The sequence below is a fragment of the Bufo bufo genome, chromosome 7, assembly GCF_905171765.1.
Source record: "Bufo bufo chromosome 7, aBufBuf1.1, whole genome shotgun sequence".
Taxonomy (NCBI): domain Eukaryota; kingdom Metazoa; phylum Chordata; class Amphibia; order Anura; family Bufonidae; genus Bufo; species Bufo bufo.
The window spans coordinates 118,635,634-118,923,991 of NC_053395.1; the positions used below are offsets into that span (position 1 = coordinate 118,635,634).

The window sequence follows — 288,358 nt, forward strand, 5'->3', positions numbered from 1 at the left end:
AATCATGCGGACATCTGAATGGAGCTTTACAGGGGGTTGATCAATGACAGGGGTGTAATCAATGACAGGGGGGTGATCAGGGAGTCTATATGGGGTGATCAGGGGCTAATAAGGGGTTAATAAGTGACGGGGGGGGGGTGTAGTGTAGTGTAGTGGTGCTTGGTGGGACTTTACTGAGCTACCTGTGTCCTCTGGTGGTCGATCCAAACAAAGGGGACCACCAGAGGACCAGGTAGCAGGTATATTAGACGCTGTTATCAAAACAGCGTCTAATATACCTGTTAGGAGTTAAAAAAAACACATCTCCAGCCTGCCAGCGAACGATCGCCGCTGGCAGGCTGGAGATCAACTCTCTTACCTTCCGTTCCTGTGAGCGCGCGCGCGCCTGTGTGCGCGCGTTCACAGGAAATCCGTGCTCACGCGAGATGACGCGTATATGCGTCGCTGAGCACAGGGCTGCCACCTCCGGAACGCGAATCTGCGTACAGCGGTCCGGAGGTGGTTAAGAGATACCTTTAGGGTAATGATGGTGCACGCAGATGGGGACCCTGGCTCATTATCCCGACGTCCAAACAGAAATGCAAAGATCCGCAGCACTCGTCAGTGTAGTAAATCCAAAGTGGTTTATTTAAACAAACAGCATGGTGATGCGACGTTTCGACCTTCCCAGGTCTTTCTCAAGCAACAAAATGAATTAACCAGCATGTGCTTTATATCATACAAAGTGGGTGGAGCTATCCCTCCACCAGGTGAGATAATATACCAACATACATATAAATTCGTGGGTCATCATTAATAAAAGAGGATCACTTCCGATCCAATATGGTGTACAATAAATAATCATAGGTGTCTTATAAAAATAAACACTCCTACATACTCATGTTATCTCATACCCTACAGTGACGTCTCCGGGCTTCTCCTCCATGTCCGCACTGTTTGTAAAGCGCGCTGAACTCAGCGTCCCGGAAACTGTATTGCGCATGAGTCCCCATCCGCCCTCAGCCAATAGGAAAATTTTCCAAGTATGACATCAGCTGTTGCCAGTGCCCGTAGGAGCGAGAACGCTCCACGGCACTGCAGCATCTGAGCATGTGACACAGTAGTGACGTAGGTAGTTACCATGGGGACGCGGCCGTCCACACAACAAAGTCATGGATCGTCCGCGTCACCCCACGTACCACCCCATCAGCTTGTAAATGGCTCAAGGGCAAGTGCCGGTGGGTGAAAGGCCACCCCATAACAGGTCGTTGTACCTCCGATCCCTAAAAGGGACAATTTTACAGGTCCCACCACTACATGACGGGTTCAGATCCCTATATACCTTAGATTCTCAACCCAATAGAGCTTGAGAAAGACCTGGGAAGGTCGAAACATCGCATCACCATGCTGTTTGTTTAAATAAACCACTTTGGATTTACTACACTGACGAGTGCTGCGAATCTTTGCATTTCTGTTTGGACGTCGGGATCATGAGCCAGGGTCCCCATCTGCGTGCACCATCATTACCCTAAAGGTATCTCTTAATGGCTTCTCCCTAATGCGGGACAGTAGTGCTGCCAAACTTTCATGTATATTGTATACTACTTATTATACACTATGTATATATACCACTTATTATACAGTGTGTATTTACTACTTATTATACACTATGTATATATACCACTAATTATACAATGTGTATGTATACCACTTATTATACACTATGTATATATACCACTTATTATAGAGTGTGCATATACCACTTATTATACACTATGTATATATACCACTTATACAATGTGTATGTATACTACTTATTATACACTATGTATATATACCACTTATTATACAGTGTGTATATACCATTATACACTATGTATATATACCACTTATTATACAGTGTGTATATACCACTTATTATACACTATGTATATATACCACTTATTATACAGTGTGTATATACCACTTATTATACAATGTGTATGTATACTACTTATTATACACTATGTATATATACCACTTATTATACAGTGTGTATATACCACTTATTATACACTATGTATATATACCACTTATTATACAGTGTGTATATACACCACTTATTATACACTGTAGAGAAGGGATAACTGGGCACACCTAGGATATTGGTAATTAGTATTTAATAGTTAGTTATATAAGTTATTAAAAGTTTATTAAAAGTTTATTAATGGTACTTGCGATAGTTAAAATGTAAAATCACTGACACACTGTTAAGTAACATACAAAATATCAATTCTGCGTCCCAGTGGCCGGAGTGGAGCCGCAACAGTCACTGCCGGCAATTGAGCAGCCTCACTCCAATCCCTGCGAAAGCAGAACGAATATGGAACATATAGGTTACATGCGCCAAAATAACATTAAGTTGGCGGATTGCTGTAGTAATGACATATAGAGGTGATAAAAAGTGATAAGATAAATGCAATCTAAAAGGAAAAATGTCCCGGTACCGTTATAAATAGAAATTCGTTTTCTCCTGAAGATTAGCAGAAATGTCCAAATATGCCGGAGGTACCAACAGGTAGTAGTGTGTAGTCTATTCACAATGGTGCGGTAGTTAGGTTCATTCAATCATTAGGCCAGCGGCGTCCCGCTTATGGTCTAAAGTTAATCCGACAGTTGGACAAAAGGACATAAAGGAACAGTCTTACCGGTGATGGAGGGTTCTCACAATAGGGAGAAACCTCTGCCGTCTAACGAAACTCAATCCTGGTTTTTATGCAGTCGGGTAGGGCTCGCGGTAGATGCTGTAAATCACCTGTTCGCAGTCGAATCACTGCACGAGGTCCCGCTTGTTTGAGTCCTAGTGGAGTATCCCAACCTTTCAGATGGATGTTTCAGATCGGCTGTGCGTGACGAGTCGGCTCAAAATTGTTCCTTTCTTCAGTCGATGCGGTGCACTCGCATATGTTTGAATTTGGGGGGTCAGACCAGACGCGTTTCGGGGTTAAGGTGTCCCCTTCATCAGTGGCTATCCGACCTCCCCAAGAGACCTTTCTTTTATGCTCTAGCAAAGAGCTTTACAAAACCCGGTTCCGAATTCAGTTCCGGAAGTCCTGAAAAAACTTTATATCTCATCGGCGGATACTTTCCTTGTGAGTGTAACAATTCCGCTTTACTTATTCTGTTTATTTAGGAAACCATTGTTATGTTTACACATTTATAAAGTAGTAATCACTTATAGACTGCATCATTTGTTGCGATGTGAAAAAATTAGATGACAAAGCTGTGGTTCACTAGCGTCTTTGCTGTCACCTACCGCCGTCCAGATGATACAATATAGAGTGGCACGTTTGTAGAAATATATATATATGTGATATACAACACATATATAGAACATTTCAGAATATTTTTTTGAGAATATTTTTCGACAAAGGTCTCACCATTCCACCGTTATATACACCAAACATCTGTTAGAGTGTCTATAAGAGCAGGAATGTGGAGACGTATAGAAGGTATTTTGTTATATAAAATGAGGGAGATGAATATTAAAAAAGCACCATGGTGCTATATTCACAATACAATATATGGATTCTAACTCCAAAGGGTCATATATTAATGCCTCTATGGAGTCGGATATCCATATGGCTAAAGGGAGGAAATCGATATGGGTATTAGTATACACCCATATAGTAAAAAAAATTTTGATTTTTTAATCTTTTTTTAAATTTTTGATTCTTTCTTATATGTTATTAGTTTTTTCTGAGATGAGGGACCAAATCTCAATGGTTAGTTGTATTCTTGCCCAGAAATTGGACAAATTACATGAGTCCCATGGGCATAATGTTCATAATGTTAAACATAATATAAAGTCTTATACAGCCTAAAATATATACATATATATGTGTATACACACTAATACCCATAAAATGTTTCCATGGGAATATTAAAATATATAATAGAATATGTAATACAAAAATATATATAATAAAAAAATTTCATATAATAAGAAATTATAATAAAATTTTTTTAACAAAAGTCCCTTCATAGAAATTTTTTCATAAAAAATTTTTTCATAAAAAATTCTTCACAAAAATCTTTTCACAAAGAGTCCTTTTCCATAAAGAATCTCTTTCCCTTCAATAGAAGTCCCATATAAGTCCAAAAGGTTGTCTTGGTATAAATACATATCTCAAAATGTATATGTGTATATATGTTAAATTTGGAGAATGGAAATGGAGAATAAAACATGAAGAATAAAATGATGAGTCAATAAAAATTAATAAAAGTTAAAAATTAGTGATCGATAGAAATAATGATTGTCTGTTTGCACAAGGGTTAACCCACATAAGGGAAGCTTTATAGGTAAACGGAACAAGCCATGAACGGTCGGTCAGTTGCACATTTGGGCTTGTTCCGTTTACCTATAAAGCTTCCCTTATGTGGGTTAACCCTTGTGCAAACAGACAATCATTATTTCTATCGATCACTAATTTTTAACTTTTATTAATTTTTTTTAACTTTTATTAATTTTTATTGACTCTTATCATTTTATTCTTCATGTTTTATTCTCCATTTCCATTCTCCAAATTTAACATATATACACATATACATTTTGAGATATGTATTTATACCAAGACAACCTTTTGGACTTATATGGGACTTCTATTGAAGGGAAAGAGATTCTTTATGGAAAAGGACTCTTTGTGAAAAGATTTTTGTGAAGAATTTTTTATGAAAAAATTTTTTATGAAAAAATTTCTATGAAGGGACTTTTGTTAAAAAAATTTTATTATAATTTCTTATTATATGAAATTTTTTTATTATATATATTTTTGTATTACATATTCTATTATATATTTTAATATTCCCATGGAAACATTTTATGGGTATTAGTGTGTATACACATATATATGTATATATTTTAGGCTGTATAAGACTTTATATTATGTTTAACATTATGAACATTATGCCCATGGGACTCATGTAATTTGTCCAATTTCTGGGCAAGAATACAACTAACCATTGAGATTTGGTCCCTCATCTCAGAAAAAACTAATAACATATAAGAAAGAATCAAAAATTTAAAAAAAGATTAAAAAATCAAAATTTTTTTTACTATATGGGTGTATACTAATACCCATATCGATTTCCTCCCTTTAGCCATATGGATATCCGACTCCATAGAGGCATTAATATATGACCCTTTGGAGTTAGAATCTATATATTGTATTGTGAATATAGCACCATGGTGCTTTTTTAATATTCATCTCCCTCATTTTATATAACAAAATACCTTCTATACGTCTCCACATTCCTGCTCTTATAGACACTCTAACAGATGTTTGGTGTATATAATGGTGGAATGGTGAGACCTTTGTCGAAAAATATTCTCAAAAAAATATTCTGAAATGTTCTATATATGTGTTGTATATCACATATATATATATTTCTACAAACGTGCCACTCTATATTGTATCATCTGGACGGCGGTAGGTGACAGCAAAGACGCTAGTGAACCACAGCTTTGTCATCTAATTTTTTCACATCGCAACAAATGATGCAGTCTATAAGTGATTACTACTTTATAAATGTGTAAACATAACAATGGTTTCCTAAATAAACAGAATAAGTAAAGCGGAATTGTTACACTCACAAGGAAAGTATCCGCCGATGAGATATAAAGTTTTTTCAGGACTTCCGGAACTGAATTCGGAACCGGGTTTTGTAAAGCTCTTTGCTAGAGCATAAAAGAAAGGTCTCTTGGGGAGGTCGGATAGCCACTGATGAAGGGGACACCTTAACCCCGAAACGCGTCTGGTCTGACCCCCCAAATTCAAACATATGCGAGTGCACCGCATCGACTGAAGAAAGGAACAATTTTGAGCCGACTCGTCACGCACAGCCGATCTGAAACATCCATCTGAAAGGTTGGGATACTCCACTAGGACTCAAACAAGCGGGACCTCGTGCAGTGATTCGACTGCGAACAGGTGATTTACAGCATCTACCGCGAGCCCTACCCGACTGCATAAAAACCAGGATTGAGTTTCGTTAGACGGCAGAGGTTTCTCCCTATTGTGAGAACCCTCCATCACCGGTAAGACTGTTCCTTTATGTCCTTTTGTCCAACTGTCGGATTAACTTTAGACCATAAGCGGGACGCCGCTGGCCTAATGATTGAATGAACCTAACTACCGCACCATTGTGAATAGACTACACACTACTACCTGTTGGTACCTCCGGCATATTTGGACATTTCTGCTAATCTTCAGGAGAAAACGAATTTCTATTTATAACGGTACCGGGACATTTTTCCTTTTAGATTGCATTTATCTTATCACTTTTTATCACCTCTATATGTCATTACTACAGCAATCCGCCAACTTAATGTTATTTTGGCGCATGTAACCTATATGTTCCATATTCGTTCTGCTTTCGCAGGGATTGGAGTGAGGCTGCTCAATTGCCGGCAGTGACTGTTGCGGCTCCACTCCGGCCACTGGGACGCAGAATTGATATTTTGTATGTTACTTAACAGTGTGTCAGTGATTTTACATTTTAACTATCGCAAGTACCATTAATAAACTTTTAATAAACTTTTAATAACTTATATAACTAACTATTAAATACTAATTACCAATATCCTAGGTGTGCCCAGTTATCCCTTCTCTACATTTTTCCCATTCTAGCAGCGGGGTGACGCTGCTAAAACTGAGAGCACCCTATTTGGTGCATCAACCTCCCTGTGCATCTAACTTAATTTCTATTAGCACTTATTATACACTATCTATATATACCACTTATTATACAATGTGTATGTATACTACTTATTATACACTATGTATATATACCACTTATTATACAGTGTGTATATACCACTTATTATACACTATGTATATATACCGCTTATTATACAATGTGTATGTATACTACTTATTATACACTATGTATATATACCACTTATTATACAATGTGTATATACCACTTATTATACAATGTGTATATACCACTTATTATACATAATTCATATATACCACTTATTATACAATGTGTATGTGCCACTTATTATAGAGTGTGTATATACCACTTATTATACACTATGTATATATACCACTTATTATACAATGTGTATGTATACTACTTATTATACACTATGTATATATACCACTTATTATACAATGTGTATATACCACTTATTATACAATGTGTATGTATACTTATTATACACTATGTATATATACCACTCATTATATAATGTGTATGTGCCACTTATTATACAGTGTGTATATACTATTATACACTATGTATATATACCACTTATTATACAGTGTGTATATATACCACTTATTATACAGTGTGTATATACTACTTATTATACACTATGTATATATACCACTTATTATACAGTGTGTATATATACTACTTATTATACACTATGTATATACACTCACCTAAAGAATTATTAGGAACACCTGTTCTATTTCTCATTAATGCAATTATCTAGTCAACCAATCACATGGCAGTTGCTACAATGCATTTAGGGGTGTGGTCCTGGTCAAGACAATCTCCTGAACTCCAAACTGAATGACAGAATGGGAAAGAAAGGCGATTTAAGCAATTTTGAGCGTGGCATGGTTGTTGGTGCCAGACGGGCAGGTCTGAGTATTTTGCAATCTGCTCAGTTACTGGGATTTTCACGCACAACCATTTCTAGGGTTTACAAAGAATGGTGTGAAAAGGGAAAAACATCCAGTATGCGGCAGTCCTGTGGGCAAAAATGCCTTGTGGATGTTAGAGGTCAGAGGAGAATGGGCCGACTGATTCAAGCTGATGGAAGAGCAACGTTGACTGAAATAACCACTCTTTACAACCGACGTATGCAGCAAAGCATTTGTGAAGCCACAACACACACAACCTTGAGGCGGATGGGCTACAACAGCAGAAGACCCCACCGGGTACCACTTATCTCCACTACAAATAGGAAAAAGAGGCTACAATTTGCACGAGCTCACCAAAATTGGACTGCTGAAGACTGGAAAAATGTTGCCTGGTCTTATGAGTCTCGATTTCTGTTGAGACATTCAAATGGTAGAGTCCGAATTTGGCGTAAACAGAATGAGAACATGTATCCATCCTCTGATGGCTACTTCCAGCAGGATAATGCACCATGTCACAAAGCTCGAATCATTTCAAATTGGTTTCTTGAACATGACAATGAGTTCACTGTACTAAAATGGCCCCCACAGTCACCAGATCTCAACCCAATAGAGCATCTTTGGGATGTGGTGGAACGGGAGCTTCGTGCCCTGGATGTGCATCCCTCAAATCTCCATCAACTGCAAGATGCTATCCTATCAATATGGGCCAACATTTCTAAAGAATGCTATCAGCACCTTGTTGAATCAATGCCATGTAGAATTAAGGCAGTTCTGAAGGCAAAAGGGGGTCCAACACCGTATTAGTATGGTGTTCCTAATAATTCTTTAGGTGAGTGTATACCACTTATTATACAATGTGTATATACCACTTATTAAACAATGTGTATGTGCCACTTATTATACAGTGTGTATATACTTATTATACACTATGTATATATACCACTTATTATACAATGTGTATGTATACCACTTATTATACACTATGTATATATACCACTTATTATACAATGTGTATGTATACCACTTATTATACACTATGTATATATACCACTTATTATACAATGTGTATGTATACTAATTATACACTATGTATATATACTACTTATTATACACTATGTATATATACCACTTATTATACAATGTGTATGTATACCACTTATTATACACTATGTATATATACCACTTATTATACAATGTGTATGTATACCACTTATTATACACTATGTATATATACCACTTATTATACAATGTGTATATATACTACTTATTATACACTATGTATATATACCACTTATTATATGTGTATGTGCCACTTATTATACAGTGTGTATATACTACTTATTATACACTATGTATATATACCACTTATTATACAATGTGTATGTATACCACTTATTATACACTATGTATATATACCACTTATTATACAATGTGTCTGTATACTACTTATTATACACTATGTATATATACCACTTATTATACAATGTGTATGTATAATACTTATTATACACTATGTATATATACCACTTATTATATACTGTGTATGTGCCACTTATTATACAGTGTGTGTATATACTACTTATTATACACTATGTATATATACCACTTATTATACAATGTGTATGTATACTACTTATTATACACTATATATATATATATATATATATATATATATATATATACCACTTATTATACATAATTCATATATACCACTTATTATACAATGTGTATGTATACTACTTATTATACACTATGTATATATGCCACTTATTATGTAATGTGTATGTGCCACTTATTATACAGTGTGTATATACTACTTATTATACACTATGTATATATACCGCTTATTATACAATGTGTATATAGCACTTATTATACATAATTCATATATACCACTTATTATACCTTACCACTATGTATTATACAATGTATATATATCGCTTATTATACAATGTGTATGTATACTACTTTTTATACAATATGTATATACCACTTATTATACACTATGTATATATACCACTTGTGTATATACCACTTATACACTATGTATATACTGTATACAACTTATTATACAGTATTCATATATACCACTTATTCTAACTTATGTACTTTGTATTATACAATGTATATATACCACTTATTATACAATATGTATATATACTACTTATACAAGATGTATATATACACCACTTATTATACCTAATGTATATATACTATGTATTATACAATGTATATATACAACTTATTATACCTTATGTATATATACCACTTACTAAACAATATATATATATATATATATATATACATACTATTATACACTATATATATACACCACTTATTATACACTGCTCAAAAAAATAAAGGGAACACAAAAATAACACATCCTAGATCTGAATTAATTAAATATTCTTCTGAAATACTTTGTTCTTTACATAGTTGAATGTGCTGACAACAAAGTCACACAAAAAAAAAAAAAATTGGAAATCAAATTTTTCAACCCATGGAGGTCTGGATTTGAAGTCACACTCAAAATTAAAGTGGAAAAACACACTACAGGCTGATCTAACTTTGATGTAATGTCCTTAAAACAAGTCAAAATAAGGCTCAGTAGTGTGTGTGGCCTCCACGTGCCTGTATGACCTCCCTACAACGCTTGTGCATGCTCATGTTGAGGTGGCGGACGGTCTCCTGAGGGATCTCCTCCCAGACCTGGACTAAAGCATCTGCCAACTCCTGGACAGTCTGTGGTGCAACATGACGTTGGTGGATAGAGCGAGACATGATGTCCCAGATGTGCTCAATTGGATTTAGGTCTGGGGAATGGGCGGGCCAGTCCATAGCATCAATGCCTTCGTCTTGCAGGAACTGCTGACACACTCCAGCCACATGAGGTCTAGCATTGTCTTGCATTAGTAGGAACCCAAGGCAAACCGCACCAGCATATGGTCTCACAAGCGGTCTGAGGATCTCATCTCGGTACCTAATGGCAGTCAGGCTACCTCTGGCGAGCACATGGAGGGCTGTGCGGCCCTCCAAAGAAATGCCACCCCACACCATTACTGACCCAATGCCAAACCGGTCATGCTGGAGGATGTTGCAGGCAGCAGAACGTTCTCCACGGCGTCTCCAGACTCTGTCACGTCTGTCACATGTGCTCAGTGTGAACCTGCTTTCATCTGTGAAGAGCACAGGGCGCCAGTGGCGAATTTGCCAATCTTGGTGTTCTCTGGCAAATGCCAAACGTCCTGCACGGTGTTGGGCTGTAAGCACAACCCCCACCTGTGGACGTTGGGCCCTCATATCACCCTCATGGAGTCTTTTTCTGACCGTTTGAGCAGACACATGCACATTTGTGGCCTGCTGGAGGTCATTTTGCAGGGCTCTGGCAGTGCTCCTCCTGTTCCTCCTTGCACAAAGGCGGAGGTAGCGGTCCTGCTGCTGGGTTGTTGCCCTCCTACGGCCTCCTCCATGTCTCCTGATGTACTGGCCTGTCTCCTGGTAGCGCCTCCATGCTCTGGACACTACGCTGACAGACACAGCAAACCTTGCCACAGCTCGCATTGATGTGCCATCCTGGATAAGCTGCACTACCTGAGCCACTTGTGTGGGTTGTAGACTCCGTCTCATGCTATCACTAGAGTGAAAGCACCGCCAGCATTCAAAAGTGACCAAAACATCAGCCAGGAAGCATAGGAACTGAGAAGTGGTCTGTGGTCACCACCTGCAGAACCACTCCTTTATTGGGGGTGTCTTGCTAATTGCCTATAATTTCCACCTGTTGTCTATCCCATTTGCACAACAGCATGTGAAATTGATTGTCACTCAGTGTTGCTTCCTAAGTGGACAGTTTAATGTCACAGAAGTGTGATTGACTTGGAGTTACATTGTGTTGTTTAAGTGTTCCCTTTATTTTTTTGAGCAGTGTACAATGTGTACAGTCGTGGCCAAAAGTTTTGAGAATGACAAAAATATTAGTTTTCACAAAGTTTGCTGCTAAACTGCTTTTAGATCTTTGTTTCAGTTGTTTCTGTGATGTAGTGAAATATAAATTACACGCACTTCATACGTTTCAAAGGCTTTTATCGACAATTACATGACATTTATGCAAAGAGTCAGTATTTGCAGGGTTGGCCCTTCTTTTTCATGACCTCTGCAATTCGACTGAGCATTAGAGATGCCGCGAACATAAAATTTTCCGTTTGCGTACAGCGAACGCGCATTTCTGCAAATGTTCGCGAACGGGCGAACCACCATAGACTTCAATAGGCAGGCGAATTTTAAAACCCACAGGGACTCTTTCTAGCCACAGTAGTGATGGAAAAGTTGTTTCAAGGGGACTAACACCTGGACTGTGGCATGCCGAAGGGGGATCCATGGCAAAACTCCCATGGAAAATTACATAGTTGACGCAGAGTTGGATTTTAATCCATAAAGGGCATAAATCACCTAACAATCCAAAATATTTTTGAACAACGTGGTTTAAAACATCCAGTGTGTGTATACGATCAGGTATGATGTTGTAACGATCAGGTAGTGTAAGGGTTACGCCCACTTCACAGACATTGACAGACCAAACTCCCCTTTTAATGCAACGCAAACAGTCCATTTTCCCAACCGCAAACTTCTTATTTGCACAAGGTTGGATACCAAGCTAGCCATGTCCCGTTGATGTCATTGAAGGTTTCTTCCTCCACCCAGCCACGTACAACACCAAGGGTCCCCGAAAAGGTGAATTGAATAGATTTTTCGAATGGGGAGATGGTTAAAAAAAACGCTGGCTCCCTCCCCTTTGTTTGAATCCACGCCACGGTCACTGCGTCTGCGCCGTGCAATTAATGTCACACCCGTGAGTGGTATTTTCTGTAGTACAATTCTCATCAGTTTGATCCCTGTATGGTCCCCAATCTGGGGACCATTTATTAAATAGATTTTTCGAACAGGGAGATGGTTAAAAAAACGCTGGCTCCCTCCCCTTTGTTTAAATCCACGCCACGGTCACTGCGTCTGCGCCGTGCAATTTACTCTCACACCCGATATGAGTGGTATTTTCTGTAGTTCTCTATTCTCATCAGTTTAATCCCTGTTACGTCCCCAATTTGGGGTCCATTTATTAAATTGATTCTTCGAACGGGGAGATGGTTAAAAAAACGCTGGCTCCCTCCCCTTTGTTTGAATCCACGCCACGGTCACTGCGTCTGGGCCGTGCAATTTACTGTCACACCCGATATGAGTGGTATTTTCTGTAGTACTATTCTCATCAGTTTAATCCCTGTTACGTCCCATATCAGGGTGGGATTGCCTTTTGTGAAATTTTTTTTAGGCCGGTTACCTTCGACTGCCTTCACAGTGACAGACCAAACTCTGATACACCAAACTGAATTGATTTTAGGAACCGGAAGATGGAAAAAGCAGCTTGGTCGGTCCTCTTACTCCCAAGTTGGGGCACTGCGCGTGCACGGAGCAATGTGCTGTGACACCCTATATGAGTGGTGTCTTAACTAGTACTATTCCTATCAGTTTAATCCCTGTTACGTCCCCTATCCGGGGACGTGTGTCGAATTGATTAACCATTGTCGAATTAACAAACCATTACGACATCCTGGAATAATTTAGTTCTGAGCTTTGTATTTGCTTTGTATTGGAATTGATGGGGATTTTTTTAATTGTCTGCATTATTTCTAATAAACTATTAAGAGACTTTATTATGATTTTTTTATTTTATGTATTAAAAACCCACCCATACAACTTAAAAAAATAAAAAATAATGTTTTTTCTATGAAAAATTATCCAGCCGATCGCTTTTGGTCTGATCATAATGAAGCAACGGCCTTATCATCTGGGGTGTGGCAACATTGCCAACACACTCATAGAGGTGATGATCGCTTCATTGTGATACGCAAGCCCCTTCACCACAACAAGGTAACGATCACGAAGGGGAATTGACACTTGTATGTGCCTTTTTTTTTTTTTTTTTGCAGCCACAGTGCAGCACCAGAGGCCAGAAAAATTAAGCATGTACACATGCCTGAAAAACAATATTATTCTTGCAGCCGCTGTTGTAGCAACGGCCGGAAAAATGTATGTTTTCAAGGCAGAAAGGTGACTAAAACATTGCGGCTTGAACCCTAGTTGGTGGCGGAGAAGTCACGAAAGTCATCCGGTATGCAGACATTAAATACAGCGGCGTGGGGACCATTTTGAGGCCAAGGCATGTCATCAGGCCTTTTGTTAGTCAAATGTATCCCCCACTGTCAGTCCCTTCGGGATCCATGCCTCATTCATCTTAATGAAGGTGAGGTAATCAACACTTTTTTGACCGAGGCGACTTCTTTTGTCAGTGACAATGCCTCCTGCTGCACTGAAGGTCCTTTCTGACAGGACACTTGAAGCGGAGCAGGCCAGAAGTTCTATCGCAAACTGGGATAGCTCAGGCCACAGGTCAAGCCTGCACACCCAGTAGTCAAGGGGTTCATCGCTTCTCAGAGTGTCGATATCTGCAGTTAAGGCGAGGTAGTCTGCTACCTGTCGGTCGAGTCGTTCTCTAAGGCTGGATCCCGAAGGGCTGTGGCTATGTGTAGGATTGAAAAAGCTCTGCATGTCCTCCATCAACTACACATCTGTAAAGCATCCTGTCCTTGCCGCCGTGGTCATGGTAGGAGGAGGATTACTTTCACCTCTTCCCCTGTTAGATTCCCGTTGTGCTGTGACATCCCCCTTATAAGCTGTGTAAAGCATATTTTTTAGTTTTGTTTTGAACTCCTGCATCCTTTCTGACTTTCGGTAATTTGGTAACATTTCCGCCACTTTCTGCTTATACCGGGGGTCTAGTAGCGTGGCCACCCAGTACAGGTCGTTCTCCTTCATCCTTTTGATACAAGGGTCCCTCAACAGACATGAGAGCATGAAAGACCCCATTTGCACAAGATTGGATGCCGAGCTACTCGTTTCCCGTTCCTCGTCCTCACTGATGTCATTGACGGTCTGTTCTTCACCCCAGCCACGTACAACACCACGGGTCCCAGATAGGTAACAACAACGAGCACCCTAGGATGCCTGCTGTGGTTGGTCTTCCTCCTCCTCAAAGCCACATTCCTCCTCTGACTCCTCTTCCTCATACTCCTCTTGCAGCGTTGCCGCAGGTCCGGCAAGCGATGATGACAAGGCTGTTTCTGGTGGTGATGGTGACCACAACTCTTCCTCTTCATGCTCATCTACAGCCTGATCCAGCATTCTTCGCAGGGCACGCTCCAGGATGAAAACAAATGGGATGAGGTCGCTGATGGTGCCTTCGGTGCGACTGACTAGGTTTGTCACCTCCTCAAAAGGACGCATGGGCCTACAGGCATTGCGCAAGAGTGTCCAGTAACGTGGCAAAAAAATTCCCAGCTCCGCAGAGGCTGTCCTAGCACCCCGGTCATACAAATACTCGTTAACGGCTTTTTCTTGTTGGAGCAGGCGGTCGAACATTAGGAGTGTTGAATTCCAACGTGTAGGGCCGTCGCAAATCAAGCGCCTCACTGGCATGTTGTTTCGGCGCTGAATGTCTGGAAAACGCTCCATGGCCGTGTAGGAACGCCTGAAATGGCCACACACCTTCCTAGCCTGCTTGAGGACGTCCTGTAAGCCTGGGTACTTAGACACAAAGCATTGTACTATGAGATTCAACACATGTGCCATGCACGGCACATGTGACAACTTGCCCAAATTCAATGCCGCCAACAAATTGCTTCCATTGTCACACACCACTTTGCCGATCTCCAGTTGGTGCGGGGTCAGCCACTGATCCACCTGTGCATTCAGGGCGGACAGGAGTGCTGGTCCGGTGTGGCTCTCTGCTTTCAGGCAAGTCAACCCCAAGACAGCGTGACACTGTCGTATCCGGGATGTGGAATAGCCCCTGGGGAGCTGGGGGGATTCAGTTGATGTGCAGCCAGACGCCACAGCAGAAGAGGACTCAGCCGAGGAGGTTATGGAAGAGGATGGAGTAGGAGGAGTAGAGGAGGTGGCAGTAGGCCTGCCTAAAAGTCGTGGCGGTGTCACCAACTCCGCTGTAGAGCCACGCATTCCATGCTTGGCAGCCGTCAGCAGGTTGACCCAATGCGCAGTGTAGGTGATATACCTGCCCTGACCATGCTTTGCAGACCAGGTATCAGTGGTCAGATGGACCCTTGCCCCAACACTGTATGCCAGAGATGCCATGACTTCCTTTTCAATCACTGAGTAGAGGTTTGGGATTGCCTTTTTTGAAAAAAAAAATTCGTCCGAGTACCTTCCACTGTGGTGTCCCAATAGCGACAAATTTTTTGAAGGCCTCAGACTCCACCAGCTGGTATGGTAAAAGCTGGCGGGCTAAGAGTTCCGTCAAGCCAGCTGTCAGATGCCGGGCAAGGGGGTGACTCTGTGACATTGGCTTCCTACGCTCAAACATTTCCTTTACAGACACCTGACTGTGGGTAGATGAGATGGAACTGCTGAAGGTGAGAGGCGGAGTGGCGGGTGGTTGAGAGGGGGCAAGGAGGACAGCAGTGGTTGACGTGGCTGAAGATGCTGGACCAGGAGGAGGATGGTGGCTTTGAGCTTGTGTGCTGCTTCTACTCGTCATCATGTGTTGATCCCATAGGCGTTTGTGATGTGCGATCATGTGCCTTCGCAAAGCAGTTGTACCTAGGTGGGTGTTGGATTTCCCACGACTCAGTTTCTTTTGGCACAGGTTGCAAATGGCATCGCTGTTGTCAGAGGCAGACACACAAAAAAAATGCCACACTGCTGAGCTTTGCAATGACGGCATTCTGGTGGTGGCAACAGCATGTGTTGATTGGCGTGCTGTCTGGCTGACCACGGGTGCCGATACATGCTGTCTGACTGTGCCACTAGCTCCTTGCGACGACCTCCCGCTGCTTCCAACTCCTCGCCTTCTTCTCTCTGTCTCCCCTTCTGAACTTTCCCCCTCTTCTTCTTCTCTTCGAGCAGGCACCCACGTGGCATCCACGGACACATTGTCATCATCAACCACTTCACTTGTATGTGACACCTCAGCAAAGGAAGCAGCAGCGGGTACAACATCATCATCATCATCACACTGTACGTCCATGTGTGTAATGCTGCCTGACTGAGACATATCCCTGTTATCTCCATCCTCTGGCAATAATGGTTGCGCATCACTAATTTCATCCAACTGATGTGTAAATAACTCCTCTGAGCGATCAAGTGAATCGGCTGTGGTGGCGGCGGGCGGGAGAGTGGTAACCAAAGCTGAGCTGGAGAAGGATAGTGCGTCAAGGTTCTTAGCGGAAGCTGTTGAAGATTGGGTGTCCTGTGTAACCCAGTCAACTATTTTCTCCGAATTTTTTGGGTTCAGGGTACGTGGCCTCTGAACACTGGGCATTATTCCAGGGCCAGTGGAAATCACAGCACCACGACGGCCCCTGCGGCGTGGCCTGCCTCTGCCTGTCATTTTTTATTAGATAAGTGTTACTATGCGTGCAAGGTACTGTGCCACCCTATATAAGTGGTGGGCAGTGGGCACAGTACAGTCTGTGCGGGCCTGACACACACTGGCTTGCAACTGTGATTATATCACAGAAAAATATTAAATATAATTTTTTTTATCTGAAAGGTATTTGAGTGAGTGACACCCTGTAACGGTATGAGTGGAGGCCTAGCCACTAGCCAGTGGCCACAATACAGTCTGTGTGGGCCTGACACACACGGGCTTGCAACTGTGATTATATCACAGAAAAATATTAAATATAATTTTTTTTATCTGAAAGGTATTTGAGTGAGTGACACCCTGTAACGGTATGAGTGGAGGCCTAGCCACTAGCCAGTGGCCACAATACAGTCTGTGTGGGCCTGACACACACGGGCTTGCAAATGTGATTATATCACAGAAAAATATTAAATATAATTTTTTTTATCTGAAAGGTATTTGAGTGAGTGACACCCTGTAACGGTATGAGTGGAGGCCTAGCCAGTGGCCACAATACAGTCTGTGTGGACCTGACACACACCGGCTTGCAACTGTGATTATATACCAGAAAAAGATTAAATATAATTTTTTTTTATCTGCGAGGTATTTGTGAGTGAGTGACACCCTGTAACGGTAGTGGCCACAATACAGTCTGTGTGGGCCTGACACACACGGGCTTGCAAATGTGATTATATCACAGAAAAATATTAAATATATATATTTTTTTTATCTGCGAGGTATTTGTGAGTGAGTGACACCCTGTAACAGTATGAGTGGAGGCCTAGCCACTAGCTAGTGGCCACAATACAGTCTGTGTGGGCCTGACACACATGGGCTTGCAAATGTGATTATATCACAGAAAAATATTAAATATAATTTTTTTTATCTGAAAGGTATTTGAGTGATTGACACCCTGTAACGGTATAAGTGGAGGCCTAGCCAGTGGCCACAATACAGTCTGTGTGGGCCTGACACACATGGGCTTGCAAATGTGATTATATCACAGAAAAAGATTAAATAGAAGTCCTCAGCAGTCCATTCACCATACTTTCTGCAGAAGATCAATCTGTCCCTGATGTTTTTTTTTTGGCGAGAAGTGGCTTCTTGGCTACTCTTCTTGACACCAGGCCATCTTCCAAAAGTCTTCGACTCACTGTGCGTGCAGATGCGCTCACACCTGCCTGCTGTCATTCCTGAGCAAGCTCTGCACTGGTGGCACTCCGATCCCGCAGCTGAATCCTCTTTAGGAGACGATCCTGGCGCTTGCTGTACTTTCTTGGACGCCCTGAAGCCTTCTTAACAAGAATTGAACCTCTAAATCCTGATCCTATAAATTGTTGATTGAGGTGCAATCTTAGTAGCCACAATATCCTTGCCTGTGAAGCCATTTTTATGCAACGCGTTTCTTTGCAGGTCACCATGGTTAACAATGGAAGAACAATGATTTCAAGCATCACCCTCCTTTTAACATGTCAAGTCTGCCATTTTAACCCAATGATCTCCAGCCTTGTGCTCGTCAACATTCTCACCTGAGTTAACAAGACGATTACTGAAATGATCTCAGCAGGTCCTTTAATGACAGCAATGAAATGCAGTGGAAAGTTTTTTTTTGGGATTAAGTTAATTTTCATGGCAAAGAAGGAGTATGCAATTCATCTGATCACTCTTCATAACATTCTGGAGTATATGCAAATTGCTATTATAAAAACTTAAGCAGCAATTTTTCCAATTTCCAATATTTATGTAATTCTCAAAACTTTTGGCCACGACTGTATATACCACTTACTGTATTATACATTATTCATATATACCACTTATTATACCTTAATATGTATATATATATATATATATATATATATATATATACATACAGTACAGACTAAAAGTTTGGACACACCTTCTCATTCAAAGAGTTTTCTTTATTTTCATGACTATGAAGGCATCAAAACTATGAATTAACACATGTGGAATTATATACATAACAAACAAGTGTGAAACAACTGAAATTATGTCATATTCTAGGTTCTTCAAAGTAGCCACCTTTTGCTTTGATTACTGCTTTGCACACTCTTGGCATTCTCTTGATGAGCTTCAAGAGGTAGTCCCCTGAAATGGTTTTCACTTCACAGGTGTGCCCTGTCAGGTTTAATAAGTGGGATTTCTTGCCTTATAAATGGGGTTGGGACCATCAGTTGCGTTAAGGAGAAGTCAGGTGGATACACAGCTGATAGTCCTACTGAATAGACTGTTCGAATTTGTATTATGGCAAGAAAAAAGCAGCTAAGTAAAGAAAAACGAGTGGCCATCATTACTTTAAGAAATGAAGGTCAGTCAGTCAGCCGAAAAATTGGGAAAACTTTGAACGTAAGGGCTATTTGACCATGAAGGAGAGTGATGGGGTGCTGCGCCAGATGACCTGGCCTCCACAGTCACCGGACCTGAACCCAATCGAGATGGTTTGGGGTGAGCTGGACCGCAGAGTGAAGGCAAAAGGGCCAAGAAGTGCTAAGCATCTCTGGGAACTCCTTCAAGACTGTTGGAAGACCATTTCAGGGGACTACCTCTTGAAGCTCATCAAGAGAATGCCAAGAGTGTGCAAAGCAGTAATCAAAGCAAAAGGTGGCTACTTTGAAGAACCTAGAATATGACATATTTTCAGTTGTTTCACACTTGTTTGTTATGTATATAATTCCACATGTGTTAATTCATAGTTTTGATGCCTTCATAGTCATGAAAATAAAAAAAACTCTTTGAATGAGAAGGTGTGTCCAAACTTTTGGCCTGTACTGTATCTACTGTATATATGTGTATTATACACACAGTGTGCTATAGCTTCACCACACTGAGATCTGCTCAGAAAGCTGAAATACATATTACTGGCTTATCCACAGACACAATATATGATCATACAGATCGCAGTACTATGTGATAGCTTCTAAGTATAGAAAAACCATGTGCTAATGTTATAGCTTGGAGGTTAAATTAATGGCTTTGCATGTTGAAGTCCCCAGAAAGACATGTTTTTTTTCTTTAATAGCATATACTATAATAAATAATAATGTCATTAACCCATAGGATACCAGCGCTGTACATGTATGTCGCTGGAAACACGGTCACAAATCTCAGTGCCATACAGGTACAGCGCTCTGATTGGACGGCCACAGGAGCTACTCCCGCCCGATCAGCTGCAGGGGTCCGGCAGGCACTAATAGTTGGACCCCTGCTGTATGCACCGGCATCGGTGAAAACACTGATGCCGGCTTATTAACCCTTGCACTGCCGCGGTCAGCGCTGACGGCTGCATGTGCGGTATCCCCGTGGTGCTGTGATGTCAGCCTGCTGTCTAGCCCTGTCAGTCAATGGGGGGAGGGGTGTGTGTGCAGAGCACAGGGGATATTCAGCCCACCTCTGAGTGCTCGAATTGTTTATTTGCATATGAATCTCTGCATATCTCTGCAGCTATTTATCATACATAATCAGCATAATGAGCCCTACCAGGCAGGATGTATGGTCTAATAGGGTTGATTCTGGTGACAGAACCTCTTATGGACACCTGTGTTTTTCCGATCACCGCTGTGCGCAGGGCAGTGTTAGGAACGGTGTGCCTGCTGAAATCATTCAGAAGGCACTCTGTGACAATGCCGAGGGGGGGTCCTGTGACCCCCCCTTCCCCATACCAGCGATAGACCTGCGGTTTGCAGCATTTCCAGGTTATTCAGGTCTCCGGTGACCCGGAATAGGAGGGTGATCAGTGGTGTAATATACACCACCAATCACCCTCCGTAGATCCTGTGAGGTGGCGGTGACGGAGGATGAGGGTGAGGATCGTCTGTGATTGGTTGGAGGGACTGACCTGGAGATAACGTCTTGGAGCTCCACTCTCCCCGCCCACAGACTTCTGTGTGAGTAAGGTGAGAGGAGCCCTGTGTCGGTCCATTTGCATCCCACATGATCCGCCGCCATCCGTGGCCCCTGAGACCCCATAAAGTGCTATCTGGCATATAAACATTTAGGGGGAGCTTTAGGTTAGGCAGGGTTAGTGAAAAAAAAATACGTTATTTTTTGTGTGCAGCACCCAGATCTGAGGGTGTCTAGGGTCCACAGCAACTTGTGCGACCCCCATCCCCCCAGGGGTGCTGCAGATTGCCCCCCCCCCCACATATTTTGGGGCGCAAGCGCATTTTTTTTTTTTTTGTAGGTGCGCTGACTGTGGCCGGCACTCTTAGCTGTAAAAGAGCGCCTGGCCACTGTTAGCGCATCGCCCACCCCACCACTGATCAGCTTGGTACCGCTGATCAGCGAGTTTTTGGGCTGTGAGTTTTTGGGGATTCTGTTAGGTTAGGGTATACATAAAAACACACCGCTTCCCCCCCCCCACACACACACACACTAAATGTTTTACACACACACGCACTCCCCTTTAGCGTTCTAAGATGGCCCGCCGGATGTTCTCGGCCGAGGAGGCATACACCCAGCTGCTCTCCGACTCCGAGAGCCCCAGTGAGGACGAGGATGACCCCACTTTCCTGTTGTCATCCTCGTTCTCCTCATCATCTAGTGATGATGATGAGCCCCAAGGCGGCGGAGACGCCGCCAGGCGGAGCCAGGAGCCCCCCGTGCCAGGAACGTTGTGGCCCACACTAGTATGAGCAGCCCTGGGGCTCGTACTAGTTTTCCGTCCCACCAGGAAAGTTCACCTGAGCCCTCTACCGGTGAACTTGGCTGGAGTACCCCAGAGGATTTTGAGCCCTTGATTCCTGACTTTGTTGACCAACCAGGAATCCAGATTCGCACAGTGGGCTTCACTGAATATGAAATTTTTTTTTTTTTTTTCAGTGAACAATTTGTGAATCTGATGGTGGAGCAAACAAACTTGTTCGCCCAACAGTTTATAGCCCAATTTCTCCCGAAAGAGAAATACCTCATATGTGGATGTAGAGTGATCTGCGGGTGAACTACACGGCTCAGAAGAGAAAGAGCGCTATTGGGATTTTGGACAACCAAAATCCCAAAGTCGCTCTTTCTCTTCTGAGCCATGTAGTTCGCCCACAGAGCACTTTACGTCCACATATGGGGTATGTCCTTACACGGGAGAAATTGGGCTACGAATTTTGGGGCGCTTTTTCTCCTATTACCCCTTGTAAAAATGAAATAAAAGGGGCTGCAAGAACATGTTAGTGTAATAAAAGGAGATTTTGAATCTTCTCCTCCACTTTGCAGCTATTCCTGTGAAGACTGTGGAGAAATAAATTAAAATGGGGGAAGGGGATTATAAATTTAGTACTCCATGGAAGTGTGGCACTCCCTGAAGCAACCGTCAATACAGAGGCCCGGATGATCGGGGCACGTGTCACACTGAGTGGTGGTGTCCTTCCGTTACCCTATCCTGTTACACACGCTGCACTTTTTTTTGGGACCGTCCCTTCTTTCCAGTATGGGGGAATTACACCTGGAAAGTGTTGGCCAGGTACGATCCTGGCGCCTCCAGTTCCTGAGGTACTCCGGCCTGCTCTTTCCTGGTCAGAAAAGATCAGGGCCTTGAGGACTGCATCCTAGAACTGCAGGAATTTCCCTGTGTTGCCAGCACTCCGGGATAGTACAAAAGAGTTGTACAAGGCAACCTGCACCAAGTAGACCGCAACTTCTTTGTACCATGCTCGGGTTTTGCACATGGCGTTTAGGGTTGCCACCTTTTCTTCAAGCCAAACCCGAACAGAAGGGAGGGAGGGCCCCCTTCCAGGCCCCACCCATTTCCTGCCTCCAGCCACACCCATGTCCCGCCTCCACCCCTGGTCGCTGTCGCACCACGATCGTTACGCCCCTGATCCCGTCACTACAGAAATACAGCGCCTCATACCTCTTACATCCAGTGACATCTCCTTTGATGTAGATGTTCTCTTTCCTCATCTTCTCCTTTCAGACCTTCAGACCAGACTACCATTTTGTCGCCATTTTTCGTCTCTGCAGTTTGACAACAAAAAAAAAAATCTTAGTTTACTACTTTTCCATCATCCTCCCATCTTCTGGACAAATCATCCTACTACCCCCAATACTGTGCCGCTGTGCTCCCCAATACTATACTGCAGAAACAGATAAAGTCAGAGCCTGGTCTCGGGAGGGGCACTTCCAGATAATTTTCTGTCCGCCACCACAAAACAATGGTGCTTATAGAACAGACTCCACAGTGTAGCGGTATACTGTATATTGTGGGGGCACAGTGTAGAGGTATACTGTATATTGTGTGGCACAGTGTAGAGGTATACTGTGTATTGTGGGGCACAGTGTAGAGGTATACTGTATATTGTGTGGCACAGTGTAGAGGTATACTGTATATTGTGTGGCACAGTGTAGCGGTATACTGTATATTGTGTGGCACAGTGTAGCGGTATACTGTATATTGTGGGGCACAGTGTATGCTATATGTGTATAACAAACATATTTCACATAAAAACTTAGTTACTTGGCTTGGCCCTTGGGGATCTCGGACACCACTAACACTTTGGCCGGGGGCTCGGCGGAGCTGATGTTGTGTTTTATCCTAATGAGAAAGATTTCATAATAAGGATGTGGAGAAGGGGCAGAGGAATAGCAAAGCAGGGAGAGGCTGGTGCTGCTACTAGGGGGTCATACCATGGGGGAGTAATAAAGCCCACCATAATGCCCCCTCCCCCCCTAGTAGAAATAATTTTCCTTTTAATGTGACAGTGCAAAAAATACCCAGTTGAGCTAATGTCCCTCATAGTGCCCCCATAATGTCCCAGTATAAAATACCCCTATATAGTGCCCCCAGTGAATTCCCCCATAGTAACAGTCGGGTATTAAAAAAAATAAAATAAACACTTCTACTTACCTCCATGTCAGCGATGCAATGCAGCCTCTTCCTGTGTCCCGCCCTGTATGTCCATATATGGAGTCAGTGCTTGTGTATTTCAGAAAAGTTTCTGCTGGGATTCGAACCCACAACCTTCTGTATCAGAGGCAAAGCATTTAACCACAAGACCATAAGAGGTGCCTTGCTACTGACTGAAAAAATATGAAACTTCTACTGTTATAGCTGGCTAAGTGTACATCTATACATATGAAAGCTGCCCTAACACACCCAGCACTGCTATATCTCTATATGACAGCTGTCCCAGCACACTCAGCTTTGCTATATCTCTATAAATGATAGCTGCCCCAGCACACCCAGCTCTGCTACATCTTATACACATGACAGCTGCACACTCAGCTTTGCTATATCTCTATAAATGATAGCTGCCCCAACACACCCAGCACTGCTACATCTAATACACATGACAGCTGCACCAGCACACTCAGCTCTACTATATCTCTATATATGACAGCTGCTCCAGCAAACCCAGCTCTACTACATCTATACACATGACAGCTGCCCCAACACACCCAGCACTGCTACATCTAATACACATGACAGCTGCACCAGCACACTCAGCTCTACTATATCTCTATATATGACAGTTGCTCCAGCACACCCAGCTCTGCTACATCTATACACATGACAGCTGCCCTAACACACCCAGCACTGCTATATCTCTATAGGACAGCTGTCCCAGCACACTCAGCTCTGCTATATCTCTATAAATGATAGCTGCCCCAGCACACCCAGCTCTGCTACATATGATACACATGACAGCTGCACCAGCACACTCAGCTCTACTATATCTCTATATATGTCAGCTGCTCCAGCAAACCCAGCTCTGCTACATCTATACACATGACAGCTGCCCAAACACACCCAGCACTGCTACATCTAATACACATGACAGCTGGAGCAGCTGTCATATATAGAGATATAGTAGAGCTGAGTGTGCTGGGACAGCTGTCATATAGAGATATAGCAGTGCTGGGTGTGTTAGGGCAGCTGTCATGTGTATAGATGTACAGCTATAATAGTAAAAGTCTCATAATTTTTCAGTCAGTAGCAAGGCTGCTCTTATGGCCATGTGGTTTAATGCATTGCCTCTGATACAGAAGGTCGTGGGTTCGAATCCCAGCAGAAGCTTTTCTTAAATACAGCTTGACTCCATATATGGACATACAGGGCAGGACACAGGAAGAGGCTGCATCGCAGTGCTTTGCCTCTGATACAGAAGGTCGTGAGTTCGAATCCCAGACACATCTTTCCCTCTCCTGAGGACGGCAATACAAATGATTCGTAAGTGCCGGCCCTGCTGGTGTCACCCGGAGCGGTCCGCAACGCCACTGGATACAGATGACTATGGAGATGAGCGCTTCCACAATGGAAGCGCTCATCTCCCTGTGCCCAGCCGCCGCCATCATTCACAGCTGATCCTGTGCCCGGGTCTGAGAAAGGCTTGTACCCGGGCACAGGATTGCAAACCAGGAAAGTCCGGGTAATTCCTGTACGGGTGGCAACCCTATTCTGAGCAATGCTCTATAACACCCCCTGTGCTCTGCACACACACCCCTCCCCCATTGACTGACAGGGCTAGACAACAGGCTGACGTCACAGCACCACGGGGATACCGCACATGCAGCTGACCGCGGCAGTGCAAGGGTTAATGAGCCGGCATCAGTGTTTTCACCGATGCCAGTACATACAGCAGGGGTCCAACTATTAGTGCCTGCCGGACCCCTGCAGCTGATCGGGCGGGAGTAGCTCCTGTGGCCGCCCGATCAGAGCGCTGTACCTGTATGGTGCTGGGATTTGTGACCGTGTTTCCAGCGACATACATGTACAGCGCTGGTATCCTATGGGTTAATGACATATTATTTATTATAGTATATGCTATTAAAGAAAAAAACATATGTCTTTCTGGGGACTTCAACATGCAAAGCCATTAATGTAACCTCCAAGCTATAACATTAGCACATGGTTTTTCTATACTTAGAAGCTATCACATAGTACTGCGATCTGTATGATCAGATATTGTGTCTGTGGATAAGCCAGTAATATGTATTTCAGCTTTCTGAGCAGATCTCAGTCTGGTGAAGCTATAGCACACTGTGTGTATAATACACATATATACAGTAGATATGTAAAATCCAGGATACAGCTCTGTATACAGGGCCCCTTTACTATAGTGCTGCCCATGTACTCTTAATAAAATAAAAAAGGACTACTTACATCACACACCACTTGAATTTGTCTCTGATCTAGAGCTCAATAAAATATATATTAAGCGCTATATTATTAAGAGCCTGGAAGGGGTTTTGAACCCATGAACACTACATGCCAAGCAAGTGTCTTACCACTGAGCTATAGCTTTAGACACCTAAGGTGGTGATTTTTTTTGATCTATGAGATGCAGTATAGCAAAAAATACAGTAAACCTAAGATCCCTTGTGACACTGACAAGTGAAGGACGTGAGATATCAGCGTAACACATCAGCGTCACACATCATTTAAATTTGCCTCTTATCTAGGGCATAATAAAATATAAACATTTTTTAGAGGCTGAAAGGGGTTTTGAACTCATAAAGCCTGGACATGGGACAAGAGCATTACCACTGAGTTACCAGCTTGCGTAGGATGAGCTTGTGATTTTTGTTCATCTATGTGATGTAGCATACAAAACCACAGTAAAACTAAAATGTTTTGTGATACTGACAAGCGAAAGAAGTGAGATATCAGCGTCACACATCATTTAAATTTGCCTCTTACCTAGGGTATAATAAAATGTAAACATTTTTTTGAGGCTGAAAGGGGCTTTGAACTCAGAAAGCCTGAACATGGGGCAACATCATTACCACTGAGCTACCAGCTTGCCTCATATAAGCTTGGGATTTTTGTTCAACTCATTCTCACTTTGACCCTGACCTATGAAGAGCATAAGTCAAACTCAGATATGAGAGTCAGATGTGAGAGTCAGGTGTCAGAGTCACGTGTCAGGGTCAGAGTCACGTGTCAGGGTCAGGTGTCAGATTGGCATTATTTTGATACTTGACTATGATATCTGACCATGTCCTAAAATGAACACTGTACTGGGCACTACCTCTTGAAGATCATCAAGAGAATGCCAAGAGTGTGCAAAGCAGTAATCAAAGCAAAAGGTGGCTACTTTGAAGAACCTAGAATATGACATATTTTCAGTTGTTTCACACTTGTTTGTTATGTATATAATTCCACATGTGTTAATTCATAGTTTTGATGCCTTCAGTGTGAATCTACAATTTTCATAGTCATGAAAATAAAGAAAACTCTTTGAATGAGGTGTGTCCAAACTTTTGGTCTGTGCTGTGTATATATATATACACACACACACACACTACAATATGTATATATACCACATTATACAATGTGTATGTATACCACTTATTATACAATATGTATATACCACTTATACACTATGTATATATACCACTTATACTATATTCATGAGGTTTCCATTGATGAAGAATGGCCCCACTATCTTTGTACCCCATATACCACACCATACCATCAATTTTTTTGTTCCAACAGTCTTGGAGGGATCTATCCAATGTGGGTTAGTGTCAGACCAATAGCGGTGGTTTTGTTTGTTAACTTCACCATTCACATAAAAGTTTGCCTCATCACTGAACAAAATCTTCTGCGTAAACTGAGGGTCCTGTTCCAATTTTTGTTTTGCCCATTCTGCAAATTCAGTGCGCCGATCTGGGTCATCCTCGTTGAGATGCTGCAGTAGCTGGAGTTTGTAAGGGTGCCATTTGTGAGTAGCTAATATCCGCCGAAGGGATGTTCGACTAATGCCACTCTTCAGTGACATGCGGCGAGTGCTACGCTGTGGTCTCTTGCTGAATGAAGCTAGGACAGCCACTGATGTTTCTTCATTAGAGACCGATTTCATGCGTCCACATTTTGGCAAATCCAACACTGAACCAGTTTCACGAAACTTAGCAAGCAGTTTGGGAGCATGGGAGATGGGTGGTCTCGTAGGGTTTCTTGCATTGAAATCTGCTGCAATGACCCGGTTACTGCGTTCACCAGACATCAACACAATTTCTATCCGCTACTCATGTGTTAACCTCGGCGACATGTCAATGGCTGTAAACAAAGAGAAACTTGTAAATAACTCATGAAAGAATAAAGTTACGTTAAAACCAAGCACACCATTGTTTTTCGTGTGAAATTCCCAATAAGTTTGATGTGTCACATGACCCTCTTCCTATTGAAAAAACAAAAGTTGGATTCAAAATGGCCGACTTCAAAATGGCCGCCATGGTCACCACCCATCTTGAAAAGTTTCCCCCTCACATATACTAATGTGCCACAAACAGGAAGTTAATATCACCAACCATTCCCATTTTATTAAGGTGTATCCATATAAATGGCCCACCCTGTAGATTATTCATATATACCACTTATTATACCTTAATATGTATATATATATATATATATATATATATATACATACTACAATATGTATATATGCCACTTATTATACAATGTGTATGTATACCACTTATTATAGATTATTCATATATACCACTTATACCTTAATATGTATATATATTCTACAATATGTATATATGCCACTTATTATACACTATGTATATATACCACTTATTATACATTATTTATATATACAGTGCCACTTATTATACATTATTTATATGTACCACTTATTATACATTTATTTATACCATTTATTATACATTATTTATGTATACCACTTATTGTACCTTATGTATATATACTACGTATTATACAATGTATATATACCACTTATTATACAATGTGTACAGTCGTGGCCAAAAGTTTTGAGAATTAGATAAATATTGGAAATTGGAAAAGTTGCTGCTTAAGTTTTTATAATAGCAATTTGCATATACACCAGAATGTTATGAAGAGTGATCAGATGAATTGCATACTCCTTCTTTGCCATGAAAATTAACTTAATCCCAAAAAAAACCTTTCCACTGCATTTCATTGCTGTCATTAAAGGACCTGCTGAGATCATTTCAGTAATCGTCTTGTTAACTCAGGTGAGAATGTTGACGATTACAAGGCTGGAGATCATTATGTCAGGCTGATTGGGTTAAAATGGCATGTTAAAAGGAGGGTGATGCTTGAAATCATTGTTCTTCCATTGTTAACCATGGTGACCTGCAAAGAAACGCGTGCAGCCATCATTGCGTTGCATAAAAATGGCTTCACAGGCAAGGATATTGTGGCTACTAAGATTGCACCTCAATCAACAATTTATAGGATCATCAAGAACTTCAAGGAAAGAGGTTCAATTCTTGTTAAGAAGGTTTTAGGGTGTCCAAGAAAGTCCAGCAAGCGCCAGGATCGTCTCCTAAAGAGGATTCAGCTGCGGGATCGGAGTGCCACCAGTGCAGAGCTTGCTCAGGAATGGCAGCAGGCAGGTGTGAGCGCATCTGCACGCACAGTGAGGCAAAGACTTTTGGAAGATGGCCTGGTGTCAAGAAGGGCAGCAAAGAAGCCACTTCTCTCCAAAAAAAACATCAGGGACAGATTGATCTTCTGCAGAAAGTATGGTGAATGGACTGCTGAGGACTGGGGCAAAGTCATATTCTCCGATGAAGCCTCTTTCCAATTGTTTGGGGCATCTGGAAAAAGGCTTGTCCGGAGAAGAAAAGGTGAGCGCTACCATCAGCCATGAATAAAGAATGGTACCAAAACACCCTCCAACAGCAACTTCTTCCAACAATCCAACAACAGTTTGGTGAAGAACAATGCATTTTCCAGCACGATAGAGCACCGTGCCATAAGGCAAAAGTGATAACTAAGTGGCTCGGGGACCAAAACGTTGACATTTTGGGTCCATGACCTGGAAACTCCCCAGATCTTAATCCCATTGAGAACTTGTGGTCAATCCTCAAGAGGCGGGTGGACAAACAAAAACCCACTAATTCTGACAAACTCCAAGAAGTGACTATGAAAGAATGGGTTGCTATCAGTCAGGAATTGGCCCAGAAGTTGATTGAGAGCATGCCCAGTCGAATTGCAGAGATCCTGAAAAAGAAGGGCCAACACTGCAAATACTGACTTTTTGCATAAATGTCATGTAATTGTCGATAAAAGCCTTTGAAACGTATGAAGTGCGTGTAATTATATTTCACTACATCACAGAAACAACTGAAACAAAGATCTAAAAGCAGTTTAGCAGCAAACTTTGTGAAAACTAATATTTGTGTCACTCTCAAAACTTTTGGCCACGACACATACCATATAAGGATGTTCCGGTAGTATGTGTATGAGCACCAATGTTTATCTTTTATGATTGGTTTAATGCTGTTGTTATGCAAACTTTTCTACTGCCTATATAAAGCCAAGCGATAGCATAATAAAGTATTTTTCAGTGATACCTGTGTGTGTGTCATGTTATTGCTAGCTGAGAAATATCTCTCCTGACGTGCCATCAAACCAAGGTGGTCGTAGAGGTCCAGAAAGGTCCAAATCCTTTCCGTTTGGGGGCTCGTCCGGGATAGAGAAGGCCATCCTCGTGTCCGATAAGAGAGACATCCCTTTTGTCCACTGCCCGGTCCGAGGGCACTGGCCACATCTCTACCCGTGAGTTTTTTTTTTTTATTATGTATCCAGGATACATTGTTAAGCCTTAAAAATAGACTCAGGGAGTTTATAATAAGTACTTGGAGTACTTTCATGAATGAGGCCGGCATTTGGAGTGCCACGCACGGCAAAGGATCTCAGGGAGCTCTATCCGTAAGTGATTTTGGGTCAAGAACACACCATAGGATCTCAGGGAGATCTATCCGTAAGTTGTTTTGTGTCAGGGACACACCATAGGATCTCAGGAAGATCTATTTACTTTATCTAACTGTTGACGAGATTTTTTAGTACATGGGGTAGATGTAAGAGAACAGTCTCGGGGAGACCTGACTTACCTTGGTTTGACGCATACCTATATTTAGAGTATAAGATACATAGCGTGTTAAGATTCATCTGTTTGTGTGAGAGCTATTGTTCTGGTGGTAAGTGAAAGAACATATCTCACTGTAATATTATCACTCTGTCATTTGGTGAATTTTCTTACTGTGGGTAGAGGAAAATCTAAGTGTGAGTTTCCCCCTCCCAACATAGGGACTGCAGACTGCAAATAGTGACAGCCTAGTTCTCCTTCCCAGTCTCATGCTGACTGTAAAGCAGACAAAATACAAGACTTTGAGAAACACTTATATGAGAAGGAGGCAGCGAGATGCTTTGAGATCAGGAAGATACAGACCCCCACACATAGTTACAAAAGTTCAGGAGCCAACACCGTGAGCAAACAGAGACAGCCAAGACATTTCTCAGTTGCTTTCAGACATCCCTGCCGATGCTGTCTGTTTCAGTGTGATAGACCTGAAGAATGCTTTCTTCTCTATACCGGTTGACAAGCAGACCAGACCCCTTTTTGCTTTTTCCTTTGAGGGTCGCCAAAACCATGCATAGCACAGCACAGCTCCCCTCTGTTCATTGCACATTTTCATGGAGTAGGACACAACAGCATTCAAACAACACACATGCTGCTAGCACAGAATTTCTATATTACAGGCATTAAACAGTTAGTGTCAGATTATGTGGGAAGGTGTATCACATGTTTAAGGAACAACTTTTTCCTCAATTTCACTTAGGGCTTTAATCAATCTGGTTACATTGGTGTTTGGGTTGTTCCTCAAACATGATACACCTTCCCACATAATCTGACACTAACTGTTTAATGCCTGTAATATAGAAATTCTGTGCTAGCAGCATGTGTGTTGTTTGAATGCTGTTGTGTCCTACTCCATGAAAATGTTCAATGAACAGTGGGGAGCTGTGCTGTGGTATGCATGGTTTGGCGACCACTGTCACATAGATGTTAGCCTATATCCTATAGGGTGGGCATGCCCTAAGATGGTGTCTGAGATGAAAAGAATTATAAACATAGAAAACCCCAACAAAGGTGATTAAGGAGATTACGTGCTGGGATGGTACTTTCACAACATTGAAGGGGAGAGATTTCAATGGTCACCAAACTCTTTGAAATAAGAGATATGTGTCAATCCTCAGAATGGACATACCCTTTAGAAACAAACATACCCTCTAAAAACCCATATACAGTCCCTAGGAAACATACTGGCTATTTCTGACCCTACCTATGAGGATACCCTGACAGCAGAAACTGGGTTCTCTGATGCCAACCTATGGTTAGAATGTATGAAGTACAGTGCAGCTTCAGTAAATAAAAGTAATTGTTATATATGTGGGACCGCTAAGCCTCACCTAGGTACTGTGCACTTAATATTGCCTTCTAGTGTTGAGGAATGTTTTTTGCAATTATTCTCAAATTCATCTAGTAACCAGTCTGCATGTGAACAATGGAAGCAAAAATACCCACTCCTCATAAAAACACCCGGCCCTGGTGCAGGTATACATATCTATCCTGGTAACTATACCTGCCACAGAGGGGGAGATCAAGGAAGATCCCTGGGTAATTTCACTGAAGGATACTGTGCAACTTACAGTGAAACAGATACCTCCCTCACACAGAATCAAGTATACTCGATTGGAGATGTATATTGGATCTGTGGGAATGGAAAGATAAGATCTAGACTAGAGGGTTCCTGGAAAGGTGAATGTGCTCTTGCTAAAGCCATAATGAATATACACATATTTAGTGAACAAGAGACCCCTAGTGTAGGAAGAGTGACAAGGACCAAAAAAATCACTCCCCATGGGTAGTTTTGATCCTCATGTGTATATAGACGCAATAGGCGTCCCAAGAGGGGTCCCTGATGAATTCAAGGCCAGAGGTCAGATGGCAGCAGGATTTGAATCCATAATTCCCCACATAATCAAACAAAAATGTAGACTAGATCAACTATATTTACTATAATCAACAAAGGTTTGTAAACTACACCAGGGATGCGTTACAGGGTGTAGCAGAACAGTTACAGGCAGATTCCATTATGACATTTCAAAACCGCATGGTACTCGATATGATACTTGCAGAAAGAGGTGGTGTCTGTAAGGTATTGACGGACCCCTCATCATGCTGCACGTTCATACCCAACAACACCGGCCCTAATGGTAAGGTCACACTGGCAATAAAGAAACTCGAGGATTTATCAATCGAGCTCAAAAGAAACTCAGGTATCAATAACCCTTGGGATCAGTATTTTGGCTGGTTCACAAACTGGAAACAGCCACTTGTACAGTTGGGAATCATTATCCTGATAATTATTATAGTAATAGCAATAGTTGCAACATGTATCATACCATGTGTACGGAAACGGATAATGAAAGGAGTATCAAATATGTCATTTTATGAGACTCTGCTGCCGAATGCTGAAGACAACTCACATGAAGGATATAGAAAATATCTGGCGGTATACAGGGAAAAGGGCAAGGGTAAGAACCATATTATCTAAGAAATTTGGTTCTAAGAGGGGATTGAAGAGAAATGTGACTCCATCTTGTTCCTGTTCTGTATATGTAAAGAATTGTTATAACATCTCACCCACGCACTGTTTCAAGTTCCTCCGCTGTGAGTTAGGTTCGCTTATCTGTCCCAGGACAGATTCTGGGAATCTCCCAGAACTAGTACAAACGTTCTTGCCTTATTCAGGGTCATTCGGCACAACTGTGTACATTTTTATATGTGACTGATTAAAACCGATTCTTTTTGCTTACTGCACGTACACATACCATATAAGGATGTTCCGGTAGTATGTGTATGAGCACCAATGTTTATCTTTTATGATTGGTTTAATGCTGTTGTTATGCAAACATTTCTACTGCCTATATAAGGCCAAGCGATAGCATAATAAAGTTAGAGTATTTCTCAGTGATACCTGTGTGTGTGTGTCATGTTATTGCTAGCTGAGAAATATCTCTCCTGACGTCAGTGACATCAAACCAAGGTGGTCGTAGAGGTGCAGAAAGGTCCAAATCCTTTCAGGGATATTCCATCCAAATATCATTTTTGTTCACTTCCTTTTCAACCCTCATCATTATTCGGTCCACAATTGGAACCAATATTAAAATACTTGAATGAAAACAAAGGTGTCTTTTTTCCTCGTTCTACACATAAGATATATTCTAGGCCTCAAAGATCTCAAACTATGGCAGCGTCTAGATCACAGAGAAATTTTCATGTCTCCAGTTCACAAAGAAGGAGGAAAAAAAGGAGGACAAGAATGTTAGATTTGTCCCCAAAAAGAAACCCTTGGACAAAAGGTCTATGTTAGGACGCCAGGCAAGAGATATACTGTATATCCTGTAGGAGGAAGGCTAAAATACTATGTCACAACCTGGCTTTAGACCTCCTCAGATGCTTGGGTGTGATTAACTATTATACACGGGTACTCACTGGAACTCAAACAGACTCCAAAAGAACGGTTTGTAATAAACAAAAACAAGTCTCCCGTTATTTTCCATCTGTTAAAAGAATTCATGGAAAAACATGCTTTAGAAGAAGTAACCGAGAAGGAACGAGGTCAAGGAGTTTATTCCCTATTCTTACCGTTCCAAAGACAGGAGGTTCTTGGAGGTTAGTAATAAACCTTACATACCTAAACACCTTGTTTCTCAAAAAGAGATTCAAAATGGAGACGATACAGTCAGTCACCAATGGTATTCAACAAGACGACTACCTAGTGACTATAAATCGCAAAGACGCATATTTGCACATTCCGATTCTTCAATCTCAAAGGTAGTATCTGAGAATAGCTATTCCGAACCACGGTGAAATCTGTCACTTGCAATTTACTTGCCTTCCTTTTGGGATAACCTCTGCACCCAGAGTTTTCACGAAGATAGCAGTCATTCTCTGAGCAGCTCTGAAACTTCAAGGAGTGTTTGTGATACCATACCTGGACGACTGGCTAAGGCTGAGTTCACACGGGCGAGATTTCCACGCGGGTGCAATGCGGGAGGTGAACATATTGCACCCGCACTGAATCTGGACCCATTCATTTCTATGGGGCTGTGCACATGAACTGTGATTTTCACACATCACGTATGCGTTGCATGAAAATCACAGCATGCTCTATATTGTGAGAGAAGTGAATGGGGCTGAGTGAAAATCGCAAGCATCCGCAAGCAAGTGCGGATGCGGTGCGATTTTCACGCATGGTTGCTAAGATGAACGTCTATTCACTGTATTATTTTCCCTTATAACATGGTTATAAGGGAAAATAATAGCATTCTTTAATACAGAATGCTTAGTAGGTGGTCAATTGAGGGTTAAAAAATAATTAACTCACCTTCTCCTCTTGATCGCGTAGCTGCCGGTCTCTTCTTACTTCTTTAATCATGAGCTGCCGGCTAAAGGACCTGTGGTGACGTCAGATCACATGGTCCAATCACATGATCCATCACCGTGGTGATGGACCATGTGATCTGACGTCACCACAGGTCCTTTAGCCGGCATCTCATGATTAAAGAAGTAAGAAGAGACGGGCAGCTACGCGATCAAGAAGAGAAGGTGAGTTAATATTTTTTTTTTTTAACCCTCAATTGACCACCTACTATAACCATGTTATAAGGGAAAATAATAACATCTACACAACACCGAACCCAAACCTGAACTTCTGTGAAGAAGTTGAGGTCTGGGTACCACAGTCAGTTTTTTATCACGCGTGTGCAAAACGCATTGCACCCGCGTGATAAAAACGGAACGCAATCACAGTCAAAACTGACTGCAATTGGGTACCTACTCACATGGGTTTGCCGCAATGCATCCAGACACGCTCGTGTGAACTCAGCCTAATAAGGGCGCCCTCTCAAGAAATATTGATGTCCCATCTAGACCTCACTCTACAAGTGTTAAAAACACATGGATTCATCATAAACGAAGAAAAATCCAATCTGATTCTGTCCAGACGAAAACAATATTTGGGGTTTGTCATAGATACACACAATATGAGGCTATATTTAACTCAAGAGAGGATTCTGAAAATCATGCTGGGAATCAAAAAGTTAGTCACTCAACGAAAATGCTCAATTAGTTTCTCCATGAGAGTTCTGGGGTTACTAACATCTTCCATAGAAGCGGTTCCCTGGGCGAAAGCCAATTTAAGGATGTTACAGAGGAACATTTTAATATATTGGAACAAAGATGACAGATGGCTAGATCTTCAGATACCGATCTCCTGTACAGTCAAAGCGGATCTCAATTGGTGGTTAATCCCTGCACACTTGACACGGGGTCAGACTCTGAAGCTTCGTCAGATCATAGTCCTCACTACGGATGCTTCAAACTTGATCTGGGGTGCCCATGTGAGGACCAAGTTGACACAGGGGAAATGGTCAAGAAACGAGCTACACCTATCCTCGAACATGAAGGAGCTCAGAGCCATCAAGCTTGCCTTGCTTCATTTTGCTCCACAGCTCCATCTTCAGGATGTACAAGTTCAGTCAGACAACAGATTGGCAGTCTATTACCTGAACAAACAAGGGGGGATAAACAATGCTCTACTAGCAAGGGAGTGCAGTCAGATAATGAAATGGGCAGAAATTTACCTAAACTCAATTTCATCAATCCATATAAAAGGGGAGCTCAATGTCAGAGCGGATCTTTTGAGCAGGAAATTGCTGCATCAAGGAGAATGTTCTCTCAAAGAAGAAATATTCTTGCAGATTGTTCACAAAATGGGAACGCCGAACCTAGATGTCATGGCAACCAAACAAAATGCCAAAATCAAAAACTTTTGTTCACTCAACAGAGGGGATCATCCTCTGGTTCTAGACGGTCTATCCTTCCCGTGGACGGGAATATTAATTTACATCTTGCCACCTCTACCTCTCATTCCTTGAGTCCTGAGGAAGATCAGAGATGACAAATCGGAAGCAATTGCAATATTAACATATTGGCCCCGCAGGGCCTGGTTTCCTCTCGCATTAACGCTATCGAGAGGCAGGTTTTGAAAATTGCCACTACGCAATGACCTTTGAATTCAAGATGGATTTCTTCATCCAAATTTGGAGAAACTACACCTCACTGCTTGGAGGTTGAGTGGGAAAATTTAAAAGAAAAAGGTTTATCTGACAAAGTAATAACAACACTTCTAGCTTCAAGAAAACCGTCTACTACAAAAATCTATAATCGTGTTTGGACCATTTTTTTCTTCATGGTGTTTGAAAGAAAAAAGAGCTCCACATGAATTCACCTCAATTCTTCAGTTTTTGCAGCAAGGTTTGCAAAAAGGTCTTAAACCTAATACGCTCAAAGTTCAGTTTACGGCTATCAATGCCAGCTTGGATTGACGCTTTACTCAACAGCCATTAATTTCTATATTTTTCAGGGCCCTGTGCAAAACAAAACCAGTATTTCATGCTCCGGTGTCGGCCTGGGACCTCTCTATAGTTCTGAAACATCCATGTTTGCCACCTTTTGAACCTTTAGAGAATTCTCAAATAAAATGTGTCACTAGGGTTGAGCGAACCCGAACTATAAAGTTAATGGTGCTTTTTGAAAGGCTGCAGAGCAGCCAATCAACAAGCGTTTAACTTAGAAGCCATCACAGCCATGCCATTAATAGGCCAGTGCAGCATGTGACCCAGCCACTATATAAGCTGGAGTCACGTAGCGCTGCACGTCACTCTGCTCTGATTAGTGTAAGGATAGGATACTGCTGCTGTGAGGGAGAGAATAGGAAAGAATCTTTAATCTGAAGTGCTTGTTAACTCAGCGATCTACCTAGATTTTGTTTTGTGGGTGCAGAGCACAATCTTAATAACTTTTATCCATCTGTTAGTTAGGTGAGCGGTGGCGGCCATTTTATGCAAGTTCAGTGCACCAGCACAGCATATGTGCATTTGTGACAGTCAAAATACTGCAATTATATTCTAGGTTTTAAAAAAAAAAAAAAAATCACCCATTTTTGGCAAGACTCTACATCTGTGGCCTTTGCAGCATTTGTCATTGTTAAATACAAGATTGAAATACTGCAATCATTTTCTGGGTTTAAAAAAGCACCCATTTTTGGCAATACTCTCCATCTGGGGCCTATGCAGCAGATGTCAGTGTGAAATTTAAGCTTGAAATACTGCAATAATTTTCTGGATTTTAAAAAACACCCTTTTTTTGGCAAAATACTAAATTTTACAACCCTTGCTGCATCTGTCAGTGTGAAATACAAGCGGTAAATACTACTGTCATACTCTGTGATTATAAAAACACCCATTTTGGGAAAAATCCAAATTTTCCAGCGTTTGCTGCATGTGTCATTGTAAAATAAAAGCTTGAAATACTGCAATAATTTTCTGGGTTTAAAAAAAGCACCCATTTTTGGCAATACTCTCCATCTGGGGCCTATGCAGCATCTGTCAGTGTGAAATTTAGGCTTGAAATACTGCAATAATGTTCTGGGTTTTAAAAAACACTTTTTGGGCAAAATACAAAATTTGCAGAGAATGAGGAGAGTGTCGAATAAGGGACGTGGCCCCGGTTGTGGTGCTGCTGGTGGAGATCCTATTGCAGGGAGAGGATGTGGTCTATCTGTGCCAGCTACACGCACAAGTAAAACACCTTCCTCAGGTGCGAGTAGGCAACAGAACCTTCAGCGTTATTTGGTCGGGCCTAATGCGGCTCTACAAATGGTGAGGCCAGAACAAGTACAGGCGATAGTAGATTAGGTTGCTGACAGTGCCTCCAGTTCCTTCACATTGTCTCCCAACCAGTCTCCTGCTGAAAGATCAGAGTGGGCACCTGCAGCCGATGTCCATCAGTCTTTCACTTCACCCCCTTGCAAATCAGCCAAGCAGTCTGAGCCCCAAGTCATGCAGCAGTCTCTTCTGCTTTTTGATGACTCTGTTAGCAGGGTTTCCCAGGGCCATGCACATAGCCCTGCCCCAGAAGTGGAAGAGATTGGGTGCACCGATGCCCAACCACTTATGTTTCAAGATGAGTACATGGGAGGACCACCGCAGCACGTCTCGGAGGATGACGAAACACAGGTGCCAACTGCTGTGGCTTTCGAAAGTGTGCAGACCGATAAGGAGGGCAGGGGTGAAGACTTGGTGGAAGATGATGTGGAGGACGATGAGGTCCTCGACCCCACATGGAATCAAGGTCATGCGAGTGACCTGTGTAGTTCGGAGGAAGAGGCGGTGGTCGCACAGAGCCACCAACATATCAGAAGAGGGAGCAGGGTGCAAAAGTGGAGCGGACATCCCCTAGACAGTATGCCTGCTGCTGCTCAATGCAGCAAGGGACCAAGCACACCAAAGCCAGCTCCAAGGAGCTCCCTGGCGTGGCAGTTCTTCAGACAATGTGCTGACGACAAGACATGAGTGGTTTGCACGCTGTGCAATCAGAGCCTGAAACAAGGCATAAACGTTCTCAACGCACGAGCTGCAGTGGAGTAGACACCTCAAAAACCAAGAAAGGTCTCTGCCTCTTCTGCTGCAGCCTCGGACTCTTTATCCACCTCTGCAGTGACAGTGGCACCTGCCACCCCGCAAACAGAGGATCTGCCAGCAACACCACCATCTGGGTCACCAAGCATCTCCACAATTTCCCATGGAAGCGTTCAGCTCTCCATCTCCTAAACACTAGAGCGGAAGAGGAAGTACCCCTCTACCCACCCGCGATCCATGGCCCTGAATGCCAGCATTTCGAAATTACTGGCCTTTGAAATGCTGTCATTCCGTCTGGTGGAAACTGAGATTTTTAAAAGCCTTATGGTGGTGGCTGTCCCACAGTACGTCGTGCCCAGCCGCCAAAACTTTTCCAGGTGAGCCATCCCTTTCCTGCAAAACCAAGTGGGGGACAAAATCAGGTGTGCACTGTGCAACGTCATCTGTGGCAAGGTGCACCTAACTACGGATACGTGGACCAGTAAGCACGGTCAGGGACGTTTTATCTCCCTAACAGCACACTGGGTAAATGCAGTGGCGGCTGGGCCTGAGGTGTATATAAGACAGAGATACGAGGGGAAAAAAAGAGGGGATTAGTCACAGACTCCTTACGGTAAAAAGAGTCTGGGATATCCAGGCAGGGCGCCAAAGGGAAGGACCGTTAGTGGATGGTTTAAAATTCGGGTGTAATACGGGTGTGTTTGATTACTGGAGAGGTGGTAGGCAGCCACAGGTCTAGTGTCCAGACAGGGGTAAGCCTGAAATGGACATATTGTGAAGATAGGGAAAAAAACGTAAGAAAAATAGACCTGTATCGGGCGCCAATAGCCTCAAAGGTAATAGCCTACTTGCGATAAAAATGGTCAATTGAGTGGTAACTTTGATATAGTTGTTTAAAAACACAACGTTCGTAAAACGTGCAAAATAACCTTAATTAAAACAGTAAAGGTAGTTGGTTAAAATCACAATGAGAATAAAAAAGGCATTTTGTAGTAAAGACTTACTTCACCCAGGAGGGGCAGGGTGGGATAAAGCACATAACACCCACTCTGCTTCCTCCTGCGCCTGGATCGCCTGTAAGATCGTCCGGAAATAACGGCAGTCACACTTGGAACTTCTGGTTATTTTCTTTTTATTGTTTTAGCACAGGGTAGGGGTAGGAGTAGGCTCAACGCGTTTCGGGGTCACTGGGATCCCCTTCATCAGGAGCAACTGAGGTTGATAGCAGTTTGGCTCATGTCTTTCCACCAAGGATTGCAGGGCGCTTCAGTTTGCCTCCTGTTGCTTCCTCCTCCTACTCTGCTTCCTCATCCTCTACCAGCTCCTTATCCGGTCCGCGTAACACCTTCACCACCAACTTCAGCACAGCCAGAGGTAAACGACAGCAGGCAGTTTTAAAACATATCTGTTTGGGGGACAAACCCCACACCGCGCAGGAGCTGTGGACGGGCATGGAACAACAGACCGATGAGCTGTTGGTACCAGTGAGCCTCAAGCCCGGCCTGGTGGTGTGCGATAATGGCTGAAATCTCATAGCTGCTCTGGGACTAGCCGGTTTGATACACATCTCTTGCCTGGCGCATGTGTTGAATTTGGTGGTGCAGAGGTTCCTTAAAAATTACCCCAATATGTCAGAGCTGCTGCAGAAAGTGCAGGCCGTCTGTGCGCGCTTTCGGCGTTCTCCCCCTGCTGCTGCTGCTCGCCTGTCAGCGCTGCAGCATAACTTTGGCCTTCCCGCTCAACGCCTTATATGCATCGTGCTCACAAGGTGGAACTCCACCTTGCACATGCTGGCCAGACTGTCCGAGCAGCAGCAGGTTATAGTGGAGTTTCAGCTGCAGCACGCATGGGTGAGTCGCTCTGCAGAACAGCACCACTTCACCACCAATGACTGGGCCTCCATGCATTATCTTTGTTCCTTATTGCGCTTTTTCGAGTACTCCACCAACATGGCCAGTGCTGATAACGCCGTTCTCAGCGTTACTATCCCACTTCTATGCCTCCTTGAAAAAACGCTGCTGGCGATGATGGAAGAGGATGTGGTACAGGATGAGTAGGAAGAGGGATAATTTCATAGGGTTTCCGTCCAGTCATTTACAAGTGGCTCTGAGGGTGGGTTCCTGCACCCACAAACGCCAGGTACACAATTGTCCAGCCAGGGCACAGTTCTGCAGGATGAGGAGGAACCGTGTTAACAGCAGGGTGGCACCCAAACCAGCTCATGGCCATAACTGGTTTGTGGCTGGGGGGATAGAGAGGACAGCTTGTCATTGCCTCTGGGCAGCCTGGCACACATGCTGCAGTGTATCCGCAATGACCTCCGATTTCCCCACAATCTAACTTGTGCTGATTACTGGGTGGCCATGCTGCTGGATCCCCGTTACAAGGACAACGTACCGTCCTTAATTCCGTCACTGGAGCGTGATCGTAAGATGCGCGAGTACAAGCGCATGCTGGTGGCATTCTTACCTGAGAGCGGGGGCGAAGTGAAAGCACAAGGCAAAGGCAGAGAAGGAGGAAGAGGTTGCCAATGCAGCTGGGGCACCACCAGCACCTCAGAAGGCAGGGTTAGCATGGCTGAAACGTGGAAAAGCTTTGTCAGCACGCCACAACAACCAGCACCACCAGCTGATATGGAACGTCTTAGCAGGAGGCAGCATTTCACCAACATGTGTTGTGTGCACACGCTTACACGTACTGAATGACGGGTCTGCCCCCTTCAACTTCTGGGTCTCCAAATTGGGCACATGGCCTGAGCTTGTCCTTTACGCCTTGGAGGTGTTGGCCTGCTTTGCAGCCAGTGTATTATCTGAACGTGTGTTTAGCACGGCAGGGGATGTTATCACACACATGCGCAGCCGCCTGTCCATTAAAATCAACCAGGCATGGATCCCACAGGACTTGTCCGTACCTTGTGCAGAATAGAAATATATACCGGCCTTATCCATCCATTGTTATACTACAGCGCAATTGCTCATTGTTGTATTTTTGATATTTCCCACTCTTTGGGGATGTACCCTAATAAAAAAAAAATAATAAAAAAAAAATTAAAAACAAAAACCAGTGTTGGCTACCTCGTCCTACTCCACCTCATACATCAAGATTATTATTTTTTATTATTTGTACGTATTTTGTGTCATTTCACTAATTTGTCTGTTACATTTTCGGGAGAAATTCACCAATTCTTGGCTGTGATATACCCCTGCTCTACCTAGTAGACAGGTTAAAACATTTCACTAATTTTTCTGTTACATTCTTGGGTGACATTTTACCATTTTTGCCGTGAATAAACCCCTGCTCTGTATAGGTGACAGGGATCGCAATTTTTAAAAATCATCTGTTCCTATCCGGCGTGGAACCCCGATTCGCCGCTAACCGTGATCAACATGGTAGGTGCAGAAAAGATCCTCGAAAGTTGATAGAGCAGATATCCAATTGGATTGTGGACATCACGGGGATGTCCAACATGGTGGAGCGGTAGGTGTGCACACACCTACACGTACTGACTAATAGGTCTGCCCCCTTCAACTTCTGGGTCTACAAATTGGGCATATGGCCTGAGCTTGCCCTTTACGCCTTGGAGATGCTGGCCTGACTGCAGCCAGTGTATTGTCTGAATGTTTGTTTAGAACAGCTAGAGGGGGTTATAACAGGTTATATTTCCCAATGTCTTGGGGTGTACCCTAATTTAAACAAAAAATTTAATTAAAACCAACAAGTAGTGTAGGCTACCTCCTCATCCTCCACCGCCGCTTTCACATACAACGCCACATCAACCGCCACCTCAACCTCCTACTCCATATGGACCACATCCTCCAAGATCAAGATTATTATTATTTTTTAATGTATTTTCTGTTATTTTAAGTCATTTCCCTATCCACATTTGTTTGCGGAGCATTTGCCATGCTCTTAACCACATTTTGCTGCCATTTGCAGCCCTCTAGCCCTTGCCATTTTAGTGCTCAAAAGTTCAGGTCCCCCATTGACTTCAATGGGGTTCGGATCCGAGGTCAAGTTCGGGTCACGAACGCAAACCTTTTTTGTTAAATTCGGCCAAATCCGTCGAACCCGAACATCCAGGTGTCCGCTCAACTCTATGTGTCACATAAAACTCTATTCCTAGTAGCTATTACTTTGGCAAGAAGAATAAGTGAATTACAAGCACTATCATGTAAAGAACCTTACTTACGTATTCTACCTGAATCCATAGTATTAAAGGGTTTCTATCACTTCGTTTCACCTATTTAGCTTTCAGACACTAGCGATCCGCTAGTGTCTGCTTTATCTAACCATCCTAATATAAGAGCTTATTGTCCTGCCGTTTAGCTAAAAAAATAACTTATATAGATATGCAAATGAGCCTCTAGGTGCTATGGGGGCGTGATTAGCACCTAGAGGCTCCGTCTACCTTAACAAACTGCCGCCGCCCAGCGCGTCCCTCCAGCCCGCCCATCTCCTCCGGAATGCAATGCTCCTCGTATTCGGCGCATGCGCAGTGAATGTCTGATCGCTTCCCTGCTCAGACATCTCCACTGCGCCTGCGCCGATGACGTCATAGTGCTCCGAGGAACAGGCGCAGTGGAGATGTCTGAGCAGGGAAGCGGTCAGACATTCACTGCGCATGCGCCGAATACAGACGCGCACAAGGAGCATCGCATTCCGGAGGAGATGGGCGGGCTGGAGGGACGTGCTGGGCGGCGGCAGTTTGTTAAGGTAGACGGAGCCTCTAGGTGCTAATCACGCCCCCATAGCACCTAGAGGCTCATTTGCATATCTATATAAGTTATTTTTTTAGCTAAACGGCAGGACAATAAGCTCTTATATTAGGATGGTTAGATAAAGCAGACACTAGCGGATCGCTAGTGTCTGAAAGCTAAATAGGTGAAACGAAGTGATAGAAACCCTTTAAGAACTATGCCAGGCTTTCTACCAAAAATTTCGTTCACGACTAATGTAAACCAAGAACTTGTACTTCCAGCAATGTCCATGTGAGACAAGCATGAGAGAAATGACAATATCTTTCTGTTGGACGTCAAAAGATGGGTTCTCTCCTATATTCAGCAAACTCCGTTTTCGTCAATCAGAGGCACTTTTTCCTTCAGTTTCAAAAAAATCTAGCGAATCTACGCTATCTCGTGGATCCATAATACAACAATGCTATACGCAGAGGTACTTGAATCTCCCCTAGATGTCAGAGCACATTCTACCAGATCTACAGCCACATTATGGGCAGAGAAAGGACATATACCTTTGGGTCAAATCTGCCGTGCAGATACATGGTCATCACCGTCTACGTTTGTGAAGCATTATTGTTTGGATGTCCTAGCTTCTGAGAGTTCAGCCTTTGGAAAAAGAGTGCTTCAAACAGCTGTCTCAAATACCCACCCTTAAAACTGCTACAGAATTCCATATATGTGTGCTGCCGTAAGATGATCAGGAAGTGAAAAATGTATTACCTGAAATTTTCATTTCCTGGAGTCCGTAGGCAGCACAGTAATCCCACCCTAATAAGTTTTTGCTACATACAGTACAAGGAGTGTTTCTATTTAGGGTAATTTATACAGGAGTTGATTGTTTAAACTGCTGATTAAACTGTGTCTCTTCTATCCGGCAGTTAATGAGTCATTAACCCCTATATGTGTACTGCCTACGGACTCCAGGAAAAAATTTCAGTTAATACATTTTCCACACCGTAGGCCTCAATCAATATTTGGTGGAAGCAGGTATATCAAACCCCTTAATCAGTATTTTGTGGAAGAGGGTATAACAAACCCATTAATCAATATTTTGTGGAAATAGGTTTATCATACCCCTCAATCAATATTTGGTGGAAACAGGTATATCGAACCCCTTAATCAGCATTTTGTGGAAGCAGGTATATCGCAACCCTCAATCAGTATTTTGTCGAAGTAGGCATGTCAAACCCTTTAATCAGTATTTTGTGGAAGCAGGTATATCGCAGGCCTCAATCAATATTTGGTGGAAGCAGGAATATCGCACCCCTCAATCAATATTTGGTGGAAACAGGTATATCATGGTGGTCCGGACCTTTTGGAAGGGATGGAGAAGGAGGAGGGGGTACCGCCTGTCAGTACCCCTGTGACATCCCTTCCAACTGGTGCAGGTGGTTTCAGCCACAGAACCTCCGCACCTAGTCAGACCAAGGCGTCAGCGAGGGGACAGCGGAACCAGGTCAGGGGCTCCACGTCTGCTGTTCCCCTCAGTCAACCACTGGTCAACCTTGGGTCTAACATTACAGGCGATGAAGAGGAGGGTGATTCTGAATGGGTGCCACCTCCCTTGTCAGGTGACAGCAGCCCTGATGAGGAAGGTAGGCACCCGAGGCAAACGGTGTACCAGGTCACCAGGGAGCCCCGTGGCAGGGCCTCCACTGGTAATGGCAGCAGGAGGCAGCAGCAGGTGCCGGCTCCACCTGTGCGCACCGTGCCCGAACAGTCGCGAGCCAGCCTGTTTGGGCTTACTTTACCCTGGAGAGAGAGGTCTGTTGCTCGGCTGGGTACCTCTGCCCTTAATCTGTACCTGAGAATCAACCATTGGCGGGAGTGAGAACAGAAGCAGGGTGGTCATAGCAGCGCCAGCAGCAGTGCGCAGGGGACAGTAGCTCCTGCCACTGTCCTGCAGCCACCCCAACCCCTTCCAACAATGCATTACCACTCGCTCTCCTAGAGGTACTGGTACCGGCACCTCCTCTGCAGCCTTCACTGCCATCCGGTGCCAGCCGTCAGTAGCCGAAGCATTTGAACGCACCACGCCCTAAGCCCCCAGGGACCGACGCGTGCATTCACTCAATGGGCTCCTGGAGCAGGCCCAACCCAGACGGCGTGTCCTCAGATGCCATTTCTTAGCCAGGACAGGCGTCCCTGCTCTACACCAGCACATTGTGCAGAATGTATCCCTGTCGATGGATCACGCTGTCAGCGACAGGGTACATCTGACAATGGATGCCTGGGCCAGAAGACAAGGGCAGGGTCAATACATAAGCTTTACTGCCCATTGGGTGTCCCTCCGAGGCGCTGGGGAGGGATCATCAGATGTGGAGGCATCTCAGTTTGTGGTGCCGCCACGGGGTGTCCAGGGGAGAATTGCTGCTTTCCCTCAAGCCACTGTCTCCACCTCTGCTGAGCCCCCCAGCAAGCGTCCCCGTAGCTATGCAAGTGTGGGGCACGTCCGCTACCAGGCCGTGCTCCAGCTTGTGAGCTTAGGGGAACAGACACATTGGACCTGATGTTCTAACCGCCCTCCAGGCTCAGGTCCACAAGTAGCTGACACCCCAAAGACTCCAGGCAGGTATGGTTGTCTGTGACAACGGCAGCAACCTCCTCGCCACCCTCCATGCTGGCAGTCTCACACACGTGCCCTGCATGGCACATGTCCTCAACCTTGTAGAAAAGAAGTTCCCACGCACATACCCAAGGTTGAGCGACATCGTGCCAAGGGTACGTAGGATTGCCAGCCACTTCCGACGCTCACAACCACCACCGCGTCCCTGTCCAAACTACAAAAGGACAACAGTCTGCCACTTCACAGGCTGATTGCAGACAGCGTGACGCGGTGGAACTCCACCCTCCACATGCTGGAGAGGTTGTAGGAGCAGCGACAGGCGGTGAAAGAATACCTGCTGGACCAAGGCACTTCTGGGCCATCACACCCACTCCCCTACATCACCAATGCAAAGTAGGGGCAGATACACCAGGTCTGCCACGTGTTGGCCCCATTCGAGCAGGCAATCAAGATGTTCAGTGGGGAGCATGTCGGCCTCAATGAATGACGTGCTCCCCATAGTGTTCCTCCTGGACAGGACACTAGATCGCCTGCTCGAGGCTGGGTAGAGTGCCTTGGTGGAGCAAGAAGAGGCAACAATGCTCCACCAAGACCAGGCCCAGGACAAGGAAGAATTTGTTGAGGAGTTTGCAGACGTCCAGGAGTCTGGGCCTGGTCAGGGTGGAAAGCCGATGCGGGGGGCACAGTTAGTCCGGGGGTGGGGCGGCTCCAACAAGGAGCAGCAGGAGGACCAAGATGTCATGGTCGCGGGCAGCCAAGAAGAGTCACAGCCGACTGTCCTTTTCCCCATGGCTGCCCACATGTTGCGATGCCTCAAGAGGGACCACCGGATCAGGAAAATTAAGGAGAGGGATGAGTTTTGGTTGGCCACCCTTTTAGACCCTCGCTGCAAGGGGAAACTGGAGCCGTTCATCCCAGCCAGCCAGAGGGAGGCCCGTATGCAAAACCTGCGGGACTGTCTGCTCCTCTGGCTGGAGCAGGCAAACCCTCAGCCTCACGCTCCAGTTCTCCCCGCCCATCTCACCCAGCAGGTGGCTGGCCCAAGCACCTCCAGCCGAGCAGGTGATCTTTTGGGTGAGATGAGCCTGTTCTACCAGCCTGCGCAATCCAGTAGCAGCAGCAGTAACCACCAGCGGCTGGCACGTATGGTGGAAGACTACATGGGGTCAGTCGGTGCTTCCGTCAGCATGAGCACCGACGACCCCATTGAGAACTGGGGTGCCAGATTAGACACTTGCCGTGAGCTTGCGCAGTATACGCTGGAAGTACAGTCTTGCCCCCCTCCAGCGTACTGTCTGAGCAGACATTCAGCGAGGCAGGTGGGGTGGTCACCGACAAGCGGACTCCGTGGACAGACTGATTGGCAGCGACTTCTTGGCCCCCGCGGTCTGTTCCGGGCACTGAAGGGTCCCTTGTCAAATCCTCTCCTTAGGATTTGACAGTGTATGTGCTCCACGGGGAATGTCAGCCCCATCCTGGTGAAGTCTGCCCCGGGCTATGTGACACAACCCCCCGTGAATAGCCAAGCCTCACAGCTAAAGGCTTAATCTGCGGCATGACCTGTGATCGATGATTCGGGCTGCGCACTGGAGGCAGCCTTCGAGGACCCCGCCAGCAGCCGGGGACCGTGACAGACACTTCCACACCCGGGCCGAGGCAAGCTGGTTCCTCACTAGCTTCTGTGTGCGCTCTGACGGGCAGAGGACGGCTTATCATGTATGGGTCGTGCGATCCGCGGTAACCATTCCTCTTCACAGACAGGAGGATGACAGAGCCACTGCCAAACCCCACCAGTCCTGCTGCCCTCTGGCTTGGAAGAATCTGCACACGTCGCAGCAGGCTGCGTTACCGCAGTGTTCTTCTCTATACTCAATGTGCCCGATATGGAAACTGAAAGCAGACCGATGTGGGCAGCGTGTAGTGCTAATGTCGTACTAATTTATTGTGGGCTGTACAAACTTAAAATACAATCGATAAACTATTTTGTCAAAGAAAAATATTGCATTTTGCATGCATGGGAGCACATTCCTGCTCTAGACGACGAACCTGTTGCTGTAAGGTGTCTAAGTTTATTTTTGTTATTGCCGAGGTCTGGTGTAGGCCCATACCTGGGAACATATTGCTTCTGCAAACAAAGAACCTGTTGCTGCTGAGTTAGGCCGAGCTATGTATAGGCCTTAGTCTCAACCATTACCATGTACCTGCTGCTGCTGTCTGTCCTGAGCATGTTGACTTATATGTAGGCCTTATACTCCACCATAAACCTTTATCTGCTGCTGCTGTCTGTCCTGATATTGATGAGTTATGTATCGGCGTTGTCCTACAGCATTACCATTTCCCTGCTGCTGTCTGTTCTGTTTCTGCAGAGTTAGGCCCAGCTATGTGTACGCCTCATACTACAGCATTACCATTTTCCAGCTGCTGCCATCTGTCCTGATATTGACGAGTTAGGCCCAGCTATGTGTATGTCCTATACTATAGCGTTACGATTTCCCTGCTGCTGTCTGTTCTGTTCCTGCTGAGTTAGGCACAGCTCTGTGTATGCTTTACACTACAGCGTTACCATTTAACTGCTGCAGCCTGACCTGCTGCTGCTGAGTTTGGTCTAGCTAGGCGTAGGCTATACCCTTACTATACCCTTAACAATAATCTGCTGCTGCTGTTTGTCCTGATCCTGCTGAGGACTACCAGCATGGACAACTTATTCGCCCTTGGACTTTATCAACTATCCAGTATTAGAATTATCTTAAACTGTTGTGCATGCTTAATTTTTTGCGCATATGCTCTGGTTATCATAGATGTGTATATATATATATATATATATATATATATATATATATATATATATATATAGACAATCTATTAAGATTCATTAGAATAAAATATAATCATGTGGTGTTACGCTTCATTCACTAAAAAAGTTTATTTTATATGTTTAAATTTTGCTTTACTTGGGTTTTGGGCGGCCCTAGTTGTGGTTCTTACTAAAATTAGGTGGGGACCGCATGTGGGCTTCCCTTGTCAAAAGGTCTTGCGCAGTTAACATTGTACAGGACTGATTGAGGACCATAATTAAATTTTATTATTTTATGGTTTGTTTTAATCAGGATATAGGTTCGCACATGGTGTTGTCTGTCGTCATGAACAGGATTGCCTTACCTCCATGTTGACCTCTCCACATGGGTGTTACTGGCATTATACTCATCCGTGTGGTAATCCTGGGGAATGGAGCGTTATTGCCATATGTATATATCTATACATACATTTTTATTTGATGTTACTTCTTGACAACTATTTAATGATAATGTGCACATGCGATTTTTATATAATCAAAGCATTTCACTTTACAATATCAAATGTGGTATACATAATATTCTTGCAGCCATGTCAACATGTTGGGAGTTATTCTTATCATTTCCAAGGTTTGCCATCATGTGACCGCATAGACTGGATGAGTTTGTGGCTACGCTTGCGTTCACTTTCTGGTGCGAAAACGTGATCTGTAATCATGTGAACGTCCTTTCTATGGACACTAGCGGCCTGTGTGTGTTTCTCCTTCGATGCAATCCCATTATTGCATCACATTTTTATGTAATGTGGAAGCAATTCGCCAACATGCGCAGTTAACCAAACGGGATGCTATATTGGATCCATGCTGGTTAGTTCTTGGCCCCTTCCATTATGTTTTTAATCAGTACACCTGATATTTTAGTGACAAAATTTTTTTTGATATATATTTTTTTAAATATTGCAATTTGATGAATTTATGCACTGGGATTTAATTCACGTCCAGATCTGACGTACATCATCGGGCGTTAAGGAGTTAAGTGTGTGATGTATCTAATGTAATGAAGTACAGGGCCTTTTACTGGAATACAGAATGATGATTGCAGTTTATGTATATATATATATATATATATATATATATATATATACATATATATATATATATATATATATATATATATATATATACACACACACACACACACACATATATATATATATATATATACACACACACACTCACCTAAAGAATTATTAGGAACACCATACTAATACGGTGTTAGACCCCCTTTTGCCTTCAGAACTGCCTTAGTTCTACGTGGTATTGATTCAACAAGGTGCTGATAGCATTCTTTAGAAATGTTGGCCCATATTGATAGGATAGCATCTTGCAGTTGATGGATGCACATCCAGGGCACGAAGCTCCCGTTCCACCACATCCCAAAGATGCTGTATTGGGTTGAGATCTGGTGACTGTGGGGGCCATTTTAGTACAGTGAACTCATTGTCATGTTCAAGAAACCAATTTGAAATGATTCGAGCTTTGTGACATGGTGCATTATCCTGCTGAAAGTAGCTATCAGAGGATGGATACAGGTTCTCATTCTGTTTACGCCAAATTCAGACTTTACCATTTGAATGTCTCAACAGAAATCGAGACTCATCAGACCAGGCAACATTTTTCCAGTCTTCAACAGTCCAATTTTGGTGAGCTTGTGCAAATTGTAGCCTCTTTTTCCTATTTGTAGTGGAGATGAGTGGTACCCGGTGGGGTCTTCTGCTGTTGTAGCCCATCCGCCTCAAGGTTGTGCGTGTTGTGGCTTCACAAATGCTTTGCTGCATACCTCGGTTGTAACGAGTGGTTATTTCAGTCAACGTTGCTCTTCTATCAGCTTGAATCAGTCGGCCCATTCTCCTCTGACCTCTAGCATCCACAAGGCATTTTTGCCCACAGGACTGCCGCATACTGGATGTTTTTCCCTTTTCACACCATTCTTTGTAAACCCTAGAAATGGTTGTGCGTGAAAATCCCAGTAACTGAGCAGATTGTGAAATACTCAGACCGGCCCGTCTGGCACCAACAACCATGCCACGCTCAAAATTGCTTAAATCACCTTTCTTTCCCATTCTGACATTCAGTTTGGAGTTCAGGAGATTGTCTTGACCAGGACCACACCCCTAAATGCATTGAAGCAACTGCCATGTGATTGGTTGACTAGATAATTGCATTAATGAGAAATAGAACAGGTGTTCCTAATAATTCTTTAGGTGAGTGTATATATATATATATATATATATATATTATATTATATTATATATATATATATATATATTTCTGTGTGTAAAACGCACAAAATCAGCTGGTTACATCATACATTTGTACCTCGCTGTGTGTATATATATATATATATATATATATATATATATATATATATATATATACATATATATATATATACATACATACTGCTCAAAAAAATAAAGGGAACACAAAAATAACACATCCTAGATCTGAGTTAATTAAATATTCTTCTGAAATACTTTGTTCTTTACATAGTTGAATGTGCTGACAACAAAATCACACGAAAATAAAAAAATGGAAATCAAATTTTTCAACCCATGGAGGTCTGGATTTGGAGTCACACTCAAAATTAAAGTGGAAAAACACACTACAGGCTGATCCAACTTTGATGTAATGTCCTTAAAACAAGTCAAAATGAGGCTCAGTAGTGTGTGTGGCCTCCACGTGCCTGTATGACCTCCCTACAACGCCTGTGCATGCTCCTGATGAGGTGGCGGACAGTCTCCTGAGGGATCTCCTCCCAGACCTGGACTAAGGCATCTGACAACTCCTGGACAGTCTGTGGTGCAACGTGACGTTGGTGGATAGAGCGAGACATGATGTCCCAGATGTGCTCAATTGGATTCAGGTCTGGGGAACGGGCGGGCCAGTCCATAGCATCAATGCCTTCGTCTTGCAGGAACTGCTGACACACTCCAGCCACATGAGGTCTAGCATTGCCTTGCATTAGGAGGAACCCAGGGCCAACCGCACCAGCATATGGTCTCACAAGGGGTCTGAGGATCTCATCTCAGTACCTAATGGCAGTCAGGCTACCTCTGGCGAGCACATGGAGGGCTGTGCGGCCCTCCAAAGAAATGCCACCCCACACCATTACTGACCCAATGCCAAAACGGTCATGCTGGAGGATGTTGCAGGCAGCAGAACGTTCTCCACGGCGTCTACAGACTCTGTCACGTCTGTCACATGTGCTCAGTGTGAACCTGCTTTCATCTGTGAAGAGCACAGGGCGCCAGTGGCGAATTTGCCAATCTTGGTGTTCTCTGGCAAATGCCAAACGTCCTGCACGGTGTTGGGCTGTAAGCACAACCCCCACCTGTGGACGTCGGGCACTCATATCACCCTCATGGAGTCTGTTTCTGACCGTTTGAGCAGACACATGCACATTCGTGGCCTGCTGGAGGTCATTTTGCAGGGCTCTGGCAGTGCTCCTCTTGTTCCTCCTTGCACAAAGGCGGAGGTAGCGGTCCTGCTGCTGGGTTGTTGCCCTCCTACGGCCTCCTCCACGTCTCCTGATGTACTGGCCTGTCTCCTGGTAGCGCCTCCATGCTCTGGACACTACGCTGACAGACACAGCAAACCTTCTTGCCACAGCTCGCATTGATGTGCCATCCTGGATAAGCTGCACTACCTGAGCCACTTGTGTGGGTTGTAGACTCCGTCTCATGCTACCACTAGAGTGAAAGCACCGCCAGCATTCAAAAGTGACCAAAACATCAGCCAGGAAGCATAGGAACTGAGAAGTGGTCTGTGGTCACCACCTGCAGAACCACTCCTTTATTGGGGGTGTCTTGCTAATTGCCTATAATTTCCACCTGTTGTCTATCCCATTTGCACAACAGCAGGTGAAATTGATTGTCACTCAGTGTTGCTTCCTAAGTGGACAGTTTGATTTCACAGAAGTGTGATTGACTTGGAGTTACATTGTGTTGTTTAAGTGTTCCCTTTATTTTTTTGAGCAGTGTATATATATATATATATATATATATATATATATATATATATATATATATATATTGTAGGGATTTGCTCTGGTAGGCAGGGTAAGCGGACACAATAGAGAGGCAAGACCACGGTTGAAAAGCAAAAGTTCAGTGTTTATTCACACAAGGCAGAAAAGAAAAACAATACTTTGCAGGATCCTGGTGTTAATTCACACAGCAAGAGTCCACACAACAAAACATGTCATCTGGCAGTCCACAGCAGGCTTTAGGGCGCCTGACTCCCAGCAGGTGGCTCTCAGCCTTGCAGCATGGCGGAACTCCTCAGCTTCCATACACAGAACTTCCACAGCTCCACCATCACCTTGAGGATCATTCCACACCCAGCTGAGCTGGAACTTGGGGAACAGCCACCCACCCTGCTCTTCGGCTGCCCCTAATAAGAACCGGCCCGGATTGGCTTTACAGCCACACTAAGTAAAAAAACTGTCAGCGAGCACTAGCTGCCGCTGACACACAAAATTACCGGTTCCTATCTCACTGAGGCCAGGAACCTCGGTGACACGTACCTTCTGTCAATGACAGACTCTTGCACCTTCCTAAATACCTCCCCCCTTTGTTCAACCCTGAGGGGGTGAACACACGCCAGTGTACTCGGGACAGGGCATCCGCGTTTCCCTTTAACCGGCCTGCCCTGTGCTCTACTGTAAACAATTTTTTTGGTAGAAACAAGAACCACCTGGTGACCCGAGCATTCCTCTCTTTGGCCTGGCTCATCCACTTGAGAGGGGAGTGGTCGGTCACCAGACGCTACTTCCTCCCCAACAGATAATAGCGGAGAGACTCGAGTGCCCACTTGATGGCCAGGCACTCTCTCTCCACTATACTGTACCGGGTGTCCGCTGAAGTGAGCATACAGCTGAGGAAGACAACGGGATGCTCCTCCCCATTGACTTCTTGAGACAGTACCGCACTGAGGCCTACTTCGGAGGCATCAGTCTGTACCACAAATTCCCTCTTGAAGTCGGGCGTCACCAAAACCGGGGACCCAAACAGGGCCAACTTCAAAGCAGAGAAAGCCTCTTCCGCTTGGTCATTCCAGTGGACTATCACGGACTTCAGTCCCTTTACGAGCCCTGTCAACGGAGCCGCTAAAGTGGCAAAATGGGGGACGAACCTCATAATAGCCCACCATTCCCTGGAACGACTTTACTTGTCTAGAAGTGGCAGGTCGGGGCCAATTCCGTATCACCTCTATTGTATTTTGTTTACTTGGGGTTTGATGACTCCGTGCCCAATGACATACCCAAGGTATTTAGTCTCCTCTAACCCTATCGCACATTTCTTTGGGTTAGCTGTTAGTCCAGCCTTTCAAAGGGAGTCCACTACGGCCTGTACTTTGGGCCGGTGCCTTACCCAGTCGGTACTATGAATGATAATATCATCCAGGTAAGCCAAAGCGGACGAAGTACAATATCCATTAGACGTTGAAAAGTGGCGGGGGTGCCATGCAAGCCAAAGGATAACACCTTATATTGGCACAGCCCCTCTGGTGTGATGAAGGCAGTTTTCTCTTTGGCAGCCTTTGTGCAGGGTATCTGCCAGTACCCTTTGGTGAGGTCCAAAACAGAAAAATACCTGGCTTGGCCTAACTTCTCAATTAGTTCATCTACCCGAGGCATTGGATATGCATCGAATTTAGATATTTCGTTCCACTTCCTAAAATCATTACAAAATCGTAAACGTCCCATCTGGCTTAGGAATTAAGACTATAGGACTGGCCCACTCACTTTTAGAGTCCTCAATGACGCCTAGCTGCAGCATGAGCTGCAATTTCTTCGAGATGGCTTTTCGCTGAGCCTCGGGCACCCGGTATGGCTTGAACTGGCCTGAGGCTCAGTAACAATGTCATGTTGGATTACAGAAGTGCGTCCAGGGAGGTCTGAGAATACATCTGTGTTCCGACTAATGAACTCACTGGTTTCCTGAGCCTGTTTAGAGGAGAGGCTGTCAGCAATTTTTATTGTGGCAACCGCTTCCTTTGCATCAGACAGAGGAGCCGGAACCTCTTGTCCCAGAGGCAAGAGCACGGTTCAAAAGCAAAAGTTCAGGGTTTATTAACACAATGCAGAAAGGAAAAACAATACTTTGCAGGGTCCTGGTGTTAATTCACACAGCAAGAGTCCACAGAACAAAACATGAAACCTGGCAGTCCACAGCAGGCTTTAGGGCGACTGACTCCCAGCAGGCGGCTCTCAGCCTTCCAGCATGACGTAACTCCTCAGCTTCCAAACACAGAGCTTCCACAGCTCCACTATCACCTGGAGGATCATTCCACACCCAGCTGAGCTGCTGGCTGGGTTTTTAAATCCCAGCCCAAAACCTGGCCTGGAACAAGGGGAACAGCCACTCACCCTGCTCTTTGGCTGCTCCCAAAAAGAACCGGCCCAGATTGGCTTTACAGCCACACTAAGTAAGAACAGTGTCAGCGAGCACTAGCTGCCGCTGACACACAAAATTACCGGTTCCTATGTGACAGAGGCCAGGAACCTCAGTGACACGTCAATGACGGACCCTTGCGCCTTGCTACAATATATATACTCATGGCGAGGTAGAGATGTATAATGTAACCGGCTGATTTGCTACATGTCACACCAGTTAATAAGTAATAATTTGTAAAGGGATTAAATACTTATTTTTATAACGGTATATATACACATTACAGAGTGTTGGAGAGAGATACAAAAGTAATATAAGCATTGTACCTGGGCATTTTCTGTCACGGATCTCTTTGATCCGATCCAAGTTCCGATGCTTCAAAATCGGACCATTTTTTTAATAGGGCCTTTCGAGGGTGATTGCCCTTAAACTTCCTCTTGAGCTCGGAAAGTATCTGACTCACAATGGCATGCTTCTCAGCCTGGACCCAGGTCCGGTCATAGCCCCGCTGCAACATGCGCTGCAGGATAAAGAGACAAGCATATAATCCCAATTTTTTTTTTTATACAAATATTGTAAATAATGTCCTCAGCAAAACATCAAAAAGTATTTAGTCTTCGAAGGGAAAATATTAGATTTAATGTTACCGTTATAAGATAGGATTGTATTGCGATTGTATGTGTGTGGGGTCTGAGCAATCGGATATTGGCCAGCTGAGCAGAGATGTACCTGTCTAGTGAAGTGATGGCACGGTATGGGGTGTACAGCTGGTTCACCTCCCCGTGGTGCACTCTGGGTAACTCTAAATGAACCAGCAAATACTGGTGGTAAGGCAAAGAAAGCTTCTCCTGAGTCCTGACCAACAGGACACAAACTCTAATCTATAGACTGTGTGTGTGTGTGGTGTATAGTGTGCGGCAGGAAAATGGATGTGCAATGTACATGTGAGAGATATTTCTCTGCTGTCCATACATACATGCTACTGACATAGTGCTTTGATGCCACAACAATACTTTGGTGCACCAATCAGTAATATCTACTTAGACCTGATAAAAAGTGAAGTTATATATAAAGCAAAAAAAAGATTTTTTTTTTATCACAAATGGCGATTTTTTGCAATCACAAATATTTTAGAACACTATCTGCATATAAAGCGATTGTTCTGACATGCATGTGAAATGTAATCAAATACACTGCTGTAATGTCAAATTACTTACAGTAATAATTAGTTCTTCCTCAATGTCGCGAAAATTGTTTCCCACCATCTTTTCCAATCTTCTCAAACTTCGGCTAGTTTGAAAACAGTTCTGGGATTAGGCCACGCCTCTTGCACATGCGCATTAAGCGAATTTTAGTGTACGAAGATAGCGAATTCACAAATTTATGACAAATATTCTACCATATATTCGCAAAATCGAATATTGCCCCTGCCACTCAATACTAATAATGAATTACAGCATAGATATATTCATAAAACCAAATAAGAATGGTCACTAGATGGCAAAAAAGTACACTAAGTTTAGTGGTTAACAAATATGCTGAATGCAATTAAAATTAATTCTAAATGAGGATTCCCAAAGATAGGGACCATCCAACTTCTTATCAGCACACAAATCAAAAGCCTACATCAATGATGGTATGGGGTTGAATTATTGTTTATGGCAGTGATGGCTAACCTCAGGTAATCCAGCAGTGGTGAAACTACGACTCCCATCATGCTCCATTCATTTCTATAAAGTTCTGAGAACAGCCAAGCAAGTGTACATCTTGGGAGTCATAGTTTTACCACAGCTGGAGTGCCGGTTAGCCATCAAAGACCTATGGTGTGGACAGCTTACACACCTGAAAAGGTACTATCTGTACGGTACATAGAGGTTTTAGATCAAGAAATAATCTTATTTAGATGTTTCCTTCCGGGAAACCCTTGCATACTTCAGGAAAATAATGCTTAACAACATACTGCACCAGTCACAACAGTCTGGCTTTACAGAAGAGTCCAGATGCTGAACTGACCTGCCTGCAAGCCAGACCTTTCATCATTAGAAAACATTTGATGCATCCTGAAACAAAAAATCCAGCAAAGACCGAGAACTTCTGAGCAGCTAGAATCCTACATCAGATAAGAATGGGACAATATTCTTATCCCAAAACTCCTCACTTCACAGATGTTTAAAGAAGAGGGGATGCTACACAATGGTAGGCATAGTCCAACTATTTTGAGATGCTTTGTTGTAAAGGAGTTTTTTTTTTTTTTTTCATGAAATGGTAAAATGTCTCACTTTCAACATCGGATATGTCTATGTCCTATTGTGAAAAAAATGTGGTTTTATAAGATCTGCAAATCATTACTCTGTTTTTATTCACATTTATTTACAGTGTTCCAACTTTTGGAATTGTACCTCCAGATTTTGGCCATTTAAAGGCATTATTTTTTACTTACTCCAATTAACACAAAGTCTGGAATATAGCCAATGTAAACACATCTTTGTTCACTGCTCTGTTCAACTCTATGGGAATGCCAAAGATAGCTAGTAGAAGTGCTTGGCTATATCTGGCAGCCAAAAAGAACCCCATTCTCATGGCTGACCGGTCCCCAGGATTTGGACCTCTTGGATATGGGATAAGTTGTTGTAATGGGATAGCTTCTTTAAGAGAATACAGACAAGGTGAATCCAAAGATAATTACAGTTCAATACACGTGGATGGGGTTTTGAAAACGCTGTCCACATGTGTTGGGAAAATTCCACCAGAAAAAACAATTCATTAAACTGCAGCATAATTGCTATGTGGTAGATGTGAAGATTTTCACCCTTTCAATGTACTGGGGTGACTTCCACGGTGAATTTCTAGAAAGATCTTTAACACATAATGGAATTGCTATTTACTATGGACTTGAAGTGATATTCCTAAAAATGATAGAATAATACATTTAGTGCATCATGATAATCTTTTAGATTACTGCAAATATCAGCATTTCTCTTAGCATTTAGTCATAATAGCAACTCAATACACCTGGTTTTTTAACCTGCCAGCTACACAAGTTTGGAAAAACAAAACAAAACAAAAAACAGGTATTCAGCATCATTTCCGATTACACAAATAGTTTAAGTTTGAATAAAACTTTGCTACTCAGGAAATGAATTCTATCATACTATACATCAATGTGGTGTTGATAAATAAGCAATGAGCCAAGAGGTATATCCTTTAATAAATTATTTTTCAACTTGAAACATCAGTGTCTAAAAATATACATCTGTTATTCTCCACAAGTACAGATATTTCATTGCATACATTTCCCAATCATGCAAAGGTTTAATGGACAAAAATAGCAAAATGACTTGCACTTACATATAAACTGTGTTTACTCTGTGGACTGATTTTCATTAAAGTGCTAGGCAAAGCTAATTTTGCTAGATTTGCTCATCGCAGTTAAGCATTCATCATGATATTTGCATGTACTGACTGTGGACTAGATTGCAGTTTGCAATTGGAATGCATGCACCTGCCTCCTGGATACTTTTATCTTTCTTGCTGGAGCTCTTTTCTCTGTAGCTGGAGAATACGATTCCCTGCAGATCTCTGAACTATCTCCAAGCCTTCAGCATCTAGGTCTTTCAGAAGCAGCAATATTGCGTTCAGGACATTGTTCTAAAATAAAAAATTAAAAGACTTTTTAAAAATGGAAAAGAGTAAAAATATTCTTAAAGTGGTTTTCCCATTGACAAGATTTATAACCTATAAACACAATAGGTTTTAACTGTATGGTTACTGTGGATCAGACCACCACTGATCCGGAGAGGTGGTATGCATACGTGAATACCACTCTATTCACTTCTATGGTACAGTGCTTCCCCATCTCCGGCAGATCCATAGGAATGAAAAGGAGCAGTGGCCAAGTGATGAGAACCTCTGTTCTTAACTGTGGAGTCCCAGAGGTTGGCTCCAAGCGATCATACATTTAACACCTATTATGCGGATAGGTGATAAATGTTGCTTGTGTGAAAGCCATTTTAAATATTGAATTAATCAACTTTTTGCTTTATTTTTAAAGAACTCCGAAAATACATGTTACATGCAGAAGAAGTACTGAATGCAATTGGTTGAATACATCGAATGTTTAAAAATTAAATAAGGATGCACCAACAAGATATATAATGTCTTTCTTTAGTGAACAATGCTGAGCTGGACATCTAAGTGTGCATAGTGGAGACACCTGGTTACTGCATCACTGCTCCCATTCACTTCAATTCACAACAGTAAGCAGGATAAAAGCTGATTATAGATAAACTGATGTACAGGATGCACCATAGGGTGAGTACATCAAGGTAATACAGTGCAGAAACCCCCCGTAAATTTGACGCTCACCTTTGGTGGTTGTGCTAGTTTAGGCACAACACTAATGTCAGCATAAAGAGATTGCAGAACTTGTTGTCAGGGATGCAGCCACAGTCAAGGAACCTCCAGGAACAGATGCTCGATATTCCAAGGAGATGAAGTAGAACTGGAAAAGATTTACTGCCAGGAGATGATTGAGAGGAATGAGATTTTATCTCCAAAATGCATTATTTCTCTGCAATAAAAAGTTCTGGATGACACATAGAAGTCGCCTGTTGGTTCCTTGCACCTAGCAGTTCATCTTTTCCAGTTCCCATTCACTTCATTAGGAGAACTGCTGCAGTAACCAGCACTGTTTATGCACAATGGAAGAAGCTGTGTAGCTCTGGGGCTGGAGCTACAGAGGAACAGCTGATCAGCAGGGGTCAGACCCAAGCCAATCAGATAATGATGACCTATCCTGAGTACAGTTCATCAACATAAGGGTGCACTCCATGGGCAGATTGGCCATAGACCCTACAGAGAAATTTCCCGGTACTTATGCACTTGACCAGCACCCACAGGTCCCCTCCTGAATTCAGCTGTATCGCTGTCCTCAGGATTGTGATACAGTTGAATACCTTGGCAGGAGAAGCTGTATTTTGTGCTGCACTGTGGTATTTGGTTCTGCTGGGACAGTACTTTGTGCTGCACTACAGTATAGCTGGTCCCATCTACTTGTGTGGTCCTCTCCTACTTGTGTTGGCCCGCCTTCTGTCAATTTGTACCCGCCTACAGCATGGCGCCTCTTTTAGGCTTTTTCCACTTTACGTTCCCAGTCCGTCCCTGGTGCACTCACATGCTGGTAAAGTAAAAAAGAAGTAAATAGACGTGTATTCGCTCACTATTTTACAGCAGTACCGCACCTCTTGGATCTCCATAGTGCTTGGCTGTGTCAGTTCATTTCACCCTTTATGCTGTGAATCCTGGACAAATCTTCTGGCACTTGGGGTTAAAAACTCCAAATTTTTATTTCAAGCGCATAAAAACATTATCATGCAATACAAAAAAAAAAACATAAAAAGGTTTTTGTCTGTATATGCTTTGAAAGTCATACGATCCCACCATATACGTAACTGTTTAGCAGTGAGATTGTCTAACTGCCGCATCTAGGCTCTAAGGTCATTGATTGCATCAGATGTGTCTTTTCGTTCCTGTGAGAAAATCTCTTACATTCTGTATAGTCGCAGAGGGTTCTCTATATTCAAACCACTGGTTATTTCTGTGGTATCTTCTTCCTTATTGGTTGCTCTTTGAACATACATGTAATTTGATGCAATGAATGGTGTTCGTGCATTTCATTAATGGTGTCGGTACATGTTCTGGATTATACAGTGATACTCGGCTGAAGGGATACTATTGAGCGACAGGTCTAACTGACATAACCAACAGGAAAAGTAAAAAAATAGTAAATAGACATGAGATTTTCGCACAGGAACAAAAAATGACACATCTGATGCAATCAATGACCTTACAACCTAGATGTGGACGTTAGAAAATCTCATTGCTGAACAGTTACGTATATGGTGGGATCGTGTCCCCAAGTCTGAATCAAAATCAGCGCCTTTGGAAGGCATGCATTTGGAAGGTGATTTAAGACTCAACTCAGTAATATAGTACTTTCACCGATATGTGGGATCAAAGTTACATCAGAGACCTATGTAGAATTTGGTTTTATCTTCTATAGGAGAGGGATAGTCTTTTAGGGGGGAGGGACTAACTAGGGGCGGGTACTTTAAAAGGCGCTGATTTTGAGTCAGACTTGGGGACACCGGTCATCTATTGCCTACATCTGGGCTCATAATCCTGGAGGGTCTCGATTGAGGGACACGACATCGGAGATCTCCATTATGAGACATTGCTGCGGGAGCATCTCTCTCCTCTTCCCCTGACGAACCAGTCAGAATTCATACTGGCTGGGGAAACGTAACGTTGGGATTTGTTTGTTCCGTGTTTTTCTTTTATGTCTTAGTTATGTTATTTTTTTTTAGGTCATTGAGGATAGGGCGATACAGGGTGAGTCAGGCTAGGCACGAGGACAGGGAGCCTCTACCTTCAAGGGGTGTCCCTGGGCTGAGTCCAGTTAGGGTAACGGAGGGTAATGTGTAGGTGAGACTCCCCATATTGACCTCAGGGAGTGTCCCAATCTAATGGATATTATTTTTCAATAGTTTTTTCCTCCATCACGACTGCCTCTTGACCACCACGGATTCCATCAGTGCTGAATGACCACCTGATTGAATTTTTTCACCAGTGTTGGATTTCCACCTGGTTAAGAAACATCTCACCCCTGGTGTCTCAGCTAACAGTGAGTAACCACAAAACATCTTAGATTCAAACTGACCATGCTGTATCACTTGGTATTGGATTGACTCCTTAGCTATTTGTGAATCACATAAGGAGCAATTGTATGTGGGTGCACTCACGTGTATTGCCATTATACCTCTGGATTCTATATATCATGACATAATATGTATAGTATATGTTTTTCTTGACTCTCCTGTTATATGTAGTCCGGCTGTAGGCCAGATTTTAGTAGACTATCAATAAAAGGTATATTTTAAGTGGGAAGGTGTTCCAGTGTATATTGTTTTTTTTCTTCCCTTACATATATTTACTGCAAAGCAGTTTTCTGATGTGGTACAGATGTAAAAGTATCATAAAGTATCAGGAGATAATGCCCTTGCAATAGATACTGGGTAATAACAGATGGGCAGAAGTGGAAGGGTTGACACCATCTCCTAAGACTTGCTCATATAGTGAGTACTACTCAAGAAAAAACAGACTACTCCAGCTCCAGATAAAACATTGTAACATATATAAATGCTGTATACAGCACTAAGAGTACTGCCAAACTAGTAGACTCCTGCTGCTTGTAAACGTTACACACTAAGACCGTTTAGAGAACTATTATTAACATAGGATATTAACAAAACATGTGTCCACGCCATGAACCTAGGCATATCAAACACCTAAAGAATGTTACGGAATATAAGCCTGCTATTATCGCAACAGCTCAACCTAGAATAGGGCTGCAGCAAACAATTATTTTAGCAATTGAGTATTCTATCGATTATTTTTACGATTAATTGAGCACTCTAATAAGAAAACATGAATTAATAGACAGTTTTCCTTTATAAAAACTCATCAGATCCCCTGCCATCAGTCCCCCTGTGCGATCAGCCCAAGTGCATCAGTTTCCCCCAGTGCCATCAGCTCTACTATCCCCCAGTGCCTTCAGTATACTCGTACATTCACAAGACCAAAACAGGTGCGCAAACAGGGATACCAGCCATGTCCGTTCTGCATTTTGCGGAATACACACTGTCAGCCCTATGATAGAAATGCCTATTCTTGTCCGGAATTGCGAACAAGAATAGGACATGCTCTATACCTTTGGCGGGGCAGTGTAACGGAACTATGTATGTGGACAGCACACGGTGTGCTGTCCGCATCTTTTGCGGCCCCATTAAAATGAATGGGTCCGCCCCTGTTCCGCAATTAGAGGACCCATAAATCCGGTGGTGTTAATGTACCCTAATACTGTGCAATCCTGCGAGAGGAGGGAAAGTCAGGAAGGGATCTGTCACGGACACACGCTCACTGGTGGCTGTCTGGCCTTATATGCTGCTAACAGAGATTTGGATTGAAGTGCAGGGTCACTAGATTCTGCTGCCCTCAGGTAGGGCATATCTAGCTGGTATACCATAATACTGGGATACTGGGTGCCTCTACAACTACTGACCAGAAACAATAGGGCACTAAGGACAGAGCTATCTATGCCAGTGGGGGATTTTAGTTAGCATGGAAAACGCTGAGTGAAGAGTACCACATGAAAGGCTGTACTTGTCATACACACAGGTCGCCATATTGCTTGCTATCTCCGGAAGACCAGCTTAGCAGCCTGTGACTTGCAAGCAGAGCGCATAGGTCCAGACACCATGGCTCTCAGCCTGAGCACTGGTCTCTTCCACAGGATTGTGCCACCTTCCTGCCCTGCACATACATGCCAGCCTAGTGTCCCGGCTGGTACATTACAACCAGAGCTAACCAGCCATGAACAGCAACATTCCGTTCACATTGTCGTACATGAACGCGCTAGTCACCTGGTGGCATTTCGTCTTAAGCCGAGTCGCGTCTAACCTGACCCCACACTTTGCTCTTCACCTGGGGCACGGGCAGCAATGAGGGAGGAACACTGAGCTGGTGTCACTGGCCGCCTGATAGACTGGCTCTGAGATGCAGTTTCCAATTTCCCACACCGTGTCCTTGCTGTGAGCCTGAGGTGTCCTGTGCACTGCCTGCATTGTGCGGACTACAGCCTAGGTGTCCGTGTAACTGCCTGCTTTCCGGTACTGAACACTGTACTTGAAGGCGAGAGGGACACCCTGCCATGACTGGAGTACAGAAGCAGTCAAAGGACATTGCAGGTGACCACGGAGCGGTGAGTAATAGCAAGCGCTTCACTCCCACTCCGTGGTCACATGACACAAAGAAATCCTCAATGCAAAAAATTTGCATCAAGGATTTTTTTGTCTAATTACTTGATTCTAATCGAGTAATCGTTTCAACCCTAACCTAGAACATCTGTTCATTATTGGAGAATGCATATAGGGAACTCCTATAGGCTAAGCTACAAGGTATAGGTGAGGGGCCGGGCCAAGCCAAGCCACCGGGTGCAGACACAAGGCAGAGCCACCAGCTTCAACAGTGAGGTAACAAAGCCGTGCTATTCGTGATGGCACAACTTAAATGTAAGAAGGGAGGAACTCCTGATCAAATCCAGGTCAACCAAGAACCCATCAATCCGCAAGGCTTAAGGCAACCCTTGTGGGTTCTAGGGACCACAAGAGCACAGAGGCCCCGAGGCCGCACGCCAGAGCACAGAGGCCACGAGGCCGCACGCCAGAGCACAGAGGCCACACGCCAGAGCACAGAGGCCACAAGGCCGCACGCCAGAGCACAGAGGCTACGAGGCCGCACGCCAGAGCACAGAGGCCACGAGGCCGCACGCCAGAGCAGAGGCTACGAGGCAGCACGCCAGAGCACAGAGGCCACGAGGCAGCACGCCAGAGCACGGAGGCCACGAGGCAGCACGCCAGAGCACGGAGGCCACGAGGCAGCACGCCAGAGCACGGAGGCCACGAGGCAGCACGCCAGAGCACAGAGGCCACGAGGCAGCACGTCAGAGCACAGAGGCCACGAGGCAGCACGCCAGAGCACAGAGGCCACGAGGCAGCACGCCAGAGCACAGAGGCCACGAGGCAGCACGCCAGAGCACAGAGGCCACGAGGCAGCACGCCAGAGCACAGAGGCCACGAGGCAGCACGCCAGAGCACAGAGGCCACGAGGCAGCACGCCAGAGCACAGAGGCCACGAGGCAGCACGCCACAGCACAGAGGGCACGAGGCAGCACGCCACAGCACAGAGGGCACGAGGCAGCACGCCAGAGCACAGAGGGCACGAGGCAGCACGCCAGAGCACAGAGGGCACGAGGCAGCACGAGGAAGCACGCCAGAGCACAGAGGGCACGAGGCAGCACGCCAGAGCACACAGGCCACGAGGCAGCACATTCTTGAAAAAGGGAGAAGCGACTCCTGAACCACTGCAGATTCAGAGTACTATGCTCCATCCATATACAAGTTAGGGATATGTGGCTTGTGGGTGAAATTTCATCATGAACCTAAAATGCACTCTAACCTTTACAGGTGAACTTAATGTGACATTCTCTAAACTTTTGAATGCACAGAGGGGTTGGTACAGAGATCTCTCCCATCATCTGTTTATCCCCAGGACTGTGACGAGGGGCCTGGATTCTTTATGGTAAGAGCAGTGAGACCATGGAACTCTCTGCCTGAGCAGGTGGTGATGGCGAGTTCACTAAAATAGTTCAAGAGGGGCCTGGATGTATTTCTGGAGTGTAATAATATTACAGGCTATAGCTACTGGAGATAGGTTGTTGATCCAGGGAGTTATTCTGATTGATTGGAGTCGGGAAGGAATTTTTTTCCCCTAAAGTGATGAGAATTTGCTTCTACCTCAGTTTTTTTTGGCCTTCCTCTGAATCAACTTGCAGGATAACAGGCTGAACTAGATGGACAGATGTCTTTTTAGGTTTCAGTACTTTTTGCACAACGTGCTGTTCTCTAACAAGGAGCTTAACGGCAAAATTCACAACAGGTGTTTGATCCATTAATCACCCTATAAATTTCCTGGTTTAGCAGGACGTTCTCAGACGGAAGTGTCTACTGAGCTTAACGTGTCACAGAGTGTCAACAGCAGGTTGCAACAGAGATACAAAGAGACTGGAAGAGTCGCAGAAAGGCATAGAAGTGGACATCCTTAGGCCACTTCCCATGCTTATTACCTCTTCATTGTGAACAATGCCCTGCAAAACCGGATGATGAATGCCACAAAACTCCAGGCACATTTAAAGGAGGTGAGAGGCACCCAAGTGTCACATCAGACCATTCGACACCGTTTACATCAGCATGGTCTTGGTGCTAGACGACCTGCAAGGGTACCTGACCACACCACCAGGCACAAGCGTTAGTCTTGCATGGGCCATGGATCATGTATGCTGGACGAGAGACCAGTGGGCCTCAGTGCTGTTTACTGATGAAAGTCGATTCACGCCGAGCAGAAATAATGGCCGCCAATGATGTTGGAGACATCAAGGAGCAGCACGCTTACTGTTGTCACCAGACGAGCCTTTGGTAGTGGTGGTGTTATAGTGTGGTCAGGTGTGTCTAGTCAATACAGAACTGCTCTACTCTTTGTGAATGGTACAGTGACAAGCCCATACTACTTGAATAACATCATTAATCCAGTCATTGTAACTCTGCATGAACAACACAGGCCTAATTTTATCTTCATGGACGACAGTGTGAAAGTTCATCAAGGACATATCATTAGGGAACAGCTGCTGGAGACTGGGGTACCTCAAATGGAGTGACCTGCACTTTCTCCAGGCCATGCGGCACTAAGGCCTAGCAGGCACCAAGGCTGCGCGGCACTAATGCCCAGCACAGAGGCCCTGCGGCAAGGGATGAGCGAATCGACTGCGGATTAAAAATCCCAAGTCGATTCGCATAAAACTTTGATGAGTCAAAGTTATTGCTTTGCAAAGTCTTGCGAGACTTCACGCAATAACTTCATAAATTTATTTGTACTGTAAAAAAAAAATTTCCCAAACTCGAACCACCCAATTAGATCCACACACAAATTCCCAATTAATGTAATTAATTAACACTAAGTAAACAGGTTGTTAGAACTGGAAAAAAGATTTAGCTCTGCATCCGACAAACCAGAATGGTGCATGTTTCTTAATAAAATTATATATCCTCAAGAGAAGAATTAGAATTCTTGAAACCTGAACATTTGTCCCCATAGTTTACTCACCAATTTTAGAATCTGTGCTGCCCTAGAAAGCACCAGTATAATCATGCAGCTTCTGCCAACCCTTGAATACGGAGCATTTGTAAGAAAAGGGGAATCGCCCCCATTCCAGCTGCAGTGTGTTTCAAGCGCACTGAGGCGTGATCCTGTTCAACTCCTCAAAAAACAGAAGAGCTAAGCTCCATGAACCCATAGCCATCAATAATGAGGTAGCCACCAGCCACATTAACCACTTTAATCAGGGTTAGGAGCAAGCCAAAGGACTTCCCACAGGAGGTGCTGGCATCGTCACTTATAGGGTAGGAAGGAAGAGGATGATCCTCCCCGAATGAACCTAGGCCGACAGAGAAGCTACATGTAGACTTCAGCACACGGCCAGGTGGGTTCTGGGCTGCTAAGGGGCCTCTGCACAAAGAGGTGTTAGCGAGGATATTCAGGAACTGGAAGGAGAGGCTGAACACCTACCTGATCCTACTCCCAGCCTTTGGTCCGGAAAGTCTCTTGTAGAAAAATAAAAATAAAAAACTTCATCCCTAGAGCAGGGAACCTCTCAGTGTCTATCCCCTGTAGGGACAGGAAGAACACTGGAGGGGTCTTTTTAACTTATTATATACAGGATGTTGTAGATGGGGGGGGAATTCAGGCTCAATTAAAGTCGTTAGCAGACAAAAGACTAAACTGGACTGCTTTCAAGGTAACAGAGATACCAATGGATGCATGGCAGAGACAGTATGTCTCCAGGCCACCCAATGCTTGTGAATAGTCCTGTATATGTATATGTATATGTATATATATATATATATATCTCCACAGACCAAAAGATACACTTCAATAGTAGCCTTGTCATAATTAATGTTTTGCAATAAATAACTTATCCTCTTATTATCAGGGAACTAGGGCACTTCTTTGGTATCACGTACCAGGATTTTTTGCCTTAGAAACCTAGCAAATTAGAAATTGGTTGAAAGGATTAATATTTTATATTTGTGTTTGGTATGCCTAGTTGGTAATAATATTCTGTAAAACTTTCCCTCATATTATCCTTTTCACAGATACCTAGAATTAGAATTATGCCATAGAACTTTCCACTTGTTGCATGTTAGTAGCCAGCCTCTTGTCATATGACTAATAGGAGGGCCGGCTAAGACCCTTTAAAAACTGCATATCGTGGGGGGGGCGTGGCCTGGTCGGCGATGTGAGCGGCCGCACTTCTTAGAGCTCCCGCCCGGCACTGTTAATATCCTTCAAAATCCTGCGATGCCGCAAAACGGGTGAGGAAGTCGTCTGCCTCCCTGCCCGAATGTCTTCCAGCATGACGAGAGCCGGCCGGAGGGAGAAGGGGATCAAGGAGAGCTCGGCCCTGTCGGCGGCTAAACAACATGGCGCTGCGGGCAGAGCGGCGGATGCCGCGTCCCGCCTGGAGAAATTCGCCCGGACCCCCCGATCAGGTGACAGCCCTGCAAGTGGGGATGAGAGCCTGGTCAAAGAGGCACATAATGTGCCGACAGAGGCCGAAAATAGGGAGGATGGGGGGCGCCAAGATGGCGCCGCAAACATGGTGGAGGCGGGCTTGAAAGATGAAGGCCTACAGGAGTTGCAGCCGGGCAGGTCCGCTGGCCCTCTACACGCAGCAAAGCCTGCCACAGATGATCAGTGTGAACCCACACCTAAAGACATTTTTAGGGCAGTACAGCACTGTAGTTCCACCCTGGCTTCCCTGCATGCCTCTATGGGATCCCTCCAAGAAAGTGTGGCATTTATCCGTCAGGATATTAAAAAAGTCAATGAGAGGGTCACAGAGGTGGAGAATCGTGTCAGTACCATGGAAGATCAATTTTCCCCTGTGAAAAGGGACATGGCTAAAGTTATTACAACAACATTACGCTGCTTATTGACAAGACGGAAGACCTAGAAAATCGGTCACGGCGCAATAACCTGAGGCTAGTGGGTGTGCCAGAGAAAGCCGAGGGCCCAGATGCTCCGGTGTTGTTTGAAACCTGGTTCAGAGATAAATTTGGAGCAAATTCCTTGTTCTCCATCTTTGCCATAGAAAGGGCGCACAGGGTGCCTTTTCGTTCTCCGCCACCAGGGGCTCCTCCAAGACCTGTGCTGCTTCGGATTCTGCGCAAGGCCAGAGATCTTCCGGATTTTTCCATTGATGGCAGCAAAATATCAATTTTCCAAGGTTTCTCCGCGGCGGTCCAGCGGAGAAGAGCGAGATTTCTGGATATCAAGAGACATCTGTGGTCAAAGAACGTCCAATACTCCATGCTATACCCAGCAAAGCTACGCGTTGTCTTGGGAGGAAAAACACACTTCTTTGACACATCGGAGGAAGCCGCCAGTTGGTTGGATCAGCAGGACTTCCGAAGCTCCGTGGAGGGGGACCGTGAGTGAATAACATTGTCCTTTATTCTGCCTATGCTCTATGACACGAGGAGATCACGGTTCGGGACAAATGAACGATGAGTATGACTTTCGTGCTGTACTTTGTTTGTGATGCCGGTTTACAACTGCTTGCGGTTGGTGCACCATCGGTTTTCTATCTTCTCAGTGGCAGCTCATTCATAACAGGTTGGGTCCACTAATATAAGTTAAATACCCTGTTTTGTTCTATTGGACATTTCTTCTACATCTTCCGGTCTGTTGGAAAAGTATGATGTGCCGGGATCGGGACTCGCGATCCCTTTTTTCCTATTACTACCACTGTCTAGTTAATGGCGGTGCTCATGTCAAAGTTGCTGACTTCAGGAACTCTATTTGCCTCCGTTCCCAGCTTTTTGGGGATCTTATTTTTTCTTATGTTTCCCCGAGAGTATACAATCACCTAAATAATTATTAGGAACACCATACTAATACGGTGTTGGACACCCTTTTGCCTTCAGAACTGCCTTAATTTTACGTGGCATTGATTCAACAAGGTGCTGATAGCATTCTTTAGAAATGTTGGCCCATATTGATAGGATAGCATCTGGCAGTTGATGGAGATTTGAGGGATGCACATCCATGGCACGAAGCTCCCGTTCCACCACATCCCAAAGATGCTCTATTGGGTTGAGATCTGGTGACTGTGGGGGCCATTTTAGTACAGTGAACTCAATGTCATGTTCAAGAAACCAATTTGAAATGATTCGAGCTTTGTGACATGGTGCATTATCCTGCTGGAAGTAGCCATCAGAGGATGGGTACATGGTGGTCATGAAGGGATGGACATTGTCAGAAACAATGCTCAGATAGCCCGTGGAATTTAAACGATGCCCAATTGGCACTAAGGGGCCTAAAGTGTGCCCAGAAAACATCCCCCACACCATTACACCACCACCACCAGCCTGCACAGTGGTAACAAGGCCTGATGGATACATGTCCTCATTCTGTTTGCGCCAAATTCGGACTCTACCATTTGAATGTCTCAACAGAAATCGAGACTCATCAGACCAGGTAACATTTTTCTAGTCTTCCAACAGTCCAATTTTGGTGAGCTTGTGCAAATTGTAGCCTCTTTTTCCTATTTGTAGTGGAGATGAGTGGTACCCGGTGGGGTCTTCTGCTGTTGTAGCCCATCCGCCTCAAGGTTGTGCGTGTTGTGGCTTCACAAATGCTTTGCTGCATACCTCGGTTGTAACGAGTGGTTATTTCAGTCAACGTTGCTCTTCTATCAGCTTGAATCAGTCGGCCCATTCTCCTCTGACCTCTAGCATCCACAAGGCATTTTCGTCCACTGGATGTTTTTCCCTTTTCACACCATTCTTTGTAAACCCTAGAAATGGTTGTGCGTGAAAATCCCAGTAACTGAGCAGATTGTGAAATACTCAGACCGGCCCATCTGGCACCAACAACCATGCCACGCTCAAAATTGCTTAAATCACCTTTCTTTCCCATTCTGACATTCAGTTTGGAGTTCAGGAGATTGTCTTGACCAGGAGCACCCCCCTAAATGCATTGAAGCAACTGCCATGTGATTGGTTGACTAGATAATTGCATTAATGAGAAATAGAACAGGTGTTCCTAATAATTCTTTAGGTGAGTGTATATTGTGGGGAGTTTTTATTGTTGTGTTTTATTGGGGAAATGGGAAATGTTATTGTGAGACGACTAGATTGCCTATGTATGCTATTATCACTGGAGCAATACGGTACTTAGTAGTGCTTGTCCCGTATAACTACATTCCGCAGAAGACACTATGGCGAATAAAGTGCAGATTTTAACGTGGAATGTTAGGGGTGTGAAAGAGGCCTCAAAGAGGCAAGCCATATTACCAGCTGTACAAAAATTTCAACCAGCTATATTATGTTTAATGGAAACTCACTTGACTAAAGATTCTCAGAGATTATTGCATAAACCTTGGCTTTCACACTCGTATCATTCCACCTACTCCTCTCACGCTAGGGGTGTTAGTATCCTCATACATAGGAATGTTCCTTTTGAATGCTATACTTCTACTATCGACCCGGAAGGTAGATTTGTCTGTTTGCACTGTTCTATATATAGGAAGCCTCTCTTCCTAGTCGCGTTATATGTGCCGCCTCCGTACTCATGTACAGTGAATATGAGACTTTGTAAGGAAAAAAAAAAATCATCATTTTTCGCTAACTTGTGACAAAAAATAAAAAGTTCTATGAACTCACTATGCCCATCAGCGAATACCTCAGGGTGTCTACTTTCCGAAATGGGGTCATTTGTGGGGTTTTTCTACTGTCTGGGCATTGTAGAACCTCAGGAAACATGACAGGTGCTCAGAAAGTCAGAGCTGCTTCAAAAAGCGGAAATTCACATTTTTGTACCATAGTTTGTAAACGCTATAACTTTTACCCAAACCATTTTTTTTTTTACCCAAACCATTTTTTTTTTATCAAAGACATGTAGAACAATAAATTTTGAGAAAAATTTATATATAGATGTCGTTTTTTTTAAAAAAAAATTTTACAACTGAAAGTGAAAAATGTCAATTTCGATTAATAACAAAAAAAGTTAAAATGTCAGCAGCAATGAAATACCACCAAATGAAAGCTCTGTTAGTGAGAAGAAAAGGAGGTAAAATTCATTTGGGTGGTAAGTTGCATGACCGAGCAATAAATGGTGAAAGTAGGGTAGTGCAGAAGTGTAAAAAGTGGTCTGGTCATTAAGGGTGTTTAAGCTAGGGGGGCTGAGGTGGTTAAATAGGTCATGTCCATTATTGCCAAAGGTCCCCCAATCCCAGTGCTCATAGGGGGTGATTTTAACAAATACTTGGATCCATCCCTTGATAAATTTAATAGGGGCCCTGTTCTGGGGGAGATGCGGGAGACGGATATCCATGACCTATGGAGAATCCGATACCTGGATAATCGCGAATACTCCTGTTTCTCTGCGACACACGGCTCTCTTTCCAGGATTGATCTAATGGTCGGTTCGTTGGAAATGGCACCCTATATATCATTGATAGAATACCTCCCACGTAGTCTGTCGGACCATTCTGCTATTAGAATGGAGCTGACTTTCGACACGTTGAACACGTATAGGGGACTGCCCATTTGGAAACTTAATCCTTTTTGGATTGATTTACTGGATGGGGCAGATCCCCTGACAGAGAAAATTAGGGAGTTCTTCCTTGCTAATGACAGTTCGGCGTCGTCCGGTGTAGTCTGGGACACTATGAAGGCCTATGTTCGCGGTCTCTATATTCAAAATATTAGACGGAAAAAAGCTGCTACTAGGAGGCTTACGGAAGCCTTGCAGACGGAGGTCAGGAGCTCTGAGAAGGCGTACATACAAGATCCGTCTCCACAGCGGGAGTTGGGCTGGACAGAGGCGCAGAAAAGATTACGGGATCATTTGATTCAAATTGCAAATAATAAAAGGTTCTTTTTACAGCAGAAATATTTTGAAGCGGGGGAAAGTGCAGGGAGCTTACTGGCTAGGATGGTCCGCGCGCAGTCTGGGTCGTCTAGGATATCAGTCATTAGAACTAGGGATCGACCGATATTGATTTTTTAGGGCCGATACCGATAATTTGTCAACTTTCAGGCCGATAGCCGATAATTTATAGAGCTCTATCAGGGTGAATAGGAGATCACACTGTCCCTGCTGCTCTGTGCACACAGCAGCATGGAGCTGACTATGGCAGCCAGGGCTTTAATAGCGTTCTGGCTGCCATGGTAACCGATCGGAGCCCCAGGCTTACACTGCTGGGGCTCCGATTGGAGGAGCAGGGGAGAGGGGATCCTGTGGCCACTGCCACCAATGATTAGAACTGGGGGGGGGGGGGTGGCGCACTGCGCCACCAATGTTTTTACTATTGGGATGGGGGTGGGGGGCGCACTGCGCCACCAATGACTAATACTAGGGGGCTTGAGGGGGGGCGCACTGCGCCACCAATGTTTTTACTATTGGGGTGGGGGGCGCACTGCTTGAGGGGGGGGGGGGCGCACTGCGCCACCAATGAAGATACCTCTCTTTCACATACAGGAGGCGGGAGCTGGCTGCAGAATCACATAGCCGGCTCCCGACCTCTATGAGCGATAGCTGCGATCCGCGGCACCTAAGAGGTTAACTACCGCGGACCGCAGCTGCCGTTCATAGAGGTCGGGAGCCGGCTATGGGATTCTGCAGCTCCCGCCTCCTGTATTTGAATTAATGAAAGACTCATCTTCATTGGTGGCGCAGCGGCCACAGCCCCTCCCCTCCTCTTATCTTCCGTCCTGTCATTGGCGGCAGCGGCAGCAGCATCACAGGGGGAGGAGACACTGCTTCCTTCTCCCCTGTGCTGCGGAGGGAACACAGAGAGCGCTGACAGCAGCGCGTTCTGTGTTCCCAATACGTTATCGGTATATCGGCAAAATAGATGCCGATACCGATAACGTTCAAAATCCTCAATATCGGCCGATAATATCGGCCAAACCGATAATCGGTCGATCCCTAATTAGAACTGCGAGTGGGGCTCTCTCATCTGAAGATCCTGAAATTCTTTCTACTTTTCAGAGCTTTTATAAGGAATTATACACATCAAAACTCACTGTGGGTCCCGGGGAAATTAGGACATCCCTTGCCAATTTACCGTTACGTAAACTATCGTTGGAATCCCTCTCGTACTTGGACGAACCCATACAGTTGGAGGAACTTAGGGTGGCCCTCGGTTCTTTTCCCAATGAAAAAGCGCCGGGTCTAGATGGATTGCCAGGCGAATTTTATGAAAGATATCATGAGGATCTCCTTCCTCACCTGTTAGTAACATTTAACGATGCCTTGCAGTCCGGCCTCCTACCAGCATCCATGAGGGAGGCTGTTATAGTGGTCCTCCCTAAGCCAGGAAAGGACTTGACATTGCCCGAATCTTATCGCCCTATATCCCTCCTTCCGGTAGATGTTAAAATACTTACAAAGGTGTTAGCCAATCGTTTAAATAAAGTTATTACCACTATAATTCACGAAGACCAGACCGGATTTATGCCGGATAAAAGTACATCTATTAATTTGAGAAGACTTTTTCTTAATCTTCAAAGGCCGGCTGGTGCGGGGGGGGGGGGGGGGGGGGGCAGGGCTGTGGTCTCCCTCGACGCTGCCAAGGCATTTGATAGCGTCGAGTGGGATTCTCTTTGGGAAACTATGAGAGCTATGGGGTTTGGGCCGGGATTTACGTCCTGGGTACAACTCCTTTACCGATCACCGGTGGCCAGATTGCGGATTAACGGGGCGCTCAGTACACAGTTTTCTCTGCACCGTGGAACTAAACAGAGGTGTCCATTATCCCCGCTCTTGTTCGCAGTGGCTATTGAGCCATTGGCGTGTGCATTGCGCGCGTCGTCGGCATGGTCAGGGATTCCGCTAGACTCCCATGAGGAGCGGCTATCATTATACGCCGATGACATGCTCCTTTATGTAGGAGACGTAGAGCGTTCCCTCCAACCGGTGATGAGCCATGTTACGGCATTCGGCGAGTGGTCGGGTCTGCGTATTAATTAGAGCAAGTCGGTGATTCTGCCACTTGATCCTCCCCCCCCTCAGTTGGATAGGTCACAGATCCCGCTGCAGATAGTGGACAGCTTTAAATATCTAGGGGTGACGATCACGCTAAGGGTCACAGATTACGTTAAGGTCAATATAGACCCCCTGATCGGTAAATTTGCGGAAAAGGTGCTGACCTGGTCTAAACTTCCTATGTCTGTAGTGGGACGCTGCAATTTGATTAAAATGATCCTGATTCCTCAACTGTTGTATGTTCTCCACAACTCCCCTCTTTGGATTACCCAGAGAGTGTGATACAAAATTCAGGGTCTCTTTCGCTCCCTTATTTGGAAAAAAAAGATGCCTAGGATCAGATTAGAAACTCTCCAGAAAAGCAAGGATGAGGGAGGACTTGCTGTTCCGAGCCCATGGCACTATTTTATGGCTGCGCAGTTGCAGCACTTGAAAGGCTGGGGACAGGTTATGGGCGCCGGACCGTCGGCAAGGATAATATAATATCTTTCTTATCGGGACATGATGTCCCCTTTCATAAGGTGGAAATTGGAAAGATACAGGGAGTTGGAGATACTCCTACGCTATCTCTAATTCACAAAGTCTGGTCAAAATTTAAGGCTGTACTTGGTCTCAGAGGATTTCATGGGTATACCCCCTTGTGGCGAAATCCACACCTGCCCGAAATGTTCCAATTGGAGGGTTTCTCCCCATGGGAAAAGAGGGGTGTTCACTGCCTACAGCACATACAGGACGGAGGCATCTTGAAGACCTTTGCCTGTTTGAAGGAGGAATTTAACCTCCCAAACACGGCATTTTACCAGTATTTACATTTGAGACATGCGTATCAGGCACAATTTTCAGGAAGTGGATTAGTTTCATCTACCCCATTCTTAATGCAACAATTATTGAGACCTGGGAGCACAAAAGGGGTGATTTCATTACTATATCGCCAATTGCATGGGGGGGGGGGGTTACTCCTAGAGGATCCCTTCCGGTTAAAGATAAATGGGAAAGAGATCTGGGTGCTATCTCCCAACAGCAATGGAATGATTCCTTAGCCTTAATACCCAGCCTGACTCTTAATGAAGCGCAACACTTGTCTCAGCTGTATCTACTACATAGGGTCTATAGGACCCCTGCTTTCCTCTATAAAATTGGTCTTCGCCCTGACTCCTGTTGCCCTCGCTGCAGGGCTGAGAATGCCTCTCTGGTACATATGTTCTAGGATTGCTCTAAGTTAAATACATACTGGACGGATATTGCCAGGATTATCAGAGATGTTACCCAAGTGGATGTTCGTGGAGACCCTAGGTTTTGTCTTCTGGGAATGTTGATGAGGGGGATACTAACTTATCTATATGTATACAGAGAATGCTGTTCCAGGCCCGAATAGTAATAGCTAAACACTGGACCGATCAGGACCCGCCCACCCCTCGGGAATACATTAATAGAATGAACACCATCCTAAGGTATGAAAGGGGAATATACTTGAAAAGGAAGTGTCCCAATAAGTTTCTATCTATTTGGCAGGGATGTTAAGTGCTCCGGGTCTAGTGTCAGGGGCCCTCGCTGCGGACTGCATAAGAGACCAAATTTCTGGGACTGGGGGACTGCGACTGCGGTAGGTTGGCCTGGTATAGTGGGAACGCTGGGCAGCATGGCTGTGCACTAGTGTTTCGCAGTGGAAAGTGCTACAACACCGAAGAGATGCTGCTTTTGTAGGGCTCGGTCGTCTCACAGGTTTGAAATGCTTGAGGGGGGGGGGGGGGGGAAGGTGTTTGGTTTAATGATTGGATTTTATTATGATGTATGTACGCCCTGGATACATTGTGATTAATGTGTACTCCTTGGAAACAATAAGAGGACACAACATTGTATTTATATTTAAAAAGGGGCACAAATTTATTTTATTATACATGCTTTTGGAGGCTGACTTATACAGTATGTGTCAATGTCGTACAATGTGTTTTACTTTTTCAATAAAAACTGCATATCGTAAACCACACATGGTCAGATCTAGAGATACACCTTGTTTGGGCTGGTAAACTTTTAAATCTAATCAGTAATTCCTTGCTGGTCTAAACATACCCACACCTTCTAAGTTCTGCTTTGCTGTGTTCCCACTGAAGCCCAGTGTGACAGAGGTTTTCCTGCATATGCCTGAACGCAGTATGTTCATGTGAGTGTTTTGTGTCTGTAACCAGGGAGTTCCGTCGGCCGTACTGATGGATGGTGGCAGCGCTGTGTGTGGATGTGCAGACGTGTTTAGGGGTCAGTTCCCTTCTTGGTTGTTAGGGTAATGTAAAGGCGAGAGTGGAAGCAGAATTCCCCCTTACAGTCAGAGGTCATGGATGCAGTGAGTACTGGAGTACCCCTCGTGGCATTTCGTGTTGTGGATATGGATAATGAATGCGTTAAATGAATAAATAAGGCCACTTATACATAGTCAGTATTTGATCAGTGATTTCAATCAGGGATTGTGAGCCAAAACCAGGAGTGAAGGCTACAAAGAGATACGGCAAAATGGAACTATTGTACCTGTTCTATGTTTTGGAGACACACCTGGTTTTGGCTCACAATCACTGATGAACATCACTGATCAAACACTGACTGTGTGAAAATGGCCTAACAGTAGCATATATGTCTATATATATAAACTATTGATTTGTCCACTTAACAGATGACCCTGTTACAGTGGCCTCCCAAAATGTTTTTTTTTTTCTCTCCTTTTGAAATGTCATCATTTTCTTATATTTCATCTTCATCTTCCTTAGGGAGAGTTCACATCCAAGCTTGACGTCCATTTCTCAGATTCAGTCAAAAATGTGAGAAAAAGTAGTACAGTATGATGGACTATTTTGTCTGGAAAAAATGCCATGGCAAAGGATAGAAACTCGGTGGGCTATAATGGAGCAGAACAATGGACATAAGAACACAGATATGAACGCTGCCTATGTAGCATCCTGTTGCCATAAACTTGCAATATATATATAAAAAAAAAAAACATTTTAGTCAACACTCTGTTATCCAAAAGGACACAAAAATAAAACCATTTACATCTGTCAAAAAAAATAAAAAAACATATCCTGACATAAATCGGCCAAATAAAGACAAAATGGATACGGGGACGAGCCTTCCAAGCGTCACCCGCTTCTTCTCCCTGTGCACGGATGAAAACATCCGGTGTTGGGGGGGGGGGGGGGGGAGCCAGTGACGGGGAAGAGCCTCCCTAGAGGACTTCAGAAGCGACGCAGGTGCTATACGATGATGTTACCATAACCTAGTACTGACAAGCTGCCCATTAGGCTTAATAGACTTGCGTGGCATACCTCGTGCACATGGCAGATCAGGGGCCAATGTATGGTTCGCAACTGCCATACCAAACCCATCAGCACCCTGCCACTCCATAACCATGGTCCCAATAGGATATCAAAAGTGAGTCCCCCTTTCTTTCTCTAACCACTTAGAAGTTGCAATCGCTTTTGACTGCCGAATCTAAGAGGTTGCATGGCTGGAATTGGAGTTCTCTTTGCAGCAGAGTGTCAGCTCTAATATGCCCAATTATAGCAAGCGGTAGCAATGGCAGATATATCTGGCGCATGTCCACAGCCCCACAGCTAGAACCTTCACTGATCATCATCACTGATCAACTTCACTAATCATCAGGGTGGTCCCATCACGGCAGGACTGCAATGAGGAGGAGTTTAAAGGGAGTCTGTCACCAACCTGACCGGTTTTAAACCGATCACATAGTACAGTGGGACACAAAGACATGACACAGATGGTACCTTTGTTTACTTTTTCAGATCATCCAAATCGCTCACAAAGTTGTTTTTATGATATGCTAATGAGCCGTCACAAGTGCCCAGGGGCGGAGAGTTTTCTGAAAGTTCCCCTGCCTCACTTGTGCCCATTTCCCTGCTGTGACATAATATTTTTCTATAGGCTGTTCGAGCATCGCTGCCGGGCCCGGGCATGCGCAGTGTTCTGACCATTATGGGCAGAGGCACAGAGATATGCAGTGTGCAGGCGTCGATTTCACGTCAGCTATTGTGTTTATGCTACAGTAGCTGGCGCAAAATCAGCGCTTGCACACTGCATATCTCTGTGCCTCTGCTCACAGTGGGCAGAACACTGCGCATGCCCGGGCCCGGCAGTGATGCTCGAACGGCCTATAGGGAAATATGATGTCACAAAGGGGAGTTAGGCACAAGTGAAACAGGGGAACTTGGGCACTTTCAGCAAAATCTCTGCCCATGGGCACTTTGCGACAGCTCATTAGCATATCATAAAAACTACTTTTTGGGTGATTTGGATAATCTGAAAAACAAAACAAAAGGTACCATCTGTGTCATGTCTTTGTAATCGGTTTGAAACCGGTCAGGTTGGTGACGGACTCCCTTTAAATCGAATGGTGGTAACATCTGGTACAGCATAATACCTTTCTCTTTCTGTTTCCATAGGGCTCCACTGGTGAAGAAAATGGTGAGAACTTGTCTCTAGGAAGTGGTTTCATGCCTAGTTGTTCACGTATTTTGCTAGAAAAAAAAATGTATAGTATACTAGTCAGAAGGAAGCATGAAAAAGGATTCTGAATATTCCTTATAATTTAGCAAATTACAAGGTTAATCATAAAGTGAAACATCATTTACTTCAAATCTCCAAATACCATAATGAAAACTATCAGATAAAAAACAGGCTAAATATCGTACATTGAAGGTTACCCTGAATTCCAGTTTTCTCTCTTCATATACATTCAGTTTCAGTGAACAGCAAGAGAGAAGGATGCAATACAAAAGAATAGATTTTTTATAAGCATCCTCCACTGCTGAGAGACACAATGGAAGGGATACGTTTACCAATATAAAGTTGCACAATGTATCCTAATGGTAGAAACTCCCTCTGTGCGAGGACAGTGCACAGATTCTTAACAGATTCCATCACCCACATGGCGGGTCAGAGGCACTGAAGCCAACCCTGCTGCTTCTAATCTCTCAGCATATCAGAGTCTGGAAATACACATGCTGATTAAAACTTATTTCTCCACACCATGTTTCTGGTGAATCCTACAGTAATAATCCTACAAAATAACACTATACGGAAATCTAGGGAGGCCAGAAAGCCTTTTCCCATTTCCTTTCTAGAAAGTTGTAAGTGGGATGAAGCAAACCAGCCCTTAGTTCCTCCAATCTCTGTATTTCCATGGAAGTAGGTTGCAGAATTCCGTAAAAGCAGAAATAAATGTTGGTGCAATCCAGTCGGGTAAGGATATCATGATCACAAGTTCTCTCACCATGTCAGTTGAGTGGACAGGCTCTTTCAAGTCCCTCTGCTGAGTAGAACTTCACAATTCACACATAAAAGCTATATCTGGCAATAAACATCGGTCTACAATCAAGTATTTCGTGGCCCCCTAACAAGCATGTTACAGCAGATGTCAAGCGTGCAGGTTTATGTTACAGTGAGGTGAAAAATTTGTTGGTCAAGTTTTGATATATTTTTAAAAAAATATTTGGCCTTTTGGGAACATTTACAGATAAATGGTAAAAGTATTATATTAACTGTAGGATCGTGGAACCCGAGATAGATGCGTCATTCTCCTGATAGGAAATATTGAAACGCTTTTTATGAAAAAAATAAAATAAAAATCGGTACACTTTTACTGTATAAGACACTTGTATTTCAGTCTAAGGCTACTTTCAGACTCGCATTTGGTGCGGATCCTTTATGGATCTGCACAGATGGATCTGTTCAGTTAATACAACCGTCTGCATCCGTTCAGAACGGATTCGTTTGTATTATCTTTAACATAGCCAAGTCTTGAACACCATTGAAAGTCAATGGAGGACAGATCTGTTTTCTATTGTGCCAGATTGTGTCATAGAAAACGGATTCTTCCCCATTGACTTACATTTTGGCTCCGTTTTGTCAGACGGACACCAAAACAATGCAAGCAGCGTTTTGGTGTCCGCCTCCATAGCGGAATGGAGACGGATTGGAGGCAAACTGATGCCTTCTGAGCGGATCCCTTTCCATTCAGGAGTCATTAGGGCAAAACTGATCAGTTTTGGACCGCTTGTGAGAGCCCTGAACGGATCTCACAAACGGAAAGCCAAAACGCCAGTGTGAAAGTAACCTAACTCTTTCAAGACTTAATTATGCCTCCACCTTTTGGAGTTACATAATTGAAGAGTGAATACTTTTTCCCCCGGTTTAGACAACCCCTTTTAAACTGTAGTCAACAGAAATAGAGCCTGCATCTCAATCCAGCGCCCATCTATGAGGAAAAACCTAAATTGTAATACTACATAGTTAAAATATACACAACACCGTTTTGCGTGCACATCGCTTATTCATAGAATGAGGAGGGAGGACAAACTAAAGGCCATCGAATTAGTGGATGTGAACAGAACCACATGATCAACCCATGTGTCGACTATGGCTACATTCACATGACTGTATCAGTTTTCATGTCCGCAAAACACAGATACCGGCTGTGTGCGTTCCGTATTCTGTGGATCAGCACGTCCTGCCTTATGTAAGAAATGCCTATTTTTGTCCCCAAACAGACAAAAATAGGACATGTTCTATTTGTTTCACAAGGCTGCGGAACGGACATACGGTGGTCAGCATCTTTTGGAGCCCCATTGAAATTAACGGGTCTGTTTCCGATTCACAAACAATTTGGAGCAGGGTCAGAAAGAAAATACAGTTATGTGAATGTACCCTAATTGAAACATGGTAGCAATGAATGTGCAAATAAACGGAGCACAAACCACAAACTAGGATGGCACAGCATTGAGCCATGCTCACAGGTACACTGGTTTTGCCAGCCATGTAAATACTTGACAATTTGCCATATCTGACATATGCTGCATGTTGTGTGATATACAGCCATGCACATCTGAATGTGTTGTTCTAGAGCCGAGATTTTACATTCTACATAACCCAAAAAAGTATTAAAAATAAATAATAAATATAAATATAAATATATATATATATATATATATATATATATATATATATATATATATATATATACATATTTTTTGCCCTATAAGACGCACAAAAGTGGGGGGAAAATAGCACTGCATCTTATTGGGCGAATGCTGCAATTTTACACTGATACATCGCTGAATGAAGCAGGCGGTGCAGGCGCGTGACGTAGTGAGTTACGCTGCCACCTCCCGCCCGCTCACCTGGCCTCCTGCCTGCTATGGAAGTTAGTAGTAAGTACTGTACTACAGCCTGGATTGGAGATGAATTAACATTGCCTATATGATTACTACAGTGAGCGGGGCCCGGTTTAGTAGAATACAGTGACTACACCGGGCCCGCTGCAATTACAAAACAAGATGCCGCCCCCCACCCCCTGTATTGGGGGTCATTCACTACACAGGGACACTTATGGGGGAAGGGTGGGGATCTGTGGATGACACATAGCATAAGATGCTATGTGTCATCCACAGATCCCCCCCATAGAAGTGTCGTGCCATTCCCAGATGCCCCCATAGCAGTGCCGTGCCATTCCCAGATGCCCCCATAGCAGTGCCGTGCCATTCCCAGATGCCCCCATAGCAGTGCCGTGCCATTCCCAGATGGCCCCATAGCAGTGCCGTGCCATTCCCAGATGGCCCCCTAGCAGTGCCGTGCCATTCCCAGATGGCCCCATAGCAGTGCCGTGCCATCCCCAGATGGCCCCATAGCAGTGCCGTGCCATCCCCAGATGGCCCCATAACAGTGCCGTGCCATCCCCAGATGGCCCCATAACAGTGCCGTGCTATCCCCAGATGGCCCCATAACAGTGTCATCCCCAGATGGCCCCATAACAGTGTCATCCACATAAGCCCCCATAACAGTGTCACCCACATAAGCCCCCATAACAGTGTCATCCACATAAGCCCCCATAACAGTGCAATCCACATAAGCCCCCATAACAGTGCAATCCACATAAGCCCCCATAACAGTGCAATCCACATAAGCCCCTAAACCGTGCAATCCACATAAGCCCCTATAAGATACCCCCATAACAGTGCCATCCACAGATACCCCCATAACAGTGCCATCCACAGATACCCCCATAACAGTGTGTCTTCCACAGACCCCCATAACAGTGCGTCATCCACAGATCCCCCATAATCGTGTCATCCACAGACCACCATTAGTTCAAAACCCACTAAAAGCACAGCTTTTGGTTCAAAATATTTTTTTTTCCTTTTTTCCTCCTCAAAAACCTAGGTGCGTCTTATGGGCCGGTGCATCTTATAGGGCGAAAAATATGGTATATACCGTATAGCACTCAAAAGCTAAAAATGATCCAAAGTGTTGTGTGCCAACGTACATAACTTTGACCCCAGGTTCCAAGACATCCAAATAAATTCTGCGGCACTCCAAGTAAGTAATGGTGAAACAAAAGTGACATTTATTCACCCATGGTAACTTTTCAACCCTCTCCAGGGTCTTTCCCAAGTACAATACTCACTTTGTTTCTTCCATGCTGAAGTTTAGTAAGTCGCTTTCAGACTCAGCAGTCACCTCTCCACAAGTATGTTCTGGTGTAGGTCCTGGTGAACCATTTTCTGTGCTTGAGATCTTTGTTGGAGCAGCTGTGATTTCTTCCCCTTCTGTCATTGCATGGGATACCTCTTCTGCTGTCACAGCTGGAAAAAAAAGCACAAAATTGAGAGAACTCTATAAACCTGCATGGAGAGAGTGGGCAGGGCTGTGTAGTTCTGGAGCTGATTTTTGGAGACCTGCTGATCAGTTAAGGGTGTATTAAATGGGCAGATTTTCTGCCTGATGATCGATAATGAGTGTTCATATAAACATTCGTTAGCAATCAAGTTGCCGTGTTGTCTAATTACGATCTGCCGCCGGCAAACCACTGTACAGCATGGGGATGAGCAATGATCACTCCTCCCCATGTTGTGGATAAGATCGCTGCAAGTAATAGCAACGGTCTCCTCCACTAGCTAGCAGGCGATTGCCAGGAAGGAACGCTTCCCTCCCGACAACAGTCTGCCAGATGGGGGTGTCTAACACACCCTTTAGTGATGGCCTATGCTGAGGATAGGCTTTCACTTGGAAAATGCTGGACAATCCCTTTAACTTTTGACAAGAAAACGGTTATTTTTTTTTTATAAATTTAACAAATATTTTAACAGTAAAGAGCAGTTTGACAAATACATGTATTATGGTGGTAAACGTATACGCATGGTATAAATACAAAAAATGTTGGTAAAAGTTTGATTATGCTATATGTGGGTGTGATAAAAACATTAATGACAAACTGCTTTTGTAAATCTTTTAGGATAGTTCAATGCAAATGTAATTTAATACAACAAAAACACCCACACAGAAATCGCCTCTTAAATTACCCACTGTTCCAGTGGTTCCTGCCCACCTTTGTTAACATCCTGGGTGGGCTCATGTGCTGTAGGCACAGGATCAGCAGCCAATCACTGGCCACAGTGAGGACCACTAGGTCACTGGTGGGAGATTTGTTTTATTTTATTACACACAGTTTTTGTTTTTTTACTTTTTAACAATATTTTTAAACCTTGATTTCAAACATTCCTCACTTAGCTTCACAATTGACAATAGTTGAAAAGTTGGGCATTTTTGTTAATAAATCCATAATCAACACCTACAGTAATCGCCATATTCATTTTCTAGGAATATTCTCATGAGAATAGTGGTGTTCACATGTGATGCTTTGGCAGTATGTACTCAGCTTTGGGAATAATCTGATTTTAAAATGAAATTGCAGCTGTTTCATCTATAAATTGCCATATCATCCATAGGAGGAGGTAGCTCTTCTCCCACATACTATCATATAACTTTTTTTTTTAAATTGAGGTAGAGGAAACTATACCATGTTTGTGCCTTCTATAAACATCCCACAATAGCAAACATAAGTATTGGATATAAAATGTATAATATAAAATCAAAATAGAGCCAACTTGCCCAAAAAACAAAACAAGATAACTACAGTGCCTTGAAAAAGTATAAAGTATTCATACCCCTTTAATTTAAAAAATTTTCACATTACACCCACAAACTTAAAGGGGTTTTCTGGGGTTTTGATACTATGACCTATCCTCTAGGGGACCAGACGATTGGTCATCAGTATCAAAATCTCGGAAAAACCCTTTAACCCCTTAACGCAGAATGCCGTGCATGTACGGCGGGGGATGCATTGCCAGAAAGCGCGCCCGATCACTGCAGGGGTCCAGCAGTCCACGCTGACTGCGGCATAGAAGTGGTTTGCCGCGGGTAAAGCAGCGCATTCAGTCCCCGCGCTGCTGTGGCGGGGACCCAATGCGTGACAAGACAGCCCGATGCCGTGCAGAGGCTGCCCAATGCCCTGCACGGCATCGGGACCTGCCTTCTACGGGTGCCGAGGTGATCAAGACTCACTGTAGTACACGAACAGGCAATGGATTACAATACAGATGTATTGTAATGCATTGCAGAGGGGATCAGACCCCCAAAAGTTTAAGTCCCAGAGTGGAACAGAAATAAAGTAAAAAAAAAGTTTAAAAAAGTTTAAAAAAGTTAAGTGTTTTAAATAAAAAAAATAAGTTTCAAGTAAAATAATAATAAAAAAATAAAAATAAAGCCACACATATTAGGTATCACCACGTCCGTAACGACTGGTTCTATAAATATATCACATGATCCACCCCGTCTGATCACTAAAAGTGCAACACCAAGCAAAAAAAAAATTAGCCCCTACATAGGACAATCGCCCAAAAAATAAAAAGACTGTGGCTCTCAGACTATGGAGACACTAAAATAAGATTTTTTTTTGTTTAAAAAAATGCTTTTATTGTGTTAAATGTAAAAAAAAAAGAAGAAAAAAAAAGTATACATATTAGGTATCGCTGCGTCCGTAAAAACCTGCTCTATAAAAATACCACATGACCTAACCCCTCAGGTGAACACCATAAAAAAATAAGATAAAAAACTATGGCTCTCAGACTATGGTGACAATAAAACATGATTTTATTTTTTATTTAAAAAATGATATTCGTGTATAAAACTAAAATAAATAAAAAAAAGTATACATATTAGGTATCGCCGCGTCCGTAACTACCTTGTCTATAAAAAGATCACCTGATTTAACCCCTCAGGTGAACATCGTAAAAAAATTTAAATATAAGACCGTCTTAAAAAGCCATTTTGTCATCTTACATCACAAAAAGTGTAATAGCAAGCGATCAAAGTCATATGCACCCCAAAATTGTACCAATCAAACCGTCATCCCATACTGAAAAAAATTTGCCCCTACATAAGACATTCGCCGAAAAAAACAAACAAAAAAAACTATGGCTTTCAGAATATGAAGACACAAAAATATATTTTTTTTCAAAAATGCTTTATGTAAAACTGAAACAACCAACCAAAAAAAGTAATCATATTTTGTATTGTCGCGTCCGTAACAACCTGCTCTATAAAAATAGCTCATGATCTAACCTGACAGATGAACGTTGTAAATAACAAAAAATGAAAACAGTAGCAAAACAGCTATTTTTTTGGTCACCTTGCCTCACAAAAAGAGTAATATAGAGCAACCAAAAAGCCATCATCTGTACCCTTAAATAGTACCAACAAAACTGCCACTTTATCCTGTAGTTTCCAAAATGGGGTAACTTTTTTGTAGTTTGTACTCTAGGAGTGCATCAGGGGGTCTTCAAATGTGACATGGCAAGTTAAAATTATACCAGTGAAATCTGCCCTCCAAAAACCATATGGCGTTCCTTTCTTTCTACGCCCTGCCGTGTGGCCATACAGCAGTTTTTAACCACATATGGGGTGTTTCTGTAAACTACAGAATCAGGGCAATAAATATTGAGTTTAGTTGGCTATTAAAGGGGTATTCCCATCTTAGGCAATGGGGGCATATCGCTAGGATATGCCCCCATTGTCTGATAGGTGCGGGTCCCACCGCTGGGACCCACACCTATATCGAGAACGGAGCGGGGAGAGCTGTGGCTGGAGGACCCCAGATTTCCCAGGGTCCATCCACCACCAAGCGCTAATCCTCACCTCTCCCATAGAAGTGAATGGGAGCAAGCCGCGCGTGCGCGGCCCATGCTCCCATTCATTTCTATGATGCAGACGGCAATAGTCGAGCCAGCGCTCGGCTATTTTTGGCGGCCCCCATAGAAATGAATGGAGAGCGGCTGCGCATGCGCAGTGCGCTCTCCTTCACTTTAGGGGCTCCGTTCTCGATATAGGTGTGGGTCCCAGCGGTGGGGGAATATCCTAGCGATATGTCCCCATTGTCCGAGAGGAGAAACCCCCTTTAATCCTGGCTTTGTTAGCGGAAAAAAATTATTAAAATAGAAAATCTGCCCAAAAAAGTGAAATTCTGAAATTTCATATCCATTTTCAATTAATTCTTGTGGAACACCTAAAGGGTTAACAACGTTTGTAAAATTAGTTTTTAATACCTTGAGGGGTGTCGTTTCTAGAATGGGGTCATTTTTGGGTGGTTTTGTATTATGTAAGCCTCAGAAAGTGACTTCTGACCTAAACTGGTCCTAAAAAAGTGGGTTTTGCTTTTAAACTTATAAGCCTTCTAACGTCCCCAAAAAATAAAATGGCATTCACAAAATAATCCAAACATGAAGTAGACATATGGGGAATGTAAAGCAATAATTTTAGGAGGTATCACTATCTGTTTTAAAAGCAGAGAAATATAAATTTGGAAAGTTGGGAATTTTTCAAAATTTTGAGTAAATTTGGTATTTTTTTTATAAATAAAAATGAAATATTTGGATTAAAATTTACCACTGTCATGAACTAAAATATGTGACGAGAAAACAATCTCAGAATGGCTTGGGTAAGTAAAAGCGTTTTAAAAAGTTATCACCCCAAAGTGACACGTCAGATTTGCAAAAATCAGTCTGGTCCTTAAGGTGAAAAATGGCCTGGTCCTTAAGGAGTTAAAGGGAACCTGTCACCAGTTTTATGGTGTCCTAACTAAGGGCAACATAAATAAGTGACTGATTCTCTTAGCACAATGCTGGGTCACTTTCTTTAATTGACCCAGTCAATCTGCCAACATCTTGTATAGAAAAGCTCCAGCTGATAATGATGAGTCATGAATATTCATGAGCTCCTGACTCTCTCCGCCCACCTGCTGCTGAATGACAGTTTGTTTCCATATGAACCAGCAGTAGGTGGGCAGGGGAGTGGCTATAGCTCTGAATTAAATATACGCCGGACTCCAATCAGCTCATTAGCATGCGGCATCTTTGTGTGTATATTATGAGGTAACCATCTGTCACACCAGTAAGTGAATACATCTAAGGTACTTTTTAGTAGATAATGATTGTATATAATTAGTTAGATTATAATCAAATATCCACATGACAGGTTCCCTTTAAGGGGACATTGGGCACACAAAGGATAATGCTGCAAATGCAGGCTTTGTTGATGTCTGGAGAGCACTACACCCAACAGCTAAAGACTGCACATTCTATTCGGTAGCCCATACATCCTACCAGAGGTTAGACTATTTGTTTGTCCCTCCACGATTGACATCCCCGTGTACCTTCCTAAGCCTCACTTTACTTCGAGGCTGGATAAGACTCTGCTATGCAATCCAGAACATGTACAAGTAATACAGAAGCACCTGGAAGAATACTTCCTTTAAAACAAGAGTGCTTCCATGTCTCCGGGTCTGGTCTGGGAAGCACATAAAGCTGCACATAAAGCTGCTCTCCGGGGCCACCTTATTTCTCTAAGTTTCCATCTTAAAGAACAAAGGGAAGCCACAGTGATAACCTTTACAGAGACAGATACAGGAACTGGAGCTGCTCCATAAAAGACATACCTCCCATTATCTCATTTGAGATAAGAATTGAAAATACTTCAATTACTCTTACCGGTAATATCGGTTTTCCATGAGCCCATGACAGCACCTGCGAGAGATCCTCCCCCTTCCGGACAGGAAACAGGAACTTCCCAGATCTTTAAATTGGTCCATTGCCTTCCACCACTCAGTATTTGACAAGATTCCTGGGACCAGCAATGCACCTATACAGTACAGACCAAAAGTTTGGACACACCTTCTCATTCAGTTTTCTTTATTTTCATGACTATGAAAATTGCAGATTCACACTGAAGGCATCAAAACTATGAATTAACACATGTGGAATTATATACATAACAAACAAGTGTGAAACAACTGAAAATATGTCATATTCTAGGTTCTTCAAAGTAGCCACCTTTTGCTTTGATTACTGCTTTGCACACTCTTGGCATTCTCTTGATGAGCTTCAAGAGGTAGTCCCCTGAAATGGTTTTCACTTCACAGGTGTGCCCTGTCAGGTTTAATAAGTGGGATTTCTTGCCTTATAAATGGGGTTGGGACCATCAGTTGCGTTGAGGAGACATCAGGTGGATACACAGCTGATAGTCCTACTGAATAGACTGTAAGAATTTGTATTATGGCAAGAAAGAAAAACGAGTGGCCATCATTACTTTAAGAAATGAAGGTCAGTCAGTAAGCCGAAAAATTGGGAAAACTTTGAAAGTAAGGGCTATTTGACCATGAAGGAGAGTGATGGGGTGCTGCACCAGATGACCTGGCCTCCACAGTCACCGGACCTGAACCCAATCGAGATGGTTTGGGGTGAGCTGGACCGCAGAGTGAAGGCAAAAGGGCCAACAAGTGCTAAGCATCTCTGGGAACTCCTTCAAGACTGTTGGAAGACCATTTCAGGTGACTACCTCTTGAAGCTCATCAAGAGAATGCCAAGAGTGTGCAAAGCAGTAATCAAAGCAAAAGGTGGCTACTTTGAAGAACCTAGAATATGACATATTTTCAGTTGTTTCACACTTGTTTGTTATGTATATAATTCCACATGTGTTAATTCATAGTTCTGATGCCTTCATAGTCATGAAAATAAAGAAAACTGAATGAGAAGGTGTGTCCAAACTTTTGGTCTGTACTGTATATAGTGAAACTAATAACACAAGCAAAAAAGCAAACCAGAAAAAACACTGTGCCAAATATATGCCAGGCATATCTCTTCTTTGGCATAATACTGAAATATAGATTTCTCTTTTTTCATCATTTTTTATATATATCTTTTTTTTTTTTTTAGGGAGGGAATTATTTAGGTGCTGTCATGGGCTCATGGAAAACATTATCAGTAAGAGTAATTGAAGTATTTCCATTGCGCCTCATGACAGCACCTGTGAGAGACTAGACTAGATAACAATTAGGGAGGGACTACAGCCTGCAGCACCTTTCTCCCAAAAGACATATCCTGCACAGATGAAAAGGTCCAACCTATAGTGCTTGTAAAACGTGGAGGGGGAACTCCACGTTGCTGCCCTACAGATTTGTTCAATGGTAGCGCACCCTTTTTCTGCCCAGGAAGAGGCTACTGCCCTGGTGGAATGAGCTGAAAAATCTGAAGGGACCTGACAATCTGATTGTGAATATGCCAGACCTATCGCTCTCTTGATCCATCTGGCTAAGGTACGGCTTGTAACCCCTGTTCTGACCCTGAAACTGAACAAAGAGTTCAGGGGTTTTTCTAAAGCCCTTCGTAGACTCTAAATATGCACAGACACACCTTCTGACGTCTAAAGTATGAAAGGATTTTCCCCCTTCGTTCTTTGGGTCCTGACAAAAAGAAGGGAGAACTATGTCCTGAGATTTATGGAATACCGACACTACTTTGGGCAGGAATGCAGGATCCAGTTTAAATACAATTCTATCCTCCATAATTTGAGTATATGGTGGGAAAGAGGACAAAGCGGATAGTTCTCCTACTCGTCTGGCGGATGTAATGGCCACTAAAAATACAGTCTTATAAGACAGCATCTTGAGGGGATGTCCCCAAGAGGCTCGAACGGAGCCTTGGTTAGAGCGGATAGAACCAGGTTAAGGTCCCATGGGGCTGATTTAGATTTAACTATAGGACATAGTCTAGAGCAGTGATGGCGAACCTTTTAGAGACAGAGTGCCCAAACTGCAACCCAAACCCACTTATTTATCGCAAAGTGCCAACATGGCAATTTACCCTGAATACCAATACAGTATATCTTCCATGTACTTTATCATTAAGCTATAATAGCCTGCCTAGATTCAATGTGCTGCCTGTGCCGTTCATAGTGCGCTCTGCGCTGATGAATGGCAGGAAAAGTCTAAGGCATATTGGTACACCATTGCCTTAGTGTGGGTGCCCACAGAGAGGGCTCCTAGTGCCGCCTCTGGCACCCGTGCCATAGGTTCGCCACCACTGGTCTAGAGGATCCCTTAATGAACCTTTTGACCCAAGGATGAGTAGCCAATCTAAAGTCAAATAGGGCACTCAGTGCCGAGACCTGGACCTTGAGAGTGCTGGGTTTAAGCTTTTTGTTAAGGCCTTCCTGCAAAAAAAATTTAATTAACGGGATAATGGGTGAGCTCAAGTCTAGGCCTGGCCCTGCAAACCGAAGGAAGGTCTTCCATACCCTCAGATAGATTTCGGAGGTGACATTTTTCCTACTAGTTAAATAGAAGAGTCCCAATGACTTGTTCTGATAGGCCTCTAGACCTGAAGAATGTCCTCTCAAAACCCAGGCTGTCAGGTGGAGGTTCTTGACTTCCGGATGATGTAGAGGGCCCTGATTTAATAGGTCCTGTCTTTCTGGAAGTATCCAGGGATCGGCTATTAATAGTCTCCTCAACCAAGCAAACCAGACTCTTCTTGGCCAAAACGGTGCTATTAGTATCACTGTTGCATGCTCCCCCCTTCTGGATCACTCTGGGTAATAGGCTGATGGGAGGGAAAGCATAGACTAGGCCCTTCCCCCATGTCTGTGAGAGCGCATCTGTGCCTATCGACTGATCCTCCCTGCTCAGAGAAAAGAAACTTTCGCACTTTTTGTTCTCCACCGAGGCGAATAGATCTATCGTGGGGGATCCCCATAGGGCTCCCATTTTGGTGAAATACTTCCTGATTCAGACACCAATTCGCCTGACTGAATCTGTGTCTGCTGAGAAAGTCAGCCTGGTGATTCTCTGAGCCTTTCAAATGAACCGCTGAGAGAGAAAGAGCTTTCCCCTGTATTAACAAGAAGATCCTGGATGCCAGCTGCATTAGTTGAGGAGATCTTGTTCCCCCTTGCTTGTTTATATAAGCTACCACCGAGGCGTTGTCGGATAGGATCCTGACATGTTTTTGAGGCAAAGATGGGAGACTTTCCTTTAATGCGCACAGGACTGCTCTTAACTCCCTGGCATTTTGGGACTGAACACTCTGGGTTTATGACCAAGGGCCTTGGAAAAACCCCAAAACTGAATGGGCCCCCCATCCCCAAGGGCTTGCGTCGGTGGTTATTATTAAGGGGTCGTGTCTCAACCACTCTACTCCCTGACTGAGGTTCGGAATTTTCAGCCACCAAGCTAGGGACCGGGTTACTGACCCCGGGACTACAATCTTGCGATTCAGGGATAGCGACCTCCCGTCCTATTTGGACAAAATGTGCCATTGAAGTATTCTGGACCTGAATTGGGCCCACCTCACAGCAGGAATACAAGCAGTCATCAGACCCAGAATAGACATTGCTTTTCTTAGGGAAACTTCCTTGGTTTTGCTGAAAGACCAGATTTTCTGCTGAATACCTTTCTTCTTGTCTGCCGGGAGATAAGATTTCTGTGTCTGAGAATCTAATAGGATGCCTAGGAAAACGCATTTGGAGGTTGGAATCAGGGATGATTTGTCCCAATTTATTAATCAGCCCAGGCTCATCAGGGTCCCCAGGACCTTCTGTATTTGAGATCTCAACAGCTCTGGGGACTGCCCTACCAAGAGAAGGTCGTCCAAGTATGAGATTATAATGATGTCTGACCTTCTTATTTCTGCCATTACCTCCGCCATTAGCTTTGTGAAGAGCCTCGGCGCCTGTGATATCCCAAAAGGAAGTGCTCTGAACTGCAAATGGACGATTGATTCTCCCATCTTCACAGCTACCCTCAGGTATCTCTGAGACGATGGATGAATGGGCACGTGATAGTAGGCATCTTTTATATCTATTGAGGCCATCACGCAGTTGGGGAACAGATGGAGGACCGTGGAGGAGATGGATTCCATCCTGAATTTCTGGTAGGACAGATATTGGTTGAGACTCTTCAAATTTATTCAGCCTGAACGTACCGTTGGGCTTGGGAACCAGAAATAGGGTTGAATAAAAACCCTCTCCTTGTTCGTTCTTTGGGACTGGAACAAGGACTGCCTTTTCCAGGAGGTTGTTTATTTCCTCCGTAAGTGCCGCCTGTTTTGGAAAATTTTGGTTTAAGGAAGTAATTTTGAATGTCCTGGGTGGTAGCCTTTTGAAGTCTAGGCGGTAGCCTTCCTCTATAATACCCCTTATCCAGGCGCTTGCGGTAATATTTCGCCAGGCTGGAGAAAACAAAGAAAGACGACCGCCTACCTGGGGTCTGGCGTCATTGTTGAATGGAACTTGAAGTTTGAGGTCTGGATTTAAACAGGACACTTTTTGATTTATCGGATCTCCATTCCCTTCTTTTTTTCTGATCCCCGAAACCTTTCCTTCTCTCGTTACTCCGATGGCTGGAAATCCTTTTTTCCTATCAGATGCCTTATCTAAAATATTGTCTAAGGCCAACCCAAACAAAAAATGTCCTTGGCAAGGGAGGGCACAAAGCTTAGACTTTGAAGCCACATCGCCCTTCCACCCCTTCAACCATAAGGACCTTCTGGCTGAATTGGACAGTGCGGCCGCTCTAGCGGAAAGCCTCAATGCATCAGCGGAGACATCAGAGATAAAGTCCACTGCACTGGACATGGTTGGTATAGCCTCCAGAAGCTGATCCCTAGGAGTCTTTTTCTCTATATGAGACTCTAATTCCTCCAACCAGAGCTTTAATGACCTTGCCACCGAAGTATAGTCACTATATTTGGTTTAAAGGCAGAAGTGGATGCCTCCCAATTCTTCCTTAAGTATGCATCAGCCCTTTTGTCCATGGGATCTTTAAGGGACCCTAAATCCTCAAACGGGAGAGCTGATTTTTTATTTATCTTAGCTACAGGAGCGTCTACCCTCGGTACCTCCTGCCAGGCTGATACTTCTTGATCGTCAAAGGGGTACTTTCTCTTGACCGCTCTAGGGATAAAGAATTTTTTATCGGGATTCTCCCATTCACGTTTAATCAGGTCTTTGATACAGTCCTGAATGGGGAACACCAGACTTTTTAGGCTTTAGGCTCTCAAACATAAGTTCTGGCCTAGACCTGGACTCCTTTTCTTCCTCCAGCTCCATCATGCATCTAACCGCCTTTAATAGTAGATCCGTATCTTCCGCTCTAAATAACGGCTTCCCTGTCAAATCCTCAGAGTCTGCAATAGCGCCCTCCTCAGACTCAGAATCCATAGTATCCGCCACTACCGTCTGAGCCTTCCTATGTCTGGATGAGCTAGGCAGGGATTTTTTAAGATCTTCCACAGAAGAACGGACTTCATTTTTAACTAAGTCTTGGATACTTTGTAATAGAGATGATAGGACTCATCTGCCACTAACTTATCTAGACATGGTTGGCAACATGTTTTGGGGTAACACTCTTTAGCTCTTGTTTTGTGGGTAGCTTTTCTTGGGGCTTCTTTAACCTGCATTTAATAAAACAGCCTAATCAGTCTAAAACTGACCATAATAATAACTCCCCAAAGGGAGATGGTGGGGGTTAACCCCTCTTACCCCCAGGAGTACCATGCTGGATTCAGAAAGCTGCTCCTGTCTGTCAGTGCGCGGTTGTACTTCCCCTTCTTCCTGCATGATGATGCTGCTTCAAGGGGGCAAATGGAGGGCCGTAAGTGCAGCCTACCGTCCAGTCGGTATCTGCTTGCTGCTGCTCCCTCCACGCTGGCTGGCGTTCCCTTTTTCAAATGGGGCGCGCAACGCCCGCCATGTTAAGCTCCTCCCCTTCCGGCCGGTGGAACGCACGTGTCACTTCCGGTGCGGCACGCACGCCCAGATTTGGCCTGCCTCAATGAGAGGAGAAGATCCACCTCCCCCCTCACGCCGCAACTTCGCCAGCTAGGCACGGATCACAAGGCAGCTACAGGCATCCCCCCTATGGCTCTGAAGAAGGGAAAAACGCCGGACTTCTCAGCGGCTCCTAGTGGAGACTTACGCCGACAGGTACCTCCACTAGGTTTCGATCATTTTAACCCTAGAGGTCCTGCAGCCCAAAGATAGACCTGGAAAGAAATCCTCCTGTCTCTGGACAGGAAAGAACTGAGTGGTGGAAGGCAATGGACCAATTTAAAGATCTGGGAAGTTCCTGTTTCCTGTCCGGAAGGGGGAGGATCTCTCACAGGTGCTGTCATGGGGCGTAATGGAAAATATATTAAACTCTTGCACGGATAAAGTATACCTATCTGCTCAATACAGATTTTACGGGGGAACAAGGCTTCAAAAATGCGTTCATATATCCACTCCATTAAAAGTGCCTCCTCCCAGACGCTACTGCCCATAGAACAAATAGCTGCATGGTTCAGTGAATAATACCACTCATTATATAACCTCAGCTGTCCCATAGGCCCCCGGGAGACTGAGGAGAAGGAGAAGACGATCAGGAGCTGGAAAAGGCTCTCAGAACAACCCCCCATAAATGCCCAGGACCAGACGGACTGCCTTCTATCTATTATAGCACCTTCTCCTCTCTGCGAATGCCAAAACTATTAACGGTTTGCAATGGGGCGCTAAATAATAATCAACTACCACAAATGTTATTGGCTTTAATCACCATTCTGACAAAAGAGGTGAAGGACCCTGCCTCCTGTGCCAGCTACAGGCCCATCTGCTTACTAAATGCAGACTTAAAATTATATGCCAAAATGCTTGCGTTAAGACTCCAACAGCTTTTACCGCAGCTTATTCATGTGGACCAGGTGGGCTTTGTGGCTGGCAGGGAGGATAGGATGAACACTACCCGATTGGTGAGCCTCGTACACCATGCCAGGAGACACTCTATACCATTAGTACTTCTAGGCACGGATGCCGAAAAGGTATTAGATCGTATTGACTGGGTATTTATGCAGCAAGCCCTGCTTAAATTTGGAGTGCCCCCCTCAGTTTATAGGGGCCATCATGGCTATGTACGATACCCCCACTGCTCAAGTGATGGTAAGTGGACCTTATCTCCAGCTTTTTCTATAAAAAATGGCACACGACAGGGCTGCCCCCTGTCCCCCTTGCCATTCATTATGACAGTGGAATGCCTTTCTGAAGCAATATGCCAGGATGAGAGGATTGAAGGTCTGAATCTAGAAGGTCATGTCATCAATTAGCAGCATTAGCTGATGACCTTTTAATCATCATTACAAACCCTGAAAAGGTCTTCCCTTCAAGCACTATTTCAAAGATTTGGGGATTTGTTGAACTTCCTGATTAATCCCACCAAATCGCAGGTACTAAATGTCACTTTAAACGAGCAAACACAAAAACTGCTAGAACTGCATACCCGTATTAATGGTCCTCTAGGTCCATAAAATTCTTGGGAGTGAATCTATATAAAGAAAACTTCCAATCCCTCCCACAGACCATCAAAAACACTATAGATGCCTGGGAAATCCCTTTCACGTCCTGGTTTGGGAGACTATCACGTAGTGATGTGGGAGGGAACACCACACAGACAACAGGAGGAAAGGGAAAAGGAACTAGGCCTCAAAGCTAGGGAAAGGGAAACTGACACCACCTATGGAAACCCTAATCCTAGCCCTGACTCCTATCCGTATGAACGGACCTTGAGGGTAGGAATGTTCATACACAGGAACCTGAGACCCTGGAAACCCTGAATTGCCCTGGAGTAGTGTCTGGGCTGGAGACGACCTGTTCCTTCCAATATGAAAGAACAAGTGTCTCCCTGAGGCCTAGTAATTAGTGATGAGCGGCCGGGGCCATATTCATATTCGCAATATTTCACTAATATTTTGTAGAATATTCGTCATATATTCGTGAATTTCGAGAATATTTTATTGAATGCGAAAAATCGGCGATGTAAAAATCGTGTAAGGTGATTTCTTAACACGAAATACAGGCGTGGGTTACTTTTGCTACATTTTTTAAGTTGGTATAAGTTTCCTGAGACTGGAAAAAATGGTTGGCACGACAGAACATTAGAATAGCTTTATATGCAGATAGAGTCAAATGCTCCAATATATTCACGATTTCACTAATCGGCAGTGATTATAATATTTTTTCGCACTACGTGCAACTTCACATTTTAGCAGGTCTCACTACAGATTACTGATTGGTGCACTAAGTATTGTTGTGAACTTGACATTGCTTCCTTCACATTGGCCCACAAGCAAGAAGCCGAGAGGAATCGTGTTCAGAAAAAAATGTTGAATATTCGATATAACGAATATATAGCACTATATTCTAAATATTTTCAAATTCTCGAAGTGGCGATATTCGAGATAAAAATTTGCTATTCGAATATTCGTGCTCAACACTACTAGTAACAAAAGACAGAGGGGATATAACAAAATATAAAAGCGAAGTAACACTTAACTTCTAAAGTAAATGGACGAGCAGGAACTCAGAAGAGGACCATACACCAGCACTTCATTATTATTTTCCCTTATAACATGGTTATAAGGGAAAATAATAGCATTCTGAATACAGAATGCATAGTAAAATAGCGCTGCAGGGGTTAAAAAAAATAAAAAAATAATTTAATTCACCTTAGTCCACTTGATCGCGCAGCCCGGCATCTCTTCTGTCTCCTTTGCTGAACAGGACCTGTGGCGACGTCACTCCGGTCATCACATGATCCATCACATGATCTTTTACCATGGTGATGGATCATGTGATGACCGGAGTGACGTCACCACAGGTCCTGTTCCTGTAATGAATGCTCACCACAGGTCCTGTTCAGCAAAGGAGACAGAAGGAGATGCCGGGCTGCGCAATCAAGTGGACTAAGGGGAGTTAATTATTATTTTTTTTTAACCCCTCCAGCGCTATTTTACTATGCATTCTGTATTCAGAATGCTATTATTTTCCCTTATAACCATGTTATAAGGGAAAATAATACAATCTACAGAACACTGATCCCAAACCCGAACTTCTGCGAAGAAGTTCGTGTTTGGGTACCAAACATGCGCGATTTTTCCCACGCGAGTGCAAAACGCATTACAATGTTTTGCACTCGTGCGGAAAAATCGCGGGTGTTCCCGTAACGCACCCGCACATTTTCCCGCAACGCCCGTCTGAAAGAGGCCTAAGTAGGGGAGTTGGAATGACCACTAAGCTACCCCTGAGACAAGAGGTGTGGTCATTACACGCAACCACACTGAAACCAGAGACGCTGTCAGATCACATCCCGTGCAGCCAGTCTCTTAGATCTTCTGACAGCTGTCACGTTAGAGACCGTGACAGAGACGCATGTTAATTAAATCCATCTTAGTACCTAAAATACTATATTGCCTGCAAATTCTGCCTATCCCGCTACCAAGATTTTTTTTCCCACACCTAAAACACTACTTTTCTAAATTCCTCACTCTACACTGATTCAGCCGAACAGATTAGGGGGCCTGGGCCTCCCAGATCTGACACTTTAATACAGGGCAGTCCATGGGATGGAGATTTTTGGAATGGCTCAGGTCCATGGTGGATTGGACATACAGGCTGAGGCGGGAGAGGCGAAACCACTCATACGAGTATGATAAGGACTACCATCAAGATTCGGCATACCAAAATGTCCAAAGTACTGCTTTCCTAAACAACAATGCCTCGAGTGCTACAGATGGGAGAGGTCTTATGGAACTCTACTCCAGCCTTTAGCGCTACATTGTCTGAGGAAAGCTCACGGATATCATTGCCATTGGTAGATCTACTAGACACAACAGGGTCCCTTCGGAAAAACTGGGAATCTCACCCCAGAATACACTTACCTTTTTACATAAAATGCATCTTAAATGTCATGTAGGAAAGGGGAACGCCCCCCCCCAATACTTCTAAAACGCAGTTGGAAACAATAGCTCTATCTAGCACAATACCGAAAAAGAAAACAACTGTGATATATACCAGCTTAGTTTCCTAGATCAGACCCAAGACATATGATTTTATTCTGCAATGGGAGAGAGACCTAGGCACCCAATTTTCAGCCAAAGATATAGTACACCTCCTCTCCTCCGAAGGTGTCGCACTGCGTAAAGCTGCAGGAGAATTTTTATAAGATAACTTACTAGATGGTATTACACGGCACAAAAACTTCATATTCTCTTCCCAGAGTGTGACCCTGTGATACCAAAATGCAACAGGCACATTCCTACATATATGGTGTCAATGCCCTGATATAATAGCCTACTGGTAACAGATATGTGCAACACTCACTAATATAAGCAAGGTCAAAATAACACCTTCTTCAAAATGTTGTCTATTAGGTCTTCTAGGAGATGTTAAATGCACCAGACAAATGAGGACACTGTTCTCTCTCCTGCTAGCTGCTGGCAGGATCTTGATGGCTACCAAATGGAAATCTATGGATGCCCAGACATACTCACAGCGGCTGTTAAGGTGTGATAATATATATAAGAATGGAACAGATTGCAGGATGGGAATCGAGAAGGACAAAATGGTTCCAAGCAGTATGGACAACCTGGAAGACATTCAGAAACTTTTCTCAAGGATTCCTCTTTTTCATAAGACATAATATATATTGTTAATGGACCTCTATTTCCCCCCTCCCTTCCTTCAATCAAACCATCCTCTCCCAGTTTCGTTATTTTACAAATATTGTATGTACATCATCTGTATATTGACCTCTCAGATGTCAATTGTATTGTACTAATTCTGCGTTTCTTTAACCACTTCACATCCACCCATTGGATATAAACGTCCTATGGCTGGATGTTTATCTCTGAATGGAAGTTCTGGAACGTTTAAATGCCACGGGCTACCTGAGCATTGATTATAACCATGTCCATCCCTTCATGACCACCATGTACCCATCCTCTGATGGCTACTTCCAGCAGGATAATGCACCATGTCACAAAGCTTGAATCATTTCAAATTGGTTTCTTGAACATGACAATGAGTTCACTGTACTAAAATGGCCCCCACAGTCACCAGATCTCAACCCAATAGAGCATCTTTGGGATGTGGTGGAACGGGAGCTTCGTGCCCTGGATGTGCATCCCTCAAATCTCCATCAACTGCAAGATGCTATCCTATCAATATGGGCCAACATTTCTAAAGAATGCTATCAGCACCTTGTGGAATCAATGCCACGTAGAATTAAGGCAGTTCTGAAGGCAAAAGGGGGTCCAACACCGTATTAGTATGGTGTTCCTAATAATTCTTTAGGTGAGTATATATATACACACACACACACACACACACAATTTTTTCTAGGGGTGCACCGAAATTCCGGCGGCCGAAAATATCGGCCGAAAATGGGCCTACTCCATTTCGGCCGATATTGGTACATATCGGCAGAAAATATGGGGTTTGGGATTTGTCACCCGCGCCGGGCGGGCGGTTTACTTTAAGTCACTGCATCTTTATTTTACCTTACAATCGTGACTCTCCAGTAACAACTCTGCAGGCAGAGCGGAGGGCAGCGTAACGTCACTTACTCACGTGACGCGCCTGCTCCGCCTCTTTCATTCATAAAGTGGGCGGAGCAGGTGCGTCACGTGAGTAAGTGACGTTACGCCGCCCTCCGCTCTGCCTGCAGAGTTGTTACTGGAGCGTCACGATTGTAAGGTAAAATAAAGATGCAGTGAGTGATTAGTCTGCTGTGAGCAGAAAGGGATCTGTGCACTGTTATGGGGAAAGGGATCTGTGCACTGTTATGCCCATAACAGTGCACATATCCCCTTCCCCATAACAGTGCACATATCCCCCTCTCCATAACAGCGCCACCCACAGATCCCCCTCTCCATAACAGCGCCACCCACAGATCCCCCCTCTCCATAACAGCGCCACCCACAGATCCACCTCTCCATAACAGCGCCACCCACAGATCCCCCTCTCCATAACAGCGCCACCCACAGATCCACCTCTCCATAACAGCGCCACCCACAGATCCACCTCTCCATAACAGCGCCACCCACAGATCCCCCTCTCCATAATAGCGCCACCCACAGATCCCCCTCTCCATAACAGCGCCACCCACAGATCCACCTCTCCATAACAGCGCCACCCACAGATCCCCCTCTCCATAACAGCGCCACCCACAGATCCACCTCTCCATAACAGCGCCACCCACAGATCCACCTATCCATAACAGCGCCACCCACAGATCCCCCTCTCCATAACAGCGCCACCCACAGATCCACCTCTCCATAACAGCGCCACCCACAGATCCCCCTCTCCATAACAGCGCCACCCACAGATCCACCTCTCCATAACAGCGCCACCCACAGATCCACCTATCCATAACAGCGCCACCCACAGATCCCCCTCTCCATAATAGCGCCACCCACAGATCCCCCTCTCCATAACAGCGCCACCCACAGATGAATTTCATTCATGAAAAAGAATTATTAATAAAATCATTAAAAAAAAAGTATTTTAAAAGTATTTGGGCAAAAAGGCAGTTTCGGTTTCGGTTTCCGGTCAAGGGCATCCTGAATTTTCGGTTTCGGACCAGAATTTTAATTTCGGTGCACCCCTAATTTTTTCACTATTTGATAATGGTGCTGGTGTAATTTATGTAAATGGATGGAAATTAAATATAATTATCATAATTGAGTCATTTTAGTTTTCTAAAATTAATGTATATCCATTTATTAAAAATATAGAGCAAATATAAGGAGAATCATGTAAATTAATCATGTGATTCATGTTAAAGTGACTATTATACCAGTCTAGATATATTATCAGTAATAATGACAGAAATTAATATCCTCTCCTGTTAAAAATAATTAATAGCGTAGTAATATGATTATTAGGATGAAATGATTTACGAATAGTCTAAAAGCAAAGATACATTGAGTTCTAACTCGTGCAAATCTTGAGATCAGCAATGTGAATCTGCCTGAAATAAACTAAGTTCCGGTTCATGCGCACTTTAGGACCGGTGAAGTAATTCGGGTCCAAGTGGCAACGCACACGTACTCTAGACACTGAGAGCTGAAGATGTCTAAGTATAAGTTCATGCACAGAAAAAAGGAATTAAGGGAAGGACTTTTTAAACTACGGGAGCCTGTACCCGTAGTTACCCAGCATGGGGTCAGAGGTAATTATACCCAGCATGGGGTCAAAGGTGTTGATTTTATTATCCTAATTGGATAATGCTGGGTATAATGACCTCTGACCCCATGCTGGGTATAATTACCAGATGTTGATTCAGTTACATATTTATTCCCAGAGAATTATTGTACAGTCACTCAGAATTGAGAAAGCTTGTTAGAAGAACGAGTGAAATGTTTTCAAAAAAATCTACAGTAAGTCCAGTTGCCTTGATTTATTCTTTACAGATATACCATGACCTGGATAAATGAGAACCTTCACAGACAACAAGTCAATTGTCACAAGTCAGTAATGTGTTGTTGGCAACAATGTTAAAAGGGTAGCATAATAATTGGCTACAATATTAGCGATGCAACATTATCCTACAATCAGTAAAACCCTCACACAAGGGTGTACACCAAAGCACATTATCTTATGGGGATCCCTGCGGTTCCCTCTTAGCAACTAGGAGGAATATTGTGTAAAAAAGACAAACACCCATGTGGTCATCTTCAAGTTTTAAAGTAGTTAGTTTATTGGGTGAAATTAACAATATATATTAAACGTTATGTTTTAAATAAACAATAAAAGACCTTAAACGGTTTCTGTCACCTGAAAAATGGGTATTAACCTGTTCCGGATACATGACGCACCGGTACGTCATGTATAGTTCCTATCACCGCCGCTCGTCGGGCGGTGATCGGAACTCGGTACCTGCTCAAATCATTGAGCAGGCACCTTGGCTAAATGCACCAGGGGGTCCACCCCCCCCCCATGTCGGCGATCGCAGCAGACCGCAGGTCAATTCATACCTGCGGTTTGCTGCGTTTCCGGGTTATTCGGGTCTCTGGGGACCAGATAACCCGGAACAGGATAGTGATCGGTGGTCTGATAATACACCACCAATCACCATCCTTAGATCCTGAGTGGTGATGGTGACATCACCTCTCAGGATTGCTCTCATTGGCCGGCTGCAGGGGCGGGAGGTTCAAATTACCGCACGTCGGATCGCCGCAAGGATCATTAGAGACAGCACCCCCATCTGTGCCCCAGCACCCAGGTAATTAGGAAAAGGCTAGGGACAAGTTAGTGAGAAGAAAAAAAAAGAAACCATTACTGATTGCATCACGCTAATTCAGGTGTCTGGGGTCCACAGCACAGCTGTGTGACCCTAGACCCCCCAGGGGTTCTGCAGCTTGTCCCCCTGCCCCCCCCCCCCCAACTTTTTTTCTGGGCGTACGCTGACTGTGGCCGGCACTCTTTTTTTTAAATCAAATCGTTTTTATTGAATCAATAAATACAGGATATTACAAAAACAATACATTGTCTTTTCTTACTTTATCCACCTTGTGCAATCAGTGTACAGCAGTATCCGTAGAAATACCAACACACAGTTATATCATGTATCTATATATAACGTGTACACATGTAGAAACAAATATTGAGACAAAGAATTGTATATGTCCTAACAATCTCAAATCCCCTCCCCTCCCCCCCCCACCCTTCCCTACCACCTCCCCACCCTGTTAACTAGCCATGAACCTTCCCGAGCCTATATAACCACGTGAGTATGAGATAACCAATCACTCCACATTTTATCAAACTTCTGAGGACACCCTCTCTTCACATACACCCCTTTTTCCAATATCAGCATGTCATGCACCTTCCGTTCAAACTCACCCAGTGTAGGCGGACTTCCCTGGATCCACCTCATAGCCACCAGCTTCCTGGCCACATACAACAACCTCCCCACTGCAACCTTAACCGATTCAGTCCCTCCAATCTCAGACACATACCCCAATACACACACCTTGGGGTCTTTTTGAATTTTCAACGTCAATTTACTATTAATCATATTCCTTACATCCTCCCAATAATTACTAATTACTGGACAAGACCACAGCATATGTAACAAATCCGCACCATCTTCCATACACTTTGGACACTTGTCATCCATTCTTACTCCAACCTTTTTTAGGAACACCGGTGTTTTGTACACTCTATGTATGTATGATAAATAGTTGAGACAGTTTGCCCTGTTCACTCAAGGACACCTTGGGGACTCCTTCCAATATATCCTCCCACTTATCCTTAGACATATCCCCCAAGTCAGTCTCCCATTTCTTCATTCTTGAGAGTGGAAACCCCTCTAAGAATTTATCAAGTAGAAGAGCGTACACCTGTGATATCAGCCCTCTTTTTCCCCCCCTGTCGGGAGAACAAGCTTATGAACCACCTCCATTTGGGCTATCACACATCCTTTCCGCAGCGTGACCTCAAGGGCATGCCTTATTTGAAGATATTTATAGAACCATCCCCTAGGGATATTAAATTCCTGCTGCAGGCTCTGAAATGACTTACATATCTTGCCCTCAATTAATTGGCCAATTCTCATCACTCCATGAGTTTCCCAGTTCCGAAGTCCTGACATGGCAAAAAATTCAGGCAATAGGTGATTATTTCTAATAGGGGAAATCTCACTGATTCCAACCTACACCTCTTAGCTGCTTCACCTTTGCCCAAACTTTTTTCATAAGTTGAATAAGAGGGAGTTTTTCCCTCCCAGCATGCATACCTGACCCTTCCAGAATACCCATGAGATCACGACTGCCCAACCAATGCTGCAATATCTGCCCAGTCATATCCGGCACTTGAAAGCCAATCCACCCCTTGAAATGTTGACATTGGGAAGCCAAAAAGTAAATCCATGCATTAGGAACAGCCAGGCCACCTTCCGACTTAGGGTACTGCAATGTCTCCAGTTTAATCCTAGCCTGACCATATTTCCAAATAAGATCCCTAAATATAGAGTGAATTTTCTTAAATCTATCCAGGGGGATCCATACGGGAGCATTGTTCAATACATAGAGCAACTGGGGCATCATAACCATTTTTAAAAGGTTCACTCTACCTACCACCGAAAGAAAGAGCCTACACCATGACCTCACCTTTAGCCTGAAAGTAGCCAGCAACGGAAACAAATTGAGGTCCTCAAATTCCGACAATCTAGGTGTTATATACAATCCCAAGTATTTAAATTTATCCACCCAGGGAACCAGACTATCTACTCGTCTGCCTGACAGGGCCTGCCCATCGATTGGCATCAAAGAGGATTTTTGCCAATTTATCTGAAGCCCAGAGAAGCCACCAAATCTGTCAATCAATGCCATGGCCGCATCCAGGGACGCACCAGTATCGCCCATAAAAAGCAGAGTGTCATCAGCGTACATAGCCACTTTATTGTGCAGTCCACCGTATCTAAACCCCTCTATATTTGTTGATAAGCGGATATACGCCGCAAGCGGCTCTATTGCAAGAGCAAACAATAAGGGCGACAATGGGCATCCCTGTCTGGTGCCCCTGGCAAGGGCGAAACAATCTGACAACCCTCCATTAGCTCTAATTCTCGCCTTAGGACTAGAGTACAGGACCTTTACCCACTGAATGAACCGCGCTCCAAAGCCCATGGTTCTCAAGACCCCCCACAAGTAGCTCCACTCCACACTATCAAACGCCTTGGCGGCGTCAAGAGCAAGCAAGGCCCTGTCTCCACGATTATCCGCCGGAATATTCAAACTAGCATATAGCCTACGGAGATTAATAGCCGTCGATTTCCCAGGCATAAAACCCGTCTGGTCCGGGTGCACAATGGTCAGAATCACCTTGGACAGCCTGTTCGCCAGCACCTTCGCCAGGAGCTTAACATCGGCCGTGAGAAGCGAAATTGGTCTGTAGGAATCCGGTATTTTAGGATCCTTCCCAGGTTTAGGTATAACCACAATTATAGTTTCCTGCATCGAATGTGGTAGCGAACCTGCCTCCAATGAGTGCTCAAGCACCTTAAGTAATTCAGGAAGTAATATCCCCTGCAGCTTTTTATATACCTCTACTGGGAGGCCATCAGCTCCAGGCGCCTTACCATTCGCCATATCCCCAAGCGCAGCTTCCAGTTCTTCAAGTGAAATCGGCTCCTCCAGCCTCTCCATGGCCGGCACTCTTAGCGTCCGGCCACTGTTAGCGCATCACACACACCATCGCTGATCAGCGATTTAGAAATTTGTTTTTCCCATTTTTTTTACCTTTTTTAGTTAGTCTTTTTTTTCTGTCTGTTAGGTTTAGTGCGAGTTCAGGAACACCCGTGCCCCCACACACACGCACACCAAATAAAGACTTACACGCACGCACATACACACACTCTCCCTATGGCCCGCCAGACGTTCTCGGCCGAGGAGGCATACACCCTGCTTGCCTCAGACTCAGAGTGTCCCAGTGAGGACAAGGATGACCCCACTTTCCTTTTGTCAACTGCGTCCTCCTCCTCCTCCTCATCTAGCGATGATTATGAGCCCCCAAGACGGCGGAGACGCCGCCAGGCGGAGAAAGGGGACCGCCATGCTAGGGACCCTGTGGCCCACCCTAGTACGAGCAGCTCTGGGGCTCGTACTAGTTTTCTGGTCCACCAGTTAAATCCACCGGAGACCCCTGCCGGTGAACTTGTCTGGTATACCCCAGAGCGTTATGAGCCCGCGATTCCTGATTTTGAAGGCCAACCAGGAATCCAGATATCTACAGTGCGCTTTACTGAATACAACTTTTTTAGTCTTTTTTTCAGTGACCACTTTGTGAATCTGATGGTGGAGCAGACGAACCTGTACGCCCAACAGTTCGTTGCTCAACACCCGGGCTCCTTTTTGGCTAGGCCCGGTGGCTGGACCCCGGTCAGTGCAGCCGAGATGAGAACATTTTGGGGCCTCGTGCTGCACATGGGCTAGTCAAGAAACCTAGTGTCAGGCATTACTGGAGCCCACCAGCCCCCACTTTACAGTACGGCCTTGACACGCACCCGGTTTGAGGCCATCTGGAAATGCCTGCATTATTCAGATAATGCAGCATGTCCCCAAATTTGTACAGGCCTATGTACCTGGAAGGGAGGTCGCGGTTGATGAGTCTCTCATTGCGTTTAAGGGGAGACTCCTTTTCCGTCAGTATGTTCCCTCTAAGCAGGCGAGGTATGGCGGGAAGCTGTACAAACTTTGTGAGAGTACCTCAGGGTACACTTACAAGTTTTGTGTGTACGAGGGGCGAGATTCCCGCATTCAACCCCCAGAATGTCCCCCCCACTCTGGGTATTAGCGGGAAACTTGTGTGGGACCTTATGCACCCACTGCTAGATAAGGGTTACCACGTGTACGTGGATAACTTTTATACTAGTATCCCCTTGTTCCAGTCCCTCGCCGCCAGATCCACGTCCGCTTGTGGGACCGTGCAGAAAAATCAACGCGGCCTCCCTACCCTCCCGCTCCAGGTAACTATCCCCAGGGCTGAGACCCGTGCCCTTACCAGTGGAAACCTGTTCCTGGTCAGATATAAGGACAAGAGGGATGTCCTTGTACTGTCCACAATTCATGGTAACGGCATCACCCCTGTGCGAGGCACCGCTGCAACGGTCCTCAAGCCCGATTGTAGTCGACGATAATCAGTATATGGGAGGAGTTTATCTCTCTGATCAAGACCTCAAGCCATATAACGCCATGCGCAAAACCCGGGCATGGTACAAAAAAGTTGCAGTCTACTTGGTGCAGGTTGCCTTGTACAACTCTTTTGTGCTGTCCCAGAGCGCTGGCAACACAGGGACATTCCTTCAGATCTATGAGGCAGTCCTCAATGACCTGATCTTTTCTGACCGGGAAAGATCAGGCCGGAGTACCTCGGGAACTGGAGGCGCTCGGATCATCCCTGGCCAACACTTTCTAGGTGTGGTCCACCATACTGGAAAGAAGGGACGGACCCAAAAAAAGTGCAGAGTGTGTCACAGGAGGGGGATACGGAAGGACACTACTCAGTGTGACACGTGCCCTGATCATCTAGGCCTCTGCATTATTGGTTGATTCAGGGAGTATCACACTTCCATGGAGTACTAAATTTATATCCCAATTTAGCCACTGACAATCGGATAAAAAACTGGTTCTCAGACTTGAGACACTAAAACAAAAAAAATTTGTTCTCAAAAATATTATTTAGTAAAACTAAAATAAATAAAAAAGTAGACATATTAGGTATTGCCACGTCCGTAAGAATCTGCTCTATTAAAATACCCCCCCCAACCCCTCAGATGAACACGGTCCAAATAATAAAATAAGGTTTTTTTTGTCACCTTACATCACAAAAATTTGATCAAAAAGTCATATGCCCCCCAAAATAGTGCCAATAAAACAGTCCTCTCATCCCGCAAAAAATGAGCCCCCACCTAAGATAATCGGCTAAAAACTAAACTAGTATAGTGTAAAAAATTTATTCATTAAAAAAGTAGATATATTAGGTATAGCCGCGTCCGAAAGAATCTGCTCTATAAAAATACCCCCCCAACTCCTCAGATGAACAGTATATATATATATATATATATATATATATATACATATATATATACATATACACACATATATATATATACATACACATATACATACACACACACACACACACACTGCTCAAAAAAATAAACGGAACACTTAAACAACACAATGTAACTCCAAGTCAATCACACTTCTGTGAAATCAAACTGTCCACTTAGGAAGCAACACTGAGTGACAATCAATTTCACATGCTGTTGTGCAAATGGGATAGACAACAGGTGGAAATTATAGGCAATTAGCAAGACACCCCCAATAAAGGAGTGGTTCTGCAGGTGGTGACCACAGACCACTTCTCAGTTCCTATGCTTCCTGGCTGATGTTTTTGTCACTTTTGAATGCTGGCGGTGCTTTCACTCTAGTGGTAGCATGAGACGGAGTCTACAACCCACACAAGTGGCTCAGGTAGTGCAGCTTATCCAGGATGGCACATCAATGCGAGCTGTGGCAAGAAGGTTTGCTGTGTCTGTCAGCGTAGTGTCCAGAGCATGGAGGCGCTACCAGGAGACAGGCCAGTACATCAGGAGACGTGGAGGAGGCCGTAGGAGGGCAACAACCCAGCAGCAGGACCGCTACCTCCGCCTTTGTGCAAGGAGGAACAAGAGGAGCACTGCCAGAGCCCTGCAAAATGACCTCCAGCAGGCCACGAATGTGCATGTGTCTGCTCAAACGGTCAGAAACAGACTCCATGAGGGTGATATGAGTGCCCGACGTCCACAGGTGGGGGTTGTGCTTACAGCCCAACACCGTGCAGGACGTTTGGCATTTGCCAGAGAACACCAAGATTGGCAAATTCGCCACTGGCGCCCTGTGCTCTTCACAGATGAAAGCAGGTTCACACTGAGCACATGTGACAGACGTGACAGAGTCTGGAGACGCCGTGGAGAACGTTCTGCTGCCTGCAACATCCTCCAGCATGACTGTTTTGGCATTGGGTCAGTAATGGTGTGGGGTGGCATTTCTTTGGAGGGCCGCACAGCCCTCCATGTGCTCGCCACTGAGGAAGAGATAAGACATCTCGAAACGCGTCTGGGCGTATCACCTGTGAAGTAACTACTCCAGCGGTACATGGCCATGTACTAAAGTACGAACAGATTTATCCACTTTGAGCTCACGTAAGACCAAGGCTGACTGCAGGACTCATGAAAGTAAAATACCTGAGACAGGTCTCCCGCGAGAATAGAGACGGGATCTAAACCAAGACCCGACCTGATACAAGGCGAGCGGAGAAAGGTTGAAGCGTGCGAGCCACGAGAAGTAAACCTTCCGCAGAATCTATTCAGTAAGCCGACTTGGGACACAGGGAGTAAAAAATACAAATCCAAGTGAAGTGATACTGAATCGCTGAATAACAGGCGATATAAGTACGTAAGCAACATAAGTGCTGGACAATTGACTTGTTTCCACACATGGCGTACTCAGACCTTTGAGACGATCCTAACAAAGAGTTAATTCACACAGGGTGTGAACTACGGACTTACTCCGAACATCTTATAATCCATATCCCATTAGGTGGCATAAGATTTTATTTTTATTTTATTGTTATGCATTATTAAGTTTGTGAAATCTGGTAAATTACATGTATTTGACTATATCTGGAGCACACATATATGATTAACCCTGTCTGGCTTTGTCACAGACGGCTGCGATCTCACAGCCAAATATAACTTGGAGAATACGGATGCACCCCTCTGTGTCGTAGTTTACAGGCTATTTGTGTTCCAACTATAGACATCTGATTGACACATATGACTATATATGCTTTTTAGATGTTTTTTAGATCAATTTTAACCACATAGGATACTGTTTAATAAATATTTTAATACTATCAATATTCCATTTCCACGTGAATTCCTATTGTTTGAGTGCCGGTTCCATCCAATCTACACTTTTGAATGCTGGCGGTGCTTTCACTCTAGTGGTAGCATGAGACAGAGTCTACAACCCACACAAGTGGCTCAGGTAGTGCAGCTTATCCAGGATGGCACATCAATGCGAGCTGTGGCAAGAAGGTTTGCTGTGTGTCAGCGTAGTGTCCAGAGCATGGAGGCGCTACCAGGAGACAGGCCAGTACATCAGGAGACGTGGAGGAGGCCGTAGGAGGGCAACAACCCAGCAGCAGGACCGCTACCTCCGCCTTTGTGCAAGGAGGAACAGGAGGAGCACTGCCAGAGCCCTGCAAAATGACCTCCAGCAGGCCACAAATGTGCATGTGTCTGCTCAAACGGTCAGAAACAAACTCCATGAGGGTGATATGAGGGCCTGACGTCCACAGGTGGGGGTTGTGCTTACAGCCCAACACCGTGCAGGACGTTTGGCAAATTCACCACTGGCGCCCTGTGCTCTTCACAGATGAAAGCAGGTTCACACTGAGAACATGTCCAGAGTCTCCAGAGTCTTGGGACGCCGTGGAGAACGTTCTGCTGCCTGCAACATCCTCCAGCATGACCGGTTTGGCATTGGGTCAGTAATGGTGTGGGGTGGCATTTCTTTGGAGGGCCGCACAGCCCTCCATGTGCTCGCCAGAGGTAGCCTGACTGCCATTAGGTACCGAGATGAGATCCTCAGACCCCTTGTGAGACCATATGCTGGTGCGGTTGGCCCTGGGTTCCTCCTAATGCAAGACAATGCTAGACCTCATGTGGCTGGAGTGTGTCAGCAGTTCCTGCAAGACGAAGGCATTGATGCTATGGACTAGCCCGCCCGTTCCCCAGACCTGAATCCAATTGAGCACATCTGGGACATCATGTCTCGCTCTATCCACCAACAAAAATGTAATATAGATAAACCAAAAATCATATGTACCCTAAAAATAGTCCCAACCAAACTGCCACCTTATCTCGTAGTTTCCAAAATGGGGTCACTTTTATGGAGTTTCTACTCTAGGGTTGCATCAGGGGGGCTTCAAATGGGACATGGTGTAAATAAACCAGTCCAGTAAAATCTGCCTCCCAAAAACCATACGACGCCCCTTTCCCTCTATGCCCTACTGTGTGGCCCTACAGTAGTTTACAGCCACATATGGGGTGTTTCTGCAAACTACAGAATCGCGGCAATAAATCTAGCATTTTGTTTGGCTGTTAACCCTTGCATTGTTACTGGAAAAAAAGGATTAAAATGGAAAATTTGCCCAAAAATCTAAATTCTGAAATGTTATTTCCATTTGCCATTAACTCTTGTGGAACACCTAAAGGGTAGGGTTGGACGAGATCAAAAAATTTTTTTATCGCGATAACGATATATATCGCGATAAATACCCGTTTTAAAGAAAAAACACAAGGAGACGTTATACTGTATGGGGGGCCACAAGGGGACGTTATACTGTATGGGGGGCCACAAGGAGATGTTATACTGTATGGGGGGCCACAAGGAGACGTTATACTGTATGGGGGGGCCACAAGGAGACGTTATAATGGACTATGGGGCAGCAGCCAGCAGGAGACGTTATAATGGACTATTGGGCAGCAGCTATTTATGCAGGAAACCATTACCCCAGTCTACTCTAGAATTGTCTTCTATACATAAATATCAAATTTAGACAATTTAAAATTTCTGACTTTTGTGCAATTTAAAAACTCGTGTTTTATCCATCATATTTAAAATACAACGCAGCCAAAAAGGAAAAATTATTAGCGCTCTGCATCTCCAGTATTACATTGGCCCAGCACCATGATTATCCCCACAATGTCCAGCTGTGTAGATCCAGCGCCCACATATAAGATGTCCGAGCAGCGCAGAAATAGCTTTGTTGGGATGATGCTGATGGGGCAAAAAAATACAGGATACACAGAGCACTGCATTAACATGATATAGACTGATAGGAGGCAAATACACTCACTGATTACTGCACCAGCAGGCTCTGGCTGAGCAACTGAGCCAGAGCTTGCACTAGCAGGCCCTTGCACTCAGCCAGAACGTGCTGGTGCAGTGATCAGTTAATCCACAGGCTCTTGCTGAGCACCTGAGCTGGAGCCTACTGGTGCAGTGATCAGTGAGTCCTCTGACTCAGATGCTCAGTGCTCAGACTCACTGATTACTGCACCAGTAGGCGCTGACTGAGCACCTAACACAGGGAGAACACAGGAGAGTTTAGCGTCGTACTCTACATTCCGGGTGTCAAGATTCCTAGAGGTATGATGACCTCTTGTCTTCAGTCACCTCCTCACCTCTGATGTTGGCAGCTGGCTCCACAGCCACGCTGCACTCTAAGTGATCCCATTACCCCGGTGCAGAGCAAAGATCAGTGCTCTGCTGTCCGTCCACAGCTCCTTATCAGCTTGTCCCCAGACATCTGTTGGCCTCCTCACGGGCTGCTCTTCAGTCTTCACGGATCTTTCCTCGGCCAGCCACTAGTTAGCCTGCACTCTACAGTCAGGGACTCTGGAGAAGCAGCGCGCCGAAATTGGCCAATGAGCAGCCTCCCTCCCTAATAACAAGCTCCTTACTTGCTGCCGTCCCTACACCTGCCAGTAAGGAGCTTAACTATTGGATGTTTTGGGTAACGGCAGTATTGCTGTGCTGACCATAAGAATCACAGCCTGCAGTGCGCTGGTTAACTACATGAAAAGCCTTAATGCGTATTCATACGCATTAGCCTTTTTTCAAAGCGTAAAATTGCCTGAACAGGCGTCTATGACGCTTGTACAGGCGTTATTGCGACCTCTGTGCTGTAGTATGTACTCATTGTACTGCGCTGCTCAACTAAGCCTGGGGGCGTCACCTGATTCTGACGTTAGACGTCGGTCGGTGGGCGGAGACAGCACATTCGGAGCAAGCAGGAGGAGCTGCTGCTGGAAGAAATTGGTAGATAATGATGGAGGGCAGCCGCGGACTCAGTTTTTAAAGGCGATGACGTCACAAAATATACAGCAGTATTTAGGAAACAGCGATATCGCCGTTTTTTTAATACCGCGGTATATCGTGATACCGGTATATCGCCCAACCCTACTAAAGGGTTAACGACGTTTGGAAAATCAGTTTTGAATACCTTGAGGGGTGTAGTTTCTAGAATGGGGTCATTTTTGGGTGGTTTCTATTTTGTAAGCCTCACAAAGTGACTTCAGACCTGAAAGGTTTTTGAAAATTTCAGAAATATTTTAAGATTTGCTTCTAAACTTCTAAGCCTTGTAACATCCCCAAAAAATAAAATATCATTCCCAAAATGATCCAAACATGAAGGAGACATATGGGGAATGTAAAGTAATAACTATTTTTGGAGGTATTACTATGTATTATAGAAGTAGAGAAATTGAAACTTGAAAATTTGCAATTTTTTCCAAATATTTTGTAAATTTGGTATTTTTTTTTATAAATAAAAATTTATTTTTTTGACTTAATTTTACCAGTGTCATGAAGTTCAATATGTGACGAAAAAACAATCTCAGAATGGCCTGGATAAGTCAAAGCATTTTAAAGTTATCACCACTTAAAATAAGACTGGTCAGATTAGCAAAAAATGGCCTGGTCCTTAAGGTGAAATAAGGCTGTGTCCTTAAGGAGTTAAGCTGGCTGACATTAGCGATGTGCTAATGTCAGCTAAACATAATTATATTTATGCCATTTCACTGCCTAAAGCTTTTATTTGGAAAACAAACTTTCATAATATGCTAATCAGCCTCTAGGAGCCCTTCCTCTCTTGATTGACAGGGCCAGGCAGCGCGCCGTTCAGTATTTGGCGCAGGCGCAGTGAGGAAGCCAGCAGACGCAGAGCATCCTTCCCTCACTGCGCCTGCACCAAATACTGAATGGCGCAAGATTTACACTGCAGAGACGGTCAGCAGGAGTAGAGCAGCGTTGCCCTGGCCCTGTCAATCAAGAGAAGAATGGCGTGAAAAGAGGTGGGAAAACGGAGCCTCTAGAAGCAGGTGCAACGCCTTCCCCCTGCTCCTAGAGGCTACTTAGCATATTATAAATGATCATTTTTCTCAATAAAGACTTTAGGTAGTGAGCACTAATATAGTTATCTTCAGCTGACATTAGCACATCTCTAATGTCAGCCAGCTTAATACCCATTTAACAGGTGACAAACACTTTAAACAGGAATGCGATAGCCTTCGGCTATTGCATCTGAAATAAAATTAAGTACGACACAGAAAAATACAGGGAAATATTGTACACTGCTGCCACCTACAGGTAGTACTGAAACAGAACGAGACATGATTAAATAGTCTACCAAACACATGAGAAGCCCTTCACAGCTTCAGGACAAAGGCATGTCTCTACCTCAAACAGAACAATACTTCTTCCCACTTTCCTGCTGTTGTGGTCAGAGGTTAACAAGCAATACTGTCCTGTAGGTCATTACTCAGTTCATAAAATAGGAAGTGTGCAAATATTAAACTACGATGGAAGGGACAACGTCAGATGCTTAAACTTTTACTGCTTTTTCTTTCTTGTGGATGATCACTTTATAGGAGTACTATGGTTTTAACAAATAAAGATTATTGTATTAAATAATGTTTCCGAATATGGGACAAATCGTTTTTGCCCGTTTACCATTGATGTGATTGTAAAGGAAATATAGATAATGAAGGTTATACATCTGAAATAGCACTTAAAGGGGTTATTCCATGACTAATGTAATATATTAGATAAAATGTGGAGGGGCACTCGCTAGATGGGAATATGGTAATAAAACAATTGCATAAAATAATTTATTAATACTCTGATATAGTAGTACATAAATGCTAAAATGACATAAAACCAGCAATAATACAACTTCACTCAAATGCTAAAATAATCTGACGTATAGTGGTGTAGCTAAATGGAATAAAAATCTTGCAGACCCCCGTAGATCTCACAGGTCCACAATCACCACATAAACAATCACCACAAAAATGCTGCTTGATGGTAGGATATTGCGGTATATTACCGCAAATATTGCACAATCCCGCTAAGTCCCATAAGTGGTATGGTAGACAGAAACCGGATTAATGAAAGCAAGTTTCAGGTTCCACTCTTCAGAGGTTTGGATACTGTCTGATCTGTAGACAGCTCTCCATAATGCAGCAGGAAATTACCTTTTTGAAATATGAGATTTGTAAATTAACCATTAAGCAAACTCAGACTGAGAACATTGCAATGCCACTGCCACAGAGGCCCCCTAGAAATGGAAGATGGGTTACTGTAGGTTCTGGTAAACTGAGAGTTGTGGATAGAAGACATGTCCCACAGTCTGTGGCTCTCCATAATTCATTTGCAGCACTTTCAGAGTGCAAGAGCAACATGGAGGATGGCTCAAGCACAGTGGGTGAGAAACAATCATCTCCCATGCCTAAAGTATGTAAGACTGCAGCCAAAGACAAAAAGGAGAAGGTGAGGATTGATAGTAAGCAGCTGTTGATGGGCGATTCCATCATAAGAGGTGTGAAGTTTGAGGAGAATGGTGTTGTAAGATATCTCCCTGGTGCTACTGCTAGCAGGGATAGACGACGGATCCTTAATATTGTTAGGCAAGCAAAACAGGAAAGGGAAGTGGATGTTATTGTCCATCTGGGGACAAACGATCTGGCTTGCAATGAGGATAATAGGGATTGTCATAAATCCTGGAACCGGATTCGGTATTGTGTGAATAAATCTCAAGTTTATTAGGGGTTGCAAATGAACTTGAGATTTATTCACACAATACCGAATCCGGTTCCAGGATTTATGACAATCCCTATTATCCCAAAGACCTTGGGGTATATAAAGCCCATACAAGTAGTCTAATGTTATAGCCACTGATGAAGGGGTGTAGACCCTGAAACGCGTTTGGTGATGGACATTAGACTTTTTGCTCATGAATTCATTTATGGACATTTGATGCGACATTCCCGTTGATATCTTTACCTCCAAGTTAATGGTAGCGGAGGCGGAGGGAATTTAGGACCCAGGAAACTGAAGACCAACTTCAGGAAGCAGCTGCAGAGTCACGTGGGACGCTACGTTTGACTCAGAAACCACGCGGGACACCGCGCTGGGTAAGCCAAACCAAGGAGCAACCAACTTCCACAACAGATAACCGGAGATCCCAGGAGCGGTAATGTACCAATATAGTAGTACTTATTAGACACCGTGTACCTGAATAGAAGAGGATTATACCCTCCATCAAATACACCATTTAGGATTCCGATCCTGCTGTAGTTAACTTGCTTTCATTAATCCGGATTCTGTCTACCATACCACTTATGGGACTTAGCGGGCTTGTGCAATATTTGCGGTAATATACCGCAATATCCTACCATCAAGCAGCGTTTTTGTGGTGATTGTGGACCTGTGAGATCTACGGGGGTCTGCAAGATTTTTATTCCATTTAGCTACACCACTATACGTCAGATTATTTTAGCATTTGAGTGAAGTTGTATTATTGCTGGTTTTATGTCATTTTAGCATTTATGTACTACTATATCTAGAGTATTAATAAATTATTTTATGCAATTGTTTTATTACCACATCTAGCGAGTGCCCCTCCACATTTTATCTATTTGTTTCTCTTTGGGACGGGTGAGTCCAGTGAGGTGTGCACCCATTTTCATTGTGCCCATTAGGTGAGCCACCGAACCCATTTTTTACGTCTTTTCAATGTAATATATTATCTTTGATTTTAATTTTTTATATTATAATCTGTAACAAAGCTAGAACCAGCTCTGTACCTTACTTGGACCCAGAGATCCCCCCCATTGCTCTGCTAGATTTAAAGGGGTTGTTTCATCACAGACAATGGGGTCATATCGCTAGGATATGCCCCCATTGTCTTTTAGGGGGGGTCCTGCTGGGACCCGCACCTACAGTACAGACCAAAAGTTTTCACACACCTTCTCATTCAAAGAGTTTTCTTTATTTTCATGACTAAGAAAATTGTAGATTCACACTGAAGGCATCAAAACTATGAATTAACACATGTGGAATTATATACATAACAAACAAGTTTGAAACAACTGAAAATATGTCATATTCTAGGTTCTTCAAAGTAGCCACCTTTTGCTTTGATTATTGCTTTGCACACTCTTGGCATTCTCTCGATGAGCTTCAAGAGGTAGTCCCCTGAAATGGTTTTCACTTCACAGGTGTGCCCTATCAGGTTTAATAAGTGGGATTTATTGCCTTATAAATGGGGTTCGGACCATCAGTTGCGTTGAGGAGAAGTCAGGTGGATACACAGCTGATAGTCCTACTGAATAGACTGTTAGAATTTGAATTATGGCAAGAAAAAAGCAGCTAAGTAAAGAAAAACGAGTGGCCATCATTACTTTAAGGAATGAAGGTCAGTCAGTCAGCCGAAAAATTGGGAAAACTTTGAACGTAAGGGCTATTTGACCATGAAGGAGAGTGATGGGGTGCTGCGCCAGATGACCTGGCCTCCACAGTCACCGGACCTGAACCCAATCGTTATGGTTTGGGGTGAGCTGCACCGCAGAGTGAAGGCAAAAGGGCCAACAAGTGTTAAGCATCTCTGGGAACTCCTTCAAGACTGTTGGAAGAGCATTTCAGGGGACTACCTCTTGAAGCTCATCAAGAGAATACCAAGAGTGTGCAAAGCAGTAATCAAAGCAAAAGGTGGCTACTTTGAAGAACCTAGAATATGACATATTTTCAGTTGTTTCACACTTGTTTGTTATGTATATAATTCCACATGTGTTAATTCATAGTTTTGATGCCTTCATAGTCATGAAAATAAAGAAAACTCTTTGAATGAGAAGGTGTGTCCAAACTTTTGGTCTGTACTGTATATTGAGAACGGAGCCCCAAAAGTGGTGGGGGTGCACTGTGCATGTGCAGCCACCATCTATTCATTTTCTATGGGGCTGCCGAAAATAGCCGAGTGCTGGCTCGGCTATTTCAGTCAAGCGCATAGAAGTGAATGGGAGCGGCAGGCAGCCATGTGCGGTGCGCTCCCATTCACTTCTATGGGGAGTGTGCTTGGTGGTAGCCGGACCGGAGTCCTCCAGCCACCACTTTGCGGGACTCCGTTCCCAATATAGGTGCAGGTCTCAGAGGTGGGAGCCACACCTATAAGACAATGGGGGCATATCCTAGCGATGGCTATAAATCAATTTTTAATTACATGCAATTACAAAAAGGTATTCAGATACAGGTGCTGGTTTCGAAACTGTAGAATATTTTTTTGTGGGACAACCCCTTTAACGTAAAGACTCCATTCAAATTGTGTTTGAAAGCTCTTGATGCTTAGATCTATGCCACCTCCCTACTCTCTTCTTGCTCGCTGCTGCTATGTCTATAGCGATATATTCACAGCCTGATGAACGTTTAAAAATAAAAAACAAAACCTTTATTTAAAGTCCGTTTTAAAAAGGGGCAAAAAGCCTATATGTCACAGTCTGTGACCATCAGGCAACCAGTCTCAAAAATGTACAGAGAAAGAGATGGGAGCAGGAATCTATTGCGGGCTCCCTCCGTTTGATGAAACTACTGGTTGAAGAAGAGCGCAAGCATCTGTCCAATAGTGAGGCTGAACTGAAAGAGGCTGTTGCACAGGCTCAGAAATTCAGTGACCACACTGACTTCACTAAGAAGGAATCTCTACTACAACACAATATTGAGCGATTCACCTCCCAAGTCAAGGAGAGGAAACATATTCTGTTTAATAGAGATATTAGTGATTTTAGGGAGGGTCATATCTTTGATTTTGGACCTAGACGTCCGGTCGAGTCAGAGATGGACACAGAAGTGTCGTCTTCTGAATGTGACACGGATGCTGAACAAGCTAGTGGATCCTCAAGAGGACGAGGTGGTTATAGACGAGGAGCTTGCAGAGCGCGCGGTTCCCAACAAGGGGGTAGATCTGGGAGAGGTTCCCGGGGAGGTTTTTTAGATTTCCCACCGGTGTCTGACTATCTATTGCGTCAGAAGAAAGCCCCCGAGGTCCCCAAGTAGAGGAACTACAAGTGATCAATTTGTCTAAACGTGCACTTTCCACCACAGAAATGGGGCTCCTTAAGAGAGGACTCTCATTTGTACCCCTACAAAAGTTCAACCTATTCAATTGGGTTAAAGATCTGCAGCTTTTTGCACGGAGACTTAAATGGAAAAAGTTTTTTAAAATCCATGACAGGAGAAGATGTCATGAGCTAGGTATTGAGGTAGAGGATCTTCAGGATGTTCAGCTATTGGTAGGACTATCAGAAGAGGGAGATAGAATGATAGGTGATGGTCCGTTTACGGATCTGAGGAATCCATCAAAAATATTCCCCCCGGTCAGTGATAGTACCCCTACTGACACCTTCCTGTATGTAGTAACATGGGACCTCCAGAAACTAGAGGATATACCCTTAGGAAGGGACAACCTGATATCAAGTGACAGACAGTCTTTGGAGGAACTTGAGAGGGACACGTCTATTGTCATCAAGCCCTCCGACAAAGGAGGCAACATTGTCGTGATGGAGCAGGAGGACTATCGTTCCATGTGTCTCAGTTTACTTGAGTATTTTCAATTGGTCACTAGGACCATAAATTGTCTCTTGGTTAACACGTGCTACTAAATTACCAATGTTAAAATTTAACGTTTATTATTATTGTCTATAAAACTTATAGCTAGAACTCACACCTTACACCTTTAAAATTGTCAGTGATGCCTGCCTTATTGCAATTATATCTAGTGTGTATATACTTTTAGGCCACTGGGGGGCACTCAAGCCATTTTCTTTAGTAATTCCTACTGTCACTGTTACACAGTTGTCACAGTTAGTTTGAGGCACACTGTTAATCCACAGTGTGCCCCTTGTAGGTATCGAGCGTCCTCCTAGTGCACTAAGTGCTGACAATCATGTCATACGTCGTTGCTCGGCAGGACATTCACTGGCTAAAACCACACATAACACACTCTGCCCCCGACATGTTTCGCCAAACACACTTGGCGTCTTTAGGGGTATGGGCCCATACCCCTGAAGACGCCAAGTGTGTTTGGCGAAACATGTCGGGGGCAGAGTGCCGTCCGATGCCCGAAATACTATGGATGTACTACAACGCCTGGAGGGCATTCAGTGTGAGGAGGGAGTTCTCCTCACTAGTTTGGATGTTGAGGCCTTGTATAGCTCTATACCCCATGAATCTGGGTGTAGGGCTGTCGAGGCCTTCATCCAACAGAGGGGTGAACATTGTCGCCGGCATAACATCCTTCTGATACAATTGTTGGATTCTGTCCTCACCCGCAACGTCTTTCTTTTTGACCAACACATCTACCACCAGCTAAGGGGCGTCGCTATGGGCAGTCCCTGTGCCCCGACGTTCGCCAACTTGTACCTGGACTGGTGGGAGAAGGAAGTTGTGTTTGGTGACGCCATGGAGCAGTACACATCAAATGTGCAACAAGGTACATCGATGATGTGCTGATACTGTGGAAAGGGACACGAGAGCATTTTATGGCATTTGTGGCAGCATTAAATGTGAACCAGATGGGGTTATTTTTCACATCTGAGGTACAAGAGCAACAGATTGCGTTCTTGGACCTGATGATCACCATTGGTACTGACAGAAAGATCACCATTAACCTATTCAGGAAGAAAACTTTGACCAATAATCTCCTGCATTGGGAAAGTGGTTATCCCAAAGGGACAGTACCTTAGGGCCAGGAGGAACTGTTCAGAACTAGGTGATTTTAGAGCTGTTGCATCTGACTTAAGAGGCCGATTCATGAATCGGGGGTATCCACAATACACTTTGAAAAAAGCGTTCCATCACTCTATGAGTACAGATCGCACCCGGCTCTTGGTTCCAAAACCAAGAAGCAGTAAGGACTCCACGCCCAGAATTGTCGCAACCTTCGATAAGGCCCACAAAAATGTCCGTGATATTTTACAAAATCACTGGTCCATTTTGCAATCAGACCCAGATATTGGGGAGTTAATTCCAGACCATCCCTCAATTATGTACCGACGTAGTTCTAATTTACGTGACCATTTGGTACACAGCTTATATACACAACTTAAGTCTGAAACGTGGTTGAAGAATACCTTAAAGGGCACCTTTCCCTGTGGCTCATGCATCATCTGTAAGAATATCCTGAGAGGTGGATTCTTTACTAGCCATACAATGGGAAAGAGGTATAATATACGCTCATTCATCAGATGTACATCTATAGGTATTGTGTATTTAATCAGCTGTCGATGTGGGTCACAATACGTCGGCAAAACTAGACGTGAACTGAGACGCAGATTTGGTGAACATATGTCTGACATCCGGAACAAGCGGGACACATCAGTGGCACGTCATGTATGTGAGATTCATGACGGTGACCCTGATGCGTTGAGAGTACAGGGGATTGAACAAGTGAAGATATCAATCCGTGGAGGTGATATCGATATACCCCTACTACGCAAAGAAGCAATGTGGACCTATAAGCTGCAGACAGTTCAACCGCAAGGGCTAAATGAGGCCATATCATATGCCAGCTTTATTTGATGTATCAGCTCCACTACAGATAGTAAGATGTGCGCTGTCCTACACAAGGGTTGTGCGTCTTTTTTGATGTGCTGCTTCATGACATTTATCTACTTTTTCCACTTTTCTTAGCTCATTAATCTGTGTACATGCTGACAGGTATTAATGTACACTGATTATACACTGTATATGCTTAGCTGTGACCTGCAGCAGCATTGTAATAGTCTGCATTGAGTGGTGATGCCCCTCCCCGCTGGTGATGCACGACTCAGACGGGGATCGGTATCTGCTTCTTCGGTTGATCACCATTGGTGGGTCCCGACCAGCGGATACGTTCTGTATCAATTGATAATATATGGGCCGCGACTGGTATTCCCCCATGAATCGCGCTATGCGCTATACTCGTCGGGAAGGGTAAGGATCATTACGGCATCGGCCGGTCAGAGGGCGGAACTATTAGCCCGCCCCTATTTCTGATTGGTGATGTAACCGGCACACCCCTCCCGATAGGCGGGGCTTCGGCCATATGAAGTTGGCGTTCTATCAGCCGCGCGCGGCCATTACAGCGCCGGAGCCATAGCCCGCTACAGTGCGGCACTTTGTCCTGACATAGGCATATAATAAGCTCCTGAAGATACGTGACGACCACATGTCACGTGGAAATGCGTAGAGCATGACACGGCTCTTAAGGCAGGGTTGCACTAGATATTCTACCTGGCCGCATATGTATGGATGGAGCCAAAATATACTGGCTATAGCTGTGTGGATGGAGCCAAAATATACTGGCTACAAGTGACTGTATACAGCCAAAATACACTGGCTGCAGTTGAATGGTTGTAACCCACATACTGGCCGCAGGCTTTATGAATAGGCTGGTCTGTACACTGCACTATATGAGAGTGTATATATGTCCATAGAGACTTCACTCATATAGAGGTAGTGTGATCAACTGTACTTAGCACTATACGACCTATAAACCAGGAGGTACAACCACACCTGCATATGTATCCAAGAGGGTCACTTGCAACAAACATACTAGTGTCCATTCATACTGGTTACCGTGCCCTAATCTCTGACTTGCAACCAATTAGCAACTATTAGCTAGCAAGTCAGGTCTTCAGCCCAGTCTCTCAACTGTACAGAGGATTTATCTATTATCTTTCTCTGTACATTTTTGAGACTGGTTGCCTGATGGTCACAGACTGTGACATATAGGCTTTTTGCCCCTTTTTAAACGGACTTTAAATAAAGGTTTTGTTTTTTATTTTTAAACGTTCATCAGGCTGTGAATATATTAGTAATAAGGAACGTCTACCCACGCATCTGCAACAAGTGTGATATGTCTATAGCGAACAGAAAGAGAGAAGGGGGAAGTCACATACAAACTGCGCATGCCTTCCCTCCATACAGCTGATCGGCAGGGGTGCTGGTTGTCGGAACCCCACCGATCGGATATTGATGACCTATCCAGAGAACAGAACAGGTCATCAATATTAAAAGCCCGGAGAACCCCTTTAAATATACTCGTGGGTTGGGACCAATGTGTTACTCCCAGAAAACCCATATAAAGGGCTTATATAAGTCCAATGTAAATCAGCATTTTCGGAAGTATATTCAATAAAAAGAGTTATATAGCATACAGCATGCAGAGTCAGCACAATCTACTTCTCTGGGTTTCTTACCTTGATTGTCTAGTTTCTGAAGATTAGGAAGGTTTCTTAGCACAGTCATTCTGTATTTGTGTGGATCTGGATTGCAGCAGGGGTTCTCTGACAGCCACAATACTTTCAGTCTTGGAAGACTTTTCAGGAAGTAAAGTTCTGTCAGGTTAGAAACGTTATTTTTTCTCAGATATAATTCAGTCAGGTTTTGACAGTGGCTTATTGGTTCCAAGGTGAAAATGTTATTTGCACTGAAAAGAGTTACAAATCACCAGTTAAAAAGACATCCATGTATGTTACTCATCAGTGCTATGACTCTGGTTATATAAAAGAAACAAATTAGGATTATACAGTGGATATGAAAAGTCTACACACCCCTGTTAAAATGTCAGGTTTCTGTGATGTAAAAAAATGAGAAAGAAATAATTTCAGAACTTTTTCCACCTTTAATGTGACCTATAAAACTATACCACTCAATTGAAAAACAAACTGAAATCTTTTAGAGAACCAAAAATATATTTTTTAAATAATGTGGTTGCATAAGTGTGCACACCCTCTTATAACTGGGGATGTAGCTGTGTTCAGAATTAAGCAATCACATTCAAAATCATGTTAAATAGGAGTCAGCATACACCTGCCATCATGTAAAGTGCCTCTGATTAACCCCAAATAAATAAAGTTCAGCTGCTCTAGTTGGTCTTTCCTGAAATATTCTTAGTCGCATCCCACAGCAAAAGCCATGGTCCACAGAGAGAGCTTCCAAAGCATCAGAGCGATCTCATTGTTAAAAGGTATCAGTCAGGAGAAGGGTACAAAAGAATTTCCAAGGCATTAGATATACCATGGAACACAGTGAAGACAGTTATCATCAACTGGAGAAAATATAGCACAACTGTGACATTACCAAGTACTGCAATAATCAAAAGCAACAGCTCACGATCCAACTTCGGCTGCACGGGAAAAGGGGAGGGATCCCCACACAAAATACAATACAATAAATCCCAGCTGCCTAACTTGCTTCAATGTTGTATCTTTATTTGTCAAACAACAACAGTCCTCAAACGGACGCGTTTCGGCACATATTGCCTTCCTCAGCCACATTTACAAGTGACAATACATTTCAAAAATGAAATGTATTGTCACTTGTAAATGTGGCTGAGGAAGGCAATATGTGCCGAAACGCGTCCGTTTGAGGACTTTTGTTGTTTGACAAATAAAGATACAACATTGAAGCAAGTAAGGCAGCTGGGATTTATTGTATTGGATTACCAAGAACTGGACGGCCCTCCAAAATTGATGAAAAGACAAGAAGAAAACTGGTCTGGGAGGCTACCAAGAGGCCTACAGCAAGATTAAAGGAGCTGCAGGTATATCTGGCAAGTACTGGCTGTGTGGTACATGTGACAACAATCCGTTTTCTTCATATGTCTGGTCTATGGGGTAGAGTGGCAAGACGAAAGCCTTTTCTTACAAAGAAAAACATCCAAGCCAGGCTACATTTTGCAAAAACACATCTGAAGTCTCCCAAAAGCATGTGGGAAAAGGTGCTATGGTCTGATGAAACCAAGGTTGAACTTTTTGGCCATAATTCCAAAAGATATGTTTGCCGCAAAATCAACACTGCACATCACCAAAAGAACACCATACCCACAGTCAAGCATGGTGGTGGCAGCAACATGCTTTGGGGCTGTTTTTCTTCAGCTGGAACTGGGGCCTTAGTTAAGCTAGAGGGAATTATGAACAGTTCCAAATACCAGTCAATATTGGCACAAAACCTTCAGGCTTCTGCTAGAAAGCTGAACATGAAGAGGAACTTCATCTTTCAGCATGACAACGACCCTAAGCGTACATCCAAATCAACAAAGGAATGGCTTCACCAAAAGAAGATTAAAGTTTTGGAATGGCCCAGCCAGAGCCCAGACCTGAATCCGATTAGAAATCTGTGGGTGATCTGAAAAGGGCTGTGCACAGGAGATGCCCTCACAATCTGACAGATTTGGAGTGTTTTTGCAAAGAGTGGGCAAATCTTGCCAAGTCAAAATGTGTCATGTTTTTTTTTACATCAAAGAAACCTGACATTTTAACAGGGGTGTGTAGACTTTTTATATCCACTGTATATCTTTTTCACAGCTGTAACATTATGAGATTCTATCCAGATAAAATAAATTGTGAACAGGAAAACCAAGGAAAATTATTTTTCAGCCCGAGAGGAATGTGCAGTAATGCCGCCATTTTACCACAACTACGTAGAAACATGGGAAAGGGAAAGCTTTCCAGGAGTCATAACTTTTTTATTACCATTTTACCATTTAATATGGGATACAATGTAGTGGGAAGCTGGGAAAAAATACTAAATTATGCCACAGTTTTATGGGTTTTGTCCTTACGGCATTCTCTGTGTGCGGAAAAACTGACCTGTGCCTTTCATTCTCTGGGTCAGTATGATTATAACAATACCACATATGTGTAGGCTTTTTTGTGTTTCAATACTGAAAAAATAATAAAAACTAACTATATATATATATATATATATATATATATATATATATATACTGCTCAAAAAAATAAAGGGAACACTTAAACAACACAATGTAACTCCAAGTCAATCACACTTCTGTGAAATCAAACTGTCCACTTAGGAAGCAACACTGAGCGACAATCAATTTCACATGCTGTTGTGCAAATGGGATAGACAACAGGTGGAAATTATAGGCAATTAGCAAGACACCCCCAATAAAGGAGTGGTTCTGCAGGTGGTCACCACAGACCACTTCTCAGTTCCTATGCTTCCTGGCTGATGTTTTGGTCACTTTTGAATGCTGGCGGTGCTTTCACTCTAGTGGTAGCATGAGACGGAGTCTACAACCCACACAAGTGGCTCAGGTAGTGCAGCTTATCCAGGATGGCACATCAATGCGAGCTGTGGCAAGAAGGTTTGCTGTGTCTGTCAGCGTAGTGTCCAGCGCATGGAGGCGCTACCAGGAGACAGGCCAGTACATCAGGAGACGTGGAGAAGGTCATAGGAGGGCAACAACCCAGCAGCAGGACCGCTACCTCCGCCTTTGTGCAAGGAGGAACAGGAGGAGCACTGCCAGAGCCCTGCAAAATGACCTCCAGCAGGCCACAAATGTGCATGTGTCTGCTCAAACGGTCAGAAACAGACTCCATGAGGGCCCGACGTCCACAGGTGGGGGTTGTGCTTACGTTTGGCATTTGCAGGACGTTTGGCATTTGCCAGAGAACACCAATATTGGCAAAATCACCACTGGCGCCCTGTGCTCTTCACAGATGAAAGCAGGTTCACACTGAGCACATGTGACAGACGTGACAGTCTTAAGACGCCGTGGAGAACGTTCTGCTGCCTGCAACATCCTCCAGCATGACCGGTTTGGCATTGGGTCAGTAATGGTGTGGGGTGGCATTTCTTTGGAGGGCCGCACAGCCCTCCATGTGCTCGCCAGAGGTAGCCTGACTGCCATTAGGTACCGAGATGAGATCCTCAGACCCCTTGTGAGACCATATGCTGGTGCGGTTGGCCCTGGGTTCCTCCTAATGCAAGACAATGCTAGACCTCATGTGGCTGGAGTGTGTCAGCAGTTCCTGCAAGACGAAGGCATTGATGCTATGGACTGGCCCGCCCGTTCCCCAGACCTGAATCCAATTGAGCACATCTGGGACATCATGTCTCGCTCTATCCACCAACACCACAGGCTGTCCAGTAGTTGCACCACAGACTGTCCAGGAGTTGGCAGATGCTTTAGTCCAGGTCTGGGAGGAGATCCCTCAGGAGACCGTCCGCCACCTCATCAGGAGCATGCACAGGCGTTGTAGGGAGGTCATACAGGCACGTGGAGGCCACACACACTACTGAGCCTTATTTTGACTTGTTTTAAGGACATTACATCAAAGTTGGATCAGCCTGTAGTGTGTTTTTCCACTTTAATTTTGAGGGTGACTCCAAATCCAGACCTCCATGGGTTTAAAAATTTGATTTCCATTTTTTAATTTTTGGGTGATTTTGTTGTCAGCACATTCAACTATGTAAAGAACAAAGTATTTCAGAAGAATATTTAATTAATTCAGATCTAGGATGTGTTATTTTTGTGTTCCCTTTATTTTTTTGATATACACAAAATATACATATACACATACACACTGCTCAAAAAAATTAAGGGAACACAAAAATAACACAAGGGGTCTGAGGATCTCATCTCGGTACCTAATGGCAGTCAGGCTACCTCTGGCGAGAACATGGAGGGCTGTGCGGCCCTCCAAAGAAATGCCATCCCACACAATTACTGACCTAATGCCAAACCGGCCATGCTGGAGGATGTTGCAGGCAGCAGAACGTTCTCCACGGCGTCTCCAGACTCTGTCACGTCTGTCACATGTGCTCAGTGTGAACCTGCTTTCATCTGTGAAGAGCACAGGGCGCCAGTGGCGAATTTGCCAATCTTGGTGTTCTCTGGCAAATGCCAAACGTCCTGCCCCACCTGTGGACGTCGGACCCTCATATCACCCTCATGGAGTCTGTTTCTGACCGTTTGAGCAGACACATGCACATTTGTGGCCTGCTGGAGGTCATTTTGCAGGGCTCTGGCAGTGCTCCTCCTGGTCCTCCTTGCACAAAGGCGGAGGTAGCGGTCCTGCTGCTGGGTTGTTGCCCTCCTATGACCTCCTCCACGTCTCCTGATGTACTGGCCTGTCTTCTGGTAGCGCCTCCATGCTCTGGACACTATGCTGACAGACACCGCAAACCTTCTTGCCACAGCTCGCATTGATGTGCCATCCTGGATAAGCTGCACTACCTGAGCCACATGTGTGGGTTGTAGACTCCGTCTCATGCTACCACTAGAGTGAAAGCACCGCCAGCATTCAAAAGTGACCAAAACATCAGCCAGGAAGCATAGGAACTGAGAAGTGGTCTGTGGTGACCACCTGCAGAACCACTCCTTCATTGGGGGTGTCTTGCTAATTGCCTATAATTTCCACCTGTTGTCTATCCCATTTGCACAACAGCATGTGAAATTGATTGTCCCTCAGTGTTGCTTCCTAAGTGGACAGTTTGATTTCACAGAAGTGTGATTGACTTGGAGTTACATTGTGTTGTTTAAGTGTTCCCTTTATTTTTTTGAGCAATGTATATAAAAAAGATTTTTATTTTTTTACATTGCCATATTCCCACCCCCCATAACTTTTTTTTATACTTATGTCTACTGAGCTGTGAGTGGAAGCGGAATGATATTTCTCATATTACCTAAATAACTGATGTAAATAACATAAGCATAATTCTTATATTAACTATTAAGAGTACAATTCAAATTTTATTGAACAAACCTCCTAATCATAACAGTATTATTTTTAAACAAACTTACAATGCACTGTTCCAAATTATTATGCACAGTAAATTTCAAAACACTTTATAGGTTGTAAAGAACTGAAAATTTTCATTTGTTGTGTTTGCAGCAAATTTACTGAAATTGAAAGCTATTTCAATCAAACTTTTAACAACATTTTTACTTTTTAAACATTTTAACAGGTCACGTTACATTTTAACATAGGACCCCTTATTTGATAGCAGCTTCACAAGTCTTGCATCAATTGAACTTGTGAGTTTTTGGACAGTTTGTGCTTGAATTTGTTTGCAAGATGTCAGAATAGCCTCCCAGAGCTGCTGTTTGGATGTAAACTGCCTCCCACCCTCATAGATCGTTTGCTTGAGGATGCTCCAAAGGTTCTCAATAGGATTGAGGTCAGGGGAGGATGGAGGCCACACCATGACTTGCTCTCCTTTTATCCCTATAGCAGCCATTGATGCAGAGGTATTCTTTGCAGCATGAGGTGGTGCATGGTCATGCATGAAGATTATTTTATTACGGAAAGCATAGTTCTTCCTTCTGTACCAGGGAATAAAGAGGTCAGTCAGAAACTCCACATACTTTGCAAGACGTCATCTTTACAGCTTCAGGGACCCTAAAGGCCGACCAGCTCTCTTCCCATGATTCCGGCCCAAAACATGACTCCACCACCACCTTGCTGACGTCGCAGCCTTGTTGGAACAGGGTGGCCGTTCACCAACCATCCACTACTACATCCATCTGGACCATCCAGGGTTGCATGGCACTCATCAGTGAACAGGATGGTTTGAAAATTTGTATTCATGTATTTTTCTGCCCAATGCAGCCATTTCTGCTTGTGAGCATTGGTTAGTGGTGGCCGAATAGAAGGTTTATGCACAGTTGCAAGACTCTGGAGGACTCTACACCTTGATGTCCGTGCGACTCCAGAGGCACCAGCAGCTTCAAATATCTGTTTGCTGCTATGTAATGGTATTTCAGCAGCTGCTCTCTTGATCTGACACATGGATCTGGCAGAAATCTTCCTCAATGTGCCTTTATCTGCACGAACCCAACTGTGCTCTGAATCAGCCACAAATCTCTTAATAGTGACACTTAAGTTTTCATGAAATATCTAATGTTTTCATACCTCATCCAAGGAATTTAACTATTTCTCTCTTTTCAGCAGCAGAGAGATCCTTTTTCTGCTCCATATTGCTTGAAAATGGTGCTCTACTTAATAATGTGTGTAATAGATCTCCTGGCACCCCGACTGGTACCTCCGTTGATGGATGCTCCTAGTGCTTCCTGAGGGCTCCAAGCACTCCGCTTGACACCATAACCACCACAGACCCCACAAACCGCCGCAGATTGGTTGGGGGCTCGCCGTCTTCCTTCAGAGAGTGATGCAGGAACAAGTAACAGGAACAGCTCTTACAAGAGCTATGGGTTATAGCCAGGGGAGTATACAGCGTATAGCAATCCCCACACACGTAAGACGAGGCTCTATGTTGAAGGTAAAACAGGAACTCACTTTATTGAAGACCAACTCAGTATATATACAGTTCAAGAAGTCTAACAACATAAATCAATCAACCATGAACAACATGCAAACAGAAATCTTCACCCCCTCCCTAATGAGTGAATAGGGAGAGAGGAGACACACGTGATGGGATTATCTCCCGAGTGTATCATAGGGTGATCTACTCATCTTCACTGGAGTCGGATAATCCTAGAGTCAGATATCTTAATCCCATCACTAACACAATCAGTGGGAGTCTCAGTGCAGAGTTAACCCTTTTTGTGTTGCTGGAGTCACACCCTGCACCTTTAGTGGTCAATAGGAAATATGTGGCATATAAACTCCACACATAAATCAGGGTCCATAGTTCCTTGTAACCCCAAAAGGTCTGAGGGGGTCTCCATAGTTCTGGGTCCATAGTCTGTAGGAAGGAGGCTGGCCCCAGTGACGGTTCAGTCCGTCACAATGTGGAACACCCTCCTTTAGTAGTTTTTCCTTAAATTGGGCTCACCTGCCAATCTAATTATCACAGGTGTCCGAAATTGTTTTCAGTGATCAAAAGAGCCCTGAGACACAATGCCATCCATGAGTTTAACTGAAAAACAAAATATTTAATCTTTGTGACACTTAAATAGAATTTGCATAATAATTTGGAACAGGGTGTGTATTGATACCATTTTGGAGTGTGTGTGACTTTTTGATCACATTTTATTCAATTTTTGGGGGTAAGAGAAGCAATGAAAAAATGGTGAATCGTATATTTTGAAACTTTTTTCCGTTATGCCATTCAACGTATAGGATAAATATTTGAATATTTTAATTAGTACGGGCATTTTTAGAAGCGGCGATGCCCATGATGTTTATATGGATTTTTTTATTACAAAGAAAAGGGTGGGGGTGAGAAAGGGGGAGGCTACAAAATACAGTACTCACATTGATGACAACTGTATTCCCATATAATGACAATATAAGTTGATTGTGCAGATATCCTATGTTAGCCTGCCACCTGCTGGCCAACATAGGAACTGCAGTTCTAATATGCATGTAGTACTTTTAGTCCGGCCGCCTCTCGGTGTGCGCTGCCGCCGGAATTCCCCATAGGTTATGCTGTTTTAGTGCCCTGGAGCAGGGGTACTATGAAGTCTGGACATTTGCCTATTTCCCCTATGCACAGTTATAAACTTCTTACTTTATTTCATTTGAAAGGGTTAACTTGCACTGACTTTTACAGTTTAACACTGTGCATTTACATTTTACTGTAGATGCTGTGATCTATATATCCTCTTCATTTGCATAGCACTGTGGAAAGGGTTAATGAATACTGAGAGACTTTTAAAACTTTGAATGAGAAGCTGGTAATTCTCCACAGCTGCCATAGGGTTTAACCCCTTCAGGACCCTGCCATTTTTCACGTTAAGGACCAGGCCATTTTTTTTGCATTCTGACATGTGTCAATTTATGTGGTGATGACTTTAAAACGCTTTTACTTATCCAAGTCATTCTGAGACTGTTTTCTCGTCACATATTGTACTTCAGGACAGTTGTAAATTTGAGTCAAACTATTTCATTTTTATTTATAAAAAAAAATACCAAATTTACCAAAAATGTGAAAAAAAATTCAAAAATTCTATTTCTCTGCTTTTAAAACCGATAGTAATACCTCCTAAAATAGTTATTACTTCACATTTCAGATATGCCTACTTCATGTTTGGATCATTTTGTAAATTACATTTTCTTTTTTTGGGACGTTAGAAGGCTTAGAAGCAAATCTTGAAATTTTTCTGAAAATATCCAAAACCCACTTTTTAAGGACCAGTTCAGGTCTGAAGTCTTTTTGCGAGACATAAATAATAGAAACCACCAAAAAATGGCCCCATTTTGGAAACTGCACCCTCAAGGTATTCAAAACTGATTTTACAAACTTGTTGACCCTTTAGGTGTTCCACAAGAATTAAAAGGAAAATGTAGGTGAAATTTCAGAATTTCACTTTTTGACAGATTTTCCATTTGAATAAAAAAAATTCCAGTAACAAAGCAAGGGTTAACAGGCAAATAAAACTCAATATTTATTGCCCTGATTCTGTAGTTTACAGAAACACCCCATATGTGGTCGTAAACTGCTGTACGGGCACACGGTAGGGTGCAGAAGGAAAGGACACCACATGGTTTTTGGAGGGCAGATTTCACTGGGATAATTTTAAGCTGCCATGTCACATTTGAAGATCCCCTGATGCACCCCTAGAATAGAAACTCAGAAAAAGTGACCCCATTTTGGAAACTACAGGATAAGGCCTCATGCACACGACCGTGTTTGTGTTCCGTTCCGCAAAATGGGGTTCCGTTGTTCCGTGATCCGTTTCCGTGTGTCTTCCTTTATTTTTGGAGGACCACCAGACAAAGGAAAGTAAAAAAAAATCTAAGTCAAGTTTACCATGCAATCTTGTGTGCCTCCACGTTTTTTCACGGTCCCATTGACTTGAATGGGTCCGCGAACCGTTTTCCGTAAAAAAAATAGGACAGGTCCTATTTTTTGGACGGACTGGAACCACGGATCACGGACGCGGATGGCAAACGGTGCATTAGCCGAGTTTTCAACGGACCCATTGAAAGTCAATGGGTCCGCAGAAAATCACGAAAAACTGAACAACGGACACGGAATAAAACAACGGTCGTGTGCATGAGGCCTAAGGTGGCAGTTTTGTTGGTACTATTTTAGGCTGCTTTATATTAGACTTTTTGTGAGGCAAGGTAACAAAACAAAAAAAAAATATGTTTTGGCACTGTTTTTATTTTTTACAATGTTCATCTGACAGGTTAGATCACGTGTTATTTTTATACAGAAGGTTGTGACAGACGCGACAATACAAAATATGACAACTTTTTTTTTTGGTTGCTTCAGTTTTACATAATAAAGCTTTTATATCCATATTCTGAGAGCCATTTTATTTATTTTTTTAGCGACTGTCTTATGTAGGGGCTCATTTTTTTCGGTATGAGAATTTTTCTGGGCCTTCTCCTCAACATGGGTCTAACTAAAAAGCATGAATTGCAGTCATATTGGTCCACGAACCCGATTCATCCCATGCCCATGTTCTCTGCTGCTATGTCCAGGGCACGATTTGAGGCCATCCTCCGTTTCCTGCATTTTAGCGACAACACCACCTCCCGTCCCAGAGGCCACCCAGCTTTTGACCGGCTCCACAAAATTCGGCCCCTCATAGACCACTTCAACCAGAAATTTGCAGATTTGTATACCCCCGAGCAAAACATCTGCGTAGACGAGTCCCTAATACATTTTACCGGGCGCCTTGGCTTCAAACAATACATCCCAAGCAAGCGTGCCCGGTATGGGGTCAAATTGTATAAGCTCTGTGAAAGGGCCACAGGCTATACCCACAAATTTCGGATCTATGAGGGAAAAGATCAGACCCTGGAGCCGGTCGGTTGCCCTGACTACCTGGGGAGCAGTGGGAAGACAGTCTGGGACTTGGTGTCACCCTTATTTGGCAAGGGGTACCATCTTTATGTGGACAATTTCTACACAAGTGTGGCCCTCTTTAGGCATTTGCTTCTAGAACAGATTTGCGCCTGTGGCACCGCGCAAACTAGTCGCGTGGGCTTCCCCCAACGGCTCGTTACCACCCGTCTTGCAAGGGGGGAGAGGGCTGCCTTGTGTAACGAAGAACTGCTCGCGGTGAAATGGAGAGACAAGCGTGACGTTTACATGCTCTCCTCCATTCACGCAGACACGACAATACAAATTGAGCGAGCAACCCGTGTCATTGAAAAGCCCCTCTCAGTCCACGACTATAATTTGCTCATGGGAGGGGTGGACTTCAATGACCAGATGTTGTCTCCGTATTTAGTTTCCCGACGCACCAGACGCTGGTATAAGAAGGTGTCTGTATATTTCATTCAATTGGCTCTGTACAATAGTTTTGTTCTCTACAGTAAGGCTGGGAGAACGGGATCCTTCCTCAAATTTCAGGAAGAGATCATCGAGAACCTCCTGTATCCAGAAGGTTCCGTGGCCCCATCCACCAGTGTAGTTAGCCGTCTACACGAGCGACATTTCCCCAGTGTCGTTCCTGGTACCTCAACCCAACCGTCACCCCGAAAAAGATGTCGTGTCTGTAGCAGGAGTGGAATAAGGCGTGACACCCGCTATTTCTGTCCTGACTGTCCTGACCACCCTGCCCTATGCTTTGGAGAGTGTTTCCGGAAGTACCACACCCAGGTACACTTAGCATAGGGATTGCATCTCACAGGACAGGCACACAGGGCTATTAGGGCCCTTTTACTCACAGCTGCTGCAAACCTCTCCTTTCACCTGGGATAAAGTGCATAACGTACTTCGCCACATCTTTGGGCGATTTGCGCTTTGCACATTGTCCCATGGGGAAGGAAAGGTTTGTTCTATAAAGGTAAAAAAAAACTAAACAAAAAAAAAATTACCGGTAAGTAAAAAAGTTAACGTTCAGTTAAAAAAGTTAAAAAAAAGTTTATATGTTCTGTTCAAAAGTTAATAAATTTATTGCGTTGCGGCCTGGTTTTTTCTTTTTTGTTTTGTTTTTTTTACCTTCCAGGTGGACTAACCGATCGACTAGCTGCAGCACTGATGTGCATTCTGACAGAAGCATTGCGTTGCTGTCAGATTACACGCAAGTCGGTGTATGCGGCGCTGCAAGACGAGATTTCTCCTCTGCAGTAAAAGATACGTTTGCCGAGGCATATGAGCTGAGGAGGTGGCGGTGTTCATATACTTTGGCAAACACTTTGTATATATAAAAAAAAAATACCGGCAAGGATTTATTCATCCACATCGATTGATGTGAATGGAGAAATCTGGTTTGCCAGGGCATACGAGCTAAGTGGGTATGGATGTTGGGCGGAGCTCCTATGTCCTGGCAGACGCCTTTCCCCTCCTTTTTCTTTTTTTGGCAGTGATTTTTTCATCCACATTGATCGATGCGAATGAAGAAATCTGTGCCGTTCATTTTTTCTTTCAGCCCAGAGGCTGAACGGAAAAAAAAAATCTCATTACCCGTATGCTCAATATAAGGAGAATAGCAGAAACTCCTAATGCTGGCCATACATGTAATGATTGCGGAGACCCTCAAATGCCAGGGCAGTACAAACACCACACAAATAACACCATTTTGGAAAGAAGACACCCCAAGGTATTCGCTGAGGGGCATATTGAGTCCATGAAAGATTGAAATTTTTGTCCCAAGTTAGCGTAAAGGGAGACTTTGTGAGAAAAAAACGAAAAAAATCTATTTCCGCTAACTTGTGCCAAAATTTTTTTTTTCTATGAACTCGCCATGCCCCTCATTGAATACCTTGGGGTGTCTTCTTTCCAAAATTGGGTCACATGTGGGGTATTTATACTGCCCTGGCATTTTAGGGGCCCCAAAGCGTGAGAAGAAGTCTGGTATCCAAATGTCTAAAAATGCCCTCCTAAAAGGAATTTGGGCACCTTTGCGCATCTAGGCTGCAAAAAAGTGTCACACATGTGGTATCGCCGTACTCAGGAGAAGTTGGGGAATGTGTTTTGGGGTGTCATTTTACATATACTCATGCTGGGTGAGAGAAATATCTTGGTCAAATGCCAACTTTGTATAAAAAAAAAAAATGGGAAAAGTTGTCTTTTGCCGAGATATTTCTCTCACCCAGCATGGGTATATGTAAAATGACACCCCAAAACACATTCCCCAACTTCTCCTGAGTACGGAGATACCACATGTGTGACACTTTTTTGCAGCCTAGGTGCTCTTTGCATTCCAAAGAGCACCTTTCGGATTTCACCGGCCATTTTTTACAGAATTTGATTTCAAACTTCTTACCACACATTTGGGCCCCTAGAATGCCAGGGCAGTATAACTACCCCACAAGTGACCCCATTTTGGAAAGAAGACACCCCAAGGTATTCCGTGAGGGGCATGGCGAGTTCCTAGAATTTTTTATTTTTTGTCACAAGTTAGTGGAAAATGATGATTTTTTTTTTTTCTTTTTTTTTCCTTACAAAGTCTCATATTCCACTAACGTGTGACAAAAAATAAAAACTTCCAGGAACTCACTATGCCCATCACGAAATACCTTGGGGTGTCTTCTTTCCAAAATGGGGTCACTTGTGGGGTAGTTATACTGTCCTGGCATTCTAGGGGCATTCTAGGGGCCCACCTGATAGAGGTGATGGCCACCAAAAAGATCAGGTGAGAAAACTCAGGGAAATGTCCCTCAGGAGCTCAAAAGGAGCCGCCTGGAGAGAAGACAACCAGGTTCAAATCCCAGGGGGGCAGAGGAGGGACATACGGAGGGACCGAATGCGCCACCCCATGCAGGAAAGTCCTCACCGGACCTAGAAGAGCCAGAGAGCGCTGAAAGAAAATGGCCAGAGCGGAGACCTGACCCTTCAGAGAGCTCAGGGACATTCCCATCTCAAGACCCGACTGGAGAAAGGAGAGGACCACCGGAACGGAGAAATGAAGGGGGAAAAAGCTCATCTTCTCACAAAAGGCAAGAAAGGCCTTCCAGGTACGATAGTATATCCGGGAGGAAGCTGGTTTCCTGGCTTTGATCATGGTCTTCACGACAGAGTCCGAGAAGCCCCTCTTCTTCAAGATGGTGGTCTCAACAGCCACGCCGTTAAACGAAGTGGTTGTAAATTTTGGTGGAAGAGAGGTCCTTGAGACAGTAGGTACTCCCTGAGAGGAAGAGGCCACGGAACGTCCGCTAGCATCCGAGTGACCTCCGAGAACCAGGCGTGGCGAGGCCAATCGGGCGCGATGAGGATGGTCGGGATTCCTTCTGCCGCGACCCTGTGAAGAACCTTTGGGAGTAGAGGCAATGGTGGGAAGACAGAGGAGTGCGAAGTCTTGCCACGGAGACACCAGAGCGTCCACCCCGTACGCCTCCGGATCTCGAGCTCGTGCCAGGAACATGGGAACCTTGTTGTTGAGCCTGGACACCATCAAGTCCACGTCCGGGTGGCCCCAGCGGCGACAGAGGTCCTCGAATATGTCCGGATGCAGGGACCACTCTCCCGGATCCACCCTATTGCGGCTGACAAAATACGCTGTCCAGTTTTCGACCCCTGGGATGTATACTGCAGACAATATTGGAACGTGAGCCTCCGCCCACTGGAGGATCCTCTTCACCTCCTGCATCACCGGCCGGCTGCAGGTTCCGCCCTGATGATTGATGTAGGCCACGGCTGTGGCATTGTCCGAATGGATCCTTATCGGGAGACCAGTTAGGAGGGGGGGTCCAATGAGACAGAGAGGAAAATTGCTCTGAGCTCCAATATGTTGATCGGAAGGCGTGCTTCCACTTCTGACCACACCCCCTGAACCGTCCGAGCTTGGAGAACCCCGCCCCAACTCAGGAGACTGGCATCGGTGGTGACTACTGTCCACGAGATTGGGAAGAAGGATTTCCCCGAAGTCAGAGTCTGAGGGGACAGCCACCACAGGAGTTCCATTCTAACCGGACGAGGAAGACGGATCAGAGAGTCCAGACCCCTCGGTGTCCTGTCCCAGAAGGACAGGATCGCCTGCTGCAGAGGCTGAGTGTGAAACTGGGCAAAGGGGACTGCCTCGAAGGAGGCCACCATAAGCCCCAGAACCTGCATGCACTCCCGGATGGAAAGACACAGGGAATGTAGAAGACGAGACACAGACTCCCGTATCCGTGAGAACTTGCAATCCGGGAGGAATACTCCCGTATCCGGGCTGCAGTAGTGTCCAAAATCATCCCCAGGAAGGTCACCCTCTGATAAGGTTGGAGAGAGGACTTCGGGAAGTTGATCAGCCAGCCGAACTGTTGCAGAGTCTGAACAGTGATCCTGATGCTGTCTTCGGCCTGGGGACGAGAGGGAGCCTTTATCAGAATGTCGTCCAGGTAGGGCAGCAGAGATATGCCCCTGGTACGGAGAAGCGCCAAGATCTTTGTGAATACCCGCAGTGCTGTCGCCAGCCCAAAGGGAAGGGCAACGAACTGATAATGACGGTCGCCAATGGCGAAGCGCAGGAACCTGTGGTGAGATTCTGCGATAGGGACATGCAGAAAGGCGTCCCGGATGTCCACCGACGCGAGGAACTCCCCTGGAAGAAGAGAAGCAATAACGGAGCGGAGGGATTCCATCCGGAACCTCCGCACCCGCAGGGACTTGTTTAACAGCTTCAGGTCTAGGACCGGACGCACTGATCCCTCCTTCTTTGGCACTACAAAGAGATTTGAGTAGAAACCTGCCCCCTGTTCCTCCAGCGGAACTGGGACAACTACTCCCCTGACCAGAAGGGAAGAAACCGCTTGTAAAAGGGCCGAGGCTCGGGCCGGATCCCCCAGAACACGAGACTGAAAGAAATGTTTCGGAACGGAAACAAGCGGAAGTTACAATTTCCAGGGCCCAGGCGTCTTGAACGTGAGCTCTCCAGACATGCTGAAAGGAGAGCAGATGGCCCCCCACCGCAAGCGGTGGGGACGCCCCTTCAGGCGGAGGACTGCTTGGGAACCGCGGGGCGGGCAGAACTCCCCTGGAACTGTGCCCACAGGCGCCAGGTAGGTTGAGGCTTAAAGGAAGGCTTCTTGCAGGAGTCTTGAGAGCCGCCGGAGGAGGGGGCTGTTGCAGACCTGGAGGAGGAGAAGAGCCGAAAGGACTGGTTTCTAGAGCCAGAGGGGGGAGCTCTGAAGGCGCGCTTCGATCTAGATTGGGGCAGGTGTGTACTCTTGCCCCCCGTAGCGTCAGAGATAATCTCATACATCTTAGCACCGAAGAGCCTGGAGCCCACAAAGGGGAGGTTAGTGAGGGAGCGCTTGGAGGAAGCGTCGGCGTCCCAGACCTTCAACCAGACCTCCCTGCGCTGCGTGACGGAGAGGGACGAAATCTGCGCAAAGAGAGTGCTGACGTCCAATGAGGCCTCACAGAGGAATGTTGTCGCCTGGGACATCTGGAGGATGAAGTTTATGGTGTCCGCAGAGGCATCCTGCTCCGCGAAGTCCTGATGATGGCGCTGCAACCATACCGAAAGCGCCCTGGCTACCCAGGCTGAGGCGAACGCGGGCCGCAGACCTGTGCCCGACAGAGAGAAGATGGCTTTGGAAAGAGAGTCCAAACGCCTGTCAACGGAGTCCTGAAGGGAGGACCCGTCCAGGACTGGTATTGCCGTATTGTTAGCCAATCTGGCCACCGGCGGGTCGACCTTAGGAGGAGAAGACCACTGCTGCACGTTATCTGCCGGGAAAGGATAAAGAGTATCCATGCGCCTTGTAGCAGAAAAACAGTGATTAGGGCGTTCCCAAGCCTTAGAAATGACCTTGGCGAACTCGCCATGAATGGGGAATGTGACAGCCTCTGGTTTTCTGGAGTGGAAGAGGGGGAATTCCTGGCTACTAGTAGAAGGAGGTTCCCCTGGATGTCAAAGGTGTCACATACCGTGGTGACCAAGTCTGCCACCATTGTGGAGAGCTTAGGTGAGGGTTCCGGCTCCATGTCCTCGTCCGAGCCGGACCTTTTCCCTTCAGACCTGTAATCCCTGCGAGAGTGAGAGGCTGAACACGCCTCCAGGCGAGGGGGGGGGAAACAGAGTCATCCGAGGAGGGATGCTGCTGCGTACGCTGCCTCTTAGCGGTCGAGCGTCTTCTGTGGGGGGCACCGGGAGGTGGAGCGGTGCTAACCACAGGCAAAGCAGGCGGAGGATCATTGGCCGCCATGCGTTCTATAAAGGCCATGGCCGCGCGCGAGACTTGGGCCAAGTCCGAGGCCGCCCTAGCTATGGCGCGAAAAAAATTGTGCACGGGAATATGAAAAAAGGCAGCCCACGACTCCGAAAATGGCGCCCACTGCCAGGATACAGGGGACAAGAAGGAATCCCTCCTCCCTCTCAACCAGCCAGCCCTCTCACAGGTAAGCCCTAAACAACCGTGTCACAGTGTGAGCACGCAGGGAGGGGGAGCTGCAGGAGAACCGATGTACTTATCGGAGTCCTGCAGTCTTCACCCTCTATTCCGGACCAGCATGGGGTCACCTCTTCAGTCATCTGTCACAAGAAAGGGCAGTGCACTGGATAGAGGGCAGGACTAGGTGACCCCGGATCAGGTAGGCCACCGGAGCTGCAGGTCGAGCCCGGTTCCACTTATCTTCTGGGGGGAAGGGGAGGTAGCCGGGGACGGCCATTCGACACCGGCGCTCTCTCCACTGAGAGACCAGGGATGCACCATTCGACCCTGCGTCCTCTGTTTAGAAAAAAACAAACAGCAGAAGAAAAAACTACAGGGACAACCCTGCAGGAGCAGGAGTGTCACCTCCTTATCCGACACCAAGCTAAAACGGAGGTCCTCCTGTTGGAGCATGGGGGTATAGCCAGTGGAGGAGGAGCTGTTTTTTTATTATTTGCATAGTGTCTCCTCCTAGTAATGGCCTAAGCTATACCCATGGTCTGTGTCCCCCAATGGAATGGGCGAGAAACTCTGAATCTCATATAATAGGTACATTTTTCTGGTTACTTCAGACGGCTCTGACCGAAGGACTTAATGGAAGATTTAACTTCAGATCTTTTCCTTTTGAATAAGCTATGGGATTCTTCCATAACTAACTTATCTATACAAGCTTGATAAGTTGATAAAGCTACTCTACATCCTGCACATTCTTTATGTTTAGTTTTGCCAGAAAATTTCTTAGGTGTTTTTGTTACCTACATAAAAAGCTAAACAACATCCAAAGTTATTAGGAGAGGATAAATCTTCCCCACTCCTCAGGTCCAATACCGGGCTCGTGGGCCTCAAGGGTTCCAAGGAATCGGCGCAACCGGCGTCACCTGGTTCCGACATACTTGTGGAAAACTCCAAATCCTGCACAGCACTGTGTGCGCAACAAGACTTGCTGTCCCCTCCTGCTGCAGATTTTTAACGCAACTCGGCTCCTATTAACACTGGGCCCAAAAAAAACGCAAAATCTATGTAGAAGGTGTTCTCCCCCCCTCCTGCCAGTGCCGCCCTCTTCGAAGCAGGACGCCGGCCACTGCACCACTATGGACTAGGAGCCGTCTGAAAACAGCCACAGCGGCTCCCCAATGAGGCTTGGGAGGAGGCAAGAGCGGGACAAACTTAGGCATCGGCTCCCAAGGAGACTTACACCGCCAGGGATAGGTCCCATTATGGTATTATAGACCCAGACTTTCCCCAGCCCCCCGAGGTGAGAACCAAGTAAGGAAAAAGAAAGAGCTCCTCAGGTACATCCTATTCGGAGGACAGGAAACCTGAACTTGAACTGAGGTGTGGTGGGGGTGTGAACCATTTTATCTCTTCAGGTTACCTGTCCTGGATGGGAGGTCCTAGTCGCATGGGTGAGGGGCAAAACTGCTGTGTCATTGCCAATGAGTGTCATTACCAATGAGTATATACAACGTATATATATATATATTTTTTTTTTTCAAAGATCTCTTTATTGAAGTGAGAAATCACTTGCACAGCAATAAGCACATGAACAGTACATCGTACAAGAATTGCATCAAAGCATACTGTACAGGCAGTTGTAAAGGCTTGATTTCTCAAATCACAATTTTATGCCCCAACTCCCCCCCCCCGACCCTCTACCCGTAGTATCTGTTTGTGCTGAGTTTCTCCACTCAGAAAGAAAGAAAGAAAGAAAAAAAAAGAAAGAAAAAGAAAGAAAAAGAAAGAAAAAGAAAGAAAGAAAAGAAAAGAAAAGAAAAAAGAGAGAGAGACTCCAAAATCAGTTTGAACTGTCAGGTTTTTTTTTTCCATGTGAAATTGCTTCAGGTGGTCATCAATATTAGGACTCCTCAACATGCGCTGGTGCTGTTCAATACAAAATTTTAACAAAATCAGCTGGGGCAACTAAAGAAAGTGATGCTGTGTTTTGCTAAGGGGATTTAGCAGTGGTCCCAGGAAGTGGCTTGTTCCCACGACTGCTAGCAGTCAAGTACCACTCAAGCAGATGTTCCCAATGTGAACAGCAACAGTGGTCACAGAACCAAGCCAGTGGACACAGCTGGCAATAGGGCAGCAGCGCAGGCGGGAACTCAAACAGGTGAGTATTTTTTGTTAGGATCATTGGGCTTTTTGGTTTCTAGGCTGGACAACCCCTTTAAATGGTCAGAGATATAAAGAAAAACCTAAGAACCACATCATCTCTAAGCATATGACAAGTTTCTGCTCATACCATAAGAAAGTGTATTATAGGCAGCAAAATTCTTACCTTAATGTCATAACTTCTATGTTTGGAAGCTCATGACATATTGAGATCTGAAACAAAAAATCCCAGTTATTATTATTATTATTTTAACACAGTTAGTACAGAACAGTACAAAAGGTGACAGCCAAACAGTGATGAATAAAATGAATATCATAAAATTCAGTAAGGACTGTGAGTATAATATTAATAGCAATAGATTTCTAGTCAGTTAGGTTTACCCAAGGTGATAGGTAGAATAAGGGGAAAGGTGCACTAAGAAAGCATATAGCTGCTTCATCCATGCATTGGTGGCATACATAATATGCCAAAAAATTCTGTGTTGCGCCATTCCCTTTAAAGGGTCACTAACTTTTTGCACAACTATTAATAAATCAAGAGTGAATATAAGAAACCTTTTTATATATCTTAGAGAAAAACGACTCCAAGATGGAGAGAAAACTGTCATCTTGCTAAAAGATGAGGGTACAAACTGCCCATCTTCGAAAATGTTAGCAAAAAAAGAGCTGGTAAATGTAGAATTAACCATGTTCTTCTAATAAGATATATTACAAACTTTCTCATATTCACCTGAACCACTGAAATATGCAACAATGTGTGAAAAATAAGTGACCATTTAAAATAAAAGCAGCATTTCACTTTGCACCCAAGCAGTGTGCGAATCCAGCTTTATATGTATAAAATTATAAAAACATCACATGTAATCATATTAAACAAATAAAATGTCCGATATTTGACCTGGTGATGTAGAACTGTTAGACTTTTATTTCCCCACACACTGAAAAACAATGTGGAAGTGAAAAGATATAATGCATAAATCTCTTCTACCAAGCATCATTAACAAAAAAATAAATAAAAACAACATTTATTTCCATTCTGGGCCTGGAAGGACGCATTTAATTAGGAAACAGGACCAATGATTTCTCCAACTTCTACTCCGATTGTTCATCATGGAGCTCCTGTAGTAATGGTTTGAACAGATTGATTTTAAAAACTGCTTCCTAGGGAACAGAATGTCCCAGTTATGCTATATGTTAAAGATTATACACATCGTGTTACTCTTATTTCTTCCATCTTGGATTACCAGTGAAACATAAAAAAATAAAATAATTAAAAATAATAAAATCGGTAAGTAGGATTCCTGAGACACGTGGATATTACTTACATCAGTAAGACGGCTGCCCCTGTAATGAAGAAAAAAAATATCATAAATCGATAATTGTGAATGATGTACAGTATAGTACACTCTATATCAGGGATCAGCAACCTTCAGCACTCCAGCTGTTGTGAAACTACAACTCCCAGCATGCAAACATGCTCGGCTGCTCTTCTAAGGGTACTTTCACACTTGCAGCAGAGGATTCCGGCAGGCAGCTCCGTAGCCGAAACTGCCTGCCGGATCCGTCAAAATGCATGCAAACTGATGGCATTTGTCAGACAGACCAGGATCCTGAGCAGTATGACAAATGCATTGAAATGCAGGATCTATCTCTCCGATGTCATCCGGAAAAACTGATCCGGCATTTATTTTTTTCACATTTTTTGCGGTCTGAGCATGTGCAGACCGCAATGCCGGATCTGTTTTGCCGAAACACTCGGGGCCGGTTCTGGCATTAATGCATGTCAATGGGAAAAATGACGGCATGTGTTCTGGAATTTTGGACGGAGATAAAACCGTAGCATGCTGCGGTACTATCTCCGTCTTTAAAAGGCAAAAAGACTGATCTGAAGACATCCTGAACGGATTGCTCTCCATTTAGAATGCATTAGGAATTAGGATAAAACTGATCAGTTCTTTTCCGGTATTGAGCCCCTAGGACGGAACTCAATGCCGGAAAAGAATAATGCTAGTGTGAAAGTACCCTAACTCCCATGGAAGTGAATGAAGCATTCTGGGAGTAGTAGTTTCTGAACAGCTGGAGTGCCGGAGGTTGCAGATCCCTGCACTATATGAAGACAAAAGGCGTAACTGTATAATTCACACTTCATTATTTGACTAAAGATTCTAGGACATAGGAGCCACTTTAAATGTTATACTTTTTTTCCACTATGTAAATCAATGGGTGATGTATGTAGGCTGGTGCCATGTGTCAGCCATGTGCACTGAATGTATACACCCCTATATTAGTGCAACTTCTTGGTAACACCCATAGAGTTTGTATGGAGTGGCAGCAGGACATGGACTCTGCACTAGTGATGGGGGTTCTCAGAGATCTAACATTTTTGACCTATCCTGTGTCTAGGAGATAAATGTTTCTTGTGGTAACACCTCAATGGCCACCACACCTAGGACCTCTTCCCACCTAGATGTTGTAGCCAGAAGTGTTCGGGGCTAAAGAAACAGCCAAGCCAGCTATGCTACTATGTTTAAATAGCTCCCATACACTTTTATAGGCCAGCATGTATCAGACAGTTAAGGCATATCTTACGAATATGCCATAAAACGTTTGAGATATGAATAACCCTTTAAGGGTGGATTTACAGACAGCATTTTAGGGATGTTTTAACAGCATTTTGTATTTCAAAAATATTTCTTTAAGGTCTACAGTAAATTATTGAAAAGCTTAAATGCACAGGGTTTTAGTTTTTGGCATTTTTGGTGTACGCCATTTTACCCGGCATTTACCCCATTAGGACCCTGACATTTTTCACCTTAAGGACCAGGCTATTTCTTGCAAATCTGACATGTGTCACTTTAAGTGACTTACTTATCCAAGCCATTCTGAGATTGTTTTCTTGTCACATATTGTACTTCAAGACAGTGGTAAATTTAAGTCAAAATATTAAGTATTTATTTATAAAAAAAAAAAAATACAAAAATGTACCCAAATTTTTTTAAAGTTTGCACATTTTCAAAATTAAAATTTCTCTGCATTTAAAACAGATAGTAATACCTCCTAAAATAGTTATTACTTTACATTTCCCATATGTCTACTTCATGTTTGGATCATTTTGTAAATGACATTTTCTTTTTTTGGGACGTTAGAAGCAAATCTTAACATTTTTCAGAAAATTTGCAATTTTTAAGGGACCAGTTCAGTTGTGAAGTCACTTAATGAGGCTTACATAATAGAAACCACCCATAAATGGCCCTTTGGTATTTTGGAAACTACATCCTTCAAGGTATTCAAAACTGATTTTACAAACTTTGTTAACTCTTTAGGTGTTCCACAAGAATTAGAGGAAATGTAGATGAAATTTCAGAATTTAACTTTTTGGCAGATTTTCCATTTTAATCAATTTTTTTCCAGTAAGAAAGCAAGGGTTAACAGCCAAACAAAACTCTATATTTATTGCCCTTATTCTGTAGTTTACAGAGACACCCCATATGTGGTCGTAAATTGCTGTACGGGCATACAACTGGTGCAGAAGGAAAGGACACCACATGGTTTTTGGAGGGCAGATTTCATTGGGATAATTTTAAGTTGCCATGTCACATTTGAAGACCCCCTGATGCACCCCTAGAGTAGAAACGCCCAAAAAAAAAAAGACCACATTTAGGTTAGATCATGTGGTATTTTTATAGAGCAAGTTGTTACGGACACAATACCAAAAATAACAACTTTTTTGGGTTGTTTGTTTCAGTTTTATATAATAAAGCATTTTTGAAAAAAAATATTTTTGTGTGTCTCCATATTCTGAAAGCCAGAGTTTTTTTTTTGTTTTTTTTCTTGGGCGACTGTCTTATGTAAAGGGCTCATTTTTTTTCGGTACGAGATGACGGTTCGATTGGTACTATTTTAGGGTGCATATGACTTTTTGATCGCTTGGTATTACACTTTTTGTGATGTAAGGTGAGAAAAATGGCTTTTTTGACACGGTCTGATGAAACTGAGTCAAACGGATCCGTCCTGGCACACAATGTAAGTCAATGAGAACGGATCCGTTTTCTCTGACACAATAGAAAACGGATCTGTCGCCTAATGACTTTTAGTGGTGTTCATGACTGATCCGTCATGGCTATAGAAGACATAATACAACCGGATCAGTTCATGAAGGTTGCATGCGGTTGTATTATTGTAACAGAAGCGTTTTTGCAGATCCATGACGGATCCGGAAAAAACGCTAATGTGAAAGTAGCCTTACGCAATAAGGACAGTGCAGCGTGTGGCCCGGAGAAGACCAGGATAAGTACAGCCAACACTTTTAAGCGCAACACTCACCGCTCCCTATGCTTACTGAATACTAGTGAGCGTTTTTTGCCGTTTTCACCCCACTTTGGGGGAAAATAGTGCGTCTTATAAAGCAAAAGGTAATGTAATAGGCCTAGATGTATTACTGGTATGTAATGATATTACAGGTTGTCGGTACTATAATTCTGGAGAAGGGTCATTGATCCAGGGAGTTATTTAGATTTGAATTGGAAATGAGGAAAAATTAGAAAATTGGCTTCTACCTCTAGATCATCTTTGCAGGATAACGGGCTAAACTGACTGGATGGTGTGCCTTTTTTTCCTCAGCCTTACAGACTAAGGAGTAGACGCCAATCTTAATACCCCTTTAGCAGGCGGTGGATGTGCTGAATTTATGTAGAGGCGCAGGCCTCTACATTACTTCGGCATATCTACCGCCTGTCTAAACCTACGCCAGCTTTATAGCCTCCTTCCCCGGCCAAGCAAAGTCCCCTTTTTTAGACCTGGCGTGAGCAAGGAAAAGTCGCATATTGTGGCACCAATAACTTTTGTGCCGCAATCTGCAACAGATATACACCAAAAAGTGGCGCATATCTGTTTGTAAATGTCCCCCTAAGTTACTATGTTTGCTGGTTTCCATGAAAGCTTGCGCTTTAAGGACAGATTGAGAAATCTTGAAAGGTCAGATCTGTATTGCTTAGCACCACATGGCAGACAGAAAAACACTGCTTGCAGCGTTATGCTGTCCGCGATGGGAGCGCAACCAAACGGAACGGAATGCATTTTGGTGTAGGGGTGGGAGATATGGCCTAAAATCTATATTGCAATATAATTTGAAGCATGTACGATATGCGATATATTATTTTCTTCTGTATGTATTATCTATATCTATTTCTTCTATATCTTCGTATTCCAAAACGTGCTTCACTTTGAGGTGATGAAACAAATTGGTTGTATTCCCTCTCTTTGCTATTATTGTCGCCCGGCATAGTTTGCAGATTATATTTTTCTGTTCCACATCCGACCCTTTAAACCCAAACCAGGTCCATATGACCAAAGTTGCACCGGTCTTCTTTATGAGAACCTCTTCCTCCCCACATGTAAGCTCCTCCATAAGGCCTGCTGCACACGAACGTATTTTTTTGCGGTCCGCAAAAACGGGTCCCGTTTTTCCGTGATCCGTGACCGTTTTTTCGTCCGTGGGTCTTCCTTGATTTTTGGAGGATCCACGGACATAAAAAAAAAGTCGTTTTGGTGTCCGCCTGGCTGTGCGGAGCCAAACGGATCCGTCCTGAATTACAATGCAAGTCAATGGGGACGGATCCGTTTGATGTTGACACAATATGGTGCAATTTCAAACGGATCCGTCCCCCATTGACTTTCAATGTAAAGTCAGAAGTTAATATACCATCGGATCGGAGTTTTCTCCAATCCGATGGTATATTTTAACTTGAAGGGTCCCCATCACCATGGGAACGCCTCTATGTTAGTATATACCGTCGGATTTGAGTTACATCGTGAAACTCAAATCCGACAGTATATTCTAACACAGAGGCGTTCCCATGGTGATGGGGACGCTTCAGGTTAGAATATACTGAAAGAACTGTGTACATGACTGCCCCCTGCTGCCTGGCAGGTGCTGCCAGGCAGCAGGGGGCAGCCCCCCCCCCCTGTAGTTAACACATTGGTGGCAAGTGTGGCCGGCCCCCCCCCCCTCCCTCCCCTGTAGTTAACTCATTGGTGGCCAGTGCGGCCGCCCCCCCCCTCCGCTGTAGTTAACTCGTTGGTGGCTAGTGGGCCCCCCCCTCCCTCCCCTGTAGTTAACTCGTTGGTGGCTAGTGGGCCCCCCCTCCCTCCCCTGTAGTTAACTCGTTGGTGGCCAGTGGGCCTTCTCCCCTCCCTCCCCCTCCTAATTAAAATCTCCCCCCTATCATTGGTGGCAGCGGAGTGTACCGATCGGAGTCCCAGTTTAATCGCTGGGGCTCCGATCGGTAACCATGGCAACCAGGACGCTACTGCAGTCCCGGTTGCCATGGTTACTTAGCAATTTGTAGAACCATTATACTTACCTGCGAGCTGCGATGGTCTGCGTCCGGTCGGGAGCTCCTCCTACTGGTAAGTGACAGGTCCGGCCGGGAGCTCCTCCTACTGGTAAGTGACTGTCACTTACCAGTAGGAGGAGCTCCCGGCCGGACCTGTCACTTACCAGTAGGAGGAGCTCCCGACCGGACGCAGACCATCGCAGCTCGCAGGTAAGTATAATGGTTCTACAAATTGCTAAGTAACCATGGCAACCGGGACTGCAGTAGCGTCCTGGTTGCCATGGTTACCGATCGGAGCCCCAGCGATTAAACTGGGACTCCGATCGGTACACTCAGCTGCCACCAATGATAGGGGGGAGATTTTAATTAGGAGGGGGAGGGAGGGGAGAAGGCCCACTGGCCACCAACGAGTTAACTACAGGGGAGGGAGGGGGGGCTCACTGGCCACCAACGAGTTAACTACAGGGGAGGGAGGGGGGGGCCCACTGGCCACCAATGAGTTAACTACAGGGGAGGGGGGCCCACTGGCCACCAATGAGTTAACTACAGGGGAGGGGGGGCCCACTGGCCACCAATGACTTAACTACAGGGGAGGGGGGGGCCGGCCGCACTGGCCACCAATGACTTAACTACAGGGGAGGGAGGGGGGGGGGGCGGCCACACTGGCCACCAATGTGTTAACTATAGGGGGGGGGGCTGCACCCTGCTGCCTGGCAGCACCTTCCAGGCAGCAGGGGGCAGTCATGTACACAGTTCTGTTAGTATATTCTAACCTGAAGCGTCCCCATCACCATGGGAACGCCTCTGTGTTAGAATATACTGTCGGTTCTGAGTTTTCACGAAGTGAAAACTCAGCTTTGAAAAAGCTTTTATGCAGACGGATCTTCGGATCCGTCTGTATAAAAACTAACCTACGGCCACGGATCACGGACACGGATGCCAATCTTGTGTGCATCCGTGTTCTTTCACGGACCCATTGACTTGAATGGGTCCGTGAACCGTTGGCCGTGAAAAAAATAGGACAGGTCATATTTTTTTCACGGCCAGGAAACACGGATCACGGATGCGGCTGCAAAACGGTGCATTTTCCGATTTTTCCACGGACCCATTGAAAGTCAATGGGTCCGCGAAAAAAAACGGAAAACTGCACAACGGCCACGGGTGCACACAACGGTCGTGTGCATGAGGCCTTAAGTTGACCAAAACAGGCACAGCTTGAGGACATCTAGGGCGCCTGCAGGAAACGATTATTTTAGCAATCGAGTACTCGTCTCTAATAAGACAAACCTTCTCTTAAGGCTTAAACTATTACTAACGTATTGCTAATTGCTTTCTAAAAACAATATTTTTATGTGCCTGTGGTATAGCAAATCATCAGCCCCATGCCATTTGCCATCAGTCAGCGTCAGCCCCATGGCATTTGCCAATTGCCATCATCAGACATGTCCCCCAGAGCCAGTACCATCAGCCCCATGGCATTTGCCATCATCTATCAGACTGTCTGATGATGGCAAATGCCATGGGGCGCTGATCTGATGGCACTGGCTCACTGGAGGACACATGTCTGAATAAGGCATTTGCCATCATCAGACATGTGTCCCCCAGCAGTGAGCCAGTGCCATCAGATCAGCGCCCCATGGCATTTGCCATCAGACATGTGTCCCCCAGCATTTGCCATCAGACTCCATGTGTCCCCCCTGCAATATAATCAGACAGAGCAGCAGGTCTCAGTGCCATCAGAAGATGATCAGGTACTGGCAATCCTTTGCAAAAAGATCCTTTCCTTATCCAGTCCCCCTGCCCCCCCAACCCCGATCCTCCAGCAAGAGCCCCAGTCCCCCCACAAGAGTCGCTGTTATTATACTTACCTTTCCTGCAAGGTCCTCGGCAGCAGCCAGCTAATAGAGTCCGCAGATGTGGCGTCTTCTTCAAGCACTGGGCGGGACCTGACTGACGTCACATACAGCGTCAGCAAAGCGGGCTGACGCTGTGTGCACGCCGGACCTGGCCAGTACAGCGCGGTGCGGAGTCGGGAGGCCAAGGAGCGGTGAGCCAGAAGCTTCTGTGCAATCATTCACTACCGCTCCGTGGTCATATCACGGGGCGGCAATATACACAAAATCCATATCGTGGCACATATCATATCGCCAATATCGCCCACCCCTATTTTGGTACAATCCGTTTCGTTCAGTTTTGTCCCCATTGACAATAAATGGGGACAAAACTGAAGCGTTTTCTTCCGCTATTCATATCCCATGATGGATCTCAATAGCGGAATTGAAAACGTTAATGTGAAAGTAGCCTGTGCAATGTCATGTCACAGTGCAGCATTGGGATGAAGAACAGGGAGTGGCGAGTGCAGGAAGAGCGACTGCATGTGCAGTGTGGCAGCGCCATGTAGAGAGGAAAGTTCATTTTGTTATTTTTGATCTCATCTGAGCTCTGATATGGGGGTCTGATCTGAAGTCTGATGAAGAGTGGGGTCTAATTTAGGGTTTGATCAGAGTTCTGATGAAAAATATTTTTTCTTATTTTCCTCCTCTAAAACCTAGGTGCATCTTATAAAGCGAAAAATACGGAAACATCAATTTCTAAACTACAATACCGAGCGAGGTTCAGTGTGACAGTGGGAGATCATACCCTTCTATTTTAGGATCCATCAGTGGCCAAACATCATTTAGTTCCCAAAGGGTTGAATCTGCACTTATGGAGTGAACTCTTCTATATTTGTACTGAAACTGTTGACTCCTATAGTTTTGCTGATGACTAAGGCCATTAAGCTCCTGTCTTTCATCATATATTATTTCCTTAAGAATGATTATTCCACTAACTGTAGACATACACGACCACAACCTCATGTTGTATGAATGGGACTACAAGTCCCAGCTTTACAATACAAGGACATTGCTGATACACACAGGATCTTCCCCCTACCTATTCTTGTGCAATGCTCTGCAGACAGCAGAAGAGTACACCCTGCAGTTGCACAGCACCTGAGGCTAAGACTCTGGCCCGAGTCTGTGCTGCTGATAATTGATATACAAAAAAAAAAAGGAAAAAAGATGAGGGTTAATCGAATCTTAGGGGATGGTAACCCGAAAGAACAGAAAAGACTGGAGGCGCCAGTGGAATAGGAGTAGAACGTGAAAAATGGGGTGGACAAAAATTAGAGGTAGGGAAGAGTTATTAACCTATGGAAAGGCTGCTGCTGGGGTGACAACGTAGAACTCAATCTACGTGTGGTATTGAAAGAAATGGAATGGAACGGAGGTATTTACACAGTGGGTTCAGATACAGTACCCTCTATATTTTTGCCAATCCATTTTTGTTTTAACCCCAGGGAAGAAGCGCCAATACATTTATATGTATCAACCTTTTAGTTTCCAAACAAGAGATACGAATAATAAATAAAAATGGTAAATAGATAAAAGCTTATTGACTCACTTCACTGGGGGGTGGTCCATAGGATAAGCTCAAGAATACGAAACCAGATACCCCCCTAGCCAGAGTCGCCTGTAAAATAGTAGATATTGATGTCAGCACAATTTGTAGCGGCTTTGGATCAATTTCTTTAAAGATTCTGACCAACGCGTTTCGGGGGTTAGATACAGGAATCCCCCTACTTCAGGAGCAATAAGACATTATAAAAACAATAGTACAGGATAGCCATAATAGTCACATACCTTAGAACAGGTGGAACGCATATGCGCTCCACCTGATTACAATGTACAGACGGATCTGAGGTCTGGGGGGGAATCGGAGGGCTAAAAATTGGAGTGCCTCATGGATCGGTCAGTGAATTGGATGAATGATGAGGAGGGAAAAACTATCAATAAGGAAAGGGGGGGGGGGTGCCCTGGTTATGTGTACACAGTTTCTCAAGTGCAATAGATAATAAATAACTTGCAATAAATAATAGCAATTGCAATTCATAATTGCAGAGTATACATATTAGTAGATATAAAACTCTATCTTTTGTATAAATTAAAAATAGGAGTAGAAATGTGTCTTTGGGTGGTGTCCTGAAGTATACTTAAAATAATAACGATATTGTATGGAGATGGAGAATATCTAAAAAATATACAATTGAGATATACACTCACCTAAAGAATTATTAGGAACACCTGTTCTATTTCTCATTAATGCAATTATCTAGTCAACCAATCACATGGCAGTTGCTTCAATGCATTTAGGGGGGTGGTCCTGGTCAAGACAATCTCCTGAACTCCAAACTGAATGTCAGAATGGGAAAGAAAGGTGATTTAAGCAATTTTGAGCGTGGCATGGTTGTTGGTGCCAGACGGGCCGGTCTGAGTATTTCACAATCTGCTCAGTTACTGGGATTTTCACGCACAACCATTACTAGGGTTTACATAGAATGGTGTGAAAAGGGAAAAACATCCAGTATGCGGCAGTCCTGTGGGCAAAAATGCCTTGTGGATGCTAGAGGTCAGAGAAGAATGGGCCGACTGATTCAAGCGGATAGAAGAGCAACGTTGACTGAAATAACCACTCGTTACAACCGAGGTATGCAGCAAAGCATTTGTGAAGCCACAACACGCACAACCTTGAGGCGGATGGGCTACAACAGCAGAAGACCCCACCGGGTACCACTCATCTCCACTACAAATAGGAAAAAGAGTCTACAATTTGCACAAGCTCACCAAAATTGGACAGTTGAAGACTGGAAAAATGTTGCCTGGTCTGATGAGTCTCGATTTCTGTTGAGACATTCAAATGATAGAGTCCGAATTTGGCGTAAACAGAATGAGAACATGTATCCATCATCTGATGGCTACTTCCAGCAGGATAATGCACCATGTCACAAAGCTCGAATCATTTCAAATTGGTTTCTTGAACATGACAATGAGTTCACTGTACTAAAATGGCCCCCACAGTCACCAGATCTCAACCCAATAGAGCCTCTTTGGGATGTGGTGGAACGGGAGCTTCGTGCCCTGGATGTGCATCCCTCAAATCTCCAACTGTAAGATGCTATCCTATCAATATGGGCCAACATTTCTAAAGAATGCTATCAGCACCTTGTTGAATCAATGCCACGTAGAATTAAGGCAGTTCTGAAGGCAAAAGGGGGTCCAACACCGTATTAGTATGGTGTTCCTAATAATTCTTTAGGTGAGTGTATATATCATATTAAAGAGTGGAAAACAAAAGTACCTATAAGAAACATCTAGGGTGTACATATGGAATATAACAAAATGTCAAATAAAGGAATATAATAAAAAAACATGTATGCGATTATCCTACATAAGCAATATGAAATGTGGAAAACTGATCTAAGAGTCCGTATTTCTGGGTAGGCATCGAAGGAATGTATACTGATCCTAAAATTCTTAAGAATTTGTACAGTATATTCTAATGATTCGTTTAGTCCAAACTGTGTGAGGGTGTTGAGTTAGTAAATCCAAAACATCTCTTTCCTACAAAGTTGTTGAAAGGAATGTGGGACATGTTCAAGGGGGGTCAGCTGTAAAAGGCCTTGATTACCGTTGTGTGATGCTGCAAAATAGTGTGATTCGCTGCGGGTAGCCACTTTCCTTCTTATATTTGACCGGTGTTCGTTCATTTGTTCTCAGAGTGCTTGTGTGGTACGACCTACGTAATATAAAATCACACGGACATTGTAACATGTATATCACGTTGGAGGTGCCACAGTTCACGTAATGTTGTAGGGCAGTGATGGCGAACCTATGGCACGGGTGCCAGAGGCGGCACTCTGAGCCCTCTCTGTGGGCACCCACACCCTGGAAAAAGTCTATGGTGTACCAATATGCCTTAGACTTTTCCTGCCATTCAGCAGCGCAGGGCGCACTATGAACAGCACAGGCAGCGCACTGAATGTAGGCAGGATATTGTAAATAAATGATAAAGTACATGGAAGATATTCTATATTGGACTGTAGTATTCAAGGTAAATTGCTGTGTTGGCACTTTGCGATAAATAAGTGGGTTTATGTTGGAGGTTTTTGGGCACTCGGTCTGTAAAAGGTTCGCCATGACTGTTGTAGGGTAATGTGATTTTTTTATATATATGGTATTTGAATGTCTCTAATATCATGACTGATAATTTTACAGCATTTACACCTGCTTGTTCCACATCCGTAGGACCCATTGATTCCAATTTCCTTGGGGGGTCGTTTGTGGTTTGAAGTTTTTAGAGGTAGTTTGGGACAGATGAAAGATTAGTTTAAGCTATATGGGAACATCCTTCCCTAAAATAGGGTCTTTCTGTAAGATCGACCAATGTTTGGTAAGAATTTGTCTGATGATTTAGTGTTTGAAATTGTATCATGTGATGATGCTAAAAGGGGGTGGATTTAAAGCATTTTTTTTGGGCGGATCTTTCCTATTAGGCTATTGTCACTCCATGCCCTGTAAGTGATCTGAGAAGATCTGTCAGATTTGCTGCACATGAACCTATCTGACAGATTGCTTTGTCGTGGCTTTGGGCAGGATCCCACCCCCTCACAGGTTCTGCTCTTTAGTTGGTTAGTGATGCTATTTATTCCTGCCTCTCACTATAGCCCTTGCAGTTTATAGTTTCCCCCGGAGTTCTCTGCTGGTGTTTTGTGGATCTTCTGCTCCCAGTTCATCTTCAGTTAAGTCTTCCTTCCTTCCTTTCTATTTGTTCTGGCTAGGCCTTAGGTAGACGCGGGTTCCTTCATCCTGTGCAAGGAACTGGTTGTCGTTTCGCCTGCTCCCTAGCTGAGGGTTTGCAACAGTTGCAGCAAGGATTAGGTTTGAGTGCATGAACACTTCTACCATAGAGATTTGTTGATGTTGGTAGCAGACAGGGAAGGGGCTCAGGGATAGCCAGGTTTGCATAAATGTGTTGCGGGCTATGTAGCAGCTTGTGAGACCTGTGCACGCGCTAAGGTAGCTCACACTCAGCCATCAGGATCTCCTCTTCCATCGTCCATTCCATCTAGTCTTTGAACGCATTTGTCCACTGATTTACCAAGTTCCTCTGGGAAAATAGATTTTGGTGGTGGTGGACCGCTTCAGTAAGATGGCTCACTTTGTACCATTATCAGGTTTGCCCAATGCTAAACCTCTCGCTCAGGTGTTTATTGATAACATTGTGAAATTACATGGCATCCCCTCTTATGTGGTGTTTGATAGGGAGGACGCAATTTGTTTCCAGGTTGTGGAAAGTGTTTTGTACTCGTCTGGGTATTCAGTTGTCTTTCTCTTCAGCTTTCCATCCTCAGTCGAATGGACAAACTGAGCGCACTAACCAGAACCTGGAGACTTATTTGAGGTGTTTTGCCACAGAGAATCAGGAAGAATGGTCCTCGTTTTTGTCCTTGGCTGAGTTTGCCTTGAATAACCATAGACATAAGTCAACTGATAAGTCACCATTTTTTGGCGCATATGGTTTTCACCCTGAGTTTGGTACTTTTTCTGGGACTGAATCTTCTGGTATACCTGAAGAGGAGAGATTCTCTTCTTCGTTGTCTTCTATCTGGCGGAAGATTCAGGTTAATTTGAAAAAGATGGGCGAAAGATATAAACGGATGGCTGACAACAGACGTATGACTGGTCCGGACCGGTGTGTGGGTGATTTGGTGTGGTTGTCCACTAAGAACATTAAGTTGAAAGTACCCTCTTTGAAGTTGGGCCCAAGATTTATTGGTCCTTACAAAATCTAGGCCATTATTAATCTGGTGGTGTTTCGTCTGGAACTTCCGCAGGCCTGGAAGATCTATAATGTGTTTCACAGGTCCTTGCCTCCTCCTCCTGTCTTGGTAGATGGTAATCTGGAGTTTCAGATCTCAAGAATACTCAACTTACGTGTTCTTCTGGGTTCCCTTCAGTACTTGGTGCATTTGAGGGGATACGGTCCTGAAGAAAGAATGTGGGTTCCAGCAAACAATGTTAATGCTAGCCGCCTTGTGAACGCAAGTTGGTTCTGGGGGCCCGGAGGTCACCCGTAGAGGTAGGGAGGGGGGGGGGCACTGTCACTCCATGCCCTGTGAGTGATCTGAGAAGATCTGTCAGACTTGCTGCACGTGAACCTATCTGACAGATTGCTTTGTTGTGGCTTTGGGCAGGATCCCACCCCCTCATAGGTTCTGCTCATTAGTTTGTTAGCAATGCTATTTATTCCTGCCTCTCACTATAGCCCTTGCAGTTAATGGTTTCTCCTGGAGTTCTCTGCTGGTGTTTTGTGGATCTTCTGCTTCCAGTTCATCTTCAGTTAAGTCCTCCTTCCTTCCCTTCTGTTGTTTGATCTGGCTAGGCCTTAGGTAGAAAAGGGTTCCTTCATCCTGTGCAAGGAACCGGTTGTCTTTTCGCCTGCTCCCTAGCTGAGGGTTTGTATCAGTTGCAGCAGGGATTAGGTTCAAGTGCATGAACACTTCTACCATTGAGATTTGTTCATGTTGGTAGCAGTCAGGGAAAGGGCTCAGGGATAGTCAGGAGGGAAACTTCCCCTGTTCCCTAGCTATGGGGCCTAGCCTGTTTGGTGTAAATTTGTTGCGTTTGGTTTGCTTCCCTTTCCTCACATCTATCTTTTTGATTTTCTCTAAAAATGTTCTTTCTGGATTCTGTAAGTAGTTGGGGAGGGTAACCTTTTTCAGAAAATCTAGTGCTCAAGGTATCGATCTGTCTTTTCATGTCAACATCATCTGAGTAGTTCCTCCTAATCCTTTTCATTTGACCGAAAGGGATATTGGTTTTCCACTTGTGATGGTGACAGCTTGTGAAATCTAAATAGCTATTAACATCTACGCTTTTGAAGTGTGTTTTAGTGAAGATCTGGTTGTTGGAACTGTTCAGGTCGAGGTCTAGAAAAACGTCTTCTTTTGGGTGGCTTTCTAGTGTAAGGTTCAGATTCCAATCGTTGGTGTTGACCTCTTTTATATAGGACTCCAAATCTGTCATGTTTCCATCCCAAATTAGAATGATGTCATCAATGTATCTCTTGTAAAATTTGATGTTGGGATGTTCAAGAAAGACCATATGGTTTTCAAAAGGCACCCATAAAGAAGTTGGCGTATGAAGGGGAAAACTTGGTTCCCATTACTGTACCCCTTTCTTGTATGTAAATTGTGTCATTAAATGCAAAATAGTTGTGTTGTAGGATAAATTCAATAGATTTTAGGATAAAGTCTTTCTGCGTTTGCGGCATAAGGGTGTCAGTATCTAGAAATTATTTGACAGCTTTTATCCCCAGAGTATGCATTATATTACTATATAAAAAATGTCACGTCTCAGTAGCCCATACAGTTGCAAGAAAAAGTATGTGAACCCTTTGGAATGATATGGATTTCTGCACAAATTGATGTTTCACGAAGGTAAGAAGGAAGTATGAGAACATATCTCTGGAGAATGTTAACGTATTCGGAAAGATTGGAAGTGAAGGACCCAATCCCAGATATAATTGGTCGTCCAGGTGGATTTGAGAGGGACTTGTGGATTTCAGTTAAAAAGTAAAAATGTGCTGAGGCTGGGTGGAGTGTTTTCAAGAATGTTTATTTTTATTTTTAATCGAGGACCCCCATATCAAAACCTATGTCCTATTAGTAATTTATGGTAGTCGGTGTCAAACAATATTCTAAGAGACTCTTCCAAATAATAATCCATATCCAAAATAACTATTCCACCTCCTTTATCAGTGCTTTTGATCACTATTTCTCTGTGTCTTTTCAAGCTCGTCAATGCTTTCTTTAGGTCTGGGCTTAGGTTATTAGGTACAGGATCTAAAATCGTAGATTTTCTTTTGATAGAAGGATTTAGAGGGTTTAATGAGGAGGTGGTGTCTTTTAGGTCGCACATAGCCATATTGTAAAAACTTTCAATGTGGGGGCCCCTATTCTTCAGTGCATAGAGAGATGATTTGTTTTTAACATTTCACCTAATCGGGATGATTGGCTCAGTATTATTGGGTGCATTATTGGGCGATTTCATTCCTTTTCAATAGGTGCTTGGACAGATTAAAGACGCCTTTTCCTTTTAATGTTTCATTGTCTATTGCTGGGACGACACAGTCTTAGGTCTGGATTTCTTGCGTAATGGCCCTTCTTTTTCGCCCTCCTCTGCATCCTCTAGACTGGGATTTTGCCTTTTTCTTGTGTTAGAAATTGGGGTGTAGAAGTGGGTTATCTTTAATGAGTGGATTGATTTTGGAGTAATGGGATGCATGGGACCCAGTGTTGGAATCAGCATCTTTAGATCCCGGGTACTGGATAGACTCATCCTTGGGGAGGTGAGAATGGAGGGGGTGCGTGTTGTTTTCTGGTCAGTGGTGAGATGTGATCTAAAAAAGGACTCAGTTAGGGCCCATTCAGAAGGCCGTAGAGCTTTGCGGATCCGAAATTTGCGCATCTGCAAAGCACAGATACTGGCCATGTGCATTCGGGAATTTGCATAGTGTGCTGCCAGCATCTTTTGAGGGCCCATAGAAATGAATGGATCCGAAGACCTTCCGCAAAGTTGCGTATTGAGCCCTTAGACTGGGAGGTAAAGCTAAAAAAGGCTGAAGTGTTGTAATATCCAATGTGGTGTCCTGTGGGGAGAGAAGTAAAGAAATATTGCATGGGGGGTTGGGGTCTTCTTCCCATTAAGGAGGGACAGTGAATTGTGTATTGCGGTAGTTGTACCGAGAGCGTTTTCTGACTTTGTGGATGACTGGGGTGTGGTATAGATGGAACCGTTGTGTTATTCTAGTAGTAAAATATTAGTAGCAATAGGATAAAATAGAAATTCTTTGATAGCTTTTATCCCCAGAGTATGTATTATATTACTATATAAAGAGTCACGTCTAATGTAGCCTATACATAGCTCTCTTCCCATTGTACTGATTTGAGGGTATTAATAAGATGAGACGTGTCACGAAGGTAAGAAGGAAGTAGGAGAACATATCTCTGGAGAATGTTATCAACGTATTCGGAAAGATTGGAAGTGAGGGACCTGATCCCAGATATAAAAGGTTGTCCAGATGGATTTGAGAGGGACACATTCCGTCTATACTTCCAGTCCGGAGCCTTTTTTAGCTTTACCTCCCAGTCTAAAGGCTCATTCACACGGCCGTATGAACAGATCTGCACCCATTACGCAATTTTGTGGAAGGTCTGCGGATCCATTTATTTCTATGGGCCCTCAAAAGATGCGGACAGCACACTGTGTGCTGTCCACATCAGTTATTCCGTACTGCGGCTCTGCAGAAATAATAGAACATGACAAGAATAGGCATTTTCTATTATGGTTGTGGCTATGTGCGGTCCGCAAATTGCGGAACCGCAAAGCACTACGGCCTTCTGAATGGGCCCTAACAGAGAGTCCTTTTTTTAGATCACATCTCACCACTGACCAGAAAACAATACGCAACCCCTCCATTCTCACCTTCCCCAAGGATGAGTCTATCCAGTACCCGGGATCTAAAGATGCTGATTCCAACACTGGGTCCCATGCATCCCATTACTCCAAAACCAATCCACTCATTAAAGATAACCCACTTCTACACCCCAATTTCTAACACAAGAAAAAGGCAAAATCCCAGTCTAGAGGATGCAGAGGAGGGCGAAAAAGAAGGGCCATTACACAAGAAATCCAGACCTAAGACTGTCTCATCCCAGCAATAGACAATGAAACATTAAAAGGAAAAAGGAGTCTTTAATCTGTCCAAACACCTATTGAAAAGGAATGAAATCGCCCAATAATACATCCAATAATACTGAGACAATCATACCGATTAGGTCAAATGTTAAAACAAATCATCTTTCTATCTACTGGAGAATAGGGGCCCCCACATTGAAAGTTTTTACAATATGGTTATGGGCGACCTAAAAGACACCACCTCCTCATTTAACCCTCTAAATCCTTCTATCAAAAGGAAATCTATGATTTTAGATCCGGTACCTAATAACCTAAGCCCAGACCTAAAGAAAGCATTGACGAGCTTGAAAAGAAACAGAAACAGTCAAGAGCGCTGATAAAGGAGGTGGAATAGTTATTATGAATATGGATTATTATTTGAAAGAGTCTCTTAGAATATTGAGTGACACCGACTACCATAAATTACTTAAAAAGAGGACCCAACCCAACCAAAAAACGACTCTTTGGTTGGGTTGACATAGGTTTTGACATGGGGGTCCTCGATAAAAAAAAAAAAAAAAAAAAACAACATTCTTGAAAACACCCCACCCAGCCACAGCTCGCTTTCACATTTTACCTAAAATCCACAAGTCCCTCTCAAATCCACCTGGACGACCAATTATATCTGTGATAGGGTCCCTCACTTCCAATCTTTCCGAATACGTTGATAACATTCTCCAGAGATATGTTCTCCTACTTTCTTCTTATCTTTGTGACACATCTCATCTTATTAATACCCTCAAATCAGTACAATGGGAAGAAAGCTATATATGGGCTACATTAGACGTGACGTCTTTATATAGTAATATAATACATACTCTGGAGATAAAAGCTGTCAAAGAATTTCTAGATACTGACCCCCTTATGCCGCAAACACAGACTTTATCCCAAAATCTATAGAATTTATCCTACAAAACAACTATTTTGCATTTAATGACGACATTTACATACAACAAAGGAGTACAGCAATGGGAACCAAGTTTGCTCCTTCATACGCCAACGTCTTTATGGGTGCCTTTGAAAACCATCTTGGCTTTCTTGAACATCCAAACATCAAATTTTACAAGAGATACATTGATGACATCATTCTAATTTGGGATGGAAACACAACAGATTTGGAGTCCTATATAAAAGAGGTCAACACCAACGATTGGCATCTGAACCTTACACTAGAAAGCCACCCAAAAGAAGCCGTTTTTCTAGACCTCGACCTGAACAGTTCAAGATCTCCACTAGAACGCACTTCAAAAGTGTAGATGCTAATAGCTATTTAGATTTCACGAGCTGTCACCATCACAAGTGGACAACCAATATCTAATTCGGTCAAATGAAAAGGATTAGGAGGAACTGTTCCGCTGATGTTGACATGAAAAGACAGAACAATACCTTGAGCACAAAATTTTCTGAAAAAGGTTACCCTCCCCAACATATCAAAGAATCCAGAAAGAGAATTTTTAGAGAAAATCAAAAAGATAGCCTAATAGTAAAGTCCCGCCAGAAAAATGCTTCAAATCCACCCCCTCTTAGCCTCATCACATGATACAATTCCAAAACAAAAATCTGACAAATTCTTACCAAACATTGGTCGATCTTACAAAAAGACCCTATTTTAGGGAATGATGTCCCCATATAGCCTAAACTAATCTTTAGTCTGTCCCAAACCTTGAAAAACATACTGGCCCCATCATGCCCCAAACTACCTTTAAAAACTTCAAACAACAAACGACCCCCCAAGGAAATTGGAAACAATGGGTCCTACGGATGTGGAACAAGCAGGTGTAAATGCTGTAAAATTATCAGTCATGATATTAGAGACATTCAAATACCATATATAAAAAAAATCCCATTACCTTACAACATTACATGAACTGTGGCACCTCCAACGTGATATACATGTTACAAATCACAATGTCCGTGTGATTTAGATTACGTAGGTCGTACCACACAATCACTCCGAGAACAAATAAACGAACACCGGTCAAATACAAGAAGGAAAGTGGCTACCCACAGCGTATCACGCCATTTTGCAGCATCACACGACGGTAATCAAGGCCTTTTACAGCTGACCCTCCTTGAACATGTCCCACATTCCTTTCAACAACTCTGCAGGAAAGAGATGTTTTGGATTTACGAACTCAACACCCTCACACTGTTCGGACTAAACGAAGCATTAGAATACACGAATTATTAAGAATTTTAGGATCAGTATACGTTCATTCGATGCCTGTTTTCCACATTTCATATTGCTTATGTAGGATAATCGCATACACGTTTTAATTTTACATTTTATTATATTCCATATTTATAAACATCTATATACACAGTAGATGTATTTCTTATAGTTACTTTTATATGTTTTTCACATATATATTTTATATAAATATATATTTTGGATATTCTCCATCTCCATACAATATCGTTATTATTTTAATTATACTTCAGGAGAATTTTTTTTTTATCAAAAAGATTTTTAAAAAAGTGTTTTATATCTATTAATTTGTATATGTTTATGAATTTTGTATCTACTAATATGCATACTCTGTAATTAGAAATTGCAATTGCTATTATTTATTGCAACTTATTTATTATCTATTGCACATAACCAGGGCGTCCCCCTCCTTTCCTTATTGATAGTTTCTCCCCCCTTATCAGTCATCCAATTCATGAAGCACTCCAATCTTTAGCACTGCGATCCCCCCATATTAACTAACTTGATGGAGCTTACGTGCGTTCCACCTGCCTCACGAGCAAGACCTCAGATCCGCCCGTACATTGTAACCAGGTGGAGCGCATATGCGTTCCACCTGTTCTAAGGAATGGACTTTTGCGGCGGGCCCGATAGGCGGAAGCAGATCGCGGCCAGTAAACTTATATTTTATCATTTATCAGCCTCCGAAACGGTATCTATATACATTCCCCATACCCCTCCACCACCAATGTGTACTTATAACAATAAATAACTTTACACTAATCATATACACTTGCGTTCCAAGGTGGAACGCAAAACCTCAGATCCGCCCATACATTCTAATTCTGTCAGGAGAATACCGCTATTTAAAGAGACAGGATGTGACTTTATTATGGGCATCCTGTACTATTGTTTTTATGATGTCTTATTGCTCTTGAAGAAGGGGGATTCCTGTATCTAACCCCCGAAACACGTTGGGCAGAATCTTTAAATAAAGAAATTGATCAGAAGCCACTACGAATTGTGCCGACATCAATATCTACTATTTTACAATCCCGTGGGAGGGAGACACAGGGCAGACAGCTCTGCCAGCAGATCGGCAGTGCAGGGGGCGTAGCTTGTTGCTCCAACCGACACAGACTTCACCGTGATGTTCTGTGCACAGAGGCAGACTTTCACACTGGCGTTTTGGCTTTCCGTTTGCGAGATCCGTTCAGGGCTCTCAAGCGGTCCAAAACGGATCAGTTTTGCCCTAATGCATTCTGAATGGAAAAGTATCTGCTCAGAATGCATCAGTTTGCCTCCATTCCGCTTTGGTGTCCGTCTGACGAAACTGAGCCAAACGGATTCGTCCTGACACACAATGTAAGTCAATGGGGATGGATGAGTTTTCTATGACATAATCTGGTACAATTGAAAACGGATCCGTCCTCCATTGACTTTCAATGGTGTTTAACCCCTTAAAGACCCAGGACGTACCGGTACGTCCTGACTTAAAATCTGTATTCCGGCGCCCCAGGGGTTAATTGGAACGGGATTTCGGCTGAAATCATTCAGCCGGCATCCCGTAACAATGCAGGGGGGGGTCATTTGACCCCCCCGTATCGGCGATCGCAGCAAACCGCAGGTCAATTCAGACCTGCGGTTTGCTGCGCTTTTTGCAGTTTCTGATCGCTGCGGTCCCTGACCGCGGGGATCAGAAACTTTAGAGTGGCTAAAATAAATATTTTTCACCCCCCCCCTGCACCCCTGCACGATTTTATTCCGGAGGGTGGTGCGGGGGGGGGTGTCGCATGCGGTGGGGGCGTTGCGGGAGGCGGGCGGTGCAGCAGGCGGGATCGCGATCCCCCGCCCGCCTCCCCATGAATGATCGTTGGCTTCTAGTGGTTATACCAGGGTGCCAGCACATTGCTGGCACCCTGGTATAAACGGCTGACATCTGTGAAGATGTCAGCCGTTTAACCCTTTCCATACCGCGGTCCGTACGGACCGCTGTATGGAAAAAGTTAACTGTCATCGGTCAGGGAGCTCCCTCCCTCTCCATCGGGGGGCTGCTGTGCCTTTGCAGCCCCCCGATGGAGAGGGAGAGAGCCCCCAGAGAGCCCCCCTCAGCCCCGTGCTTACCCTTCCCCGTCTGCGAAGTTCTGAGCAGACGGGGAAGTTTCCCATGGCAACAGGACGCCTGCTCAGGCGTCCTGGTGTCCATGGTGCTGAACAGATCTGTGCTAAAAGCATAGATCTGTTCAGTGTAAGTAAAATACAGTACAGAACAATATATATTGTACTGTACTGTATTATACAGACATCAGACCCACTGGATCTTCAAGAACCAAGTGGGTCTGGGTCACAAAAATGTAAAAAAAAAGTGAAAAAAGTTAAGATAAAAAAAATTTTTATCACTGAATAAAAATTAAAAAAATAAAATACACTACACATATTAGGTATCGCCGCGTCCGTAACGACCTGATCTATAAAACGGTCATGTTACTTTCCCCGCACGGTGAACGCCATAAAAATAAAAAAATAAAAACTGAGAAAATTGAAATTTTGCCCACCATACTTCCCAAAAAAGGTAATAAAAGTGATCAAAAAAGTTGCATGTACGCCAAAATAGTACCAATCAAACCGTCATCTCATCCCGCAAAAAATCATACCCTACTCAAGATAATCACCCAAAAACTGAAAAAACTATGGCTCTTAGACTATGGAAACACTAAAACATGATTTTTTTTGTTTCAAAAATGAAATCATTGTGTAAAACTTACATAAATAAAATAAAAAGTATACATATTAGGTATCGCCGCGTCCGTATCGACCGGCTCTATAAAAATATCACATGACCTAACCCCTCAGGTGACCACCGTAAAAAAATAAAAACAAAAACTGTGTAAAAAAAGCCATTTTTTGCCATCTTACGTCACAAAATCAAACAGTCATCTCCTCCCACAAAAAATGAGACCCTACTCAAGATAATCGCCCAAAAACTGAAAAAACTATGGCTCTTAGACTATGGAGACACTAAAACATTTTTTTGGTTTTAAAAATGAAGTTATTGTATAAAACTTACATAAATAAAATAAAAAATTGTATACATATTAGGTATCGCCGCGTCCGTGACAACCTGCTCTATAAAATTACCACATGATAAAACCTGTCAGATGAATGTTGTAAATAACAAAAAAAAAAAACGTGGCAAAAAAGCTATTTCTTGTTACCTTGCTGCACAAAAAGTGTAATATAGAGCAACCAAAAATCATATGTACCCTAAACTAGTACCAACAAAACTGCCACCCTATCCCGTAGTTTCTAAAATGGAGTCACTTTTTTGGAGTTTCTACTCTAGGGGTGCATCAGGGGGGCTTCAAATGGGACATGGTGTCAAAAAAAAAACAGTCCAGCAAAACCTGCCTTCCAAAAACCGTATGGCATTCCTTTCCTTCTGCGCCCTGCCGTGTGCCCGTACAGCGGTTTACAACCACATATGGGGTGTTTCTGTAAACTACAGAATAAGGGCCATAAATATTGAGTTTTGTTTGGCTGTTAACCCTTGCTTTGTAACTGGAAAAAAAATATTAAAATGGAAAATCTGCCAAAAATGTGAAATTTTGAAATTGTGTCTCTATTTTCCATAAAATCTTGTGCAACACCTAAAGGGTTAACAAAGTTTGTAAAATCAGTTTTGAATAGCTTGAGGGGTGTAGTTTCTTAGATGGGGTCACTTTTATGGAATTTCTAATCTAGGGGTGCATCAGGGGGGCTTCAAATGGGACATGGTGTCAAAAAACCAGTCCAGCAAAATCTGGCTTCCAAAAACCAAAACGCGCACCTTTCACTCTACGCCCTACTGTGTGCCCGTACAGTAGTTTACGGCCACATATGGGGTGTTTCTGTAAACGGCAGAGTCAGGGCAATAAAGATACAATCTTGTTTGGCTGTTAACCCTTGCTTTGTTAGTGGAAAAAATGGGTTAAAATTGAAAATTAGGCAAAAAAATGAAATTCTCAAATTTCATCCCCATTTGCCAATAACTCTTGTGCAACACCTAAAGGGTTAACGACGTATGTAAAATCAGTTTTGAATACCTTGAGGGGTGTAGTTTCTTAGATGGGGTCACTTTTAGGGAGTTTCTCCTCTAGGGGTGCATCAGGGGGCTTCAAATGGGACATGGTGTCAAAAAACCAGTCCACAAAAATCAGCCTTCCAAAAACCAAACGGCGCACCTTTCACTCTACCATGATGGATCCGCACCAAACGCGAGTGTGAAACTAGCCTTACTCCCTCCATCTTCCTCAGGCTTGTGCAAGGAACGTCATCAAAAAATAACAGGGACTACCAATGACCTCCACAGTGCCAAGCCCCTTAACAGTAACGCATCGGACTCGCAATGTGTCAGAGGAAGTTCCCGTCCTGACCTCCCAGCACGGATGGGGTCGCATAGCTTTATTGTGATTTATGATGCTATATCACCCTTACAGTTACATCAGTGCCTAACAGTAAACAAAAATGGCTGAGTTGTTATGGAAACCTGGTGTAAAACTGTGTGCATGTCAAAACTGAAGGAACTGCAAGCTTCTATTGGCTAATATGAGTCATGTGACTGTATATGGCAGTTAACATGAGTGAAGCTGTGAGCTTCTATTGGCCAATACAATTTGTTTTAATATAGCAAGAACTGTAGGTCCTAGAGAATTGAGACCTTTATAAGAACTTTCTCGGACACTTGATGTACCTATGTGCCAAGTTTGATACAGATCGGTCCAGTCACTTGGCCGTGTATAAACAGAAATTCATTTATATATGTAAGATACTAACCTAATACAATTAACTTCTCAATATCCTGTGTTACAGTACTGCCTCCTGTTCTTACTCGTCATAATTTTCCTTGTTTTCATGCACTGCTCATCTCTAAGGGTTACGACCACCTCTGCAATACATCAGCGGTGGCCGTGCTTGTGCTCTGGAAGGAAACAAAGCTGGCCTTTCTGTTGGACGGGATAGCAGGAGTGAGCATAGTCTGCTTATGTGCATAAGCTCCCATCCCCGTCCACCTTGTATTGCTTGTATCTGAAGCGCCAACTCATATGCCCTAAGGATCTGTCACAGTGCTGCACCAAGCCTGTTTTCATTCCGCTGAGCTGACCAAAGCTGCTACTGAATCATTGGCGGCCTTAGGAGAGCGCAGACACAGATCCGTTTCCCAGCACAGCCAATCATGCGAACAGGCACCAGAATTTCAGGCCTGTCACAATGAAGGCACTGAAGACAGGAGGTGAGACAAGCCCTTTAACGCCACTACACTTCCCAAACAACAAACAATGTTGTCTCGACCAGAGGTCGCACTACATTTTTTCCGAAAGAGTAAAAATACTCCTCTTACCGTTCTTGAGGAGTATTTTCAGCCGAAGAGGAGTAATCAATATATATAATACATGGGGCTAAGTAACATTAAGATGCTGCTATTTATGCAGGAAATCATTACCAGTCTACTCTAGAATTGTCTTCTATACATAAATAGCAAATTTAGACAATTTAACATTTCTGACTTTTATGCAATTTAAAAACTCGTCTTTTATCCATTATATTTAAAATACAACACAGCCAAAAAGGCAAATTATCAGCGCTCTGCATCTCCAGTATTACATTGGCCCAGCACCATGATTATCCCCACAATGTCCAGCTGTGTAGATCCAGCGCCCACATATAAGATGTCCGAGCAGCGCAGAAATATCTTTGTTGGGATGATGCTGATGGGGCAAACAAAATACAGGATACACAGAGCACTGCATTAACATGATATAGACTGATAGGAGGCACATACACTCACTGATTACTGCACTAGCAGGCCCTTGCACTCAGCCAGAACGTGCTGGTGCAGTGATCAGTTAATCCACAGGCTCTTGCTGAGCACCTGAGCTGGAGCCTACTGGTGCAGTGATCAGTGAGTCCTCTGACTCAGATGCTCAGACTCACCGATTACTGCACCAGTAGGCGCTGACTGAGCACCTAACACAGGGAGAACACAGGAGAGTTTAGCGTCGTACTCTACATTCCGGGTGTCAAGATTCCTAGAGGTATGAGGACCTTTTGTCTTCAGTCACCTCCTCACCTCTGATGTCGGCAGCTGGCTCCGCAGCCACGCTGCACTCTAAGTGATCCCATTACCCCGGTGCAGAGCAAAGATCAGTGCTCTGCTGTCCGTCCACAGCTCCTTATCAGCTTGTCCCCAGACATCTGTTGGCCTCCTCACGGGCTGCTCTTCAGTCTTCACGGATCTTTCCTCGGCCAGCCACTAGTTAGCCTGCACAGTCAGGGACTCTGGAGAAGCAGCGCGCCGAAATTGGCCAATGAGCAGCCTCCCTCCCTAATAACAAGCTCCTTACTTGCTGCCGTCCCTACACCTGCCAGTAAGGAGCTTAGCTATTGGATGTTTTGGGTAACGGCAGTATTGCTGTGCTGCCCATGGGATTCACAGCCTGCAGTGCGCTGGTTAACTACATGAAAAAGTATTCATACGCATTAGCCTTTTTTCAAAGCATAAAATTGCCTGAACAGGCGTCTATGACGCTTGTACAGGCGTTATTGCGACCTCTGGCTCTCGACCTATCTTTAGTGACAAAATTGAACATGTAATTTCCCACCTACCCAACTACAAACCGCCTGGACAAGATGGACTATACGGAGAATAATACAAAGTAAGGACCCAACCGTAGCTCAATCTTATCATTCTCTTTATTCAATCAGGATTAAAATTCTCCCAAAAATATAAGCCATCAGCCAACCATTTACAAAACCTGCCCCTCTCTAGCTTCACCTCCTCACAATTAGAATCCTTACAAAACTGCCATTCCTCCAAAGGTGTTCGATGAGCGACAGCGGCCACTGTAGTAGCCCAATCAAATCTGGGCCCTCACATTATGCATCTCTTTAGATGACAAGTTTTCATGAACATTCCTAAACCCATCCCTTTCCCTCGTTGATTTTGACATAGTCAATTTGCTTCACTTATTAATGGCCTGAACTTCCAACCACTTTGCATACATTGTGGTACCAGACTGGGCTGTGCCCTATCCCGTGGTTTCAATTTATCACTAGATTCTCTACTACGTCTCATTCAAACATATCCTAATATTCAGGGCATCAAAGTAGGAACCCAAGAACTATGGCTCTTGGCATTTGCCAATGACATACTATTATTCCTCTCTAATCCCTGCCAAACGTTAGGCCCCACTATCACTATTATTGATTACAAGTTTTGGACCACCCTCAGGATTTACTATAAATTTATAAGTTTGAAGCCTTACTACTACAAGCCCCTACACCCCCATCCTGGGTCCAGGACATCCCCATTAGGCTTCGTTCCCACTGCTGGCAGGAGTTCTAGCAGGCTGTTTCGGCAGAGAACAGCCTATCGGATCTCTCTGGATCCATCATTGCCAGACGGTACTGGAATGGCATCTGGCTCCATCGACTATAACAGTGTCCGGTGGAAAACCTGCCGCTACCCAGCAAATATGCCGGTTTCAGCCAGTCAAATACTGCTGCACACGATTCTAAACAAAGTGGCACTCCACAGGGGCATGTCACTTTCCGTAATTATCACCCAAATACCTAGCAGATAACTTATGTAAAGCCTCTTGATATCTATCCTAATCATCTTATTGGGACATGGCACTCAAAATCACCCATAGGGCATACAACTCTCCACTACAGAATTTGGGAATCATGGGGAAACATGTGTTAGATGCACAATTAGAAGCGGACCCTTCAAACTATTTTTGGGGATGCCCCTTGATCCAACGATTTTGGAAGAAGCTTGAATCATTCATCTACTCCCACCTGGTAAATTTTGTCCCCCACATACCCTCTTGGGCAGTTTTTGGTTATCTGAACTGTTCAGTTTAAACCCCTAAGGACCTCCGCCGTATATGTACGGCGGAAGTCTGGTCTCCAAACATGGCGCCTGCTCGTACATGCTGCAGGCGCCATATCCACTGGGTTTCTGCTATTTTAAAAAGCAGAGTCCCGCGGCACATTGCATACATTTTACCCTTCAGATGCCGTGGTCAAATGTGACCACTGCATCTGATCAGTCAGGAAGCGGCAGTCGCGCGCTTTCGCTCCGGTAACAGCGTTCCCCAACTGAGACCGGGGAACCTGTTATTTATCTGAAATACACAGACACCGAAGCCTGCTTGAGGCTTCAGTGTCTATTTCAGGAGTATACCAATACAGGCCACTAAGTGTATTGGTATAGTGCATGTTTTCAACGATGGCTATTTAGCCATCAATGAACACAATGGGCAATCTAATGATTGCCAGTTATTGTTACCCAAGGTGACTTAAAAAAAGTTTTTAAAAAAGTTTTTACAAATATATAAAAAATAGAATAAGTTCAAATCACCCCCCTTTCCTTAAAATAAAACAACTTAATGAATAAAAATAAACAAACAAACATACATCATGGGCAACGGCGCGTGTTAAAATGCCCATACAATTAAAATACAACAATATTAATTGCATACGGCAAATGGTATAACTGGGGGGGAAAAAACTGCCAATTTGCCATTTTTTGTCACTTCAAATACCCAATAATTTTACAAAAAGGGATCAAAAAGTCCTACACACTTCAAATTGGTATCATTGAAAAGAACAGATCATCCCGCAAAAAAATGAGTCCTCACACAGCCCCGTACACATACGTACAAAAAGTTATAGGGGTCAGAATATGGTTATAAAAAAAGTTTAGTTTTTTTTCCCTCAAAAGGTTTAAAAAAAAATTCAGTATTAAAACTCAAAAAAAATTATACAAGTGTGGTATTGTTGTAACCATACTGACCTGGAAAATGAAGATAACAGGTCAATTTTACCACATAGTGTACAGTGTAAAAAACAATAATTGCTCCTAACGGTAATTGTTTTTCTTGAAACCCATGACGGCACCCATGCAACTAGGACCTCCCATCCAGGACAGGAAACCTGAAGAGATATAACGGTTCACACCCCCACTACACCTCAGTGATTATAATAAACCGACCCACACTTTAAAAAAAAAAAATATATATATAAATATATTAGGGAGGGAATTTTTGGGGTGCCGTCATGGGTTTCAAGAAAAACAATTACCGGTAAGAGCAATTATTGTTTTCCCCTCACCCATGACGGCACCCATGCGAGACTAAACTATAGGACAAAGAGAAATGGAGGGGGGGGACGGGGAAGGGGGGGGGGGGGGGACTACAGCTTGTAGCCCTTTCCTCCCAAAGGCCGCATCTGAATCATGATGCAGTCGGTAATGTGTAAAAGAAAAAAAAAAACTAGAAGGTGTCGTTTCTGAAGAAACCACAGGATGTTGGCTTGAAATCTGATTGGCTGTTGGTGGCTCCACCCAAGGGTCGGAGTGAGTGCACCTAAGGGTCGGGGTGGTTGCACCTAAGGGTCGGGGTTGGTGCACCTAATCGTTGGGGTGGTTGGACCTAAGGGTCGGGGTGGTTTCACCTAAGGGTCGGGGTGGGTGCACCTAATCGTTGTGGGGGTTGCACCTAAGGGTCGGAGTGGTTGCACCTAAGGGTCGGGGTGGATGCACCTAAGTCGGAGTGGTTGCACCTAAGGGTCGGAGTGGTTGCACCTAAGGGTCGGGGTGGTTGCACCTAAGGGTCGGGGTGGTTGCACCTAAGGGTCGGGGTGGGTGCACCTAATCGTTGGGGTGGGTGCACCTAAGGGTCGGGGTGGTTGCACCTAATCGTTGGGGTGGGTGCACCTAAGGGTCGGGGTGGTTGCACCTAAGGGTCGGGGTGGTTGCACCTAAGGGTCGGGGTGGGTGCACCTAATCGTTGGGGTGGTTGCACCTAAGGGTCGGAGTGGTTGCACCTAAGGGTCGGGGTGGTTGCACCTAAGGGTCGGGGTGGTTGCACCTAAGGGTCGGGGTGGTTGCACCTAAGGGTCGGGGTGGTTGCACCTAAGGGTCGGGGTGGTTGCACCTAAGGGTCGGGGTGGTTGCACCTAAGGGTCGGGGTGGTTGCACCTAAGGGTCGGGGTGGGTGCACCTAATCGTTTGGGTGGTTGCACCTAAGGGTCAGAGTGGGTGCACCTAAGGGTCGGGGTGGTTGCACCTAAGGGTCGGGGTGGGTGCACCTAAGGGTCGGGGTGGGTGCACCTAAGGGTCGGGGTGGGTGCACCTAATTGTTGGGGTGGTTGCACCTAAGGGTCGGGGTGGTTGCACCTAAGGGTCGGGGTGGTTGCACCGAAGGGTCGGGGGGTGGTTGCACCTAAGGGTCAGGGTTGTTACACCAACTGTGCCAAGTTTGAAGACTGTGCCAATAAAAGTCTAAGAGCAGCGGCAGTTTTAAATTTTCCTATTAAAACAGCTGACTAAAATTTGATAGGCCGTTGTAGACTCCGCCCACTTTTTATAAATTTTAACCTTTGTCACACACTGACCCACCCTGCCAAGTTTGGGTGCTGTGGCTTAAATACTGTGAGAATGACAGCTTTTTAAAGGTTTCTTATTGAAGTCAATAGGGAAAATCTGATTGGTTGTTGTAGACTCCGCCCACTTTTTAATGTCCCCAAAATGTGACATAAATTTTCAGGTTGACCCCATGACTAAGTGACCCAAGTTTGGTGAGTTTCACTCCGAAGCTGTATGAGTGACAAACGTTTGCATTTTTCCAATAAAACTCTATGGGGAAAAAAGAGGTTTTCGGGGGCCCGCCCCAGGGGCCCGGAGGGTGGGATCGGTTAACAAAGCACAAACAAGATACTCGGGTATGTGCCGACCAAGAGTGCAAAGTTCGGTATTTATACTCCTAAATCTGTGGGAGGAGTAGCAGTTTGAACGTCTCATTATAGTCAATGGGGAGAATTTGATTGGTTCTGTGTGGCCCCGCCCACATTTTAGGGTCTCCGAAATGTTCTAACAAATTGCGCGTTGACCCCATGACTAAGTGACCCAAGTTTGGTGACTTTAGTTTCAAATCTGTGCGACTGGGAGCGATTTGAAAATTTTCCCTGTCAAAGTCAATGGGAAAAAACTTGGATTTTGGGGGCCCGTCCCAGGGGCCCGGAGGATGGGATCGGTTAACAAAGCACAAACAAGGTACTCGGGTGGGTGCCAACCAAGTCTGCAAAGTTTGGAATTTGTACTCCTAAAAATGTGGGAGGAGTAGCAATTTGAACGGCTCATTACAGTCAATGGGGAGATTTTGATTGGTTCTGTGTGGCCCCGCCCACTTTTTGGGGTCCCCAAAATGTGCCCAAAATTTTCGGGTTGACCTCATGACTAGGTGACCCAAGTTTGGTGACTTTAGCTTCAAAGCCTGGCGAGTGGGAGCGATTTGAAAATGTACCCTGTCAAAGTCTATGGGAAAAAAGGGGGCTTCCGGGGCCCGCCACGGGGGCCCCGGGGGTGGGATCGCTTATAAAAGCACAAGCAACTCGCTATAGGTCGAAGAAGTGTAGAAAGTTTGGGGTATGTAGCCCCAAAACTGTAGGAGGAGTAGCGTATAGAAAACGCGGCTAAGAATAATAATAATAATAATAATAAAAAGAAGAATAAGCTGAAACGCTTTTTGACTATCGAATAACAGTATGTTGGCTTTTACAAGCCAACATAATTATGGGGAGAGCTCCAAGTAGCGGCTCTACAAATCTGGGCTGCATCTGTCCTATCTGCCTAAGAGGTCGCAATGGCCCTGGTAGAAGGAGCCCCAAACCCCATTGGAGGAGACAGGCTAAGGGAAGAATAGGCCAGAGAAATAGCATTCTTTACCCTTCTAGCAATAACACTAGTGGAAACTTTGCAGCCCCTACACTCTCCCTGAAACTGGATAAGGAGATTTTCATCTATCCTCCAAGGCGACGTGGAATCTAGGCAAAACACTAGACACTTACTGACAGTACATTACAATTAGGGATCGACCGATATTGATTTTTTAGGGCCGATACCGATACCGATAATTTGTCAACTTTCAGGCCGATAGCCGATAAATTATACCGATATTCTGGGTATTTTTATTTTTGAGGAAAAAAAAATTTCCTACACAAATCTGCTGAAAATTTATGTTTATTGTTAACGTGTATTATTATTTTATTTTTTTTGTAAATCTTTTTCATTTATACTTAATATTTTTGTGTTTTGTTTTTTTTTACAAACTTTTAGCCCCCATAGGGACTAGAACCCTTGTCCTATTCACCCTGATAGATCTCTATCAGGGTGAATAGGACATCACACTGTCCCTGCTGCCCTGTGCTCTGTGCACACAGCAGCATGGAGCTGACTATGGCAGCCAGGGCTTCAATAGCGTCCTGGCTGCCATGGTAACCGATCGGAGCCCCAGGCTTACACTGCTGGGGCTCCGATCGGAGGAGCAGGGGAGAGGGGATCCTGTGGCCACTGCCACCAATGATTAGAACTGGGGGGGGGCGCACTGCGCCACCAATGTTTTTACTATGGGGGTGGGGGGCGCACTGCGCCACCAATGACTAATACTAGGGGGCTTGAGGGGTGGGGGGCGCACTGCGCCACCAATGAAGATACCTCTCTTTCACATACAGGAGGCGGGAGCTGGCTGCAGAATCACATAGCCGGCTCCCGACCTCTATGAGCGGTAGCTGCGATCCGCGGCACCTAAGAGGTTAACTACCGCGGACCGCAGCTGCCGTTCATAGAGGTCGGGAGCCGGCTATGTGATTCTGCAGCCAGCTCCCGCCTCCTGTATTTGAATTAATGAAAGACTCATCTTCATTGGTGGCGCAGCGGCCACAGCCCCTCCCCTCCTCTTATCTTCCGTCCTGTCATTGGCGGCAGCGGCAGCAGCATCACAGGGGGAGGAGACACTGCTTCCTTCTCCCCTGTGCTGCGGAGGGAACACAGAGAGCGCTGACAGCAGCGCGATCTGTGTTCCCAATACGTTATCGGTATATCGGCAAAATAGATGCCGATACCGATAACGTTCAAAATCCTCAATATCGGCCGATAATATCGGCCAAACCGATAATCGGTCGATCCCTAATTACAATTACATTTTTCTACTAACGTATTGACTGGATCTGGGCAAAAAGAGAGTAGTATCACATCCTGACTTCTGTGAAAATCTGAGTCCACCTTGGGCTGGAAAGATGGAATTGGTCTAATGATCACTTTATCCTCCAAAATTGTGGTATAGGCGACCTTGATTAAGGTGGTACATATAGTTGTGTGCGCTCATCCTCCCACCGGTTGCTGCTACACATGGAGGTAAATAGGAGCAACACTATATGTGCGGGGTCTGCGCTCCTGAACATAAATGCATAACGGCATAGGCAGGTTTAGCGTAGGACCCGCCTGAACTGAGACCACCTTGTCGCTTGGTAGGTGGGCTTAGATGTGTTTTGATCAAAATGTATTGACCAAGTGTCTTAGATTTTATTAATATAGTGAGGGCTTAGTCCATATGTTATGCTTGCATCTATTATTATAGGGAATTATTTTCTGTGAGGTTATTGCTAGAAGGAAGGCCATTTTAAAAGAAAGCATATTGATAGAGATTTTGCTTAATGGTTCAAACGGCTTCTGAGATAGGGCCAAAAGAACTGTATTCAAATCCCAGGGAGAAGACAATAGTCTTAAGGAAGGATGCAATCTGGAGGCTGCTGACAAGAATCTTTTAATCCATGGATGATCAGCTAACCTAAAATCAAAGAAATATCTTAGAGCAGCTATCTGACCCTTTAGTGTGGAAGCCTTAAGATTCCCATCTTTACCCCTAGTCGTAAAAAAAAAAAAAAAAAAAAAAAAAATCTAGTATCCTTGGTATTTCTGGATATTTAAAGGGATCTAGGTTCTTGCCAGCAGGGATTGACCGATTATCGGTTTTACCATTATTATCGGGCCGATATTCAGGATTTTCAAAATGATCGGTATCGGCATCTAACCTTGCCGATATGCCGATAATGTATCACGAACATGGATCGCGCTGCTGTCAGCAAAATCTGTGTTCCCTCAGCAGCACAGAGGAGAAGGAAGCAGTGTCTCCCTCCCCCTGTGCCACTGCCACCAATGAGAGGAGAAGAGGAGGGGAAGGGCTGTGGCCACTGCGCCAACAATGATGTTAACGCATTCATTCAAATTTAAAAAGGAGGCAGGAGCTGGCTGCAGAATCATATAGCCGCACCCAACCTCTATAACAAGTAGCTGCAATCCACGGCAGTTGAGGTGTTAAATGCCGCGGATTGCAGCTACTTGTTATAGAGGTTGGGTGCAGCTATATTAATGGGCGAGTTAAAATTAACCTTTATTATTAGATTATGGGTAATAGGACACACCTATTGATACAAAAATTACGCTCACCTAACAATAGCAATACAGTGGATAGATTGGCAGGGATGGTGCAGGTATAGGCATAATCTCTGGGGAAGCAGATATGCGACAGGATGGGTAGATAATAAATCTATCCTTAACCGACCCTAAGGTAGTCTCTGCCCAGGGATGCCCCCGTGCCTAGGCCCTAAACCACACCCTATTAAAACCCTACATACGTAGAAATACCCAGCAGGTCTATATAAACTGCTGAAGGTACTAAAATGACTTCAATTATTACGACCACGACGCGTTTCCTCCGCAACTCGCGGCTCATCAGGGGGTGATCACTTGAAAGGATAATATAGTAGGCATAATTCAGTAAATAGAGAAAAGGTTACTTAGATCTCTGAGGTCATTTGTGGAGTTGAGATGAAGCAAAAATGCCAGTCAATATAAAGAGCTGGAAAAAATGTATTTAAAAAGAATGTGTCATGATCAGATTGAACAAATTAATAACAGGATAATGTCAGATAAAACTATACTTAGGCTACTTTCACACCTGCGTTCGGGGCTCCGCTTGTGAGTTCCGTTTGAAGGCTCTCACAAGCGGCCCTGAACGGATCCGTCCAGCCCTAATGCATTCTGAGTGGTGCGGATCCGCTCAGAATGCATCAGTTTGGCACCGTTTGTCCTCCGCTCAGCAGGCGGACACCTGAACGCAGCTTGCAGCGTTCGGGTGTCCGCCTGGCCGTGCGGAGGCAAACGGATCCGTCCAGACTTACAATGTAAGTCAATGGGGACGGATCCGTTTGAAGTTGACACAATATGGCTCAATTTTCAAACGGATCCGTCCCCCATTGACTTTCAATGTAAAGTCAAAACGGATCCGTTTGCATTATCATGAACAAAAAAAAAAATATATATTTTTTTTGTTCATGGTAATGCAAACGGATCCGTTCTGAACGGATCTAAGCGTTTGCATTATAGGTGCGGATCCGTCTGTGCAGATACCAGACGGATCCGCACCTAACGCAGGTGTGAAAGTAGCCTTACTGGCATGGATCCCACAGGACCTAACCCATCGATATTCTGGGGAGCTAGACTAGCTAGTGACAGACGCCGATGCTCAAAAATTTAAGCGCAGGGCCACTCATCGCTTCCGGACACCGGAAAGAGAACTTCCGGTTAATTGGAACGCATGGATGGAACGCATGCACGTGACTTCCGGGATTTGGAGCGCAAGTGTGGAACGCATCGCTCCGATTATGCGCAAGAGAAAGCACATGAGATGAAACTAAGACGCCTACTGAAAATATAAGCAATGGGTATGATATATACAAATAATATACCGTATTTTTCGCTTTATAAGACGCACTTTTTCCCCCCCAAAAGTATAAAGCGGATACTTCGCTGGCCACTATGCTGCACAGCGCGGCCAGCAAAGTATCAGTGTGGAGGGAGGAGGCGGGGACACTCATGGCGGGGCCCAGTGCAGTGACTCTACTGTAATACACTGGGCCCCGCAACTGTTAAATACATTCAATCTGATATATATCTAAAATGTATACGCACTGTTCGGTACTTACTGTAGTACAGTAAGTATAGCATTAAGACGGCTCAGACAGGCATCTCCCTCAGTCATGCGGCGCATGGCCGAGGGAGCTGCGGCAGGCGGCGCATGGCCGAGGGAGCTGCGGCAGGCGGCGCATGGCCGAGGGAGCTGCGGCAGGCGGCGCATGGCCGAGGGAGCTGCGGCAGGCGGCGCATGGCCGAGGGAGCTGCCGGTCTGCGCCGTCTTAATGCTATACTTACGGTACTACAGTAAGTACCGAACAGTGCGTATACATTTAGATATAGATCAGATTGAATGTATTTAACAGTTGCGGGGCCCGGTGTGTTAGAGTAGAGTCACTGCACTGGGCCCCGCCATGAGTGTCTCCGCATCCTCCCTCCACAGTGATGCATCTGATGGGGGATCTGTAGATGACACTTATGGGGATCTGTGGAGGACATAAGTGTCATCCACAGATCCCCCCATCAGTGTCATCCACAGATCCCCCCATAACAGTGCGTCATCCACAGATCCCCCCCATAACAGTGCGTCATCCACAGATCCCGCATAAAAGTGCGTCATCCACAGACCACCATTAGTTCAAAACCTACCAAAAACACACCTTTTGGTTCAAAATATTTTTTTTCTTATTTTCCTCCTCAAAAACCTAGGTGCATCTTATCAGGTGCGTCTTATAAAGCGAAAAATACGGTACCTAGTATAAACCCACTGTCACTAGCTGCCTCTATTGAAAAGGGGAGAGAAACAGAGAAAAGAAAAGTAAGTAATAAGTAATTATTTTCTTATCTCTATATGTTTCTCTCCCCTTTCAATAGAGGCAGCTAGTGACAGTGGCTTTATACTAGGTATATTATTTGTATATATCATCGCAAGGATGCACCATTCCTGCCAATCTATCCACTGTATTGCTATGCGAGCGTAATTTTTTTTTTATCAATAGGTGTGCCCTATTACCCATAATCTAATAATAAAGGTTAATTTTAGAAGCATGTATATTCCTTTTTTTCACTTATGCTAATTTAATTACTACGTGTCTAATATCTGAACATTTACTACTATATTCTAATGGGCGAGTTATCCCCCTCCCCCAAAACCCCAGTATTAAAAACATTGGTGGTGCAGTGCGTCCCCCAGTGTTGGTCATTGGTGGCAGTGGCAACAGGGTCCCCTCTCCCCTCCTCATTGGTGGTGCAGTGGAAGCTTCTAGTCAGAGCCCCAGCAGTGGAAGCCTGGGGCTCCAGATGGTGACCAAAATGGTCGCCAATGTGACTTAGAATTGCAAAGCGGCAACCACTTGCGCCTAGACCCTCCGCTGCTCTGCCACTTTCACATTAAACTGACATAGCACGCGCTGCTGTCAGCACGTGCCATGTTCTCCTCAGCAGCACAGGGGAGAAGGAGGCAGTCCCTCCCCCCTGTGCCGCTGCTTCCACCAATAGACTGATAGCAGGGAGGAGGAGGGGGAGGGGCTGTGGCCACCGATGAATATAGTTTATGCCTGAATACAAACGCAGGCTGCGGGTGCTGGCCATATCCCATACCTGGCACCCAGCCTCTATGACTGCGCGCTGCGATAAGCCGCTATTAACCCGTCAGGTGCGGCACCTAAGCGGTTAATAGCGTCGGATCGCAGCGCGCAGTCGTAGAGGCTGGGTGCCAGGTATGGGATATGGCCAGCACCCGCAGCCTGCGTTTGTATTCAGGCATAAACTATACTAATTGGTGGTACAGTGCAGGGTGAATAGGACAAGGGATGAAAAGATCCCAGGTTCTAGCCCATAAGGGGGGGGGGGGGGGGGGAAACAGTTATTAAAATAAAAAACACCGAAATATTAAGTTTAAATCACCCCCTTTCCCAATTTTACATATAAAATATATAAATAAAATATTACATATCGCCACACCCAAAAAAGTGCAAACTATTAAAATAATTTAAAAATATCTCCTATGTGGTGAACGCCGTAACAGAAAAAATAAAAAACTTGCAATTTGCCATTTTTTTGTGATCTTGTCCCGACAAAAATTAGGATTGGACTGTTCTATTATGGTCGAGACGTTCCATAAAATGTGGAATGCACGCGCCTTTTTTGGCGTTTTTTTTTTTTTTTCACGTGGTATCGAGTATCGCAATAGTTTTTTATGGTATCGAAATGGAGTCAAAATTTGGTTATCGTGACAACCCTAGGTAAGACTTTTTTTTTTTATTATACCGTAATTATATGTATTTTAAATTTGGCTCCTACATTTTTCAGGTTAGGAGCCAATGGCTACTTGATATTTTGTTTTAGTGTGGAGCCCTGGGCTCCGATCAGTTAACATGGCAGCCAGGACGCTACTGAAGCCGTGGCTGCCATAGTCAGCTCCCTGCTGCTTTGTGCACAAAGTCCAGGGCAGCAGGGACAGTGTGAGATCCTATTCACCCTAACAGAGCTCTATTAGGGTGAATAGGACAAGGGTTCTAGCCCCTAAAGGGGGTTAACAGCTCGTAAAAAAATTGAAATAAATAAATAAATAAAAAACACAAACACCAAAATATTAAGTATAAATGAAAGAGAAAGATTTACAAAAAAGCTAAATGTTAACAATAAACATGTTCATTTTCAGCAGATTTGTGTAGGAATTTATTTATTTATTTTTTTAAATAAAAATGCACAGAATATCGGTATAAATTATCGGCTATCGGCCTGAAAATTCACAGATTATTGGCTCTAAAAAAAAAACAATATCGGTTGATCCCTACTTGCCAGTATCTGTTCTGGGAGTGGGCTCCCCAACCCCAAGGGCAGGCATCTGTGATATTTATGGTCTGGTCTGGAAATGTCCATGGAACTTCTGCTGATAGATGTTCTGGTACCGTCCACCACAACAGGGAGCATCTTGCCTTTGAGGAAAGGTGGAATTTTTGATCCAAGGAATAAGGGGAGCCGTCCCACAATCTTAGGATGTCTGCTTGAAGATCTCTGCAGTGGATCTGTGCATAAGGTACTGCTGGGATTGCTGATGTCATCTGCCCTAGTATCGCCATTGCTTCCCTGAAAGTACACTGGTAGGACAGAAAGACTGACCATATTTGTTCTAGAGTTGTTGCGATACCAATTTTTTTATTCGGTTTCGATACCATGAAAAAGTATTGCGATACTCGATACCATTCGATACCACGTGAAAAAAAAAAAAGCCACATGCATTCTGCATTTTAAAAAATGGCGAATCGCGCAGTATTTTTTTATTTTTTCTGTTCTGGCGTTCACCGCATAGATTTTTTTAATATTTTAATAGTTTGGACTTTTCTGACGTGGCAATATGTAATATGTTTATTATTTATACATTTTATATGTGAAATTGGGAAAAGGGGGTGATTCATACTTCATATGTTGGTGGGGTATTTTTTTCCTTTTTTTTTTACACTTTTTATTTAATAACGATTCCCCCCCCTAGGGGCCAGAACCTGGGATCTTTTCATCCCTTGTCCTATTCACCCTGATAGAGCTCTATCAGGGTAATTAGGACTTCACACTGTCCCTGCTGCTCTGTGCTCTGTGCACACAGCATCACGGATGTTACCATGGCAGCCAGGGCTTCAGTAGCGTCCTGGCTGCCATGGCAACTGATCGGAGCCCCAGGCTTACACAGCTGGGGCTCCGATCAGAAGCTGCCACTGCACCACCAATGAGGGGGAGGGGAGAGGACCTTGTGGCCACTGCCACCAATGATTTTAATACTGGGGTGGTAGAGAGGGGCCGGCACCAATGATTTTAATGGGATGCGGGGTTGAGGGGGGGGGGGGAGAATGGGCACACTGCACCACCAATGATAATTACCCCTTAATACAGGAGGCGGGTGTCAGGGGCAGGATGCCGGCAATGCGATTCTGCTACCGGCACCCGCCTCCTGTATTATGGGTTAAAGTCTACTTTTCCTGGGTCCAGACTTTCAGTATTAGGCTACACAGAGCGGCGCCCAGCGATGTCCCAGCACTTACTATTATTCCTGGGCGCCGCTCCGTTCGCCCGCTGTGCCCCATTACTGTCTCCTCTCCTGCTCCACATGCTGATTACTATCGGAGGGATGGGGAGGAGACATCAGCTTCACTAGTGGGCGTTCCTTCTCCCTGGCTGTAGCGCTGTCCAATCGCAGCGCAGGAAGGAACGCCCACTAGAGAAGCTGATGTCTCCTCCCCATCCCTCCGATAGTAATCAGCATGTGGAGCAGGAGAGGAGACAGTAATGGGGCACAGCGGGCAAACGGAGCGGCGCCCAGGACTAATGGTGAGTGCTGGGACATCGCTGGGCGCGGCTCTGTGTAGGAAAAGTACTATCATTGATGGCGCAGTGCGCCCGCCCCTCCTCCACCCCTCTCTTCTCATTGGTGGCAGCGGCGGCAGCAGCACAGGGGGAGGGAGAGACTGCTTCCTTCTCCCCGTGCTGCTGAGAGAACATGAGCGCGCTGAGAGCAGCGCTCTCATGTTCAGAGATACTAGACTGCGCAGAAGCGCAGCCCAGTATCGAAAAAATGGAAATCCCGGTATCGTATCGATACCGGGACAGAAGTATCGATTGGGTATCGAAATTTCGATACCCGCAACAACCCTAATTTGTTCCATAATCTACTCTCTCCTTTGAGGTGGTAGAAAACTTTTTTGTAAACAGGAGTCCAACTGAATCCCCCAAAAAGACGCAAACTTGAGAAGGAATCAGATTTTATTTTTTCCAATTGATTATCCATCCCAGATTTTCTAAAGCGGAGCAGAGGAAATTCATATATTTTTCTAGACCTTATTTTGACTGAGAGACTATCAAAAAATCGTCCAGATAGGGCACCAGAGTAATTCCTGACTGTCTTAAAAAAGCCGCTAACTCTGCTACCACTTTGGTGAAGATTCTTGGAGCTTGCGCTACACCGAAGGGAAGCGCTCTGTATTGGAGATGCAGCAACTTCCCCTGAACCCAGATTGCTGTTCTTAAAAACATTTGGGAGGAGGAATGGATTAGTACATGGTAATACGCATCCTCCAGATCCAGGAAGAGGAGATTCACAGTTGTTTTCATCGTCTCTATTCAAAATTTCTTGTAGACCAGGGATTTGTTCAGTTTCTTTAGATTTAAAATAACCCTGAATATTTTTGGTGAAGAAACCAAATGGAACAAAGGGGAATAGAACCCTTTGCCCCTCTCTGTCTTGGGGACTGGACAAACTACTCACTTGTCTAAGAGAGAAAAAAAAAAATCTTTGATTCTAAAGCTTTCCTTTTTTCCAGATATTTCGGACGAACTGTCTGAGTGTAAACAAATTTTTGGACGAGAAATTAACTCCAGCCAGAATCCGTGTTCTATTACACTTAGGATCCACTTGTTCTGAGAAATGGATTTTGAGGCTGGGAAGAACTGAGACAGTCTTCCTCCCACCTGACCTCTGGCATCATTGCGGTTTATCTTTTGGTATGTTTTCCTGGGTTTTAAACAAAAAACTCCCAGACCTTTTAGGAAATTTTTCTCTTTCACTTCTATAACTTTGCCTTTTAAAACTGGCCTTGGGTTTACGAAAAAAATAAGTTTTCTGGGGAACCGGAAAGCCGTTCTTTTTGTCAGAGGCTCTCTCTAAGATGTCATCAAGAGAGGAACCAAACAGTCTAGAACCTTCCCATTGGAGAGAGCAAAGTCTGCAGTCGTGGCCAAAAGTTTTGAGAATTACATAAATATTGGAAATTGGAAAAGTTGCTGCTTAAGTTTTTATAATAGCAATTTGCATATACTCCAGAATGTTATGAAGAGTTATCAGATGAATTGCATAGTCCTTCTTTGCCATGAAAATTAACTTAATCCCAAAAAAAACCTTTCCACTGCATTTCATTGCTGTCATTAAAGGACCTGCTGAGATCATTTCAGTAATCGTCTTGTTAACTCAGGTGAGAATGTTGGCGAGCACAAGGCTGGAGATCATTATGTCAGGCTGATTGATAGCAGAAGATCAATCTCACCAATTCGTAGAGTCGTCAGTGGAGTAGAAGATCGGACCTTTTTTTTACGGCGCTGAAGCAGATGGACTCAGGACCAGGATGGTGATTATGAAGAAAATAATTTTATTCCAAGTCAACGCGTTTCAGGGGCGGTCGCATGTGAGGGACGGATAGGATGCGGGTGCGTTGCGGGAAAATGCACGATTTTTCTGTGCGAGTGCAAAGCTTTTCAATGCGTTTTGGACACGCGTGAGAAAAATCGGCATGTTTGGTACCCAGACCCGAACTTCTTCACATAAGTTCGGGTTTGGGATCGGCGTTGTGTAAATTTTATTATTTTCCTTTATAACATGGTTATAAGGGAAAATAATAGCATTCTTCATACAGAATGCTAAGTAAATTAGGGATGGAGGGGGTTAAAAATAATAATAATAATAATATTAAACTCACCTCATCCACTTGTTTGCGCAGCCCGGCTTGTCTTCTTTCTTCTTCTTTGAGGACCTGGGAGAAAAGGACCTTTGGTGACGTCACTGCACTCATCACATGATCCATCACCAACGCTACTTTCACACTAGCGTTTTTTGCGCATCCGTCATGGATCTGCAAAAACGCTTCCATTACAATAATACAACTGCATGCATCCGTCATGAATGGATACGTTTGTATTATGTCTCATATAGCCATGACGGATCTGTCATGAACACTATTGAAAGTCAATGGGGGACGGATCCGTTTTCTATTGTGTCCGAGAAAACAGATCAGCCCCCATTGACTTACATTGTGTGACAGGACGGATCATACTTGCTCCGCACCACATCGTGGACAGAAAAAACACTGCTTGCAGTATTTTTCTGTCTGCGATGGAGACGCAACCAAATGGAACGGAATCCATTCTGGTGCACTCAGTTTCCTTTAGTTCAGTTTCATCCCCATTGACAATGAATGGGGACAAAACAGAAGAGTTTTCTTCCGCTATTAAGATCCTATGACGGATCTCAACAGCGGAATTGAAAACGCTGATGTGAAAGTAGTCTAAGTTACAGCCGGATCGCAGCTGGGTAATGTAATCACTCCACAGGCCAGTGTTTCCTTCACACATGCCTTGCACTTGGTGATCTGTAATCTCTCACTCCACAGACACACCCTGCTTCCTGCTACTCACTTTTAAAACACAATCGTGAACATGAGCCACATATAAATCCCGGTGTGAACCGTGGGGAGTAAGCACCCACCCAGCTCTTTGCTTACTCCCAGTAAAAGCCAGGCCTGGATTAGCTGTTAGCAGCTATTCTAGGTAACAGTGTCTACTATCTATATTATGGACACTAGGGGTGGGCGATATGGCCTAAAATCTATATTGCGATATAATTTGAAGCATGTGCGATATATATTGCGATATATTATTTTCTTCTGTATGTATACAAAAAATACAAATTACAAAACTTTAATGTGTATTGTTAACACAGTAACAGATCTTTTTCCAAACAATGTAAAGATGAAGACTAAGTGTTAGTAAAACACAAATTTGTTGAAAATAAAGTTCAAAATGTAAAAAAATAAACATTACATTTCTTCCTCCTGTCCTGATTACTTATTTATATTGCACAAAAATAAAAAGCTGCACATATTTAAACTAAAAACCCTTCAAGTTCAACGGGTTTCTTTTCCGTTAAAGGGAACCTGTCATCAACTTTATGCTGCCCATACTAACGGCAGAATAAAGTAGAGACAGGCGAGTGGATTTAATCGGTCTGTGTAGTTTAAAAGTAATTTGTTGGCGAGAACCAACTTCACAATCATTGCAGACTGGGCCTGGAAAAGTGTCCCGGCCACCTGAGAAGAATCATGGTTATTCATGGATTCCTGCTCCCAGAAGAGCCAGTGCCATCAGCCCCTATGTGGCATTTGCCATCTGCCTGCCATATGTCCCCCAGCCCAGAAGAGCCAGTGCCATCAGCCCCATGTGGCATTTGCCATCTGCCTGCCATATGTCCCCCAGCCCAGAAGAGCCAGTGCCATCAGCCCCATGTGGCATTTGCCATCTGCCTGCCATATGTCCCCCAGCCCAGAAGAGCCAGTGCCATCAGCCCCATGTGGCATTTGCCATCTGCCTGCCATATGTCCCCCAGCCCAGAAGAGCCAGTGCCACCAGCCCCCATGTGGCATTTGCCATCTGCCTGCCATATGTCCCCCAGCCCAGAAGAGCCAGTGCCACCAGCCCCCATGTGGCATTTGCCATCTGCCTGCCATATGTCCCCCAGCCCAGAAGAGCCAGTGCCATCAGCCCCCATGTGGCATTTGCCATCTGCCTGCCATATGTCCCCCAGCCTAGAAGAGCCAGTGCCATCAGCCCCCATGTGGCAATTGCCATCTGCCTGCCATATGTCCCCCAGCCTAGAAGAGCCAGTGCCATCAGCCCCCATGTGGCATTTGCCATCTGCCTGCCCCATATGTCTCCCAGAAGAGCCAGTGCCATCAGCCCCCATGTGGCATTTGCCATCTGCCTGCCATATGTCCCCCAGAAGAGCCATCAGCCCCATGTGGCATTTGCCATCTGCCTGCCCCATATGTCTCCCAGAAGAGCCAGTGCCATCAGCCCCCATGTGGCATTTGCCATCTGCCTGCCATATGTCCCCCAGAAGAGCCATCAGCCCCCATGTGGCATTTGCCATCTGCCTGCCCCATATGTCTCCCAGAAGAGCCAGTGCCATCAGCCCCCATGTGGCATTTGCCATCTGCCTGCCATATGTCCCCCAGAAGAGCCATCAGCCCCCATGTGGCATTTGCCATCTGCCTGCCATATGTCCCCCAGAAGAGCCAGTGCCATCAGCCCCCATGTGGCATTTGCCATCTGCCTGCCATATGTCCCCAAGCCCAGAAGAGCCAGTGCCATCTGCCTGCCCCATATGTCCCCCAGAAGAGCCAGTGCCATCAGCCCACATGTGGCATTTGCCATCTGCCTGCCATATGTCCCCCAGAAGAGCCATTGCCATCAGCCCCCATGTGGCATTTGCCATCTGCCTGCCATATGTCCCCCAGCCCAGAAGAGCCAGTGCCATCAGCCCCCATGTGGCATTTGCCATCTGCCTGCCATATGTCCCCAAGCCCAGAAGAGCCAGTGCCATCTGCCTGCCCCATATGTCCCCCAGAAGAGCCAGTGCCATCAGCCCACATGTGGCATTTGCCATCTGCCTGCCATATGTCCCCCAGAAGAGCCATTGCCATCAGCCCCCATGTGGCATTTGCCATCTGCCTGCCATATGTCCCCCAGCCCAGAAGAGCCAGTGCCATCAGCCCCCATGTGGCATTTGCCCCTCCAGAATCGCTATACTTGCCTATCCAGCAGGCCAGGGTGCTCGGCGAGTCGGCAGTCCTCACTCAGCAGGTGTCGCATCTTCTTCCCAGCATGCATTGCAGGACCTGACGTCACATACAGCGTCAGCCAGCGGGCTGAAGCTGTGTGCATGCCAGGCCCTGGCAACTACAGTACAGCGCTGTGCGGAGTCGAGAGCCAGAGCCACGGCGGTGAGCAGAGAAGATTCGGGTTAGTCTATTCACTACCGCTCCTGGTCATATCGCGGTCTGGTGATATATGCGATATTGACAAAATCTGTATCGTTGCACAGATTCATATCGTCCATATCGCATATATCGCCCACCCCTAGTGGACACTAGCTTCTGGCTCCCATCCACCAAGGCCGGGTACCTTGGTGGCACGTCTCAGGCACACCACAGCAAACCACAATATGTATCTCCTTAATATGTACACCATTCTTGGAGATACATGCCGTCCGTCATATACGAGGCATGTCACTGCCTCACAATGCAGACCAAAACTACAGCCGTGTGCACGAGTGCTTACTTGGATACATTTAAAGGGGTTATCCAACCCCTATAATGACCCCCAGAAAGCTCCCCAGCACCCTCATTGTTCCTTATGAACTGTTATGGGCAATACTAGTACCAGTACAGGAGGGCCATGAGAAACTATTTACGCTGCATGAAGGGCACATTTTTTTCCTGTGATTTTTTTTATTGCTCCTTATTTATTTTTTTATGTAAAAAAAAAAATCATACCTTTACATGCCAGAGTACGCTAAGTAGGGTAACAACTGGAAGACGATGTGCCCCTGTGTCAGGATCTGCACTGCGTCCTTGTCCTTGTAGTAACAGATATGCAGGTGAAAGGCTCCTCAGGTCAGTCAAGCAAGCACTCCATCGGGTGAAAGCATGGCTGATCGGTCTGTGTAAACCGGCCTGGGGCGAGCAATACAGTAGAGGTGCTTGTAACTTCAGCTTAAACCTACTCTGATATAGGTCCCATACCTGGAAATGCATATTCCCTTACGTCCTAACCAGTGGCACAAATGGGGTATTCTGCCCCTGTGGACTGGTTAGGACAGGTGGAAGTTTAATGAAACAATCAAAAAAACACTGGCATGCACACGCCCTCCCTGCCCCCAATAAAGAGGGGTGTGACCCTCCAAACCATGTGTTTTTTTCTGTCCTGCGGACAGGACGGGACGGGTGGTGCACTCCTCCATCCCTGCGGTGGAGAGAGTGTCTTTTCCCCTTTTTATTTAAAATTCGGCAGTCTTATATGTTCCCTTGGGAACTGAGCCGCTCCTCCGATGCGGCCTGAGGATGTCCTCCGGTCTTAATCTGCTGTTGCCTCCCTTGTACAGAGCCCTGCTACTGTGGGGCTTATCTTATTTACAGAGCTGAGTGCTGGAGCGGCGGTGGCGGCGTCCTGCATGTTCGGCTAGGCGCCGGCATCCTGCGGAAGTGATGTCAGGTGACGTCACTTCTGGGTTTCGCTCCGGCCGATCGGATCGTCGGCCGGAGGTGTATTTTTGATGTTATAGGGCCGTGGGGGGCCTTTAGATGTTTCAGGGTCCCTCTCTGGGTCCATATTATAGAGTTTTTTCTTTTAGTCTTAAAGATATAAACTTAGAGGATTACCCCGCCCCTTTTGGGGCGGGGCTTTCTTTTTTGGCGCCAACAACCCTATTTAAACTGGATGAAGCTCCAGGTTCAGTCTCCTGGAGCGCAGCTTGCTGTTAACCTTGAGTGTGGTTTGGTGCTGGAGTGTTTGCTAACCTCTGTGTGCGGAAAATCTTTTGCTTATTATAAGAGCTTGCTAGGATCTTCTGGGTAAAGATCCGGAAGCTTGCGATTAAGCTCTGTTTTCTTGAATTTTGCTAAATTCATGTCTCTTTTCATTTTCAGCCATGTCGTCTACCGGTGACGGTGAGCGAGAGCCCAGCAGGAAGTCGGCGGGCAAGAGGCGCCACCTGCAGTGCCATGACTGTCAGATCGTCCTGGAGGACTCTTACGATTTCTCCCGGTGCCCATCCTGCAGGGCCAAGACCCTCCCCCAGCTGGAGCCATCTGTCCACGACGTGGTCGATTGGGTGAAGGGGTACATGGAGTCCAACATGACCCAGGTCAACGCCTCCATACAGGAATTGAAGAGTGCCCTGGTCTCCAAGCGTCATCGTCCCTCCTCCCCCCATCGTGCGATGGAGGTCTCGGGGGGTCAGGAGGCGAGAGAGGGTTCAGCCTCTTCCTCCTCGAATGAGGAGGATGGATTCGCATATTTTTTTCCGCTGGAGAAGGCACAGCGACTACTAAAATCCATCCGGTCTGGGGACCAGGACGTTGATCCGGGAGAAGCCTCATCCTCTGCCTCTAGGGGGCCTAGGGCCTTTAAAGCGGATGATTCTCTCCTGTCTCTGATGAAAACAGAGTGGAGAAAGCCAGAGAAAGGTCCAGTGTTGACCAAAAGGTTCAAGGCGGTGTTCCCGGTTAAAGAGGATCAGGTATCGTCCTGGGGGCCTGTCCCCAAAGTGGACATGACGATAGCAAAATTATCCAGAAGGACCCTGATCCCTTCAGGCGACGGGTCAAGTTTGCTGGACCCAATGGATCGGAAGGCGGACTGCGCCCTTAGGCGCGCTTACTCCTCGGCCTCCGCCTCTGTCGCAATTTCCTCGTCCGAAGTGGCGAATTTTCTAAAATCTAGATTTTCTCACATCCAGTCTGACCTGGACCAAGGGGTCTCTAGGGACGACATTCTGGCCTCATGTAAGACGGCCAGCCTAGCCATTGACTTCTTGTGTGACGCAGCTCCACAACAACTGAAATTGGCATCCAAGACCATGGCTCTTTCAACCGCGGGCAGGCGTCCGCTTTGGTTGAAACCTTGGAAGGCCGATACGACCTCAAAACATAACCTCTGTGCCATGGCATATGAACCCGGCAAACTCTTTGATGCAGAGCTTGACCACATAATGGAGGGGCTGTCGGACAAGAAGGGCAAGTCCCTTCCCCAGCAGTCCTTTCGTGGTCGGGGCAAGGGGTATAGTTCCAGAGCGGAACCGCAACCCAGACCCCAGAGGAATTGGGGTTCCCGTAGAGGAGGAAGATCCTCTCGGGGTTCTAGACCCCCCCAAGAAGTCCTCGGCGCTCTGATTGCGGGCCTCCTCGAGGCTTTTGGTATTTAGCCGGTCTGAGTGGAGATCTCGGGCTCCCTTCTCCCCACATTCCCCTAGGCGGCCGCCTACAGCACTTTCTACCTTGTTGGCAGGATCATATCCAGGACAGTTGGGTCCTGCGTGTAATTTCTCATGGCTACCTTGTAGACTTGAGCAGTTTGCCTCTGGACAAGTTTGTCCAGACAAGGCTTCTTCCCAGCAACAAGCAGAAGATTCTAGAAAGCTACGTGCTAGAATACTTCCAGAAGGGGGCCTTAGAAGAGGTTCCTCTCCAAGAGAGGGGAACAGGTATCTACTCCCCAGTTTTCCTGGTACCCAAGAGTACCGGTGGTTGGAGGATGATTATAGATCTGAGGTTCTTCAACCGTTTCATAAAACAAAAGAAGTTTCGTATGGAAACTATCCAGTCAGTGACCAATCTTCTTATGCCGGGAGATTTCTTGGCAACCTTAGACCTCAAGGATGCTTATCTCCATATTCCCATCTATCCTGGGTCCAGAAGATTCTTAAGGATCGCGGTAAACATCGGGGGGGTCCTAAAACATTTTCAGTTTGTGGCCCTCCCATTTGGGATTTCTTCAGCCCCACACACTTTCACCAAAGTAGTGGTCTCTGTGGTGGCCGCACTAAGGCTTCAGGGCCTGAGCATAGTTCCATACTTGGACGACTGGCTCCTCAGAGCTCCTTCCCAAGCGATCCTGTCCCAACACATCCAACAGGCTGTTACATTCCTACATCAGTTAGGATGGATAATCAATTGGGACAAATCCCAACTTCAACCAGCCACCTCGGTAAGGTTCCTGGGGTTCATGGTGGATTCAATCAGGATGACAATTCATCTCACTCCCGAAAGAAGGCAATCCGTGCAACAGACAGCCCGTTCCCTCTCTGTACCAAAACAGGTAACGATTCGAACGTGGATGAGGATGTTGGGACTAATGTCTTCAACCGCAGAGGCGGTACCTTGGGCATTATGGCACCTACGTCCGCTCCAGTCGGAAGTATTAGCCAAGTGGAATCACAGTCCGGTGGGACTCAATTCCGTGCTCTCCCTGCCTTACAAAGTCCGATCCTCTCTGCGGTGGTGGTCCCACCTCACGGACGGCAAGTCCCTGATGCAACCCTCTTGGATCATACTTACTTCAGACGCATCCCTAGTAGGCTGTGGTGCGCATCTTCAGGACAAAACAGTCCAGGGAACTTGGACACCTCAGGAGAGGTTATGGTCATCGAATCTCCTGGAGATCAGAGCAATCAGACTAGCTCTTCTTCATTTTGCTCCCGTCATTCGAGGGAAGGCAGTGAAGGTACAGTCAGACAGCATGACCGCTGTACTGTATATCAACAAGCAGGGAGGCACGAGGTCACAAAGTCTCCTGAGAGAGATAGGGGTGATTTTGGATTGGGCAGAACTGAACCTCACCCACTTATCAGCCGTTCACATTCGCGGAGTTCACAATGTGATTGCGGATCGTCTGAGCCGAGGTCTTCCAACCGGAGAATGGTCACTTCATCCAGAGGTCTTCAAGGAGATAACGCTCAGGTGGGGCATGCCAGAGATCGATCTCATGGCAACGAGGTTCAACACCAAGGTGGAGAAGTATTGCTCCCTTTACAGGGAGGACAACCCGGTGGCGATAGATGCACTGTCAATCCCATGGAGGTTCAGGCGGGCCTACATCTTCCCTCCAATTTCCTTGATACCAAGGGTCTTGATGAAAATCAGGCAGGACCAAGCGTCAGTTATCGCCATTATCCCATACTGGCCGAAAAGAGCTTGGTTTACCCAACTCTTACAGATGAGTCGGGGTCAATTTCTGAGGCTTCCCCCAGAGAGAGTACTGGTGTCGGGGGGCACCCAGGTCTCCTCAAATCTTCAAATGTTCAACCTGACGGCCTGGAGGTTGATCAGTCCCTTCCAGGGATAGAAGGGCTATCGGGGTCTGTCTTGAGAACCCTGGAGCACTCCAGATCAGAAGCTACCAATAAGGCCTACTCCAGAATCTGGAAGATCTTTTCATCCTGGTGTACAAGACATCAGCAAAGATCCGCTGAAGCTTCCATCCCGATGATCCTCCAATTTCTTCAGGACGGTCTGGACAGGGGGCTATCACCAGCTACCCTTAAAGTGCAGATTTCAGCAATCTCTGCTTGTCTCAACAGAGCTATTTCTCAAGACCCCCTTATCAAGGGGTTCCTGAAGGGAGCCTCAAGATTAAAGCCTACAGTAATCAGACCTATCCCGGCTTGGGATTTGTCGGTCGTGCTCAGGGGGTTATCATCTCCCCCCTTTGAGCCCCTAGAGGAGGCGGGATTCAGGTTCCTGACCTGGAAGATCACCTTCTTGTTAACTGTGACCTCTGCAAAGCGAGTTGGGGAACTCCAGGCTTTTTCTGCCTTTGAGCCATATACGAAGTTCCTACAGGATCGGGTACTTCTAAAATTTTTACCTACCTTCATCCCAAAGGTTCCTTCCTTTGACAATATCAATCAGGTGATCTCCCTACCAACATTGGCTCCACCCCCCTCCTCTGAGGAAAGAGGGCTCCATACCCTCGATATTGCGAGATGTCTTAGGATTTACCTGGAACGCTCCAAGGTATTTAGGAAGGATGAAAACCTCCTTATCCTTTTTTCCAGTACCCATAAGGGGAGGAAAGCCTCTAAGCCCTCCATCAGTCGCTGGATTAAAGAGGCAATTCGGGAGTCTTATATGTCTCAGGGCTCGGAGCCCCCTGAATTTGTAAGGGCCCACTCTACTCGAGCAGTGGCCACTTCTTTTGCAGAGAGAAGCTCGATCCCATTGGACGTGATCTGTAAGTCAGCTTCTTGGAGTTCTCACTCCACTTTTATCTCATACTATAGAGTGGATACCAGAATACATAGTTATTCCTCATTTGGCCGGACAGTGTTATCTTCCGCCAGGCATGAGGACCCTCCCATGGGGGTTTCTACTTGCTAAATCCCCATTTGTGCCACTGGTTAGGACGTAAGGGAATCGTTAATTTCTAACGATAATTTGTTTTCCCTTAGTCCTAACAGTGGCACACAAATTTCCCCCCCATGTTTTATTAATTGAGATTATGGTTGTCTACTTGTAATTGCACATGGTTTGGAGGGTCACACCCCTCTTTATTGGGGGCAGGGAGGGCGTGTGCATGCCAGTGTTTTTTTGATTGTTTCATTAAACTTCCACCTGTCCTAACCAGTCCACAGGGGCAGAATACCCCATTTGTGCCACTGTTAGGACTAAGGGAAAACAAATTATCGTTAGAAATTAACGAGGACTGCCCATTTATGGGTCGAACGTACATAAGCCTACACATTCTCAGGACAGGACAGCCCAAATTTGCAGGGACTGTAACTAAAAATTAAGAAAAGTACCTACAAAGTCGGGAATATTGGTAACTACGCAAGGTTTTGACAGAAGGAGATGGAGAGCATGAAGTGAGTAAAGCTGTGGAGGGGGCCCTGTAGATTACCATGAGCAGCCTTTATCCCGGACAATACTCATCTCTACCCCGAAAATTACCAACTCATTGCGGTCAACTCTCCTCGGGTCTACCTTTACCTCACATGGAAGGACAGAATACAATGTGGAGGCACAGGGATGGCATTGTGGTCAGCTCTCCTCAGGTCTACCTTTACCTCACATGGAAGGACAGAATCCAATGTGGAGGCACAGGGATGGCATTGCGGTCACCTCTCCTGAGGTCTACCTTTACCTCACATGGAAGGACAGAATCCACTGTGAAGGCACAGGGAAGGCCAGAATCAGTACATCATTCTAGAGGTCACTTCTCATATAATACCTGGGGCTCTGATATATCAGGAGAAATCCCAGAACTAACACTGAGTGTAGGAGTGGCACACACTGAGGGCTCTGCATGGAAGGACCCGCAGCACAAGGACTCGGTGAACTCACCAGCAGTTTAACTTCTTCACACTGTCCAGCTCTGACGCCTTCGCCCGGGAAAGCACCTGTTTCCGTGTTAACTTCATCCCCGCCACTAGTGCACACCGCAGGACCGGTAACCAAGGCTATAGACGCGCCGGCTGTAAGCTGGTTGGTCGCTATGGGGCGTGGTAAGAACGATGCTCGAACTCTGAGGACGCAGCATTTGCGTTGCAAGCCTCGTTCGCAGCACTGATTTGTTGGAACCGGTGTTCCGTTAGATTTCCCTATCCCGTGAGAATTCCCTACTCTCGTCAATTCCGGCTGCACCCGACATGACGTGAGGAGGTGTGCCGCGCAGGGGTAGGGATATTTCACAGCAGTTAGCTGGACACCGGTGTTCTGAGAAAAAAACCTTACCTTGAAAGAAAACCTTACCCCACGTGACTTCCGGGGGGGTGTCGGGGGGGGGGGGGGGTGCGCCTCAGCGCTTGCGCAGTACAACGGGCGACCAGGAACTTAGTGAACTCATGATAAACTGCGCGCAGATTCCTTGGTGCGCGCGAGAATACCGCGCGTGCACCCAGCTGCGCATGCGCCGTCAGGGTTAAGGAGATTTCACAGTCTTTCGACATGCAAAACATCTCCTTACCCTGACACCGCGCACGCGCGGATTTTCCACACTACACAGCGCTCATTAGATTGCTGGCTTCTAGCAGGGGGCGTGGTTGCAGCATATTGGGGGGCAATGATTAAAACAGGTGGGGTGTGCAGCATTTTGGGGGACGGGGGCAATGATTAATACAGGTGGGGTGTGCAGCATTTTGGGGGACAATGCTTCAAAGGGGGATGCAGCATATTTGGGGGGGCATTGTATACTCCACCAGGTGTGTGCATCATATTGGGGGGCATTTCTCCATCCAGGCGGTGTGCGCAGCATATTTGGGGGGGCATTGTATACTCCACCAGGTGTGTGCATCATATTGGGGGGCATTTCTCCATCCAGGCGGTGTGCGCAGCATATTGGGGGGCATTTCTCCATCCAGGCGGTGTGTGCAGCATATTGGGGGGACATTTCTCCATCCAGGCGGTGTGCGCAGCATATTGGGGGGCATTTCTCATTCCAGGCGGTGTGTGCAGCATATTTGGGGGCATTTCTCCATCCAGGCGGTGTGTGCATCATTTTGGGGGGCATTTCTCCATCCAGGCGTTGTGTGCAGCATATTGGGGGGCATTTCTCCTTGCAGGCGGTGTATGCAGTATTTTGGGGGGCATTGCTTCATCCAGATGGTGTGTGCAGCATTTTAGGGGACATTTCTCCATCCAGGCGGTGTGCGCAGCATATTGGGGGGACATTTCTCCATCCAGGCGGTGTGCGCAGCATATTGGGGGGACATTTCTCCATCCAGGCGGTGTATGCAGTATTTTGGGGGGCATTGCTTCATCCAGATGGTGTGTGCAGCATTTTGGGGGACATTTCTCCATCCAGGCGGTGTGTGCAGCATATTGGGGGGCATTTCTCCATCCAGGCGGTGTGTGCAGCATATTGGGGGGCATTTCTCCATCCAGGCGGTGTGCGCGGCATATTGGGGGGCATTTCTCCATCCAGGCGGTGTGCGCAGCATATTGGGGGGCATTTCTCCATCCAGGCGGTGTGCGCGGCATATTGGGGGGCATTTCTCCATCCAGGCGGTGTGTGCAGCATATTGGGGGGCATTGCTTCATCCAGGCGGTGTGTGCAGCATATTGGGGGGCATTTCTCCATCCAGGCGGTGTGCACAGTACTTTGGGGGGCTTTGCTTCATCCAGGCTGTGTGTGCAGCATATTGGGGGGCATTTCTCCATCCAGGCGGTGTGTGCAGCATATTGGGGGGCATTTCTCCATCCAGGCGGTGTATGCAGCATATTGGGGGGGCATTTCTCCATCCAGATGGTGTGTGCAGCATATTGGGGGGCATTTCTCCATCCAGATGGTGTGCGCAGCATATTGGGGGGGCATTTCTCCATCCAGGCGGTGTGCGCAGCATATTGGGGGGGCATTTCTCCATCCAGGCGGTGTGCGCAGCATATTGGGGGGCATTTCTCCATCCAGGCGGTGTGCGCAGCATATTGGGGGGCATTTCTCCATCCAGGCGGTGTGCGCAGCATATTGGGGGGGGGGGCATTTCTCCATCCAGGCGGTGTGTTCAGCATATTGGGGGGGCATTGCTTCATCCAGATGGTGTGTGCAGCATTTTGGGGGACATTTCTCCATCCAGGCGGTGTATGCAGCATATTGGGGGGCATTTCTCCATCCAGGCGGTGTGTGCAGCATATTGGGGGGCATTTCTCCATCCAGGCGGTGTGTGCAGCATATTGAGGGGCATTTCTACATCCTGGCGGTGTGTGCAGCTTATTGGGGGGGTTTGCTTCATCCAGGCGGTGTGCGCAGCATATTGGGGGGCATTTCTCCATCCAGGCGGTGTGCGCAGCATATTGGGGGGCATTTCTCCATCTAGGCGGTGTGTGCAGCATATTGAGGGGCATTTCTACATACAGGCGGTGTGTGCAGCATATTGAGGGGCATTCCTACATCCAGGCGGTGTGTGCAGCATATTGTGGGGCATTTCTACATCCAGGCGATGTGTGCAGTACTTTGGGGGGCTTTGCTTCATCCAGGCGGTGTGCGCAGCATATTGGGGGGCGATGATTAATACAGGTGGGGTGTGCAGCATATTGGGGCATTGTTTAACCCATATGGAAGAGAAATATATTTTGAATATATTTAGTAAATAAATTTATATGTTTGACATATATGTACAATATATTGTCTCACTCAAATATATTTTAAGATATTTAAAAAATGTAAATGAAAATATATTTTACAAAGTTATATATTTGAAAATATATTTTTAACATTCAGCTGCAAAGAAAAGCTGTATGGTATCAGGAAGGCAGTATCTTTATAATATAATGATCTCTCTCTTTGGGTGGTCCACACTTTGGAATCACTAGAAGAAGTTTCTGTCAGGTCTGCAGCCTGGTATGAATCGGCTAAGTGGAAGTTTACTATAGAATGGCCGTTTGCTCTTCTTTTTAACCACCTCAGCCCCCCTAGCTTAAACCCCCTTAATGACCAGACCACTTTTTACAATTCTGCACTACACTACTTTCACGGTTTATTGCTCGGTCATACAACTTACCACCCAAATGAATTTTACCTCCTCTTCTTCTCACTAACAGAGCTTTCATTTGGTGGTATTTCATTGTTGCTGACATTTTTACTTTTTTTGATATAAATCAAAAATTACAGATTTTTTTGCAAAAAAATGACATTTTTCACTTTCTGTTGTAAAATTTTCTGTTGTAAAACTGTTAAGCCCCCTCCTCCAGTTTTTTGCTTAGTGTCCAAGGAGGCAAGACACTCCCTGCTCTGCAGGGCTGTTTTCTCCTTGTTTAAATTTTGTTAAAATTTTGATTTTTACTTTTTTCTTTTCTTTTTGTTCCAGACCATCAGGGACAACAGAGACGCACTAGACCTCTCTGCTTCTCCCAGGGTCGAGCTGCGCCAGTACCGGTCACCGCACTGCTGCCTCCCCCACAGAAGGCAAGGTGGACCAGTGCAGCCCAGCTCCCCTGCATCCCGCCAGCGCAAGGGTCACCCGCACGCCAAGTCCCTCTACCAGCGTCCTGCCACTACGGTGCCAGTAGCTGAAGGGGCGACCCTGCTGGAACGGACCGAGGGTGAAGACTGCTATGGTGAGAGAGTGGCTTCTCCAGCCCTACGTCCCCCCCCCCCCCCACCACCCCCGGTCTCCTGCGTGCCTGACCCCCATACTGTGCCTCTGGACCCTTCCCCTGCTGGATCTAGGCTGGCCCCTGGGGTTCCGCAGAGTGGCAATCTGCTCCCTGTTCCCCCCCCCCTGCCTGGCCCCCATAGGACATGCAGCTAGTGGCTTTCTCCCCACCGCTAGTTGCAGAATGCTGCGACATAGTTTCTGCCGCGTTTGCCTGCCTTCTCCTGCCGGTTCCTCCATCCACACGGGCACCCGATCTCAGGGTCCCCCCATCTCCTTACCAGAGTGTTGCTCAGGGCCTGGGGCCCGCTCCTGACGGCAGTGGCGTAAGGCCTCGCCTCCGGCCGGCATTGACATTCCGGTGCGGCCGGGCGCCGCAAAAATTTTGGCCCAGGCTTCCGGGCCCCTGACTCTTCCGGCCGGCGGGGTGGGCTCCCGCGGCCGGCATTGGGCTTGACCACTATGCTCCGACGCATGCGCAGTTCCTTCCCTGAGGCTGATGCCAGCACAGGGAAGGAACACTATTAGGACACTGCACATGTGCTAGCTCACACATGGCGAGATTACGGCGCTCTGGCTGTCTGATGTCGGGGAGCGAGGAGGAGATTCTGAAGATGCGGGGCGGTGCTGGGCTTCTTCACGCTGGACTCCTCTCACATACAGGACTCATCTCAGGGTAATTTGCATATGGATCAAATATTTTTTTTCCCACAATAAAAGCACACAGAGCTATGGGGACTGGGTATTGCAGATGTGCTAGCGGCGATCTAGCAACCCATGTCCTCAGCTCTATACATCAAATCCTGGTGACAGATTACCTTTAATACCTTTGTGCTTTTCAGATCTCCATGTTGAATCCCTTGCCTTGAATACTGTATTCCCTGTTCCTTTTAGAATAATTGTGTAATTGTGACCGACTGCTATGTCTATAGTTATTCAGTCTAACAATTTATTTTTATTTTTTCTTGATTGCCGACTGTGAGGAGCCTGTTCTCCTGTGGGATACGAGGGAGATGAAGGGGGTCGATGATGGCTACGCTCCACGGCTATTCTGGGTGGACGCATCTAAGCGTCATCTCGCGAGACGCGAGATGACGCGTAGATGCGGCCCGCGCATGCGCAGTTCGCGCCGGTAAAAGGCGCAGAAGAAGTTGGTCACCAACCTGCCAGTCAATGATCAGCCCTGGCAGGTTGGTGATTTTGAAAAATCGAATCAGAAGTCACTTAACACATTATATTTATAAATATAATGTGTTAAATGGCTTCTGTGCTCCTCTGCTGGGTCCTTTTCGTCGGTTGGACCCTGCAGAGAGCACAGGTCACAGTGAGTACACCAAGCACACTACACTTAGCCCCAGATCACACCCCCATCACCCCAATTAACCCCTTGATCACCCCTTTCAATCACCTGTCAATCACTAGTGAAAGGGAAAAAAGTGATCAGTGTAAACTGTCACTTTTTTTTTTTCACTAGTATTGACTTTTAGGTTTAGCTTAGTTTAGGCCCCCTTTGGTAGGTAGTTAGCTTCCGTTAGCGCCCAGCCCACGGCACCGCAGTCACTGATTCGCTGATTAGCGTAGCGCTAATCAGCATTTGTACATTTATAGTATCTGTAAGTGATCAGAACTGATCACAGTCAGATCTATAATAGTATTAGTGTCACCTTAGCTCGCCCTCCACCCAAAACGCAGTGTTTGCCCGATCAGGCCTGATTGGTCGCCCACACGTGCGTTCACCCACGCCCGCCCCGCCGCAGTGACAATTTTTTTTTTTTTTTATCAATCGCAGCGGCCTCCGGTACTTCGCTAGCCTCCCATTTGTAAGACAGGCTTGCTCTTTTTCTTGGGTAGTCTCAGGGAATACCCCCTAAATTTAGTTGTCCAAATGTCAAACAGGGGGTATTCTTCTGACAGGCTTCTGACCCAGTCAGATGAGGAATGGGAACCCTCATCTGACGAATCCAGCGGGTCAGAATACGAACCGGTAGAAAGCAGTGTCAGTCTGACCCAAAGTTCGGACAAGGAGGTTGAGGTCCCTGATACCACCAGGCGTACCTGGCCCCGTGTCGCTAGACCACAGGTTGCGCAGGATCCACTTCAAGGGCAGCAGAGTGGGGCTGGCGCTGTCGGATTACGTGGTGAGGCATACACCAGCAGCGCACACCATCCTGGACCTAATACCAGCACTGCCGTAGAACATGGTGAAGTGGCGAGCACCAGAAGGGCAGTTGAAGCTGGTACGGTGGCACCTGCAGTAGTTACCCCGTCGCAGCCACCGCACAGACAGGCCCGTAGAGCCCCTAGAGTCCCTGAGGTGCTGGCAAACCCTGATTGGCAGTCCCCATCTTCAGCCGCACCTGTAGTTCCCCCTTTCACCGCCCAGTCTGGAGTTCGTGTTGAGACAGCTCAGATCGCATCGGCACTGGGGTTTTTTGAGCTGTTCTTGACCGCCGGAGCTCTTGGACTTAGTCGTGGCAGAAACAAACCGGTATGCCACTCAATTTATAGCCGCCAACCCGGGAAGCTTTTATGCCCATTCTTTACAGTGGTAACCCGTCCAAGTTTCCGAATTTCAAACTTTTCTGGGCCTTCTCCTCAACATGGGCCTGACAAAAAAGCATGAATTGCGGTCATATTGGTCCACGAACCCAATTCATCACATGCCCATGTTCTCTGCTGCCATGTCCAGGACACGATTTGAGGCCATCCTGCGTTTCCTGCACTTTAGCGATAACAGCACCTCCCGTCCCAGAGGCCACCCAGCTTTTGACCGGCTCCACAAAATTCGGCCCCTCATAGACCACTTTAACACCAAATTTGCAGATTTGTATACCCCTGAGCAAAACATCTGCGTAGATGAGTCCCTTATACATTTTACCGGGCACCTTGGCTTCAAACAATACATCCCAAGCAAGCGTGCCCGGTATGGGGTCAAATTGTATAAGCTCTGTGAAATGGCCACAGGCTATACCCACAAATTTCGTGTCTATGAGGGTAAAGATCAGACCCTGGAGCCGGTCGTTGCCCTGACTACCTGGGGAGCAGTGGGAAGACAGTCTGGGACTTGGTGTCACCCTTATTTGGCAAGGGGTACCATCTTTATGTGGACAATTTCTAAACAAGTGTGCCCCTCTTCAGGCATTTGTTCCTAGAACAGATTGGCTGCGGTGGCACCACGCGACCTAGTCGCCGGGGCTTCCCCCAACGGCTCGTTACCACCCGTCTTGCAAGGGGGGAGAGGGCTGCCTTGTGTAACGAAGAACTGCTCGCGGTGAAATGGAGAGACAAGCGTGACGTTTACATGCTCTCCTCCATTCACGCAGACACGACAATACAAATTGAACGGGCAACCAGTGTCATTGAAATGCCCCTTTCGGTCCACGACTATAATTTGCTCATGGGTCTCTCAGGATACTAGGTTTTGAGAGACCCTAACACACAGGGGTGCTAGTGTGCTACTGCAGCTATGTGAAACGGTAGAAACCTCTCCTTTCACTTGGGATAAAGTGCATAATGTACTTTGCACCATCTCTGTGTGATTTACATTTTACACATTGTCCCATGGGAAAGGAGAGGTTTCTGCTAGGAAAATAGAGTGAAAAGTAAAAAAAATTAATAAAATTTAACAGGTAGCAAGAAAAAGAAATCTTGAGTTAGTTTAGGTTTTAAAAGTTTTATGATGTTCAGGTTTTCTAAAGTTCGTAACGTTCAAATTTATGAGCCTGCTGCTTGTTTTTTCTTCTTTTTTTACTAACCACCCTTTATTTTCCAGCTGGACCAACCGACGAAAACGCTGCAGCACTGATCTGCATTCTGAGAGAAGCATTGCGCTGGTGTCAGTTTACATGTGAAGTCGGTGTATGCGGCGCTGCAAGACGAGATTTCTCCTCTGCAGTACAGGTACGTTTGCCCAGGCATATGAGCTGAGGAGAGATGTTGGAGTTCATATGCTTTGGCAAACACTTTGTATCAAAAATCTGGCAAAGATGTCTTCCTCCACAACGATCGATTGATCGATGTGAATGGAGAAATTATGTTTGCCAGGACATAGGAGCTGAGTGGGTATGGATGTTTGGGCGGAGCCCCTATGTCCTGGCAATCGTCAGGCCCCTCTTTTTTTTTTTTTTTCTTGCATATTTTTTGGCATTGAATTTTTCATCCACATTGATCGATGCAAATGAAGAAATCTGTGCCGTTCATTTTTTCTTTCAGCCCAGAGGCTGAACGGAAAAAAAATCTCATTACTCGTATGCTCAATACAAGGAGAATAGCAGAAACTCCTAATGCTGGTGTCACGACCGCTAGCCCAGCAGCAGTTGTGTCGCACCAGACGGAGGGGAAGGGGGACCCTTATCTACGGATGGGAAATAGAATGGCCACCCCTGACTAACCCTAAGCTGGCACCTGTCTGCCCTGATACCCTAGACGGGGTGTGAACCCGTGCGGCGAGCAGGATGCCTAAACCCTCAGTCGCCCTAACAAGACTGGACTGGGGAAAGGCCGATGGGAGCGCTAGTCACCATCACTCACGTCTAGGAAAACAACAGGGGAAGACAGCAACAAACAAACAACAGCAGAGATAGACTTATCCAGTCACGAGCAGAGAAGGCGATCCCAAACACGACAGTCCACGCCGGACAAGTGCTCCACAGCAACACCATCAAATGATCTCCTTCCAAGGTCAGAGTAGCACTGGAAGTAAGGACTATATCTGGCAATGACTGCAAGTGAAACTGAAACTAATATAGTAGCTGGGAGTGGCAGACAGGACTCACCTGAGAAGGATGCCTACAAACTCCCAGTCAGGACAAAAAGGTTCACAAGGCAAAACCCAGATGACATACCCTGAACCACGGAGCAAACTCACAAGCTATCGCGAGTAGCAAGTCGCTGCGACCTTCTCCTCCCAGACCTGTCTGGATCAGTCACAGTCGTGACAGCTGGCCATACATGTAATGACTGCGGAGACCCTCAAATGCCAGGGCAGTACAAACACCCCACAAATGACCCCATTTTGGAAAGAAGACACCCCAAAGTATTCGCTGAGGGGCATATTGAGTCCATGAAAGATTGAACTTTTTGTCACAAGTTAGCGGAAAGGGAGAATTTGTGAAAAAAAAAAAAAAAAATTCCGCTAACTTGTGCCAAAAAAAAAAATCTTCTATGAACTCGCCATGCCCCTCACGGAATACCTTGGGGTGTCTTCTTTCCAAAAAGGGGTCACATGTGGGGTATTTAAACTGCCCTGGCATTTTAGAAGCCCTAAAGCGTGAGAAGAAAAATGCATAAAAATGCTCTCCTAAAAGGTACTCATTGGAATTAGGGCCCCTTTGCACATCTTGGCTGCAAAAAAGTGTCACACATGTGGTATCGCCGTACTCAGGAGAAGTAGGGCAATGTGTTTTGGGGTGTATTTTTCTTGATAAAGAAAATGGGAAAAGTTGTCATTTACAGAGATATTTCTCTCACCCAGCATGGGTATATGTAAAAATACACCCCAAAACACATTGCCCTATTTCTCCTGAGTACGGCGATACCACATGTGTGACAATTTTTTGCAGCCTAGGTGCGCAAAGGGGCCCAAATTCCAATGAGTACTTTTAGGATTTCACAGGGCATTTTTACGCATTTGAATTCCAACTACTTGTCACACTTTAGGGCCCTTAAAATGCCAGGGCAGTATAACTACCCCACAAGTTACCCCATTTTCGAAAGAAGACACCCAAGGTATTCTGTGAGGGGTATGGCGAGTTCATGTATAATTTTATTTTGTCACAAGTTAGTGGAATATGAGACTTTGTTTTTTTTTTTTTACATTTACGCTCACTTGACAAAAAATAAAAACTTCCATGAACTCACTATGCCCATCAGCGAATACCTTAGGGTGTCTACTTTCTGAAATGGGGTCATTTGTGGGGTGTTTCTACTGTCTGGGCATTGTAGAACCTCAGGAACCATGACAAGTGCTCAGAAAGTCAAAGTGCGGAAATTCACTTTTTTGCACCATAGTTTGTAAACGCTATAACTTTTACCCAAACCAATAAATATACACTTATTGCATTTTTTTAATCAAAGACATGTAGAACAATAAATTTAGAGAAAAATTGATATAGAAATGTAGTGTTCTTTGAAAAATTTTACAACAGAAAGTGAAAAATTTCATTTTTTTTGCAAAAAAATCTGTCATTTTTTATTTATATCAAAAAAGTTAAAATGTCAGCAACAATGAAATACCACCAAATGAAAGAGCTATTAGTGAGAAGAAAAGGTGGTAAAATTCATTTGGATGGTAAGTTGTATGACCGAGCAATAAACCGTGAAAGTAGTGTAGTGCAGAATTGTAAAAAGTGGTCTGGTCATTAAGGGGGTTTAAGCTAGGGGGGCTGAGGTGGTTAAAAAGAAGAGCAAACGGCCATTCTATAGTAAACTTCCACTTAGCCGATTCACACCAGGCTGCAGACCTGACAGAAACTTCTTCTAGTGATTCCAAAGTGTGGACCACCCAAAGAGAGAGATCATTATATTATAAAGATACTGCCTTCCTGATACCATACAGCTTTTCTTTACAGCTGAATGTAATTTCTCCATGTTGTAAACTACAGTGGATTTTCTTTGCCAGTTTCAAATTTTAATAAAGTCCTGATTATTCATATGAATTGTCAACTGATTATTTTTGAAGAAACAAAGTATTTTGTAGACAACTTGACATTTTTGTAATATTGTTTTATTAATAAACGCATTTGATAAAGCTGATTTGGTTATCGCTGATATTCTATAATGTAGGTAATGAAACAAAAATATGAAATTTAGAGTTAAAAAAACACAAAGAAAACTAAGTTTCTCATATTGAAACCAGATTAAAGGGCTTTTTTGCCGGTATTATTTTTTTTACTGAAACCCACCTGATCACAGCGCACTTTTTAAAAAATATCAAAAATATATTTTAAAATTATATTTTTAAATATGTTTTTGGAAAATATATTTGAATTACATTTTTAGAATGCATTCCCAAATAATTTTTTTTGTTAAAATATCTGAAAAATATATGTTAATAATATATTTTCAAATATATAACTTTGTAAAATATATTTTCATTTACATTTTTTAAATATCTTAAAATATATTTGAGTGAGACAATATATTGTACATATATGTCAAACATATAAATTTATTTACTAAATATATTCAAAATATATTTCTCTTCCATATGGGTTAAACAATGCCCCAATATGCTGCACACCCCACCTGTATTAATCATTGCCCCCCAATATGCTGCACACACTGCCTGGATGGAGAAATGTCCCCCAAAATGCTGCACACACCATCTGGATGAAGCAATGCCCCCCCAAAATACTGCATACACCGCCTGGATGAAGCAAAGCCCCCAAAGTACTGCACACAACGCCTGGATGAAGCAATGCCCCCCAATATGCTGCACACCCCACCTGTATTAATCATTGCCCCCCAATATGCTGCACACACCGCCTGGATGGAGAAATGCCCCCCTCAATATGCTGCACACACCGCCTGGATGAAGCAAAGCCCCCAAAGTACTGCACACACCGCCTGGATGGAGAAATGCCCCCCAATATGCTGCATACACCGCCTGGATGGAGAAATGTCCCCCAAAATGCTGCACACAACGCCTGGATGAAGCAATGCCCCCCAATATGCTGCACACACCGCCTGGATAGAGAAATGCCCCCCAATATGCTTCACACACCGCCTGGATAGAGAAATGCCCCCCAATATGCTGCACACACCGCCTGGATAGAGAAATGCCCCCCAATATGCTGCACACACGGCCTGGATGGAGAAATGCCCCCCAATATGCTGCGCACACCATCTGGATGAAGCAATGCCCCCCAAAATACTGCATACACAGCCTGGATGAAGCAAAGCCCCCCAAAGTACTGCACACACCGCCTGGATGGAGAAAGGCCCTCAATATGCTGCACACACCGCCTGGATGGAGAAATGCCCCCCAATATGCTGCATACACCGCCTGGATGGAGAAATGCCCCCCCAATATGCTGCGCACACCATCTGGATGGAGAAATGCCGCCCCAATATGCTGCGCACACCGCCTGGATGGAGAAATGCCCCCCTCAATATGCTGCACACACCGCCTGGATGAAGCAAAGCCCCCAAAGTACTGCACGCACCGCCTGGATGGAGAAATGCCCCCCAATATGCTGCATACACCGCCTGGATGGAGAAATGTCCCCCAAAATGCTGCACACAACGCCTGGATGAAGCAATGCCCCCCAATATGCTGCACACACCGCCTGGATAGAGAAATGCCCCCCAATATGCTTCACACACCGCCTGGATAGAGAAATGCCCCCCAATATGCTGCACACACCGCCTGGATAGAGAAATGCCCCCCAATATGCTGCACACACGGCCTGGATGGAGAAATGCCCCCCAATATGCTGCGCACACCATCTGGATGAAGCAATGCCCCCCAAAATACTGCATACACAGCCTGGATGAAGCAAAGCCCCCCAAAGTACTGCACACACCGCCTGGATGGAGAAATGCCCTCAATATGCTGCACACACCGCCTGGATGGAGAAATGCCCCCCAATATGCTGCATACACCGCCTGGATGGAGAAATGCCCCCCCAATATGCTGCGCACACCATCTGGATGGAGAAATGCCGCCCCAATATGCTGCGCACACCGCCTGGATGGAGAAATGCCCCCCTCAATATGCTGCACACACCGCCTGGATGGAGAAATGCCCCCCAATATGCTGCGCACACCGCCTGGATGGAGAAATACCCCCCAATATGTTGCACACACCATCTGGATGGAGAAATGCCCCCCAATATGCTGCGCACACCATCTGGATGAAGCAATGCCCCCCAATATGCTGCACACACTGCCTGGATGGAGAAATGCCCCCCAATATGCTGCACACAACGCCTGGATGGAGAAATGCCCCCCAATATGCTGCGCACACCGCCTGGATGGAGAAATGCCCCCCAATATACTGCGCACACCGCCTGGATAGAGAAATGCCCCCCCAATATGCTGCGCACACCGCCTATATAGAGAAATGCCCCCCCAATATGCTGCACACACCGCCTGGATAGAGAAATCCCCCCCAATATGCTGCGCACGCCGCCTGGATAGAGAAATGCCCCCCCAATATGCTACGCACACCGCCTGGATGGAGAAATAACCCCCAATATGTTACATACACCGCCTGGATGGAGAAATGCCCCCCAATATGCTGCGCACACTGCCTGGATGGAGAAATGCCCCCCAATATACTGCACACACCGCCTGGATAGAGAAATGCCCCCCCAATATGCTGCGCACACCGCCTGGATAGAGAAATGCCCCCCCAATATGCTGCGCACACCGCCTGGATAGAGAAATGCCCCCCCAATATGCTGCGCACACCGCCTGGATAGAGAAATGCCCCCCCAATATGCTGCGCACACCGCCTGGATGGAGAAATACCCCCCAATATGTTGCACACACCATCTGGATGGAGAAATGCCCCCCAATATGCTGCGCACACCATCTGGATGAAGCAATGCCCCCCAATATGCTGCACACACCCCCTGGATGGAGAAATGCCCCCCAATATGCTGCACACACCGCCTGGATGGAGAAATGCCCCCCCAATATGCTGCGCACACCGCCTGGATGGATAAATGCCCCCCAATATGCTGCATACACCGCCTAGATGGAGAAATGCCCCCCAATATGCTGCGCACACCGCCTGGATGGAGAAATGCCCCCCAATATGCTGCGCACACCGCCTGGATGGAGAAATACCCCCCAATATGTTGCATACACCGCTTGGATGGAGAAATGCCCCCCAATATGCTGCATACACCGCCTAGATGGAGAAATGCCCCCCAATATGCTGCGCACACCGCCTGGATGGAGAAATGCCCCCCAATATGCTGCGCACACCGCCTGGATGGAGAAATACCCCCCAATATGTTGCATACACCGCTTGGATGGAGAAATGCCCCCCAATATGCTGCGCACACTGCCTGGATGGAGAAATGCCCCCCAATATATTGCGCACACCGCCTGGATAGAGAAATGCCCCCCCAATATGCTGCGCACACCGCCTGGATAGAGAAATGCCCCCCCAATATGCTGCGCACACCGCCTGGATAGAGAAATGCCCCCCCAATATGCTGCGCACACCGCCTGGATAGAGAAATGCCCCCCCAATATGCTGCGCACACCACTTGGATGGAGAAATACCCCCCAATATGTTGCACACACCATCTGGATGGAGAAATGCCCCCCAATATGCTGCGCACACCATCTGGATGAAGCAATGCCCCCCAATATGCTGCACACACCCCCTGGATGGAGAAATGCCCCCCAATATGCTGCACACACCGCCTGGATGGAGAAATGCCCCCCCAATATGCTGCGCACACCGCCTGGATGGATAAATGCCCCCCAATATGCTGCATACACCGCCTGGATGGAGAAATGCCCCCCAATATACTGCGCAAACCGCCTGGATAGAGAAATGCCCCCCCAATATGCTGCGCACACCGCCTGGATAGAGAAATGCCCCGCCAATATGCTGCACACACCGCCTGGTTAGAGAAATGCCCCCCCAATATGCTGCGCACACCGCCTGGAGAGAGAAATGCCCCCCCAATATGCTGCGCACACCGCCTGGATGGAGAAATACCCCCCAATATGTTGCACACACCATCTGAATGGAGAAATGCCCCCCAATATGCTGCGCACACCATCTGGATGAAGCAATGCCCCCCAATATGCTGCACACACCCCCTGGATGGAGAAATGCCCCCCAATATGCTGCACACACCGCCTGGATGGAGAAATGCCCCCCCAATATGCTGCGCACACCGCCTGGATGGATAAATGCCCCCCAATATGCTGCATACACCGCCTGGATGGAGAAATGCCCCCCAATATGCTGCGCAAACCGCCTGGATGGATAAATGCCCCCCAATATGCTGCATACACCGCCTGGATGGAGAAATGCCCCCCAATATGCTGCGCACACCGCCTGGAAGGAGAAATGCCCCCCAATATGCTGCGCACACCGCCTGGATGGAGAAATGCCCCCTAATATACTGCACACACCCCCTGGATGGAGAAATGCCCCCCAATATGCTGCACACACTGCCTGGATGGAGAAATGCCCCCCAATATGCTGCACACACCGCCTGGATGGAGAAATGTCCCCCAATATGCTGCACACACCGCCTGGATGGAGAAATGCTCCCCAATATGCGGCATACACCGCCTGGATGGAGAAATGCCCCCCAATATGCTGCGCACTCCGCCTGGAAGGAGATATGCCCCCCAATATGCTGCACACACCACCTGGATGGAGAAATGCCCCCCAATATGCTGCGCACACCGCTTGGATGGAGAAATGCCCCCCAATATGCTGCACACACCGCCTGGATAGAGAAATGCCCCCCAATATGCTGCGCAAACCGCCTGGATGGAGAAATGCCCCCCAATATGCTGCACACACCGCCTGGATAGAGAAATGCCCCCCAATATGATGCACACACCATCTGGATGAAGCAATGCCCCCCAATATGCTGCACACACCGCCTGGATGGAGAAATGCCCCCCAATATGCTGCACACACCATCTGGATGGAGAAATGCCCCCCCAATATGCTGCACACACCGCCTGGATGGAGAAATGCCCCCCAATATGCTGCGCACACCGCCTGGATGGAGAAATGCCCCCCAATATGCTGCGCACACCGCCTGGATGGAGAAATGCCCCCCAATATGCTGCACACAGCGCCTGGATGGAGAAATGCCCCCCAATATGCTGCACACACCGCCTGGATGGAGAAATGCCCCCCAATATGCTGCGCACACCGTCTGGATGGAGAAATGCCCCCCAATATGATGCACACACCTGGTGGAGTACACAATGCCCCCCCAAATATGCTGCATCCCCCTTTGAAGCATTGTCCCCCAAAATGCTGCACACCCCACCTGTATTAATCATTGCCCCCTGTCCCCCAAAATGCTGCACACCCCACCTGTTTTAATCATTGCCCCCCAATATGCTGCAACCACGCCCCCTGCTAGAAGCCAGCAATCTAATGAGCGCTGTGTAGTGAGGAAAATCCGCGCGTGCGCAGTGTCAGGGTAAGGAGATGTTTTGCATGTCGAAAGACTGTGAAATCTCCTTAACCCTGACCGCGCATGCGCAGCTGGGTGCACGCGCGGTATTCTCGCGCGCACCCAGTAATCGGCGCGCAGTGTATCATGAGTTCACTAAGTTCCTGGTCGCCCGTTGTACTTCGCAAGCGCGGAGGCGCACACCCCCCGACACACCCCCGGAAGTCACGTGGGGTAAGGTTTTCTTTCAGGGTAAGGTTTTTTCTCAGAACACCGGTGTAACGTTATACTTCCCTACTTCTTGAGATTTTCCTTCTCTAGTCACTTCCGGTCGCACCAGACATGACGTGGGAGGTTTGCAGCGCCGTGCAGGCGCACAACGACTGGTTAGGAAAATTTCACAGCAGTGTCCGCATGCCCCGGGAGCCTCGCCGGAGGTTAGGGTAGGGAAAAATTATGGGCCAGTGCGCAGGCGCGGTGATCGGATGGATGTTCTCAGCTGGACACCGGCCAACACTGCGCATGCGCTGGGAGCCTCACCAGCGGTTAGGGTAGGGAAAAAGCACTGGCCCGTACGTAATTTTTCCCTTTCCTAGCCGCTGGTGAGGCTCCCGGCGCATGCGCAGTGTCGGCCGGTGTCCAGCTGAGAACATCCATCCGATCACCCCGCCTGCGCACTGGCCCATAATTTTTCCCTACCCTAACCTCCGGCGAGGTTCCCGGCGCATGCGCACTCTGCTGTGAAGTTTCCCTAACCCTTCGTTCTGCGCGGCGCTGCACACCTCCTCATGCCATGTCCAGTGCGACCGGAAGTGACGAGGGTAGGCAAATCTGACGCAGTAGGGAAGTATAACGTTACACCGGCCGACACTGAGCATGCGCCGGGAGCCTCACCAGCGGTTAGGGGCCAGTGCGCAGGCGCGGTGATCGGATGGATGTTCTCAGCTAGACACCGGCAGACACTGTGCATGCGCTGGTAGCCTCACCAGCGGTTAGGGTAGGGAAAAAGCACTGGCCTGTAATTTTTCCTCACCCTAACCTCTGGTGAGGCTCCCGGCGCATGCACAGTGTCAGCTGGTGTCCAGCTAACTCTGTGAAATTTCCCTACCGGCACACGTCCGCACGACATGTCCGATGCGGCCGGAAGTAGGGAAATCTAACGGAACACCTGAAGAAAGCAAATGCTATAGGAAGGATTTCTGCCAGATTCCTATACCTTGGCAGAAGGCTATACCAGAAGTGATGCGGCCGCACAGGAATCAGCTGGAGGAGGGTGTGTGCGGCGATGCGCAAGCGCACATCCACTGGGTTAGCAAAAAATCATTGCAGCGCCACAGGAGAAGGACTTTGCGGTGTACAGAACTGAGTGCAGAATATCGAAGTCACCACATAGAAGAGCTGAGTGCGGAATATTGGGGGACACCGCTTATGTGGTGACCCCAATATCGCGCACTCAACCCTGTTTTGTGGTGACTTCGATATTCTGCACTGAACTCCGTGGTAAGGATGAACTGCTCCTGATGATTTGTGCGGGGTAGGGAGATCTGATGGAACATTTTGCGCTGGAAAATCTACCTACCCCTAAGTGCGCATGTGCGGTGTACGGCTTCGAGCATGTGCATGAAGTCCTTCTCCCGCGGCGCTGCAATGATTTTTTGCTAATCCAGCTGCTCCAGGATACAGGGTTGTGTCCAAACGCCATGCGCCGTATGGACCGTCACGTAACATGCTACAGTCACGTGGGTTTGAAGCAGCCGCGGGATAGGTGATCCTAGACTGGAGCTGTAAGATAGAGGTCCTCCTCCTGGAGTCCACAATCTAGAATGGAGTGGGGAAAATGAGGTCATTCTTTATATGCTGGGCTCTATGGAGTTCATAATGTTTTGTTTTCTTATTAGGAAATGTGTTATACAGAGATTTTAATATTTAAAAAATAATTAAAAATAATAACTCTTTCTTCCCTGGGAGGTCTTCCATTTTTGCATTTCCGTTTTTCACTCCTACCCTTATGTAGTCTGTTTAGTAGTTGTGCCTCATGCACACAACCATATCTGTTTTGAGGTCTGCTGATTGTGGATCTGCACAATAGGGACGTGAGCCATCTATATTTCTTTTGCAGACTGACTTCAATGGGTCCATGGTGCACAATTTGCAGACATATCCGTTTTTTGGTCTATAAATTGCAGATCCGATACAGATGCGGTCTGTGTGTTGTCCGAATCTTTTTTGCGGACTCCAACTTTAGGGGGACCATGGTCTGCATTTTGCAGACATATTCTATCTTCTTGCATAACAAACATTTTCGTTCCTCAAAAAGAAAGAACATGTCCTATACTTGTCCACAAAATGTGGACCACAGACAATGAAGTCAATAGGTAACATAGTATATAAGGCCGAAAAAAGACATTTGTCCATCCAGCTCAGCCTGTTATCCTGCAAGTGAGCAAAATGGAGACACAACATGGACGGTATCCATATTTTGCGGACCACAAAATATATATGATCATGTGCATGAGGCCTTAGAAGGAGATTTTCTGTCTGCATGAGCAGTTGTTAGAATGTAGTCGCACTTCCGAAATTCCTAATATAGCCTGAGCAGTTGTTAGAATGCAGTCCTACTTCCAAAGTCCCTAATATAGCCTGTTCTTTGTAGAGCCGGCTAGAATAGAGTGGGGAAAAGAAGGTATGATTAATCCAGCCTCTTAAATGGGTATGTGGCAAAAGAGGGAAAGGTGCTCGTAGGGTAGCAGTTTTTGGTCAGTTGATTAGAGAAAAAGTAGCGATTATGCTCACCTTTTGGTGTTGTGCAAGCATAGGCACAACACTAGTGTAGACGTGCATTTGAATGATGGTCGGTGCTGCCAGTATTGTTCGCTCCTCACTTGTGGAGGTGCCCTCGAGGGGAGTGATGAGAGACAGTAAAAGGGATGTGGAGTGATAGGGGTCCACCGTTTTTTTATACTTCTTGGCGCAAAAACCACGACCTCGAGTGATTGGAAACAATTCTATTTTATTTACATATAGGTGACAACGCGTTTCGGAGTTGAAAAACAGTCCTTTTTCAAGTCTAAGATGTAAAAACAGCCTCCTCGTGCAGATAGCGCGTTTTTCTCACTTACAATGGAATAAGTACAATATTGCGGCCTGAAGAAGGTGTGTGTGCATGCCAACTCCACTAAGACTCTGTGGTTAAATATCTGCTTTTTATAAATTGCAAAATTATTCATAGGACTCCAAAGGTGTTGCCTCTGACTGGCTGGTATGTGTCAATGCATTGGAGACTTGGGGGCATGGAGGGAGGGAATTGTGAAATAGCGCAGTAGACACTGATTTCATACAACTGTATATATCCAATTACGGACTCACCATAGATCCTATTAGAAAGATTCCTAGAGGGCCGTTTCCTTTGGGGCCACCCAAGCTTTCCTCGTAGTCGATGGATAGATATATAACAACTTGACCCTTCTAGCATTAATTAACACTGGGAGCCACAGCTGATATCCTGAATTAAACTGTGTCGCTGCCCTTAGGACGGTGATACAGTTAAATACTGCTTCAGAGAACATGAGCCGATGATTCCCTGCCCCATCTGTAACCCCTTCAGTACCCTGCCATTTTTCACCTTAACCCCTTCAGGACCGGGCTCATTTTCACCTTAAGGACCAGGCCATTTTTTGGAAATCTGACCAGTGTCACTTTAAGTGCTAATAACTTTAAAACGCTTTGACTTATCCAGGCCATTCTGAGATTGTTTTTTCGTCACATATTGTACTTCATGACACTGGTAAAATGAAGTCAAAAAAAATATTTTTTTTGCACAAAAAAATACCTAATTTACCAAAAATTTGGAAAAATTTGCAAATTTCAAAGTTTCAGTTTCTCTACTTCTGTAATACATAGTAATACCCCAAAAAATTGTGATGACTTTACATTCCCCATATGTCTACTTCATGCTTGAATTGTTTTGGGAATTATATTTTATTTTTTGGGGATGTTATAAGGCTTAGAAGTTTAGAAGCAAATCTTGAAATTTTTCCGAAATTTACAAAAACTCAATTTTTAGGGACCAGTTCAGGTCTGAAGTCCCTTTGTGAGGCTTACATAATAGAAACCACCCAAAAATGACCCCATCTAAGAAACTACACCCCTCAAGGTATTCAAAACTGATTTTGCATACATTGTTAACCCTTTAGGTGTTGCACAAGAGTTATTGGCAAATGGGGAGGAAATTTGAGAATTTCATTTTTTTGTCTAATTTTTCATTTTAACCCATTTTTTCCACTAACAAAGCAAGGGTTAACAGCCAAACAAGACTGCATCTTTATTGCCCTGACTCTGCCGTTTACAGAAACACCCAATATGTGGCCGTAAACTGCTGTACGGCCACACAGCGGGGCGTAGAGTGAAAGGTGCGCCGTTTGGTTTTTGGAAGGCTGATTTTTATGGACTGGTTTATTTACACCATGTCCCATTTGAAGCCCCCTGATGCACCCCTAGAGTAGAAACTCCCTAAAAGTGACCCCATCTAAGAAACTACACCCCTCAAGGTATTCAAAACTGATTTTACATACGTCATTAACCCTTTAGGTGTTGCACAAGAGTTATTGGCAAATGGAGATGAAATTTGAGAATTTCATTTTTTTGCCTAATTTTCAATTTTAACCCATTTTTTTCCACTAACAAAGCAAGGGTTAACAGCCAAACAAGACTGTATCTTTATTGCCCTGACTCTGATGTTCACAGAAACACCCCATATGTGGCCGTAAACTACTGTATGGCCACACAGCGGGGCGTAGAGTGAAAGGTGCGCCGTTTGGTTTCTGGAGGGCTAATTTTGCTGGACTGTTTTTTTTACACCATGTCCCATTTGAAGCCCCCCTGATGCACCCCTAGAGTAGAAACTCCATAAAAGTGACGCCATCTAAGAAACTACACCCCTCAAGGTATTCAAAACTGATTTTACAAACATTGTTAACCCTTTAGGTGTTCCACAAGAATAAATGGAAAATAGAGATTAAATTTCAAAATTTCACTTTTTCGGCAGATTTTCCATTTTAATATTTTTTTTCCAGTAACAAAGCAAGGGTTAACAGCCAAACAAAACTCTTTATTTATGGCCCTGATTCTGTAGTTTACAGAAACACCCCATATGTGGTCGTAAACTGCTGTACGGGCACGCGGCAGGGTGCAGAAGGAAAGGAATGCCATATGGTTTCTGGAAGGCAGATTTTGCTGGATTGTTTTTAGACACCATGTCCCATTTAAAGCCCCCTGATGCACCCCTAGGTTAGAAACTCCAAAAAAGTGGCCCCATTTTGGAAACTACGGGATAAGGTGGCAGTTTTGTTGGTACTATTTTAGGGTACATATGATTTTTGGTTGCTCTATATTACACTTTTTTGTGAGGCAAAGTAACAAAAAATAGAAATTCAGAAATTTCATCTCCATTTGCCATTAACTCTTGTGGAACACTTAAAGGGTTAACAAAGTTTGTAAAATCAGTTTTGAATACCTTGAGGGGTGTAGTTTCCAAAATGGGGTCATTTTTTGGAGTTTATACTCTAGGGGTGCATCGGGGGGGCTTCAAATGGGACATGGTGTCAAAAAACCAGTCCAGCAAAAACTGCCTTCCAAAAACCATATGGCGCTCCTTTTCTTCTGCGCCCTGCCGTGTGGCCATACAGCAGTTTACGACCACATATGGGGCATTTCTATAAACTAAAGAATCAGGGCAATAAATATTGAGTTTTGTTTGGCTGTTAACCCTTGCTTTGTTATGGGAAAAAATAAATTAAAATGGAAAATTTGCCAAAAAATAGCTGTTTTGGCACTGTTTTTATTTTTTATTATTTACAACGTTCATCTGACAGGTTAGATCATGTGCTATTTTTATAGAGCAGGTTCTTACAGACGTGACGATACCTAATATGTATACTTTTTTATTTATTTAGGTTTTACACAATAATATCATTTTTGACACAAAAAAAAAACATGTTTTAGTGTCTCCATAGTCTGAGAGCAATAGTTTTTTCAGTTTTTTGGCGATTGTCTCAGGTTGGGTATCATTTTTGCGGGATGAGATGACGGTTAGATTGGTACTATTTTGGGGTGCACATGACTTTTTGATCGCTTGCTATTACACTTTTTGTGATGTAAGGTAACAAAAAAATTGCTTTTTTGACACCGTTTTTATTTAATTTTTTTTACAGTGTTCACCTGAGGGGTTAGGTCATGTGGTATTTTTATAGATCAGGTTCTTACGGACATGGCAATACCTAATATGTCTACCTTTTTATAATTTATCAGGGTTTTACACAATAATATTTTTGAAACAAAAAAAAAATCATGTTTTAGTATCTCCATAGTCTGAGACCCATAGTTTTTTTATTTTTTGGGCCATTGTCTCATGTAAGGGCTCATTTTTTGCGGGATGAGGTGACGGTTTGATTGGTACTTTTTTGGCGTACATGCGACTTTTTTGATCACTTTATTACCTTTTTTGGGAAGTAAGGTGGGCAAAATTTCAATTTCCTCATAGTTTTTATTTTTTTATTTTTATGGTGTTCACCGTGCGGGGAAAGTAACATGACCGTTTTATAGATCAGGTCGTTACGGACGCGGCGATACCTAATATGTGTAGTGTATTTTTTTATTTATTTTTTTATTCAGTGATAAATGTGTTTTTTTGAAACTTTACTTTTTTCACTTTTTTTTTACTTTTTTTTTGACCCAGACCCACTTGGTTCTTGAAGATCCAGTGGGTCTGATGTCTGTATAATACAGTACAGAACAATATATATTGTTCTGTACTGTATTTTACACTTGTCTGAACAGATCTATGCTTTCAGCACAGATCTGTTCAGCACCATGGACAGCAGGACGCCTGAGAGGCGTCCTGTTGCCATGGGAACCTTCCCCGTCTGCTCAGTACTGGTCAGAACTGCGCAGACGGGGAAGGGTAAGCACAGGGCTGAGGGGGGCTCACTGGGGGCTCTCTCCCTCTCCCATCGGGGGGCTGCAAAGGCACAGCAGCCCCCCGATGGGAGAGGGAGGGAGCTCCCTGCGCTGTTAACCTTTTCCATACAGCGGTCCGTACGGACCGCTGTATGGAAAGGGTTAAACGGCTGACATCGCATCGCAGATGTCAGCCGTTTATACCAGGGTGCCAGCAATGTGCTGACGCCAACGATCATTGAAAGGGAGGCGGGCGGGGGATCGCGATCCCGCCTGCCGCACCGCCCGCCTCCCGCAGCTTACCGCACCTCCCCACCGCCTGCGACACCCCCCCTGCACCACCCGCCCACATATCATCATTCAGGGGTGCAGGGGGGGGTGAAAAATCTTTATTTTGGGCATACTAAAGTTTCTGATACGCGGGGATCAGAAACCGCAGAAAGCGCTACAAACCGCAGGTCTGAATTGACCTGGGTTTGCAGCGATCGCCGACATGGGGGGGTCACAGGACCCCCCTCGGCATTGACCTAAGGTGCCCGGCTGTGTGTGACAGCCGGGATCTCAGCGCTGTCACCATGTCTGCAGACATGGTGACAGTTTATGCCATGACGTGTATACTCATCATGGCGCGCTAAGTAGCAGTGCGCCATGACGAGTATACTCGTCATAGGTGGGGAATATTTTCACACTTTCTCCTTCTCTGATCGCTTCCCTGACAGGAATTGGGGCGATCAGAGAAGGAGAAGCACATAGTCCCTCCCTAACCCCCCCTTACCTGCCCCGATGCGCTGCGATTGGTCCCTCTGCAGTAATGGACCGATCACAGCGATCGCGGGCGGGTCAGAGCTCCAATACAGCTCCTGCCGGCTTCTCTGGTTGCCTAGCAACCCCAGCACGCCGGCTTCACTGAAGCTTCAGCGCTTCGCTCCCTGCGCTGACAGTGAAACCCGATCACGTACATGCACGTGGGAATGCGGTGAGGCACCACATTCCCCCACGTACATGTACGTGATGTTGCGTGAAGGGGTTAAGGACCAGGCCATTTTTTGCAAATCTGACATGTGTCACTTTAAGTGGTGAAATTTTTAAAACACTTTTACTTATCCAAGCCATTCTGAGATTGTTTTCTCGTCACATATTGTACTTCATGACAGTGGTAAATTTGAGTAAAAATATTTCATTTTTATTTATAAAAAAAAATACAAAATGTATCAGTTTTCAAAATTTCTATTGCTCTGCTTTTAAAACGGATAATGGTACCTCCTAAAATAGTTATTACTTTACATTTCCCACATGTCTACTTCATGTTTGGATCATTTTGTAAATTAAATTTTCATTTTTTTTTTTGAGACGTTAGAAGGCTTAGAAGTTTAGAAGCAAATCGTGAAATTTTTCTAAAAAGTAACTTTGTGAGGCTTACATACTAGAAACCACCCATAAATGGCCCCATTTTAGAAACGACACCCCTCAAGGTATTCAAAACTGATTTTACAAACTTTGTTAACCCTTTAGGTGTCCCACAAGAATTAAAGGAAAATGTAGATGAAATTTCAGAATTTCACTTTTTGGGCAGATTTTCTATTAACAAAGCAAGGGTTAACAGCCAAACAAAACTCAATATTTATTGCCCTGATTCTGTAGTTTACAGAAACACCCCATATGTGGTCGTAAACTGCTGTACGGGCACACAACGGGTGCAGAAGGAAAGGAATGCCATATGGTTTTTGGAGACATGCTTGGCCAGTCCAGCACCTTTACCCTCAGTTTCTTTAGCAAAGCAGTGATCATCTTGGAGGTGTTTGGGGTCTTTATCATGTTGGAATACTGCAGCCCAGTTTCTGAAGGGAGGGGATCATGCTTCTCTTCAGTATGTCACAGTACATGTTGGCATTTATGATTCCCTAAATGGACTGTGGGTCCCCACAGCCAGCAGCACTCATGCAGCCCAAAATTATGACACTCCCACCACTATGCTTGACTATAGGCAAGACACACTTTTCTTTGTACTCCTTACCTTGTTGCCACCACACACGCTTGACACCATCTGAACCAAATAAGTTTATCTTAGTCTCATCAGACCACAAGACATGGTTCCAGTAATCCGTGTCCTTAGTCTGCTTGTCTTCAGCAAACTTTCTTGTGCATCATCTTTAGGCTTCCTTCTGGGAGGACAGCCATGCAGACCAATTTGATGCAGTGTGCGGCGTATGGTCTGAGCCCTGACAGGCTGACCCCATCCCTTTAAGCTCTGCAGCAATGCTGGCAGCACTCATACCTTTATTTTGAAAAGACAACCTCTGGATATGACGCTGAGCATGTGCACTCAACTTCTGTGGTCGACCATTGTGAGACCTGTTCTGAATGGAACCTGTCTTCTTAAACTGCTGTATGGTCTTGACCACCGCACTGCAGCTCAGTTTCAGGGTTTTGGCAAACTTCTTATAGCCTAGGCCATCTTTATGTAGAGCAACAATTCTTGTCTTTAGATCCTCAGAAAGTTCTATGCTTTGAAGTGCCATGTTGAACTTCCAATGGCCAGTATGAGAGTGTGAGAGAGCAATAATCACTAATATTTTTTTCCCTAATGGTGGAGGATGCAGTGTTTATACTTTTTGTATTGCTACTACTAGTGTCCGTGAGGACTGTTTGACACCACCTTTTCCTACACCTAAGTAACACTAAAACTTAGCTTTTATTTCGATTTGCTATTAATACTCATTCATTAAGAAATTGATTTAAAACCTCTAGCTAGTCACTCAGTTTCTTCTATCCTGATAGTGAATGTTTCTACTAATAACTCATAACTAGGATGGATACAATGTTACCCTACTGGCTGCGCGCTGCCAGTTAACATCGGGTACAATGTTTCAGGTGCATATCGTACTATCCATTCTAGTCTGGTAGCGTATACATAAGTATTCCTAACTGAGTACTTGCTGTGTTAAAACTACTAAGTGACGCTGCCCCCCGACATGTTTCGCCGTGTACCAGCGTCTTCAGGGGTTAGGGAAGTGTTTGGGGCACTGCCCTAACCCCTGGAGACGCCGGTCACAGCGAAACTTGTCGGGGGGCAGCGTCGCTTAGTAGTTTTAACACAGCAAGCACTCAGTTAGGAATACTTATGTATACGCTACCAGACTAGAATGGATAGTACGATATGCACCTGAAACATTGTACCCAATGTTAACTGGCAGCGCGCAGCCAGTAGGGTAACATTGTATCCATCCTAGTTATGAGTTATTAGTAGGAACATTCACTATCCGGATAGAAGAAACTGAGTGAGAGAGCAATGACACCAAATTTAACTCACCTTCTCCCCATTCACAAGTGAGATCTTGTAACACTAATAAGTTACATGATACCAGGGAGGGGAAATTGCTAATTGGGCACAATTTGGCCATTTTGACTTAGGGGTGAACTCACTTTCATTGCCAGTGGTGTATACATTAATGGCTGTGTGTTGACTTATTTTGAGGGCACACCAAATTTACACTTTTATACAAGCTGTACACTGACTACTTTACATTGTATCAAAGTTTCATATCTTCAGTGTTGTCCCATGAAAAGATATAATAAAATATTTACAAAAATGTGAGGGGAGTACTCACTTTTGTGAGATACTATTTTATACACACACACACCTCAAAAAAAGTTAGGGATATTTGACTTTTGGGCGAAATTTATGGAAAATGTAAAAAAGTTCACGCTACAGTGATATATCATCAAAGTAGTATCATCAAAACTTGTCATGTGGCCTTGAGCATCCATTACAGTTTGACAACTGTACAGCTGATACCACAAGTTTTCAATGGGATTCAGGTCTGGAGAAAGTGCAAGCCACTCCATTTGAGGTACCCCAGTCTCCAGCAGCCGTTCCCTAATGATGCGACCTGGCGCATTGTCACCTATGAAGATGAAATTAGGGCTGTGTTGTTCATGCAGAGGCACAATGACTGGATTAATGATGTTATTCAGAAGTGTAGGGCAGTTCTGTATTGACTAGACACACACCACCACCACCAAACACTCAGTGGCTGATGCATAGCGCTCTCCTTGACTTCTCCAACATCATTGGTGGCCATCATTTCTGCTCACCTTGAATCGACTGTCATCAGTGAACAGCACTGAGGACCACTGGTTCCTCGTCCAGCATAGATGCTCCCTGGCCCATGCAAAACGATGATGCCTGTGCCTGGTGGTGTGGCCAGGTACCCTTGCAGGTCCTCTAGCATGCAGACCATGCCGATGTAAACGGTTTTGAATGGTCTGACGTGACACCTGGGTGCCTCTCACCTCCCTTAAATGTGCCTGGAGTTGTGTGGCACTCAACATCCAGTCCCGCAGGGCATTTTTCACAGTGAAGCGGTCATCAGTGTGGGATGTGGCCAAAGGACCTCCACTTCTATGCCTTCTTGTGACTCTTCCAGTCTCTCTTTATCTCTGTTGCAACCTGCCCGTGACACTCTAAGCTCAGTGGCCACTTACGTCTTAGAACATCCTGCTTGAAGCCTCGCATTAGCGAGGTACTGCTGATCAATTTTTAGCTGTCGTTTTGGTCTCATGTTGTCAAAATGCAAATAGCATGATGAGGAGCACTGTTAAAATACCAATTCTGATTGAACCAGGAAATTGGGCGATTCATGGATCAAACACCTGTTGTGAAGTTTGCTGTTAAGCTCCATGTTAGAGAACAGCAAGTTGTGCAAAAAGTACTGAAACATTGAACATTTGGATGTGTGAATTCAAAAGTTTAGAGAAAGTCACATTAAATTTACTTGTAAAGGTTAGAGTGCACTTTTTGTGAGTAGTCTATGTCAGTGTCAATCTGACATTATTTACTATTGCTATTTTTGCATTAAAGAGCTTCAAAGGGGAGAGACAGACATTTTAAAAAAAAACATAAAAAATATAGACACGTGTGAAAAAATATGAGTCTTGGGACCCTCTACTGACTAGTATACCCCTGTGCTGACTGGGATCACTCTTTTGCAAGCGGATGCTCCAACTTTACTGGTGATTGGGTTTAGTCAATGGACACCTAGCCAGAATATAGGGATGAATTCAGACCTCACAGACCGCCATAGTCAAACAACCTTACCCTATATGTCAATTGTACATGCATGACACAGTGTACCTAAAGTATTGCTTGTGTTAGAGCAGTTCAATTGTCAGGCAGAGAGAGAGTAATTAAATAAATGAATCGGCTGATAACAAAGACACAGACGGGGGCGTGTCCGGACGCCGACTGAGATTGCCGCCTGAGACCAGCTACAGCCCGCACCGCAGCTTTCTGGCCAGCTTTCTGGCCAGCTTTCTCCCAGGAAGACCCCTCTTCCTCCCCGGTCCCCCTCACCTGCCAGGACACTCTAACAGTGCTGGGACCAGGCTCCAGGTTCAGCGCTCCCACCGCGCAGCGCCAAGACACAGAGGGCCTCCCGCCATTCCTCCCTTCCCCCACCTGACTCCCGCGCTCTGAACAGTGAGCGAGAACCAGCACTGAAAACCCCTGCTGGAGCTCACCAACGGACCGGATCACTGCTGGCTGCATCTGTGCACGGAGTCTCAGTTCTGGGGCTCTCACCGGCTGCCCTGCAGTTTTGGCCAACCACCGCTGAAAGGAGGGATCCCACCATGATGACTCCTGGATTCACCCCTCAGAGGGAGACATCGCGCAAAGGTACTGTGGCTCCTGTTAGGGGATGAGATGCTACCCCTGTTGCCCCTGCACCTAGCCTTCCTAGGATCCCCCTGCATGAGCCCTGGCAAAGTAAGCAGTCTCCAGCCCCCCTTACTGGATCAAGGGGACAGCAGCTCTCCTCTCCCTTCTGACATCTGGGCCAGATCACCAAGCCCCCCATCACTTACTGTTATGGACCTCCCAGCCCTGTCTGAACCCCCACAGCCCTGGGCGAGTTACTTTAGCCATTTTCCTACAAAAGAGGACTTTCGGGCTCTTATCTCTGGAGTTACAGAAGCCTGCAGAGCTGAGATTGCGGCAGTTCGCACTGATATCAAACACGTGGTGGACCGGGTGGACTCCCTGGAAAATGCCCATGATGACACCAGGCAGTACATATCCACTCTTCATGAATCCATTACTGCCCAAATGGCTGTGCTCAGGGGCATGGGACAGAATTTAGAGGACTTGGATAACCGAGGCCGCCGGAATAATATCAGGTTACGGGGGCTACCGGGGATGAGGATCTCTTTGCCACACTGGAAGCCATATTTAACATGATCTTGGGACAACCACCCTCGCATAAGATCAAGCTGGACAGAGCTCATAGAGTACTCAAGCCCAAGGGCTCTGCTGCACGTCCTAGGGACGTAATTTGTTGTGTGCACGACTTCACCCTTAAAGAAGCCATCATGGCTAAGGCGAGATCTCTGCACAACTTTGATTTTGATGGCGCTCCTGTGCAATTGTTTCCTGACCTATCCTGGTTCACACTTCAGAAAAGGAGACATCTTCAACCTCTCCTCACATCACTCAGGGACCTCCAGATTGCCTATCGCTGGGGATTCCCCTTTGCCCTAGTGGTCCGTCATCAAGGAAGAACAGAGACTCTCCATTCCTTCTCGGATATCCACCCTTTTTGCGAATCGCTCGGAATTCCTATACCGGACATGTCGGATTGGGAGTTTGAGTCACCAGCGCTTCCGCCACCACGCATATGGTCCCCTGTAACCAGGAAAAGAAGATCTGGCCCAAGTGCATCCTCTTCTCTGCGGTCACCTCCGTCATCAGGGCACTGAGCACCTGCCTGACCGCCACTGGCCTGGAGGACTCGGTCGTCCTGAACTCTGCCCTTAATTCTTCGCACTCCCAGGGTCGCTGGACTTTGATGGACCCCCATATTGGTCGTTTATTATTACTGTTAAGCCAGTTGTTGATACCTTGTTGCTACATTACGGTGCGGGCTATCTGAAGGGCCCACCCCGTTGTTAATTGCTTTTTCAGATACCTGTGGTTGGCTCTTTGGCCAACCTCAACTTGTTGGTCTCCGACACTTACACCCCAAAGGGGCTTCTTATTTGCCCCTGGCAGGGATTGCATCCCTGGGAATAGTTGCTTATTGTTGCTTGTTTGTCTGACTTTGTGTTGTCTTGTCCTGTCTCTCCCCCCTATTGTGTTTTTTTCTCCTGCTATATAGTCGTGGCCAAAAGTTTTGAGAATGACAAAAATATTAGTTTTCACAAAGTTTGCTGCTAAACTGCTTTTAGATCTTTGTTTCAGTTGTTTCTGTGATGTAGTGAAATATAATTACACGCACTTCATACGTTTCAAAGGCTTTTATCGACAATTACATGACATTTATGCAAAGAGTCAGTATTTGCAGTGTTGGCCCTTCTTTTTTAGGACCTCTGCAATTTGACTGGGCATACTCTCAATCAACTTCTGGGCCAATTCCTGACTGATAGCAACCCATTCTTTCATAATCACTTCTTGGAGTTTGTCAGAATTAGTGGGTTTTTGTTTGTCCACCCGCCTCTTGAGGATTGACCACAAGTTCTCAATGGGATTAAGATCTGGGGAGTTTCCAGGCCATGGACAAAAAATGTCAACGTTTTGGTCCCCGAGCCACTTAGTTATCACTTTTGCCTTATGGCACGGTGCTCCATCGTGCTGGAAAATGCATTGTTCTTCACCAAACTGTTGTTGGATTGTTGGAAGAAGTTGCTGTTGGAGGGTGTTTTGGTACCATTCTTTATTCATGGCTGTGTTTTTGGGCAAAATTGTGAGTGAGCCCACTCCCTTGGATGAGAAGCAACCCCACACATGAATGGTCTCAGGATGCTTTACTGTTGGCATGACACAGGACTGATGGTAGAGCTCACCTTTTCTTCTCCGGACAAGCCTTTTTCCAGATGCCCCAAACAATCGGAAAGAGGCTTGATCGGAGAATATGACTTTGCCCCAGTCCTCAGCAGTCCATTCACCATACTTTCTTCAGAAGATCAATCTGTCCCTGATGTTTTTTTGGAGAGAAGTGGCTTCTTTGCTGGCCTTCTTGACACCAGGCCATCTTCCAAAAGTCTTCACCTCACTGTGCGTGCAGATGCGCTCACACCTGCCTGCTGCCATTCCTGAGCAAGCTCTGCACTGGTGGCACTCCGATCCCGCAGCTGAATCCTCTTTAGGAGACAATCCTGGTGCTTGCTGGACTTTCTTGGACGCCCTGAAGCCTTCTTAACAAGAATTGAACCTCTTTCCTTGAAGTTCTTGATGATCCTATAAATTGTTGATTGAGGTGCAATCTTAGTAGCACAATATCCTTGCCTGTGAAGCCATTTTTATGCAACGCAATGATGGCTGCATGCGTTTCTTTGCAGGTCACCATGGTTAACAATGGAAGAACAATGATTTCAAGCATCACCATCCTTTTAACATGTCAAGTCTGCCATTTTAACCCAATCAGCCTGACATAATGATCTCCAGCCTTGTGCTCGTCAACATTCTCACCTGAGTTAACAAGACGATTACTGAAATGATCTCAGCAGGTCCTTTAATGACAGCAATGAAATGCAGTGGAAAGGTTTTTTTGGGATTAAGTTAAATTTCATGGCAAAGAAGGACTATGCAATTCATCTGATCACTCTTCATAACATTCTGGAGTATATGCAAATTGCTATTATAAAAACTTAAGCAGCAACTTTTCCAATTTCCAATATTTATGTAATTCTCAAAACTTTTGGCCACGACTGTAGGTGCCTGAACTTCCATACCGGTGGGGATCGTGTACCTCAGTCTTGCCTTTGGTCCATTGTTCCACTAGTGTACTAAACTAGTACATGGATTGCAGGATAAAACTTGCAGGATAAAACTTACCAGGAAAGGTTAAAGGACCTTAATATGTATAGCTTGGAAGAAAGAAGAGACAGAGGGGATATGATAGAAACTTTTAAATACATAAAGGGAATCAACTCGGTAAAGGAGGAGAGCATATTTAAAAGAAGAAAAACTACCACAAGAGGACACAGTTTTAAATTAGAGGGGCAAAGGTTTAAAAGTAATATAAGGAAGTATTACTTTACTGAGAGAGTAGTGGATGCATGGAATAGCCTTCCTGCAGAAGTGGTAGCTGCAAATACAGTGAAGGGGTTTAAGCATGCATGGGATAGGCATAAGGCCATCCTTCATATAAGATAAGGGCCGGGGGCTATCCATAGTATTCAGTATATTGGGCAGACTAGATGGGCCAAATGGTTCTTATCTGCCGACACATTCTATGTTTCTATGTTTAGTGTGAAGCCACCAACGCATACGGATTCCTTCGGTGAGCTGTACCCTGCATATATTATATATCATCACATACCCTCATGGTGCGGTGCATAACCTTTAATGTCAAATGGCTCAACTCCAACTCCAAGGGGAAACTCTTGTTTTTGGAACTGAAATCCCTTAAAGCGGACATTGTGTTCCTACAAGAAACACATTTTGATGGCAGCTCTTCCTTCCGTTTTGCCTCTCACCTGTACCCTATTGTTTATTCGGCTACTCATAGCCGTCGGAGGGCGGGGGTTGCCATCTTAGTATCTGCACAGTGTGCCTTCAAAATTGAATCCTCAATTCTAGACCCGCAGGGGCGTTATATTGTTCTCCATGGCCATTTAGCAGATAAACCCATCACCTTATGTAACATCTATGCCCCAAATACTTTGTAGATCCGCTTTCTCAGCGGAATCTTCCGAAAGGTTTTTTTTGAGGGAGTGGACTCTTCGGAACCCCTGGTCCTCCTGGGTTGGGACTTTAATGCCGTTTTTTCAGAATCGATGGATCGCCTGGCCCTACCGGGCAGACCGATACATTTGACACAGCAGCGCTTAGCTAGGGACTTTCGTAAACTCGTGCGGAAATACTCCCTGTATGACCTCTGGTGTCTCACTTACCCCACTAATAGGTCCTTCTCCTTTTACTCTGCCCCACACGGTTCCCACACCCGTATTGATTATCTCTTTGGTACCATTTCGACCCTCAGGATATTGGAGGGAGCGGACATGGGCCAAATCACCTGGTCTGACCATGCTCCTGTACTGGTTAACATTAGTAGCGGGTCGAGCCATGTTCGCCAATGCCACTGGAGACTTAATGACTCCCTCCTGAAGCAGTCCATCACTAGGGAGGAACTCCGCAAACACCTGAAAACGTACTTTGAACTGAATGAGGGATCGGTAGGGGATGTCCGTCTTTTGTGGGAAGCTCATAAGGCGGTCATGAGGGGACGTTGTATTGCAATAAATTCAAAATTAAAGAAGGACTCAACTGCTTTGGTCAAGACCCTTACTTCTCGCTTGCGAACCCTAGAAGACAAGATGGCTGCTCACCCCTCACGCTGCACACTGAGACGAATTGTTGATACTAGGGCCCAATTGAAGAGTCTAGCTTTAGGTCGTGTCAACAAGTTACTCCTTTACACACAACAGCGTTATTATGCTTGGGGGAGCAAACCCCATACTTTGCTGGCCAGTCAATTCAGGAACCGCAATCCCCAAATGGGTCAGAGTGCTATTAGGGGGAATGACGGAACAATCCACTATGACCCCAGAGTGATAGCAGAGAGGTTCTCGACCTACTACTCTTCCCTGTACAATCTACCCTCCGACCTCCCCTCAGATGAGAGACTTAGAGATAGTACACTCCAGTCTTATTTGGCCTCCTGTCACCTCCCTACCCTATCGACTTCTGATCTTGCTGCCCTTAATAGTCTGATAACACCGGAAGAGATAGGGGAAGTGGTGGACCATCTACCTGAGGGTAAATCCCCAGGACCTGATGGCTTCTCGTATAAATATTATAAGACTTTCAAGACCGAACTAATCCCTCACTCAGTAACCCTTTTTAATCATTTTCTAGCTGGCAATGCAGTACCTGCCCCAATGTCTCACTCTTATCTCACGATGATTCTGAAACCTGGAAAGACCCCAAAGAGTGCCAAAATTACAGGCCCATTTCCCTGCTTAACTCAGACCTTAAGATTTACACCAAGGCCCTAGCCTACCGACTAAACATTTTTCTCCCCTCCCTGATCCACAAAGACCAGGTGGGATTTGTCCCAGGCCGTCAGGGGGCCGACAACACACAAAGAATTATTAACTTGATAGATGTCATATCTCGCTCGGGTGAGGAAGCGCTACTTCTTAGTTTAGACGCTGAAAAGATGTTCGACCTCAAACTACCTCATGCTCAATCTCGACCCATACGCATTGCTAATGGGACGAGACAAGGGTGCCCCTTATCTCCGCTATTATTTGCATGTGTATCGAACCCCTGGCGGCCAAAGTCAGGGCATGTCTGTCACGAGGGTATCAAGAGCCACGTCTGACTCCGTTATACCCGGGGTCAGGAAGTCGCAGCGGGTGGCTGCGCGCTCTATATCTAAAGATCACGTTGTTTCTTAGTGATTGTTTTCTGTGTTTGCCTTGCTATCCTTTTTGTCTCACTCAGGGATCCGTAGCTTCTCCTCCTCAGCTATTTCTTGTCTGCCACTCCCAACCTCCTTATATTCTCCCCTCACACTTCTCTAGTTGCCAGTTATAGAGCTTCCTGCCTGGACATCTATACTGACCCACTGGAGTTGTGAATCCTGGTTGTCGTTCCAGAGTGCTACCCTCCGGATCCCTGTTGGGCTTATTGTTGTCTCCTGTTGTCGCTCACCTGGGATTATATGTTGAGTCTGTGTTGTCTGTCCTCCCCTTGGTGTTTTCCCTTAGAGCTAGTGGTGCGGACTAGTGTTCCCACCGCCCTGTTCACTATCTAGGGCTCAGCTCAGGGAAAGCCAGGGCTTTAGGCACGTGATCGGCGTACGGGTGAGGAACCCGTCTAGGGACGTCAGGGCAGCCAGGTGCCAGCCGCAAGGTGAGTCAGGGGTCACCACCTTCCCTCTCACTTGGGCAGGGCCTTCCTCGTTCCCTCCCTCTGTGTCACGTATGTGATAGTCACGCCGACCGTGATATTATAACTGGCCATTACTTTTTGAGAAAAAATAAATAAAAATAATAATAATTTTTTATTTGTTGTTTTTTTTTCTCTACTTAGAATCCAATATGGATCCTATTGATGCCTTGGCAGAACAGCTTTAAGGCCTGTCTTTGGAGGTGGCAGGATTGAAGGCGTCTGTTCTCCAACAACAGCAGCAAATGCAGCAGACCGCACCCCCAGCGGTTGCTATGGGTAACCAGGTTGTTACAGAACCCAAGGTTGCTCTTCCTGACAGATTTTCTGGGGGAAGGGACAAATTTGCGACGTTCCGTGAGGCCTGCAAATTATATTTTAAGTTGCGCCCTTACTCCTCAGGTAATGAAGAACAGCGGGTAGGGATTGTCATTTCCCTGCTTTAGGGGGATCCGCAATCCTGGGCATTCTCGTTACCCCCTGGTTCTCAGGCTCTTCGGTCAGTGGAGGGATTTTTTGGGGCTTTGGGTCTCATATATGATGACCCTGACCGAGTCGCCCTGGCTGAGTCGAAGTTACGGAGACTCCTACAGGGAGATCGGTCAGCAGAGGAATATTGCTCAGAGTTCCGTAGGTGGGCTACGGATACTCAGTGGAACGACCCGGCTCTCAGGAGTCAGTTCTGCTCTGGGTTATCTGAAAGGGTTAAGGATGCACTGGCGCTGTATGAGACCCCCCTTTCCCTTGATGCTGTTATGTCCCTCTCTATCAGAATAGATAGACGTCTTAGGGAGAGATCGAAAATTCCTGAGCAATTGGTTACCTCTCCCAAGCAACAGTCAGCCTGTACTGACTTAGATGAGCCTATGCAGCTAGGCGGAACTTCTCGTCAGGTCCGTCCTCCCGAGGTTCGCCGTAGGGGGGGGGCTTGTTTTTTCTGTGGGGGGAAGGGTCATTTCATTAATGTCTGTCCCTCCTTTCTCAAGAACAAAAGACCGTCGGAAAACTACTAACCCCGGGCTGTGCGGAGGATGTCAGCCGGGGGGTATACGTTTCCTCCATACGAACATCTCAATTTGTGTGACCAGCGGTCATTGTTTTTGGTGTTAAGACGGAGTCTATTTCTTTTTTTCTAGACAGTGGAGCAGGGGTAAACTTGATTGATGCCCATTTTGCCCGCACTATGGGTTTGTCTCTCTGTACGCTGCAGAGACCTATTCCCCTATTCGCTATAGATTCTGCTCCTCTGTCTCAGAGAAACCTCACCCACATTGTTCATAATTTACACCTTCGGGTAGGGGACCACCATAATGAGTGTCTTTCATGTTACGTTCTGGAGGGCCTTCCCTCTCCGGTGGTATTGGGTCTTCCCTGGTTGGTAGCGCACAATCCAGTGGTGGATTGGCAGGCCAGGGAGATATTGGAGTGGAGTGAGCATTGCAGAGAGAATTGCTTAAATAACAATTGCTTAATCGCCTCCATAGCTCCCCTACCTACATTTATTTCGGACTTTGAGGACGTTTTTTCTGAAAAGGGTTGTCAGAAGCTACCACCTCATCGTCCTTATGATTGCCCGGTTAACCTGATTCCCGGGGCAAAATTACCCAAGTCCAGGTTGTATAATCTTTCGGGTCCCGAGAGACAAGCCATGAAAGATTATATCTCCGAGAGTCTGGCTAAGGGACACATCAGACCCTCTTCTTCACCCGTGGCTGCAGGGTTTTTCTTTGTTAAAAAGAAAGATGGGGGCCTGCGTCCTTGCTTAGATTTCCGTGAGTTAAACCAGATAACCATCCGTGACCCATACCCTCTTCCTCTCATTCCTGACCTTTTTAATCAGATTGCGGGTGCTAAGTGGTTCTCCAAACTTGATCTTAGGGGGGCCTACAATCTGATTCATATCAAGGAAGGGGATGAGTGGAAGACAGCTTTTAACACCCCTGAGGGGCATTATGAAAATCTAGTTATGCCTTTTGGTCTGACCAATGCCCCTGCTGTCTTCCAACATTTCGTTAATGATATTTTTAGTCATCTCATCGGCAGGTTTGTAGTCATATACCTAGATGATATCTTAATTTATTCGGCTGATCTGAAAACACATGAGGTGCATGTCAGGCAAGTACTGCAGGTCCTACGGACGAATAAATTATATGCGAAAATTGAAAAATGTGTCTTCGCCGTTCAGGAATTACAGTTCCTGGGATATCTATTATCTGCTTCAGGTTTCCGCATGGATCCTGGGAAGGTCCAGGCAATTTTAGATTGGGATCTTCCTGAGAACCTTAAAGCCCTACAACGGTTTTTGGGTTTCGCTAATTTCTATAGAAAGTTCATTAAAAATTATTCAGTGATCGTTAAACCCCTTACCGACATGACTAGGAAGGGGACGGATTTTTCCAAATGGTCTGACGCCGCTAAAGATGCATTTTCCTCTCTAAAGGAGAGGTTTACCTCGGCACCTGTTCTAATTCAACCTGATGTCTCCCAGCCTTTTATTGTCGAGGTAGATGCGTCAGAGGTGGGAGTGGGGGCTGTATTGTCTCAGGGTCCGTCTCCTGGCAAATGGCGTCCTTGCGCTTTCTTTTCCAAAAAATTATCTTCTGCAGAGAAGAATTATGATATTGGAAATAGGGAACTGTTGGCGATTAAACTGGCGCTTGAAGAGTGGCGTCACTTCTTAGAGGGAGCAATCCACCCCGTCACGGTGATTACGGATCACAAAAACCTTCTGTACCTAGAATCGGCTAAGCGTCTCACCCCTAGACAAGCTAGGTGGTCGCTATTCTTTACCAGATTTAACTTTGTAATCACCTATCGTCCTGGGGCAAAAAATACCAAGGCAGACGCATTATCTCGTAGTTTCCCTGGAGGGGGTAATGTTAGTGATCCGGTACCTATTTTACAAAGAGGAGTGGTTGTCTCTGCTGTACACTCTGTTCTAGAGGGAAAGGTGTTAGAGGCTCAGGGGGACGCCCCGGCCTCTTGCCCCTCAGAGAAATTGTTTGTACCGTTAAACCTGCGTCTTGAATTATTAAAAGAACATCATAATTCGGCACTTGCTGGACACCCGGGTAGTAAAGCAACCTTGGAGCTATTATCTCATCGTTTTTGGTGGCCAAGGTTGCGTCAGGATGTAATGGATTTCGTGTCTACTTGTTCTACTTGTGCACGCGCGAAAGTCTCTCATACACGTCCAGCAGGGTCTTTATTGCCACTTTTCATCCCCAATAGGCCATGGACACATCTGTCAATGGATTTCATCACTGACTTACCGTTGTCGGCGGGTAAAACAGTTATCTTGGTAGTAGTAGACAGGTTTAGCAAAATGGTACACTTTATTGCGCTACCCGCACTTCCTAATGCTAAAACTCTTGCTCAGGTGTTTATCAGTGAAATCGTGAAGCTTCACGGGGTCCCTTCCGATGTGGTTTCGGATCGGGGAACCCAGTTTATTTCTAAGTTTTGGAAAGCTTTTTGTTCCCGTTTGGGGGTTCACTTGTCCTTTTCCTCAGCTTTCCATCCTCAGTCGAATGGACAGACTGAGCGTACCAACCAAAACCTAGAAACATATTTAAGGTGTTTTGTGTCTGAAAACCAAGAGTTGTGGTCATCATATTTACCGTTAGCTGAGTTTGCCATAAATAATCATTATCAGGAGTCCACTGGCAAGTCACCATTCCTTGGTGCATACGGTTTTCATCCCCAATTTTGTACTTTCAAAGAGGGGGGGTCTTCTGGGGTTCCCGAAGAGGAAAGGTTTTCTTCATCTCTTTCATCGGTATGGCAGAAGGTGCAAGTTAACTTGAAAAAGATGAGTGGTAAATATAAATGCATGGCCGATAAGAGACGGTCGCCAGGTCCGGACCTAGGAGTGAATGACTATGTGTGGTTGTCTACTAGGAATATTAAGTTGAAGGTTCCTTCTTGGAAACTGGGCCCTAGGTTCATTGGTCCCTATAAAATAGTAGCCGTCATTAACCCTGTGGCTTTTCGCCTGGAGCTACCTCAGACTTTTAAGATCCATAACGTCTTCCATAAATCGTTACTCAAGAAGTATGTTCCACCTCTAGAACCATCGCCGCTGCCACCTCCTCCTGTTATTGTGGCTGGTAATCTGGAGTTTCAAATAGCCAGAATTGTTGATTCTCGTCGGGTCCGCCGCTCTCTTCAGTATCTGGTGCATTGGAGGGGTTACGGTCCCGAGGAAAGAATGTGGGTTCCAGCGTCAGAGGTAAACGCCAACAGGTTAATTCAGGCTTTCCATGCCTCTCATCCGGAGAGACCTGGTCCTGAGTGTCCGGAGGCCCCTCGTGAAAGGGGGGGTACTGTCACGAGGGTATCAAGAGCCACGTCTGACTCCGTTATACCCGGGGTCAGGAAGTCGCAGCGGGTGGCTGCGCGCTCTATATCTAAAGATCACGTTGTTTCTTAGTGATTGTTTTCTGTGTTTGCCTTGCTATCCTTTTTGTCTCACTCAGGGATCCGTAGCTTCTCCTCCTCAGCTGTTTCTTGTCTGCCACTCCCAACCTCCTTATATTCTCCCCTCACACTTCTCTAGTTGCCAGTTATAGAGCTTCCTGCCTGGACATCTATACTGACCCACTGGAGTTGTGAATCCTGGTTGTCGTTCCAGAGTGCTACCCTCCGGATCCCTGTTGGGCTTATTGTTGTCTCCTGTTGTCGCTCACCTGGGATTATATGTTGAGTCTGTGTTGTCTGTCCTCCCCTTGGTGTTTTCCCTTAGAGCTAGTGGTGCGGACTAGTGTTCCCACCGCCCTGTTCACTATCTAGGGCTCAGCTCAGGGAAAGCCAGGGCTTTAGGCACGTGATCGGCGTACGGGTGAGGAACCCGTCTAGGGACGTCAGGGCAGCCAGGTGCCAGCCGCAAGGTGAGTCAGGGGTCACCACCTTCCCTCTCACTTGGGCAGGGCCTTCCTCGTTCCCTCCCTCTGTGTCACGTATGTGATAGTCACGCCGACCGTGATAAAGTGAAGGGAACTCCGCTTCATTTAGGGAGAAGATGTCGGGCTCCAGTGGGGGTGATGAGGAGCGGGAGTTGCATTTCGGCGAGGCACTGTTGTGGGGAGAGGAAGTAGAAGCTCCGGTGCGGGAGCCGGCACCATCTTTAGCCGGGCCTCTTTCAAAAAAGCCATCCAGGTTCCCACTCTGCAGCCTAGGGAGCTGCCTTTTAGACTTCCCCATTTCGTCTTGGAGGGTGTCCAGCTTCACTACAGGCAGAAATGTGGTGATGATGGTGATAATAGCCCTGGGAAGCTCTTCTATGATCGCTGTGGTGCAGGAGCTGTCGGATCAAGCGGCCATTCCTCTCAGCAACCAAGCCACGCCCCGACAGATTTCCTTTTAAGGGGTTATCCCATGAATAATGTAAAAAATGAAAATCAGACATCATATAGTACATGGCAATACCTTTCTAATAAAGCTAGAACCAGCCAAGTATCTCACATGGATCTAGAGATCTCCCCATTCATTGCTCTGCTAGATTTATATCAAGCTGACAGCTCGAGGGGAGTGTCTGTTCTGCTGCAGCTCTGGGGGTGTGTCTCAGCTCTCCCTATCATAGCTCAGGAGGTAGTCTAAAGATGAAACTGAGCATGTGCGGCCATCTCAGTGAGGAGTACAAAGAAATAAGAAATTAAGTGACCCTATACAGATACATTTTATTGAATAACTCAGTGGCTATGCTAAATGTTTAATTACATGTGATTACAAAAGTATTCAGACCCAGGTGCTGGTTTGAAAACTGTAAAATATTTTTCGTGGGACAACGCCTTTAAAGCTGACCAACAGCAGTGAAGAAAAAAGGCTGGGTTGTTATGGAGACCTGGTGTAAAACTGTGTGTTTGTAGAGACTAAGGGCCTGTGAGCTTCTATTGGCTGATAAGGGTCATTTGACCAGGTTTCTATTGGCTAATGGATTTTTTGGGAATATCTCAGGAACAGTACGTCCTAGAGAGCTGAGACCCGGTCTAAAATCTTCCCGGACACCTGATGTACCTGTGTGCTAAATTTTGTGATTGTAAATGTGACAGTGCGGATTCCATTAGCGGACATACACACACATACATACACACAGCTTTATATATTAGATATATATAAAAAAAAATTAAAGAAGAAAAATCTAAACTTGAAATTCATGGTTCATACGTAATTGCTTTGTGAGGTTTTTTTTTAGCTCTTATATATTATTGAGAAGCTCTAAATTCACATGCTAATTTGTCAGAAACCACAACAAACTGCTTGATCTTAGAATAATATTCTAATTCCTTAGTATGAACATATAGTGTAATGTTGCATATTATGAATAATTGAAAACTTTCAAAATAGTTTTAATTTGTGCCAATATCATTTGTGGGGGAAAAAAACCCATTAAATTAAATGCTAAAAGTGTATCTGGTCTGTTTTGAATTGAAAAGTCTTGGCTATTTAGAGCACTGTGGTAGAGACAATATCATTTGTATGACCATTTTGGGCTATTTAAGTATGTTATCCAGTTAATTATAGCCATTGTTACTTTACAGTCTTAAAAATACAATGCCACTAATGGTTTATGAGTCACTAGTACATTAGGCAATCAACACTACATTTGGCCCACATCTGAGATTAAAATGAAGGCAATTGGGGGCTAATCTGGTTTAAAAAATATATATACCTCATCCATTTGTGCATGAAGAGGCCATCACAGCCATCTCGATTGAAGACACCGCGCGAAATCTCGCACAGTGACGTGATGACGTCATCACGCTGGACAGGCGCAGTGACATTATCACTGATGTCACCACGCCAGGCCAGCTCATCGAAGCATACATCATGACGTGCAAGATTTCACACGGTTTCTGCAATCAAGAAGGCCACGACGGCCTTTTCGCGCACAAATGGATGAGGTATGTATTTTTTTTTTTTTAGGAAAAGTAGGAAATTCGGCTTTGGGGTGAATCAAATTTTTCGATTTTCTTCACTTCGATTCGCCCAACACTAATAATAATCTTTATTTATATAGAGCCACCATATTCCACAGCACTTTACAATTCTGTGATACATCAACCCAGGCAACAGACATCTGTGCTTCTGTGCTAAAATTACTAAATGTGACAGAAGAAAGATGCTGAAGTAAAGGGTAACACATCTCTTTATACAGTGTACAGGTAGGACACATATAACTACACTGCTCAAAAAAATTAAGGGAACACTTAAACAACACAATGTAACTCCAAGTCAATCACACTTTTGTGAAATCAAACTGTCCACTTAGGAAGCAACACTGAGTGACAATCAATTTCACATGCTGTTGTGCAAATGGGATAGACAACAGGTGGAAATTATAGCCAATTAGCAAGACACCCCCAATAAAGGAGTGGTTCTGCAGGTGGTGACCACAGACCACTTCTCAGTTCATATGCTTCCTGGCTTATGTTTTGGTCACTTTTGAATGCTGTCGGTGCTTTCACTCTAGTGGTAGCATTAAACGGAGTCTACAACCCACACAAGTGGCTCAGGTAGTGCAGCTTATCCAGGATGGCACATCAATGCGAGCTGTGGCAAGAAGGTTTGCTGTGTCTGTCAGCGTAGTGTCCAGAGCATGGAGGCGCCACCAGGAGACAGGCCAGTACATCAGGAGACGTGGAGGAGGCTGTAGGAGGGCAACAACCCAGCAGCTGGACCGCTACCTCTGCCTTTGTGCAAGGAGGAACAGGAAGAGCACTGCCTGAGCCCTGCAAAATGACCTCCAGCAGGCCACAAATGTGCATGTGTCTGCTCAAACGGTCAGAAACAGACTCCATGAGGGTGATATGAGGGCCCGACGTCCACAGGTGGGGGTTGTGCTTACAGCCCAACACCGTGAAGGACGTTTGGCATTTGCCAGAGAACACCAAGATTGGCAAATTCACCACTGGCGCCCTGTGCTCTTCACAGATGAAAGCAGGTTCAAACTGAGCACATGTGACAGACGTGACAGAGTCTTGAGACGCCGTGGAGAACGTTCTGCGGCTTGCAACATCCTCCAGCATGAACGGTTTGGCATTGGGTCAGTAATGGTGTGGGGTGGCATTTCTTTGGAGGGCCGCACAGCCCTCCATGTGCTTGCCAGAGGTAGCCTGACTGCCATTAGGTACCGAGATGAGATTCTCAGACCCCTTGTGAGACCATATGCTGGTGCGGTTGGCCCTGGGTTCCTCCTAATGCAAGACAATGCTAGACCTCATGTGGCTGGAGTGTGTCAGCAGTTCCTGCAAGACAAAGGCATTGATGCTATGGACTGGCCCGCCCATTCCCCAGACCTGAATCCAATTGAGCACATCTGGGACATCATGTCTCGCTCTATCCACCAACGTCACGTTGCACCACAGACTGTCCAGGAGTTGGCAGATGCTTTAGTCCAGGTCTGGGAGGAGATCCATCAGGAGCATGCACAGGCGTTGTAGGGAGGTCATACGGGCATGTGGAGGCCACACACACTACTGAGCCTCATGTTGACTTGTTTTAAGGACATTACATCAAAGTTGGATCAGCCTGTAGTGTGTTTTTCCACTTTAATTTTGAGTGTGACTCCAAATCCAGACCTCCATGGGTTGAAAAATTAGATTTCCATTTATTAATTTTTGTGTGATTTTGTTGTCAGCACATTCAACTATGTAAAGAACAAAGTATTTCAGAAGAATATTTAATTAATTCAGATCTAGGATGTGTTATTTTTGTGTTCCCTTTATTTTTTTGAGCATTGTATATACTGTTTATAAGGTACCTTTGTACACAGTAATGTGTGACCCCCACCACTGTATATAGAGATGTGTGAGGCACTGTTCACTGTATGCAGTGATATGTGACCCCCCCCACCACTGTATTTTGTATATAGAGAAGTGTGACCCCCACCACTGTATATAGTGATTTGTGAGCCCCTATTCACTGTATACAGTGATATGTGACCACCCCACACCACTGTATATAGAGATGTGTGAGCCCCTGATCACTGTGAGATAGTGATATGTGACCCCCTACCAGTGTATATTCTGTATACAGTGACATACCTCCCAACTTTTTAAAAGAAGGAAGGGGGACACTATGTGCAGTGCGCTTTGTGCGGCGTGGCAATTTTTTTCCGCACTAGGCCACGCCTTTAACTCCGCCCAAAACATAACTAAACACCTAATCCCACCCAGTCCCCTAAATGCCCCCACATAGCAATTATTCCCCCTTTATGCCACCAAACAGTTGTTATAGCGGCATTGTGCCCCCTTCACAGTAATATGCCCAGATATGTACCCTCTCACAGTAGTTATTCCCAGATGTTCCCCCTCACAGTACTTATGACAGATATGTGCCCCCTTGCAGCAGTGATGTCCAGATATGTGCCCCCTCACAGTAGTGACGCCCAGATGTATGCCCCCTCGCCGTAATATGTCCAGTTATGTGCCTTGATATATGCCACCTCACAGTAATATACCCAGATATTTGCCCCCTTGCAGTAATTATTCCCAGTTATGTGCCCCCTTACAAATTTTGCCCAGTTATGTGTCCCCTCACAGAAATATGCCCAGCTGAGCCCTCCCCAGAAATATACCCAGCTGTGTCCCCTCAGAAATATGCCCATTTGTGCTCCCTCAGAAATATGCCCAGCCATGCCCCCTCAGAAATATACCCAGGATTACCCTCACAGAAAGTAAAAAAATAAAATAAAAATCTACATACCTCCTTCAGCTGCAGCAGGATCCACATCGGCTGCTCTTGTCTGTGGAGGAGGAGGAACAGAGGCTGACTAGAGACTGTATAGAGATGTTTGAGCCTCTGTTCACTGTATACAGTGATATGTAACCCCCACACCAGTGTATACAGTGTATAGAGATGTTTAAACATCTGTTCACTGTATACAGTGATATGTGACCCCACCACCACCACCACCACCACCACTGTATATTGAGAAGTGTGACCCACACCACTGTATATAGCGATTTGTGAGCCCCTGTTCACTGTATACAGTAATATGCGACCACCCCACACCACTGTATACTGTATATAGAGATGTGTGAGCCTCTGATCACTGTATACAGTGACATACCTCCCAACTTTTGAAAAAAAAGGAAGGGGGCACTTTGTGCGCCGTGGCAAAGTTTTTCCACACTAGGCCACACCTCTAACTCTGCCCAAAACATAACTAAACACCTAATCCCCCCCAGTCCCCTAAATGCCCCCACATAGCAATTATTCACCCTTTATGCCACCAAACAGTAGTTATGGCAGCATTGTGCCCCCTTCACAGTGATATGTCCAGATATATGCCCCCTCACAGTAGTTATGCCCAGATCTGCCTCCTCACAGGAGTTATGACAGATATGTGCCCCCTCACAGTAGCGATGTCCAGATATGTGCCCCCTCACAGTAGTGATGCCCAGATGTATGCCCCCTCGCAGTAATATGCCCAGTTACGTGCCCTGATATATGCCCCCTCACAGTAATATACCCAGATATGTTCCCCTCACAGTAATATGCCTATTTATGTGCCCCCTTACAAAATTATGCCCAGTTATGTGCCCCCAGTAAAAAAATCTGCAGCACTCGCCAATTAGGTAAAAAAAAAAATGGTTGTTTTATTCAAACAGCAGCATAATCACATTGATGTTTCAACCATGACTGATCTTTCTCAAGCAGTGGGAACATAGCATAATATTGTGCCTTAAATAATGTGTGTTGTGGGAGTCCCTGTCACCTCCCCCAGTGGGAGTATATCACCAAAAATAATTAAACATTTTACACGTATCCATGGGGTCCTTTGTTCCATTGCTTCAAAATAATTAGACACCTAGTAATTGTTTACAGTTTTTTTTATTATTAACAATTTTTATTGTTTTTGAAGTCATTTACCAAAAGACAATAAGCGGTACATTACATTAGAAAAGTAGACAATGCTTATGCACAATGATATGACAATTAGTGATGAGCGGCAGTAGTCATATTCGAATTCGCGATATTTCACGAATATTTTGTAGAATATTCTGCGAATATTGGCAAATGCGAATATTCGTTATATTCTACAATTTTTTTTACTCGAAAAATCGACAAGGTAATGGTCGTGTAATATGCGAATTTTCTTCTTGCTTGTGGGCCAATGAGTCATAGCACTATATCGAATATATTCGTTTTTTCGAATGTTCGTAATATTCTAAAACAAGAATATATAGCAATACAACCAATATTAGAAAAAAACGAATGTAGAGCAATTTAGCTAATATAGTGCTATAATCTTTTTTTTTTAATAGTCAGAATTTTTTTCCAATCTGAACATCAGATGAGAAAAAAATTACAACTATTAGACAAACAAGATTATAGCACTATCTTAGCTAAATTGCTCTATATTCGTTTTTTTTTTTATATTTGCTATATTGCTATATATTCATGTTTTAGAATATTAGGAATATTCGAAAAAATGAATATATTTTTTTTTAATAATATTCGTAATATTCTAAAACAAGAATATATAGCAATATGGCGAATATTCGGAAAAAAAACGAATTCAGAGCAATTTAGCTAATATAGTGCTATAATCTTTTTTTTAATAGTTGAAATTTTTTTCCAATCTGAACTCCAGATGACAAAAAATTACAACTATTAGACAAAGAAGATTATAGCACTATATTAGCTAAATTGCTCTACATTAGTTTTTTTTTTATATTCGCTATATTGCTATATAATCTTGTTTTAGAATATTACGAATATTCGAAAAAACAAATACATTCGATATAGTGCTATATATTAGTTTTTTGGAATATTCATAATTTTTCCCATTTAAAGTCATGATTCCTCCCTGCTTCTTGCTTGTGGGCCAATGAGTCATTGGCCGACAAGCAAGAAGCAGGGAGGAATCATGTTTTTACTCGGCAATTGAAAACATTTGCGATAAAAATTTGCAATAAAAAATATCTCTATATTCTAAATATTCGCAAATTTTCAAATTACCTATATTCGCGATAGAAATTCGAAATTCGAATATTCGTGATCAACACTAATGGCAATTTTAGGTTATTGTCGATGTAGCTTAAAATTCACAGAAAAGACTGCATTGGTAAATTGAGCTTGTTGAGAGAACCAGAAATGGAAAATACACATCATAATGTAATTTTTCAAAACAGTAGAAAAAACATATAATGAACTATAGGGGCATGTTGGATGAAATATAAGCCACTTAGCCACAGATAGGTCCTAGCCGAGTAAGTGAACATTTAAAGATAGGGTGGTTCATAAGGGTGCTAAGGAAGAGTCAGTGGAATCCTCTATATTTGTAACGGTCACGTACACACACACACAGGGGGGAGGATAGTGACCACTGCGCTCCACCCTCACCCCTGGCCCTGCCTACTTGCCTCACGAGTCCTGATGACAGGGAAAAACTGGACGGCAGTCCCTAACTTAGGATACGTGCGGGAAGGACAGACAAGACAAATAACGGATAGTGAACGGACCGGGTCAAAACCAAGAGGACAACGCAGTACAGAGGGATAAGCAAAGAAAGGTCAGGAGAAGCCGGGGTCATAAATACCAGGAGAGTCGAGAAGTACCAAAGGAGTCCGCAAAGAATAGTCAGGTGGAAGCCGAGGTCAATATACCAGGAAGGATGCGCAGTACAGGAGGAGCAGGCAAAGGATCGTCAGGGAACAGGATCAGGTAAGTACACAGGTATCCAACAACCGCCAGGAACCTAAATTAACAGGCAACCTGTGGCCAGCAAGCTGCCTGTATTTATAGTGGGGAGTGAGGGTCATGTGACGTGGCCAGCGTCACATGACAGACAGACGGACCAGTCGAGCACCGAGTGATCAGCTCGGCGCTCAAGGCAGACCTAGGAGCAGGGAGCCTCCCAGCTAGCAAAGCCGCCCTGGGAATGAGGTCAAACACAGATCTTCGCTCCCGAAGCTAAGCAACAGGTCTGCGGCTGATGGGAGACCGAGTGCGCCTTCGGCACCCCGTTACAGTACCCCCCTTTTACGAGGGGCCACCGGACCCAAGACTTCAGGCGATGGCCTTTCAGGGTGTTCTAAATGAAATTTTCAAACAAGTCTAGGAGTATGAACCTCCCTGGCAGGTACCCAAGATCTCTCTTCAGGTCCATACCCCTTCCAGTGAATCAGGTACTGCAAGGAATTATGCACCATCCTGACATCCACTATTTTAGACACCACATACTTGACAGCATCATTAACAAGAACCGGCAGAGGCGAGGCTTTCGATGGTACTACCGGTTCCAAATATTTTTTAAGTAGAGATTTATGGAACACATTATGAATATGGAATGACTCGGGCATCTCCAACCTAAATGATACCGGGTTAATCACCTCCGTGATCTTATATGGTCCAATAAAACGAGGAGCAAACTTTTTAGAATCTACCTTAAAGGGCTTCTGTCACCCCACTAAAGTGATTTTTTTTTTTTGGGGCTAGTTAAATTAGTTATATAGCGATATATGAAAATATAATTGTGTTACTTACATTGATCCAGCAGTTTATTCAAAAAACGAAGTTTTATCATATGCAAATTCGGTCTCTACCAGCAAGTAGGGCGGCTACTTGCTGGTAGCTGCTGCAGAAATCCGCCCCCTCCTCTTGTTGATTGACAGGGCCAGCCGGGATCTCCTCCTCCGGCCAGCCCTGTCGGAATTACAAAAATCGCGCGCCTGTGTGGATTCGGCGCAGGCGCTCTGAGATGAGGAGGCTCGTCTCCTCAGAACTCCCTCAGTGCGCCTGCGCCGATGACGTCTTCTATTTCGGTGATGTCATCGGCGCAGGCGCACTGAGGGAGTTCTGAGGAGACGAGCCTCCTCATCTCAGAGCGCCTGCGCCGAATCCACACAGGCGCGCGATTTTTGAAATGCCAACAGGGCTGGCCGGAGGAGGAGATCCCGGCTGGCCCTGTCAATCAACAAGAGGAGGGGGCGGATTTCTGCAGCAGCTTAAAACTTCGTTTTTTGAATAAACTGCTGGATCAATGTAAGTAACACAATTATATTTTCATATATCGCTATATAACTAATTTAACTAGCCCCAAAAAAAAAATCACTTTAGTGGGGTGACAGAAGCCCTTTAAGAGAGAGATTCTTGGAGGACAACCATACCTTATCCCCAACCTGAAAATTCACCCCCTTGAACGTCTCCTATCGGCCTTGAGTTTCTGAGAACTTTGAGCCTTTTCTAAGTTCGATTGAACCCGGGCCCAAACTGTGCACAGTTCAGAGGAGAGCCTATCCGCCTCAGGGTTAGAGGAGAAGATGGATGACCCAGAATGAAAACGTGGATGGAAACCATGGTTACAAAAGAAAGGTGAAACCCCAGCAGAAGAATTGACACGGTTATTCAAAGTAAATTCAGCCAATGGAAGAAATTTCACCCATAATTGCTGGTCATCAGCAACATACAACCTCAAGAATTGTTCCACAGACTGATTAAGGCGTTCAGTCTGCCCATTACTCTCAGGGTGGTAGGCAGAGGAAAAAGACAATGAAATTTGACATTTTTGACAGAAGGCCCTCCAGAATTTGGACACAAACTGCACACCCCTGTCAGAAACCATATTTTCCGGGATACTATGCAATTGAACAATTTCTTTCACAAAAATAGACGCCAGGGTTTTGGCATTCGGGAGTTTAGACAGGGGAATGAAATGGACCATCTTGCTAAACCTATCGACCACTACCCAAACTACAGTCTTACCCTCCGCCGGCGGTAGGTCAGTTATAAAGTCCATCGAAATATGGGACCAGGGTCTACTGGGAATGGGTAGGGGTCGTAGGTTACCAGCAGGGCGAGTCCTAGGTGTCTTGGACCTGGCACAAACCTCACAGGCTGACACGTAGGACTTGACATCCCTAGTTAGAGTGGGCCACCAATAAGATCTAGAAACCAGATCCTTAGTGCCCTCAACACCCGGATGTCCACAAAAGGCAGAATCGTGACACTCACCCAACAGCTGGAGACGAAATTGTACGGGAACAAACAACTTATCTGTTGTGGTGGATACCGGTGCCAGATGTTGTTCAGACCTAATGCGAGCCGAGATATCCTGGGTTAGAGCTGCTATGAAGATTTTTGCTGGTAGGATGGATTCAGGTGGTACCTCAGTAGGTTGAAAAGCATGGAAGCTCAGAGATAATGTGTCCGCCTTCACATTTTTACTTCCCGGCTTGAACGTAATGGAAAAATCAAAACGAGTAAAAAACAGAGCCCATCTGGCTTGACGGGGATTAGCAGACTCGAGAAACATAAGGTTTTTATGGTCAGTCACAACAGTTACACAATGCCTTGCCCCCTCCAGAAAAGGCCTCCACTCCTCAAATGCCCATTTAATGGCCAGCAGCTCCCTATTCCTTATGTCGTAGTTTCTCTCCGGGGGAGAGAATTTCCTGGAGAAGAAGGCACATGGTCTCAGGTTAGTGAGGCTAGCAGGACCTTGTGAAAGGACTGCTCCTGCGCCGTCCTCGGACGCATCCACCTCCACAATAAAAGGTCTCTCCTGATCAGGCTGGATCAGAATTGGAGCGCTACTGAATGCCTTTTTTAATTTTTCAAATGAAGAAATGGCCTCAGTAGACCAATTCTCCAAATCCGCCCCTTTCTTAGTAAGGTCGGTCAACGGTTTAGCAATTACGGAAAAATTCATAATAAATTTACGATAGTAATTGGCGAAACCTAAGAACCGTTGTAAGGCCTTTAAGGATGAAGGTCTTACCCATTCCTTAATTGCTAGTACCTTACCAGGATCCATCTTGAAGGCGTGAGGAGTCAGAACATGCCCTAGAAACAGAATCTCCTGTACACCAAAGACACATTTCTCTTGCTTAGCGGATAGCTGATTCTCCCTCAACACCTCTAATACTTGTTTAACATGAGACACATGGGATTCTAAGTCAGGAGAGAATATCAAAATGTCGTCAAGATAGACAATAACAAATTTACCTAAGAACTCCCTAAGAATGTCATTCATGAAGTTTTGGAACACAGCTGGGGCATTGCTGAGTCCAAAAGGCATCACCTGATATTCAAAGTGTCCTGCCGGAGTATTGAACGCCGTCTTCCATTCGTCTCCCTCCTTGATTCGGATTAGATTGTATGCCCCTTTCAGGTCAATCTTGGAAAACCAGGTTGCCCCCAGAACCTGGTTGAATAAATCCGGAATCAATGGGAGGGAGTATCTATTCTGGACAGTGATTTTATTTAATCTCCGGTAATCGATACATGGCCTAAGACCACCATCTTTTTTCTTAACAAAGAAAAACCCTGCCCCCATAGGAGAGACAGAAGGTCGAATATGCCCTTTACCAAGGCTCTCCTTAATATAATCTTCCATGGCCTTGCGTTCGGGCTTAGAAAGATTATAAATTCGCCCCTTAGGAAACTTGGCCCCCTCTACTAGCTCTATAGTACAATGATAAGGTCTATGGGGTAGTAGAACCTCCGGGGTTGGTAATGAGAATACATCAGAATATTCTCTAACAACAGTGGGTAAAGTATCAGACTTTACTGAGACCCCAGCCTGTACCACGGACAAGCACGAGTCACACTTAGGCCCCCATCTCACCAACTCCCCATTGGACCAATCTATAGTGGGGTTATGTAGTTGGAGCCAAGGCAACCCTAGTATCACCTCAGCCGGTAGGTTCTCCAGGACTAAAAGGGAACATCTCTCTGAGTGGCACACACCCACGGTCAGAGAAATTTCTGAGGTACATGAACTCACCGTACCACCAATAAGAGGAGTAATATCAATAGCCATGACATGGATAGGAGTTGTTAAAGCAAACATTGGAATACCCAATCTTACAGCGTACTCAGAGTCAATAAAGATGGCCGTTGAGCCAGAATCAATAAAGGCCTTACCCGGCCATTTATCTACCCCCAGAAAAATCGTAATGGATACCAAAAGCTTACATTTAGAAAAATCAGGGTGTACCTGGTCTTTAGGTTGCCTTGCCTTAGGAGACTTGACAGAGAGGACCTTCTTAGGACACTGGTTGATCCAATGGTCAGGATCTCCACAGTGAAAGCATTCTCCACATCTGCGGTGAAGATTTCCTCGGGTCATGCCAACCTGCATGGGTTCCTCGGTGGAGACCTCAGCATTGTCTCTGGGATAGGCCTCTGGCTGGACCACCATCTGGGAAGAGAACTGTTGTTCCTGTCGTCTCTCTCTAACCCGTCGGTCAAGTCGGACAACAAGGGTCATCATCTCCACTAAGGTCTCTGGAAGTTGATAACTGACTAGAAGATCCTTTACATTATCAGACAGACCTGACCTGAACTGACTCTTCAGGGCTGGTTTGTTCCATCCTGAGGGGACACACCACCTTCTGAATTGGGTGCAATAATCCTCCGCAGGTAGATTTCCCTGAACCAGTGCCTTTAGAGCCTTCTCGGCTACTAGAGCCCTGTCTGGTTCATCATAGAGGGTACCCAGGGCCTGAAAGAACCCCTCCACATAAGTTAAACAACTGGCGCCAGCAGGTAAAGAGAATGCCCAGTCCTGGGAATCACCCTGTAGTCGGGAAATGATAATGACCACGCGTTGACTCTCGGGGCCAGAGGACACGGGGCGCAAACGGAAGTAAAGTCTGCAACTCTCCTTAAAAGAGAGAAACTTCTTCCGGTCTCCAGAAATGGGTTCTGGGAGCTTAATCTGGGGCTCAAAATGCGGACTGGAGGCCTGAGGAGTGGAAGAACCTTGCCCTAACTCAAAAGAACTGAGTTTTTCCCCTAGCTCCTGCACCATCTGCGTCAGATTAGAGACATGGTCAGTCAGGGTCACCAGAGGATTCATTATACAGTGGTTATTGGGCCTGTTAATCTGTAACGATCACGTACACACACACACACACAGGGGGGAGGATAGTGACCACTGCGCTCCACCCTCACCCCATGCCCTGCCTACTTGCCTCACGAGTCCTGATGACAGGGAAAAACTGGACAGCAGTCCCTAACTTAGGATACGTGCGGGAAGGACAGACCAGACAAATAACGGATAGTGAACGGACCGGGTCAAAACCAAGAGGACAACGCAGTACAGAGGGATAAGCAAAGAAAGGTCAGGAGAAGCCGGGGTCATAAATACCAGGAGAGTTGAGAAGTACCAAAGGAGTCCGCAAAGAATAGTCAGGTGGAAGCCGAGGTCAATATACCAGGAAGGATGCGCAGTACAGGAGGAGCAGGCAAAGGATCGTCAGGGAACAGGATCAGGTAAGTACACAGGTATCCAACAACCGCCAGGAACCTAAATTAACAGGCAACCTGTGGCCAGCAAGCTGCCTGTATTTATAGTGGGGAGTGAGGGTCATGTGACGTGGCCAGCGCCACATGACCGACAGACGGACCAGTCGAGCACCGAGTGATCAGCTCGGCGCTCAAGGCAGACCTAGGAGCAGGGAGCCTCCCAGCTAGCAAAGTCGTCCTGGGAACAAGGTCAAACACAGATCCTCGCTCCCGAAGCTAAGCAACAGGTCTGCGGCTGATGGGAGAGCGAGAGCGCCCTCGGCACCCCGTTACAATATTGTTTCCAAGGGGACCATATAGCTAGGAAAGAGAACTCAGAACGGAGCGCCCAATGAGAGAGTTCTTCTAATCTATAGATCTGGTCTACTTTTTGGGTCCATTTAGCCATATCAGGGACCTCAGGGGAAAGCCAAGAGGACGCTATTAGGAGTCTGGCAGCAGCTAATAACATAAGGTATAGAGATCTTCGCCATTTGTTTAGACCCGAGGCCTAAGTTGAGGAGAGTTAGGTCAGCGGAGCAGGAAAGTGTGGTTTGGCAAATATGATTTCAATTTTTAATTATAGTGCACCACCAGTCATTGAAGGTTTGACACTTCCACCAGATGTGGAATAAAGAGCCTTTGGAGGTCTGGCATCTCCAACATAAGTCAGAGCTGTTTGGGGAGTAGAGAGATATTGATTCATGAGTCTTGTACCATCTCATAAGAATTTTGTAGCCATTTTCTTGAATGCGTATACACCTAGATATTTTGTGAAAGGTCACAAGGGCCATAGAAATCTCCGTAGGAGACAGAAAGCATCCTAAATCTCTCTCCCAAGTTCCAATTATTGCTGGTTTAATTAGAGATATGGGTGTTTTCAAGTGACTATATATAATTGAAATGGTTCTTTAGGGAGGCTGCTTTGCACCAAGTGTTGTGTCAAACCAGGAAGACAGGGGCTGTAAGGGAGACTCTTTTAGGAGGGAGATGACTTCAGAGTTGAGGAAACTCTGTAGAAAAATGAGAGATGTGGAATTCCCCAAGCCTTCAATGAGGTCTGGTAGGGGTCTGACACACCCCTCGTTATTTTGTATTTCTGGTAAGGGTGTAGTTAAGAGCTTGATTGAGGAAGGGCAGCTTTCCTTCAGAGCCTTAGCAGCTAGATCTATTATGTCTCCTAGGGTGAGGAGAGGTGAGGGGGTTGTTAATAGTTTGTTATGAGGGGAGAACCAGTCCCAGACTGATAGTGTACTCTGTATCATAGGGTTTGTGATTTTTTGTAATAGTGGGAAGGGTTTACCTGATAGTAGGAGAGCCCGAGCAGAGGAAGGGAGAAAGGTTTTTTTCCATGTCGACCCAAGCTTTATGAGGGGAGGATCTGATCCAGTCTACTACTCTGGCTAGATGTATGGCTCTCATGTACATTTCTGGGTCAGGAAGGCCAATTCCTCCCAGTCGTTTAGGCTTGGTAAGGGTGTCGAAGGAGATTCTAGGACGCCGTCCTTTCCAGATGAACTTGCGGATTACTCTATTGAAAGTAATGAAGAAGGATTTCGGAATTATGATTGTGAGGGACTGCATTAGGCAAGTCAGTCTGGGTAGAACCAGCGCAGATACCATGTTTTTCCTTCCAAACCAGGAGAGGTACGGGAGGTTCAACGAGTCCAATTGGGCAACCATAGAATGCAAGAGTCGAAGATAGTTGAGTTTATATAAGTCTGCGGTGTTAGTGGAGAGTTTCACGCCTAAATATGTTAGTTGTTGTGTGAACCAGTTAAATGGAGATTGGGATTGGAGAGATCTAATAGCTGACAGGGAGAACCCTCTATGAAAGAGTTGGGATTTAGCAGGGTTGACTTTAAAGTTGGAGAGGGTGCCAAATAAGTCTAGTAAGGATAGAATAGCTGGAAGGGATTTTTTTGGGTTTGTCGTGAGGATCAGCAAGTCATTAGCAAAGGCTGCCAGTTTAATTTCTTGATCCCCAACACAAAGACAATTAATATCTTCTTGTTGCCTTAAGGCTTGCAACAATGTTTCCATGACCTGTACGAAGATAAGGGCGGAGAGGGGGCAGCCCTGTCTAGTGTCATTTTTAATGTGGAAGCGTGGAGATAGGATGCCATTCACTGACACAGACTCCGAGGAAGAATGATACATGGCCGTAACTGCGTTAGAGAATTGTTCTGGGATACCAAACCTGGCAAGAGTGAGCTTAATATATGACCAGTCAATTCTGTCAAAGTCTTTCTCGGCCAAGCATGACTAATGGGACCGCTTTGTGGGATGAAAAGTATAGGGCATTTAATATTTTCATTACGTTATCTTCCCTTCTCTTCCCTTCACAAATCCTACCTGATCCAGGTGGACTAAGGAGGGGAGTAGCTGTTGCAACCTGTTAGCTAACATTTTAGCCAATAGTTTGAGGTCAGTGTTTAGTAAAGAGATGGGGCGGTAATTAGAGCAGGATGATGGGTCTTTACCAGGTTTGGGAATGATTGTTATGGTGGCTCTAGTCATGTCTGCAGAGACAGGAGTGTTAAGTAAAGCTCTGTTGCAAACCGGGAGGAAATGAGGTAAGAGTGTATCCGAAAAAAGTTCTATAATATGACAGTGGTAGGCCCTCGGGTCCTGGGCATTTCCCTGTTGGGGAAGAATTTAACGCCTCCATTTGGTCTAACAGGGTAAATGGAGCTGCAAGCTTATCTTGTTGGGAGGATATGAGAGATGGGAGATTTAAGGTTTTAAGGAAGGAAGATATATTGTGCTCTTTGTCATAACGAGGGTCTGGAAAGGGGGGGAGAGGGGAGGTTGTAGAGGGATTCATAGTAGAGCCTAAATTGTTCTGCGATATCTTCTGATCTAAATAATTTAGTACCAGAAGGGGCAGTGATATTTTGGACATAATTAGCAAGCCTTCTACGTTTGGTTCTCTGCATTTGAAATTTTGTGGCTTTGTCTCCATGTGCGAATTTTTTTTTGTTGGGATGATAAGTAGAACCTAGCAGAATGCTCATTAAGCAAGTTCTTCAGTTCAGTTTTAAAGGACGTCAATTCAGACAAATGGAGCTGGAGCAGAGAGATTTTATGTGTTTTTTTCCAAGGAGTTAATCTGTGAGAGGAGGGAATTTAGCTTTTTTTCAGATTCTCTCTTTAGAAAGGAGCATAAACTAATAATTTGGCCTCTGATATAAACTTTATATGCATCCCATAGCACGTTAGGGGAGATGGAAGGGGTTTGATTTATGAAATATGTGGAGGTCATTACCGAGAATGGACTCGTTGAACCTCCAGCAGGGCGACCTACCCGGTCCCGTGGGATGACGGAGGGTGCAAAAGATGGGTGGTCAGCATAGGGTGGGTGCATAGGCGTTGACAAAAGTGTAGAGCGTCTGGCCTACACGACCTTTCAGGATAATGTAACGGCCCTCTGGGTCTTGGATATGGTTTAGATATGTGAAAGGGGTGCCTCTACGAAACCCAATACTGACTCCCCTTGAAGCAGTGCCATTTGCACCACAGTGGTACCATGTTTGCTAATAATGTCTCTTGGGTCATTTTCTTTGGGGCGTGGGCGAAGTGCTCCATGTGCCCTTTCTATAATCAGCATAGAAGGATCAAAGTCAAAGTCAACCAAGTAGAGAGGCGACTATCTTCATGATCGCTGATGGAATGTCGGCGTCTAAGACCGATTCAGGGATTCCCCTGAACCGGAGGTTGTTTCGCCTGCCATGGTTCTTCTGGTCTTTGAGTGATGAGTATAGCTGATTTATATGCGTTTGGCATATTAAGAGGGATTGTGTGACCGCTGCGCTATGATCTAAGGTAGCGGCTTGTGCGGCTTCTAGAGAGCCCACTGTGACGTGACCAATCTCGCCACATTGCATTGGAGAAGCCTGGTTGCCCGCTGCTTCCTTTAGACTATGGCCCCATGTTGAAACGCTTGATTTTCCCCTGCAAAGACTATGTGATAGAATTTGGCTCCATGGCAATTGAACTGTATTCGTGTAGTCTGAGTGCCATTCACCTCATAATTGAATGCGCTCAGATCCAAGCTATCTGGGGATATGTTAAATGTCTATGTTTTATGCAATAGCTGCACAGTTAAATATTCTTATGTCTTTTATTGTCTTTTGCTACCTTGTTGCTAATGAAGTTTTGCCTCTGCCCTTGGAGATAAATTGGATTACTTCCCAATTGTCTCCAGGACAAAATACATTGTGTAAAACTGTGTATTCTCCTGCCTGTGATAATTACATTAACCCATTGTGTATGGTAATTGTATCACAGGCAGAGGGGATGATTTTTTGTGGGAGTGTCTGAGTGTATTGTACGGGGTAACTGGTTGTTTTACAAAACTCTGTGGGTGGTACTAATGTGTAAGAATGTGTATATAAGAACAATAAACACACAGCTCTGGCTGCCCACTGCTATACCCTCAACACAGAGCTTGGTCTCGTTCTTGGGGGAATTTATTGTATGCTGTGTCAGTACGACTGCTAGGAGTGTAAACCTTTCATATGGTTTTTCCTATTCGGTTGTATGCAGCATTCATATGGTTTCCAGTTTAGTTGATTGGCGTCTTTAGTAGCTGCCATTGCATCTGGAAAGGGAATATTTCATAAACGGCTTTTACCCCCTTTTATGCCCGGGGTGCCGTTACACCCTCCCTGTGGCCTATTTGTTGGACGTCATGGGCCACCTCATGTAGTTTGGAGTAGATGGGGTTTAGGGCCTCTTTCATGGCTTGCTTAATGAAGCGGCAAGAGATCGGGAGGTTTTGTGACTCACCGGTCTCTCCAGACTCGTCTTCACAGTCGGATTGGCCTGAAGCGCGGGAGCTCGCGGTGCTGCAGAAAGTCGCGGCCATCTTGGGATCTTTGGTCGGTCCGTCATGTCCGACACAGCAGGAGACACTTTAGCTTGAGGGGTAGGATCCCCGTGCTTAAGTCCACCGTATTTAACCATTTTGAGATTAGTTAGTTAAAGAATGCCGTCCCCACAGCAGGTTGGAAGCAGAAGCTTCAGCCAGACGCAGCCATTCAGCACAGAAAAGAAAAAGTATTGGTAGCCGTACAGTAAGTTTTCAACAAATTCCAAGAATCTACATAAGAAAGATCTGGCCAGAGAATTTTATAACATACTTAATGAGGAATTGATATAATATCCCACAGATACTGAGGACATGGGATGTTCTCCTCTGCTGCCCCCAGTAAGATCTCTTTGAAGGTCTGCCAGTCCTGCGAAGACAAAGCATCAGCCATTAGATTACTTTTACCTTGTACGTAAGAATCTTTAAGCCAGATATTATTAACTAAGCAAAGTAAAACAATCTCTCTAAGTAAAGTGATGACATGCTCAGACTTGGACGACAAGCTGTTTAAAGCAAATACAACTCCTTTATTGTCTGTATGAAGAGGATGTTTTTGGCCAGCAACTAGCAGACCAATTGTTTTTGAATACTACTTGATGTACAAATATTAATATTTGAAATCCGCTCTCATCAAACTTTGTGTAAGGAAAGGTAAAAATCCCTCAACCACAGTCAGAGTCAGACATAGGTGTTACTATCTTGAATTCTTGCTGAGCAACTCCCCTTCCCCCTGCCCAGTGTGTTTCTTTTATTTACTCACAAAAGGTGTAAAAGGGGCTGGCCCATAACAAGGATGCAGGAAGTGATGACATACAGGAAGTAATGACATGGGAAGACAAGACACCATCATTTAGAATAACCTAGCCAGCTAACAAACACATGTATACAATAGTCTACCATTACTACTGGAGTTAATTTTATCCAGCCTTACTCAGTGATCAATGCCAGATAAAATTACTATGATCCTCATGCATGTTTTTTTACAGGACAACGTCATTATCTCCAGCGGCTGATCAGGCGCACTAGAGACAACAAACGCACGTTCCTTTCATTATATTGTTCTCTTAACAAATGCATCCACGCCAAGCCAATAAATCTGCGTCTTGCGCCCATACATCAGCCAACAAAACACTGCTCTGCTGAACATATCAGTCTCCCCCGCCCCACAGCCCAGTGCTTAGCACATGGACCATTCGCCGACGGAGACCTCTGCGCCCAGCAGCTGTGACAGGACATACACAGGAAGATATCCACTCCAATGGTTTACCCTGACACTGAGAGACATGATGACAATACACAATATATTAGAAACACATCCTAATAAAATTTCCACAACATACTCCATAACCAATCGACCCTGCTGCATCCGAAAACAATTGGTGTGCCTTAGCATCAACAAATTCTTGTTGCCATACTGTATGCCCATTAAAATTGGAAAGGAAATTTAACCAAATTGATAAATCGTCTTTCATATTTTTGTTGAATCTAATATGAGCATAAAGTGACGTTAAACCTCTAGTTGCTCCATACAGCCTTTTAAAAAAAGTCTACCCATTGGTATCACTCTGCCAATAAAGTTTTATGAGCCCAAAGCTGATTGTAAGTTTCTTAAAGTCGTTTTCTGCTTATGAAGTAAAGAAGAAATATCGGATATTGATTTAATAATTTCTTCTCGGGGAATGCAGAATTGCCTGTTCTTGGTATCTATCTCGATACCCAAAAAAGTTAACGTGGTGGTTGGAAAAACAGTTTTTTTACGACGCAAGTGGATAGTTGAATTGTTTTGACAGGCTAAAGAATTTGTGTAACATAAACATACAATCATCTGATTCGCCTTTCCCGAAAAAATGAAAATCATCCAAATAGTGTATTGCTTCTCCCCTCATAGGCGGTTGATATAGAATCCAATTAAAAAAAGTGGAGAATGACTCAAAATAAAAGCAGGATAGTGAGAATCCCTCGGGTAAAGCTTTGTCAAAAAAATATGCACCTTGGAATTGAAAGCCTAAGGAGTTGAAACCTGAAGGGTGGATCGGCAATAATCTAAAAGCAGATTTAATATCTGTTTTTGCTAATAGAGTATTGGATCCTAGCTTGTTTAACATTTTTAGAGACGTGTCAAAAGAAGCATAAGAAACTGACGCCACATTTTTGTCAATTTCATCATTTACAGAATTTTTTTTGGAATAAGATAAGTGATGAATAAGGCGGTAAGAGTTTAATTCTTTTTTAGGTACTAGACCAATAGGTGATAGACGGAAATTAATGAAAGGCGGTGATGAAAAACGTCCAGCGATTCTTCCTTCTTGTATTACTTTGTAGATTTTTTCTTTTACGATATCCGGATTTCGGTTAACAGATTTAAGGTTATCTATAAGAGTAAAACCTGAACCACTAAAACTAGCAATAAAAAAAAACTTTCAGAGAAACCCTGTTTTAATAAATTAGCTATCCATTTGTTTGGATAGCAGTTTAGCCATGGGATTAGTTCTATTAATCTCACTGGAGTCATTGCCTTTTCCATGAGAATTTTTTGATGCTGATCCCAATTTTTTGTAGCATTTGAACACTGGATGGGTACCACTGCAGAAGGTACATTTGTGTCTATACTTACAGTTAACTCCCCATCTACATTGGTTCTCGTTGTATGAGAAGCAAACTCCTTATTTTGATTGGGGGCGAAAAAGGTGCGTTCTGTTTGGCAGCATTAGATTCAGCCACAGACCAACATCTTTTGAGCCCCACTCAAGATGTGGATACACAGCTAATTTTTGACGAAACATTTCGTCATACGTGTTCCATGCAGTTCCTCCAAAGTTTCTATATGCCTCAAGGATTGAATCTAGGTGATAGAATAGTTTACTGCACTGTTCTAAATGTTTCTCACCCAGAACCGTGCAGTAAATGGAAAATGATTAGAAAAAGAGACCAGAAAATGGCCAAATGGTAGGAGTGGAAACAATGTCCACCCAAGAAAACCATAGGTCACTTATATAAATAAGTCGGTACCAGCTCCCGAGTGAAACAAGCAAATAAACAAAGAAACAGAGCTCCCAGTACCGTATGTAAAAATATCATTTTTATTATGACATGATTAAAATATAATATATATATATAATAAGACGTTTAAAATGCACTGCACACATATCAAAATAGATATAGTAATAAATAACAAACGTGTCCGAATGTAATATAGTTGGCAACTATTTGAACATATAGCAAATAATACATATAAAGAATATACGGTGAGTCTCAATCAAAATGGCTACATGGCTAATGGATAAGGGATCATATGCAAGTGCTAAAGTATCCAAACTGGAAGCGATCCACAATAATAACCAAGTATCAGAAAAACACCTATATCCAATGCCAATAAAGCCAGAAGACAGGGACTCACCTAATGATGATAGTGTGCTGTACCAACCAGGATGCATGAATCTAGTTAAAAATGGATTTTGTTTTCGGATTTCTCTGATCCTCCTCCATTTTTGCGTCTCTTTTATCATATTTATTGACTTCTTTTATGGATGGCAACAGAGAATATAAATCAATATATTCTCTATTCCATATTTTTTCTTTAATTGCCATTGGTAGATGATAACCTAAAGGAGACTAATGCTTCCTTGAAGCATGTTTCTTGAACGGGGTTATTAGTGATACTTGCTGCAGACGTGATTGGTCTACATTCATTATCACTATCAACCCATATTTGTTTTACACTTTCTTGTTTATCTTTTAAAGAAATGAATACTAGGGGGGGCGGAGCTAGCCGTGAGCCAAGATGAACGCCTGATCTCAGAGCTCCTCACAGACGCCGCTGCTTTTCCAGCATAATGTATGCTTTATCCCCCTAAAATGGTGAAAACCAACAAAGATAGAAGTGACACAGCTTCAGGCACACAAAAATCGTGCCATACTCAATCTGAGATGGATCACTTTCTCAAAAAGAGGAGTTATTCACCGGCACACAGAACCAAGATGGCGCCGGAGGGTGCCAGAGCAGCCGCGCAGCCGGAAGACTCAGATGGAGAGAGCTCCTGCGCCATGTCAGAGGGAGTGGATCTTCCATTGTCCAGGGCCTTCTTCAAGAAGACACTATACAAAGCACTACAACCTCTACACAAGGACATCTCCGACATAAAGACGGAGGTAAAGAAAATTGGGGGGCGCGTCATGGCATTAGAGGAGACACAGGCGGCTATAGCTAGCCATGGAGAGGCCGTACGTAAGGTCTTGCAAGGCCATAACTCATATCTCACCTCTGCTCTCCTTCACTTCGAAGATCAGGAAAACAGGAGCAGGCGGAAGAATGTCCGCATAAGAGGGGCACTAGAAGACGTCCCTCCTGGGGAGATTACAAATGCGGTAACCGCTATATTTGCCTCACTAGTGGGAGATGATAAAGCCTCCCAGATAATAATTGAGAGAGCCCATAGAGCTCTGAGGCCAAAACCGCTTGAAAATGGCCCCCCTAGGGATATAATTTGCTGCCTCCTGAACTATCTGGACACAGCCTCCATATTAAGAGCCGCAAGAGAAACTAAGGACATCTCATTTAACGGGGACCGTATACAATTCTACCAGGATTTGGCGTCCAGCACCCTGGCGAAACGCAGAGCACTGAAGCCCGTTACAGAAGCACTCAGGTCGCATAAATTTCCAGTGAGATGGCTGTTTCCCTTTGGCGTAGCTACTTCCAAAGCAGGGCAGCAAATTGTTATCAGAACGCCACAGGATCTAGCAGCAGCCTGGGACAAACTCGGTATTGCTCCAGTTGAAGTCCAGCCATGGATGCCCGTGCCAGAGGATCTGGGTATCCCTGACCTGCCTGAGATTCCAACATGGCAGGTAGTCAAGAAGCCATAGTCTCCAAAGAACAGCAAGATCACTTGAAGATGTCCAGGAGCTTCTCGTAACCTTCTTCTTACACTTTTACAGTCGCCTTCATACCTCAACACCAGTGGCGAATTTAGGAGGTCATTGGGCGGCCCCCTAACTGTAACTGTTCCAACTGTTCTATTTGTTCTAGCTTAACAGTTCTAAATGTGTGTTTCATGCAGATCTTATGCTCTCTTTGCTATGATATTCCTTTAAGCATACAAATGCCTCCTGGTTCACTTGCCATTAACTTTGTGATGGTGGGTGAACTTGGAATTACATTTGCATTTGCTTTGTCATGTCATTTCTATCTGAAAAGGTATGAAAGATCTTATACTGCTTTTTCACCTTTTTAGGACCGCATTTAATTGACTCCATGTTTCTACCCGTTATGCAATGAGGTGTAATATTTGATATCTACAAAAATGCAGCCAGTCTTGATGCCAAAGGCTTTCCTCCCTTCCCAGCAGGGGTGTGGTGTTCCCCCGGGTCGAACCTGCCCTCCCCATTCACATGTTGGGGACGGTATGGTTGGACTGGGTGGAGCGCTAGCACCTCAGGTACTGATTATATCAATAACTATTATCAATCCCCTGTTCATTACCAAGGTTCATTGTAAAAATTGGTTTCCCTCAGTTTTTCACTTTTATAAGGCTCACGTTGGGCAGAAACTTTCGCCTTTCCTCATGGGGTTATGGCTAACTTAAATGTATCCCATAATGTGAACGGGCTTAATGTTCCTCAAAAAAGAAGTCCGATTTTTAACCTGCTATATAAACAGAAAGCAGACATAGTTCTGTGGCAGGAGACACACTTCCGCCATGGTCAAATCCCCTCACTACCCACGTCTAAATACTCTCAATGGTTCCATGCTACACACTCATCTGCTTCCAGAGGCGTGTCTATTGCCATTAGCCCATCTATCCCCTTTCATCTGGTTAAATCCTATATTGACCCAGAAGGTCGTTTGCTTATTATTCAAGGTACCATTTTCAATTTCAAGATTACCATAGCTAACATGTATGCTCCCAATTCTCGCCAAGTTCCCTGGTTAATTAGGGCACTCAGGAAGATTAAGGACTTCTCTGAGGGCATGCTGATAGTAGGTGGAGATATTGATATCTCACTTGATACCCCCACCCAAAGATCCACCAATATCACTAGGAAACAAATGATGAGATTGATGATGGCTATGGCGGCGTTACGTCTGGTTGATGTCTGGAGGAATACCCATCCCTCAGAGAAGGATTTCACTTTCTTTTCACATGTTCACAACTCATACAGTCGGATAGATTACCTTTTCTTACCAGATTCCCATATGATATGTGTGAAAGGTGCAGAGATAGGAAACCTGGTGGTTTCAGATCATGCTCCCGTCATGATGTCGCTTTCCCTCCAATGTCTTCCACATAGGGCCTGGTCGTGGAGATTGAACACCACACTTCTTGAAATGCAATCTCACCTAGAAACACTAGGAGACAAGCTAGATAACTATTTCAAAACCACTGCTACTCCTGAAATTTCTACTCCAATACTTTGGGAGGCTCATAAAGCATATATAAGAGGTGAACTGATAGCATTGGGTTCATATGTTAAAAAGAAATCCACAAAGGAGTTGATGTCATTGCTCTCTCAGATTTGAACACAAGAAAAATTGCATAAATTAACACACTCTGAGGTACATAAGGAGGCTTTAATTATACTTAGACGTAGAGTTAAAGACCTTCTCAATATCAAAGAAGCCAGATCTCTCTTGCGCCCGAAAAGTAAAATATATGAACATGGCGACAAGGGGAATCAAATAATGTCTCACTTAATTAAAAAGAGGAGAGAAAAAACCTTTGTCTCATCAATAAGGTCCAACCCCTCTTTAAGAGTAACCTCCACCCCTCTCATAGCCAAAGCCTTCCAGACATTTTACTCAAAACTTTACAACCTCCCCACACCAAATGGGGATTCAGACCCACTAGGGAGAACAAATGCAACTCTCATAGAGGAATTTTTGATTTCAATTAAATCCCCTTCATTATCGGATGAGGAACGACAGCAACTCCTTAAAGAGGACCTTTCACCGATTATTACACTATGAACTAACTATACAGACATGTAGAGCGGCGCCCGGGGATCTCACTGCACTTACTATTATCCCCGGGCGCCACTCCGTTCTCCCGTTATGCCCTCCGGTATCTCCGTTCACTAAGTTATGGTAGGCGGAGATTCCAGTCACTAAGTTATGGTAGGCGGAGTCTGCCCTTGTTCTGCTCTAGCATTGGCCAATCGCAGCGCGGAGCTCACAGCCTGGGAGGTTATTTTCTCCCAGGCTGTGAGCTCTGCAATGCGATTGGCCAGTGCTAGAGCAGAACAAGGGCAGACTCCGCCTACCATAACTTAGTGAGCGGAGATACCGGAGGACATAGCGGGAGAACGGAGCGGCGCCCGGGGATAATAGTAAGTGCAGTGAGATCCCCGGGCGCCGCTCTACATGTCTGTATAGTTAGTTCATAGTGTAATAATCGGTGAAAGGTCCTCTTTAAACCCTTCTCCATGTCAGAAGTAGAAAAGGTCCTCAGCTCTATCCCCATAGGGAAGAGTCCAGGGCCTGACGGACTTCCAATTATCTACTACAAGAAATTTAAAAAGCTTCTACTTCCTCATTTCACGGATCTCTGCAACTCACTGTTGGGGGGTTCGTCTTTAGCTCCCCAGGCCTTGAGGGGGCATATAACAATCTTACACAAAGAAGGGAAGAACCCTGAGGAATGTGGGAGCTACAGGCCCATCTCTTTACTCAACTGTGACTTGAAATGGTGGTCTAAATTATTGGCGTACAGGATATCTCCCATAATAAACAAACTTATTGATCCTGAACAAGTAGGGTTTGTCCCTGGAAGGGAACGGAAGCATAATATTTGGAGGTTGATCCACCTGATTCATAACGCCCAAGTTACAAATACACCATGCTACTGTTGGGAACTGATGCAGAGAAGGCATTCGACAGGGTCAATTGGGACTTCATGAAAGCAACTCTAATGAAATTTGGTTTTCCCTCTGTATTTGTTTCAGCCATTTTTTCATTATACTCATGTCCCATGGCACAATTTATGGTAAATGGTGCCCTGTCGGATGCCTTCCCCATCAGAAATGGGACTAGGCAGGGTTGCCCCCTCTCACCTTCCCTTTTCATTTTATGCTTAGAAATAGGGATGAGCGAACCCGAACTGTATAGTTCGGGTTCGTACCGAATTTTGGGGTGTCCGTGACACGGACCCGAACATTTTCGTAAAAGTCCGTGTTCGGGTTCGGTGTTCGGCGCTTTCTTGGCGCTTTTTGAAAGGCTGCAAAGCAGCCAATCAACAAGCGTCATACTACTTGCCCCAAGAGGCCATCACAGCCTTGCCTACTATTGGCATGGCTGTGATTGGCCAGTGCAGCATGTAACCCAGCCTCTATATAAGCTTGGGTCACGTAGCGCTGCACGTCACTCTGCTGATTCAAGCATAGGGAGAGGTTGCTGCTGCGACGTTAGGGCGAGATTAGGCAGATTAACTCCTCCAAAAGACTTCATTCTGTGATCGATCTCCAGCTGTGGATCATTGAAGTGCTAATATCGACTTGCTCACTTTTTTTAGGCTGCCCAGACCGTTTTTAGATCACTTTTTTCTGGGGTGATCGGCGGCCATTTTGTGGCTTGTGGTGCGCCAGCACAAGCTACCACCAAGTGCTTTTAACCATCAATAGTGTGGTTATTTTTTGCTATATCCTACATCAGCTGCAGGCTGAGCCTGTGTCACCGAAGTGCATTTAACCATCAACAGTCTGGTTATTTTTTGGCCATATACTACATCAGGTGCAGGCTGAGCCTGTGTCACCCAAGTGCATTTAACCATCAACAGTGTGGTTATTTTTTGGCCATATACTACATCAGGTGCAGGCTGAGCCTGTGTCACCCAAGTGCATTTAACCATCAACAGTGTGGTTAATTTTTGGCCATATACTACATCAGGTGCAGGCTGAGCCTGTGTCACCCAAGTGCATTTAACCATCAATAGTGTGGTTATTTTTTGGCCAAATACTACATCAGGGGCAAGTTGAGCCCGTCACCCAGCGCCTAAAAAATAGACCTGACATTTCTATTCAACCAAATCTGTACTGTTTGAGCTAATCAAGTTATTTGTAGTGACCGTAAAAGCACAGTTTTTGTTCTGGGGTGAAAAACTATTCCCAAATTTGACATTCTCAAAACAAGTAGTTTATGCTATATGAGGCCTACTTTAAATCTATCCCAAAAAGGATATCTTAGATTCAAGGTGCTGATAGTGTCATTCAGAAAAACTTAACAAACACGCTACCGTGCAGATAAAAGTCTAATTCTGTGATTAAACGTATACCTGTCACACAGCGCAAAAAAAGTAGGCCTCACATTTCTATTCAACCAAATCTGTACTGTTTTAGCTGGTCAAATTATTTGTAGTGAGTGTGACCGCAAAAGCACAGTTTTTGTTCTGGGTTGAAAAACTATTCCCAAATTTGCCATTCTCAAAATAAGTAGTTTATGCTATATCAGGCCTACTTTAAATCTATCCCAAAAAGGATATCTTAGATTCAAGGTGCTGATAGTGTCATTCAGAAAAACTTAACACACACGCTACCGTGCAGATACAAGTCTAATTCTGTGATTAAAGGTATATCTGTCACACAGCGCAAAAAAAATAGGCCTCACATTTCTATTCAACCAAATCTGTACTGTTTTAGCTGGTCAAATTATTAGTAGTGACCGTAAAAGCACAGTTTTTGTTCTGGGTTGAAAAACTATTCCCAATTTTGTGATTCTCAAAATAAGTAGTTTCTGCTATATCAGGCCTACTTTAAATCTATCCCAAAAAGGATATCTTAGATTCAAGGTGCTGATAGTGTCATTCAGAAAAACTTAACACACACCCTACTGTGCAGATACAAGTCTAATTCTGTGATTAAAGGTATATCTGTCACACAGCGCAAAAAAAATAGGCCTCACATTTCTATTCAACCAAATCTGTACTGTTTTAGCTGGTCAAATTATTTGTAGTGACCGTAAAAGCACAGTTTTTGTTCTGGGTTGAAAAACTATTCCCAATTTTGTGATTCTCAAAATAAGTAGTTTCTGCTATATCAGGCCTACTTTAAATCTATCCCAAAAAGGATATCTTAGATTCAAGGTGCTGATAGTGTCATTCAGAAAAACTTAACACACACGCTACCGTGCAGATACAAGTCTAATTCTGTGATTAAACGTATACCTGTCACACAGCGCAAAAAAAAATAGGCCTCACATTTCTATTCAACCAAATCTGTACTGTTTTAGCTGGTCAAATTATTTGTAGTGACCGTAAAAGCACAGTTTTTGTTCTGGGTTGAAAAACTATTCCCAAATTTGCCATTCTCAAAATTGTGGTGAACGGGAACAATGAGGAAAACATCTAACAAGGGACGCGGACGCGGACATGGTCGTGGTGGTGTTAGTGGACCCTCTGGTGCTGGGAGAGGACGTGGCCGTTCTGCCACAGCCACACGTCCTAGTGAACCAACTACCTCAGGTCCCAGTAGCCAGCAGAATTTACAGCGATATTTGGTGGGGCCCAATGCCGTTCTAAGGATGGTAAGGCCTGAGCAGGTACAGGCATTAGTCAATTGGGTGGCCGACAATGGATCCAGCACGTTCACATTATCTCCCACCCAGTCTTCTGCAGAAAGCGCACAGATGGCGCATGAAAACCAAGCCCATCGGTCTGTCACATCACCCCCATGCATATCAGGGAAACTGTCTGAGCCTCAAGTTATGCAGCAGTCTCTTATGCTGTTTGAAGACTCTGCTGCCAGGGTTTCCCAAGGGCATCCACCTAGCCCTTCCCCAGGGGTGGAAGAGATAGAATGCACTAACGCACAACCACTTATTTTTCCTGATGATGAGGACATGGGAATATCACCACAGCACGTCTCTGATGATGACGAAACACAGGTGCCAACTGCTGCGTCTTTCTGCAGTGTGCAGACTGAACAGGAGGTCAGGGGTCAAGACTGGGAGGAAGACGATGCAGGGGACGATGAGGTCCTAGACCCCACATGGAATGAAGGTCGTGCCACTGACTTTCAGAGTTCGGAGGAAGAGGCAGTGGTGAGACCGAGCCAACAGCGTAGCAAAAGAGGGAGCAGTGGGCAAAATCAGAACACCCGCCGCCAAGAGACTCCGCCTGCTACTGACCGCCGCCATCTGGGACCGAGCACCCCAAAGGCAGCTTCAAGGAGTTCCCCGGCATGGCACTTCTTCAAACAATGTGCTGACGACAAGACCCGAGTGGTTTGCAAGCTGTGCCATCAGAGCCTGTAGCGAGGCATTAACGTTCTGAACCTTAGCACAACCTGCATGACCAGGCACCTGCATGCAAAGCATGAACTGCAGTGGAGTAAACACCTTAAAAACAAGGAAGTCACTCAGGCTCCCCCTGCTACCTCTTCTGCTGCTGCCGCCTCGGCCTCTTCTGCTGCTGCCGCCGCCTCGGCCTCTTCCTCCGCCTCTGGAGGAACGTTGGCACCTGCCGCCCAGCAAACATGGGATGTACCACCAACACCACCACCTGCGTCACCAAGCATCTCAACCATGTCACACGGCAGCGTTCAGCTCTCCATCTCACAAACATTTGAGAGAAAGCGTAAATTCCCACCTAGCCACCCTCGATCCCTGGCCCTGAATGCCAGCATTTCTAAACTACTGGCCTATGAAATGCTGTCATTTAGGCTGGTGGACACAGACAGCTTCAAACCGCTCATGTCGCTTGCTGTCCCACAGTATGTTGTTCCCAGCCGGCACTACTTCTCCAAGAGAGCCGTGCCTTCCCTGCACAACCAAGTGTCCGATAAAATCAAGTGTGCACTGCGCAACGCCATCTGTGGCAAGGTCCACCTAACCACAGATACGTGGACCAGTAAGCACGCCAGGGACGCTATATCTCCCTAGCTGCACACTGGGTAAATGTAGTGGCGGCTGAGCCCCAGGCGGAGAGATGTTTGGCGCACGTCCTTCCGCCGCCAAGGATCGCAGGGCAACATTCTTTGCCTCCTGTCTCCTCCTCCTCCTACTCAGCTTCCTCCTCCTCTTCTTCCACCTGCTCATCCAGTCAGCCACACACCTTCACCACCAACTTTAGCACAGCCCGGGGTAAACGTCAGCAGGCCGTTCTGAAACTCATATGTTTGGGGGACAGGCCCCACACCGCACAGGAGTTGTGGCGGGGTATAGAACAACAGACTGACGAGTGGTTGCTGCCGGTGAGCCTCAAGCCCGGCCTGGTGGTGTGCGATAATGGGCGAAATCTCATTGCAGCTCTGGGACTAGCCGGTTTGACGCACATCCCTTGCCTGGCGCATGTGCTGAATTTGGTGGTGCAGAAGTTCATTCGCAACTACCCCGACATGTCAGAGCTGCTGCATAAAGTGCGGGCCGTCTGTGCGCGCTTCCGGCGTTCACACCCTGCCGCTGCTCGCCAGTCTGCGCTACAGCGTAACTTCGGCCTTCCCGCTCACCGCCTCATATGCAACGTGCCCACCAGGTGGAACTCCACCTTGCATATGCTGGACAGACTGTGCGAGCAGCAGCAGGCCATAGTGGAGTTTCAGCTGCAGCACGCACGGGTCAGTCGCACTGCGGATCAGCCCCACTTCACCACCAATGACTGGGCCTCCATGCGAGACCTGTGTGCCCTGTTGCGCTGTTTCGAGTACTCCACCAACATGGCCAGTGGCGATGACGCCGTTATCAGCGTTACAATACCTCTTCTATGTCTCCTTGAGAAAACACTTAGGGCGATAATGGAAGAGGAGGTGGCCCAGGAGGAAGAGGAGGAAGAGGGGTCATTTTTAGCACTTTCAGGCCAGTCTCTTCGAAGTGACTCAGAGGGAGGTTTTTTGCAACAGCAGAGGCCAGGTACAAATGTGGCCAGACAGGGCCCACTACTGGAGGACGAGGAGGACGAGGATGAGGAGGAGGTGGAGGAGGATGAGGATGAAGCATGTTCACAGCGGGGTGGCACCCAAAGCAGCTCGGGCCCATCACTGGTGCGTGGCTGGGGGGAAACACAGGACGATGACGATACGCCTCCCACAGAGGACAGCTTGTCCTTACCTCTGGGCAGCCTGGCACACATGAGCGACTACATGCTGCAGTGCCTGCGCAACGACAGCAGAGTTGCCCACATTTTAACGTGTGCGGACTACTGGGTTGCCACCCTGCTGGATCCCCGGTACAAAGACAATGTGCCCACCTTAATTCCTACACTGGAGCGTGATAGGAAGATGCGCGAGTACAAGCGCACGTTGGTAGACGCGCTACTGAGAGCATTCCCAAATGTCACAGGGGAACCAGTGGAAGCCCAAGGCGAAGGCAGAGGAGGAGCAAGAGGTCGCCAACGCAGCTGTGTCACGGCCAGCTCCTCTGAGGGCAGGGTTAGCATGGCAGAGATGTGGAAAAGTTTTGTCACCACGCCACAGCTAACTGCACCACCACCTGATACGGAACGTGTTAGCAGGAGGCAACATTTCACTAACATGGTGGAACAGTACCTGTGCACACCCCTCCACGTACTGACTGATGGTTCGGCCCCATTCAACTTCTGGGTCTCCAAATTGTCCACGTGGCCAGAGCTAGCCTTTTATGCCTTGGAGGTGCTGGCCTGCCCGGCGGCCAGCGTTTTGTCTGAACGTGTATTCAGCACGGCAGGGGGCGTCATTACCGACAAACGCAGCCGCCTGTCTACAGCCAATGTGGACAAGCTGACGTTCATAAAAATGAACCAGGCATGGATCCCACAGGACCTGTCCATCCGTTGTGCAGATTAGATATTAACTACCTCCCCTTAACAATATATTATTCTACTCCAGGGCACTTCCTCATTCAATCCTATTTTTATTTTCATTTTACCATTATATTGCGGGGCAACCCAAAGTTGAATGAACCTCTCCTCTGTCTGGGTGCCAGGGCCTAAATGTGTGACAGTGGCCTGTTCCAGTGGTGGGTGACGTGAAGCCTGATTCTCTGCTGTGAAATGAAGACTGATTCTGCGCTGACATAAGGCCAGATTCTCTGTTATGGGACCTCTCTCCTCTGTCTGGGTGCCGGGGCCTAAATATGTGACAGTGGCCTGTTCCAGTGGTGGGTGACGTGAAGCCTGATTCTCTGCTATGACATGAAGACTGATTCTGTGCTGACATAAGGCCAGATTCTCTGTTACGGGACCTCTCTCCTCTGTCTGGGTGCCGGGGCCTAAATATGTGACAGTGGCCTGTTCCAGTGGTGGGTGACGTGAAGCCTGATTCTCTGCTATGACATGAAGACTGATTCTGTGCTGACATGAGGCCAGATTCTCTGTTACGGGACCTCTCTCCTCTGTCTGGGTGCCGGGGCCTAAATATGTGACAGTGGCCTGTTCCAGTGGTGGGTGACGTGAAGCCTGATTCTCTGCTATGACATGAAGACTGATTCTGTGCTGACATAAGGCCAGATTCTCTGTTACGGGACCTCTCTCCTCTGTCTGGGTGCCTGGGCCTAAATATGTGACAGTGGCCTGTTCCAGTGGTGGGTGACGTGAAGCCTGATTCTCTGCTATGACATGAAGACAGATTCTGTGCTGACATAAGGCCAGATTCTCTGTTGCGGGACCTCTCTCCTCTGCCTGGGTGCCTGGGCCTAAATGTGTGACAGTGGCCTGTTCCAGTGGTGGGTGACGTGAAGCCTGATTCTCTGCTATGACATGAAGACTGATTCTGCGCTGACATAAGGCCAGATTCTCTGTTACGGGACCTCTCTCCTCTGTCTGGGTGACGGGGCCTAAATGTGTGACAGTGGCCTGTTCCAGTGGTGGGTGATGTGAAGCCTGATTCTCTGCTATGACATGAAGACTGATTCTGTGCTGACATAAGGCCAGATTCTCTGTTACGGGATTTCTCTCCTCTGCCTTGGTGCCTGGGCCTAAATATGTGACAGTGGCCTGTTCCAGTGGTGGGTGACGTGAAGCCTGATTCTCTGCTATGACATGAAGACTGATTCTGTGCTGACATAAGGCCAGATTCTCTGTTACGGGACCTCTCTCCTCTGTCTGGGTGCCTGGGCCTAAATATGTGACAGTGGCCTGTTCCAGTGGTGGGTGACGTGAAGCCTGATTCTCTGCTATGACATGAAGACTGATTCTGTGCTGACATAAGGCCAGATTCTCTGTTACGGGACCTCTCTTCTCTGTCTGGGTGCCGGGGCCTAAATATGTGACAGTGGCCTGTTCCAGTGGTGGGTGACGTGAAGCCTGATTCTCTGCTATGACATGAAGACAGATTCTGTGCTGACATAAGGCCAGATTCTCTGTTACGGGACCTCTCTCCTCTGCCTGGGTGCCTGGGCCTAAATGTGTGACAGTGGCCTGTTCCAGTGGTGGGTGACGTGAAGCCTGATTCTCTGCTATGACATGAAGACTGATTCTGCGCTGACATAAGGCCAGATTCTCTGTTACGGGACCTCTCTCCTCTGTCTGGGTGCCGGGGCCTAAATGTGTGACAGTGGCCTGTTCCAGTGGTGGGTGACGTGAAGCCTGATTCTCTGCTATGACATGAAGACTAATTCTGTGCTGACATAAGGCCAGATTCTCTGTTACGGGACCTCTCTCCTCTGCCTGGGTGCCTGGGCCTAAATATGTGACAGTGGCCTGTTCCAGTGGTGGGTGACGTGAAGCCTGATTCTCTGCTATGACATGAAGACTGATTCTGTGCTGACATAAGGCCAGATTCTCTGTTACGGGACCTCTCTCCTCTGTCTGGGTGCCGAGGCCTAAATATGTGACAGTGGCCTGTTCCAGTCGTGGGTGACGTGAAGCCTGATTCTCTGCTATGACATGAAGACTGATTCTGTGCTGACATAAGGCCAGATTCTCTGTTACGGACCTCTCTCCTCTGTCTGGGTGCCGGGGCCTAAATATGTGACAGTGGCCTGTTCCAGTGGTGGGTGACGTGAAGCCTGATTCTCTGCTATGACATGAAGACTGATTCTGCGCTGACATGAAGCCAGATTCTCTGCTATGGCATGAAGAGACTGATTCTCTGCTGACATGAAGCCATATTCTTTGCTATGGCATGAAGAGACTGATTCTCTGCTGACGTGAAGCCAGATTCTGTGCTATGGGATCTCTGTCCAATTGATATTGGTTAATTTTAATTTTTTTAATTTTTATTTTAATTCATTTCCCTATCCACATTTGTTTGCAGGGGATTTACCTACATGTTGCTGCCTTTTGCAGCCCTCTAGCTCTTTGACTTCAATGGGGTTCGGGTTCGGGACGAAGTTCGGGTCGGGTTCGGATCCCGAACCCGAACATTTCCGGGAAGTTCGGCCGAACTTCTCGAACCCGAACATCCAGGTGTTCGCTCAACTCTACTTAGAAATGCTCCTCCTAAAAATTAGACAATCTAAGTCTAACAAGATACAAGGCGTTTCCCTCGGCCAATACCACCACAGGTCCGCAGCGTTTGCTGACGACCTCTTAATAGTACTCTCCAACCCCGGAGAAGCCCTCCCCATCATCATGTCCATATTTGATCAGTATAGTCTCTAATTTCAAGATTAACTTTTCCAAGTCAGAAGCCCTCCCGATCAACATTCCAAATAGTGTTCTAGCCCCACTCAAACGTTCTTCTCCGTTTAAATGGCCCACAACAGCAATCAAGTTTTTAGGACTTAATGTCCCTGCTGACTTGAACCTACTGTTTAAACTTAATTACACTCCACTACTTTCTAAGATCAGATCCTTCATCTCCTCTCTAAAAGTACCATACATGTCCTGGTTTGGCAGAAAAAAACTATTATCTACATTTGTTTTACCCCAACTTTTATATTTATTCCAAGCTCTCCCGATAAATATACCTGCCTCTTTCTTTGCTCAAATCAGGAGCGTATTCACATCCTTTTTATGGAAAACTAAAAGGTCCAGATTAGCTTATTTACTTCTTACCCAAAGAAAGCACAAGGGGGGTATATCGTTACCTGATATGGCATTATATAATAGAGCCATACAATTAGCTAGATGGACACGCCTAACAAATGACAAAATAATGGCACCTTATCTAGATATAAAGAGAACCATGTTAGGGATACATAGACATGCTATATTGTGGCTGCAGGATGTCCCGCTCTCTCATCGCAACTCCCCAGTAGCCCCCCCAAAAGGAAGTAAAGTATCAAAAATAGTACCACTCAGTGTGCTACCTTACCTCTTTGACAAGATGGGTGGGGGAGATAAAAGTTGGTGGCACTCTTTGGGAAGTATTAGAATAGGTGAGATGACAGAAACTAATCACATACTGTCTTTGGAAGACATTTATGACAAATTGGGTAGAGAACCTCTTACTCCAATACAAATGTGGGATTTTAAAAACATATGTAGGAAATATGAGAAGGCTTCTGACTCTTCGTTTTCAGAACCCACATGGTTAGAAAACTTCACTATCCTCCCTACACCTTTGAAAAAGTCACTTTCAGTTACGTACAACAATTTACTGAACATGTCCAGCATCTCTAAACCATATTTTATACGTCAATGGGAAAAAGATTTGGGGAGGTGTTTCTCTGACACTGAATCCTCATACATCCTAGCTCATGCAACAGGGTTCTCCACATGTGTCCGTTATCAGGAAAACTCTTATAAAACTATCACCAGATGGTATAAGACACCAGTTTATCTGTCCTCCATAGGATTGTCTCCCACTAATCAATGCTGGAGATGTCATTCAGATGTGGGATCCATGATTCATACCTGGTGGTCCTGCCCTCTGATAACACAATTTTGGAAAGATGTCGAGAGTTCTATTAACTCAATATGTTCCACTTTTATAAAACTCACCCCTGAGTTTGTATTGCTATGGATCCCAGCCCCCAATTTCCAACCCTCGAAAGAAATTCTTCCTACACACATGATTGCTACCGCAAAATTGCTTATTCCGACTAAATGGAGGGACACCACCCCGCCAGACTTAAAAATGTGGTTTAACAAGATGCATCAGCTTCATAGAATGGAGGAGATGGTGGGATGGATCCATGGCAATAGGCTTAAATATCTCGAGTTGTGGTACCCTTGGAAAAGGGCTCAAACAGTGAGGGATGCAGAGGTTCTAGATCAAATAGTAGTTTGAATCTGAAGTTTGATTCTCATTGAATCTCTGGCTAAAACATGTGTTCATAGTAAGATACAATATTCCCCCCCCCCCCCATTCTGGAAATAGTTCGAGGATTTTGTTCTTCACCACAATTTATGCGAAAGCCATAATACAATTTATATGTGCAGATTAACATATACCTTGTCAACCTAACTTTAGCATCCTACCCTTAAATGGTTTGTGACTCTCCAGCTACCAAGAGCCATATTCTTATTCTTTTCTTATTCTTTTCTTTTCTTTTCCTTATATCCTTCATGTTTACTCATGTTGTTAAACCTGTATACCTATTGTGTATTCTGATTGAAATACGCTTATGTTCATATACAGCTCTACATTGTAACTTACAATATTGTTTATTCACTGTATTTCTTATGTCATAAGCCATTGTGTAAATTTCTATTTTTAAATAATTGAAACAATAAAAAGAGATTTACAAAAAAAAAGAAATGAATACTAGGAAGTCATTGAATAAGCCGATTTTATCGGCAGATACATCAAGGCTTTTAGCCATTAACACGTAATTTGTCACCAAACCGCCATCAGTAATAGTTGTCTCCTGAGAATGTGCCATGACGGTTGGAGTTGGAGTCGGTTCCGTTGACCCAATGTGTTTATTCTTATAAGGTATTTTCTTGTGCTCCGGTGAGGATTTCTTATTTTTGTCCTTGTTGATAGTTATATGACTGAGCAAAAAAAAATCACCCGATATTTCCTTCTTCTTTTTACAGGTCCCGCTGAAGTAATACTGTCACTGTGCATGTGCATGCCAGTGACGTGAGATAGATCGGTAACATCGGTGCTCGCGCGCGGGGCTGCGCAGCAATCTAAATTAATCGATATAAGAGCCGGATCTTGTGGAGAAAGAGGTAGGTCTAAGCATTTGCAAAGCCATTCCTCGCCCCCGTTAGATTCCGACTTGAGAATAAGAGCCTTTAGAAGGTCCTCCATGACGATCGATGTGGCAGGTCCAGACAGCTTGTTCTCCAGCGCAGAGAATGTACTAATACCATTATTTTCTTTCTTTTATAGGTGAACACAGCTGAAGTCCGTTAGGCTGCCATCCAATGAAGATCAGGGCCCTGGCATCCGACCAAGACTACTGTTGATCCCCGATGACGACACCTATCACCAGGTAAATATCTTTATTTAACCACACTTTATTTCCACCATAGTTTATACCATGAAAGGAACCAGGCCACCATGTGTTCCCTTCATTGTATAACTCAATGATATAGGGCCCACTCATAATATCTATATTGCAATATAATATATCTTATTAGAAGACAGTATTCTAATATATACAGAACACATAAATTCATACACTTACATTGAGTGTGCGGCATTCCTGTGAGGTCCTGCGTTGTACATAGAAAGTGTAGGAGCCAAATCCCGGTGTGTCCCTGTTCCAGCTGCTCTTGCACCATGCCCTCGCACGTGTCGCGCAACAGCCAATAAAATAAAAGAGGTCACGGGTATTGCTGACGTCAGCTGTTGTCAGGGGGAGGAAGCGATCTCCAAGGTAACGGAGATGCTCCTCACCCGAGGCATCCAGCAAAGAAGAACTTTACCCAGCAGCCATCATGAACTACAGAGACATAAATTAACCAGATCGCTCCCTAATTCCAGTGACTAGATAATATTGGATCATAAATTATTATATTACATATGGCTTATCAGACACCCAATATGGGCAACCACATCGGGGAAGATGACATTAGCCATTTATAGACCCCGGACCCGGACCCGAACCCGAACCCGAACATTTCAGTAAAAGTTTGGGTTCGGTGTTCGGGATTTCTTAGCGCTTTTTGAAAGGCTGCAGAGCAGCCAATCAACAAGCGTTTAACTGTGTGACCTTAGAAGCCTTCACAGCCATGCCTACTAATGGCATGGCTGTGATTGGCCAGTGCAGCATGTGACCCAGCCTCTATATAAGCTGGAGTCACGTAGCGCTGCACGTCTCTCTGCTGTGGTTAGTTTAGGGAGAGGATGCTGCTGTGAGGGAGAGAATAGGACAGAATCTGTTATCAGAACTCCAATTGAACTCAGCGATCTACATAGATTTAGTTGTGTGGGTGCAGTGCACAATCTTTTTATCCTACCCTGAGCCCATTGACAGAGAAAAATAACTTTTATCCATCTGTTAGTTGGGTGGGCGGCAGCGGTCATTTTATGCAAGCTCAGTGCACCAGCACTGCATCTGTGCTTTTGTGACATTCAAATCCAAGCTTGAAATACTACAATAATTATCTAGTTTTAAAAAAACACCCTTTTTTGGCAATATCCAACATCTGGTGCCTTTGCAGGATTAGTCAGTGTGCAATTTAAACTAGAAATACAGCTATAATTTTCTGGGTTTTTACAGCCCTTGCTGCATCTGCACATGTGAAATTCAAGCGTTATATACAGCTTTCATATTCTGTTAGTAAAAAAAACGCCCTTTTTTGGCAAAATACTTAATATTGCAGCCCTTGCTGCATCTGTGATTGTTAAAAACAAGTTTGAAATAATTCAATAATTCTCTGGCTTTAAAAAGACAAATTTTTGGCAATAACCTTCATTTTGGGCGTCTGACGAATTAGTCAGTGTGCAATTTAAGCTAGAAATACAGCTATAATTTTCTGGGTTTTACAAAACACCCTTTTTGTGCAAAATACACAATTTTACAGCGCTTGCTGCATCTGCACGTGTGAAATTTAAGCGTTATATACTGCTGTCATATTCTGTTATAAATAAAACACCCATTTTGGACCAAAAATTTATTTTGCAGCCTTTGCTGCATATGTCATTGTAAGATACACACTTTAGATACTGTGGTTCTATTCTGCTATTAGAAAAACACAAATTTTTAGCAAAAATCTTTAATTGCGGCCTAGTCTGGATCTGTACGTGTGAGATACACCCTACTGTGGTTCTATTCTGCTATTAATAAAACAACCAATTTGGGCAAAAATCTTTAATTGCGGCCCAGTCTGGATCTGTAAGTGTGAGATACACACTTTAGATACTGTGGTTCTATTCTGCTATTAGAAAAACACTAATATTGGGCAAAATCTTTAATTGTGGCTTAGTCTATATCTGTACGTGTGAGATACACACTTTAGATACTGTGGTTCTATTATGTTATTTGAAAAACAGCCATCTTGGGCAAAAAACTTAAATTGCGGCCTAGTCTGGATCTGTAAGTGAGATACACACTTTAGATACTGTGATTCTATTCTGTTATTAGAAATACACAAATTTTGGGCAACATTTTTTAATTGCAGCCTAGTCTGGATCTGTATGTGTGAGATACACACTTTAGATACAGTGATTCTATTCTGTTATTTGAAAAACAGCCATTTTGGGCAAAAAACTTAAATTGCAGCCTAGTTTGGATCCGTACGTGTGAGATACACCCTTTACATACTGTGGTTCTATTCTGCTATTAATAAAACACCCATTTTGTGCAAAAATCTTTAATTGCGGCCTAGTCTGGATCTGTACGTGTGAGATACACACTTTAGATACTGTGGATCTATTCTGCTATTAGAAAAACACTAATTTGGGGCAAAATTCTTTAAAGGGATTCTGTCACCAGGTTTCACCCCTGTCAGCTAAACATATGCTGATGTTGAGGGCCTCATCAGGATTCCTAATGTGGGCTTCTAAATGTGATCCGTAGCCTTATTTTGCTAAAAAACAGGTTTTACTAACCTGTCACTCAAAGAAATAAGGTGCCCAAGGGGATGTCAAGGGATGCAAGATGCCCGCCGCACCCACCGCCGTTCGTGCCCAGCGCCGCCTTTCCAGACTTCTGCACCGCCTCCTAATCCTCTGTGCCGCCTCTCGCTCTCCCTCCCTCCTCCCTCCTCCTGCTGTAAGATATCGCGCGTGCGCACAGGGCTCTGAGAGGCTGGCGCCAGAGTGCTTTAGATACTTTGGTTCTATTCTGTCATTTGAAAAACAGCCATTTTGGGCAAAAATTTTTAATTGCGGCCTAGTCTATATCTGTACATGTGAGATACACCCTTTACATACTGTGGTTCTATTCTGCTATTAATAAAGCACCCATTTGCACAAAAATATTTAATTGCGGCCTAGTCTGGATCTAGGCAAGATCCTAAATTTGAGAAATATGAGGAGAGCGTCAAATAAGGGACGTGGCCCAGGTTGTGGTGCTGCCGGTGGAGCTCCTATTGCAGGGAGAGGACGTGGTCGATCTGTGCCAGCTATACGCACAAGTGAAACACCTTCCTCAGGTGCGAGTAGGCGACAGAACCTTCAGTCTTATTTGGTCGGGCCTAATGCAGCTCTATGAATGGTGAGGTCAGAACAAGAACAGGCGATAGTAGATTGGGTTGCTGACAGTGCCTTCAGTTCCTTCACATTGTCTCCCACCCAGTCTCCTGCTGAAAGACCAGAGTTAGCACCTGCAGCCGATGTCCATCAGTCTTTCACCTCACCCCCTTGCAAATCAGCCAAGCAGTCTGAGCCCCAAGTCATGCAGCAGTCTCTTCTGCTTTTTGATGACTCTGCTAGCAGAGTTTCCCAGGGCCATCCACATAGCCCTGCTCCAGAAGTGGAAGAGATTTAGTGCCCCGATGCCCAACCACTGTGACTTGTTTCTGCTGCAAGGTTCATTAAAAAGCAGCTGAGAATATACTGTGATAACATTTGTTTTTGTTTTTTCCTCTTCTCCAGGCTGTATAATAAGGCTGTGGCTGTCTAATTAAGAGAAGGTAAAAAGCCAGCCTTGAGGGCAGCCCAGTCCTCATAATCCAGAGGAAACAAAACAGGCTGGTTTTGAGAGCTCCATTTATATAAGCAGGAATATAATGCGAGTTTGCGTGTCGCGTGTTTGATTTTAGTGTGTGTTTGTATAAGTGTGCGACTTTAGATTAAGTGACTTCAGATTCAGGGACTTCAGTGGGGGACTGCAGTAAATCAGTTTCTTATTACTGCATTATATTGTATTTTTCGCTTTCATTGTGTGATCCCTATCATGTTACACATGCATGGTTTGCCTTTTCATTATGTGTGTCACTTCTCTCTTCCCCTAGCTTCTGCTCTCTCTCTTGTCTCCTCCCCTCTTCTTCATTCTGGCTTCACCCCTCATCTCAGCTACTTGCTCTGTTAGCTGCTCACAGCATGATTTTTTTGACCTATCCATTTGTTCATCGGTGTATGATCTGCACAGTTTGGATTAAACTTCTTCACGATCTACAAGGTGTCGTTTGGATCGAGTCACTGTCAGCCAATTCACCTAAGATTGATGGTTACCGCTATCTCAGCACAACTGTAACTTACAGAGATCACACTTTCAATGCTTAGATTGGAGAGGCAGAACAGTCAAAAAATCATTGAAGGGATCTTACAAGATCTGCAAAATATCTTTCAAAGGATCCTTGCTAGCAATGCATATATAGTGAGATGTATATGGACACTGGAATATAGCAGAATATATGTACAAGCCTGTATACTCCAGCCAGCAAGTTAATCTCAGCATAAGATTCATCAGTTTTCTGCACAGATTATTGAAGAAACTGTTCATGCAACTGTTATTTAATCAGCTCCTAGACTGTTTGTATTGTCACATGCATTCTGCCTAAAGTCAATCTAAGCTCTGTATGCAATCAAAACTAACTTTGCAGCAGCCATTGCTAAACTTCTCTCTGACTCCCCCCTCCCACTGGTTGCCTAGGAAACCTCTCCCAGAGCCAGATGATTGATACATTTCTATGCAAACACATACCTTGTGATTTAACCCTCTGCTTGCCATCACAATGCACCAGCAAGGCAATGTACAATCTGAGGAACCTAATACACAGAAAGAACCTGAACTTCCAACAGATCAGGAGTCAGATCTTCAAGGCCACATAAAACAAAAACGTTTAGTGAAGCCAACCTGGAAAGTCCAAGAGAACTATGAGGCTGACAAAGAAGAACTGCTGCAGAACATCAGCCACTCATGGTCTAAAACTATTAAATGCATGTCAGCTCTGTCTCAACCAACTCATAAGGTATTGCACCTAGAGGGCGCTGTTAAGCAGTTGAATGCTGCCTATGAGAACTACCAAAGACTGTCTGCTAAATATGCTGATCTCTTAAAGCGGTACAACACAGAAAATTCCTTAAAAGAATTACAGGAATTGAATGAGCTCAATCTTGAAAGAGACGATCTAGTAATACAAACAAGGACAAAAACAGATGTAAAAATCGCATATCTCCATGAATCTAGATCCCATCTCTCCACAACTTCTAAGCGCTCCACACGATCTTCCAAATCCTTAAGATCAACATCTTCTACTCTCAGCCAACGACTCATCAAAGCCCGCGCTGATGCAGAAGCTTCTAAAATCCAGACAGTTTTCGCCCAGAAGAAAGCGGAAATGGAAGCTGAGGCTGCACAGAGGGAAGCTGAGGCTGCACAGAAGAAAGCAGAAATGGAAGCTGAGGCTGCACAGAGGTAAGCGGAAATGGAAACTGAGGCTGCACAGAAGAAAGCGGAAATGGAAGCTAAAGCTGCACAGAAGAAAGCGGAAATTGAAGCTGAAGCTGCACAGAGGGAAGCTGAAATGGAAGCTGAGGCTGCACAAAAGAAAGCTGAGGCTGCAAAGAAGAGAGCAGAAATTGAAGTCTTAGAAAAACAATGTGAGCACGCCAAAGACATGGCAAGACTAAGAGTCTTAGAGCAGGTAGTAAATGACAATGAAAGAAGTGTCAGTAGCCATCACTCTGTTATATCTTATGCATCAGTGTCATCACAGACCTCATCAAAACTCCATCACTGTCATAGCAGCCAAAGAACTTAACCAAGGTGTTGTCTCTACATCTATTACACCTTCTCAAGTGGCAGAAACGGGTACGAATAGAAATGACCTACCACACTATCGCACTAACCTGCCACCCTCTAACCAATCCACTATTATGCGGCTACAAGCCAAAACACCTTTGGACCGTACACCAGCTCCAGTGTTAAACGCCTCAGCACCATATTATGTTCCCAAGTCACTCAACGTCAATGTACCAGCTACTGCAACTAAATTTGTTCCGCCTGCAATTGTATACCCAAAGTCTGAAAACACAGACATGTCGCAGTTTGCCAAGTACATCCTTCGCAGAGAACTCACTAGGACGGGCCTCACCATGTTTGATGACAAACCTGAAAATTACAGAGGCTGGAAATTCACCTTTAAAGCAACAATCAGCGAATTAGATATCACTGTTGCAGAAGAATTGGATCTACTCATCAGGTGGCTAGGTCCTTAGTCAGCTGAACGATTCAAGAGAATTAAAACCGTTTACATTTCCAATCCTGATGCAGGTCTCGACGCTGCTTGGGACAGACTTGATCATAGCTTTGGCAGCTCTGAGGCCATCGAAGATGCCTTACTCAAAAGGTTGCAAGGCTTCCCAAGGATGACAGCTAAAGACAATCTAAAGCTTCAAGAACTTAGTGATCTTCTACTAGAGCTTCAACTAGCTAAGGCTGACACTCACCTACCCGGTCTTAGTTACCTTGACACCCCTCGTGGCATCAACCCTATTGTCCTTAAGCTACCGTATGGCATCCAAGAAAAATGGGTTAGTCAAGGATCTACTTACAAGAAAAGGTATGGAGTAGCCTTTCCTCCCTTTTCCTACTTCTGTACCTTCATAAAGGAAATTGCGGACTCTAAGAATGACCCAAGTTTCTTCTACGGTGACTGTAACCCTCTTAGTCCACCTTCTCCAGGACTTGCAAACACGCGCATAACGCACAGAGACCGCAGGGGTCCAGTGTCAGTGAAAAGGACTGATGTTCAACCTGCACCTGCTACGGTTCTTCCGAAGACTGGACAAAACAAGAAACTTGAGGATCCGAATCGCCAATGTCCCATACATAACAAGCCACACCCACTTAAGAAGTGCATCGGCTTCAGAAATAAACCTCTACAGGAACGCAAGGAACTTTTAAAGGAATTTGGAGTTTGTTTCAGATGCTGTGGTTCCACAGAACACCTGGCAAACGACTGTAAGGCCATCATTAAGTGCATAGAATGCGGTAGTGACAACCACGTTCAAGCTCTTCATCTGTACCAACACAGCACTACTCCATCCACTGACATTCCCCCCAGGGCAAAACTTGGTGGGGAGCACGCTGAACAAACAGCGACCTCCACCCCAGTGTTCTCAACATGCACTGAAGTCTGTGGGGAAGGACTTTGTGGGAAATCCTGTGCTAAGATATGTTTGGTCCGCGTATACGCAAAGGGCAAACCTGAAAGGGCCGTAAGACTGAATACCATTCTTGACGACCAGAGTAACCGATCTCTCGCAAGTACAAGGTTCTTTGATCTCTTAAGCATAACAGGAGGTGCTGTACCTTATACCCTAGGTACTTGTGCAGGGATTACAGAAGTCTGGGGTAGAAGAGCCAGTGACCTTGTAGTTACTCCTCTCAACGGCAACTTGGAAATACCCTTGCCTACTATCATTGAGTGCAATCAGATCCCAACTAACAAGGATGAGATTCCCACTCCTGAAGCTGCCTTCACCATACTCACTTGAAAGACATAGCTGATCAAATACCAGCCTTTGATGAGAATGCTGATATCCTGTTGCTACTCGGGAGAGACATCCTAAGGGTGCACAAGGTGCGCCATCAAATCAACGGCCCACATGATGCACCCTATGCCCAGCATCTGGATCTAGGCTGGGTCATTATTGGCAACGTCTGTCGTAGCAACGCCAGGAAACCTCTCTCGGTTTCTTCCTTTAAAACTCATGTCCTGCCCAATGGACGCACTACTTGCTTTCCAAGACAACAACATCACTATAGTGTGAAAGAAAGACTGTGTGTCAAAGGTACGCCAGAGTGCATCATACTCGATGATAGGAAAGCATTTAACTTTCGGGATGACAACATTGGTAACACAGTGTTTGAAGTAACCACAAAAGACAATGAGTTAGCAGCCACAATGGAAGACAAGGAATTCTTGAGAACCATGAGTAAAGAGTTCTATCAAGATGATTCTAACAGCTGGGTGGCGCCGCTACCATTCCGCACTCCAAGGAAGAGAATTCCAAATAATAGACAACACGCAGATTTACGGTTCATCTCTTTAGAGCGCAACCTGACCCGGAAACCGGAGATGAAGAAACATTTTGTCGACTTTATGCAGAAGGTGTTTGAGAGAGATCATGCTGAACCTGCACCCCTTCTTATACAAGGAGAAGAATGCTGGTACCTACCGTGTTTTGGTGTCTATCATCCTCGTAAGTGTCACGAGTTGGAGGTCCCAGGAGAGACCACCGCGTCGTCAAGCAATAAACAAACAGAAATCAGGTACAGACACATAAGAGTTTATTTCACAAACAAAAACCAGGGAAGGCAGCACAGAAAAAACAAGAGCTCTATGTACCATTAGCACAGTGGGAGAAAACCCCCACTGCGCCACTGTCTAGTAATACTCCAGAGGGGCGTGACTAAGCAACTCCTGGTATTCACTAGAGCCCTAGAAGGTAGGGTTAGGCTTTGCCGCAGGAAGTTGCCAGGGTCCACTCTGGAGCGTGAACTAGACAGTGACAGCAGGAACGAATGGACAACAGGTACCAGAAGGTACCGACGGCACATAGGCAAACATAACAGACAGGCAAATACAAAACAGGGCAACTAATAACACAAGCAGAAATACATAGCAAGGAAACAGGAGTGACAATGAGCAGAGAAGGACTTGCTCCACCAGTGGTATACTGCGTGGCCTTGCGCATAGCACTCTGCAGCTAGGCGCTTGCTGAACCGAGACATATGAATACACACAAAGTAACTAAAACATAGGGAAAACCCACAGAGCACAGACAGACAGACACGGATCCCATGGGTCAGCAGCATGGGAGAGAGAGTACAAACCAGGAGCAGGACAAGACAACACACACCAGGAGAGCTGACAAAGGACTGAGGAAACCTCAGCCTTATATACAGGTACCTTGGGTGCAGCAGAGAAGCCACACCCATGGAGCAGACAGAGGATTAACTCCTAATAGGAACACAGGGGAGTTAACCCATACAGAACCAGAAAATAACACACAGAAACGAAACTTCAGCAAGGAGCGCCGAACGAGCAAGGACGGAAGGTCACAGCCAGAGATAGTGGCTGTGACACTCCCACCCCTCAAAGCCCCCCCTCTCCTCCGAAACAGAAAGGGGAAGAAGTGGGGCAACAACCCAAACAAAACCAGGCAAGGGGACAGAAATCAAAGGGGTGACAAGGTACATGGGCAGGAACACACACGACGACCGCAACCAGCCCAACCCCTGAAAACCAGCCTACACGGAGGGTCCGCAGCCAGTACGCCAGGGGAAGATAGCTAGCCAACACGGCATACACGTCAAGTGAACCGCACCAAGAAGTTACCTCCCCCTCCACTCTCCCTCCGGAGAATGACATGTCTGCCAAGAACTAATTGGTAAAACATGCTGACACCCCCTTCCGGAGGATTGGGACCAGGAACAGGAACCAGACAGGAATACAAAGAAAACCGGAATCAAAGGGGTACAGAGGTACACAAGCAGAACACATAAGACGACCGCAGCCAGCACGCAGCCCCTAGCAACCAGCCTACACGGTAAACGCAGCCAGTACGCCAAGAGGAATGCAGCCAGCCTACACGGCCACAAAAGTCATGGTGAACTGCAGTGTGCTAACACCTCCCCCTCCACTCTCCCTCCGGAGAATGGCATGTCTGCCAAGAACTGATTGGTCGGACATGCTGACACCCCCTTCCGGAGGCGTGGGACCAGGAACAGGAACCAGACTGGAAAACAAAGAAAATCTGAATCAAAGGGGTACAGAGGTACACAAGCAGAACACATAAGACGACCGCAGCCAGCACGCAGCCCCTAGCAACCAGCCTACATGGTAAACGCAGCCAGTACGCCAAGAGGAATGCAGCCAGCCTACACGGCCACAAAAGTCATGGTGAACTGCAGTGTGCTAACACCTCCCCCTCCATTCTCCCTCCAAAGAATGGCATGTCTGCCAAGAACTGATTGGTCAGACATGCTGACACCCCCTTCCGGAGGCCAGGACCAGAAGCAGATACCTGCGCCGATAAAGGAAAACACGGCCGTAGGCAGAACTGCCAGCTAAAAGGCTACACCGGACGTCACCCCTGGTAACCAGCATACACGGAAAACACCGCAGCAGGTACACAAAGGCAACCAAATCCGATACCTAAAGGCAGCATAAAGAGGGAAATACAGAATGCACACACACCACAGATAAGCAGAAAACAGAACAAAAAAAAACTTTGTGAAAGTTCACTTGTTCATTCTGTCACGAGTTGGAGGTCCCAGGATAGACCACCGCGTCATCAAGCAATAAACAAACAGAAATCAGGTACAGACACATAAGAGTTTATTGCACAAACAAAAACCAGGGAAGGCAGCACAGACAAAACAAGAGCTCTATGTACCGTTAGCACAGTGGGAGAAAACCCCCACTGCGCCACTGTCTAGTAATACTCCAGAGGCGCGTGACTAAGCAACTCCTGGTATTCACTAGAGCCCTAGAAGGTAGGGTTAGGCTTTGCCGCAGGAAGTTGCCAGGGTCCACTCTGGAGCGTGAACTAGACAGTGACAGCAGGAACGAATGGACAACAGGTACCAGAAGGTACCGACGGCACATAGGCAAACATAACAGACAGGCAAATACAAAACAGGGCAACTTATAACACAAGCAGAAATACATAGCAAGGAAACAGGAGTGACAATGAGCAGAGAAGGACTTGCTCCACCAGTGGTATACTGCGTGGCCTTGCGCATAGCACTCTGCAGCTAGGCGCTTGCTGAACCGAGACATATGAATACACACAAAGTAACTAAAACATAGGGAAAACCCACAGAGCACAGACAGACAGACACGGATCCCATGGGTCAGCAGCATGGGAGAGAGAGTACAAACCAGGAGCAGGACAAGACAACACACACCAGGAGAGCTGACAAAGGACTGAGGAAACCTCAGCCTTATATACAGGTACCATGGGTGCAGCAGAGAAGCCACACCCATGGAGCAGACAGAGGATTAACTCCTAATAGGAACACAGGGGAGTTAACCCATACAGAACCAGAAAATAACACACAGAAACGAAACTTCAGCGAGGAGCGCCGAACGAGCAAGGACGGAAGGTCACAGCCAGAGATAGTGGCTGTGACACTCCCACCCCTCAAAGCCCCCCCTCTCCTCCGAAACAGAAAGGGGAAGAAGTGGGGCAACAACCCAAACAAAACCAGGCAAGGGGACAGAAATCAAAGGGGTGACAAGGTACATGGGCAGGAACACACACGACGACCGCAACCAGCCCAACCCCTGAAAACCAGCCTACACGGAGGATCTGCAGCCAGTACGCCAGGGGAAGATAGCTAGCCAACACGGCATACACGTCAAGTGAACCGCACCAAGAAGTTACCTCCCCCTCCACTCTCCCTCCGGAGAATGACATGTCTGCCAAGAACTAATTGGTAAAACATGCTGACACCCCCTTCCGGAGGATTGGGACCAGGAACAGGAACCAGACAGGAATACAAAGAAAACCAGAATCAAAGGGGTACAGAGGTACACAAGCAGAACACATAAGACGACCGCAGCCAGCACGCAGCCCCTAGCAACCAGCCTACACGGTAAACGCAGCCAGTACGCCAAGAGGAATGCAGCCAGCCTACACGGCCACAAAAGTCATGGTGAACTGCAGTGTGCTAACACCTCCCCCTCCACTCTCCCTCCGGAGAATGGCATGTCTGCCAAGAACTGATTGGTCAGACATGCTGACACCCCCTTCCGGAGGCGTGGGACCAGGAACAGGAACCAGACTGGAAAACAAAGAAAATCTGAATCAAAGGGGTACAGAGGTACACAAGCAGAACACATAAGACGACCGCAGCCAGCACGCAGCCCCTAGCAACCAGCCTACATGGTAAACGCAGCCAGTACGCCAAGAGGAATGCAGCCAGCCTACACGGCCACAAAAGTCATGGTGAACTGCAGTGTGCTAACACCTCCCCCTCCATTCTCCCTCCGAAGAATGGCATGTCTGCCAAGAACTGATTGGTCAGACATGCTGACACCCCCTTCCGGAGGCCAGGACCAGATTCAGATACCTGCGCCGATAAAGGAAAACACGGCCGTAGGCAGAACTGCCAGCTAAAAGGCTACACCGGACGTCACCCCTGGTAACCAGCATACACGGAAAACACAGCAGCAGGTACACAAAGGCAACCAAATCCGATACCTAAAGGCAGCATAAAGAGGGAAATACAGAATGCACACACACCACAGATAAGCAGAAAACAGAACAAAAAAAAACTTTGTGAAAGTTCACTTGTTCATTCTGTCACGAGTTGGAGGTCCCAGGATAGACCACCGCGTCGTCAAGCAATAAACAAACAGAAATCAGGTACAGACACATAAGAGTTTATTGCACAAACAAAAACCAGGGAAGGCAGCACAGACAAAACAAGAGCTCTATGTACCGTTAGCACAGTGGGAGAAAACCCCCACTGCGCCACTGTCTAGTAATACTCCAGAGGGGCGTGACTAAGCAACTCCTGGTATTCACTAGAGCCCTAGAAGGTAGGGTTAGGCTTTGCCGCAGGAAGTTGCCAGGGTCCACTCTGGAGCGTGAACTAGACAGTGACAGCAGGAACGAATGGACAACAGGTACCAGAAGGTACCGACGGCACATAGGCAAACATAACAGACAGGCAAATACAAAACAGGGCAACTAATAACACAAGCAGAAATACATAGCAAGGAAACAGGAGTGACAATGAGCAGAGAAGGACTTGCTCCACCAGTGGTATACTGCATGGCCTTGCGCATAGCACTCTGCAGCTAGGCGCTTGCTGAACCGAGACATATGAATACACACAAAGTAACTAAAACATAACTGACAGAACAGATAACAGAAAGACGGGAAAGAGGACGGGAAATAGGATCAGCAGCATGGGAGAGAGAGTACAAACCAGGAGCAGGACAAGACAACACACACCAGGAGAGCTGACACAGGACTGAGGAAACCTCAGCCTTATATACAGGTACCATGGGTGCAGCCGAGAAGCCACACCCATGGAGCAGACAGAGGATTAACTCCTAATAGGAACACAGGGGAGTTAACCCATACAGAACCACAAATAACACACAGAAACGAAACTTCAGCGAGGAGCGCCAAACGAGCAAGGACGGAAGGTCACAGCCAGAGATAGTGGCTGTGACAGTAAGCCTGACCAGATTAGAGTGGTCTTTGACTCAAGCGCTCGTTATGAAGGCGTTTCTCTCAATGACAATCTTCTCTCTGGACCCAATCTGAACAACAACCTCTTGGGAGTCCTTCTCCGCTTTAGACAAGAGCCAATTGCCATTATGGCCGACATTCAACAAATGTTTCATTGTTTCATCGTCCGTGAAGATAACAGAAACTTCCTCAGGTTCCGATGGTATCGCAATAAGGATGTCAACAACGAGGTCATAGACTATCGGATGAAAGTTCACGTGTTCGGCAATAGCCCTTCCCCCGCAGTTGGCATTTATGGACTGAGAAAAACTGCCCAAGAAGGCGAACAGGAGTTCGGGACGGATGCACGTCAGTTTGTGGAAAGGAACTTCTATGTGGATGACGGTCTTAAAACCCTACCTACGGAAGAAGAGGCCATTGACCTTCTCACCAGAACCCAGAACATGCTCGCCACTGCCAACCTCAAACTACACAAAATCATCTCCAACAGCAATAAGGTAATGGGAGCATTTCCTTCCGATGATCATGATGTCAGTGCCAAGGACTTCCAACCAGAGTCTGACCTTTCCCTCACACAACGCAGCCTTGGATTGCTGTGGGATGTTAAGCAAGATACGTTCACATTTCAAACATCAGCTTGCGACAAGCCCTTCACATAAAGAGGAGTACTGTCTGCAGTGAACAGTATCTACGACCCTTTGGGATTCATAGCACCCTTTACTATTCAGGGTAAGATATTACTCAGACAACTCACTACAGAGAACACTGACTGGGATACCCCTTTACCCAAGGAGAAACAACAAAGGTGGGAATCCTGGAAGCAGTCCCTCCAGGCATTGGAACAGTTCAAGATACCACACTCTTACACTCCTGCATCCTTGAAGAATGCCACCAGACTAGAGATCCATGTCTTTTCGGATGCATCCATGGAAGCCATAGCTGCTGTAGCTTATCTCCGAGCTGTACACTCTAACGGTGGAATAGGAGTAGGATTCGTCATGGGCAAAACCAAGCTAATTCCAAAGCCTGCACATACCATCCCAAGGCTTGAACTCTGTGCAGCCATGTTAGCTGTTGAAATGGCTGAGCTTATAGAGCACGAAACAGACCTTGACATTGATTCCTTTGACTTTTACACAGATAGCAAAATCGTGCTAGGATACATACATAATCAAACAAGACAATTCCATGTGTATGTCGGCAATCGAGTGGAACGCATCAGGAAATTCTCCACGCCAGAGCAATGGCACTATGTACCCACCGACCTTAACCCTGCCGACTTAGGCAGTCGTGCAGTGCCTGCTGCTACATTTCTGGATATATCATGGATATCCCCACCAGTACTCTTGAATGAAGAATTCTTCTCAAGGTCTGTACAGTCTATCTTTGAACTTGTTCAGCCGGACTCTGATAAGGAAATCAAGACCATTGCAGTTACACTTAACACCTCTGTGGAAGCAAAAGTAAAACTGAAATCTCGTCGATTTGAGCGGTTTTCTAAGTGGTCTTCGGCTGTACGAGCGACTGCGCGTCTTATTCACATTGCTCATCACTTCGCAAGCAAGAATAGCACAAATCAGGAGTGTCGTAAGTGGCACATTTGTAAAGGACTCCCCGCTATTGCAGAAGTTGTTCAAGCTGAAAGAGTCATCATCCAATGTGTCCAACATGAAGTATATTCGCAAGAGATCCACAACTTGTCAAAAGGACTCAACCTATCCAAGGATAGCCCTCTATACCAGTTGAATCCTATAATTGATCAGAATAAACTACTTCGCGTTGGCGGTCGCATTGCAAGGTCTACTGCGATTAGCGAGGAGCGGAATCCTCTCATCGTTCCAGGCCGTCACCACGTTACTGCTCTTATAGTCAGACATTACCATGAGCAAGTTCAACACCAAGGCCGGCATTTCACCAATCAGGTCTGCTGGTTTCTGGATAATCGGGATGAAAAGATGTATATCCTCCATACTCCATAAATGTGTCAAGTTTCAAAGACTAAGAGGAAAGCATCTAAATCAACAAATGGCAGAGCTACCAACAGACAGATTGAGTACCGAACCCCCCTTTACCAATGTCGGTATTGATGTTTTTGGCCCCTGGACCATAGTTACACGTAAGACCCGTGGCGAAGTCGTTAATAATAAACGTTGGGCCGTGCTGTTCACTTGTTTGAGCATTCGTGCTGTGCACATTGAAGTTATAGAAACTATGGACTCTTCTTGCTTCATTAATGCCTTCAGAAGATTCGTTTCCATACGTGGACCTGTTAAGTTAATTAGATCCGACTGTGGAACAAACTTTACAGGAGCAGAGAAAATGGAGAACTTCTTAAATACCAACAAGTGTAAGTGGGAATTCAACCCGCCTCACTCTTCTCACATGGGAGGTTCTTGGGAACGCATGATCAGAGTTTTGAGAAAAATCCTGGACTCTATGCTGCTGGATCACAAATCTCAGCTTACTCATGAAGTCTTGGTCACCTTCCTTGCCGAGGTGTCTGCCATAATCAATGCTAGACCTTTGGTTCCTGTTTCCACGGACTCAGAGTCTCCAGTATTGTTAACCCCATCTACCCTTCTAACTCAAAAGATCGGAATAGCTAGTATTCCTCCTCAGGACTTT

The 288,358-nt window shown here is 45.1% G+C and overlaps 1 protein-coding gene across 2 annotated transcripts; it reads right to left on the reverse strand.

Annotated features, from left to right (window-relative positions):
• Window positions 1-59,098: 59,098 nt before the first annotated feature.
• On the reverse strand, window positions 59,099-195,851 carry CFAP410 (cilia and flagella associated protein 410). 2 transcript variants are annotated; one of them, XM_040440943.1, is made up of 7 exons: window positions 195,560-195,851; window positions 144,515-144,533; window positions 143,356-143,402; window positions 124,299-124,528; window positions 84,099-84,276; window positions 80,058-80,154; window positions 59,099-59,557 (listed from the first exon to the last, which is right to left on the reverse strand). In XM_040440943.1, the coding sequence occupies exons 1-7, from the start codon at window positions 195,634-195,636 to the stop codon at window positions 59,429-59,431; spliced, it is 777 nt and encodes a 258-aa protein (XP_040296877.1). In that variant the 5' UTR covers window positions 195,637-195,851; the 3' UTR covers window positions 59,099-59,428. The 2 variants fall into 2 exon arrangements, with proteins under 2 accessions (XP_040296877.1, XP_040296878.1); XM_040440944.1 differs by lacking the exon at window positions 144,515-144,533.
• Between the last annotated feature and the right edge of the window lie 92,507 nt (window positions 195,852-288,358).

What these genes read in the sequence shown, in the direction of transcription:
- CFAP410 (XM_040440943.1), bottom strand. Translation starts at nt 195,636, where the DNA reads ATGAAGTTAACACGGAAACAGGTGCTTTCCCGGGCGAAGGCGTCAGAG. An exon ending in ATAGAAGTTATGACATTAAG is followed by an intron (nt 124,529 to 143,355) that starts GTAAGAATTTTG and finishes AACTCTTTTCAG; the next exon opens with TGCAAATAACATTTTCACCT. An exon ending in TCAGAAACTAGACAATCAAG is followed by an intron (nt 84,277 to 124,298) that starts GTAAGAAACCCA and finishes TTTTTTTTCCAG; the next exon opens with CTGTGACAGCAGAAGAGGTA.